The sequence below is a fragment of the Lacerta agilis genome, chromosome 8, assembly GCF_009819535.1.
Source record: "Lacerta agilis isolate rLacAgi1 chromosome 8, rLacAgi1.pri, whole genome shotgun sequence".
NCBI classification, from domain to species: Eukaryota; Metazoa; Chordata; class Lepidosauria; order Squamata; family Lacertidae; genus Lacerta; species Lacerta agilis.
In genome coordinates this window covers 63763241-64050889 of record NC_046319.1, presented here as the reverse complement: position 1 = coordinate 64050889, position 287649 = coordinate 63763241, and the positions used below count along the sequence as shown (strand labels likewise).

The following is a 287649-nucleotide window of genomic DNA, read 5'->3' as shown; positions in this document are numbered from 1 at the left end:
CTTTCTAATGAGGGTGAAAGAGGACAGCGCAAAATATGGTCTGAAGCTCACCTCCTGGCAAATAGAAGGGGAAGAAATGGAGGCAGTGAGAGATTTTACTTTCTTGGGTTCCATGATCACTGCAGATGGTGACAGCAGTCACGAAATTAAAAGACACCTGCTTCTTGGGAGAAAAAGCAATGACAAGCCTAGACAGCATCTTAAAAAGCAGAGACATCACCTTGCTGACAAAGGTCCGTAAAGTTAAAGCTATGGTTTTCCCGGTAGTGGTGTATGGAAGTGAGAGCTGGACCATAAAGAAGACCGATCACCAAAGAATTGGTGCTTTTGAATTATGGTGCTGGAGGAGAATCTTGAGATTCCCATGGACTGCAAGAAGATCAGACCTATCTATTCTTAAGGAAATCAGGCCTGAGTGCTCACTGGAAGGACAGATCCTGAAGATGAGGCTTCAATACTTTGGCCATCTCATGAGAGGAGAAGACTCCCTGGAAAAGACCCTGGTGTTGGGAAAGATTGAGGGCACAAGGAGAAGGGGATGACAGAGGACGACATGGTTGGACAGTGTTCTCGAAGCTACCAACATGAGTCTGACCAAACTGTGGGAGGCAGTGGAAGGCAGGAGTGCCTGGCGTGCTCTCGTCCATGGGGTCACAAAGAGTCGGACACGACTAAACGACTAAACAACAACTTTTTTCATAGAAAGTGACTCAAAGCAACTTAGAAAGTACATGTGTGGGGGACATTTGAACCCCCCCAGATGTTGCCAAACCACAACTCCCATCATCCCTGACAGCTAGTCGTACTGTTTGGTGCTGGTGGGAGTTGTAATTCAGCAACACCTGAAAGACCAAATGTCCCCCGCGCTCACTGTAGTTACCTGAGCGGAGCAGGGAGGTCCATGCTTTGCACAAAGAACTCTTCTTCAAGCATGTCATTGCTGGGGGCAGAGAGAGTCGCTGTGCTTGGTGATGGACCTCTCCGCTTTAGTCACCAAGGTAGTTCTTGTGTTGATATGAGGACGGAGAACTGGAATGCCAAACACTTGAGCTCTCCGGGAATGACGCCACAGACTTCTGCAAAGAATCTCAAGGGGCTTCTCCGAACAGCGCTGCAAGCAGACGCAAGGAGATAAAAATGAAGTGGCTGAGGTTGCTCATAGCCATAGAAGGGGAATCTGTGGCTCCCCAGGTGCTGCTGGACTTCTATCAGCCCCAGATTGCATAGTCAAAGGGCAGGAATGATGGGACTTTTGAGACCAACAAATGGGGAGAACCACTCCATACATTTAAAACACATCTAGGCCACATTTGAAGGACAAGACTCCATCCCCAAGAAACCCATGAACTGTGGTTTCCTTCGCACAAAGCTGCAATTCCCAGCAACCATAACAAATGGTGGTTCCCGTGATTATTTGGGAGAAGTCATGTGCATTGAATGTATGGGCTCCCCATCTTTGTTACAGCAAAGATTCCTAAATAACGTATCAAATGAAAATTTTAAATTAAAAACTTAAAAGTTTAATGAATAGATTAACAACAACAACAACAACAACAACAACAACAACAACAACAGGATTTCCAACAATTATCAGGGCGGTAAAAGTTTTGAGGGATAGATGTTGAGGCAATTTCTCAGGGCTGGGGTAGCCAACCTTTGCAACCCCATGTCACATCTACTAAAAACTGCCCTGTGGGCAGTGCGTAAATCGTCTAAATAAAATATGCAAAGATATACATTGGCAAACTGGAGAAACTGTGGTGGGCAGCCACGACTCTCCCCAGCCCATCTGTAACCCCCACTGTACCACAGTTGGCCCCCTCCCATGCTACAATTAGACACTACGCACATTCAAAGCACACACACCCCTCCAAAAAAAGAAAGAATGAATTCTGGGCACTGTTGTTTGCTAAGGTGTGCAAGGAATTGTAACTGTGGGAGGGGTAAACTGCACTGCCTAGAATTCTTTGAGCGAACAAAGGCTTCTACTGGCTAAGGAAAGCTTCTTCCAAGCTCAATTTGAGCAGGGGGCAGGCAAGCAACAGGATCCTGCACGCACCTGGAAAGACCTCTGTGGGCACATCTGCACCTGCAGGCACCAAGTTGGTGACCCATGTACTAGGATCTGTTTTGTTTCTACGGATGCGAAACATGGACCAAGGTGGTTTTCTTCATTTTCCATTCATTGTTGCCATGAATATTAAAGATCAGCTTCCTTTCAATTTAATAGTTTCAATTATTAATAATAGTTCATTACTCTTCTCATGTCTACCTACATCAAACTCAACCTGGCAGATTCCTGCAAGCTCAGTTAGCCTGGCTATTTGATGTGCACTAGCAAAGCATCCCGGTCCCGTCCGTAGATCACTGCACCGATCGTAATTCTGACGGAAGCTGCTGACTGTGATGTAAGGTTGTGGGTGGGTGCAGGGCTGCGCATGCTTCTATTGCTGCTGTTTATAGGACGCCACTGTACATCTTGCCAAAGTTTTGGATCAAAGGCTCACCATAGCTGGAAGCAACACGGAAAGAAACCACTTGGGCACATTTAAGCCACTTAATCCGGCCTCCCCAATTCACCCTCGCCGGAAGAACAGCTTCCATCTGTAAATCGCAGGATCTGTTTACATCGCCCGGTGGAAAAATAGGTAGGGCATTATCCAATGAATGCCTCTCATCTGCGCAAGGGTTTATGCTTCTACCCAAATCTGCTATGGAAGGTTGGGAGAAACCCTTACAGCAGATACAGTGGTACCTCAGGTTACAAACTTAATTCATTCCGGAAGTCCGTTCTTAACCTGAAGCGTTCTTAACCCGAGGCATGCATTCCCTACATAGGCTTCCAACGGCCCCGGAAGCGGATTGCGTTCGTATCCCAGGGCAAAGTTCGCAACCCGGAACACCTACTTCTGGGTTTGTGGAGTTCGTAACCCGTAGTGTTCATAAGCAGGACTGTTTGTAACCCGAGGTACCACTGTATAGATGATGTGCAGGCAGGCAGAAGAGAGGAGGAACCAGGGTAAATCCTTGCACTTATGGGATGCATTAGTTGGGCACCACCCCTAGATAGGCTGTGAAATTGCTAACACCGGAAGAGACAATTGGAGCCGGTCCTACCGTTAAGACAGCGGAGGGTGAGTGCTGCCTCAGGCAGAAGGTGCTGTTGGCAAGGGAGTGGCAACAAGGTGTTGGAGATTTGTGCACCATGTGTCTTGCCCTGCACCCTCTAAGCTTGCTTGCTGCCCCCAGGCACAGTGCAGGATGCTGTTCTGTTGCTAATACAAAATTCAGTTTGGTTTCAGCATCTTGAAGGAGGAAGCATCTTCTCCCTGTTTCCCTGTTTCACCCCATGCTCTCCAACACAGGGAGAGCCTGTGTGGCATCATGGTTAGTTACGGAGGTTGGTTCAAAAATCAGGCAGTTCTGCCGGCATACTGGAGCGCAGGGAGAGGTTTGGCTTGTTGCAATATCTCAATATTGCAGTATCTCAATCTGCTATTTTGCAGAGAATCAGAGTTTCTGAGCATTGAAAAGACAGCTTCCGGGGTGGTGGCACTGCAGGGGCGGGGGGAGCCAGCTTCCCTATCAGAGATGTATACTGCCAGAAGCGGTTTAGTCATGCTGGCCATATGACCCGGAAAGCTGTCTGTGGACAAACGCCGGCTCCCTTGGCCTGAAGTGAGATGAGTGCCGCAACCCCAGAGTCACTTTTGACTGAACTAAACCATCCAGAAGTCTTTATTTTTTGTACTGCCTATAATGGAATAGAGATGTTCTGCAGTAGTAAAGGGTAAAGGGACCCCTGACCATTAGGTCCAGTCGCAGATGACTCTGGGGTTGTGGCGCTCATCTCGCTTTATTGGCCGAGGGAGCTGGCGTACAGCTTCCGGGTCATGTGGCCAGCATGACTAAGTCGCTTCTGGTGAACCAGAGCAGCACACGAAAACGCCGTTTACCTTCTTGCCGGAGTGGTACCTATTTATCTACTTGCACTTTGACATGCTTTCGAACTGCTAGGTTGGCAGGAGCAGGGACTGAGCAACGGGAGCTCACCCCGTCGCGGGGATTAGAACTGCCGACCTTCTGATCGACTTCCGGCGGCTGACGCCATTGCGAGTGGTCGTGGGCTGCTTCGGCTGCGAAGCACCCAGTCCATCCCGGGGGTTAGGAGCCCTGCTACCGCAAAGCGGGGCTCCGGTTGGGGTGCGGGAAGAGCGTCCCGCACCCTGGGCTCCCCGGCTGTGCCCGTTGTGGCTCCGAACCCTTCCCCCGCTCCCCCTGTAAAGGGGGAGTGGGGGTGAAGGGACGACGGAGCCGGGCTATAGGGGACATGCCCCAACCGGGATGTAAATGCGGCGACAAAGCCTGTGATGAGCGTCTAAGTTCTACCTGTCCTTAATGAGCTGTTAAGAACCCAGAGGCGGTGAGTAATTGATTGACTCTTTGTATTCCTGGAACGATCTGGGGGAAAGAAGAAAGGCAGCCCGCCTCCCTCCCTTCGGGAGATGAAAGGAATTAACTCTTTAAGTGACTGCTGCTACAACAATCGATAGAAAGTATCTGGAATTTGAAAACTGAGACTGTTGAGATTTCCCTTCGGGGGTTAACTGGGGAAAAAATATCTCCATTTGAAGTTTTGGTCTTTATACTCCGGCATCGGAGAAATGGCGACGACTTGGACTTTCGTGGGAAAAAACTGAAACAAAGAAAGGAAGAGACAGGAACTGAAACTTGATACTCACCCTCCCTCCCAAAATGCTGGACTTTGCGCTTGCACTGGTATCGAGCTCTGGTTTGGAGGATGAGGAAATGCTTACTGTCTTGCAACTGGAACTGCTTAATCGAAAACTACAAATTTTGAGTGGAATTATAAATGAAAAGAACTTACTTTCCACAGAAGAGGCTTTTCAAAAGTTCTACACAATGGAAACAAACTTTGGCAAAGAGCTGGGAGGGGCGCTTGAAGGATGGTTTGAGATGGCTGGGCAACTCCGAAAGGAAGGGGGGCCGGTTTCTGGGGGTGGCAGCCCTGGAAGGGAAAATTTACAATATCCAGACTCCGAGGTGGCAGCTCGGGGGCAAGGGACATGGAATTAAGATTTCTACAAGAAGAAGAAGAAGAAGAAAAAGAAACGGAGAAACCCAGAATGGAGGGGAGGAACACCCTGAGGCTCGATGCGGTGTTTGTTGTGGATGTAGCCTGGACCTGTGGACACTTAGAGGAAGACAATTGGAGATTTGGTTCTGGTGAAAGACAGAAAAAGACAATGGACAGAGGGGGAGTGGGTTGAAATATTAAATGTATAATCCAAATGGTCTGCCATGGTATCCGAAATCGGAGTGTGAAGTCTGTTAATTACAAGTTTATTTTAAATAAGTAAGGAGATATTGAATCTTAAGTCAAAAGCAGCATGATAAAGGATAGAAGAAATAAGTTTTAGCTATAAGAATACTTGGTTAAGATCTAGGTTATAATGCAAAGATTAAGACAATTGTGTTTTTTCTTTTTAAGTAAAGTTAAATTTTTTACAGAGAAAAGTTGTTAAGGAAATAGTATATTGATTTAAAACCGAAGGTGTATAGGCGGGGGAAGTCAAAAGTCAAGATTCAGAACTAGATTTTTTTTTTTTGCAAGGTATATAGATAAGAAGAAGAATCCTGACATTATGTGTATTTGTATTTGTTTTGTATTTGTAGGTGTGGGGTTGGGTTTGTGTTATATTATGAAAATGCTAATAAATTCTGTTTTTTAAAAAAAAAAATAGAACTGCCGACCTTCTGATCAGCAAACCCTAGGCTCTGTGGTTTAAGCCACAGTGCCACCTGCGTCCCTTGTAGTAGTAGCTGGTGCCTATTGAGATTGGTAGGGTGGGAAGCAGGGAGATGAACAATAGATGGCACCAGAGCCAATGACAAGCAGAGCCTTATAGTTCTGTCTGCATCCTCCTTTCTGAGAAATTTTATAAGGTCAACTTTAAAATTAAAGAGGAGCACCCTCTGTACTGGTAAAAAGAGAGAAAGCCATATGGCGGGGAGTTGGCTGAGGGCAGACAAAGTTTGGTGAGGCAGTACCCCATCTGCCCTTAATGGCAGATGTTTCCTCTGTTTCTGATATTCAGGTGGGAGTGCCAATACTTACCTAGCAATTATTATTATTATTATTATTATTATTATTATTATTATTAGAATTTCAGGGCAGTTCACACACACGAAAGAGAGGTGAGGGACAAGCAGGGTCCTGCGAGCCAAAAATTCATGGAAGCTGAAAAAAATTATTTAGGGAATAGCCCACTGAGGTTGCACATATGGTACTCAATAGTTAGGGAATGCTGACCTGCTGTTGGGAGAGGAAGGGGAACTGGGTGAGAAGGGGACTGTAAAGGAAAGCTATGGAGGAGAGCATGGCTAGCTGGCTGGCTTTGTTGCAGCGCTCATCGGGACCCACTCACAGCCTGATGCATCCTATTTTTTAAGACATAAGAGCATTGTCTGCCAGCAAATCCCATATGTGAGTTATGTATTGCATGAAATAAAACCTCCTTGTGTTTATCCTGAGCGGGCTGCCAATTAGTCTTATTGGATGGCTCCAAGTAAGCCACTTTGAAAGATGAGTTTGATACAAGCGTGAAGAGCAAACAGACAATGATTCACGCCCCTTCACTTTCTGCTCTAGAAGGTGTGTGGCTGCGAACATGGGTGCAAATAACTTTCTGGCAGTAGGAGCTGTTTGATGGTGAAATGGACTACCTTGGAAAGTGGAGGGTTTTAAACAGAGGTTGGATGGCCACCTGCCAGGGACCCTGTAGCTGTGATTCGTGCATTGCAGGGGGTTGGACTAGATGACCCCCTAGGTCCCGGGCAACTTCACACTTATATTCTATGAGTCTATTCTTTTCTCTCTGTGTTTGATTGCAACAGGTGAGGGCTGTTCTCTAACAAAGATTCAAAGGTCAAATGCTGCTCAGTGTAGATGTGAATTTTAGATCAGGTAGTACAACAACATATAAATCCCATCAGTTTTAATTATGTATGGATAAATGTATTTTTTCTGACGGTCGAATAAAGAATGATGATGATGATGATGATGATGAATCCCACTGACACAAGTTTGCTGCTGGTAGGTCTCTGTTGTTGTTGTTGTTGTTAAAAAGTTTGAAAACCACTGGAATATTCCATGTTCCTTGGAGCTTTGAGGTTGCTCTTATTACTTGAAGCATATGTTGTGTGCATGTGATGAAGAAGCATCTGCGTGAGCGACTGGGGCTGCTGTTACAGCACTGAATGTTCACAAACATTCCAAGGTCCCATAGAACAAAGTGGAAAGTCTGCCATCGGGTTTCTGTGAGGGAAGGGGTGCTGGCCAGTTTGGCTGGGATTGAAAACCTTATTCAGCTTGGAGGGGTGGCAGCTTTGTAGGCAGACTGGCACCTAGAGAAGAAAGGAACCTTAGAGACCGGAAGCCTAAAGGCAAGGTACCAAAGAAAGGGGAGAGAATAGGAAAGGAACTAAGAAACAGAAACCAAAGTGCATAAGAAAGAGACAGGTAAACAAGCACCTAGGAAAGGGCTGGGGAATCTGGGGCCCAACAGATGATGTTGGACTCCAACTCTCATCAGATCCAGCCATGATGGCCAATGGTCAGGGACAAAAGGAACTCTTGTCCAAAAACACGTAGAGCACCAAAGGTTCATCAGCAATAGGATGTGAGATGTCTGTGTTTCAGGCCCAGCACCAGAATGCATTTATTGGGGTACCAGCAACCTGATAGGGCCTTTTCTTGACATCTGCATTGGGTCCCCTTTAAAGCTTTAAAATGACCAGTGCATTTTAATCTCCCACAAATGTCCACACTACATGATGGGAAATAAAAATGTCAGCCACCTAGCACTGATCAGAGATCCTCACTGCTGCTGTTGCCAGTTAAGCCTGTTGATGGCTTCTTTTAATCTGGAGCCAAGCTCTGATGCCTGGCGTATATGAGTTTCATGTGTTTGGGTTGGATCCAGATTTAGGGCTATCTGTGACTCTAAGAGCTACCCAAAGCAGACCCACTGAAATCAATGGACCTAAGTCATGTTTATGGGTCTAATCTGAGTATTTCTAATGTTGAATACAACCCATTGTGATGCATAGAGTAGACCCAATGAAATTCATGGGACTTGAGTCAGCTATGACTAAGTTTCACTGTTACTCTGAACAGGACTAGGTCTGCAGCAAACCACTGGTTTGAATTAGCTAGCCAATTATTTGGCTACAGGCTTTTGAGTATCCAGCTTTAGTCATTACTCAGAGCATCCCCACTGAAATTAATGGACAATACTAAATGAGGACTATTAATTGCAATGGGTTTACTCTGACTGAACTTAGTTGGCTACAACCCCATTTAATTTTTCACCACAATCTGTAAATTTGGTGGCATGCACAACACCATGCATTTAAAGTGCATGGCTTCCCACAAGGAATCTTGGGAGTTTTAGTTACCCTCACAGAGCTACAATTCCCAGCACCCTTAACAAACGAGGAGGGTTTTTGTGTGTGGAGGATATGTGTCTTAAATCAATGGCTACTAGACATCATGACGGTGTCCAGTGTCCAAAGTCAGAGTCTTCTGAATACCAGTTGCTGGACCCTGCAGGTGGGGAGAATGCTCTTGTTTTCCAGTCCTGCTTCCCATAGGCATCTGGTTGGCCACTGTGAGAACAGGATGCCGGCCTTGATGGGCTATTGGTCTGATGCAGAAGGGTTGTTCTTTATGCATGCTGTGCATCAGCCTTAAAGAAGCAGATTACACACCTCACATCATAGCTGCCATAGGAGCCAACGGTTCTAGGGGTGGGGAGGGGTCTTTGCCCCCCAATACAATATTTGAGGGGGCTGCCTGCCCCTCTAAAGTTGATGGGCATTGTCATTCAATTGGTGTGCGTACACAGCATCATATGATCGTGTGGGGCGGGGAGTATTTTATTCAAGTTGGCACCCCTGACAGCTACACTTTCCCCAGTTCCTTGCCCATTTCGTAAGGGCAATTGAGGGCACCCACCTACCCACAGAGAATATTTCAGAATCATTTCCCTAGGCAAGGAGTTGACGCACCTCCTATTCAATCCCACCCTGAATTCAGCTGCTCCGACACGTGTGTGTGCGCGGGGGGGGGGGGGGCGCAACTCGGTTGTTTCTCCGCCCCCGCCCCCTGTTTCTTCTTCGCCTTCCCCCTAACCCCTCCCCTCTTGGGCCATGAACTCTTTCCCTCTACCAAGTTTGAAGCGAGAACTGGGCGGGCAGGGAGCGAGCGAGGGAGAGACCTACCTTTTCCAGTTTCAGCCTTGGGGAAGGAGAACGTCTCGCTCCGCGAATGAACGCAAGGCAAGAAAAGAGCGGGAGCAAATCTCTTCCAAGCGCGATCGCGAGCACGACAATTGGTCCTGAGTTCCGAGCAGAGTAACCCGATACGAGAGAGAGTGAGAGAGAGACTCCGGAGACAGAGCGTGTGCGTAAAAGCGCACGAGAGAAAGACTGCAGAAGGAGCCAAAGAACAAATAACGGACTTGGGCGCAACAGAAGCGGGATCTAGCAGAACGACGCAGAGGGATCCTCTTCTGGAGAGGGCAAAACGGAGGCAGGTGGGCTGGGATCCAGCGGATCTAGCTGGGTCTCTGCGCCGCCGCCGCCGCCTCTCTCTCCCCCCTCCCCACGTGGCTGCTCCATTTTGCCCTAACTGCGCGAAGCCAGGAGGAGGGGGACCAAGAAGGAGGAGGAGGAGGAGGCGGCATCCACTGCGCTTGGGCCGCCGCGAAGGCGCCTTTGCGGGGGTGGGAAGAAGCCGGGAGCAGCTGCCGAGACTGTGGGGAGCCCAGCGGCGTGGCGCAAGGTAACGGGGGGGAGCAAGGGAGAGTCCCCGCCGGGCGCTTCGTGCGTCCGCCCTCGGCTCTGAGTCCTGGGCTCGAACTTCCTTTGGCACCTCGTGGAGAGAGAGGGAGAGGAGCGGGCTAGGGCTTTGATGTGGGACGCGGTTTGGCGGAGCGAAGACGCGGCAAGGCTTGGCGACAGAGGAAGGGGGGCTGTTTTCGTGGGGGGTGGGGTGGGAGGGGGTTTCTTTGCCTCTTCCCGGGAACAGATCCTCCAGGCTGGGGAAACTCCTCCTGCTGGGGAGCGACCCGCTTTGTACTTTGCCCGCTATGCCATTATAAAAGGAGTAATAATGTTCATAATATGACCATATAAGCCCCAGAGAGAGAGAGAGAGAGAGAGCGATAGAGAACTTCGTAGGAAGCTGGCTTTTGCGGAGTCAAACCATTGCTCTACCCAGCTCAATATCCTCCACTAAGGGCTCTCCGGGGTTTCAAGCGGAAGCCTCCCCACCTCCTCAGACCCTACATTGCAGATGCCGGGGATCGAACCCAGAAGCTTCTGCATGCGCAGCAGATGTCCGGCCACTGACTTGGGGCCCTTTCCCCTTAATTTGCACGTGGGCGCCGTGGAACTGACGTGTGCCGAGCCCCGTAGAACACACGTGTATATGTGTGTGTGTGTGTGTGTGTGTGAGAGAGAGAGAGAGAGACCACTTGGATACAAAACCACTGCTCCCAGTAAATCTCCATGGATCAAGCCCTCTTCCATTCCACCCCCACCCCACCAGCAAAAAAGATGAATCAGGAATGCCCAACCAGGGATGGGTGAACTCCCCCCCCCAAAAAAAACAGTCAACAACCACCACCCCCAGCTCCCTCAGCCAATAAGGGGTTGGGTGTTGTTACACAGGCAGGGATATGAGAGGAAACTTGCTCATGTAAGGTAAGCCAGAGGTCCCCATACATTTAAAACCCACTCAGCGTACATTTAATGCACATGACTTCACCCAAAGAAACCTAGGAACTGTAGTTCTCCCCCTCACAGAGCTGAGATTCCTAGCACCCTTTATGTAACTACAGTTCCCAGGTTTCCTTTTGGGGAGAGGTGCTTTAAATGTGCTTTAGATATATGGTGTGGATGGACTTAATTTTCATATGCATCCTTTTGGTTTTTCTTGACGTTTTGTGCCCAGCCCAACAAACACAGAAACTAGTCTGAGAGAAACTCACAGAGGTTTTCTTCTTTCTCTCTCCCCCCCCCCTTCAAGCTCACCTTCGCAAAGAGTCTGTGGCTGCAGCCTGCTCCCTCCCCCTTCCTGACATGTTTCCCTTCGGATGGCTCGGGAGGAACCGGCAAGCTGGGATGCTCCACTTCTGAGCTCCTATCTCTTCCTCCACCACAGGAGCGCAGACCCAGGTGCCGCTGGGGGAATAAGCCGAAGGCAAGGCAATCAGCCCACACACTTGAAGCAATGCGGTGGTGGATGAACGGTAGGTGGCTCTTTTAAGTTGATTCCCCTGGGGGGTTGGGGTAGGTGGGTTGCGTTGCTGTTCAGGGGTGCAGCATCTCCGAAAGGGGCGTCGGGGGCATGCAAGATGTTTGGGTGCGTTTGCTAGGAAGGGAACGTCTTGTACTTGGAGGGAGTGTTAAACTCTGCACATAATGTTCTTACGGGGGGGGCTCTTTCTTTAGATGGTAAGGTGTATTGATTACTTTGCTTACTTCAAAAGGTAGTAAGGCAACCCTACTGTGTTTGGGGGGGGTTGGGGAGGGGCACTGCTTGTGGGGGGCAGCTTTTTATGCTGCCTGCAGTGCCTAGCCTGATGGCACCGCTGCCTGAATTCTCTCTCATAAAGCTTCAAATCTCTCCTTGGACAGCCTCAAAATGACATTCCTAGAAGTGTTATAAGTGCGGGGGGGGGGGGGGCGTGACCCAAAGATACCTGAAAATGGTTGAAGTTCCTGTCTGAACGCAAGGCTAAGCTCATTGCTTTCTCTTGCTTTCTCAACTGCTGTGCCTCAGGTTGGCTGGAGGGCTAAAGTCAGACAGTGAGGATCTCCCCCCCCCCCCCCGCTGTTTCTTTTGTTGATATAGGGATCCTTGGGGCAGTTCAGGAAGAGAAGGAACATCCATTGTTTGAAGCCCAAAGCTTAAAGCTCTTGAAGGAAGACTGGGGGGTGGAAGCATGTCCATAAATCTAGATTCTTGGCGCAGTGACAAAATCATAATAATAAAAAACAACCCTCCCGGGTTTTATAGGACTGGTGGGGCTGCAGAAAGTGCCTGTAGCATTTCATTGTTTTTTAACCGAGGAGGCGGCTGTGTCCTGAGCATGGCTATGTGCAGGGAGGGAGAGAAGCCCCTTGGCAGGTATCCATCCACTGTTGATAAAAAGAGATTTAAACGCAAGGAGACAGGCTTTACAGCCCGAGAGAGAGAGAGAGAGAGAGAGAGAGAGAGAGAGAGAGAGGAGATGCAGTGGGCTGAGAGTTCAAGACAGTGTCAGGCAATATCCTAGTAAAACTAGCTGGACTCATAATTCCTCCTCTGCGGAAGGGCCATAGCTGAGTGGTTAGAGCATCTGCTTTGCATGCAGGTTCAATTCCTGGGGCTGGGACTGTCTCTTGTCTGGAACCCTGGAGAGCTGCTGCCAGTCACTGTAGAATAGATCATGCTGAGCTAGATAGACTAACGTCCAACTCCAGTTAGAAATTAGCCAGGCGCGTTTTTCAACTGGCACGGGTCCACTTGTAACCACCTGGACATCTCTGGATGCCAGGATGGTGACCAATGTAGTCAGTGATCAGGAACAATGGGAGCTGTAGTCCAAAACGTATGGAGGGCGCCAGGTTGGGGAAGGATTATCTGAGCCATTTGTCAATTCTGACTGGCAGGAGTTCTCCCGATCCATTGGCAGAGAAGTTTTTCCCAGGCTTGTTATCTAACATTTTTTTAACTGGAGATGCTGTGGATTGAGCCTAGGGCTTTGCAAAGCATGTCCTGTGCCAATGAGCTGACTCTCAAGTGAGCATAGAATTGCAGCCTTAATTAAACAGGGTGGGATTCAGTTAGGTGTTACTCAAAGTAGACCCACTGCAATTAATGGACCTGACAGAGCTATGCCCATTAATTTCAATGGTTCTGCTATGAATCGCACTTCATTGAATTCCACACATACCTTAAAAGATCCATAGATGTCAAATATCCCAATTCACTTGGCACATTCTCACCTCCAATAACGTGAGCTACTCTCTCCTGTTCTTTTACCATTGTTGGAAAAAAGTTATTAAGCACAAAAAAACCCTCTCTCCTCCCTTTGTGCGATCTTTCCTGCATGGAGTAGAGGATAATTTTCAATAGCTAATGGGGGATCAACATTTACAGTGCAATTCTGTATAATTAAGTTCAGTGGGGCTTACTCCCTGGTAAGCTGTCTCTTCCCACAGTTTTGTTTAAGGAAACTTCCCCCCCCCCCATGCGGATTTTAGACTCTGATGCAAAAAAAAAACAAACCCTCATTTCGGAAGAGTTTTTCTTTAGCAATTGCTTAAGCAGAGCTCCCAAACTGTGCTTTAGACACCTCTGTTATTAATGTGTGTGATGCAAAACATGGATGAGCAGCGTGGAGGGAAATGGTTATAAAACCTCTTGAGAGATTATCTAGAACTCAGATTATGACTCAAGCCTTTCCCCACTGTTTATCACACAGCAGAAATTATTATCGTTATGCTTCCATCAACGTTACATTCATTTGCAAACGTGAAAAGCGAAAAGCCACCTTAGCTCCATGCAGAGCACACACTTTGTATTGAAAGGTCCCAGGTTCAGTCCCCGGCATCTCCAGCTAAGGCTGAGAAAGGTCCCTGTCTCAGATTCCCTGGAGAGCTGCTGGCAGTCAGTGTAGAACGTGCTGGGTGAGATGGACCACTTATCTGACTTGATAGTTTTCTGCGTCCGTATGATGCTTTTCAAATACGTTCGTAATTTTCAGCTCTCACTTTAAGCAGTGCCGGTCCAAACTAAAAGTGGAGTTTCAAGAACATGTTGATGCCCCATCAAAGGACACTCTCTTTTTTTTCAGGGGGAGGCAAAGGAGTCCCAAAATGGACTGGTGGGACGGAATGTGTCCATGGAGCAAGGCAGTGGATGTTTCCCTCGTGGCATCCATTCTATCAGACTGCAGAGCAGGGGGGAGAAGGAAGGCAGGGCTAATATTCCATTGGCTCTGCTGAGAGACCATCTACTGCCTTGGGTTCTCCCTCAGCCTAGTGGTAGCATCCATTCCATCAGGCTGCAGAGCAGAGAGAAGCAGGGCTATTCTGTTGGCTCTGCAAAGAGACCATCTGCTGCCTTTGACTCTGCACCCAAAAAATGTCCCCTAGCAGCAGCCATTCCACCAGACTACCTAAATTGTTTCCTAGTTGTAACTTTCAGAACTTGTGCCTGCCTTTTTCCTTCTCCTTCTACATCCCTGTTTCCTTTTGTGTTATGTCCTTTAGATTCTAAGCTTGAGGACAGGGGCTGTGTGACTTGGCAAGTCACCCTGGGAGTCTTCTTGCCTGAAGAGTGGGATAAAAATGCTTTTAATAAATGTGTCTGTTGTCAAGGGAGCTTGCCTGCCATCCTAAAGGGGACCTCCCTTCCCACTTAAAACACACATTCAAAGTAAGGGCAAAGGATTGGCATTGTTTGTTCTCATTGACATTGTCCTATAGCCGGACCTGACTGGCTCTGCGACACTGAGGTGCCATCGCGTTCACTGTATGATCTCTAACTGGTTGGGATCACAACAAAAAAGGAGAAAGCCTTTACAAATGGCACAGAAACGGCAGCATGGCATGAATCCCTAGTTGGAAGACTGCTGCAATATTTCAGTAAAAATGAGATATGCCCCCTTGCCCCCATACTCTACTGCAGGGGTCGGCAAAGTTTTTGTGGCTTGCGCCACCGGTTCACGGTCCCGCAAACGCTGTGGTGGGCCGGAGTGCACGTGCACGCATGTGCAAACACTATTTCCGGTGCTCCTTCCAGCGCGGAGGAGGCATGTGCAGCTTCCCATTGGCTGCAGGAGCTTCCTGCAGCCAATGGGAAGCTGGCCATCATTGCAGAATGCGGCCCCCACTTTGTTCTGCGCCGGTTTAGCGCAGCGCACGTTAGCCAACTGAGCAGGCAGCGGGGGTCCATGGGCCGGTTAAACCACCCCCATTTTGTGCTTGTGGCCCCCGGGCCTTAGGTTGCCAACCCCTGCTCGATTGTAACAAAGGCAAAGGGCATGTCATGGCAGTAATCCTATACACTCTCCCTGTTCATTCCATTTCCCTTTCCATGCTTTGCATAGGAACATAGGAAGCTGCCTTATATGGAGCTGTCAGGCCACTGAGTCATCCAACTCATTACCTTTGACATTGACTGGCAGCGACTTTCTCAAATGTCAAGTGGGCTTTCCCCCCAATCCTACTTGGAAGTGCTGGAGACTGAACCTAGGGCTCTACCGCCGAACTATGACTGCTTGGTCTCCCTCGTGGCATTTTCCAGATTGTAAGCTTCTTGGGGCAGGGATCTGACCTTCTTGGAATAAGTCTCGAATTAGTTCTCTTCCTAAGACAGTCTGCATTAGCAGATGGCATTTCATCAGTCTGTGGTAATACCAAGTGCTTTTGGTGGTTTGGCATGGCAGTTAAAGGGAAGTGCTGAGGAACAAATTGGCAACCGTTTCACTTTGAGGAACTCGGGCGACACATATGTAAGCCATTTGTTGAACTAGGGAGGCTGGGGAGTTCCATGGAAGAGCATTTAACATCATGCAAATTTTTTTTAAAAAATGGATATGCCCAAGTGCAAAACATGTTGCTCTAGATTTCTGGCTTAATTGTTAAGGATGGGAACCAGCTTTGCTTAAAGAATGCTAAAGTGCTGAGTAGAAATGCTTTGCTGGAGTTGGCCGCAGTGTGCTAAATGGTCCCACGGGTATGAGTCAGGGTATATTTTTACTTTTTTGCTTTTGGTTATCCAGAGATTCCAATTACAGTGGTACCTTGGTTGTCAGACGCCCTGGAACTCGGACGTTTTGGCTCCCGAATGCCGCAAACTTGGAAGTGGTTGTTCCATTTTGTGAACATTCTTTGGAACCTGAACGTCCGATGGGGTTGGAGCTTCCTGCAGCGAATCGGAAGCTGCGCCTTGGTTTCTGAATGTTTTGGAAGTTGAATGGACTTCCGGAACGGATTCTGCTCGACTTCCAAGGTACGACTTTATATATACCGGTATTTTTTGTATCCAGATTTCTCGGGGGTCCCTTCCAATTCTAGAGTTCTATTATTTTCATGTCTCTCTCCTCCCCTCCTCTCACTGCATGTCGACCCCTCCCTCACCGACAGTCTTAGTGAAGTGTGATGTGGGTTTTCAGAACAGAGCTGTAGCTCCGTGGTTGAGCATCTACTTGGCACACAGAAAGTCCCAGGTTCAGCCACCAGTATCTCTAAGTGGGGCTGGGAAAGTATCTTGCCTGAAACCCTGGAGAGCTGCTGACAGTCAGTGTAGGCCAAGCATAGGCAAGCTCGTCCCTCCAGATGTTTTGGGACTACAACTCCCATCATCCCTAGCTAACAGGACCAGTGGTCAGGGATGATGGGAATTGTAGTCTCAAAGCATCTGGAGGGACGAGTTTGCCTATGCCTGGTGTAGGCAGTACTGAGCTAGATGGACCAATGAGTCTGACCCTGTATCCGGTGTGCCTAACATTTCTGATTTGGTATGTTTGAATGATGTGCTTCTTCTGGCTTTAAATGATCACCTTATCTACCACCCCACCTATTTACAGATACATAGAATACATAGAACGTGTGTTTGCGCGGTGTATTTAAAATATTGCAGCCAGCTAAATTTTACTCAAGAGTAGATCCATTGAAATTAATGGACCTAAGTTAACCACACGCACTGATTTCAGTGGGTCTAGCACTGAAGGCAACCCTGTGCTTCCCGAAAAAGATAATTGCAACTCTGAAATGGGCTTTGCTTGTATCCATATAGGGTGTTGCAGGAATTAACGTTCTGAAATCATATATTTCTCTGACCTGCATTGCTGTAGAGTAGGGCGGCAAGGGAGGAAAGGGCTCCTGCACCTTTAATAGTTGTGTAGGAAGAGGGGGTTTCTTCAGGCTGTCATGTGCCCTCCTCTCTTTTATGTCTAGCTGCCCTGCCATTCAGTGCAGGGGAACAGGCCATGGCTCAGTGGCAGAGCATCAGTTTTGCAGGCAGAAGGTCCCAGGTTCAATCCCCGGCATCTTCAGGTAGGGATGGAAATGTCCCCCATCTGAAGCCCCAGAGAGCCGCTGCCAGCTGCTGCTGCTGGTATGGATGGACCAATGGTCAGACTTCAGTGTGATGCTGGATGAGGGTGAACAAACTGAAGATTGATCCAGACAACACAGAGGTGTTCCTGGTGAGTCAAAAAGTCAGACAGGCTCCCCCTGAAAACTCCGGTTCGCTGCTTGGGTGTATTCCTGGATTCAACCTTGAGGCTAGATGCCCAGGTGTTTGGGGTGTGTGTCAGCTGCGCCCCTTTCTGAAGATGTCTGATCTGGCCATAGCGATGCACAGCTTAGTTACACCCTGTTTAGATAACTGGCATGTATTCTGCACGGGACTGCCTTTAGGAAGTGCTGGGAAACTTCAGCGGGTCCAAGATGTTGCTGCCAGATTGCTGACCAGCTGAAAAAATAAGCCTATGCTGCCAATACTCTTGGTTTGTTTGACTTTTTGACTTTTTGCATTGCTTTCCTGTTGATTGGAATACCAATATAGAATTCTATACGTGGAATGGTTTAGTAGATTTGTGTGCGCCGTTTCTGTGCTGCTAGATTGCTGACCAGAGCTGGTTATAGGGAGAACAGAATCTCCTTTTCACAACAGTTCCACTGTCCATTTCAATGGGCACAATTCAATGTGCTGGCTGTGACCTACAAAGCCCTATACGACTTGGGCCTAAGCTACCCAAAGAACCTTATCTCCCTATATGAGCCTGTCTGAGCTCTGAGAACTTCTGGGGAGGCCTTTGTCTCAGTCTTGCCACCTTCACAGGCAGTTTGGTGAGGACACAAGACGGGGCCTTCTCAGTGGCTGCTCCCAGATTGGGAATTTGCTTCCATGGAAAGCTAGACAGGCCCCCTCTCTGCTTTGCTTTCACCAGCAGGCAAAGACCTTTTTTTTTTTGTACAGACACTAACTGGCTGTCTTCTGAGGGTGGGTGCTGTACATGTTGTCTTTTGTGTGTGCTTTCAATGTCAAGTGTTTCTAGAGCTGTTTTTAAATAGGGCTACTTATTTGTTTTTTTCTTTTAAAAATATTTATATTGATTGTATGTTTTTAGCTGCATTTGTTTCAATTCATGCTGGGAGCCTCCTAAGATCCTGTAAGAGGAAAAAAGGTGGGATGTAAATAACATAAAACATAAGATAGGCAGCTTCCTATGTATGTGGAGCCAGATTGCTGTACATGTAAGTTTTCCCTTACAAGGCAAAATAGCATCTTTGGTGAAATTACTTTAGTTGGGGGAACGATGTGGGAAACAGCAGCAGACCTCCCCTGTCTTAGCACCACTGCCCTGATCAAGATGGTGCTCCCTTCCTTGAGGCAGTTGTTTGCCATTTTTAAAGAGACGGGAGATCAGATCTTCATCATCTCCTCTCTTCCCGCCCCCTTTGGACCTTTTACATCATTGTCACCAAAACCCAATGGAATATGGGTTGCGGTGAGTAGCTGGACGTTTGTAAGGTTCGTGCTGTTTCTCCCTTGCAGAGCCTTTTGCAGAAACAGCTCTTAAAACGTGGGTGAGGAACCTGCAGCCCTACAAATATTGCTGAACTCCCATCACTGTGAGCCATGTGCCATGCTGGTTGGGGCTGATGGGAGTTGCAGTTCAACAACATCTGGACAGCTGCAGGTTAGCCATCCCTGCCTTAAAATGCCCTCCCTTGTCAAGTATGGTTAACAGCATAAGAATTTGCAAGCTCAGAAGGACAAAGGACAAACATGGGGCTTTCCAACGGTCCGATTCTCTTATGCCATCCCTCCAACTACAGGCCTGTTCAGAACTGGCTGTGCTATGAGTTACCCTAGCTTGTTGCAAGGATCTGCCCCATCGGCTCTGCGCATGCTTATCAGAAGAGTTGAGCAATGCAGGTGCCCTGATTTCTGAAGATACTAAATGGCTGGGAAGTGTTCAGTGTGTTTCTGTAGTCTTTGGTAGGAACTGGATCATGCCCAACGTAAAGGCTTCAGGCGGCCAACTCATTTGGTGACCCTTCTGCTTTATGAGAGACTGCAGTTCCCTTTCCTAGCTAGGGAGCTGAGTTAATTAGCAGTGTGGAAATGGGGGCGGGAGACAGTAGACTCCGTAATTAGCATTTGGCCATTGCACTGAATAGTTCAGCATGCCACTTCTGTCATACAGAAGAAGGCACCAGACAGGCTCAAGAGCCCTCCTTTACGAAAAGGAAAGGTTACTGCAATCCTTTATTGTTATTTATTAAATTCCGAAGATCACAGGGCAGTTCGCAACAGAAAAATGAGAACACAATAATGCACAACAAAGCAAAAACAAGAACAAAAACTGACCACCAACCCACCACACTTAAAAGGACATGAAATGTTAATCAGCGAAACGCCTGGTTGGAGAGAAGCATTTTCATCTGGTGCCTAAAGATATGTAATGAAGGGCCAGTAGAGCCTCCCTGGGGAGAGCATTCCACAAATGGGAAGCCACAGCAGAAAGGCTCATTCTAGTGTTGCCACCCTCCAGACCTCTCGAGGAGGAGGCACACAAAGGAGGGCCTCAGAAGATGATCGCAAGGTCCAAGGCAGTTCACACTGGAAGAGACAGTACTTGAGGTATTGAGGTGCTGAGCCATTTAAGGCTTTATAGGTCAAAACCAGCACTTGGAAACTTAAATGGAAGCCAGTGCGGTCAGGCCAGGATTGATGTAATATGTTCAAACCGTCTTGTCCCAGTGAGCAACCTGGCTGCTGAATCCTACACCAGCTAAAGTTTCGAAACCATCTTCAGAGGCCGTGCTATGTATAATGGTTTGCAGTAATCTAACCTAGAGGTTACCAGATACTCGTGGAACTGTGGGTTTGATTCTGCAATGGCTGCGCACACCTATTCCTTTGCCGGGAACTGGTGCATGCAGCCAAAATCAGGATTTAGCCTCCACTCATCAGCTGATGAGCAGGTATTAAATCCTGTTCAGTTTGTCTGTCTGTGCCTATTCCTGTGCTGGGAACAGGCGTGCCCAGCCAAAGCTCCTAAGGGGCTGTTTGAAAGCCCTTTTGCAAACAGCCTTGCACTGCTCTTTAAACCTCTGGGGTTGTTTTTTCTTTTTGGTGATTCAAAAAAGCAGTTTGGGATTGTTTGCAAAAGCTGTTTCAGGGAGCTCTGCACTGCTCTTATGAGGCCCAACAGCCAGGGCTTCACAGTGCTGTCAAATCTGATGTCACTATGATGTCAGGCAATTGACAGGAGAGAAGCCCCAACCACCTGTCAGATTTGGGCCTTCAGGGGTAGAGAGGTTCCTCATCCTGGCCAGAAAAGGTTCCCCACCCTTGATATATAGTTTTGAACTAAGCATCTAGTTCTTCTTCTGCTGGCTCCTGGGATTAATGCACAGCAACGGCGCCAGGGCCATAAACTCTGACACTGTAACCCTAGTGGGCATTCTACCAGTTATTTGAGTTCATTTCTGTATGCACAATCTCTTAGCAGGCTTTCAGAATCAGTCTACGTGAAAGAGAGATAGATAGAAAATGGAACTGAGCCCAGGAATTCTTGCTGCTTTTACGGAAATGACACTCTTCGCTTCCATCTCTCCTGTGACTCTGAGCTGATTGCGGCTGTGTGCCAACTTGTGGCTTGGGTCCAGCTCCGTAAAAAGAGCAGTTCTGTTGACAGCTCTCTGGTGGAGAGACCAAAAGTGCCCGTTAACGAAGGGCACATTCACAGATCATGAGCCCGCTGCCAGCTCTTCCAAACTGGAGCGTCCTTACCATTTTCAAACTTCTCTTGGCATTCTTTTTGCTTTAATCTCACGCCACATCAGGCCTTGTTGCTGCATTTCCTGAAAGAGAGCGTTCAGTATGAAGGATGTGGCCAACATGACAGTCAGGTCTGGGCAATGGGATGGGCTTCCTTTAGTTCGTAGCTCAGCGGTAGAGCAGATGGTTTGCATGCAGTTCCCAGGATCGATCCTTGGCATCTCCGGTTAGAAAGAGCAGGTGGCAAGCAATGGGGAAGTGACCCTGAGACCCCAGTCAGGCTGCCAGTCAGAGTAGAGAACACTGGGTTAGATGAACAAAGAAGACAGCTTCCTGATTCCATGAGGCTTCTGATTCCCACAATATCCTTGTGCAGGGTGCTCTGGACACTGAAATGTGGAATGACAGGGTGGACAGAGGAACAACCTTTTAAGTTTGCATTTTTTGTATATAATGCCTTCCCCCACATGGTGGAGGTCAAGGCAGTGTTCACTGGACTCCTGAAAAGTCTCCCATCCAAAGATTGACCAAAGTAAGACTTGCTTAGCTTCAGCAAGGTGGCTGCATCATACACCTTCAGACCATGGTGTCAAGTGCACATAGCTATATTGACCCATAACTCAGTTACGGGCACACTATCAGAATGTTTAGGCACCTTTTGAAAAAACAGTATTACAAAGCTGAAAATGAATTGTGAATACTGTCAGCTTCAGCTAAAACCTGACTCGTGCCATAGCACACCACAGCACACACACAAAAATGCTGCTGTGTGCCAGCCAGTCAGATGGTGGAGGTGGCAGGTGCTATCTTGGCACCCGGGCATCTTCACTTGGTTGCAAGTGACCAATAACCAGGTGCAAAATGCACCTGGCGCCTGGCTAATTTCAAACACTGTTTGGCAGGGAGGGTTTTCATTGGAGTGTCAGCGGCTGGCACAAAGTCAGTAGTGGGCAGCGGGGCTTACCTGACCTCCCATTGCTGCAGCCTACCAGGGGCAGAAGGGGCAAGGTTGGCACGGTGCAAATGCATTGGCAGAACCAATCCATACTCCTGCTGGTTCAATAGCACTGCTCTATCCTTGCTACCGCCCTCTCCCTGGCCATGGAAGCTGCAGCAATGCTAGTGATGGGTAGTCAGGTAAGTGCCACCACCTGGCATCTGCTGTGCTAAGCCTACAATCCTGTGCCAGTTTACTTGGGGAAATGCCTTATTGACTACAGCAAGACTAACTTCGGAGTAAACATGCATAGGATTGCCTTATAAATCAGGGTTCAGGGGGTGTAATAACATGCTCTTAGGGGCTTTTTTTCAAACAAGCATTACTGGTGTAATGGTGCACACAAAGGACATTTTCACGTGTGGGATTAAGGGGAAGAAATCTGATGAAGGTCACTTGTGAAAGCAAACCTACCTAATTCGCACATTTCGGGAAAACAGGAGAATTGAAACACAGCCCTGCCATTTTAATGAGTCATAATGTCCTGATGTAGCATCACTCCAGGCACTTTGGGAAAGTTAAACGATAGCTCTGAGCTTCCCATTGACCATTGCAACACTGCTGTTGTAGTGGCCTACTCCCAAAATGGCAGGGGTTCACAAGAGTGCACTTTGCTCAGGGTCCTCTTAGTCTTGGAGCCCATCTTGTTGAGAGCGCAATGGGCTTCCCTTCACATTCAACACAGCACATGCTTCTTTTATAACTTGTGAGTGTGCTTTCCAAAATCTATGACTTGTTTGCCTATTATTGGCTAAATTTTTCTGTGTTTTATCGGTGGAGGGTGATCACCCTCCCTTGTGTTCTCTGCAGGTCAACACAGTGATTTTACCATCCAAACAGGAATTATTCGCATGACACAGTTAATGCGATAGTATCGTTTTTATAAAACAGAACCGATGGTACTTTTTTTGTGTGTGTTCATTTTTGAACATTTGTGTGGGGCTTAATCTTGTAAGTCTGGTGAGGTGTTAAGGTTTGTTTTCATGCTTTCTTCTTTAAACAAAAAAAATCACCCACCAGTGAGTGTGTGACAGTTCCTTTTTAGACCACATTCTGTTGAGAAACCCATTTGGCTGCTCTGACCTATTTGTCTGTCTAACCTTGAACGCAAGCCTGGACAGGAAAGATCAATGGGAACAGAATTATAGGGATGACTAATAAGCAGCAGCAGAAACCTTGCTCCATGGGTTCTTCAGGTTTGGCTGCCCCCATCCCAAGAATAATTTCCTGGAGCTGAAAAAGGTGTGGGGAAGAGGGTAACCAAGCTCACATTCACACCATCCAGTTAAAGCACATGGCTTTGTGCCAGAGAATCTCGGGAACTGTAGTTTGTTAAGGGTGCTTGGAATTGTAGCTCTGTTGGGGGCGTGCGGGTTAAGCTAACATTCCTAGAACACTTTGAGGAAGTGGTATAAATGTGCTTTAAATGTATGGTGCAGGTGTGACTCTCAGATGCTCCAAGGTGCATTAAAAAACAACAACCTCAACCTCTTCTACAAGGAAAGGTCAAATACTTTGGAGGGGTTTTTGTTTAAGGAGAAAACCACCAGCAGAAACCTGTGTGTGTCTACTCAGAAGCAAGCCCTTTTGAGTTCAATGGGTTTTACTGCCTGCTGAGTGTGTGTTCAGGGCTGCAGATTTTCAGTGGGACCTGCAACAAAACGTTGCGGTATGGAATGCTCCTGTTCACTCTTCCATTCCACAAGCATGCCTTCCCCCACAACCCTCCATTCTGCTCTAGTTTTCCTCCCCCTCCAATGTCAGTCAGCATGCTCAGCCCTTTGAGCATGTGCAGCCCTTACTGTGTCATTTTGGGGGTAGCCCTCCTGAAGTGTTTTGATTCCAGCAATTTTTGTGTTTCTGAAAAACGTTGGGGTTTCTCCAAGCCTGCTGGTATTTTCCTTCTGTGCATGGACAGTGCTGTTTTGGAGACAGTGCTCCAGTAGAAAGAATGGGAGGGGATGATGATGTGCATAAATATGGACAAAGCAGATAGAAATACTTTTTTCTCTTTTACATAATATTAGAGCATGGAAGTTACCCAGTGAAACTGATTCAGGATGAGCAAGAGAAAAGCTTCTCCAAATCACACATACCTAATGGTGGGATTCATTGTGGCATTGACCACTAGCTGAGAAGGCTTTGGAGGGGAGTAAAGGAAATTCGGGGGGGGGGGAACTAGATGACCCTTGTGGTCTTTTCCAACTCTATGGTTCTGTGGTTCTTATTAGCAAAGAGGGCAATATCGCGCCTCCATGTTCCTAGGCAGTATATCACTGTAGACCAGTTTCCGGAGATCAGTAGTGGGAGAGGGCTATTGCACTCATGTGCTTCTGGTTGGCTTCCTGAAAGCATCTGGTCGGGAACTGTGGGAAACTGGATTGGACCGACCACTGCTCTGACCCAGCAAGTTTCCTCTTTTAGCACGCCTCTCATAACAAAATGGGTGGTTGAGTGCCAATCATCCAGGACCACAGAGGCTCTTTACTTACAGTAAAGCCACATAACTGAGCTTGTAAGAGGTGAAATTACGCCAAAAGCGAATGTTCATTTGAAGGACCAGGGGAAAGCTGCTTACGGCGAACGAGCTTTATCAGGGTTTGAGCCAGCCTTATTCTCAAAGCCAAAGAACCAGAATGTGCAGACAGCAGGGGATGATCAGGCACAGCCAGGCAGGTGACTCAGGTGACCCTTTAGGGCATCTTTATCCAAGAGACCCCGAACAACCACAGAGGAAGAGAAAACACATCACACATTGTAGCTGATCTAAGGAAGAGTTCCAAGTTCTTGTTTCACTGGAGGTGGGGATAGGGGTGGTTCAAAGAGAGCCCCCGACTCCCTGGCCGAAAAGCTCCACTGTTCCATCTTTTGTCTGTAGACTCACTATATTCAGTCTGTGGATTCTCTCTATTCAGATGCTGGGATTTCCCAAACAGGGCTTTGCTTCATAAGGTGCCAAGCGTTTGGGTGACCTTTGTGGCTTTGGCAGAATAGAGCCGGCAGTGCAGCAGGAAGGCAAGGCTCGAAGCGGGTCGGTTACAAAGGAGGCTCTGAAGAAGCTGGGCTTGCAAACAAAAGTTTGGCTCTAGGTGCCGGAGGCATGAGAAATACACAACACTTTGATGTCTTACCACTCTCACTGTTTCTCCTTTTGTGCCTTTTCCCAGCCTGCCCTTAGTGCTGCCTCTCCCCACCCCACCCCGCTCCAGCCACCCTTTCTCTTTCCTCCCTGCTCAGCACCAGACTGAATTTTCTTTTGGCAGCCTGGCAGAAAAATAGTGAAGTTGGCCTTCTTAACTGTTGCCGGTTTGTGAGCATCCTGCTGGCATTTGCTATCATTAGCTAGCTGACTGACTCAGACCATTGGTCCATCCAGCTCTAACTCGATTATTAGCAGCAAATCTTTGGCGGGGTTTCAGGCAGGGGTCTCCTTTCCTAGCCTCACCTGGAGAAGCTGGGAATTGACCCTGGGACCTTCTGCATGCAAGGCAGTTGCTTTCCCACTGAACTGTGGCCCTTTCCTTTACTCTCACGGCAACATTACTCCAGTTGAACTTGGCTAGATGCTTGCATTCCGTTTCCATCTGCAGGGTCTGTAGGTGTTTGAATCTTGAACTGCCTTCACATTACAGAAGCTATAAATAAAGCAGTTACGGTTTTCCCTTTGGCTTAATGTGAGCCTGTAGAACACACAATTCAGGGCGCATTTAGTCTCTCTGGGTTTGCTTTGGAAACAGCCCCAGGGTGGCCCAATCAGGGCTGTGCTGTGCTGGGCCAAGGGGATTAATTCTCTCCACGGTCGGAAGCAGCAATGCTTCTGAATGCCACAGGAGGAGAGAGGGCTCTTGTGCTCAGGTCCTGCTTGCAGGTTTCCTCACAGCTGGCCGCTCTGAGGACAGGATGCTGGCCTGATCCAGCAGGCTCATCTTACGTTTTCTCCCCCCGTCTCCAACGCACGCAATCCTGACGAAAATCTCCCACACCTGAAGCTGCAGTTTGATCCAGGAGGGGATCTAGGCGGAGGACTATAGATCAGTGGTGGAGCCTTGCATGCAGAAGGTTCTAGGTTCCATCCCTGGCATCTCCAGGTAGGGCTGGGGGCAAATCTCCTTCCTGAAACCCCAGACAGCTCCTGCCAGCAAGTGTAGACAAGATGGAGCTGGAGGAAGCAGTAGGCAGTTTCCTGGAGGGGCCCTAAAACTTAGCGTTAATGTCCAGCAGGAAGCCAGAGGCTGCAATGAATAAGCACCTCTCATTGAAACCCATCTTCTAAAGGGGGGTGGGGGGGATTGCAGCAATGGGTAATACTGTGCACTGCATAATGTGGGCATGTTGTAGAAGACCCTGCAAAAAAAAAAAAAAAGCACCATCCTTTGCATGCTCTATTTCCCCTTTTGGGAACACAAGACATTTTTGAAGCCAATTAGCAGAGTGAGAGCGCAGGAAATTAGACAACGTAGCCACCTATTTATGGAAAATCGGAGCATATTTGTAATGTGCTGATGTGATGAGCTACAAAGCGATATTCCATCTATGTGAATGTTGGAAGATTCAGGACGGATGAAGCCAAGTGCTTCCTCGCGCAATGCATAGTTAGATTCGCTGCCCCAAAAAGGTGGCGATGGCCGCCGGCTTGGACAACTTTAAGCAAGGATTAGACAAATCCGTGGAGGCTGTCAATGGCTACAGGCTATGTTCTTCCTCCACTGTTGCAGGAAATATGCCTCTGAATCACAGTTGCTGGGAGATCACAAGTGGGAAGACTGACGTTTCGTTCAGCTCCTGCTTGTGGGTTTCCCATAGATATCGAGAACAGGATGCTTGGCTAGTTGGACCACAGGCCTGATCCAACAGCTCCTTTCGATTTTCATAGATATTACTGGGGACAATGTTCTTTGCATAAGCAACTGGTTTTGTATCTGTTGGTTATGAATTGCTTATGGATATTCTGCTACTTATTTTTACTTGCCTAAACTTTTGCTAATCTGATCCCCCGCCTCCATCTTTTTCATCCTCATCTCCTTTCAATTATCTTCTTCTAAGTTGTTGCAGAACACAGAAATTAATGTGTCGTTTACCATCACATTTTTTAAAAAGATGGCTTCTCGCCGCTACGGCGGTACAAAATGGTGATCTTTTTCAGAACGTTCTCGCAGAATCAGGAGAGTTGGCGGGACCCCCCTACTGAGGATACTGCAAAGTTAATCCGGTTTCTTGCCCAACACTGTTTACACAACAGTAACAGGGAACAGAAGGCAGCAGGAAGGATTTCAAAGCAAAGCCTAGTAGGGTGGATGGTAGCATTTTTACTAAAGAGTCTTCTGGGCGCCCCAGAGTGTTGCAGCAGGTGCTGCATTTTTGGATGCTGTCCAAAATGAAAATCAGCGTGTATGTTGCCATTTACATCCTTTGGAGGTGATTTGCACCTTTGGGCGGTTATCCTCTGAGCAGCCAGCGTGGAGCTGAGGAGCTCTCTGTTCCTCACTTGCTGATTTTGCAATCTGCTTGACATTCTGATCAAAATAAACCTCCCTTCAAGTCGGAACACTGGGCTGTGTGCACGTAGCAGTTGAACCCTGATCCAGTGCATGCCCACTGCTGGTGTTTGAAGCCAAGTGCACTTGGCATTGGCCACAATCCACCTGTATCCTGTAGTTTCTCGAGAAACGCTGCTATTCGGTGCGTTCTCCCTCAAGCCAGCTTCCATCCGATCTGAGAACCTAAGCTGAGGTGTATACACTTGAAACAGTTACAGCTACCATGAAAAGACATTCAGGCAGGGAAAGTCACAGGAACAGGAAAGAGATCAGGTAATGTGCATCAAGTGATGACGCCCCTGCCTTCTCTTTGGTGTGCATAGCAAGCAATGTAAAAATATGACTTGAAACACAACAATCTCACTGTATTTGAAGCTGCACACAGCCTTGATCTTAAAAGGCTGGCTTTGAGCACATCCCACTGATTTCTCCTGTATTGAAGTGAATGGGCAGTCCTCTACCTCAGGTCTTCTGGTGAACATGGCACCTAGTAGCACCCAGATCCTGTCCCCCGAGCTCTCAGTGAATTTGACATGGTAAGAAGCAGCGGAAGCCCCTCAGTTTGCTTGGAAGAGACTCCAGCTCTTTCTTACATTCTCCAGATCCCAGCACAAATGTGAGGGGAAAGCGCTTTATCTCTTAATGGCTTCTGACTCAACTAGCGAACTGGAGAGGGCTTGACTTCTTGGCTTAGTGAAGGGATGGGGAACCAGTGACTCCAACACCCATCAGCCATAGTTGGTGTGGCCAATGGCCACAGTCAACACAAAATGGCTGAAAGTCCTATTCTTTCACAGTGGGTGCATAGTTCCTCCATGCACGGGGGTGTCCTTGATTGGGCCATGGTCCTCTCTCTCACATGTACATTGCATGGGCTTTGGGAGGCATAGCCTCCAGGTGTGACCGGGTCATGCAGCAACATGGGATCTGCAACAAATACTGTGGTTTGCTATTCAATATTCTAGCCTGCCAGTCATCCCTTCTTCCAGAATCTTCCAGTGGGTTCCCATCTACTTCCTGTCACCATCCCCTCCAAAATAAACACCCCTGAACATTCTGTGGCTACTGAGCATGTTCAGCCTTCAGCGGGCTGTTTTTGAATGCCCCCTCCTTAGTTTCTCCCCCTGCCCCCAGTGTCTTTTGTTTGTGTGCGTCCCCAAAGCTTCCTGAAATCTCATTTTGGCGTATGGGCGGTGCTGTTTTGGCTACAGAAGCACTGAAACGCACACCAGGACACCAGAAATTGATGGATTTGTGTCTGAGTGCTTAAGTAAATTATTGTTCCCAGAAGGTCTGGGAGGGCCTTCCATTTTTAGGATTTCTGAAGCATGGAGATGTAAAAGATTGGCAGGAATATGGGAAGAGGTAGTGGGGCAAGGAGTCCTTGAGGGCTGTTCCCTCCTTACCCCTACAGTGTAGGTGACACAAGAAGGCTGTGTCGAAAGGGGGCTATTTTTAAACCCCCCTCCCTATCTCAGTGCAGCCTATGATTAGGATTCTTCTCCTTCTCCACAGAAGGAGGTGACTGGAGAAATGAGTGCAGTCGCAGTCAAGAGTTCAGAGCTGCTGCTTCCTTTTCCGTAGCTGCCAGTTTCAGGGGTGATGATGCCTCGCTAGAAAGTATGTTATCAGAATTAGCTGAGCCTGCAGCAACAACAACAAGGGAGGAGTGTAAGGCCACCTTTTGACTCCTTGTACTTTTTAATATTTGGTCACATAAAGACATTTGGACAGGAGGTTTGCTGTTTTTAATCTGGTGGAGTTGCACTGTGACCTTTTTTTGCCATGTAGTTGAAAAAAAGAATGTTTTCTATGTCCTAGTGTGTCTGGTGTAGTGGTTAAGAGCGGTAGACTCGTAATCTGGTGAACCGGGTTCACATCCCCGCTCCTCCACATGCAGCTGCTGGGTGACCTTGGGCTAGTCACACTTCTCTGAAGTCTCTCAGTCTCACTCACCTTACAGAGTGTTTGTTGTGGGGGAGGAAGAGAAAGGAGAATGTTAGCCGCTTTGAGACTCCTTCGGGTAGTGATAAAGCGGGATATCAAATCCAAACTCTTCTTCTTCTTCTTCTTCTCCTCCTCCTTCTCCTCCTCCTCCTCCTCCTCCTCCTCGTCTGGCATGCCTTTGTTTCTGAGTTAATGTTTCAGCAGTGTAGGGGATGAGATTTGACGATCCCATCCCCATCCCTGATGGTAGAACCACCCATTTTCGGCAGCACGTTCCCCTCACCTTTGAGGATGCGGATGTTGCTGAGGGGTGTTGTGGAGGCAAAGACAGTGGAAGCAGAGTTTGCTACCAGATTTGGATCAGGCGACACCCATCTCTGCCGCTTTCATGCTGGATGACGTGCTACCACTGCAGTAGAGCAGAGGATGCGGGTGGCACTGTGTGTGGTCTAAACCGCTGAGCCTCTTGGGCTTGCCAATCAGAAGGTCAGCGGTTCGAATCCCTGCAACAGGGTGAGCTCCCGTTGCTCTGTCTCAGCTCCTGCCAACCTAGCAGTTCAAAAGCACGCCAGTGCAAATGGATAAATAGGTACTGCTGCGGCGGGAAGGTAAACGGCATTTCTGTGCACTCTGGTTTCTGTCACGGTGTTCTGTTGTGCCAGAAGCGGTTTAGTCATGTTATGTATTCAGGCCACATGGCCTGGAAAGCTGTCTGTGGACAAACGCCAGCTCCCTCGGCCTGAAAGCGAGATGAGCACCACAACCCCATAGCTGCCCTTGACTGGACTTAACCATCCAGGGGTCCTGTACCTTTTTTTTTTTTTTTACTTTTAGAGCAGAGGTGAGGAACCTGCCATCATCCCTGACGGATGAGCATGTTAGCGGGAGTTGATGGGAAGCTGCCTTATATTGAGTTAGATGCACTTGCCCCTCTTGTTCAGTATTGTCTACCCTGACTGGCAACAGCTTTTCAGAGGTTCATTCTGAGCTACCAAGGACTGAACTTGCGTGGTGTAGTGGTGAAGAGCGGTGGACTTGTAATCTGGTGAACCGGGTTCGATTCCCCGCTCCTCCACATGTAGCTGCTGGGTGACCTTGGGCTAGTCACACTTCTCTGAAGTCTCTCAGCCCCACTCACCTCACAGAGTGTTAGCCGCTTTGAGACTCCTTAAGGGGAGTGAAAGGCGGGATATCAAGTCTGAACTGTCTTCTTGCGGCATACAAGGCAGATGCTCTGCCTCTGAGCTACGGCCATTTCCCCAAATTACACAAGTAAGGACTGGCTTTTTAAAGGGCTCTGTGGGGGGTCTGGCTGCATTGCTCCATGTTGCCTGTTTCACATTCTGCTGGTGCCTAGCAGGCAAATTCCAAAACCCCAAGATTTATTTATGTTTTCTTCTCAACAGGAAAGATCACTGGAAATGTACCCTTTTCTTCCGACAGGTATAATTTATTCCGACTGCTGACTTGGTATCTCGGCAGTCGGAATCACAAATGCGCACTTGCTCAACTTTTCTAGGGTCTCCACTGTATAAGTGGTACCTTGGAGCAGTTTCGAGAATGGTTCGGTTCCGAGAAATCTTAAGTGTTTCCTCGTAGCTGTCATGTTGCAAAGAGGTCTCAGTTTTCCAAAAATAGCTAGCCTTCCCTCTCGAGAAAAATTTGCTGAGTATGCTAATGCACATGATCAGATGCAAGGCTAGTAGGGAGAGAAGGCTCTGTCGAGAACCCCAATGGTGTTGTATATATTTCATGCTCCTAGATACCTGATTAATGCCCATCAGCTTGGAGGAAACATCTCCATTCCAAATGTAAAAAGTTAATGCTTTTTAAAAAGCAGAATACCGCACTAATTGCCCAGTAATGCAGTCAGGCTTTGGAGCAGAAGGTGCAAGTAGTTGCTATAAAGCTGCAAACGTCAGAGAAATTGCACTTAAAAACTCCAACTAAAAACCCCATTGAATCTCAACGGAGCGTCGGCCGGCACAGTTACCATTTTGCCCGGGATGTCCTGTGTTCATTACCTACATCATTAGGCATACATTATGCTGCTTTCCGTAGCTACATTTATATATTTGCCTTTCTGCCAATGCACTCAAAGCCATTTGTAGCTCAAAATAAGACCTTCCCATTTAATAGATGTTCGACACATCACAAAAGGGGGGGGGGAGGATATGGAGGGAAGATGGGATGGAGGAGAGGAAGCAGACGCAGGTATCGACCCTTCCATACTGTTACAAAAGTACAAGGTGGTGTTTATTAAATGTATCTCTTGCCCTTCCTCGCAAAGGAGCCCAGAGTACTTAAAATACAACTAAAACTAAAACAGAAACCTATTTAAAGCAAACCATCTGAAGAACAGTAAAATTCAATAAAACATACGTAAATTTAAGGACAGAGAGAACCAAATCACACGTCTGGATAGGCTTGCCAAAACAGAAAAAGTTTCAGCAGGTGTCTATAAGGAGAGGACAGTGATGACCAGTGGTGAGCGGTCAGTAGATTAACCATCAATAAAATCTCCTTAAAATGTGTTAGAAACAAAACATAAAGGAAATGCTGCAAACAGCAGCATTTACATATAGAAAAGTGCTATTGCTTGATATGCTAATAATATTTTCCAGTTTTTTTATTGGTATCGTTAGCTAGTACCACATTGCCGATGGCATCCCATGCGCTCCACATAATTACATTTGACTGCAATGTTTGATTGTTATTATTTTTAATTTCTGGCCACTGTGCTTTTCACTTGAGTAGGATCATTGTGGTCCAGACTGGAGACTCCATATCTGGCTCAACACAACCATCCTTCTGGAATGTGTTGCATTGACTCTGATCCGCTTTTTGCATTTCTGCAAAGTGTGCCGCCATAATTCACACACGTTAGTGAACTCTTAGGTCCTGTGTGATGGTAACCACATCATAGAGCACAAGGAAAAGTCAAATTACAACTGATTAGGTTGAGAAACTTCTCAGGGGGGGGGGAGTGTCCTGATGTTGATTTTGGACATTCCCTTGGCCAGAGGTGGTAAACCTGTGGCCTGCCAGATGTTGTCAGGCTCCCATCACCCCCACTCTCCATGGCCAATGATCAGAGATGATGGGAGTTGGAGCCCAGAAACATCTGGAAGGAGAACCAGGCTCCCCATCCCTGCCCTAAAGCATATGGATAGATGGAGCTATCCTGTATCCTTGAAATTTACACCAGCAGGCTTTGAAGACTTTTGGAGCTCTGCTATAGAATCCTAGAATTGTAGAGTTGGAAGGGACCCTGAGGGTCATCCAACCCAACCGCCTGCAATGCAGGGATGTCAGCTAAAGCATCCATGACAGATTGCCATCCAACCTCTGCTTAAAAACCTCCAGTGAAGAAGAATCCACAACCTCCCAAGGGAGACCGTTCTACTGTTGAACAGCTCTTACTGTCAGAAAGTTCTTCCTGGTGTTTAGTTGGAATCTCCTTTCTTGTAACTTGAATCCATTGATTCGAGTCCTACCCTCCAGAGCAAGAGAAAATAAGCTTGTTCCCTTTTTTCCCTGTGACAGCTCTTGATATATTTGAAGATGGCTGCTGTATCTCCTCTCAGTCTCCTCTTTTCCAGACTAAACTACATATCAAGTCTGTCTCCTCCTCTGACCCACCAGAGTGTAAATATGGGACGTGCTTATTCCCATTATGTCTTCCTTTTGTTCCATATCAAATCTAACCCCTTCTGCTATTGATCTAGGATGGATGTAGGCTCGTTTCCACAGGCCAATGTCATTTAGGGGAGGAGGGATTCCCACGGGAGCATTTGGCTCATTGGAGCTTCCTAGGAGAGAAGCACTGTTTGAGCAGGCCTATCCCCTTAGCAATTCCTGCGTTCAATTCCAACCATTTGGCTGAGCAGCCATAGGATAGCAGCCTCATTGTACAGGTAATCAGTCCCAAGAGATAAGAGAAGCAACAAAGCGGAGGGAAAGCTTCTTGTCTACCTCTCCAGACTTGTTAAAAGCAGCATGGAGAACTAGGGCAGTGTTTTTCAACCACTGTTCCGCGGCACACTAGTGTGCCGCGAGATGTTGCCTGGTGTGCCGTGGGAAAAAATTGTTTATTTGATTCCTATTCAAGAGAATTACTTTATATATAGTCAATATAGGCACAGAGTTAATTTTTTTAACATTTTCTAATGGTGGTGTGCCTCGTGATTTTTTTCATGAAACAAGTGTGCCTTTGCCCAAAAAAGGTTGAAAAACACTGAACTAGGGGACACACACACACACACACACACACTGGCGAGCAAGTGGGAGAGATTCTTGCAAACCATCTTGCGAGCGCTTCAGATCTTTGCATTTTTCTTGAAGCCCACTCAGAAACTGTGTACCCCAGGGCTCAGAACTTTGCTCACTTATTTCCAGGATTGCAAAACATTAGGTAGAGTGGTTTTGAAGGTTTGAGGTTGGTGCGTTTATATGTGTTGAGAAGTGCACTGGAGTTAGATGAATTCCTTTGTCTTGACCTCTGCAACAAAGAGCCACACACGGATTTACACAAGCACCAAAATTCAGCCGATCTGTCAAATGTGGAGAGCGGGGTGGGGGGCAGGGATCAGGTCCTCCAGCCCCATCCAGTTCCCTTCACCTTGCTATGTAGAGCAAGACTGGGAAACCTGTGGCCCTCCAGATGTTTTGGACTTCAACTCCCATCAGCCCCAGCTAGCATGGCCAGCAATATCTGGAGTGCCTGAACTTCCCCGCCCTGCTGTTGAGGAATCTGAATAGCTATTAAACTCCTGCATAGGTGAAATTGTTGCAAGTTCCAAACGCTCCTTGATCCTCTCCAGTTTTGTATATAAATCAGGAGGTTCTCCCCCCCCCCATGGTAGGCCAGTGTAGCTCAGCTATCAAAACTGATACATTGAATTAGGGAAATAATTCCATTTTATTTTTAAAAAATTGAAAAACGCTATCTCGCAAAACCTGAAAGCTTAAACTCTTAGAGTCCCAGCCAAGGCACTGAGCTGTCATAATGTTCTATGATGCTAATAACACATAAATTTCTGGAGCTGTCACAAGCCTTAACGCCACCCCCACCCCCCAAACTCCCCAAAATTGAAATGAGGTGGCTGGGGCAGGGGAGAGTGGAAAAGTAGGCCTACTTTTTAATAAGAGGTGGGTAGATTCTGGAGCTGGATCACAAATGGCCATTGAAAGCAACCTCCCTTGCTGACTTTATATTTAGCTAAGTCAAATGTGCCTTGCTGTAAAGTATAGAATTAATCAGTTAACTTGAGCGACAATGTCAAAGAGTCCTAGACATATATATCTTACGCAACCTTTCTTGGGAATTCTAATAATAAAGCCATGCTCTTGAACTCCATACAAAGAACAGCCTTTCCTAGTTCTGCTTTGTGCCTTTGTGTTCCCTTTTTCCTCGGCTTTTTAAATTCAACTTTGGCTGATGCCAGACGAATCGAGGTTGCTTTCAGATGACATATGAACGCTGCCTTTTAGCATGGGGCCAAATTGAAAGTCTGTGCATTTTTTATATTTTGCACCAGAGTTAGCTAACTGTATCCTTCCTTGATCTCGACCTCTCAGCCTTTGGTTTGTGTGCCTAGGGACCTGGTCTCAGCCCTTTTCCATGTATTTAAACGTCATAACATTAAAGGAGGACCTTGGATGCTTGGATTTGCCCTCCTGTTTCCCACAGTTCAGCACTATGGCTGTCCAAAGTGGTTGCTCCTCTCCGTAGTGGGATAGTGTAAATACAACTTCAATGGTCTACGTGGGGAATAGGGTTGGGCAATATCTGGTTTTCAGCATCGTGATATGTCACCAGCTAAATATCGCGATATATTCCCTTCCCCGCTCTTTTAGATGCGGCGGTTATTTTGGGCTTCGCCACTCACCCACGGCAGCCATTTTGCATTCCGCTGCACCCTGCCACTGCAGCCATTTTGCGTTAGGCCACAAACACCGCGGCAGCCATTTTGTGACCGGCGCCCACGGTTGGTGGCCGCTGCCTGAAAGGCCCCCAGCAGATTCTGCAATCACATCCTCCTGTGTGCGCATTTGGAACAGGAGAGAACTAAGAGAGGAGTCTGAGAAGAGGCCGGGCAGTATAGAAGCAGGCACTGAGAGCTGCCTACGCCATTGGGGTGGCTGAGTCTGAGCCCCCTCTCAAGGCGATGCTTGGACCCTGACCCCAAGGACCCCTTGACAGTGAACTCTTTCAAGGAAGAGGCTGTCCCTGCTTGACCCAACAACATGTGATGGTAATTTGCAACGGAGCCTCTCGTGGGCTTTGCAAAAAGAAAAAGTTTGGAAGGGCTGGTACCACCTACCTTGTCAGCAGGAGATTAAGCAGCTTACTGTAACAGTTTAAGGTAGGTCACATCTCAGATGGTAATTAAAGTGAGTTATTCTCAGCAGCAGGCTGACGGGACAAGCACATTTCAAGCCACTGCAGGCTGAAGTGGGGCAGGCAGCAGGGAATAATCTCTGGGAAATTTGAAGGCAAGCTTAGAAACGCCTGTTATGGTGGATTTTTTCCCTGCTGGCTGGCACCTGGAAGAGACAAAGGTTAGCCGCAGGGGGTTGCTCCGTCAAGAGGAAGGGCTTAAATTCATGTTGCCAAAGGATTAGCCGAGTTTGAAATGTTATCTTGCCTCTCCCCGACATCTTTTCTATATATACGGTATATTAAAAAATCTCCTTCCTAGAAATTGTCGTAGGTTGGCAGTTTGGGGCAAGAACACATTTTCCATTCTAAAGTTCAAACACTTAATTCCTTCCCGGGAGACGAATAATACCTTCAAATGAAGAACATGGAAAGGGGGAGTTTTCTCTTGGATTCGCTGGTACTCCTCCTGCCTCTTCAATAGAACGAATAGCCCCGATGGCTTCTGATCTGAGATCCACTTTCAACCTCAAATGAGTAAAATAGGACCCACTCCTGAAATTTATTAATAAGAATGTGTTGGTTCAGATGTAATACATAACCATAATGTATATATTATATCCCATGTTTCTTTAATCACGGAAATGAAGGTGGTTTGTGCTTTGTGTCCCACTGTGGTCTCCGCTCCAGGCAGTACTTTAGGGGTAGGGCACCTTGAAGACACCGCGTTTGGGGAAATTAGGCTAAACTTTGCCAAAGGAAGGGGAAGGGCCATAGGATCATAGAGTTGGAAGGGACCATGAGGATCATCTAGTCCAACCCCCTGCAATGCAGGAAACCTTTACCCAATGTGGGGCTTGAACCCATGACCCTGACATTAAGAGTCTCATGCTCTATAGCTCGGTGGTGGAGCACCACCAGGGAATCCAGAAGGTAGCAAGTTCAATCCCTGACATATCCAGCTAGGACTGGAAAAGACCCTAGGGGTTATTGGGTTGTTGTTTTTATTTTGATTATATATTTTGTGGTTTTATATTTTGATTTTGTTCTGTGAACCACCCTGAGACCTCCAGGTATAGAGCGATATATAAATTCAATAAATAATAATAATTATAACTGCTGCCAGTCAGTGTAGACCAATGACAGGTCCCTCCAGATGTTTTTGACTACAGCTTCCATCACTGCGTACCATTGATCACTCTGGCTGGGGCTGATGGGAGTTGTAGTCCAACAACATCCGGAGGGCCACACTTTCCCCATCCTTATGTTGAGCTAGGCAGATCAATCATCTGAACTGGCAGAAGGCAGATTCCTATGTGCCAGGATGTGGGGTAGGGTGTGAGTCTATTATTGCTACTATTTCCCGGTGGAGGGAGAGTTTGAACAAGTCACCTCTGCTTTTTCCCCCATGCCTCCCTCTCCATAACACCTTCTCTCTTTGTTGTCAAGATGGCCGGCGGACGACATGGGGATGGTGACAGCCGGAGGTCCTGCTGAAGCCGTGAGAGCCATGAAGAACCACCCCCCTTCAGGGAACGCACCCGCAACACCCACCAGCGCCCCTTCCCGATGGCACCGGCGCAGGTTCCGGCGCAAGGCTCCCTCCGAGGTGACCGTGAAGGGCCAGCTGCGCATGCGCTCTACCTCGGGAGCCTTTGTGATGGTGGGCGTCTCAGTGGTGCTGGTGGGCATGACCATTGCTGTCATCGGATATTGGCCTCACCGTGCCAGGTCCGGAGGCGGCAACCGGCCGGGCAATGCCAGTGCCACCGATGAGATCAAGAAGGAAGTGAAGGCCTTGGCCCACCCCCGTCCCTTACCTCACAGCGAGAAGCTGAAGCTCATTGGGCCTGTCATCATGGGCATTGGCCTCTTCATCTTCATCTGCGCCAACACCATGCTATACGAGAACAGAGACATGGAGACCCGCTTGCTGATGCAGAGAGAGCTCTACTCCATGAGTCTGAGGCTCCCACAGGACACCAGCCAGGCAAGCAGCTACTTTCAGAGGAGGCCTACCTTGTCCTCCCACCAGGCGAACGCAGAATGCGTGGAAGGTTGCTACGAGGTGGACCTCTCCTCCAGCGGCTTCCAGTCTTGCTCCAGCCCAGTCACCAAGTGGCCCAACGCTTACAACTCAAACAGGCTACAGGCCACCACCCAGTTCCACAAGAGCGTCTCGCCGTCCCTTTCCCTCCTGAGCGTCCGCTCGGATTCTGGCAACGCCGTGCCGGATAACCGCGGCCTCCCTTTTGCCCGCGGCACGGAGTCAGTCGCCTCAGCCATCAATGCCCTGTCTCTGCCTCTCATTAAACTCAACAACTGTCTCCTCGAAAGCCAGTGCGTTTCTCGAGCAGCCATCCAGGACTTGGAAGGCAATTGCCTGCGCTTGCCGGATGAGAAGGACGAGGTGCTGAGGCTCTCATGGACTGTCCTGCCGGGGTGCAATGCCGTGGATCCCCGGAGAGGCGAGCTCAGAGGCAGCCACGTGGTTATCGATATGGATAACGATGAGCCTTCCTCAGCCACCTCAGTGGAAAGACTCCTGAACCCCGAATGCACAAAGAGGGGGTTCAGCTCGGACACTCAGATCCCTAATGCGGGTCACTCCAAGTCCCTGGATCTCGGCCAGCCGGGGGTAGTGTTAGTGGCACCAGTCAAAGACAGGAAGCACAGGAGCTGGCCTAGACTTGACCACATTGGCCTGGTCAACTATGCAAAACTGGAAAGCCGGGGCGAGTCTTCTGATAGGCTTTTGGAGCCAGTGAGGGAGCCTATCAGTGGCTTGAGCAGGGAGCTTTCCCGGGAGGTTGTTGCAGAAACGGGTTGCGGAAACTGACTCTGCATTGGAAGACGGCGTGTGCTGTTGGGATTTGCCATGTCATGCCGGGTGTTGCCAGGAGCAAACAGTGTATATAGATATTTTGAAATGAACGTTTTGCAGCAGCGGCTGCTTAGTCAGTCTGCCAGTGGCCAAGCCCAAGTCTCCTGCCAGAGGAGAGATGCCTTTGAGATGCTGCTGAACAGATGGATTTCCTTCTCAAGGGCCTGTTCAATTCTTGCCTTATAAAGATCCCCTCTTCTACTTCCGCCACTCTGTTTGAGCGTGAAAAGAACTATTTGCCTAGAAATGGAAAGAAGAATTAGAATTGCAATGGGGTGGGGGGGTGGGGGGGCTGGTACCCCTCACTACACCCAAACCCACCCAGCCTCCCTTGGAAACATAGATGGTAAGACTGCGGGGAAGAACGGGGTGATTGCTAAGGGTTCAGAAACAATAAACTGGTGCCTCCTAAAATAGCACAGGTCTAGTTTTAAAAGTCACAAGATTATAATTTTTATACACAGATGCTAGTTTCAGAGCTCTTTGGGGCTGAACATCATACCTTGCCTGCGGTATTTCTCCCACCCCACCCCTGGTAGTAGAACAATTTTTTTTTAAAAAAAGAGATTCTTATTGTTTTATTGCCAATCTCAAGTTCTGGGCTCTGAGAAAACCAAAACATTTTAAAGTCAAAATCTTGCAAGTTAATTGGTGACTTTTCTCCTCCCTGCCTCATCCTCCATCCTGAATCACTGGGTATGTACATGCCAAACAGGGTTATAAAAAAAAAAAAAGGTTTGCCTCACTGCTTTGAAGACCTCGAGTCGTTTGTTATGCCTTAAACATTGTTTGGGATTGCTCTCTTTCCGAGGGAAATCAATCAGCTGATTTCAGCTAGCCCTTGACCAAAAGATGATAAATAAACTCCCCCCCCCCATGGATGGTGAGAATGTTTAGGGTAGGAGACCATGCATTTCCTTAGCAACATCTGCAAACTGATCTGAAGGCTCAGAGACATGTTTCTTCCCAACCACTCCAGCTGGGAACCCCAGTGCCTCAGCACACACACAAACAAGTGCCGCTTCCCAAAAGCTGGAGAGAGAAAACTCTTGCAGTTCAAATATAGCCTGAGAACGGGATTCGGGCTGCAGGCATTTCCCATAACTATGAGTGGGTGTTGTGATGCAGATGCTGTGGTACAGATGCCAGGCACTGAGCCAGATGTGAAGAGGAGGCCTTACAGGGCTGGGTGGTGGAAGGTAGAGAATCACTGCCAAACAGCTGGGACCATAAAAACAGGTAGCCAGAACCGTTTCAAGCAATCTCATTGTGCGGCTTTTTAATAAGACTTTGTAGCGGCATCCTGCCTGTATGGGTTTTCCTTGCATCTCCGCAAGTGAGAGGGCTAGAAACTTACTTTTAAAAACAAGGAGAGTTAACAATTCATAAGAACATCAAGCAAGTCCGACCATGGGGTCCATTTAGCTCAGTATTGGCTACACTGACTGGCAGCAGTTCTCCAGGGTTTTGGACAGGGTGTCTCTCCTAGCCCTTCCTGGAGATGTTGAGGATTGAACCTGGAACTTCCTGCATGCAAGGCAGATGCTCTGCTGCTGAGCTATGGGCCCTTTCATACATCACCCTGGAAATCTTATGTAAGGAATAAGACTTATGCATGTCCACAAAGAGAGAGAGAGAGAGAGAAGCATCTGATTTTCATTTTGCTCCCTTTGATTCTGAATGTCTCTTGCCACATTCCTTTCACATTTTTTCCAATTCCTCTGCCACGACCTCAGCTTCCCTCCAATGCTGGGAGTGTGTTAAGCTGAACTTTCTGTCTCCTGGTTCGTTTCAAGAGGAAGTGACCCGAAAAGAAATACTCCTGCCGTTCTGACCCCACAGACGGGCTTTTAAATAGAAAAATAAAGCAGTGGTGCAGGCTGCGACTCAACACATCCCTAACCTGGGAATAAGGCCCAGGGGGCTTACCTCTGAGTAAATATGCATCAGATTGCCTTGGTGATCGATGAGAAGTGAGAAACAGGGACATTCCATTGACATCAATGAGATTTCAGGATCTTCTGTGTACTTGCAGCAAGGTTTGGGAGCCACCCACCTGCGCTTGCACCCACACCCTGCAGAGAATCCTTAATATGGGCTGGAAACTTAAGGCCCAAGTATTGTCATGCTAGGTCATCCCGGTGTGTGAAATCCAACTCCCGACTCCTCCAACACTGCAGACAACAGGTAGTCCAGAAAACAAAACAAAAAAATCACCACCTATAGATCTGTGGTTCCCAAATGGGGCACACGCCCCACAGGGGGGCAATTTGGTTTTTAAGGGGGGCAATTTGAGAATGAGCTATTAACAGTGAATGGCCTTTTAGGCTTCCTCCATGTGAATAGGAGTTCACTTTTTGAATAATAAGAATTATATGTCACGGGGGGGGGGGTCAGGATTTTAGAGATGCTTAGGTGGGCAATGGCCAAGAAAAGGTTGGAAACCACTGCCTATAGATAAACAACCAATCCAATAGCTCTTATTCCCTTGCTGATGGGTGGGGTCAAACTGACTTCTCACATCCTGGGCAAGCAAAGTGACTTCCCCGGGGTGTGAGCCTGGCCAGTGTGTATAGAGGTCCTCGTATGCCCAGACAAGGCCACCTGGGCGACAAGACAGGCAGACCCTCGCGCCAGACAGGGAAAGGATGCGGAGAGTGCTCACCCTCCTCCCACCCAGCGGCGGCGAGGGCAGGGTTAGTGTGCTCTCTCCCCGCTTGGTGGGGGGCAGGTACACTCCTCCCCTGGGCACCAGCAGACAGTGCTATGCCACTGCTGTCCTCCATGAATTTGATCTTTTAAAGCCATCTATATTGGCCGTCATTACTGCCTCCTGTGGGAACGAGTTCCATAGTTTATGACTGCACAGCACAGTCTTCTAAAGGTCAGCTTCATTGGAAGGCCATCCTCTGAAATTTGCACTTCTGAACTTATAAATGCAGACAGTTGACCAAGAAATGTGTGCAAAAATGCATATGATGCAGTAAAGGGCATATAAATCAGTGAAGGGCACACACACACACACACACACACACACGTGTGTGTGTGTGAAAATTAACAGACAGAAATGTATTGCATTATAAGAAGCCGCTTTGCAAAAATGTGTATATTTGGTAAGATTGCATACAAAAATGTGCACACGAGCAGAAATTCACACTAAAATGCTGGTAAATTTTTCTGTGGACTTTTAAAATGCAAAATTTGCTGCCTGATTTATAAACCTAGCAGTTCGAAAGCATGTCAAAGTGCAAGTAGATAAATAGGTACTGCTCCGGCGGGAAGGTAAACGGTGTTTCCATGCGCTGCTCTGGTTCGCCAGAAGTGGCTTAGTCATGCTGGCCACATGACCCGGAAGCTGTACACCAGCTCCCTCTGCCAATAAAGCAAGATAAGCACTGCAACCCCAGTGTCGTCCATGACTGGACCTAATGGTCAGGGGTCCCTTTACCTTTTATAAAGGTGGAGAACGGAGCTTAATACAGTGGTACCTCTGGTTACGAACTTAATTTGTTCTGGAGGTCCGTTCTTAACCTGAGGTACCACTTTAGCTAATGGGGCTTCCTGCTGCGCCACCGCCATGCGATTTCTGTTCTCATCCTGAGGTAAAGTTCTTAACCACTACTTCCAGGTTAGTGGGGTCTGTAACCTGAGGTGTTTGTAACCTGAGGTGTTTGTAACCCGAGGTACTGCTGTTTAAGAAAAATGAGAAACTGAAATAGATTTGTCTATCCTTATCAGTTGCTCATACAGCCCTTCATTTTCATTCCCCCTCTTTTAAATGGCAACATCGCTTTCCCATCCTTGGGGCAACCTGGCCAGTTTCTGTGAACTTTGTCCCTTTGGGAGGAGGGCTTCCTCCCTACTTCCCACCTGGTCCCAGAGATCGCTCCTTCTAATATTGATTTCAGTAGGTGAGTGCCGATAGGACCAAAAGCAGAAAAAAAGAGAGGGAGATATTAGAATGCTAGGCAAATCACAGCACTGTAGAGGTATCAACAAAAATGGCGGGGGTGGGGAGTAAGGGAAAAACAAGCAAAAATGGAACTGGAGATTCCTGGAAGCTGGCAGACTGTGCAAGAGAACACCACACTGCAACATTTTGCTGCAGCCCCAGCTTCTGGTTCTTTGAATGCTGTGCCTTCCAGTTCTCCAGCACTGCGACAAACATGGTATGTGTTTGGGGGTGACACACATAAAACACAAAACTATGGTGGTTTTATGAATATCCCACCGGCTCACCACAACACACTCCTTGTTTACAGCAAGATCTACCACATAGTGCTGCAGCCGTAATGTGGAGATGGGATATCGTACAGCTGAATAGGATCATGGCTAGCTCAAGAGTCATGCTAAGGGGAGAACATCCATTTTATTTTTTAATCAGCAAAGCCCATTTCATTTCATTTTAATTTCCAATCAGCAGCGAAAACCCTTCCCCTCCTGGAAGCTCAAGAGTTGGCTTAGGTAGTTGGGCAGGTTGCCAGCAGACTCGGGGGTTTCGCTTTACTCAATCTCGAAATCAAATAAAAACAGCGCAGTCAAAACACAGGAGTCCAGCTGCATGATTACCTGAGAGTATAAACTACTGTAGAAAGAGGTTTGCCCTCTTTTCTGTGAAGAATCAACAGCTACCTCATTACAGCTTTCCTACCAAGGGCCCCCAAACAAGTATACCTCTAAATATCAAAACGCCAGATGTGAGTACCAACAGGACCCAAACCAGGGCCAATGAGAAGCGGAGGGATGTATCAGGTTAAAAAAGTGGGGAAGGAGAACTAGGGGAGCAGCCCCCCCCCCCAAAAAAAACACCTCAACCTAATGAGAACTGAGCATGCTCAGTGACTACAAAATGCTTCATATCTTAGGGGAAAGAAACAGAAAAGCAGAGGGAAGGAAATAATAGAATTGAAGAGTTGGAAGAAACCACGAGGGCCATCTAGTTATGTGAAAACCAAGCCTTATGAGCAGGGGTCAGCAAACTTTTTCAGCAGGGGGCCGGTCCACTGTCCCTCAGACCTTGTGGGGGGCCGGACTATATTTTGGAAAAAATATATGAATGAATTCCTATGCCCCACAAATAAGCCAGAGATGCATTTTAGATAAAAGGACACATTCTACTCATGTAAAAACTGTCCGCGGGCTGGATTTAGAAGGCGCTTGGGCCAGATCCGGCCCCTGGGCCTTAGTTTGCCTACCCATGCTTATGAGGAATGGTTGAGGGTCTTGGGTATGTTTAGCCTGGAAAAGAGGAGACTGAGATATGATAGCCATCTTCAAATATCTATAGGGCTGTCACATGGATGATGTGTTTTTCTCCTGCTCCAGAGCGTAGGATCCAAATCAATGGACTCACATTACAAGGAAGGAGGTTCTGACTAAACATTAGGAAGAATTTGCAGTGGAACAGACTCCTTTGAAAGGTGGTGGACTCTCCCTCCTTGGAGGTTTTTCAGTAGAGGTTGGGTGGCCACCTGTCATGGATGCTTTAGTTGAGATTCCTGCATTGCAGGCGGTTGAGCTAGATGACAATTCGGATCCCTTCCAACTCTACTATTCTATGATACGTAAGAAACAACAATGGCCTCCCTGCCTCACCTAGTGCGGAAAAACCAACTCCGCTTGATCACAAAACAGAGAAACAATAACAACAGTACGACTAAGTAATAAAACCGGCATAGAAGAACAGAAAATGTTGTAATACATACAGATCACAAAACAGCATGTAAAGAAGAAAGCCAAGGCGGGCTTAAAAACTGCCGAAACAAAAATAGGCTAATTCAGGAAGGCTTGGGAGAAAAGTTTCCAAGGCTCTTGGAAAACATAACAATGTGGGAGGGCCTGCTTCCCTTCTAAGGGAAGAGCATTCCAGGGAACTGGAGCCACTGCGCTAAAAGCATGTGGAATTGCAGCATGTTTTACCGCAGGGACACGTGGCATGGCGCCACCCTCCACAGATCTAAGTGACCAGTGGGCGGGAGAGGCGGCTTCCCAGATGCCCTGCATTAAAATCATTTAGGCAGCGGAGGCTGGTCCATAAGGGTGACTCAGGCGCTGCTGCACCAACCTCAGCCTGCCCTTTTGTAAAAGCCAGTCCTGAGGGTGGCACTGGCTGCCAGCACCCTCCCCCTGCTGCCTGGTCTCCGGCCCCACCTGCAGCCCACATTTAAAGCTGCCTCGTGCCACTTCAAACAGTCGTGGCTTCCTCCCCACAAAGAATCCTGGGAACTGCAGTTTGTTAGGCAAGTTGTTGGCAGAACCCTATTCCTCTCAGGGAGCACGACCCTGACCCTTCCTGACAGTGAGAGCTGTTCGGCAGTGGAATTTGCTACCAAGGAGTGTGGTGGAGTCTCCTTCTTTGGAGGTCTTTAAGCAGAGGCTTGACAGCCATCTGTCAGGAATGCTTTGATGGTGTTTCCTGCTTGGCAGGGGGTTGGACTGGATGGCCCTTGTGGTCTCTTCCAACTCTATGATTCTATGACCCTGGGCTGAGTTGATGGGTTCCTTTACTCCTGCTGTAAGAGGATATAGGAAATGAGCAAGAAGTCCTCACCTTTCCACTCAGCTTTGAGGAGAGGCTTCCAGGTTTCTAGCTTTAAAAGAAATTAACAGGAAATGAGAAACATTTGGCTCCCATCTGCACTATACATTTAAAGCAGTATCATACCACTTTAAACAGCCCTGGCCCCAAAACATCCTGGGAACTGAAGGGTGCTGAACCGGAAGGGGTTATCAATCAACCCCTCTTCCCGAGGAACTCTTTAGAGTTGTGGCTCTGTGAGGGGATAGGGGCCTCCTGACAACCCTCAGCACCCTGATCAACTACAGTTGGGACATGGGAGAGGAGGACCTTCTTGGTGGCGGCTCCCAGACTTTGGAACTCCCACCCCAGAGAAGCTAGACTGGCTCCCTCCTTGTTGTCCTTCTGTCAGCAGGTGAAGACTTTCTTGTCCCAATGGGCTTTGAGGAACTGACTGCTTTTAATGAGAGGCCATGCTGTTTTTTTATTGTAGTTATTTGTATGGTTTTAATAGATTTTATGTATGTATGTAGTTTGACTTCTACCTCTGTTCAGTTAAAACAAAATCGAAAATTCTTTCTAGTAGCACCTTAGAGACCAACTGAGTTTGTTCCTGGTATGAGCTTTCGTGTGCATGCACACTTCTTCAGATACCTATCGAAAATTCTTTCTAGTAGCACCTTAGAGACCAACTGAGTTTGTTCCTGGTATGAGCTTTCACGAAAGCTCATACCAGGAACAAACTCAGTTGGTCTCTAAGGTGCTACTAGAAAGAATTTTCGATTTTGTTTTGACTATGGCAGACCAACACGGCTACCCACCTGTAACTGGAACTATGGAAGGCACCACATTGAGCCGCATGAAATGGAAGTCCATAAATCTCTGTTCAGTTGTTGTTTTTCTATGTTTTTAGCATTTTTATATGTAAGCCACCTTGGTCCCATCTGGGGAAAGGCAGGGTATAAATAAATATATGCCTATTATTCATTCATTCATTCATTCATTAATTCCCAGGATGCTCTGGGGAAACTCACAGCTGTTTAAAGTGGCATGGTAGTGATTTTGGCGTCTAGGGCAGTTGGTGGTCACAGTGCTGCCTCTGTAGAACCCGGCAGGAAGGAGGACGAAGAAAAACTGAAGTCTGTTGACTCTGTCGTTTGATCTGGCTCTGCCTACAGTTGGCCTCCTTGCCCTTTGTCCTGATGGGCACCAGCTGCCACTGCATACAGCAGTAGGAAAACTTTGGAATTAAGTTAGGTGGCAGATAGGCAGGAGCCCAGCCAAGCCATTCCCTTGACGCCAGCCCTGCCCTATCTCACAACAAAGGAAAACGTTCTTCTTCAAAGGTTCCCCCAAAAAGAGAGTTTACTCATTCTGATTTCTCCTCCCTACTGCTGTGTCCTAATTAGACCCAGAGCGAGGACCATGCAAGAAGAAACAAATTATTTCATAATGACAGTTGTTTTCATGATTAAAGGTTGCACTAATTTTGTTACTTATTTGGCGGAAATTATGTTTTGTTTATTATTAACTTGCTAAGAATCCATTTGCTTCCTTCCATTTGTTCTTTTGATGTTGGGAAAGATGGAGGGCACAAGGAGAAGGGGACGACAGAGGATGAGATGGTTGGACAGTGTTCTCGAAGCTACTAACATGAGTTTGGCCAAACTGCGAGAGGCAGTGAAGGATAGGCGTGCCTGGCGGGCTCTGGTCCATGGGGTCACGAAGAGTCGGACACGACTGAACGACTGAACAACAACAACAACATTTGTTCTTTGGTTTCCCCCACTCCCCTCTCCCCAACCCCTTTTCCTTTATTTCTGCTTTTGCTGCCATCTGTATAGGAATAGCAGAGGGAATTGAATTCAGCGGCCACACCTAGAAACCACCCATTTCCGTTTCCCACAGCCCCCGAGACATTTGGGCTGTGTACACACCATACATTTAGAGAACATTTAAGGCACATGATTTCCACCAAAGAAATCCTGAGGGCTGCAGCTTATCCCCTCGCAGAGCTATAATTCCCAGCACCCTCAACAAACTACAGTTCCCAGAATTCTTTTGGAATTTCTTCCAGTCACGTGCTCTAAATGTATGGCGTGTGTTGCTCCAGTGCCTAAGGCCTTTTATTTCAGCATCCTGTGCTCACAGTGGCCACCAAGATGCCTATGGGAAGCCCACAAGCAGCACCTGCGCACAACACTCTCCTGCCTTGTGATACCCAAAAACTGGGATTCGGAGGCATATTGCCTCTGACAGTGGAGGCAGAACATAGACATCGTGGACAATAGCCTCCCTGAATTTGTCTAAACCTCTTTTAAAGCCATCCAAGTCTGTGCCAATGGCTACATCTTCTTAGAGCAAATAATAGTAGTAGTAGTAGTAGTAGTAGTTTAGTCGTTTAGTCGTGTCTGACTCTTCGTGAGTTGGGCTTCCAGAGTGTGTTCTTGTTTTAATATGGGAGTGAGCTGTTGAATAAACGAAGTTACATTGGGCTTCTGACTTTTCCTGAATATTTAATACAACAACCATCTCATCCTCTGTCGTCCCCTTCTCCTTGTGCCCTCCATCTTTCCCAACATCAGGGTCTTTTCCAGGGAGTCTTCTCTTCTCATGAGGTGGCCAAAGTACTGGAGCCTCAGCTTCAGGATCTGTCCTTCCAGTGAGCACTCAGGGCTGATTTCCTTAAGAATGGATATGTTTGATCTTTTTGCAGTCCATGGGACTCTCAAGAGTCTCCTCCAGCATCGTAATTCAAAAGCATCAATTCTTCAGCGATCAGCCTTCTTTACGGTCCAGCTCTCACTTCCATACATCACATTTATTATTATTATTATTATTATTATTATTATTATTATTATTATTATTGTACCCCACCCATCTGGCTGGGCTTCCAACAAAGATTGGTTCCCTGTAGCTTTGCTTCTCACAGTGAGGGAACCGCCAGAAGGCCCTCAGAGCTGGACTTCAGTGTCCAGGCAGAACGATGGGGGTGGAGATGCTCCTTCAGGTTGTTTATCTCTGAGCTGTGTGAAGAAATGCTTTATTTTTTTGTCCTGAATCTTCCAATATTCAGCTTCATTGGGTGTTCCTGAGTTTTATGAGGTAGGGAGGGGAATGTTCCTATCCACTTTATTCATGCCATGCTTAATCTCGTACACACCGCTGTCATGCTCCCCGCCCCCAATTACTTGCCTTTTTTCTAAATTAAACAAAACCAAAAAAATCCCTTACTGCTGCCTTTCTTCATGGAGGAGGTGGGAGCAAGATTGCAGCATTTATCACATAACAATGTTCTTGGCATGCTTCCAACCTGTCGCTGGTTTCAGGTGGGATTCAGTCGCATGCCTGCAAATTCAGGCTGGGCAATCGTAGTTGATTGGGAGGCCTTGAGCAACAAACTTGTTTCTCCAGAAGTTTGGACGTTTGTGGTAACAAAAGTGACAGGGGGATGCACAGGAAAGTGTGCGATCACACTGCCTTTGATGCAACGACATCTAATCTGCCCACAAACAAATCGGAAGGAATGCTCAATTAACTGGTCACTGGGAAGTGCTCTTAAGTTAAGCACTGTTTCTGCCATTTCCACAATATACAGCCTCTCTCTCTCAGGCTTGGATTCACTCCCTGCAAAAATGGGAGTCATGATTTACCTAATAAAGCTGTTATGAGAGAATGGGCAAGGGCTGGAAGGCAGCTGGAGTTATGAAAGTGTAATGTAAACTGTTCGTGGGACTTCATGTTTTTGGCAGAGTTTTGTCTGTCAGGTTTAGGAGATCGGAACATCTCAAGTCCTTTCCCGTGCCAAGCTTTCCAAATAAACTTCCAAGAGGCATTTACCAAGCAGAAATGTGCTCAGCAACCCCACCTCCGCTCCTCAAAACAGGCAACCCAGTCAAGTAGCCTAATGGAACAGGGACAATGCGCTGACACTGCTCTGCAAGAAATTAATCCACTCGTGTTTACCAACCCAATACATTTTGCTGCCTGAGTGTCATGGACTGGCTGGATGCAGAGGAGCTGGGGGAGGCACCAGCTGGGGGACTCGCAAGGGAACCCCCAAGGGAAGAAGGCACAAAGCCAGGGGAGTTGTGATGGGATGACAATGAGTGCTCAGAGGGAGAAGAAGGAGCAGACTAGGAGAAGGAGGTGTTGGAAGCAGAAGTGGTAACAGGGTTTAGTGAGCAGGAAGAGGTTGTGGCAGAGAGCAGTCCAGATTCAGAAGCAGAAGCAGAGAGGGACCAAGAGGCAGAGTGGAGGCAGACTGCTGAAGAAGCCAGGGAATCGCCCCATCCTGCTGTGACCCCACCTCTGGTCTCCCAGAACACAGAGAGGAATGAAGAGGGTGGAGTAAGGAGAGAAAAGACAAAGGAGCCTTAGGCTGCTAGGGAAGGAACCAGGGGAGGAGGAGCCTTAGGGAACAGTGGGAAGGCAGGGACCTTCAGTCCTCGCAGCTGCCTCATTGGGGGCAAGGCCTACTGGGAAGAGTTGATGTGCTCACTAGGCCTGTTTTGTTTCATTGAGTAAAGCATTAACGTCACTGACACCTTGTGACTTATTGCTGACCTGCTCCTGGTTCCTACCTAGAAACTGAGGTGAAGAATAGGGCACCTCCCTGCACTGCATGTAAAGAAGCCGACCAACCTGGCAACAGGACAGGGCACCCAAGGACAAAAGACGCACTAAAGGGGTGCAGAGCACTATTCTCCAACACCTTTTCTACCTCCCAACACCTGCTGTCCAGGTGGCTAACTCACTCCACCCTGGGTGCTAACATCAGCAGAGGGTGCCCTCTTGGCTGTTCGGCCACCTTCTAATTTGGCGGTGGCCGAGGAGAGGGCCTTCTCTGTGGCAGCCCCAGAAGTGTGGAGCTCCCTCTGCACAGAGGTGCGCCTGGCACCTTCATTATACAGCTTTCGGCAAATGATAAAGACACCTCTACCCTGACTTTTGACACTTGGGGGTATATGTTTTTAGGACACATTTTATGCCTTTAATTTTAAATTGTTTTTAATTTTATGTCTAATATTGTGTTTAAGTATAACTAGTGTGTTGTAATTGCTGTAACCCATCCTGGGACCTTAGGGTGAAGGGCAGGTAATAAATTTTAATAAAACTATAATAATAATAATAATGTAGCTATGCATGAAAATGCAAACTGGGGCACATTTTTCCTTCATCCCTGGCCCTAACAGCTTCTGGGAAAGTGCAGTCCTTGGCTCCTATTTATATATTATTTATTCTTCTGTTGATCCCTTTCCCAAAACTCCCTGCGGGACAGAGACCACCTTTTGACATGTGCCCGGTTAAATAAACTTGAACTGCCACAAATCAAGCCAGATCCTCCTGCTTCTGCGGGAGTGGGAGAGACATCAACTAAAAATACACAGCTTTGGGATCTTACCTCTTTCAGAGTTCAAGATCTCCCCCTTCTTCATCCGAGTGATGCATGCTGCTTGGCAGGGACCAGCAGTTTGTCTCTCTGGAAAAGCTGATTAATTTGCTTGGCTTTGGGAGCGGAGGCCGAATCATGGCTGCTTTATTAGCTGGAGAAGGAAGAATGCAAGACCAGGCTCTGCTTTGGTGCAAGGCGGGGGTCAGGAACCTCAGGCTTAGGGGCCAAGGTCCTTTCCGGCCTTCAGGACTTTCCTTAGGCCCCACCTGCTTCCCAGGACACATTCAGCAATGCCCTCTTCAAGCGCTTTGGCCTGGCTACAATGTGGTTATTGAGCTGCAATAATACTTCTTGCTTGGCTGAGTAGACAGTGGCACGCATAGAATCTGCTAGTTTTTCCCTACTATGCAGAGATTAAGAGTTACATTCCTTTGGGGCAGGTTGGGGGAATCGGGGAGAAAGGAGCAATGTTGAGATATCAAATACGAACCATCTCAGACCCTATGATTGGCGGGTGATGCCTTGTTGGTGATGCCAGCACAGGGAGCTGCCTGATTGCTGCTGACCCATGACAGGGCCTTTTCGAGGTGGCTCCCCAGTTGGGTAATGCGCTCCCAAGTAAGGTACACCTGTCTCCATCATTATTCATTTTCAGGAGGAATTTGAAAAAACATTTCAAAGGCATTTGGTGGCTGAAGAATACTATTCCCGGGAACTTCAAGATCATTGGATGGAATAATGTTTTAACTTCAATTGCTTTTTAGGGTGTTTTTAATTGTAATTACTTTTAGAGTGTTTCTGTTTGTTTTTTGTTTTTGTTTTTAAATTGTGTGTCTGTTGGCCTAGGCTCCTTGGGGAGGAAGAAGGGTGGGATATAAATTCAACAAAGAAATAAATATGGTCTCCACACCAACCCTGTTGTGGACCTTATCTGCCATTGCTTAAGGCAGCCTTCCCCAACCTGATGCACACCAGAAGTTTCGGACAACGGCTCCTGTGATTCTGGCTGGGACTGATGGAAGTGGAGACCACAGGTTCTCCACCTCCCTGGTTCAAGGGGACCAGAGGTAAAGGAGGCTGGGGCCCTATTATTTTAATGGTTTCCTAGAAAGGAGAATTGGAGCTATTGCAGATCATCATGCAAAGGTGAGATAAGCAGCGATTGCTAAAATCCCGCCCCCATGTGGAGCTATCATGGCACCTTTAAACCTGGCCAAGGGTATGGCTATCAGGAGCAATAAATGCAGCCCCTTTGCTCAGATGAGCACAGCTTCTCCTTGTGCTGTTTGCCACTGTTTTTTGAGCAGAGAGGAGGAGGAGGAACCAACCTTCTTAACCCTGACAAACCTCTGCTGCCCATGCCCTTCCCTACCACAACCTCCCCTCTCCTCCTCCTCCTCCTCCTCCTCCAGCACAGCCCCCCATGGAGATCTTCCCTGGAGTCAGACAGCTTGATCCTTGCAGCTGGCTCCAGGCCTACTCCAGACTGTACGCATTAAGCTGCAAATGACCCAGTTGCAAAGGCACTTGCAAACTGCAAGCAAAGGAAAAACAGTGGCTGAGACTGTTGAGTGAGAAGGAGGAGAGGGCTCCAGCCCGGAAGGCGAAAGGAGCAGCCCAAAGAGCTTGTGCTTGTTTGACTTTCTTCCCATATTTTTTTCCAGGGGTGTTGGTGAAGGCACAGAGCCTCTTGGTCATGAAAGAGGTGGCCCACCCTACTCCACAGAGCAGGTGTAGGGAATCTTTGGCCCTCCAGATGTTGCTGAACTACAATTCCCATCCCTGCTCTGGGATGTAGGGGGGGTCACCTCTGTCAATGGACACGAGGCTCTGTGTCTTCAGCCATGATCCACTAGCCCAAACCAACAGGTGCAATTTCCCCACATCGTATTACATCACTGCGACCTAATTAAAGAATTTTAAAATCTAATAAATGTAGGTAAAACAGAAACACTGCTGGACTGTGAACACTGAATTCATAACAAAGCCACTAGTTATTTGGCGATGGTGTTTTAAGATAAAAAAAAAGATTTATACAAGCTGAATTAGAATGGAATCTAGGATTAAAAAGAAGAGAAGATTGGAAAAAGCTGAAACTTCCTTTTTTAGATAAAACAACCATTCTCAAATTGAAAATACTTCCAAGAATTGTTTTATTTTTTTACTACAGCACATGCTGAATGTGGGAAGGCACGGGGATTGGGGGGGGGGGGTGAAAGCCCAATTGAACAAAAGGCAACAAAACATTAGTGGCTTTATATTGGATAGTAAAAAATAAAATAGAACAAGAGTTAAATTAAAAATAATGTGTACCCTTAGAGAAAAGGGTGGATTTTCTTTCCTGGATTTAAGAGTTTATTTTTATGCCAATGGCCTGGTGTGATTATCTGGCTTGATCAAGCTACAAGACATTGTATACACAAATTAGAACAAAGTTTTCTTAAAGAGTGACCAATGGAATATGTAAACAATCTTGATGTGAATTACATGCTCTATACTGCGTCATTTTATTTTGTACTGTTATTTGATGTTATAAAAATGGGGGGGGGGAGAACGGGGGACTTTTTTTTTAAGGTTCTGTTAAAGAGACTCTAATCAACTTATTATTATGGCTGAAGCCCCTTAAAAGGAAATTTTCAAGAGATATAATTTTTCAACAGTTACTGCTTAGGGAGAGGCAAAAAAGGAAGACGTTGATCTGGATGGCATTATAACGATCTTTTCTTTTTAAACGACAATGAAAGGTAAATAACAAATACACTGACTAGATAAGAGAGATGGTCATTATTGACAACAAATGACAGAGACGAAATGGAGAATGCTGTACCCCTAATTTTTGGCACACCTGTGTCACAGGTGATAAAAACCTTTTCATCCCAATAGCATCCAACAGCTGTACCTGCTATTTGGTAACTGACATCAGAAGAGGCATTCTCTCCTATGTGAGAGAAAAGGGGAATGCCTCTTTTAGCACAGTATTATCATGTGCGGTTTTTAGTAGGCATTTACAGCGCTTCGCAGCCTGTTTACTCTCATATTTCTCACAAACGTAGGACAGAAGGTTTACATTTTAATTAACAGAGTTAATCCTCAATCCATCTCCATCAATCACGAGGAAACGGAAGTGGACAGTAGCGTACCCGAATACACCATCTGTTCTCCAATCAATTCTGAAAAGTTGGAGGACTTTCTGTTCCCGAACCTCCGAAAGAATTTTCCATTGGTTCAGACAAGGAAGGCAAAGTGATGCCAGGTTCTCTGCAACCTTTGGTGTCTAATGATGATCCATACATCTACCAGTTACAGGTAGGTAGCCGTGTTGGTCTGCCATAGTCGAAACAAAATAGGAAATTCTTTCCAGTAGCACCTTAGAGACCAACTGAGTTTGTTCTTGGTATGAGCTTTCGTGTGCATGCACACTTCTTCCATGCACACGAAAGCTCATACCAAGAACAAACTCAGTTGGTCTCTAAGGTGCTACTGGAAAGAATTTCCTATTTTGTTTCATACATCTACCACACATTCTTACACAAGATCTACTGAGCAATCTTGTTCGCAATCTGGAGCTGTCCAAGGCCAAAGCGGAGTTACTGGGATCAAGACTTCAGCAATGAAATCCGTCAAGGAAAATGTCTGAGTGGCTTCGTTTCACGCTCATTCTGAGCAGTTTTCACCTTACTTCAGAGAGTAAGATGGCCTTGTGTTCTGCTATGATGTAGGTGGCCTGATGAATGTCCTCAGAATTGCACATGACCCACTATTCAGAGACTCCTCAAAATTGAGTCTCAAGGCGGTGTAGCTGCATAATGGAAACAGACCTCCCTCCATTCCAGTCAGACACACTGTCTACATGGAAGAAACCCACAGCAACCTAAAAACAGCTGTTACGACTGTATTCAATACAGCAAGTAAGGCTGGCATCTCTGTGGTGACTTTGTGTTGATGGGTCTGCAGCTTGAATATACAAAGTACTCTGTTTTTATGTGAATGGGGCAGCCAAGCAAAGACTTTGCACTACGTGATGAGACTGGCCTCTGAAGGTTGGAGAGAAGAATATGCAATAGCCAGCACTGGGAGAAATGCACAAAATTCTACTGTCCCTACACATCAAATTCAGTCTGCTGAAAAACTTTAAAAATCAATGGACCAACTGGATCAGCTTTCAAGTACCTGGCTGACAAATTCCCTTGACTCAGCAAAGTGAAAATTAAAAAGGGAGTTTTTGTGGGTCCTCAGATCAACAAGCTCCTCAAAGATGAGCTGTTCAACAACCTGCTTCAGATTGACGAGAAAAAAAAGCTTGGTCTGGTATCAACTAAATTCCTTGGAAATGACAGGGAAGAAAACTGCAAGGAACTGGATGAGGACATGTTGTCTCTGTATCACAAACATGACTGCAAACTTGGCTTGGCTATTAAGGTACATGATGTATGTATGTAATCCTCGATTATACAATAAACTATTGCAGATCTTTAAGAATGAGTAGCCAATTTTGTGTTTTCAGTGTCATATTCATTTTCGGCACCTAAAAACTGTAGAGGCATGATTTTTGTCAACATTTGTTGTGCAATGTTACCTAGTCCCTCCCGAGGCGAGCTAAATCTGGCAGGACAGTTTACTCTACGGTTTTAACCCCTCCATGCATTAATTAGGTGCACACATGTTGGTTATGTGAGGCTGGCTATGCCACAGTAGTAATTGTGTCCTGCCAGTTTCACCAATACTTGCCCATTCCAAGACTGAGATGCACATAGATTGATACTCAAAAGGATCCCCCTTAACCTCACAGTCTCAAGAATATGGTGGTCAACTAAACCATCTCCAATAAACAGGACAAAAGAGGATAAATTGCTAATTCATTTGGAAAGATGCAAATGTACATATAATTGCTATAATTTTATTAGAACACATCTCACTGTAGTGGGGGAAACTTGTGACCAGGTGACCGGTGTACTTCCTCAGTCTGTTGTCCATCGGCAACTTTGAGGCCCCTCCAGATCTCCCTGAAGATTATTTACATTTAAAAACTAGAATTGGACCATACAGACCTTCAAGTAGAGGTCCTAACTTCCATAACATAAGTCACATGGCTGCCCTACACTAGACTCATTGGATGACAAAACTTCAGTCTGATTGGACTCATTGCTTAGTACAGATGTAAGAAGGCACCATTTTCCTTTCCGTCCTGCATTCATTGCATTCAGCAATATTTCCATTCAGCAGCAGTTCACCTTCTGCCCAAAGCTATTATCTGTCTGTTATGCCAAAGCTGCATACATTAAATATTTTACATAATTATTAAGTTGTGTTGCCATTACAGTGGTACCTCTGGTTACGAACTTAAGTTGTTCTGGAGGTCCGTTCTTAACTTGAAACTGTTCTTAACCTGAGGTACCACTTTAGCTAAAGGGGCCTCCCGCTGCCGCCAGAGCACAATTTCTGTTCTCATCCTGAAGCAAAGTTCTTAACCCAAGGTACTATTTCTGCGTTAGCAGTCTGTAACCTGAAGCGTCTGTAACCCGACGTACTACTGTACTTTATTTCACCACAATCCTTTCAATGCAAAGGAAACCCTTTGCATGAATAGATTTTCATTCCAGACATGGGACAAATAAGCATACATTGGCAGTCCCTGTTTCTTTCAGAATTCTTTGACATCTGTCCTGCTGAGATGAAGGGGAAACATTAACACTGCTGAGTTAAGGGGGAGAAAAGATAGCTTCAGAGTCAGGTGCTTGGTGGCTTCAGTGAAGCATGTAGATTTCTCCCAGATGCTGAGGATAATTTGCAGGCTGCATTCAAAACTGTCCCCTTGAATCCAGGAGGAAAAACCTGGCAAAACACCACCAAAAACTTAAGAGTGAGAGAAAATGTGGAAACAAACACTTCAAAACGGAAGTTTCTCTAGATTGTGGTATGCTTTAGCTCTCCAACAGGAGCCCTTTACACTATGGAGAGGAGAAATGTGCACTTTTCCAGGTTTGGCAAAAAAACAGAGCATCTTGTTTGATAGATCCCAAACTTTGCAGTGTGCTCCCCCAGGTGGCCCTGCAGTGTACAACATTGAATTAATTTGCAGCATTCAGGGTTGTGCATGAAATCTGATGTCCGCACAGGAAACATCATTCAACAGAGTGACTGCTAAAGGGAGCGAGATTCTTAAAACAATCATTTTCAACTGCAGCAACTGGGAGAGCACTGTTGTGCTCAGGTTCCACTTGCAAGCTTCCCCTGGTCATCTGGTTGGCCACTGTGAGAACAGGATGCTGGACTAGATGGGCCTTTGGACCAATCCAGCAGCAGGTTTCTCATGTTATTATGCAGCTGCATAAATGATGACGGATGCTACTGCATAACCTTTGGCATCATGCACTGGTACCACTCATTTATTTTTTATTATTTATAAAATTATTAGTTGCTTGTTACCTAAAATTTCTCCAAGCAACATTTATTTTAAAACATAAATATACTATACCATAAAGGATCTTAAATCTACCGTGTTGACCAAGGAATTGGGGGTATCCAACTTCCAAGAATTCTCAGTCTTTATTACAGTGCTATCAACAAACACCCTTGCTCGAGCTGTATGTGCAGATAAATTAAAATAATTAAGATGCAACAATATTTAAGAGTTCAGAATGTGCTGGTAAAGTAGAGCTTCAAAGGAGAACCAGAAATGCCATCTTTTATTTGAAAATTTATTGAAAAAATGCAATACAAGTAGCAAGATTGAACACGTCTAAATGCTACATCTACTTTCCCTTTGACTACAAAAGTTCAAAATAACAGCTACTTAAGCTATAAAGATTTACTTTTTTCCCCTCTGTTCCCATCCCCCGCCCCCAAAGAAAGTAATAATCGGCTATTCTATACAATTCACCATTGTCTTAAATTTTTTACAAAGCTCCTTCATATCTGCAGTGAAATAATTTGTGACTGAATGTGTAAAAAAGCAACAAAAACCCCGTCAGAACACAAATATTTAATTGTCCATTATAGGAAAATGGCAAAGCACAGTTTATGAACACTCCCCCAAATAAAACCCAGAAAACTTTTAATTGCTGGCTGCCCACTTCTGTCTGGCAAGTGAAGCTGCATTTTTTTTATTCCCAATTTGGTCAGTATAGATTACCATCCTGCTGCCCTTCCTTCTGTACACACATTCATACATAAATAGCTTTCATTTACTATACAGTTAAGACAGTTTCTGGATAATCTCATAGATGAGGGAGGAAGTTACTGGGAACATATTGCCATCTCAGCATTATAAATAAATAGACCATATTTCATTTACTGCCCTAATGGCAGCACTGGCCCCCAGGAATTCCAAAGGCCTCTAGAAACCAAATTTATTCTACAGGCAATTAATGTGATGGTGGTGGGTTTGAGGGTGCCGGCAGCCCACTCACAAGAAACAGCAATTCCCCATGTTGGTGGCAGATAAATCAAGAGGGATGCATCACTGGTATCTTACTCCTAAATGAGGAATAGAGAACCTGTGGCCCTCCAGATGTTGCTGGACTACCATTCCCATGAGCACTGGCTATGCTGGCTGGGGCTGATGGGAGTTGGAGTCCAACAGCATCTGGAGGGCCACCGGTTCCTCATCCTGGTTCTAAGTGGCCTTCACAGCACCCAGCTTGAAAAGGCAAGCCAGCTCAGCAAATACAGTTCAAAAGAAATTTGTTCTGTTTCCACTGTCTGCCCATGTGTACGTGGGTTACTTATGGCACATAAGCAGCCTGAAATGGAAAAAGAACCAACTTTGTCTATTGATAAAGGTTACTCTCTGCCTGGTAGCCAGGTGTTCCTTCCTTACCACAGGTAACCATGTCAGTGGCTATTTTTAAGCCCAGATGCTAAGGAAAAGGGAGCATATTGAGGGCTGGTATGTTGTGATTTAGCTTTCTAAGAAGCCCAATAATAATGTATTAATATTTTTTAAAGCAAGCTTCTGGACTTAGTGTGGGAGCAAATAGCAAAATACATGGCACAAAGGTAATATGAATCTGCTTGATTTGCATAATTTATACATGTAGCAGACTCCAGCATTTCTTGCCACAGAATTGGGTTACTTTGGTGCAGACTTTTTTCTTCTTTTTTGTGCAGAGTACATACAGTCTTGAATGAACCTAAAGGAAGGTAGGGGATCTTCTGTTGGAGACAGAAAGCTTACTACTCATCAGACAAAGCAAGACTAGTTTCCACCACCTAAGGCTGTTAGTCCTAAATGCCTTAGACTTTTGCCAAGAGGGTATGTGATGGATTAAAAAAAACTATTTCAAAAAGAAACTTGGGTGACCCTCAATGAGTTATTTACTTAATAATTTACCTTCAGAGTTATGTCTGCCCAGTTTGCATTTATGTTGTCGTCTCCCAGGATTGTTTCTCACACTTGCTTTCTTCCCTTGTGATTCTGAATGATTGAGATTTGAGTGGATTTTTTAAGCAATGCTAAATATTTACACCCTGGAGGGGAAGACGGGGATGTGCAAAAGAAGTTAACGTCAGATGTCCATATAGGACAGGAGAGCATTGGGGGTGTATGGAAAGTCTGAATGGAAAGTCTATTAAACACACCCTATGCGCATAACCGGTGGGGAGGGGCAACTTGTCTGCTGGATGAGGTTCTTGCACACAAGGGGTGGAGAGCTCTTAAACTGGAAAAGCAATAGGTGGGTCAGTGGTCAGGAGAAGGGACAATCTGAGAAGCATATCCCTGATTAGATAAGAGCAAATTCCTGTTTAATGGGAAATCCAAACTTCATGCAAAAGAAGTGTCTGAAAATAGAGTTTTAAAACAGAACAGGACTTCACCATCTAGTTAGCCACAGGATACAAAAAGTTAAAAATCATGCTGAGTGACAGCTCAAGGAAGGACAAGACATACCTTCAAATAACATATTGAAAAAGCAATAATTCCATTAATAAATGTGTAACAGTGCTGCACTTGTAGTAAGGTTTGGGATTTGATAAAGATGTCTTCTTTAGAATTATGGAACTATTTTATAGCTGGTGCTTAAAGCTTTTAATAGCAGAGGCAAAGGAAGCTGCAGAAGAATTACGCACTAGAGAAAGTGACACAACCAAAATTGTCTTCCACAATAAATATTTTTTTTAAGTGCTATGGGTTGAGTTTTTATTTTTATTTTTAAAAGTTCAGTCTAAGATTTTTAGGAAGGTAGCCCATTAGTTCTATTTGTAAAGAGAAGGGCACATAGAAACCCACAAATAGTGTTACAGCCCGAGTTTGATCACTTGGAAGGAAGTCTATTGTTTCCAGTTGGGCTTTACTCCCAGCTAAGTGCATCAGATGGCAACCCCTGAAGGCTTGTTGTGGCTGACGGGACACCAGAGCGCATTGGAGCAAAGTTGACTGAGCAGTGCTAATCTCTTACATGCCCACAATGCCTTCAAACTCTAAATAAGACTGTATTAACTCCCTAACTGAAACCTACTCAAATCCGAGGGGGAAAGTAAACATGCGGTATGGTAATATAGCTTCCACACAACTGCTCGTTTTCACTGAAATCAGATTCTTTTCAATGTGTGTCCTTGTTTTTCTGTAAATTTTCTTTAAACAGCAGAAAGCATTCCTCTTCACTTAAATGCTAGAATCGTCATCCCACCCCTCAGCTATTAGGTGGTGGACTGAAAAGAATTTCAACTTCATACCTCTCAGGAAAAAAAATTCACTCATAATTATGAGAATTATAATTCTGCAGAACTTTCACATGCTGCTGGAAGGAAAGAACAAGCCTGCAGTTTTTAGTATGGCCAAGGAAATCTTTCAACTAAGCATGGAGATGAAGTTCATCCTATTTGTGAAGAACATGTTGCATCCCAATTTGGAACCCTCTCATTCTTCCTACATGGGGAAAACATTTAAAGGAAATGAAACTGCTTCCCAATTAAGAGTACTGATACCAACTACCTTTCGCAAGATTTGTTTTAAAAGTGTACTTTTAAAGTGATAAGGAGAAAAGGTTATTTTGGGTAAAAACAAACCCACACAGAGAAAATCTCACTTAAATCTGCTCTTGTTCTGATTTGGATCCTTTTTTATGGCATTCAACATTCTCTAGTGATAGCCAATCAGAACACACCTAGGTTAAGATCCTGAGAACTGCAGCCAATCCTGGGGTTTGTTATTTCATTTAGCATGGTAGCAACGGAGCAGCCATCATTCATTTCAGCAGCCTTACGCAATAAGTTTTGTATGACCTCAATGTCTCAAAGGAAGGAGGTGCAACAGTAGTATGCTCTATGGACTGTGCCCAAGAAGAACTACAAACTACTATATTGTCTTATAAGGAGGATTAAGTGACTCGCAACACGTACAGGCTTAGTTTTTAACAGCAATCATTGGAAACAATCTACAATACTGATGATGCCTTTGTAATTGCCTGCTTAAAGAATACAGATTTAGGAATGCTGGATTGTCTCTAAGGGATGACTTGTGCTTCATTTATCCCTTCCTGTGGTATGTTGCCAGTGTGCCAAGTTTAAATAGTGCTTTAAAAACCAGTATGATTTTAAAACTATGCTACCAAAACCACAAAAACTCAAAACACAAACAATTGGGAAGGAGAAAAAAGAAAAGAAATGAACATCCCATCCTATTGTTGCAAATTACAGCCTATTTCGTAGCGTGTAGAGCCCACACCTCTTAAACACACAATTCTAATGGGCTTAATTTAATGGAGAACAAAAAAGAGGGTGGGGGGAATAGGAGACAGAATTTACAAGAGATTTAGTATTCCAAGGAGTGCAAAAAAGAAAAAAGGAGAGAGCTGGAAAAACATGATGCCTTGTCACAATTGATTAAAACCTCTAGAATTCACAGTATAAAAGGTGAAGCAATTTCCATCATTCCTGAACCTAGACTACTACTGAAATACCTGTGCAAATACCACAACCCCCTGCTATATTCAAGCATCTAAGGGGCTGACAAACCAACAAAAAGCAAGGGAAATCCAGAGGAAAAGAGAGCAGGCACCTGGCATAAATATAAAATAGCTGTGATTAGGAAACTCTGAATATATCTCAGATCCACAAGAGCCAAGAAAAAGCTTTGCACAAGTGTTTTGCTGACTTCTCAGGCAGGAGGGGTCACTTCTAGGTCATTGAGACCCCCACACTATAACATGTTCGAAGTTATGTGAGAATGCAGACTGCTTGAGGAGGAAAAGGAGGAGGAAGGGCAATGCAGTTCAATCAAAGGCAATCACTTTCGATAAGCTCTACATGTTCTTCTTGTGAGGGGCCTCTGACTTCATAATACAGATCCAGAAAAGGTGGTGGGAAAGGAAATGCAAAAATGCAAAAAGTGGGGGGGATTGCAAAACTGTAAAAAAAAAAAAAAATCAGTACTGTGAAAAGTATGGCATACTGTCGGTCACAATATAAAAATGATAATCAAAAAGGATCCACTGTGTTAAGGAGAATCCCAAGTAAACATCAAAAAGCACAACTTCCTAGTAATAAATGATAGAATGTTTGACTGAGAGTAAATCTGGCAAGTTTGAGGTCATGGTGCTCCAAGGTAGCTTCCTTGTAGTTTTGCTGGTATATGTCGGGTGGCCTTCGCAGACTGAAACAGACCATCACCTAGGGAAATACAAATTTATGCTAAATTACCCATCAGTAGAAAACAAGTCTGAAATTCTGAAACATCTGCTGGTAAATTGTCTGTATCTTCCTGCCCATCGCCATATGCACACATGCACACACCTTTCACACATGGCAAGAGGTCTGTGTATTTAGGTATCAGCACCAAAGTACACAAAGGGAGATGAGAATTAGTCCCATTCCACTCCATCTGAAGTAGTAATGAAACCAAGCTACCATGTATCCCTTGTTATATTCTGTGCACATACTACTAAAGTGCTTGAGAACGACTTGTAAGTTTAAATCTGCTGTTCAGACGCTAGTTTTATAAGTTTTTGATCATTGCCTCATTATTGCATTTTTTAAAATTTTGAACTTGTTAGGGTCCCTGCCCTAGATGCTTCCTCAGTAAATGTAATTACAGTTCCTGTCTTGCCATGAATATGCACAGAGCAGGAAAGTTTGCCAAATGCCACTTTTCCACAAACCAGGTTCCCTAAGCTGACCATGGTATACCTTTTTGGGTGCATTAACGCATACCTCAAACCTGAGCATCCCGCTCTGTGAATATGTAGCATTAGGAGGCCTCTTTCTACAAGTGCCTAGTTCCTGTTCACTCACAGATTTAATAAGCTCTGCTGCAGCCAATCAAAAGTGACTAGACAGAGTAAGCTGAATTCCACTGGTGGAATAAAGTTGGCAAAGCTGTGCAGTTCTCAAGCTAACATTCTTTGAGTGTTGGCAATGTGCCCAACACGTAAGGGGAACACCCAGTGGGAAACCTGAGCAAGCAGTGTCAAGACTTGTGGAGAGGGCTCTCGCCACACTGAATAGCCCAAGGCAGGAAAGGCTGCTAAAAGGATGGGGCTCTCCCTCCTAAATTCAGGATCCAACTACTAAGCATGGAGGTTCAAAATTATATGTGGGTGGTATACGATTGTGTGTGGACTAAGGGAGCAGAGTTCAGTTCCACAAAAAGCAGTTAGCTAGCAATGGGCACCCAAAATCGAAGTTAAGTCTACAGCAAAACTGCAAACTCAAACAACTGTGAGGCCTATTAACTGCCCATGCACTCATACCACATTAATTATACATGGTAATAAAATGCAGACACTTGTGATGTATTTAAAAGATACATGACAGCATATGGAGAAGGAAGTGAAACTTTCAGACTGCATTAGCATCCATTGCAATGTCACGGCAACTGTGGGACAGACCTCTGAACCTGTGAACTTCTTCTAGCAACAACTGTAACAGCACATGAACTCTTTAAGCAAATCCTTCACTTAGTGGCTTATGGGCCACATGTAATGGTTTGAGAGCAAGCCCTTGAAGGCTACAAAAGCTGAAGTTACACACTGTGCCTGTGGGCTTTATGTTGTGCAGGCCCAGCCTATTTAAGTCTATGCATTTAGTGTCATTGCTCTAGTCTTAGTGGCAGCTAACTTTCAAGCAGATTTGAAAAGTTACAACCAGAGCCAGGCTGACCTCTTGCACATGGAAGCACTTTGTCTTATATTGGGGCTGGAGTGTTGACTTACAAAACAGGAATTAAAAGTCCAGACCTGGCTCCTTTTCTACCAGCTGCTGAGCCTTCCCCATTAAAAGTCTAGGACAGAATCAAAACATACCAAGCACAAGTTTCGAAAAGGCTTTCCTTGAAAACTCCTAGAAATAAACAACCTTCAGTTGTGACTTAGGTGAAAACCTTGACACGCTTCAAGATGCAGCAGTGCTAACAAAAAAAAAAAAGAAAATAGAAAAGAAAACTACCTGATAATATATGTAGCTGGTCTTGCTATTTATTCTGCAATCTCAGTCTCCTGGTGGACAACCACCTTAGTCACAGACATGTCTGGGTGTTGCTCCTTTGCTTCTCTGATGGCCTGTACCAGAACCTGAAGAAAGATGGCATAAAGAACAAACTATCTTGAATCGAGTTTAGGGCAACAACATCTTGCTTCCTATCATGATCTAACTTTACCATCTATTTTCCATATAGTAATGAAGGCTTGCAACCTATCACTAAGGAAAACATTTTTGGATCAATTTAGGGCAACAAGGTTGTGGCTTATTTATTGGATTCTTTTTGACCCACTGCAAGGTCACAGGGCACCTTTTAATATAAAGATTTGTTATTTAAACCAGTTAAAACAGTTTACAATACAAAAGAATAGGGAAGGTCTTAAAAATGTATTTCAGATGTCAAAGGCCAGGGTAATGCAGTGTCTCTTCAGTACAGGATGAAAGCTATGCAATGAAGGTTGGCAGAGTTCAGAATCTGGCTAGAATCTTATCATGGATGAACTTTCAAATCCCCCTGCGGACCCCAAAGGTCATGCAATGTATCTTGCATATTTGATCCACCAACTGCTCCATTGATAAAAGTGAAAGAAACAATGTGCACATACTCAGAATAGTCACTAAACTAAAAGTCTTACTTGATCATGATCAATGTCTGCATCTCCTGTGATGACAATTCTTTTTTCAATTCGTGTTTCTGAGATTCCACCTTTCACAGTCTATGAGAGAACAAACCACTTACAATGCAACAATGTCAAAATGTTAAAAAATAGTTTTAAAGAGAAAAACAAGCCTAGTTAATCAATCAGAGCAACCAAAAGGTCAAGTCAGCAGGAATGGTTCATAATTAAATCTAGATTAGATGCATATCACTCTTTGACACCCAAATTCCTATGATTGTAAGCTTAATAGATATGCAAATGATTTTCCTACTGCTGTCACAGGATTAGTTTGCACATCATGGTGAACATGAGAGAACAGGGGCTCCTGGAGAAGAGATTGCAGTTGTTTCACTCCTTCCTGGTCATTCTGTTGTTGCACTGTGCTGAGCTAAGCCATGGTTTGGTTTAGTGTCATCTGAACCCTGGCTCATAGCTTAACTCTGCCAGGCAAACCATGAGCTATAAGCAATAGGACAAGCTTTGGTTACAGCTCCTGTTTAGTTTGAAGAGACATAAACCACAATCCCAATTTCCAATGATACTCTATACCAAGCTATGGCTCAGCTCAGCTCAGCACAGCAGCAGAATGACTGAGAAGGAGAAAAAAGCTGCAATTTCCTTCCCAGAAGTCCACATGCTTATGCTAAGCCATGGTTTAGCTTAGCAAAACATGTGAATCAGGCCATAGTGAGAAATATTAATGGAGTGTGTGATAACTGGTATCACAGGGTTGTACTTATATGGCTCCCAATGGTGGCTGTGTTTTACACAATTCTTATCTTGTTCAAACCCACAATAGTGACCAAGCTCTCAGGGACACTATCTCCTTTTTTAAAACAGGGATCTGAAATGGAGACATGTTAGATTCCACTCTAGCCTGGGCTAGACTCCTTTGACCCAAAGCTAACATTCAGGACTATACTGGCTCCTAAGAAAAGCAGACTACACCAGCACATGTAAGAATACATAAAAGACATCAAAATAAAATTGTTTCAGAAAATACTTTTCTCTGCTGACATCCTAACAATGCAAAGAAAGAAAGAAAAAGAAATTGATGAATTTCCATATAGACACGTATCTTCAATGTATGAATAGTTAGAACCGCACTTAGATCTTGCAGACCTATATCAGACACAAACTTTGTGTGTCCACTTAATAACTGACCTTTTTAGTCATTGTAAAGATATACATCTTTGTCTCCTCCTTTTCCTATACAGTTTTTGCATAAAAAGCTAGTTCCACATTAAGAGAAACAGAGAGGGAGAGGGAAGACAAAGAGCAAGTACAAAAAAAGAAACTAGGAAAAAAATTGTCCTAAGGTCTGATAGGATGAATGCTCACATCTACATGGGGGGGGGGAGTAACATCCTGCTAACATCTGCCTTTCTACTTGGACTACCACCCAATTAGAGAAATCATAGTGGATTCATTGTGTGTGTTTTAGTTGTTTGACTACACATACATATGAATAAAAACAAGTTTTAAAGAAAAAAACATGCTTTAGATTCTGCAATCTTTCTTTTAGATAACGTTACAGCAAGCATCAATTCCTGTTTGAGAAAGAAGAGGGGAATTAAAAATGATACTTTAAGAAATCCACTGGACAACTGAGATGCATCTTTAGTCCCTTTTTAAAAATAAACTTTATCTACTGGACTGAAAGTCACAGTTCCACTTTCAACCAAATTCACGCTAGCAGAAAACTCTTAGATTCAAACACACACTGCTTATACACCAGGAGAACTGGTACAAAAACAAAGAGAGGTAAAGGTGTGTAAGCAATAGGCCTAGTCATTGAAGGAATGCTGTGGAAGATGAATAGAAATGCTTAACTGCACAATTGCTTCATAATCTAATCATCCTAACCTACTGGCAAGCTTATTCGTCTTCTCACTCTGTTAGTCCAAATGAAATGGAGTCCAGAAAACCTTAGATTGTGTATCAATTTGATCCTTTTAAAGAGGTTTTGTATGTTTTGTGGTATTGTGATTTGCTATTTTATTGATTATAGATTAGTATTTCTTTATTGTAATTGAGAAGTGTAAACTGTATATTATTTGCTGATGTTTAATTTTACTGTTTACTATTAGATTTCAATGGTTGACTGAATATTGCTTTTTTATATAAGTTGTTTATTTTAAAGTTGTTGTGTCTTTTTAATATTGGATCAGATTGTTGCTATTAATGGTTGATGTTTTATTATGTTTTTAAATGTGTTGGAAGCTGCCCAGATAGGTGGGGTATTAATAATAAAAATAATAAAAAAACATACTGAAATGCCTTTATCTGGGTTAACACGAGAATATTTCTCCATTATTAAGTGAAACCACACAACACCTGAACATTAAACATAAATTCCCCTCAGGAGGAAGACCTGGACCTAGAAATATCCAGTACTTTGGAGGATAAACTGTGGAGAAAGCCATCCTTTATGGAATGCTCTTTTAAGCTCAGTTACACAAACAACTGCTTATCTTCCCATTGTTGGAGAGGTTGTCCAGTGAGGGGCTCCCTAAGAGACCAAAATAAAAATGTTTCAGAAACTAATTTTCTCTGCTGACATCCTAAGAATGCAAAAAAGAAATGGAGGAATTTCCATATAGACACATGTCTTCAAGTATGAATGGTCAGAACAGCACTTAGATCTTGCATTGAGAGCTGGAAAGCTTAGATGAGCCAAAAAAAGAAAAAAACATTTATAAAGAAAAATGATGGCAACATCAATGACAAGGAAAAGAGAAGTTAAGACTATTCATTAACTCAAAGGAACTTGAAACAAAAGACCTTTTTCACTTTACTGGTTTACATGTTTTCAAGCCCTAGGAAAGAATGGTGCTCATTATGTTATTCCTGCCCCTTCCCTTAATTAAGGGCAAAATATGTGAACTTGCCCTACCAAAGAACAACGGTATAAAGGTAGAGGCAATTACTCAGTTAAACCTAATGAGAGGTAAAGCCCCAAAGAAAGAGCAGGCTGAATCCACAGGGTTCTGTGCAAATAATGCCAGGTGGTGGTGATACTTCTCTTAAGTGAAACCAGCATTCATACTCATAAAGATTATCGACATCACTTAAGTTGCAAGAGTGGCAACTATTCTAGAATGAGTGGTGTATAGGATGGTGACAATGAACATTAAAACATTCTTTCTGGAACATGGACCAGGATTTCCCTTCCAGGCTCAAGTTAATGGGATTGAGGATAACTGAGATTAGGGAACCATTGAACTGTCAGTCACATCATCCCTCAAAACAGATAGGTCTTTTAGCTTCCTTGACTAATACATTTCCTTTAAACAAAGCTGCCTTTGAATTCTTTCTGGTGGCTGCCTTAAAGAAATACCTTACTGCAGCTTTGATGCCCTCAGCTTTGATGCTTTTCTAACTATCAGTAACATTGGTGCTGGAGGAGAGCGCATCTGCAAACAACAGGTAAAAATAATGACTACCTTGTAGTCTGCTGCTCTACTACATGTTCGTTTGGGTCATATATATTTTTCTGCCACACATTTTCACATGTGATGCATCTGGAGAGAACTCCACCAAGTAGTAAAGCTTCCTCCATATTGTGAAGACTATCTGGAATTATTTCCATGTGGTATCACTGCACCTAGTAGCTACAATGTTTGAAAGCCACCTTCCACATTAGTCATCTGAAATCCATATAGACTCCTCAACACAATCGGGTTGGTTGAACCATGTGAACATTCCAGTATTATAGCCATCTTGAGGGAACGTGGAGTATGGAAGCAAAGTGAAACAGCTTCTATGTGGGGACCACATAATGACTGAAGCCTTATCTAAATATATTCGTTGCACTTTAGAATGACTTGGTATTGGAGATGCTTTCTGCTTTAGTACTATCATCTAGTGTACAAAGGTCAGTAGCAATTTGTGCTTCTTGGCAATCTCTGGTGGCAATTTGTGCTTCTCAGCAATCTCTGACCTTGATTTCTAAAACATAATGGGTCCTTTAATGTAGGCTAGCCCCAGCACAGAGAAGATGCTAGACACATACGGCTAAACACCATTTCTTTTGCCATCAACAGTGTGCTGAACCTGCTCTATTGGTTATTTCAAATGAATCCTGTGTCCCAGATAATGTTAGCTAATGGTCTCTTCTCAGGGTAGGTGCCCACTTATTACTTTAACAACATGGAACCTCCTGTGAATAACTCCCAAGTTGGAAACATCTGTGTCCCTAGCTTGGGGAAAGAATTCCGTTTTGAAAGATGTTCAAAGTGGGGTTAGTATGCATTTCTCCAAGTTAGATAGATCTGGGTGGGTCTGGTCAGTGTCTGGATAGGAGACCATCTGAGGACAGTATGTATGCTGCCTTGAGTTCCACGTTAGGGGAAAAGGTAGGTTATGTATGTTTAATGAGATCCGTTCCCATCAGCTTCTTTCCATACCATTGAAAAGAAGCTGAAAATGGTAGGGAAAATCCTGTTCAACATATTCTGAATACCATTTGTCCTAGATTGAAACCTTCAAGTGAAGCATCACTGGTGACTGTGTCAGAGTACTGACAGGACAAGTAAAATGAAGCAGACACGAGCCCTATAGTCAGTAAAACTCTGATGTGCCACAAGCTGCCAATTCCATTAGAGAGGGGTCACCCAAAGACAGAAAGAGACTAGAGTTTGTACAACTCATTCCCTGTCGACGCAAATAGCTTATCAGTGAGGTCACACACTTCAGACTATTGTATTTTACCTTTGTAATCTGGGTAGTGGTAGTGCTGCTGGTGGTCTCTGAAGTGATGGTCTGAGCACTTAGCAGAACTCCAGGGTCTAAATCCCCACTGCCATCATCAGTCTATGGCAGAGATACATAACAAGTATAAATTATCTCCTTGCTCACCTAGAGAGAGTTGTTTGTTCAGCAGAGAAGGCTACAACGGCAAAGTGTAATGAGCCAGAAGGCTGCTGGTAAATTTGCAATAATTTAATGTTACTAATCAAATCTGCATCAATGCGGCACAGGGTTGCAACTAATGGCTGTCTTCACACAAAACATTAAACCATAATTTAGCACTACATGAATTGGATATGGCAAGCCTTAGTGAAGAAGCATTGGGTTTCCACGCTCTCCTCTGCACCTTCTGTGGGGTCAGGAGGAGGACTTATTCACCAGCAAGACACAAGAATTTAAAATTTGGTATTAAAAACAGTTAGAACCAAATGCAGCCACAGGAATCAGGTGGGTCTTGAAAACACATGTCTCAGCTGTCAAAGGTGAGGGCAACGAGGTGCATCTTCACCTTTCACCAAGTGAAAAACCTCTTTGAGAAGGGAATTCCACAGCTTAGGGGCCGCCACAGAGAATGCTCTCTTTCAGGTCACCCCCCACAAACTTCCATGGATGATGGAACTACCAGTAGGACACTCTCTGAAGATCTTAACCCCCATGAGGGTCTGTAGGGAAGGAGGTTGTCTCTCAGATATTTGGGGGTTAAGGTGTTTAGGGCTCTAAACACTGGTGTGGGCATCCTGAATTGAATCCAGAAACAAACTAGAAACCAGTGCAGCTGTTTTACAGCAGGGGTTATATGAGTTCCAAAGGCAACCCCAGCGAATAAACTGGCTGCTGCATTTTAGAACAGCTGAAGTTTCCAAGTCATCTTCATGGGCAGCCCTATGTAGAACTCATTGCAATAATCCAGAAGCAACCAGAGCACAGAATACTGTAGCCAAGTAATCTCTATCCAAAAAGGGGCCCTAGCTGGTGAAGCAAACATAGCTGGAACTCCTAGCCACAAAGGCCACCCGGGCCTTCAGTAACAATGTTGGATCCAGCATGACCTGCAAGCTATGAACCTGCTCCTTTCAGGGTAGTGCAATCCCATCTAGAAGTGGAAGTTTCCCCACCTCCTAGATTTAAGAACTTGGAACTCATAACACTTCTCCTATCTTTTCAGGATTCACTTCCAATTTTTGCCCCCCCCCCCACTCAGCCTATCACACCCCACAAACACTTGTCTAGCACCTTAGCTGCCTCCTTTGATTCAGGTGTGTGTGTGAGAGAGAGAGTGAGAGTGAGAGAGAGAGAGAGAGAGCTGTGTGTCATCTACATATTGATGGCACTTCACTCCACAACTCCTGATGACAACTCCCAGCAGCTTCACTGAGATTTTAAATAGCATGGGGCATAAGACAGAATCCTGAAGGACACTACAGGAAAGTTCCCATGGCACTGAACAGTGCCCCCAGGACTACCTTCTGGAAACAACCCTGTAGGTAGGAGCAGAACCACAAAAGTATAGTGCCCCCACCTGCCTTGAGCCATTACAGAAAGATAGCATGATCAATAGTATGGAAAGCCACTGAGAAATGAAGGAGAACAAGAATACTCCCCCGCTGCCCATCTATCTTCTGACAAGTGTCATCAACCAGGGCAAGCAAGGCAGTTTCATTGCCGTGACCAGGCCAGAAGCTGGACAGAAATGTAACCAGATATTCAGTCTCTTCCAAAGTTGCCTGAAGCTGGACCACCAGCACCATCCTCTTGAGCAGCTTGGTATTTGCCACTGTGTGGTAGCTGCTGAATATTTCCGGGTCCAGAGAAATCCAAATAGGGCCACCTTTACTCAGAAGGTGGCAAGCTGTCCAAGATTTAACAACAAAGTGCATTACTTTTCATATTGGGCCTGTTGCACAGACAACAGCTAAATCCATGGCAGCTGGCCATGAAGAGCTCCAGCAAGCAATAAGCCTGAATGTCCCCCATCACCATACTTTTGAGTTCAGCTCAGCTAAACTGGGTCAGGGAGCAAAATGTCTGGTACAACAATATAATCCATCGTCAGCTGTGGCCTCTAATTTAGATACTATGCTTTCCATGTTGCATGGGTTAGGAACTGGACAAAACTGCTAAGGTAAGAATTTCTCCAGGTTTCTGCCACTTTCTTTTGCCCTTTCTCTTAGTCCTCAGGTAATGCAATACAAAAAGTCCCCAGGGAAAGCACACTTTCCAGTCACATTTCCAAAGTGCACTAGTCTTTCAACAAAAAGGTCTTGATAACTACATAAAATATGTTTTGGTAGCACAGTGCAACATTTCAACCATTTTTAAGTACAAAGAAAGCTTATGCAGAGCAAGGTGCATCAAAACTCATATGTCATCATGTGCCTGCCTAATGTGTCAGAGCATCTAAGCACCATCCAAATAGTGATGCTGCTGTGCAGAAACAAACTAAAAAAACCTAAATCTTAATTCAACACCAAGGTTTAATACCTGCTGAACAATAATGCTTTGTTTCCTCAGAATCTGGTTAGTGAGCTGTTTGACAAAACTTGTAGCATCCTCAAAGTTACTTCCTTGTTGCCACAATAGTAGCTTGAGCCTCAATCCTGCTTCTGGAGCTGGATAGCTACACAAACATAATGAAGTAAAAGGGGAGACTTGGCTCAGAGAGGATAGCCATAGTATGTGTTGGGGCAGGTGGTTACCTCTTTTTGAAGGGGGGAAGAAAGCTTTAAAAACCCAGATGTTTGTTCCTATGCTAAAAAAGAGAGCTCTCTTTTTTTCTTTAGTGAAAACTAATTACAAACAATGACCTTGATAGTGTAAAAAAACTTCCAAGGGTCACCATGACAGATTAGACTGAAAAAAATAGCTATGCACGGGTTCCTTTAGCAAATGGATGCTTCCCCTGGTTTGCCATCTCAGGCTGGAAGAACAACACCAATATTTCTTAGTCTGCCTTTACACATATTTGTGCCACAGTGAGATATCTGTTCATGTACTTGTTCGTTAGAATTACATATTAATTAATATTTTACAAGGGTTTGTGAAACTTACTGAAATATTAAATGCAATACCTTCAGAGTGTCCACTAGGTGGAAGCAGCATCCAACAGTTATCACAGAATTTCCAAGGTTTCAATGTATTCAAATCTGATGAGGACATTTTAAGCATCTCTCAGGTGGAGTCAGCTCTGGAATGTGTATGGTTGGCTCAACATAGCACAGAAATTGTGTTAACTCAGCCAGCAAACCTCCATGCCAGAGCTGACCAAAACCTACTTATACATGAAGTTGAGAGGGATTTTAATAATGTGAAGCTATATTCAAAACATATCAACCTCTACAAATGCAGATCATTTTAAAACATGTAGTGGATAGCTAAGCTCTATACCAGCTATTTAGGAACAGAATTTGGACATGTGCTAGGTGATAAATGTCATTCTCTGTCAAAAGGCACTCCAAAGGGGTATACCATACTACCAAAATGTTTCACTCAAAAGTTCAAAAGCATTAAAACTAAAAAGGGCCAATTAAAAAAATTTAAATTCATATCCCAACCTTCCTCCTAAAGAAACACCAAGAGGCAAAAAATGTTGCGTAGTACACTCACCAGCCAAATGGGAAATGCATTTAAAAATGAAAAAAGTTTTTTTTTAACATGCAGACAGAAAAATAAAAAGGATAGATCCAAGCAGTTCTTCTGAAGAAGTGTATTCCATACATAAAATGTTGCCACTGTGAAAGCCTTAGCCTGTGTCGTTGCTAACCTTATTTTAGCATGTGGAATGCAGAGATTAGGGAAATACATTAGAGAAATTGGTTCGTAAAGCATGAAGGCTCTAAAAGTCAGAACCAATGTGCTGAACTGGCCTGAAACAAATAGGCAATCCATGCTGTGAAGCCAGGGACTAGAGTTCTACACTGTCTGGGGCCTGCCTCGTTTAATATGGAAGCTACCACATTCAGTGCCAGACTTCAAAAGGTAGCGCTAAGTAAGCACATCGCAATATATCTAAATGGGAACAAAGCATGGGTGACTGAAGTAAAATCATTATAAGAGAGGAAAGGGTGTAGTCAGCTCACCAAGCTAAAATGATTAAAAAGACTGTTCCTCATCATGGCTGCCACCTGAGATCAAGGAGCAAGGCAAGGTCAAGTAGCATTCCTATGCTGGATATTTGTTACTCTAAGGGGAGTGAAGCTTCATGAAGAATTCTCTAACCCAGTAGAGGCTGGTTCATTAAGATGAATAGGGAAGACTTGGCTACTCCTGGATTTGATGGGGGGGGGGATAAAGCAGGGTGTCATACTTAAGGTACTCCAAAACTGTTGAATGATTGGCTGAAGTGTCTGTGTGTATAGATACTAAAAAACAGAAGAGATCACAGATGGAACTTTGTGCTATGCCACAATATAAAACCCCAAAGGGTTGAGCAATAGTCACCCACTACTATCTTCCAATTCTGACCAATCATGTAGGAGAAGAACCACTCCAGAGCAGTGCCTCCAACTCCTAACTGATTCAGCTGCCCCCCCCCCCAAAGGATATGATGGTCTATTGTATGCAACATCAAAAAGAATGTGCCGGACCACACTTTCCCTTTCAGATAATCCACGAGGGCAACAAAAGAGGCTGGAATTCCCAAATCTGCTCTGAACCAACTAGACTTACTCTTTCAAATTGGTATCTTCTAAGAGTTGCTGCAACTCTGCCACCACCAACCACTCAATCAACTTGTCAGTACTGCTGCTCAGTCCAAGTAGGTAGATTCCCCCCCTCCACTCAGGGACTTTTCAAACTGGAACACTTTCCCCCCAATGATACAATAATCTGAGTCTTAGCCTGCCCGGGGGGGGGGGGCAGGGTTAAAGTGAGCTGGTCATAGGACTCGGGTCTTCTCTATAGCCTTGGGTAGCAATAAATCAAAACTTCCATCAAAAACTGACAAGGAGGTGCATTACACACTTCATTGTGGCCTGCAGAAAACATGAAGCCTTGTCAGAGTGAATTCATCTGTAAAGTGTCTGCCAAACTAGTCACAGTGGGCTAGTAATCGTCCTCTAGTACAAGGATGCTAACAATCCCTTCATAATTCAAAAGAGCCCCAATGAATGAAACAGAACAGAGGCAACAGCTGCAGGGTAGCTTTATGATGAGTTCTAGCTGCACTCAACTAGATCTGGCCTACATTTTCCTCCAGGTGTATTCCAGCCATTTCCCATACAGTGTATATCTTAGATGTCCTGGCTAGGCTATGGAGACAACTGGTACTGCTGCTCAGTAAGAAGTTATCTGAGAGCAAGTCTGTCCAGTAATCCACAAAGCTGGTCACAGTTATAACAAACACTGATACTAGTTCACTTTGGGGAACATGGTATTGTATACAGTGGTACCTCTAGTTGTGGACACGATCCGTTCCAGGGTGCCGTTCTCACCCCAAAAAGTCCACAACTAGAGCGGCGCTTCTGCACAAGCACGGGGCGTGATAGAGCGCTTCTGCGCATGTGCGAAGTGTGCAGAACGCTTTTGCGCATGTGGGAAGAACACTTCTGTGCATGTGGCGAAACCCAGAAGTACACACTTCCGGGTTTGCTGCATTCGCAAGCCGAAAAGACGCAACATGAACATAACGCAACATGAGGTATGACTGTATAGGGAAAGCAAAACAGACACAAAACTTGGCATATATATATGCTCACACGAGTTATAATGAATGCATGAGAATGAAAACTACATGCTCAGAAGCCACAAGCTACTTTCAGTTTTGATACTTATCCCCAGAGAGTCAGTATCCACTGGGTGGGAGGTATCTCCCTCATTAAATTTCTCCTAAAGGGTTAATAACCAAGAAGACAGTTGGAATGTGATGTTCCATCTTCTCATCTTCTAGAAACAAGGCCTTTTATTGGGGCTGCAATTTTGCTTTGGAATTAATGTAGTATGTTTTAAAATTGATGTTCTGTAAAGATTGTAAAGGTCTAAAGGTTGAAGTTCAATCTAAAGGTTCAGGTTCAAATAGCTGCCTTTGACCACTGCAGTCTCCCCTGTTAATGCACATTTTCTTCCCTTTCTTTGTGCCTTCCATGAGTGTTGTGGCTATTGTGCAAGCATATTGGGCACAATTCTCATACAGTTTGGGAAGCTCTACTCATTGTGATCAATGCAGGGGAGAAACAGCATTACACCACTCTTGCCTGCAGCAAAGAGGGAAAGCCTAGACGCCATACATATATGTACACAAGTCTGAAAACTCAAGCCCAATCAGACTTCCCAGGTATGTATTTATGTTTGTGTTTGGTGCGGAAAGCACTGGTATCAACAGTGGTATTTCTCACAATAATTTAAACCTGTGGAACTCCTCTCAGGTAACCTTGTCCCACTGAAATCAAATTTTCTAATTCTCACTGAGAATTTCACTACAACAAAACTGTACCACCAGATTATGAAACAGCCTACCTGTGCAGCTTCATAAGTTATAGTCTTGGTCTCTGTATGGACAATAGGAACTTCTTTCGTTGGAATTTCACTTTTCACAGCGTTCGACACATCAGAGATAGTAACTGTCTGAGTTTTCACAAGGGGTGGCTACAAAACAGGATTGTAGAGAGAGAGAAATCACATTTAGTACCATTAAACTCTAACAATATTACTGACAACCATTCCAATACTGATCTGATAAAAGCACAATGGACTCCATACAGAAATTTCAATTGCTATGTTGTTTGCACTAAAGGCACATTTTGGAAAGTCATCTGTCAATGTTTGGAGATAAAATACAAATACCATTTTTTCCCTAGCTTCCTGGCCAAGTGTGACCATCTGCAAACTAAAATATGGAAACTGATTCATAGTTAAAAGGGTAAGCCAAATTTAGCATGCAGATAAGGATCTTTATGGTTAGAAGGAGCTCAAGTCTGATTAATATGATAGTATATTAAGAGATTATACAAATGTAAGATTTCCAGCCAGTGTGAGATGTGTAGAGTCCGGTAGCTTCTATTAAATCAGCATCAGATCATTATTTATGGATATTCAAATCTCAAGAATAACAGGAAAAGAAAAATCAGCTGTGCCACCACCTGATAATTAATCAAAAGAGAATGTAATATTAGTAAGACCACCACCAGGCTTTCCACACTCTGTTATGTTCCCTTCACCTTTTCAAAGTCTGACAGTTATCACCTTGATTATTACCAGATTAAATGTTGAGGTATTTTAGCAGATGGGATTGTTAAGAACACTGGAGCAGGCAATTTTTATTTATTTTTTACTTTGATGGGAAAATGCAGGTGTTTCCTCAGAGATTTCCAAATCTGATGACTACAGACTCAAAGAGCTATGTTTTGTTCTTGTAAATGGAAAGACCTGATGCACTGGCTGCTTTTAGCTCAATATGTTCTGCAATGTATTTACAACACACAGAAGGCATTTAGCACTATCTCATAAAATCTGGTGTCATTTAGAATCAGTTTCCTTTTAAATAGATTCTGCTTGAGTCAGGAGACAATACTTTTTTAAAAATTGTTTTAATAAAATATACATCTACTTTGTAGAGGAGGGGCATCATTCCTATAGACTGGAGATTAAGTGGTTGATTAGTTTGGGGGATATTTCAGGCCATCGAAACGTAATCCTTCTTTATGGATTTATGACATATGCTTGCTGCAGTGTTTGTAGAATGACTCTGAAAATGTAGCAGAGAAGACTGCAAAGAGAGATGTTTCAAGTTCACATTTACTACCTGGAAGCAGCGAATGAGGGCAGGAAACTCATTATCAATACTTGAGCTGTGACATTCTCCATTTAGCTTGCTAAGTGGCTCACTTGCCCCTTTCCCCCCTTCAACATCACAGGCTTCCTCCTCTTGTTCATGGAGGTGCAATGGAGGTGAAGAAGGGATTCTATAGACTTCCATCTCATCCTGTTTTGAGTCCTGAGCCTCTTTCTCCACATCTGAGTAAAATCCCTCTCCACACCTTAGGTCTTCCTTGCTGTCACTGAGAGCGGCAGCAGCAGCAGCAGCAGCAGCACCCTGTTTCTCCTGCTCCTTGCTGCTTGCGGAAGAAGTGTCAGATTCACAAGTATGTGCAGACTCCTGTGGGCTTGACATTGGGCTCTCACTAAGGGCCACTGAGTGCTTTGAGACCTCCCATTCAAAGTGAGAGGTAATATTTCCCCCCTCTGCCATTGCATCCAGATCCTCTTTGAAGGGAGAGTCACTCGCACTCTAAAATGAAATGAATACACAAAAGGCCATAAATTAGGAACAGGGCATACTAGAAACATAGACCATTTTAGCACATGTCAATCTGAAAGGCCCTATATGCAACCTATTGCAATCCACACAACAGAAGATCAGTACAGTGGTACCTTGGTTTAAGAACAGCCCCGTTTACAAACTATTTGGTTTACAAACTCCGCAGAACCGGAAGTAGTGTCCCGGTTTGAGAACTTTACCTTGGTCTAAGTACAGAATCTGAATGGTGGAAGGGCATCGGCAGTGGGAGGCCTCATTGGGAAAAGCGTGCCTCGGTTTAAGAACAGTTTCGGTTTAAGAATGGACTTCTGGAACACATTAAGTTCATAAACTAAGGTACCACTGCACTTTAAGTGTTTTGAAAAATGGCAAAGTTGCAGGTAGACCTGACACACTGGAATCGACAGCACTGCATATCCTGACAGCAGAACTTCCAGGGCCAGGGTGACACCCTGCTCTGCTTTTTGACATGGTGGGGACAAGATGTCACTGTCCTCTCAACTACTCTTCCTTCCCTTGTCTCTGCTGGCTAGGCAATAATACGTTGGAGATGGGACATTCAAACATCACTGCCAGTGCTGTCTAATACACATCAATATGATGGGATCACCATGTGTATCAGGCCAAACCAGATGAGATCTAATGGATTTCAGACTGCCCCCAAACTGGACTGGGGCAGCAACAATAAGGGGGCCGAGGGAAACCATCTTCCCCTGTGCCGTTTCTCTGGTTTTTAATTATTCTCTCCACAAAGCTGCTATTAGCAATGGCAAGGAAACGAGACAGGAAGCCATCCTGAACCTATCTTTTCCCCTCCTCAGCAAATGGCAGTTTCGGTGTGAGCATTAACTAAGAAAAATGGCACAGGATAAATGGGTTATCTTTCCAACACTGCACCCCCTATCCTCACCCTATGGCTGCACATAAGACTTAAATAGTCCCACATACGGATTGGCCCTTGTTGGCACAGGGAGAATGGCTGACATTTGTGACATGCCAAGGCCTCTCTGCATCTGCACTATATCCATTTCTAAGCAGGCAGTGATTCTTTTAAAAACTAAGTATTAAAGGGTTGCCTTCACCTTACTGAGAATGATAGATTCCTTTAAAAAGACTTCCATAAAGACAAGGGGAAACCACATTTATTGCTGTATATTGAAAAAAAAATATTATCTGTATATATGACTTTAGAAAGCTTATATTGCTTCCAAATAAAGAGTTTGAGGATACAAAGCCTTTTCCATGTGGCCAAAGTACTGATGAGTTGGGATATCTACTTTTATGTGCACCTCTAGGAGCCATCTCAGTTGCTGATGCTTCCAGCATTGCAGAACATCAAGTATAACTTTAAAGGAGACAATATTACTTGTTTTGTAAGAGTCATGACTCAGCACATCTCATGCCAAGAGAGCCCCAAACATACATATACCACATTCAGAAACCACACTGCAGCCTCAAGACGATATCACACCAGATGTGAGCACATTATTTAACCGTTTGCAATGGTGCTGTTTGTCTGAATATCATATCTGATCGCTGAAATGCTGCAGTTCTCAAGCAATGAGTTCTTTTGATCTTTTACTGCAAAATGAGTAACAAAAAAAGATGACGTGAAACAAAGAAATCCAACCTCCCTAAAAAAAAGCAAGTGTGTCCATAGCACCTGAGATACTTTGGAAGACTGTGCCAAGCCAGAGGATTTAACCAAGGCTGGTGCTATTCTGTCTTCCATCGTGCGCCTGTTAGAAAGTTCTCAACTAGGTCTTCGTACATCTCTGCGAGCCCTCTAGCTAGAACTTGAAGGAAAGGAAAGGAATAGTAACAGAAGAAAAGACAAGAGTTAAAACATGCACAATACCAGAAAACGTGCATAGTAAGTAGGAAAATCTTAACAGGAAAGGGGGGAAAGAGAAAGCTATAAGCCGCATATGTAAATCACAGACCACAGTTTTAAATAGGATGATATTTTTCTAAAGTAAATTTTCCACATTTAGTGGAAAAGGGTGGTTGGTACAGGCAATCAAATAAGCAAGTGGATGTTTATATAGCAGCAGAATACAAAACATCAATTATTCTTAAACTCTGCTTTATTTAATAATGGGATAAAGCAGCTGAATAATGATAAACAGTCTAAGGAACACTTATTTCCTTTTTAAAAAAAAGTTTTTAGATTTTTGCCCTGGTATCTGCAAATGCACATGCACACTCCAAGTACATGCACAAAAAAGGGTGAGCTTAAAAAAAAACACCTTACTTGTTTCAAAATTAACCAGACAACTATATATCATTTAGCACCTCTTTCTTTCTGTATTTTTATATGCAAGCAAAAGAACCGTACTTAAGATTGCAATCCTACATATACGTGAGAAAAAGTGATACTGAACTCCATAGATTTACTCAGGTCCAAATCAAATGGGGGAATAATACTGAGGAGGGGAGCAGCAGGCAGCAGATTAGGGGGGTGGCAAACAGCATCATACCCTCCACCTTCCTCCCTGCTAGGCCCTCAGTAGGCAGCAGGAACTGTGCTTTTTATGCGAACTACTCACTATCAAGCAATAAGAAATGCCTGGTCAGGGCATTGCATGTTAGGAAATTTGATAACGGGCATGAACAGCCACAGCACAGGGAAGCTGAGCTTGCTTTCCACTCTCATTCAAAACTGTTAGCTTCTTGTTTCCTGGAAATCCTATTGAACGATGACCACCTTTAGGTACAAGAGCAAAAAACTGTGGATGGATCTTCCCTCCTAACAAGACTAGGGCCTCACTACTGTGGATTAATTATTTTAATTAATAATTTATTTTAAAGTGGATCTAATTATTTTAGGGTGGTGCAGAGGGTGAAAAGCAGTCAGAAGAAAGGATGATGAAGTGCCCTCTCTTCATCCTGTAGTCATACATTGTATCCCGAACACCTTGGCTCCCGAACAAATCGGCTCCAGAACGATCAAAACCCAGAAGTGAGTGTTCCGGTTTTCGAACGATTTTCAAAAGTCAAACGGAAGCTTCCTGCAGCCAATCAGAAGCTGCGCTTTGGTTTCCAAACGTTTTGGAAGTCGAACGGACTTCCGGAATGGATTCCGTTTGACTTCCAAGGTACAACTGAATATGGTAATGTAATGTATCACGATTTCATCCTTCACCTCCTTCCTGTCATCTATTCATCCTCTGGTTGCCTTCCTGCCCCCTTCTTTGTCTTCCCTTCTTTCCTATCTTTCTTTCTTTCTCTCAACTTGTTTCTTTCCTTCCACTACCTTCTTCTCCTTCACTGGGATGCAGGTGGCGCTGTGGTCTAAACCACTGAGTCTCTTGGGCTTGCCTATCATAAAGTCGGCAGTTCAAATCCCCACGACAGGGTGAGCTCCTGTTGCTCTGCCCCAGCTCCTGCCAACCTAGCACTTCGGAAGCATGCCAGTGCAAGTAGATAAATAGGTAGCACTGCAGTGGGAAGGTAAATGGTGTTTCCGTGCACTTGGTTTGAATAAGATGTTTTTCTGCAGCATATGTATGTGTGTGTTACAAACAGGAGAAAGGGCACCAAGCCATATTCAGGCATCCGCTCAGCTCCCATCAAGACCTTAAATTTGTTAACTTTTCTTGGTTGTGTGTTTTAGGGAGTGCTACCTGCATTTTTTGGAGTGTTTTGTTTGGCCAGGGTGGGGGGAAGGTGTAAGTACTTTGTGGCTTCCAAATGTGCCCGTGGGCCCAAGGAGCTCCATATATTGCCTCCCTACAACCCATAAATGATATGAAGAAATGGTGATTGGGCATCGTTGCAAACATTATCATATTTCCTCATTGCTTGTATTTCAAATTTCATATCCACCTGCACCTTAAGAATTCTCCCTTTTTATGTCCTGCTCCCTTTTATAAATAAAATCTAGAAGACTGAGGCTAACTTTTCCCTAGGCTGCCCTCACTTAAACACCACTGAATGATAAATAATTATAATAGCTCAAAAGGGGTTATTCACAATCAGGGAGAAGCGGGTGGCAGTGGACACCCCCCCCCAATCGCAAAATTTCTACATTGGAACTGGATTTACTTATCTATATTTATAAACAGCTTTATACCCCTCGAGGCATCTTACAACAGTACGCCATTTATAAATAAGTAACATATCTAGCACTTAATTTTAGTATCTTACAATGGTGGGTTACAACCAAGAGTTATATGTCAGTCACTGAGCTGAAAAACCATCCACCGTGAACTTGTTTAACACAAGTATTTTTGGGAGCTGACCATTTTATGCTAAAAATCTTATCAATCGAATACTCAACATGATCCTACACAGGGCTGTAAATTTTGAGTCACAGCCCTTTGCTTACACTGCAATTGCTAAAGCAGGATCCTATGTAAGGCAAGGCAGGAAGAGATCCATTCATTTGGCTCCAAAACCCCCTTCCATCTTCCTTGCTACAAAGTTTAGCAAATATGTGCCAGTGCTCAAAGGATAGCCTTTTCTCATAGCACTCGGGGTGCTGTGCTAAGTGTACAGATGGGTCTAACCCTAATTTTACCCTTCCAGCTCCACAGCAGCTTTTTCACAGGGTTGATTCCACAGGGCCAAACCAACTGCTGAGAGCACTATGCCTGAATCCAGGTCCTGATATTTTTAAGAGCAAGAAATCAGACTTAGTGAATTTGAACAAACTTTGCTCAATGGGAGAGACAATTGTCTGCATTAGGAGTAACTTGCTAAATGTCTGGGAGATTAGGAAATAGTCTGCAAAAAATTGCATAATGTTCAAAAAATAAATACTCAAAAGGCATCTATAAAGCAAACATGTTTTCAACACGCAATAGCTGCAAATGGCTAGCCACATGCAAATCTTGAGGGGGTGGGAGAAGCATTGATAAGATCAGTTGGTGGGAACAACTTTTTCTTGCCACCCGATTGCACCCACCACCAGCCAAAATTAGCTTCTTTGAGAAGGTGAATGCTTTTATCCATACACACACACACACACACACACACACACACACACACTTTACACTTGGGATTCCCAAGATCTTAAGCCTAAGAAGCCCCTTGCATTAGCATGCTGCTGCTCAAGGGTGGATACATTTGTATACATAAGAGAGCACTATTTATTTTATTTATTTATTAAATTTGTATACCGCCCTATGCCCGTAGATCTCAGGCTGGTTCACAACATAAAATTACAATATAAAAAAAGAAAAAACAGCCTGGCTCAGGAGAGTTAGAGATTAGTCATGGGGAAAGTTTCCTTCTTATGCCCAGAGCCTCAATCCAGAACTCCCAAGGTTCCAAGGGATCACACCAATATCAGCTACACATGAGCAGCTAGCCATATCCGTGACAGCAACACGTTTATACCGGTGCATGAACCGAAATACTGTATCTGATCTTACCAAGCTTCTCCCTACCATACCCACTTTAAAAAGGTTTTTAAAAAACTAAATCAAAACCCAAATGGACTGATTTTTAGGTGCCAAAGACACAACTTCCACCAAGTAGATGGATAGCCTCCAAAGAAATCAGACCATTTGTTTCTGACACGTTGGCATAGGATACTGCAGCAGTTTTGCTAAAGCCACATATGCATATATAATTAACACGGGGGGGGGGGAGACACAAGATGCAGTGTTCCCTGAATTTCTTTGTAAGCCAAAGCCTGTGGGGAGTTGAATAATGCCAATTGGTTACTATATTACAATTACATGTGGTGATCCAGAAGCTCACTGTGCCTAACACAGCTCTGATGCGCTTCTTCGTTGACTGATATTCCCATGTGCGTGTCACCACAGTGTGTGATACAATTGTTGATATTGCAGCAAATGGGGAAGGCCATTATTGGTGGGCTTTTGGATCAGGTAGAGAGTATACATAAAGGTAGCACCAGAATAAAATATAATAAAAATCAAGTAGGGGATAAACTAATATTGCTTAGTGCAAAAGCAGCAAGGATTTGGTCCTGCTTTGCTATTTATTTACACCTGTAATTTCTGCCTTGCCCAACTACATGCATTTAAATTATGCCAAAATCTTAGATCTCCCCAGTAACAATGTCTAAAATAGTGCAGCTGCTCAAGTATGCATTACTGTCATAAAATCCTCACAGGCATAAGATGATGCATCCTGAATATAGATATATAATTGCTATAAAAATTATGTAGAAATTCTAACCAGCTGATCCAATAAGAATTTCATGCTGTGTAGCAATAGTATTAGGTTATCCCCTATATTGAAAGTTTGTGCAGAAGACGACACATCAAAAAGTGCTTAAAAGTGTGCATTTAGCAATTAAGTAGGGGTTAACTTTAGAATGTACCACACTCACCAGTTAGAATTCCATAGACCAACATCCAATCTCAACAGGGCTGTCAAAAGTACTTGAGCAAGAAGTATTATGAAGCAGAAAATATAAATCCCTAATTCAATTGTCCATTCTTACAGAAGAAGAAGGTTAGCACTTTCAAGCAAAACTACCATTAATTTTTAACTGCAATTTGTGTACTTTGATATATTGGGCAGATTTTAAAATTGTTAACAAACTGACTACCACCAGAGATGGATTTGTTTCTGAAAAGTGACCAGACAGTCAATAAAACAAAGGAATAGCTAATTACATTTTGAAGTAAAAATAAGCAATATCGCAATTGGATTTTGAATAGGAGTTTGCTGCCATGGATTAAAGTTACTCTTTTCAAAGACAGCAGCAACACTAAAGCTATCACAATTTTACTTTTCAAGGTGCTGAACCATTTAGAAGAAAAGTTATTAGCAAAAGTTATTTAAATAACCAATCCTCTCCAAAATAGAACAAAATTGTGTAACACACACACACACACACACACACACACACACAGGATGAAAGACTATATGTTCTACAGATCTACACTTTATGACATCACAAAATGCTCATTTCATGCATTGCTTTCTTCCTTTGCAGAGGAATAGGTATTTACAATAATAACTTCATAATTTGCATTTGTAAATATATTACAGGAACTCGAGAGTAAAGTTCAAAGACGTAAATAAATATGTTCCAATGTTGCTTCAGAAGATTATTTAAGGTCTCAGTTAAAAAGTGCTCCATTTAAATGGCAGTTCAGTGCTGTCTCCAGAAATCCAATAGGCACCACATGAGTAATGTTACCTCCCACATTGCTCACATTAAGAACCACTGTCAGTTTTCCGCAATATATGAAGCAAGAAAATGACTTGGAAATGGGGTAAAGACTCATAGAAAAAATAAATATCCTCTAGCAGGTTATTTGCTTCTAAAATTTCATATCGTTTCATAATTAGTGTCAAAGCCTTCTACAATGGTAGTTTCTTAAAGCCAAAAAGGAGGCTAATGAAATCGGCATGGCAATCTCTTGCCTGACAAAATCATGCAAAAGCTAAACAGCAATGAATCTGCATAACACTAAACTGAGAATGAGAAAAATATATATGCTCATCACAACACAGACAACTCTGTGACATATTAAAATCATGATAAAATAAGAATTCACCTGGATGTTACAGGAATCTCATGGCTGTCACTGAAAATGGCATCCCCAGTGTATTCTCTTCTCCCCAATAGTAACATAAAATGTGCAATGCAAATATCAATGAGGTTTCCATGTTCCCACAAGTGGCAGCCCAATGAAGAGAAGCAAGGAAAGTGAGCTCAATAATATCATCATCACACATTTTATTATACAATATGCTACTGGGGGGGGGGCAGCTGCTGCCTAGTCTCCAGTATCACCTAGCGTAGTGTCACCCTAAGAAAAGGCATTGCCTTTTACTAGTCAAATCGCTGTGATCTATTTAGTGCAGTATTGCCTACTTAGATTAGAGTCAACAGCTCTCTGAAGTCTCAGGCAGAAAAAGGTCCCACAAAATTATGAGAAGAATGGCTTCCATAAACTGATAAACCTCCCAATGTCACTTGTGTAAAATTACAAATGTAGTCAAAATCTGAAATACATTTTACCAAATCTGAGCACGTTTGAAGTGAGCACACCCTTTTTACATGGGAAAAGTCTTGTTTGTATGTATTCACCATAAGCAGATATGTCTGCTACTCACTGGTCAATTATGTAAATACTGATCAAACTATGTAAATTAGCTTTTCCCTCTCTGTGACTTTCTGCAGAATTTATTTTTGCCTTCCTTAGGTGTTTGATTTTTTAATGCAGTGTAGTATAAAGTTATAGTATGTTGTTTAATGCAATATAGTACAAACATTCAAAGGGAGTCAAACTGGCTTAGTGGTCTAACTTACACAGTGGAAACCAATGAAATGATACAGCTTTTAATAATCCCTTAGCACTCCCCAAGATTTAGTGAGTGAAAGATTCAGCTGCAGTTTTGTAAGCGAAAGAATATATGCACATAAACCAGTTTCCAAGGTTCTACTCTAGTGTCACATAAAAAAGCGAACTAAGGGTTGGCTATACAGATGAAGGAGCTGGGTCATGCAGGCCTACTTAGTGATTCTATAAGGCAAAGTACGTAGACTACACTCTGAGATCTAGTTAAGGAGGACAAAATCTGAATCCCGGTCCCTCAAGTCCAGGATCATCAGTCAAATTTAGCCTATGAGGCTGATCCTGATAAAGATCTGGCTCACGGAGCCAAAAGGGTTTTCCATCCCTGACTTAGGGAGAAGAGCAACCAAATCCAGAACAGCTTTCCCAAAACAGTTGAAACTATCCTACATAATTATCTCCATCATGTCTGGATTAACCTTTAGTTTATTTACCTTCATCTAATCCATTATAGAGCACAAACATGGTTTCAGCACTTCCACTGCATACTAATGGCCTCTCACTTCAAATCCCCAGATGCTCTCACCCCAGTGTTTCAGGTCTAGATAGCTCAGTTGCTTAGAGCTTGGCATTGGTAACACAAAGGTTGCAGATTCGATCGCCATATGGAACAGCTGCATATTCCTGCATTGCAGGGGGTTGGACTAGATGATCCTCACTACTGTGATCAGAATAAACAGAGAGTCTATCTAAAAAGATGCCATGGTCAATGAAAGCTATGAATCCTGTCAAGAATTAGCAGCTGCAATCCCTCATTCTTCTCCATTTTTTAGGGTGACCAAGACAGTTTCCTTTCCATGTCTAATTCAATAAAGATACCAGATTGCAACAGATGTGGAGAATGTGTAATCCAAGAATGACTTTAGTTGCATGGTCACCACCTATTTGATTACATAGGAGAAGAGCAGTCATTGGCTGATAGTCTTTAAGACCTCTCCTCCCTGGAAAATGTTGTAAGCCAGAAGGGTTAAGAGTCATGCAAACCAGTGGTAGAATGCACTCCTCTGATAGCCCTATCCACATGCTCAGGCCTCAACAACTGAAATTCATCTGATAAAACTGGTCCAGAGCTTCTAACATTTCAGCATGAGCAGCAGAAGTAAAGGCATCCACACAGGTTATAATAATAGGGAGAAATTGTGTATATGTGAGTGATTGTGTCAAACACGAATGCACACCCCACATAGTGTCATCTCTGCATCCCAAGGACACTCAGGAATCCATCCAGATTCGTCAGCAACTGGCTAATATCAATTGATAATTCCTCTATTAGAAAAAAAAATCATTGATGGGGGAGAAATCAGGGAACAAAAATCTCCCACCAGTTTATTTCATGGTCTCTTTTCAACATTTACTCCTGCTTCCAAGTCTTACTGCTCACAAATTCTGCAGCTAAGGTCTCGTGGCATCTAGGTTTCATGGCAAGATTATCAATCCCAGTTTCATTCCTGCATCAACCCTGCTTACCCCTCCTCAATATTTTGCATTCTTCTGTACAGAATTTGATACGAGATCACAAAGGCAGATATTCTGAAGCTGTTTTACAGTACCAGCTCCTATGGGAGAGAGCCTTCCATTTATGTTCTCTACCTTACAAGCCGCATTTTCCAAGATAAATAGGAGGGGAGGAAAACATTTTTCAACTATAAAAATAATGCAGTATGTATTATAGTCAGGGCTCAGCAGGAGATGATTGCAGTGAATGAAAGTGTTGAAGTATTTGCATTGGTAAATTGCACGGCTGAAAAGTGACCAAAGTGCTCTCTATCTTTCTACAGAGCATTCCAAGATGACCTACATTAACTAGCAGAATGGCTCAAGCAAAATTCCTGAACATTATTATGGGTAAGCCATCTGTCAGTGGCTAAACATCTTTCCCCCCAGCAATGTTTCAGGAAACAGATGTTTATCTACATCACTAAGAATACACAATACATTACAGGAGAATTTGTAATTCAATATTGTCACAAACACACACAAACACACACACAGTTTTCTTTCCTTACATTTGTCTGTGCATATGCACATACACAAACATGATTTTCCAAAGTCATATTCCATTCATCTAAAATAATATTCACAATGTGTAATCAGTGGAATGCAAATTGAATCTGATCTGTTAATAAGTAGCTTGCCCAATATATGAAACCAACTGCCCCATAAGCCTTCCTTCTATTTGCTCAGCCTAGCTGACTATCATATCTCAGCTCTCAAATGATTTATGAAATTCTCAGCGTATTCTCTGGGTAAAAGATCCCTTCACCTGTCAGTGCAAGTGATTAGCCCAAACCTTTTGTCTTTTTATGCTTTAAAAATTAGATAAAGAAGGTAGATATCAAATAGCTAGCCAGACATTTACATCTGGGTGCTGCTAAGAGTCAAGCAACATGCAAAGGTTTAAACAAACAGAGTTTTACCATCTGAACATATGCCTATTACACTGTTAGATCAACTTAATTTAAATCAACACTATGAACATCAACATGCACAAAACATGGCACACACTTATAAACATGTTACTTCCAAACAGATAACTGTTACAGTGAAAGTGAAACACAGTTCAGTAAGTATGATACAGAAAAGAGATAAAGCAACAGAAAAACATAGGAACAACTGGACTTGGAACACAGCAAAGATTACAGTTTTTAAGCATCATTTCTATTAAATGATTGGTTTTCTACCACCTTAAACGCACCACAGACAGAAACCAGAAGTTACAATCTTTTCATCTACAGAAGAGTCATACAGGCAAGATAAATAACCATAGGTGCATATTGGTGTATTGTTTTATACACAAGGCAGATTGAGAAAGAATATGCCACCCTCACTTCCAATTTCAGGCAGAGAATGATGCAAGTTCCCTTCATTTTCTACCCGAGCAGCATCTGGCATCCTAACTCACTTCATGCAATCATACTGATACTCAAGACACAATTCCAAAACAAACGTCTTTAAGATTGAAGTGTCACCAGTCTTTAGTAGTGAGGTGTGAAATTCGTTTCAATTTATATTAAATGAATTAATCCAATTCTCTGCACAGACAACACATTCTTTCTGCATTCTTCCTGAAGAGCTTTGTTTAATTACAGGTGGCAGTTATAGGCTTATCTTGCTCTCTTAGAATAGTACTTTTAATAAAATCATTTAACAATGAACATAAAACAGTTCTTGAAATTAATTGCTGCTTGGTTTTTTTTAAAAAAAAAATTCTCAAATGTTTTGCAGGATATGGAGGAGATCTTTGAGGAAAATCATATTTTTTTCCTTTCAACAACCTGCTGAACTCAAAGACCAAAACCAAAAACACATAACTGACTACATTCAGGGTTAAAAGCCAGACATAGTTTGAGCTTAAAAGGACTGCCAAAACCTTGGTATTTGTCATATTGCAGCTTGCAGGATTATCCATTGTGTCTCTTCCAAGTATGCCAAACTGTATTCTGAACAGTGTTGGTGCAAATGTGTGTGTGTGCATGTGCACTTTTTTTAAAAAAAGAAGAGTTTCAAAAGACTCCCTGGAAGATTGAACTAGAGACAGAAGGGTTAACATGGAAAGAGGCATGGCAGCTTCAGCCAAGAGTTGAAGAGCTTTAGTCTTGATGATATTTCACAGAAGCCCTCCATTTCCAAAATCACAGAAAAACCAGCCACCACACAGTCAGTGCAAGGACCACCAAAAAAGACATCATAAAGGGAATGCGTGGAGAAGGAAAAGCTCTAGAGTATAGGCGGCATGTTTTGAGCGATTTCTGCTCTTCAGGAATTTGAATAGAAATCTTTGCCTGGATTTCTTCATTTGTTTGTTCGGGCAAAGTTCCCTCAGAAGCTGTCTCTTGCTTTTTATTATTATCTTCATCCTGCACTAACAGAGGACGTTCCAGTGTCTGCTTTCATGGTAGAAGATCAAGAAAGACAGAGAGATGAACAAAATGACAGATGGAAAGTGCTCAAAAATGATACTCGGGGATGTGCAAGGACAGAAGTCAGAGAAATTGACATGAAGTTAACTAAAGTGTGCACTGCTGCTGCATTCAATACATTCCTCCACTAATCCTGTACATCGGAACCAGACTATAGGGACAAATAGGAAGTGCTTTCTAAGTGGGTAAATTATTTCTAAGTTGATAATAGTTTTCGGTGGAGAAACCCATTTAATGTTAACTCCACCCATGTGCTAAAATACATCTTTCAGCATTAAACTGTAGAAATATTTGCAAAACAATAAATTGTTGAATTACAAAGAGAAACACTGTTGTACAAAATGTTGGTCATGACTTCCTATGCTACACTGATCTTCAGAATGGCATTAATTATTTGATACTTAAATTGTAGTGCAAATATAATTGAATTTTGTCAAAGATATTGCCATGGAATATCAAAAGTTCAAAAGTTCCACTTCAAAATTATATTGTGGTTAAAGTGCAAAGTGTTCAGTCACTTGAAAAACCAATAAGCTGGAATATTTTTTTTAATGTTACAATTACAAAGAATGGAGTTACTCCACATTGATTTCATCTGTGTCACCAGTGTGTAAAGAATTTAACACAATATAAAGATATATTGTAGTTGTATATGAAAACTAAGTGCAGGCTAGAAAACTTAGGGGATTTCTTTGTTTTGGTCTGTTCAAAACATATTCTATACATTTATTTTTGCTGTGTATGGCAAATGAAAGCAGCCATCTAAGAAAGGAAAAAATTAGCTCTCAGCTCTCTCAGCTGAGTCAATCTTCTTTGATCAGCCTGATATTTGGGGACATTGTCTTTGCACACCCCTAAGTGATGGGTATCAGGGAGAAAGTAGCTGGGGGGCTGGGCAGCAAAAAAATGATAATGATACAGAATGCAAGAGAGTTTAAATAAAAACAGGAAAAGAGAGGAAGACAACATAAAAAGAACAGGGTACAGTTAAACTTTCATAATTGCTCTCTCTCTCTCTCTCTAAATATATGGCAACATATTCATGCAACTTTTGAATCAGCCATGCGCTGAAAAAAAGCAACTGAAAGCTGCAAAAGCTTGCAGCAGTGCAAATCCTTTAAAAAAGTGTTAGAACAGGAGGCTGTGAGAGATGGAACTATTTAAAAAGGCAGCCAAAAGAAAATGCCACTCAGCAGCTGCTGTTGAGGGTTTTGGTTTTGCTCAGTGCCATTACAACAGCAAAAGTCTGCTTCAGAAGCATATATCAAAACAGCAGCTTTACCTCTGGCCCACCAACCTGTCTCTCATAGGACTGAAATGTGGCTTGCTTGACCTGGACATGCACAAAGTATGGAAAGTTCAGTTGTTTTGTGATGTATAATAAATAATAATAATAATAATAATAATAATAATAATAATAATAATAATATCATCACAGCCCCACTGTACAGATCACCAAGATTACTGCAACAATAAAAAGGTAGCCTTCCTTCCACATAAGACATTAACAGACAAGATGTAGGTGTCTGCAGGTGCCTCTTGTTACAATTATTAATTACTATTTTTGAAAAGTCCACCTGTCTAATGTTCGATCCCTATATGGGCCATCTGCATATTTTTGAATTGCAGGAGGTTTGACTAGATGGCCCTTGGAGTCCCTTCCAACTTTACCATTCTATGATCATTTGCACAGTTCATGGAAGACGAACCCTGAGAAATGAATAAGCATTCTCAAACATTGCCCTCAAGTCACAATAACCACTGTTGTAGGAGGGAATGTATCAACTATTCAATTTGCACATATCCAGCTCTTACAAAAGCAATACTTGCAACGTCTACTTCAACAACATCTTGCATAAACTTTGCTTTAATCAAAACTCCCAGCCAAACATTTAAAGTTTTGTGTGCTGCTTCACTATCATCAACAAGGATCAATCCATTCATATTTTTATCTTTTAATGAAAACCTAACTGTAATCAGCTGAAAATACCCTCTCATCTCCTCATTAATCAAATACCAAACTGTAATTTCTGGACATTCTAAGTTTACTCAATATTTAAAATGCCAGATGCCTTGACTATTTAAATTAGGAGAAGTATTTGTTCAAACTGAACTAAACATTTAATCTAAGCCAGTGCTATTTAATATTGCATTCAGGTTACTGGGTTGGATCCAAAGAACCAGGAGCTGAAGGAGCATAGCTGCTGTTCCACAATGCTTGCATGGGGGTCCACGGTGAGCAGGTTCTATAGCAGTTCTCATTGTGCTTCTGTTTGTGCAAGAAAATGCATACATTCTTGAACAAGAACACTGCTGAATTTAGAAAGACTTTTTCTTATGTACCATAATAGTGTGAGTCCTTTTGCAAGTGAAAGTCACTTTCTGCCCATGGAAGAACATCTTTGGATCCAAGCCACTGAAACTACAGTTTTACTGCAAAGGTTAACTCTTAAGGTTGGTAGTAACGTCAAAACAAATTCAACTTCTTCTTTTTTTCTAAGTAACACAGAACCACTAGCTGATTATTATTCAGAGAGCCCAACAGTTACCCTTTTATGAAAGTAAATGACTGAGACATACATATATACATGGATCTTACTCACTAAATGTGTTATAACTAAAGAAAACCTTATGTTGTCACAGTATGACTTTTCAACCCCTTGACTTCAGCAGTTGTCTTACAAGATTTGAAAAAGAATTACTTCAGGCAAAGTGGTTTGAAAGCTATGACAAAAAACTGTCAGCTAAGATGTGAAAACAATTCTCATTCAATATACAGAACAGGAATCAGTAACAAAAAATATAATTATTGCATTGCCTTTGGTTTATTCCACCCACCTCCCCACCCTGCATTGTATTTCCCCGGAGAACAAAAAGCTGGTTTTGTTAAGAAGAGCAAAGCCAAGCACATCACCAGTTCCATGCTATGTAAAGTACTCACTCCTTCTACTCCTGTGGGGATCTGTCCATTGATGTTAAGGGTCCTGAAGGGAGAATGAGTTGAGAGGCGCTTGTCCCATTCACTTGGCCGTGGCTCAGGGACAGATTCCATAAAGTTCTTCTTCAGCTCGCTAATGCTAGCATGATGTTTCTTTATCCCCTCTTGAGGTTTATCTAGATCCTATCATTTAAGAAAAAGAAGCCAAAAAACAACCATCGGAAAATTTATTAACATGCATTTACCACCTCCACACTATCAAATTCACTGCACTAAGCGGCTCAGTCTCCATTAGCTCTACTCACAATCTGAACTAAACACACATTGGGGAATATCACTTTTTCTTCTTTCCTCAGAAATAAAAGGATATAATTTTCTAATGAGTTATAGGTGTCCCCCAGTGAATCATTTAAGTAGTTTTCAGTTTGAAATCTTCTACCTATATAACAAATAAACTCAGAACTATTAATTTAACACTGTCTCTCCACACACACACATACACCCATGTTCAATTACTTTTAAATAAAAGTAACTATAAATCCCCAATGCATGATAAATAATGTTAGCATCTTTAAGGCTGCAATCCTGTTAACAACTTACCTGGGAGTAAGTCCCATTGAAAATCAATGGGATTTACTTCTGAGTAGACATATATAGGATTGTGCTGTAAGAAGCTGACTCTAGTATCTGTTTCTTTGTATTATCTACGATATACAACTGAGCATCACAAAAGCAGTTTATACATATCCTTTTTGCAAAGCATTAGCATACATTGATTTAAGCAATGCAAGAAAAATAATTCGGGAAGGATGCCAGAGGTTATACAAAATCAATTAAGTCACTGGCAAACCTAAATTCAGAAAATTATGTTACTTCAACCTTGCACTTTCCACAGTAGTGTGATTTATTTATTTGATTTATCATATTTAGAAGGGGGGGGAGACATGGCAGCATATGTGGCAATTTTCCATGTGCAGGAAGCATTTTGCTCTGAAAGATGAACTGAGCCCTTGTAACCTGGTGTAGGACATATGACTGGCCTAGCTCCTTCTTGAAAGTTAAGGGCTGAAAGAATTCAAGAACATGAGAGTGTTCTGGCTCGCACACTGAACACTTTCTATTATGGCTTCTAGATTGGCCCTCTGTTGTAATCACATATGAGAACTTTCCAGATAGCGTAACAGCCATCCAAGCCACTTATTGATGTAGAAGAGAATTCAGACTGCCCCAAGAAAAGTCTGAATTATTAGGGCTGTATCCAACTAAGTTCTACTCGGAGTAAACTAATTCAAATGACAGTGGTACCTTGGTTTAAGAACAGCTTAGTTTATGATCAACTTGGATTAAGAACGCTGCAAACCCAGAAATAGGTGTTTTGGTTTGTGAACTTTGTCTTGGAATAAAAACATGTTTCGCTTCCTGTAGAGTGTGTTCCATTTGTAAACTGAGTCCCCCGCTGCTATGGGAAAGCACGCCTTGGTTTAAGAACGCTTTGGTTTAAGAATGGACTTCCAGAACAGATTAAGTTCGTAAACCAAGGTACCACTGTAATGGATCCAAGTTAGACTTGGAACAGGAGTGCAGTAAACACTCCCGGGTAGGTATTTTGTGTTGTGTCCTTTAGACTGTATTTTTGCTTTGGGAACTGTTGGGACTCCTCAAGCTCCTCTGATTCAGGAAAAATTAAGACCCCTGAAGTGATCCAACCAGAAGGATGGCTATACCATGTAAAATGGCTCATAAAAATAGTCATATTTCTACTTAATAGCAATATCCATTTAATTCAATTTCTGCCAGTGATCTAGTATCCATATTTAAAGTTCCCAGATTTTTTCAAAGACCTGGAATAGATCAATTGGTAAAGCATGAGACTCTTAATCTCAGGGTCATGGGTTTGAGCCCCATGTTGGGGAAAGATTCCATCATTGCAGGGGAGTTGGACTAGATGACCCTTGTGGTCCCTTCCAACTCTATAAAACTATGATACTATGAATTCTTAAACATAAAATACTGAGAAATTTAATGGACACCAACCAGGGTGGGCCCTTGAACAATCTGGGCCATAATTAGGCTAAACCACTGAGTAAGAAGAAGATGTCAACAATATTCGGGCTGCAATCTTACACATGCTTTCCTGGGAGCAAGTCCCATTGAATACAGCATGACATTTCAGTTAACATAAACAGGGCCTCATCGTTAAGCAGGTTTACCCAATACTAATGGTATCTAACACAGTGATAGTGAATCTGTGACTCTCCAGCTGGATATAACTCCCATCTTCCCAGATCATTGACCAAGCAGGCAACATCTGAAGGGGAACAGATTCCCCATCCCTGCTCTTACAAGTTAATAGCTCCAGTCATAAAGCTGTTTTTTACTCCAGAAATATTATAGGGAGCAGGCCATTTAGTTTGTTGTTTTTGCTGCAAAGGGTAATTGAATTTAATGTATTAAATACTCATCTTTAAACTGTCACAAAACTTGGTTGTTTTTATTCCAAAATATTTTAAATGGCCAGATTTTATATTTTCTGAGGCAGTTTTGTATAATCCAAGATCTACCCCACCCCAAAGCCTATACAATTAATTAGTTAAGTCATGCCCTATGATTTCAATGGTTCTGCTCTGAGAAGGACCATGGTTGCCAGGGCTTCATTGCAAGATCATGCCACCTGAAAGAGCAAAAAGGGAGTTTTTCATTATCAAGTGTGCCACTGCTTCAAAGGGTCATATGGTGATTTAAATCTAAGATAAACTGCACAAATTGAAAACTGGAGAATGGCAGATCATAAGGTGTTTAACTGGGTCTTGTGTGCTTCTTTTAAATGTTGTTGTGATCATCCCTGTGGTCTGATAAGCTAAAACAAACACTCAGCTGCTTCAGTGGATCACTCTTCTTTCCTAAACACAATCAGATGGAACTGAATTTGCTTGTCTGATACACCAAGTCAAAAAGAAAAAAATAACCACAATCAAGGTTATAATTAGAAGGTTTTTTGTTTTTTATTTGATGACCAGTGAACACCTGCAACAAAACAGTTAAGAGTCAGACCAGGCATGTGAAAGGGAGTTGGTAGTAGGCACTGGATCATACACAGCCCTATATGGCTACGGGAAGGTAACAGTACTGGAAAGAGACATGTGCATGAAGTTATAAAACCTCAACTGGAAGGAGGTAATAGATTAAACTATCAGATAAAGGACAGACTAAAAGATCATGGGTGAAATTGCCAGAAGAACTCTTCTTGACTGGATTACAGACCATTTTACTGATGTCCAAAGGTTCTGCACTGTAGCAATCAAACCCAAAAGCTGTAAATCACTAAATTAAACTTCAAAAAGTAGTTAGTGCATTTTAAAAGAAGAGACACTGTTTACGAAACTCCTATTAGCTGCTATTTCTGTACTCGTGGATAAAAACACATAGCACATAAGAATGGAGTCAGTATAAGAAGCCACACATCTCCAAACATCAGTAATATGTGATTGGAATGTTCAACACTTACAAATACAAATGTAATCAGTATTGTGTGTCTGAAGGCAAGGTAGCCATGATCTATATTGTGTAGCCAAAGCAACAGAAAATTTAGTGGTTCTAGAATAACAAGAAATACAAAAAAGTTAAATCAGTTGAAATATAGCAAATGCCTATGCGAGGAAAATAGCCCCACTGCTGTGAGGAAGCAACTGTCTGCACTTTTTAAAACATGCATTCAGAGAAAAAGCTTATGTGATGATATTCTATTCCAGGTTTTAAAATTATTTGCAGAATTAAGACATAAACTACTATAATATCAGTGCTTTTAAATGCTACTGAATGATTTGTTAATTTTGGGGAGATGGGATATATCTCCCAATAATCATATTAGTATTAATTTGGTGGTAGAGTACATGTCTTCAGCAAAAGGTTCCAGGTTCAGTCCCTGTTATCTCCAGATACAGCAGGGAAAAACTTATCTCTGAAACCTAGAGAGGCATTACCCGTTAGCATAAGACAACTAAATAGGTAGACCAATTGGTTTGACATGGTACAAGGTGCTTTCCAATGATCATCCAGCAATTATGCATTCAGAATGCTCCTTAGGGTTGATCTCCTGCCACTGTCACTCTAAGTTTTCAAAGCAAGTACTTTCCTTTGTACATAAAAAAACACGTAAGAGCATGCAAATGCCCCAGCAGAAACTAAAGTACACAGCTAAATGCAGGTACACCTAGCCTCGTGTAGTTCAGTGAACTGAAAAGAATGAAAGTGTGAAGCAGACCTGTTGGTGGATGTGACCATGGTTCCCTTGTAATTCTACTAGATATATTGCAAATCACAAAGATGGCAGAGCTTAGTTTGCTGGGGAAACAGTCCTTGGTACTAAAAAAACATAAATTTCAGGTTGCTTTTGAAGTCAGCTGTCCAGGACAGAAATCCTCAAACTAGAGAAGAGGACCATCTGCAACTTTGGGTGGAGTGGAAGACAAGCATACGCTCAATCACTAGGATTACTACTCAAATTTGCTTCTACTGACAAACCCTATGACTTTCACCTTATGCATGATATGAAAATTAAATATCCATTCTGCTAATACTTTTCTTGTGCTCTTCCTTACAAGGTACCCTGAGTTCCAGTTAGTGCTAGATCCAAATCTGTGTACAGTGGCACCTCGGGTTACAGACGCTTCAGGTTACAGACTCCGCTAACCCAGAAATAGTACCTCATGTTATGAACTTTGCTTCAGGATAAGAGAATCATGCGGTGACAAGCCGGATGGCCCCATTAGCTAAAGTGGTACCTCAGGTTAAGAACAATTTCAGGTTAAGAACGGACCTCAGAACAATTAAGTTCTTAACCTGAGGTACCACTGTAACTGCTTTCAAAAAGAAAAATTGATGGTCTCTTTGGTACAACCTTGGGACCCACTTTTTGCCTCTATGGTCTTCCTAATTTAAGGCTGCAATCCTATAGTTTCTTGAGAGTAAGGCTACTGTACTCAATCAGATTCACACTGTAAATCTAGGTAACACCTCTTCCTACTTACAGAGTGGGCTTTTCCACCAGGAAGATTCCTCCACTACTACCCTTCTTTTATTTTGTTTAGTGCCTAAAGAGTTATGAGGATCTTAAATATTTATCTACTGCTTTATGATGGCTCATTAATCCCAATGAAAATATTACCCTATGGTATTTTCCTATTATGTAGCAGTTCTTCTACTATACACAACAACTGTCCCTCTATACACCAAAGAGGGGGAGTATTGCCCTTCTGATGTTACTGAACCCCAACTCCCATCAACCCAGGCATCGTGGACCAATAGTCAGGGATGATGGGAGTTGTAGTTCCAAACTCTATCTGGTGGGACAAAAGTTAGCTACCCATGGCCAATCATATCTTAAAGGAAAAGGCACTGAAGAAAGATTCGAGGGCACAAATTTAGTGTTCTGTCAGAACCCTATTGATATCTATTCTCAAGTTGGTAATGGGCTTACAGGAAATAGAATGGCATCACAAAATGCAACTCTGAAACTGGCTACTTCCTTGGTTCCTTGTAGCCCTTGACTTTTTGTAGACAAGCCATGTAATCAAGTCGTTGAGCTTATAGAAAACACTCAAGTGAAAAACTATTCAAATCACATATTTTCAGGTAAATTCAACAGAAGAAAAATCTAAACAGGTAGGAAAAATGGCTGTATAGTGTCATGTTTATGCCTGCCAAAAGCCTATTTTCAACGTCTTCATGCAACAGGCATGCAAAACAAAAACAAACAAATGTAGCAGCAGAGGAGGAAAAAAGAGTTCAGCAAAGAATGCATAGGGTCCAGGCAAACGCAACCAAAAGAAGCTTCAAATTCATACAAACCTCCAACATTAAATTGCTATGTCTTTATATAATGTTTTCACCATCTAGTCTCTTTGATCTTTTCTGTGAAAGTGAAAGAAAGGGGGAACAACAAAAAAAAGCACAAAAAAATTAAAAGGTTGTTGTTGCAGGAATTTGCAAATTGGAAACGAAAAAGGTTAAATAATGTTCGGAGAGCTGTGATATGCCAATGGGGCGTAGGGTATGGAGCCACAAGATCATGTGAAGAATCTGAGGGAAATGAAAAGTTTGGCTCGTGATTCATGGGGAAATGTAATGAGTCCCCTTAAAAAAACAGTCCCTAGGGCTTCGCTGGCCTATTTGTGTTGTGAGCATTCTCATCAGTAAAGAAATGATCACGTTACTTTCTGTGGAAGGCAATACATTTTGAGGAATACAGCTTGCCTGGGACATCAGAATGTCCTGCTGGGGTTTAAAATCAGTATTTATTATATTAATAAATGATATACATAAATATATGTATGCAATCTGAAATATTTTAATATTTCTTCTTATATTACTTCTGCAGTCAAGCATTTTTCACTTCCTAAAATGCTGACTTTTCACAGTTCTCATGTATGGATGACTAGATTTTTATAAGGAGCCAAGAATTAAGTTGTTATCTGCAACATATAAAATCTAGTCCAAATCATCTGGACAGAGCAGACTGCCTTATAAATTAAAAACTACTGATTTTTTAAAAGACACATGAAGCAACCAGGACACTGTCTTTTTAAATATGCATGAATGAGATGATAATTTTGCTTTGATGGAAGTGAAGAAATAGCTAACCTTCCTCATTCTTATTGGTTCTTCCTCTTTTCCTGCACGCTGCTGTTTCATGATAGATTATATAAAAAACGGAGGGGGGGAGGAAAAAATTGTTCATTTATTTATTTTGGAACTTTCATCTTTCAGCCTTAAAAATAAAAAATAAAATAAAGAATACAAGCAACCTAACCAGACAAACCTGATTTTGGTCACCATTTGTGGTGGGTACTGACACTTCGATATGCACTTTCCCCACCTACATTAAAAAAAATAAAGTGGCAAAACATTTGTTGCTTTGTTAGTAGGGTGTTGGAAACCGGTTTGTTTCAAAAACAGCTATTCGTTTTTGAAACATTTGTAAGCATGCATAAGTACATGCAGATTTTAAAGAGTTACAGAAATAAATGACACCATACCTTTACAGTGACAATTTGTTAGTTCACCATAACTTACTTTGAATTTAACATTTTATAATGTTTTTATAGATATTTTTCAGAAATAAAATATAGAGAGAGAAATAAAACACAGTAAGAAAACAATTTATGAATAAGTTCTAGATTCAATTTTCCTATCCACTCACTGATCAAAATTAAGGGTTAATACATTTTTAAAATGCTAATAATAATAATAATAATAATAATAATAAATTATTTATCCCCAGCCACTCTGCATGGCTCCCAACAGAATATATGCAAAAGTAACAAAACATCAAACATTAAAAACTTCCCTAAACAGGGCTGCCTTCAGATGTCTTCTAAAAGTCAGATATTTATTTCTTCGACATCTGGTGGGAGGGCGTTCCACGGGTTGGGCGCCACTACCAAGAATCAATACCAAAGATCCCAAAATTTACTTCAAACATGCCTAAATGCTTGCACACATCCACTGTGTTTTTCACTTATTCTCCCTTGAAGACTGGAAAGAATATCACAACATACTGCCTAACTCTCCCCCCACCCTGACATTTCAAGAACAGCTTGCCACATGGCTGGTTCAAGTTCCATGAGCATGTGGAACTACCGGTATTTATTTTATTTGTATGCAGCTTCGTAAGAGCTGCAAATAAATACCACAAAGCAACCAAACTCAAAACGTCATGCACATGATCATATAATAAACATCAATATAATCACAAATAACTAAATAGTTGTCTAGTTCTTTTGATCCCTAGTTTAAGAGTAATATACCCTAAGGCAGTAACTCTTCTCACTTATTAAGGAAACAATCTAACTTAAAAGTTATATACTAATAGTCATTTCGAGGGAGCTTTTGGAGAGGCTCCCATGCAAGCCCCACTGGATATTTTTAGTATTAAAGTTTTTGTGTGCACAATCTGAAAGTGGACTCATGAGCTGCATCATAAACCAACTGTGAAACTCTCCCAAATTTTAAGTCTGGTTTGCAGTGAAGCGTGATATAGGTTACACGGATCTGCTCTTTTGGGTGGAGGAAAAAAGACTAAAACCCTACTATGTGAATTCTAGCTATATGATCCTTTGGGATACAATGATTGAAATAATGTACGCTGTGTGGTGGTGCTAGCAACTCCACTCGTTCCTGTCAACTTAGATTTGACTTATCTGAATTACCCCTTTTTCTGGATATACACACAAATAAAGAACTGTCATGCTATCAGTTCTGGCTCCACCGAAAATGCCTTGTAAGCTGGTATGCAATAGCTGGAAAATGTGTATCAATGGAGATTCTGGTTCTTGTATGACCATCTCCATACAAATCACTTGGAAAGTGCTGTAATGGAGATGAAAATGACCCTGAGAACTGGCTCTCAAATTTCCTGTTGGGTCATAAAAATGCCTTGCTGGAATTGACTCATCGGTGGGAAGCCAAATGATCCACAGAACTCACAAGCAGAGTATGATCAATGGAAAGATCCATTCCCTGATATCATTGTATCTGGTGACAATGAATTATCTGCAAATTATGCAATGCAAATCGTAGGGCGTCCTATTGTAGTGTCCTGAACTTGTTGGCAATCATAATCATTCAATGACCCACAAGTTCCAAAGCTGAGAGAATAATTTCACACCTTTTCCAAAAAACCTCTCTTGCCTGTTCCCCTATCCTGATTATTCATTAAGCTTAAAATACCCAACCTCTTCCAAAAGGCTAAAGAATTAATGCTACAAAGCCCTGCTCATTTCATTTGTCTTTTCCACTTTATCCCAACTATAGGGACACAAGAACTATACCATATGGCCATTAGCTGAAGTCACGCCAACAAACGAAGTGTATGTTCTACTGTACATGACACAAATATATGTAAGAGATGAGCAGAAAAATGCTAAAGTAGTCCTCTCCTAAGAAGCTTCTATCATGTAAAGAATGACAATTGACCTGTGTCTAGCTGTCAGCATAAAATGAACTTGTTAATTCAGGGAAAGCAAATAAACTGACATTCTGTAGGTGCTGAAAGATTTTTTTTAAATGTGTTTTTTATTAAAGATTTTCTTGATTTACAAAAGTATGTGCAATGTCTCTCTCTCTCGTATTTTTTCCATATAACATTTTTACAAATCAGTTTCATTTGTTGAGACATTAGGAAGAAAGGGGGGAAGAGGTGGATGGGGGGGAGATAGGTGGGGTGGGGTTTGGTGGCGATGTTTCTATTTTCCTTAATATATGTAGGGTTTGGTGTCAGCATTGCTTGTGCAGGTTATCTGTTGTTCGCTTGTCTTCCTTTGGTGGTGAGAGGCTGGGGTTGGCCTAGGGTGTGGTTGTTCATTTGTGGTTGGCTGTGGTGGTCTTTGTTTTCATGTGCGAGTGGGTGGGTGGGTGTTTCGGATCAGGTTAGCCATATTGATTTGTATGCTGTTGGTGGGTTCTTGTTATTGTCTTGTTGGGCTGTGTGTGTGATAAATGGGAGTCATACCGGGGTGAAGGTGTCTTCTTCTATTTGTTCCAGTGTCAGTTTCAGCTTGTTGGTTAATTTTTCTAGTAAGGATGTTTCCCATACTATTCGGTACCATTGGTCCATGCTTACTCCTGACAGGTCTCTCCAGTGTCTAGTTATTATGTTTCTGGCTGCTGAAAGTAGGTGGGTTATGAGTTCTTTGTGGTGAACGTGGGCGTTATTGTCTTGGAAGATGTCTAGTAGGGCCAATTCTGGGGTGATTTCTAATACTTGCATGGTTATTTTACATATTTCTCAAATGGTTGTTGTCCAGAATAGTTGGATTTTGGGGAATTCCCACCACATGTGGAGGTACGTGCCTGTGGAGGTGCACTCTCTCCAGCATTTTGGTGAGGTTCCCGGGCATATTAGCACTAATTTTCTTGGCGTTAAGTACCACCTGTGAGTTTCAGAGTGAGTTCTTTTCTTTTCGTTGATATGGATTTAAAGGGGGGTTAAGTCCACTTACTGGTCCATTGAGTGGAGTTAATTTCATAGTCTATATCTTCCTCCCATTGTTTTTTGATTGCATCTAGGGAGTTCATGGGATTTTGGAGTATTTTGTATATTGCGGATACCATCCCTCTGCCGTGTCCCTTTGTTGTTAGGATGAGATTTTCGAAGGTTGTTGGGGCCTAGTTGCTGCTGATTTTACAAATGGATTGTTTAAGAAGGCATGTAGTTGGTGATGTGTTAACCAGGGCATTTGGGCGTCTTCTAGTTTGTCTTGTATTTCTTGTGCTGACAAAAGTTTGTTATTTTTATATAAGTCTGTTAGGCAGTATAAGCCTCTGTTTTGCCAGGTTTTAATCTGGAGGTTTTGTGCTGCGTGGTGGAATAATGGGTGGTACGCCAAGGGGATTAGTGGGGATGGGGTTGGGGATAGTTTGCCTATTAACTGTTTTCCATGCTTTGAGTGTGGTCTGTGTGTACTGTTAAGCGTTTGTGGGAATTTTCCTTAGTTTGTTTGGGAGGAGAGGGTATGCTGTGGTGCAGGTATTTTTTATTGTGTCCCTCTCTAGGTGTGTCCATTGTTTTGTCTCATCTTCTAGTATATATGGGATTATATGGCGTATTTGGTTGGCAATGTAGTATGTTCCTATGTTGGGGATTGTGCTGAAAGATTCCGAGTTCAAACCTCAAAGCAGTAAATGCACAAGCTCAGCTCAAGAATAGGCCTGATCACTGACCAGAATTAGTGGAATTGCAAAGGCAACCAAGCCATGTCATTACAAGTCATATGATCAAGCCATACATTTTGGTTTTGCTTACTAGAAGGGCATAATTTGTGATTGCAAATAAGTCCCTTCTTAAAATTATTTATTTATGCCAAATAATTTGATGAGGTGGAGGCAAGGTTTTATACCACACAGGGCTTTGATGCAGAGACTTCAAACTTTGAAGCTTATTAGCACGTTGTGATAACCAGCAACAAACAATATACTGTATATTCTGGCATATAAGACTACTTTTTAATCCAGGAAAATCTTCTCAAAAGTCGGGGGTCGTTTTATATGCCGGTGGAAAATCTGTGGTTGAGTATATCTCAAACTCTATATTTTAACTGGAAAAGTTGGGGGTCGTCTTATATGCCCAGTCGTCTTATACGCCGGGAAAATACGGTACACTCATATAAAGTGTTGCATATCTTTCCAACAAGAGTGTTCCAATCAGAACTTTTCATGGAGAAAATAGATTGTGGCTCTCATCACAACAGTGTTGTCACCAAGCCCAAAACACCCCTGAGTACAGCCACAATTAATGGGATTTAAGAACAGAATTTTGTCCTTAACTCCTACAGATTTCAATGGGAGTGAAATATGTTTCACTGTTTTCAAATGCAGCACTGAGATCAAAACAAGTATGACAGAACAAGCAACTCACAAAGTTGCTTTGGACACCAATAAAGCCATGTGCAAACTGATTGCAAATGTCACAGTGAATACCAGAGTAGACCCCTCTGGCAGAGAATGGGCATTTTGGAAGGAACCCAAAGACTCTGTGTTCTCAGAAGAGCCAGAGGGTGAGCAACTTTCTCCAGCTGCAGGTATGCAGAGTTGGAAAGTACAGTCATCCCCCTACCTAGGCAGAATAGTCAGGCAGGAAAAGAGAAAGGACTACTGGAAAGTATTGGTTACAAGGTTCATATGGCATATTTAGAATATAAAAGGAAACAAGAGAAATGTCCTGATTAGTCACAGTGGCAATTGTTTGGCCACTGAGGACAACTGTGATGAATGTTCAACTTGAGCTTTCTCCTGTGTCAGGAGGCAGTGACAGGAGGGCTGGGCAAGTAGTGTAATCTGCCATTCCAACTCTAACCTACGTCCAGAATACAGAACAAAGAGGAAATAAGGGCACACTTTCCCTGGTGAGCCAAGGAAACACATTTACTGGCTGCTTTTGGCAACAAGGTGTATTGGGCAGGCCTGGCTGAGATGAAGTCCTATATAAAGGACCCTTAAACTTTATATTTTTCTCTGACACAAGCAAACAATATATAATTTAACAGTGGTAGTCTAACATACCTGGGATCCTTCAGCAGGCTCTGTTTTGGTTTTCTCTGGCAGAGTTTTTTCGTGTTGTACCTCTTTTCTCTCCTTCTCAGCTTTAGTAACCACTGGCTCCTTGCTTTCAGATACAACTGGAGGAGTTGGTTCGGTTACATGGCTCTGAGCAATAGCTGGCGCAGATGTAGGCCGTGGGCTTCTGTCTGGTGTAACCACTGCTACTGCTGAGTAGAAATATATTTTGTTTTAGTGAGAGTGAGTGAGAGTGAGGAAAACCCCCAAAATCCTACCCCAAAGAATGAAAAAACCAGGAGGAAAGGAGTCACAGCAATGCAAAAGAAAGAAGTGCAAAGCAGCTGGCACTGGTTTAATGTGGAAGGCTAAGTTTGTTTTTAGCATGTGTTGAATAAAAGTTAAGAAACCAAAATTAGATATCACTCAGGAGCGAGCCACACAATTAAAATGCTAGTCAAATCCACACTGTAAAAGCACTTGGACATTTCAAATGTCGTTTTTATAAAAACAGCTAATTGTGGTGTGAATAATCACCAATATTACAACAAAAGCCAGATTACTGTTGTTTACCTAATACCAATACACTCAAAACACAAGACCCAAGAAAATATGAACTTGTTGACTATAAACATGTTTGTTTAAAATGGTGGATTAATGGCCCTTGTGATGTAAGGCCTCAACACTAATGGCCCTTGTGATGTAACTTGCAATACTGCAGTTCTTTCCTGTGCTGTGAGGATAGCGTCAAAAGCCTTAGGTTGTATGGGAGAATCTACACCACCTTTCTGCAAAACCTTTACATCTCTTGGAAACTGGGTCAATGCTTGCATCAGGAGGTGACACAATGTGGACTCTTCCTGCATGATATTGGGCTGCTGACATGTTTGCAGCGCAGATGGGGACCACACAATAACAATGTCAGAGAGCGCTAAGAAAAACCTCTAAGGAAGCAAGAGAATGTGCAAGTACAGCACCACCTCCTGCCCCCAACACAAAACACATAAAATGTAATAGTATTAATTAATAGCACCGAGAAATTCTTATTAGCCCACAATTGTATCTGTCCCCCCAGAAGAGCCATTGCCTTCACAAAAGACATTTTCTAAGGTTAAATTCAAATATCAAGTACATGTTTAATCAATTAAATATACTTAATAATAAAAAACTAAGAAGTTAAAGTATGATCTTGGACACCAATCTATGTCTTGCACTCTTTAGCATTAACTAGAAGCACTTTAAGTATGGTTTAAGAAATTGTGAGCAGGCTGTAGGATCATGCACTTCCTCCTTTGCCTGTTAAGTTCGTTACGGACCCCAAAAGGCAGGAACCTTTTGTGTTTTCCCTCTGCACCGTGGGCCTACTCTGCTACTACTGGAAGTTCATGCTTACCTACACTGATCATGCAATTTCTCTAGAGTACATAAAGCCAAGGGCCCCCGCAAAACACAAGCACCCAGAGCATGCATTCTGCAAAGGTTAGAATGGCATTCAATCTACATAACAGCCCTTTTCAAAACTGCTATCTATGGACGTGCCTAAAGAATGATGGTAATTTAAATTCTTCCTTAACAGTTCTCAACAGCGCTGTTGCTTCTTTGAAATCTCATACCATTCTGTGAGAGTGCCATGCCACTAGTGTTTGTCACTGCAGTGAGCACTAGTGAATTCTTAGGTGGTAGAAGCAAGAGAGAGTGTATTAACTACAAAGGAGAAAGTATTAGTCACACAAGTGTGAAAAGCTATCACTGCTATACCTGACTCCTCCTGAACTGTTTCAAGTAATAGCGGTTTTTGTTCTAGATTCTGCACCACAACTGCTTTTTCTTCCTTCTCCTCTTCTTTTATTGGGCTTATGTCAAACTTTTCAAGAACATGTATGGCTAAAAAAAGTTATGCATTCATTTTAAAACTGTTAAGAATAAAAGGGAAAGACTACTAGGACTTCATTTGCTGGCAAATCTTGCCTTGCCTGAATGCTAACCTTACAGAGTATTTATTATTCCTTATCTTAAGCTTTTAAAAATAAGATTCCAGTAATATGTTTCAATAAATCATGCACTACACAAATACAGATACAACATAAAATTGCTATTGATTTATTTAGAAGGGTTGCATACTTTTGTGTATGGTATGGTTAGTTCAGCGACTATCATGTGGGGGCTTATATTATTGATATTGGCCTTTAGGATCTTAATATTCTCAACAGGGGAGAAAGCAGAAAGGAATGTTAAACCACACTCATATGAGAAGCTGTCACACTTGTACCTGACTGTTTTTCTAATGATTCCACTAATTTTGTTTCTGGAACAGGAACTTTAAATACTTCAAACTTCAGCTCTTCCTCAGTCACTATTTTTTCAAAATTCTCAAGCGTACCTTTCGCTAGAAGAATTGCACAGTTAATAAACCGCCAGTAAAATCTCAATTTTTAAACCCTCTAGGTGGAATCAAAGTTTTACTCAAAGCAGACCCATTAAATTAAAGGACCTACATAAGTTGTTGTCGTCATCAGTGTGTTACTGTTCATTGGATTTCTTATGTGCCCTTCACCCTAAGGTTCCAGGAAATGTTACAATAATATAAAAATACATTATTAAAACACAGTTTTAAAAATTAATTTCAGACTAACAGGGTGGGTCCTAAAATCTCTCTCTCTCAGGTGTCAAAGGCCAGGGTAAAGAGATGGAGCTTTAACATATGACAAAAGCTATACTGTGAAAGTGCCAGGTGCACCTCTGTATGGAGAGAATTCCATAGCCTAGAGGCTGCCACAGAAAATGTCCTCACCTGGATCACCAACCTTCAAACCTCTGAGGGTGACAGAACTACCAAGGCTGCTGTCTTTTGACAATCCTAACACTTGATATATTAGTCATGTCCATTAATTTCAATGGGTTTACTCTGAGTATGACTAACACTGGATACAACCCTCCCTCTAAAATGAGCAAGTCCAATAGTCAGCCAACAGGCAGAGGTTTTTTTTTTTTAAGTTTTACCTATATAAAGAATTTAGTGTATTAGTGGTACAATCATTTTGGCTATATTGTTCTTATCTACAACAGAGGCACACATCTGAAGAGAATACAGTTTGTTTAAAGTCACTTAAGAAGTTAGATCCCCATCAAAACTTCACCACCTGCACACTAAAATAAGTACAAAGAGCATGCTTTTGTATGAGCTAAGATGTTGTTCTGTAGGCCACATCTCTCAAGTACTTTTGTTCAGCCTTATAGTATGCAATATTAATACTGTGCACAAGAAATGATTCTCCAGTGCTCAAATAATAAAAAGCCCACTAGAAATTTAAAATGAATTCATGCAGAAAGAAATGTACAGAGATAAACCCTACTTCATTTGTATAAAGCTAAAGAGGAGCTCCTAATACCAGTAAGCAGAATGCTCTGACTAGATCCTGTTGATAAGAATATAACAGAATAACATGAAAGGTTAGCATGAAGAAGCCAAACTGAAAGCTAGTTCAAGGACCAATTGTAAGAGTCCTTTCATTATGACAAAAATGTGCTCAGCTAATATAGCAATGCAAATGTTTATTAGATGAGAAGCTATGCAGTTTCTAAGTATCAGTTTTTGGGAAAAGAAGTATTATGAAAAATTATGTATCTTTAGAGACACACCTAAGTTTTGGTAAGAAACTTAAGGCCTCATTAACATTAATACTGAAACAACCAAAAGAAGCAAGTGTGTCCATACACCTGGGAGAGTTTGAATACAATTTTAGGGGTTGCAAATCTATTATTTTACAGCACAGCAATTACAAAGCTCTCAATCTGAGAATTCAGATGTGGGGTGGTGAGAGGCAGGAGTGGGGGGAGATAGCTCCATCTCAAGTTCTTTTCTTTCCATTCCATTATGTTGCAATTTGATACAGCATGAGCAAATATTTGTATTTCAGTCACCTGACAATTAATTCAAAGTGCAAAGCATTTTTGCCAGTCCTCTGAAATCTATGCTACTGCTGATACAACGGCTTTTACGGAGTGAAGTACAGAAGTGGCTAACTGTGTTCTGACCAATTAAGACATTGCTTTATTTCTTTGAAGGGGAAAAAACGGGTGCCAGAACATACGAAGCATTTCAGATTCAGATAAGATGTCTCAGCTCATGAAAGGATAGAAAAGGCACCGCAGAGGCAAGGAGAGAGAGAGAATCAGAGCTACCCACAGCGATACCTGGCTTCTCTCGAATTTGTTCCACAGGTTCTGATTCCGGAACCCCAACAAACACCACATCCTCCTGCTTCTCCTCCTCTACGGGTCTGAACTCTATTTTTTGAGAGCCACGTTTAGCTGAAGAAATTGTGTACATGTTACAGAATATTCAGAATATAGTATATATAAAGAGAACGTTGTAGATTTTAGTCTGGATATAATTATTGTTTGCGCTTATTCTTTGTTGTTGGTTCTTCAATTTGAGTTTCAGCAGGGCAATGATGGAAAGTGGAATTTTGCCTCATTTCCAAAACAATTTACACTTTTATCTCAAATTGTACAGTTGTTGGTTATAATTAACAGGATGCATTCAAGGGCACACCATTTAATTTTGGGCGGATAATATAAAAACTACCTTTATGAACATTCAGAATTTTAGAGTCCAGTTCTTACATTATCTCATCAGCTTGGGATTCATTACAAAGCAAGTCCTTCTCATGCCTTGTCCCATGTAACCTTGGAGCAAATGTGAAGAGCCTATGTTGTGACTTCTCCTCACACCAGCATCAATGCTCTTAGAAACTGGCTCCTCACATTTCCCAACAGAGAAGGAATGGAGTTGCAGTGGCACCCATGTGTTCAGGATGTGGTAAGAATTGTGTATAAGTTACTGAGTTCTACATTCTTTCTTCCCCTACGGCATATGCCATGAACAACCTTGTAAAACAAATTAATTTAATAATTTAAAAAAGAAAACACCACTTGATAAAGAAAAAACCTTTAAACAAATATAAGCATCTGAAAACCAAATTAAACTGAAACTCTGAGCAGAATCTATAAACAAAAAATCTACAGATTAAGGGGGTTCCTATAACAAAGCAGGGAAGTTTAGATACTCACCGCCATCAAGACTTCTAGAGGCCCGTTTACTTGCTGTCCGTTCAAACTGTGGTGCAGGTCTATCAATCAGGGCACTAGCTTGTCTTGTCTGTGCCTGTGTCCTACCACTGTATCGGAATTTAGAGCCCAGTACCAGGAACCTGCTCTTGGGAATTGCTTCAGTGGATGTTAACCTAAAATGCATGTGAATATTTCCACATTACTCATCTCCAACCAATAATGACAAGTCAAATAAGATCCAGCGTTCTCCTGTGGTGGCAATTATTTGCATAACACAAACCCATAGGAACTTATGCGGTAGAGCAGATGTTTTGCATGCAGAAGGGCTGGGAGGAACTGCTACCTGAAACACAGGGGAACCACTTCCAGTCCATGTCAACAATACTGAGGGAGGTAAATCAATAGCCTGCTTCAGTATAACGAAGCTTCCTATAGTCTTAGCATTACATTGAATGAAGACAATGACTCATCCAAGATGGTTCTGAGAAAGCCATGTGGAGATCTGAACCCAGGTCCCCCTGGTTCATCCACCCTACTGTACCATACTGGTCCTCAGTTAATGAAATCCCTTTATGAGCATTCATTCCTATTACCACATTCTCATTTCTTCATTCTTCTTATGGTAAAAGTTGACTGTCTACATTTTATTATGCATTTGCAGATTAACGGCCTTAACTCAGTGGCAGAACATCGCTTTGCGTACAGAAGGTCCCCAACATGTCCAGGTAGGGCTGAGAAAGTCTCTTGCCAGGAACCCTGGAAAGCTGCTGCCAGTCAGTGTAGACAATACTGAGCTAGATGGACCAAGGGTTTGACTAGGTGTAAGGCAGCTTCCTATGTTCCTGTTTTCCTGTCTGAACAATTATGTGCAAATTAGAGGCTTCCTTCCCAACTCCTGGCAATGTATACCAACAACTGGAATAAAAACTTAACACGGCTTACACACACACACACACACACACACACACACACACAAATACCATTTGTCATATTGGATGGGGGAAAGAAACATACCTGAAAAATGTATGATGTTCAACACAAACTTTCCACAGTTTCTTAGCTGCCCGATAACTAGGAAGCTTAAATCCAATTGTACTTTCATATTGTTCATGCTGCAGAGAGCAACAGTACAGAATAAGTTTCAAACTATGTTCAAGGACAGCCTCACATAAAGTGCATTGTAAGAATCAAGCAGAAAATTATCACGTTAGACTTCTGTCCACTGCAATACAATTTGGACAATCTGCAGAACAGTTCATCTGCTCTGTCAATATTTTTCTTAGACAGAAGTCAGATTTTTTTAAAAGGAATGAAAATAGTATATGACTCCATAGCCTACCTCACCAGGTCGGATTTTGATAAAAAAGCTGCTGCGCTTGTAGGAAATCTTCAACACTTTGGGCCAAGGGAAACGGTTGATTCTCAATTTATCTTTGTAGACAAGAAGGCCACTGGAGCAGACCCCCAAAGTAATATCCACACCTTCCAAGTCCTACAAAAGCAGAGTTTGGAACACACTTCACACGTGTTGGCAAATCCACATTTCAGAATGCAAAGCACTCGCCCTCTATGCCCCAAACTCATTTCTTGGGTCCCAGAATTCAGGGGGACCTCTGTAGGTCCTGTCACTGAGAATCACTGTCCCAGACAGAAGAACAATGACAAAAAGGCAATGAGCAAGTTTATTTATAAGTCCTAGGGTAGAAAGAAAACTGTACTTAGGCTATATTCACATTACCAGGAACTAACTTTTCTACACACAAAAATAGAAAAATTCAAGTGGAAATAGAATAGATGAGTGAAAAACTTCTACCCCCTGGACAAGCTATTTTTTAGAAGAAACTAGGATACTAGGACACCCAGTAGTCACAGTTGTGCTCTGATTATTTAATGATTGGATCAGTACAAAAGCATCAATACTAAAAATCTTTCCAGTGGAGTTTTTATTGACCATCTCATTAAGATTATTTTGTCACACAGTGACTTGGAAACAACATATGTCTCTGGCTTCCTGAACCTGGACCTAGTCTCCTCTGCCTGCTGTGTTGTATCCTTGCCTGGATTTGACCTGGGACTGTTACCTGCCTTTGTCTATGGATTACAGTATGGTCCTGTGCATGACCTTTGCTTGTTTTGGACACTGCTGGGAGAAGACTTATACTTCTCTGGATGGGATCCTAGACCCTGAGGGCACCTACTGGAGCACGACAAAAAAAAAAAAAAACCAAGAACCCTCCCTACTCACAATATCGTGTAGGAGGGAGAAGATGAAAACCAAGGGCTTTGCACATTAACAGTAAAAATATTATGATATGAAACAAGGATTTTCTTCTACCTTGGCGTGATGAAGATCAACTCCATACATAGACAGCTTTTTGGCATTCTCAAGAAATTCCAGATCAGCTTGAGCAGGAGTCATACATCTACAGAAATACAATGGAAAATGATACAGCAAGCCCACTATTTGCTTACTTCGCAGGGTGGTTTTTTTTAAAAAAAAATTAATCATTTGCAGATACTAAAGTACATGCATTTATCAAAAGAAATAAAAAATGGATCCTGCAAACCTATTGTTTTTTACCCCTTCAGTGAGTTCTTTAGCACTAGAATGGTAATTTTCCAAAAATTATTGTTGTTGTTGTTGTTATACCACATCCTAGGAATTATCTATTTGCTACAGATTCTCCAAAAGAGGTTAGCTTGCAAGAATGTGATTAACAAACTAAACTAGACAAACTAAAGAAGACAGAAACATATGGCCAAAAGGTATCAGAAAAATGTATCTCAGGTATGTGTACAAGAAAAACATTGGAACAGTTGGGGAGTAAAAAAGAAAAAGTAATAAATCAACAAATCAATAATTCAGTTAAGGTTACAAACTTATGCATGTCTTCCTGGGAGTGAACTTCACTTAACACAGTGCCAGTTTCTTGAGTAAGCATGCTTAGAACTAAGCTGCATCTCTTGAAAATTAAAAAGCAAGGGCATATGAAATCACTTAAGGGAAAAGACATTCTAGGGGCAAGTTAAGTAAATATGGAGTTATGTGAACTTATGCTCAATAAGAGACTGTTTTCTGTCTTGAACTTTACTAACAAACTTCATCTCAGTGGTACAGCAAGACAGTGCTTCACAGATGCTTTGTTTAAATGTTTAAACCTCCCACCTCCTTTCTAGTCTTGCTGTGTATTCATGGAACAGAAGGACTGGTGTATTTATAGCAATTATTCCTAACAGTATGAGACGTCTCTTCCAGCCATATGGTGCATTCTGAATTGAGCCACAATCTATTACTGAAAAGAGTTTCAAAATACACTTCAGGGCAATTGTAACAAGTATTGTTATAACATATTTTTTATCAAGCTCAAGCATCAAAGATGCTTAGAAGTGAGTCTTAAATCACACCCAGTGCGAAGTTCCACATCATTTTTTTTTATGTTAATTAAACATAAGTCCAACTGAAGATCCATACACAGGGGCTTGAATAATGCACAACAGTAAACTCTTAGCATAATTAAGGGATGCTTCACACATGAAATATTTTGGACAAAAGATAATCTCCAACTGGGGGGGAACCGTGTTTGAAGGCCTTGAAAGTATTTTGCAAATGTCTGGAAGCTACTTCCCAGAACAGGTTTCAAATACTTGTCTTCACACTTGCACGTTTTTCAAACTTTATCTTATTTTTATTTTATTTTTTGGTGCATGCAACTTAGAATGGGAGTAGCCAATATGGTCCCCTCCAGATGTTGCTGCCAGCATGGCCAATGGTCAGGAATGGTGGGAGTTGCTGTCCAACAATATCTGGAGGTCACTATACTGACGATCCCTGACTTACAAGAAACAAATTAAGAAAAATCTGCTTCCTGACCCCTGTAGCAGTCTCAATGCTAGCTAGTCATCAGGCTCAGTTTCTGGGGAACCAATTGTTCCTGGGCACCTGGATTTTTGCACCCCTATTCAGAGTTTTCTTTTGCATAGCTCCTATTTCCCTTTCCTTTAAGGTTATATGAAATTTCTTTTTAGCATATTGATTTTATTATTTCTATTCGGCCCCTCATTGGTCCAAAATCCCAGGGAGGTTTACAATATGTATCATAAGCATCAATAAAATGAAGCCAATAACAATGCAAATATTAAAAAGTCATATTAAAATGCTAAAAATAAAAGTACCTATAGGTCTTATGTAGTTCCATGACCTTGTCTTCCAGTTCCTTTGTCTGATTTGGGGCCAGCTTGAATTCACTGACATAATCTGGGCTATGAAGATCTGGGTCAAAGTCTCCCAGTTCTGACTGGATTGTGTAAGAGCCCAGCAAAGCTAATGTAGCAAAGGAGCAAGGAAGCCGTCCAGTGAGAATGTCTTTTCTTAGCTGGAGACACAAATAGTACCTACAAAGGAGGAACAGAAAGCCTCAGAATGGGGAATTCAAATTACAGCTGACTGATAGCAGAAAAATAAGTTTCTCGACAAGAAAATAACACTGGACTTGTATCATGAGCAAGATCCTATATCCAATAAAATGGAAGGGGGGATACAGAAGCCTCTGGGTGTACAAATGGAGCAGACACTAGGTGTGCAGGGCAGCCAGCACCATATTCTTTTCCTGACTGTTGCTCTGCAATTGTGCCTCCTAGCAATGAAGCTAGGCTCTTGGGTATGGAATCATGGTTACATCTGAATCATGGTTACATCTGGTAGAGGAGATCACACCTGGAGAGGGAACCCTCTTGAGTTCTGCAGCCAAGCAACCAATCTACTCAGCCTCCTCCTCCTACCTTTTAGCCACCACGCCATCGCCCGGAAAGTGCAAGATCCTGGAATATTTTCCCTAGCATGGGACATGCACCTGCAGATCCAACAGTGCAGTCAGAGGTATGCCACTGAGCACCTGTTCTTTCCAGCACTAGTGTGAAAGATTGGATACTATCCATTGTTCATGGCATGTTTAGAGCTTAAAGAGGTTTACAGTCTTAAATTTCTCATGCTCACAACTTCCTTTTTCCCCAACAGGCCAGTTTCCCTAAATTTTGAAAGTTGCAAGTATGAATGGGTTTGTAAGCTAGTATAAAGAACTAACTGAGTTTGTTTTTTAAAGAAGGAATTACTTTTGCAGGGACACAATCTATTTCCAAGTTCTCTAAAATGCTCCACTGAGTTCCCTTATTACTAGACATTAAGTCTGTCATGTTACTAAGTTAACAAGCATTGTAATAACTGTTTGAATTTAGGATTCCCTATCGTTATTCTACATACATATACGCAGGGTTGTAATTTTTTACTGTTTTTACTGTTTTCTTTTTCATAAGCAATTTTGAGGGGGTTTTTTACAATCAAGTAGTGTATAAATTTTATGAACTAAATAAATAATAAATATTCAAAAACATTGTATCACAAACAGCTTTTCAAACACCTCTCTTTTCCAAAGCTGTTTGTCATGCGTCATAAGGTAGCTTGTCAAACAGAAATGAAAGTTTAAGAGTCCTTAGGCTTGTAGAACTAAGCACACAGTTCTTTGAATCCTGATGAGTACAGTCGTACCTCCGTAAACTTCGGGATGCGCGCATGGAAAACCCTGAAGTATTTTATCAGGTTTCGCCATGCACTGATGTGCAGAAGCAGTCCTCAGGTTGTGGAAACCTCGGGATACGACCGGACCTCTGGAACGGATCCCATCCGCAACCGGAGGTACCACTGTATTTTTCAATTGTTTTTTATCTTATAATTTCATTCATTATTTGTCACAATTATATCCTGCCTCCCATTACTCTTTCTTAAATTACAATACTACTTGATTGTTAGCTTTCCTAAGAGCACTACAGACCTTGTTATGTCCTCTGTCAGCTGTGCTGGATCTGGAGGATAAAACTTGACATTGAAAGTGAAATTCCACGGGCCTCCTGCAATTAAAACCAGATTGGTTGTGAGTTTTCCTTTATAATATTTCTTTCAAGTAATATTAAATATTGCAATATAGATATCATGAGATAAAAATAAACACAATGAATATGACATTGTCCCACTGGTATGTCTCACCTTCAACAAAGCAGTGGTTATCTGACATCCTTGGGATCTCCAGGTAGGACTGGGAAAGACTCCTGTCTGAAAACTTGATGAGCCACTGCCAGTTGGCATAGACAAAAGCTACATGAGCTAGATGGACTAATGGTCTGACTCTGTGTAAGACCGCTATATATGTGTTCCTCTAGTGCAGGGGTCACCAACATGGTACCTACAGACACACCTGCAGAACTCCCTTGGCACCCATAGGTTTTCCTCCCCCTGCTGAAATAAGGCTTGAAAGAAACATTCTATTGTAGCCAATAGAATAGTTGCTTAGTCGCAGTGTGTATGTGTGTGTGTTGCTCATAACAGTTTCTTCAGTTTGCAAATGTACACATGGACCCAAAGAGGTTGATAACCCCTGCTCTAGTAGATCCTGGCCCATAACCATGAGGGCTTTTCAGTAGTGGCTCCTCCACATAAATGGAACTCGCTCAACACTGACGCAAGTAAATATGAATCTCTTCTGTGAAATTTTTAACAGTGGTTTAGATTAATTTGACGAATTTTCCCCTGATGTACTACATTATGATTTTTTTATGTTCCAGCTTTAATTTGGTATAGTTTTTATTAAATTTGTATTTGCTTCATTTCTGTACACTACCCTATGATTGTAAACAAAAACAAACACAGCAAGTTTATCCTCCCAAAATAAAGAAAAGTTAAATCAGTGGTAGGGAACATCCAGCCTACAGATCTAATCAGGCCTACCAAACCTCTCAGTTTAGCCCATCAGGCCATATTGGGTGGACCACACCCAGCTGTCACTCATCAGACATCAAATGTAGGGAGTGCACATCTGATTTTTCCTTTGCAGCAGTGGCTTTCATTTGGCACTGTTTAAATTTGGTGCTGGATACAAGCTGTGTTGACAATGGGTGTTTCAACCAGAAGTGACTTGCAAGTCCACCCTTAATTTACAATGATGCTGCTATATTCTAAATTTAAACAATTCCTACTTTACAAAACATAACCTATACAAACTGTCCTCCTGTAGAAAAGCAACAGTTTTATTAAAAGAAAAACTACATAATATGGAAAACAGAGGACTTGCAGTCTGTTTAAATTTGTCCTGATCCATTCTATCACCCTTACATGAACTCCAGCAATGCTGAGTGCTTCTTTTGATTGCATGCCAAGGCTATAAATATCTACCATTTCTTTTATAAAAAACGGACTTGAGCCACTTACCATGAACTTGTTTTTTTATCTCTTTGGCAGCATCCAACCATGTCTGCAAGAAAACAGTAGCAATTAGTCATATAGAGTCTGACAACGGTTGCAAAGAATATGGCCTGAAAATGTACTGTCACTGAGTTAAGTAGCAACCATCACTGGATGCCAATTGGGTTTTCTTAGATTGCAAAAACACTGCATATAGGATTAATTAAAATTTGATCTTTGGGGGCACTGACATAATCAATAGATTAGGCATTTAACTATGGACAAGCAGCCATGGTTTTACTTAGGCACAGTTAAATTTTCTCTGACAGCCAGACTACAACAAACATTAAATGTGGGTTTGCAATTAACATGCATGGTTTTTTAAAATGGTTCTTCGAAGCCACTTGGGGACTGATGATTATTGGGATTGTAGCAGGTGGGGAGGATAATATAATCCTTTCCTCCCATGCTGTTAGCCATGAACAAAAAACAAAACAAAAAACCCCACTCCTCTGAAGTTGCTGTGTGCATTGGGAGGAAATCTCTCATTGTCACCAAAGGAAAAATTCCTCCAGATGCAAATACAAGATCAGAGGAGTGGTTCTATCAGGAACACAAGCAGGAGAAGAAAGGGTTAAACTCCCCAACCACCACCATCTGTAACAATCCGGACCATTACCAGTGAAATGGATGGTGCCATTTTTGCTTCACATTGGGTTATTATTTAGTATTTGAAAAACTCATTACATAAAAGACACAGAGCTCTAGTCCATGAAAACAGGCATACCTATGCTTTTGATGAATAAAAACTAGGCCAAATCACCCCCTGGCAATAATAAAAAGTGGCAAATTAAAACAAATTAAGAACCAGCGGAACCCAAACCTTACAAAATAAAACCTATTTACTTGGCAAGGAAAACGTAGTTAAGATGTTGCCCTGCGGGTCTCCCTAGGAAGAAAAACAAAACTATCTTTCCATTGTCAGCATTTGAAAGTTCCCAGTTCAGTCACTAAGCTTACTATTCTATGGCTGGCAACTGGAACTGGGTGCACATCTGGTCTTGCTGGCTCACAACCATAATATTTCACTAATATGAACTCATACAATAATCTTGAAGATTGACATATATGAATAATCTCTTACAAGATGCTTGATGGGGCTCCAAGTGGTTCAAAGTTCTCTGAATTTGCCTCACTTAAACAGCTTGCTGACAGAATGAGTCCAAAGTTATTTCTGCCATACTACAGCATTAGGTAAGTTAGTAATTAGGAAAATGAATATCCATGCAGCTGTAATTACTTCTGGAAAGTGTAAACCCCACTTAACTCGAAATTACTTTTAGGAATCAGTTATTTCCACACAGTGTCTGCATAGAAAGCCATGGTTAATGGTTTATCATGAACACACAGACCACTCCCATGTTGCTCCTTGCCAGCGCACAGGAGCAACAACTATGACTCTTGGCTTAGTGTTGCATCCAAACCAGGAATCAAGGTTTGTATCGTTAAAACAAACTATCATTAGCAAGTCAAGACAAAACCTTGGCTTCGGACCATGGTTGGTTTGGAGTGAAACAAATCACAATCCCTGGTTTAGATGTAGCACTTGTGATATTTTTGCTCCTGCTAGTTAAGGGGGGGAGGGGGAGAAAGAGAGATCAAAGCAGGAACGATCTGCATATTCATGGTAAACCATTAACTGTGGTTTACTACTATGTGTCAAAATAGCTAATTTGTCAGCTGCAACATTTATACTACTTCAAATGCTTTTCTGGTCACCATTAAAAAAAAAGCCTTGATTTTGTGATTACAACATAATATGGCAGTTCGGTGGACTGTTGTTGCTTTTATTTAACTGGGCCATACTTTTACATGTCCCTGTAAAAGTATGAAAAAACCTTGGTTATAGCTTATGACTGAGAGATCTTACACCACTAATCTGTGCTCAGACTACACAATAAGTCCAAACATGGTTTAACTGCTACACCAAGGAGAGGTGGAACAGTGAGAAGCAAAATGGGTGTGATCCCTGGGAACCAGTGCATTCATGCTAAGCCATAGTTTGGCTTAGCATTATGTACGAATGCAGCCTTGCTGTGTTTAGAAAACACTTTTGTTTCTTCTGCCTACACTGTAGTTTGTTCAAATAGTGTAAATATAGTAAATACATTAATAGTGCAATCCTATAAATGCCTGATCAGAATTTAGTCTTATTGAGTTCAGTTGGAATGACTTCCCTGTTGTTGTTGTTGTTGTTGTTGTTGTTGTTGTTGTTATAAAGAATTTAGCCTCTGCAAATCAGTCATTTAAAACTGCTAAGCATTTACATTTTGATAATAGCACTTTGGCTCTCGATACCAGGCTGTGGTATTACGGTACTGTGTACAGAAACTAGAATGAGGTTACCTGTTTCATTTTCACGTGACTTAAGCAGGATTTAGAAATCAGGTCTAGTGAGGTGAAAGAATAGCCTACTTATCCCTTAAGCTCATCTTTCTTAGCCCACAACATTTTACTCTACATGTAATTGGTACAGTTATGGTTAGGTTTAATATGAAGTACTTTGCCATCATTCTAATTGATTGAAGTGTTACAGAATCCACGCAAATGAGCACAAAGGCCATTCATATTAACTGTTGCGGATCTGCAATTTTGCAAGCCAAGCAATTTTTTTTAGAACATGCAAATGCTTATGCTGCACAACAATAAAAAAATCAAAAATCCAAACACAGCCGTACAGTCTCTGAATGCAATCATGCATTCATAAAACTCATTCTGTCTGACTTAATCAAAAAGACAATGAGGAGACTGGGTAATTAATGATACATTTATCCTTTTATTATGTCAGGAATCAGTGGGAAATAATTCTCTCTTACAGGAAAGCATTAAGTTCTACACAAACTCCTCCAGTGCTTCAAAGATAAACTATTAACTTTTACACTCTGGTTCAGTGTGGGAGGAAAACCCCTTTCTTGGAAATAAATTATTTCTCACATGCAAGAACAAAAGATGTTATTGCTGCACACAGTACTATATACATATATACTATAAGCTCATTAGAGTTGCACATGGAGCTGTTGCATACCTGCCTACAATTCCCGTATTTGTTCAAATGACCAACAAGAACTACCCATGAATATATATGCCTTCTGTCATTGACAAAGGGGCATGGAGAGAATGGAGGTAAAAGGTGCTGTCCTCAGTGTTCATTTCAAGTGCAGGAATCAATCTAAATCCTGTGGACTTCTACATTTTGCCAACAACACCAAGTTCACAGGTAAAGTAAATGGGTCCTATAATTCCTTTATTTGTACTCATTTGTGGCAATGTACATAAATTGATACAAGATTGCCATGAAAAAGACATTTTGGTTAGTCATAATACAGCTATCTTCAACTATAGGTGCTCTCTTCCAGGAGTCTATCTATGGGCTGTGTGTCTCTTGGACATACCAGAATATTCCGTTTAAAGAGTCATCTATGTCTTAACCATAATATTTCCTACTCCATTTGCAACACAATGGGGCATCCAGTTTTAATGCCATCTTTCTGCATTGATTGGATCAAAATCTCCAAGTGACATTAAATTCTACAGCACAGGGTTAACTGGATAAGAATGAACTGTGTAGAATGCCTCCACAAAAGATGTCTCTCCTCCCACTTCAAATGCAGCTTTGCCCTGCAGAGGCATTTCCAAAACAGTTGGAGAGAGATGCTGTCCACGGTACTGATTGTCAAGAAAATCCTTTATGTGTGGAGCATTATGTGGTTTCTGTATATGTTAGCACCTTTCAGTGTTAAAGCTAGCTTGTGCAAACTTCCATCAGTATGAAGTCAGACAAGAAAAGTGGGTATTACCTGTATTTTCAATATGCATTTCAAAGTTTTATTTCTGTTTTCCCAATACAATTCCTTCTTTAATTAAATGCTTTAACATACAATCCTAAGCAGGTCAACTCTCTGTTTTTGCATTCTACTTACCTTGGAGCTCGGGGTATCCCAGATGGCCAGTCCAAAGTAGTCTTCTTCCAAAAGATTGAGGTGATCACATACTTTCTTAAGAAGATCCTGCCCTTTGGCATGTTTCTGCACATGAACACAAATCTGTCATATGTGGGCACTTCTGCTTTGTGCATTCTAATGTTCACACCCACAGGGTCATTGTATACAGTATGTCTACCTTCCATAGGCATTGACTTGAACATCATTAACCCTTAAAATGAACACTGATCACTTTTAGATTGTTTCATTAAGATGGCTCACTTGGATGCAAAGAGAAAAATGATATTTTTGGCAGAAAAGAGACCTCATGCCACTCAGGAAAATATCTAGGAAATTTATTCCATTTTAGGAACATTACTTTAGCAAATGCAGGTTCCCCAAACCGTGGTTACTGTGGTGATGCAAATGCAGGAGTAAAGGAAGCCTTTCCTCCCTAATTAGTCTTGCTTCTGGTTTTGAATGGTTGGTGGGAAGGGAATGAAGCACTAATGAGTATCTCCTGCAAGTGTACACATACTTACTTGCCTTATAAAAGCAAAACAGAATTGAGAACCTAATGGTCCCCTCGTAACATCTGTTCTGTTTGACTAGTCAGCTCTTCTCTTAGAAAGTAGAAGGTCCCCAAACTCCTGTTCATATTTATTTGATATGGTGAAGAAGAAGAAGAAGAGTTTGGATTTGATATCCCGCTTTTCACTACCCGAAGGAGTCTCAAAGCGGCTAACATTCTCCTTTCCCTTCCTCCCCCCACAACAAACACTCTGTGAGGTGAGTGGGGCTGAGAGACTTCAGAGAAGTGTGACTAGCCCAAGGTCACCCAGCAGCTGCATGTGGAGGAGTGGAGACGCGAACCCGGTTCCCCAGATAACGAGTCTACCGCTCTTAACCACTACACCACACTGGCTCTCCAGTGGAAAGTAAGATGCAGATTTGTGGTGAGGGAGTAGTTCAACTTAACCAGATAACAGGCAGGTGAATAAACAGCCTGTTTAATCTAACCAGCAGTTCTCTAGAAGTTTGTACATGTGTGTTTGGCTAAGAGCCAAACCAATAATGTCCCCTGGAGCCCCAAACACATAAATTAGCAAAGCAACATTCTTTGTTTGCCAAAGCTTGAATTTCTATGCTCCGCAGCAAACAGACCCCATTAAAAAATACTCTAAATAGCTGCTTTATACTATCAGAACATTGTCTATTTTGGTTAGGAACAGTTCTCTGGGATTTGAAACTGGGTTCATTTTCTCAAAGACACTGGAGAGTGAACATGGGGCCTTATGCAAGGTTAGCATGTGTTCTACTGCTGAACTATGGCTCCTTACCACATGCAGCAGCATATCCAGTAGCTTCTACATCATTGCAAGAAGCTAAACTCCCTTCTACGCTCTGCACACAGGATGTAGATCTAAAGTTTATAAACACCACACACACGTAAAGCCACTGCTGTATTAGCAGGCAGAAGCTAATCTTATGCAATAGTAATAGTATCATTAGTGTTGTACATGGATGAACTGACCTAATTATACAGGATTATTTAAGGTAACTGTCTTGCTCAAGCGGTCATGAAAACCCAGCCAAGATACGTATCTGCCCTGAGATTTAACTAGGGAACCTGAGATCATCTTATGGAAAAGGAGAGACTGTGATGCATCTTGACACTTGAACCCTTTCAATTTCACTCTGTAAAATTCTATTACTGTTAATAGTAGTAGTAGTAGCAGTAGTCCTGATAATGTCCTCAAATCAAGTGGGCCAAAAGTCCAAACAAAATACTGCTACTATTATTGTCTTCTAGACATTACTAAAGCAATTTATCTTAAAACCGCAAATTGTATTCTTTAAACTATATTAATAAATTCTGATAGTGTTAAAAATAATTTTTATTTTTAATAATAAAAAATAGATAAAGATATGCTTACATCCAGGGAACACTCAAAAATTGTGTCATCCAGCAAAATAATCTTGCAGTGCATGTTGTTTCTGGGCCTTCTGGCTGTTTTCTGAGAAGCTTTTAAGTCTTTGTCTGCTTTCACCTTGGTATTCTCCTTTTTTTCGTCCACCTGCTCCCCCTGTTCTCCTTCTTCCTTAATTTCAAGATCTCTATTTTCTGGATCTTGATCTTGATCTTCTCTCCTATCTTCCTGAGCAGGCTGAAATTAATGGATAAAAGTTAGCACTTTTGAACCAAAACAAAAAAGTGGGTCTATTCTGAGTAGAACATAAATGTCTACAACCCAGAGAGAAAAAATAGGGCATAGCCACAAGGAGAAGCTCAGAAGGTTCTGCTTCCATTTTAGATTAATAGTACTTTAGTCTTTCTGTTTTAGTGGGAGGCAAGCTAGGTACATAAGCCAGTTTTCTCTAACAATATAGGTTATATAGGTAATGTTGTATAAATTTTCTTTTATTAAGCCACTTTGAGATTTTTGATTAAGTGGTATATAAATCTTACAAAATAAATAATTATATAAACTAGAGCCTGCTGAAGTGCTTACCTTAATCTTTTGGAAAGTATTACAATTTGCAATAGATTAAACCTCTTACCAATTACATACTAAAGGTTGTATCTAACCTTAGCCATGTTTAGAGTAGACCCACTGAAATTAACAAACATAACTAACTTGGGTTCATTAATTTCAATGGGTTTACTTCAAGTAGAACTTACCTGGATACAACTCTGAGGCTGCAGTTCTAGTCATATTTACTTACAGTATTAAAGTCACGAGTGTATGAGCAGGCTGCACACGTCAGCATGTTCTTGAATGTCTATTAATCAAGTTAGGCAGACAGAAAACTAGTTTGTGTCATATTTACCTGTGTTTCTGCACTGCTCAATGAGTGAAGATCTAAAGATGGGTCAGTCCTGAGCTCAGGTTCAGGAGCTGCTATTGGGGCTTTCAGCAGAATCTCCTCATTGAGATCGAGGTCTGTATCTTCCTGGCCTCCTTCACCAAGTTCCTTTGTTTCTGCCTCGTTACCTTCTTCCTCAGAGACCTGAGATTTGGGCCTCTTGAGGAATGATGAAAACAGGCGTGACAGGCCCCGACTTTCAGAAGTGCGCTCTTTGTTCTTGCTCTGGTCCTCTCGTGTAGGCGTGTCACCATTGGATGCTTTTAGCTTCTTCTTTGACTGATTATCCCCCTCAGGTGCTTTCTCCAAGAAAGCTTCCTGTGTTCCTGTTTCAGCAGCTACCTCCTCCTCTTTTGGCGGCTGCTGCTTGGGAGTCTCAGCCTCTGCCACTAAACTCTTTTCAGTTGTCATGTTTCTGTTGACAGAAATGTATAAGAAACTTAAGTGAACAAATGCTAATGTGATCACAAAACCACCACAAACTGATCACAAAGCTCCAAAGGTAACAAGGACAATTTATAGGGTGCTCCTGGTGTCTGCTTATGGGAGCTGCAATTATTAATGGGAGCAGCGATTCTTGTTGTTAGAAACTATTTTCACATACAAGTATAGCCTTGCATGCAAGTGCATATTGTTATGCTATACTGTATAAACATCTAGCTAGTTTTGTTACTTCAAGAATGTCTAGAATTATCATTCGCAATTATGATCACAGAAGGAGCACAAAGGCAGATGACCAAATATGCCAAACTGGATGCTAAATTACAATCAACAGCACATAAGCTGTGTGAAATAAATAAATAAATAAAATGTTGTCATCTTAGAAATCAATATTAGAATGCCGGTAATCAGAATTAGCCTACTGCACAGCAGGTATTTGTTGTTGTGGAACTGTTCCTGCCAAATGCTCAGGGACTCAGAGCTCTCAGAGAGCACAAACGAGTATTCACACTACCTCAAACACACTTTCAACTATGCTGCATACCCTCTATGTACCCTCTCCTAAGACAGAACAAATGCAGTTCCACACAGAAGTGAATAACCTTTCTGGTCCAGTAGGCCAGACCCTTAACTGTCCCCATCCTGAAGGACAAATCTGACAGGTGAGTAGGCCTGTCAATCACCTGTTCATCACTATTTCACTGCAAACATTCCCCACAAGTAATTGATGGCACATTACAACCCTATTTAAATTCAAATATTGGTAGACAAGAGTTTTTGAACCTCTTTATACTTTTATCCAAAATGCAGGGGGCATCAGCATGATGCAGGTGCACATGTGCCTGCGGAAGACTTTCCTGGCAACAACAGAGTCATCACACACACACACACACACAACCCAAAATAGGCTTAAAACCAGAATTCTATTGCAGCAAATAGAACAGGACACAGTATGTGCCTAGTTACAGGTTGTGTAAATGGTCCTTTGTAAACTGCTTTGTGGTGTTTTGAAACAAGTGGTACATAAATTTTATGAAACAAACAAATAGAAATAATAAATAAATTAGTTTCTGGGCCTGAAAATGTTGCCAATCTGTACAAATGCATTGTGACTGATCAGAGTAATTTGTTCCCTGGATGTAAACAATATATAGACCCTGGCCTGTCAATCAATAAATTGCTACATTCAAATCTCCCCAGCTACACCCTGGACCCAATTACAAGAGACCATCTATCCTAACCCGCCCAACAACAGAGGGGTGTCTTTCTGGCCCCCACCGCAACACGTGCTCTCCAGGAAAGAGAACACGCTTTGTGCAAATTTTGGTGACCTGTTTGAAAAGTGGCCACCCCTAATTTTTAACTGTAGGCTGACTCAGACATAACCTGGTTCACACATAACACTGATCCAGTAAACTATGCTTTAGCAGATCAAGAGCAAAATGTTTGCTTGCACATTATTTCCTCAGGCCTCTTTCTGCATGCACTCTGATTTAGAAGTTTTCCTAGTTTCTGAAACCATAACACATAATAGAAAAGTCTTGTCAGCTCCTGTTATTTTGTTTACATAGATTTCAACCCTATCCTAAGGAAATCCAGTGAATTTCATAGATTTGAACCCAGACCTCCAAATTCAACAGTATATTAATTCAAAAGCTAGTGTCATGCTCTATAGAATTTCATGCAATAACATTTCTAGAGGTTACAGTAAGTGAAAAGCACACTTTCGTTGCAAAATCATCTATGCCTTTGAGCAATTTGACTTTATCCAGACACACTAAACAGCTGAAATCTGCAATTCTGATTGTGCAAGGCTATCCTTGCATTTCAAGAGAGCAGGGGAAGAGTGCATCTCTGAAGTGAATGTTTTCTGTTAAAGGGCAGTTAGTTCATGTAATCAGTGACACAAAGTTTACCATGGCTGCTGAGAAAGATAAGAGTCACATGTGGATTATAAACACTTATCATTTATATAGTGCATGTTAGATTCCCAGGACTTCCCCCACATTATCTTAGTAATCTTCACAACACGGGCCCCATTGGACTGAGCAGGACTTGCTTCTGAGTAGACAACTAGAGCAGTGTTTTTCAACCACTGTTCCGTGGCACACTAGTGTGCCGCGAGATGTTGCCTGGTGTGCCGTGGGAAAAATTGAAAAATTACTTTATATATAGTCAATATAGGCACAGAGTTAAATTTTTTAACATTTTCTAATGGTGGTGTGCCTCGAGATTTTTTTCATGAAACAAGTGTGCCTTTGCCCAAAAAAGGTTGAAAAACACTGAACTAGAGCACTGTACTGTAAGTTACTGATAACGAAACAAGGGCAAGGCAGCATAAAGCCAGCATGCATTATAGTTTAAATTTAAATGTTTTCATTCAATTTCTATGTAAGAAACACATCTAAGATGGGACATTTCCTCCTAAATTAAATAGAGAAATGTAATTTCAGTACACCAGGCATGTTGAAAATGTTGATTGCGGTTGCCCGGTTGATCGTGGGGGTATCTTAGATCTCTCCCAAAAAATGCTCAACAACTCAGCCCCCCCCCCCAAAAAGCTCAACAGCTCTTGGCAGTGATAATGGGTAGATCACAGCTGGTCTATATCGGGCAGGAGATACAGAAGCATGATAAGCCGCACCAACAGGTTAAAGAACAGTTTTTACCCGTGGGCCGTGAGGCTGCTGAATGGAAGACAGCAACATTGCAGCTGACGTTCGGGGTTGGTGGTCGTACGGACTAAGAGACTGTGGGTGGGGGGGAGGCTCGTTTAATCTCACTGTAAACAAGTGGTACAGTGACAATAAAGTATTTCTATTTCTATTATACTGTGAGTAGATCACAGTCTTTTGGGAGTTGGACCCACCTGCAGTACATGATACCCTTTACCCTGTACAATCCAAACTCATCACTTGATATCATTGAGGGGAGCACTATTAGTGACTCCCCTTTGGGCCAAAATCACAACTTATGTCAATGAAGAGTCGTGTCTTCAGTGTTCTAGAGACAACTTCATGGAACTCCATACCACAGGGAGTTATAAACAGGCACCATTCCTACTGAGTTTCAGACACCTGGTACCCTGGCTTTCTCTGTTAGATGGAGAACGTGAACCCACAGCTCTAGTTCTGCTTCTCAGATGTTTTTCTGTTCTTCTTTTTGAGATTCAATATTCTTGAGGTTTTACATTTTGTAGGTTGAATTTATATTTTACATTTTATTGCTGTAAACTACTTTGAGACCTTTATGGTGAAAAGCAGGGTATAAAATTTTAAAGAAATATAATGCCAGTTTTCTGAAACTGGAAAATCACCATTTGCAGTATTTCACCATATAATAAAAGAGCTTTTCAACTCAAGTGCAAGTTCAGTGTCAATTCTTTACACCAGTAAAAATTATCCAGCCATCCCTGACTACTCTGGTAGCCAATATTCCTTTTCAAATGGTATAAATTTAAAGTCTCCTGACCATACACCTCTGAAGAAAAAGTGCTTGGAAAAATAAATAAGGCTGTTTCTTATTTATAATCACACCAGATAGTGCAATGAGAACTAACACAGGCTGATGAAAGTATATGGACAAACATTTTCCCGCAATCTGCTGCCCTTCTGATATTTTGAGCTACAATTCCCATCAGCCAATGGCCAGGGATGATATCAGTTGTAGTTCAGCCTGGAGAATCCTGCAAATAAACATACCATCATCATACTGGGCTCCCTGCTATTTAGCTTTTGTGATGGAACTCCATCATAACTGTGATCAGGGAAACTCCTTCTCTTGCTAGTTTTAAACAGGCCTTTAAACCTCACTTTTTTATTGAAGCTGTTAAGACTTATTTTACTTGTCATATGTTGGATAAGCTAGATGGCCAATTTGTTGTCTTGCTGGTTTGTATATTTTTAGGATGCTAAATTGATACTTTAAATGTTGTGATAGGTTTTCATGCTTATTTTATGGATTTAATAAAATCATGAAATTGTAGAGTTGGAAAGGTCCCCCAAGGGTAATCTAGTCCAACCCCCTGCAATGCAGGACACTTTTACCCAACGTGAGACTTAAATCCATGACCCCTAGATTAAAAGTCTCATGCTCTGATGACCAAGCAATGTAAGAGGCAGAGCCTGCTTGCTTGAGTGTCTATTTTATTTGTACAGTCGTACCTCGGGTTACGTATGCTCCGGGTTGAGTACTTTTTCAGGTTATGAACTCCGCTAACTCAGAAGCACAGCCGGACGTGTGCGCGATTTGCGCATGCGCAAAGCATTTTTCACGGGTTTTTCCAGGTTTTTCGGGGTTTTTCAGTCTGTACATGCACAGAACGAATTGTTTGGGTTATGTCCTTTTTGGGTTACGTACGTTAACCCAGAACGGATTAAGTACGTAACCCGGGGTACCACTGTATACCACGTTAGGAGGCGACAAGCAGCGTAGAAATATTTTAAATGAAGTGAAATAGCCCTATCATTAGAAAGAATGAGGGGAAACAGGTAGCAGATGCTGGGGGTGAGGGGCAGCATTGGCAGACACAAGGCTGTTCCTCCTGAGCCTCCTGGTTTCCTTCGGCTGGAGGATGTTTGTAGGCTGTGTGGCCTGTCACATATCACTATGCTAGTCTGCTGCCCAAAGGTGTCATACACAATACTACACTGCTGCCAATATTGAAATAAGATTCAGCTGCTATTCTATTCTATCTGAACTTAGAGTGGTAGGGGGACTATCTTGTCCTTTGCCTCTGAAAGCAAAATGTCTTGGACTGGTCCTACCATTCAGCAATGTGAGGACAGAGAGAAACAGAACTATACTTTGGGCTGATTGCCAAAACAACCTGCTTTGTTACCAAATTCTATCCAATCAACTGGGGAAAATACAAACGAAAACATCATGCTTTAGAAATCTTTCCAATCTCCCACTCAGGGCTTTGAAGTGGGGAATGAGGTATTAGTTTATGTGCAACTGCATCCCTAATTGCTATTTCTACAAAGTAAGCAAGACACGCCCTTAAAAAAAACATTTCCAGTTTTAAAAAGTAAACTTGAGACAACAAAGATTGTTGCAGGACTGACTGTTTATACTGGCCTGTTGTATTCACAGGATATACAATTCATAGCTAGGGTTTGCTTAGATAAATGAATGTCTCTAAGTCTTCCTGGGAATAACAATACTTTTTACAGGGAAGCCCTAGTAGCATCAGCCAAATAAGCTTAGCAGGAAAAACAAGAGGATGCAGAGATGGGCACATACAAGCAGTTCCTTTTCCTCTTATCTCCTTTGCTCCTTCATTGTGTTCTCATTCTGTTTTTAGACTCCCTAAGCATGATCAGGATGTAAAACAAAGCATCTTTTAATTTTAAAAACATAATTATTTTTAAAATAATTAACAGGGCACATTTTCTAAATAAACAACGAGATGGAGCCAAACATGCCCTTCTACTCATAGAAAGCTCTTCTGCTTATGGAAAAGTTTTATAGCTAACACTAGTGCCTTGTGTGAGAAAAGGTAAACTAAATCAATTCTGTTTGTGCAATTTTCTGCACAAGCAGAAACATGAGATCTGTTACAGAACCTATTATAGTACACAAATTCTTAAGCATTTGCAAAACAGGCCAGCGGCTATATTCCTTCCGTTCATGGCTTTTTGTATCCAACCCTATAATCTGGCTCCAAAACATTATCACCACTATAAATGTCACACACATACAAAAATCCAACCTCAAAGTCAACCGAGTTCTGTCTAGTTCTGCAATTCAACAGCAACCAATGGGGTACAGTGGGGGCAGAAAAATGAATGATAGGGTATCTTAGGGAAAGTAGCACTAAGCACGCAGAAAATGTGAATAACTTGACACAAAGATCATAGTAGACGGGGGAGGAGTTACCGGTAATCTGCTTTCTAAGTGAAAGGCAGAATGCTGGACAGTTGCTTCTGTAGTGAGAGAATGAATGCAGTTCAGAACCAAATCTCTAAGACGGGTTCTTGGTCATTTTGCTTTACATTGTTTGGTTTGATTTACCATACTCCTTTCTTATATTATTATTCTGTTCACCACTTTTAGAGCCTTTGAGTCATAAATCAGTATACAAATATATCATAATGTAGCATAACATAACATCCTGAATGGGATGTAGTAGTAAAATGGAAAAAGCAAAAAGACTCATTGCATTTTCACATGGAACCATTTGTTATTCAGCAGAGGCTATCAGGTAAGGGACTGTTTATGAGCACCATTGTTTAAAAACTGTGGAAAAATTAAATGCTTTCAGCTTGTTTGTGGCTGAAAATAATTTTAAAAAACATATGTGATATAAATTGTTTATCTGTTGATAACTGTGAGGCACAATCAAGCCAACTTCAGCACTTTTAGGTCTCACTGATTTCAAACAGTGAAGTCACATATTTCACATACTTAACTAAGCCTTCTCTCTAGAACATCATGAAGCAGCAGCTTTAAACAAGATTTAGATTCATACCAACGTTCAATTGTCTGTCCAGCCATGAACTTACTGGAAAGCTACTTTCCGTTTCAGTTCCTCATTTGTAATCTAGCACCTCATAATGTCACTGGAGGATGAGTGGTAGGGCTTGATAATCTCACCTGCTCCTCTTGCCAGCCTCAAGAGGCCAAGAGTCTGAAGCCAGAGCTATAGAAGCAAGCTGTACTCTGAGCTTGGATAACCTATCAGGCACAGAAGCAAAGTAGCTCAGAGCTAAAGGAGGGAGGTGAAAGCTTGCATCAACAACTGAGGGGCACTCCAAGCTCAGGGCACCAGTTGGGTTCAGAGGCAACTCAAGCTTCTCTGCCTGCCTGTACCAGCTCTGAGCTATTGGGGAAGGATTTATTTTCTACCCTCCTCCCAGTTCCAGGGTTAGACCTAGGAAGAGGATGAGTTACTTATTGCTTTGACTTCATTTTGCATATGAGACAAAGGAGAGAATATCAGGAAGAATCTCCTAATTTCTTTTAAATGTTCATACTCTGAGTATATCCAGGTCTTTTCCAAAGTGGTACATTCTTGAGCTACATCCTTGCATTAATACATTATTATTATTATTATTATTATTATTATTATTATTATTAATCAGAGACTGGGGTTATTTGTTAAATCTGTGGATTTAGCTTGGATCTAGGAATCATAGAATTGTAGAATGCTTTTCATTAGTAAAAAAAAATAGTTTCCATATCAATCTGTGAGGAATAATTTTTTACATTTGAAGTACGGTATAACAGTACATTTAAAAGGCATATCCAACTCAGACTGTCACATGTAGCAATAATAAAATTTAAGCCATTTTGTCAACTAATTAGCCAATATGAAACATCAACTGAGGTCAACAATGTCACTACTCCAAGTGCCTTCTGATGAAATTTCACATTCATATACACACTCATTTACACATACAGTCTTGGTTTTTGAACAGCTTAGTTTTCGAACATTTTGGCTTATGAACGCCGCAAACCTAGAAGTGACTGTTCCGGTTTGCGAACTCTTTTTGGAAGCTGAACACCTAACGGTGCTTCCGCGGCTTCCAATTGGCTGCAGGAGCTTCCTGCAGCCAATCAGAAGCCGCACTTTGGTTTCTGAACATTTTAGAAGTCGAACCGACTTCCAGAATGGATTCCGTTCAACTTCCAAGGTACAACTGTATACACTTTAAATAAAAGTCTGCCATATGGTATATTGTTTGAAAGGGGAGAAAAGTCCTAAAATATCTAAAGCACAACTTGTATGTGTTTTATAAAAAGACAAACTCCACCTACTAATGCTTATGGAAGGAGTTTTGTTTGGCTGGTGTTTCGAATTTTATTCTACAATTAAACTGATTTAAAGCTGCTCCCAGGCTTTTGGAGACAGACAAGGTGTATTATTTATTTCCTGCTTCTGGTTTTATTTGTAACTGAAGTCAGTATTTTGTTGTAAGCTCTTCTAATTTTATTGTTTAATCTTGTTTTAGATTGTTTCTTTTTCCAACCTTAGACTTTCAGGACTTTACATTTAGTAAAATAAATAATATAATGTTATTTTCTTTTTATTGTGTGCATCTGGAAAAAATATCATTTTGAAGAGAATATAAATCTGTTAAAAATAAATGAATATTTGCTAGTATTTTTGCTAGCATTGACAGTATGATAGAAAGGGGGGGCACACACACATTCTCAGATACAGTGAAACCATTGACAAAATTGATGGACAGTCTTTTTGGTACAGGATAATTCATAAGTGTGTTGCTGTTGGGTTTTTTTAAGCCACCTCTCTGAAAATGTCTTCAAAAAGTGCACATTTGGCTGTTCAGAGCACATTTCAATTTACAATCAACCAATCTGCAGTATGTAAAATTTAATTTTAGTTAAAATTTAGTTAAAATTATCAGCGAACATAACTTACCTATACAATACAAACTGATATGGATGGTTGCTGCAGCAAAAACCAAAAAAGCAAAAATATTTGTGTCTGATATTTACTGACGGATCATTGTTATGCGTTATATTATTAAAATATAAAAGAAAATGGACTCAAGACATAGGAAAAGAAAGATATACAGATTACACTGTAAATAAAGATTCTTCTCAGGAAACACATAATACACATCCATTTCATGTTGGTGGGAAACATATTGTGTCTCCATTCCAATCTTTCAGCTACCAAGAATAACCCATGATGCTTATGGTAGTACATATACTGAACACTTCTTTTGTTCCCCAATTATGGTAGACTCTGCACAGTATTAGAAACTGAGATACAAAAGCTAGGAGCTAAATGACACCTTAAAACTAGGTTATGGGCACAAGAACGGAATGTCTGTGCACGCTTTTTTATAACAATGCTGTACAAAGGTGAAAATGAATGAACTGCACCTAAATAATATTATGTTCATTTTTCACATGGTCTAGTACTTCCCCTGCCCACCCCCTTAATATCTTCTCTAGTCTTCAGAGAGTGGCTTGAAGTGGGGAAGCAGAAAAAGGTCCTCCTTTCCTTCCACTCTGCAGTTTTAATCTGAAATCTTAGGCCCAGTACTGTGCCCAGAGCTCAGAAACTGCTCATGCTAATGAAATTCCCTGTCGCAAATGAGCCTAGAACTATGGGAGTTTCGAACGCTAACTCTGCAACCAGCCCATGGAGATGCAATACTATTGGGAGGAGTCTCTGGTTTTCCTGTATACCTTAAAGAAGTATATCAAATTTGTGACCTAGTGTGTCACAAATAGATCACTGTCAGCACAGCTGCACACCAGCATGAAAGCTATTTCCTTTGGAATAGGGATAGGCAGAAGACTATGCAACAGTTACGCACATAATGTATACATATGTGTAAAATAAGTGAGGGGCACTGTCTTTTTTACATGTATATCCTTCTTTTCCTACAAGAAGCTTAAGAAAATGTACATTATTCTGGCCCTATGTTTTATCCCCACAACACCATGGGGTAGGTTAGGCTGAGAGAGAGTGATGGCTAAAGGTGAGCTTCATGGCTGAGTAGGGCTATGAACTTGGGCTTCCCCAATCTGCTCAACACTCCACCTATTAAAGGAACAGGAACCTGTGGCCATCCAAATGTCGCTGAACTACAACTCCCATCATCTGTGACCACTGGCCACAGATGGCTGGCTGAGACTGATGGGAGTTGCAAGTTCAGCAACTTTTACAGACTCACAGGTTCCCCACCTCCGCACAAGAGAATAGGTTGCTATTATCTACCTATGATATTTAAATTCTTTCCTCCAGCCAGTTAGCTCAACATGCAACAAGGAACAAATATTTCATTGTGTGATTTTTAAAAACAGCCGGCAATAAGTGTTTATGTATGTTTATGTTCTGTGTTATATTATATTGGATAAAACACTTAAAGCAGTCAAAATCATATTCTCTTGTTTCTGATGTATATGGTGACTTTAATCACCCTAAGAAGCTATTAGCTGTTAAACACTGCCATTATTATCTAACAACCCTTTCAACTGAGTAGTTAAGCATATCTATAATGGAAAAAGTACTTATGATAGCACTCTGTGATCCTGCCAAACCCTGGTCTTGCTGTGGAATGACAAGATGCTGAGTACAACCAATACAATTGCTCTGAAGCACCCTCTCCAATTCAGAAAAAAAATGTTTTTAGCCCTATGGTATACTGGGGATCTGCATTCTATGAAACCAGCAGGAAAACAGGTGACAAAAGTCCTGCTGTGAAGCTGGCTGACCGTGAATTGTTCCTATTTGATGGTGAAAGCAGCAAAAAGGATATATTTTGCTACCTCCATCACATCCTCAATGAATCATCCAGCAGAGCTCTTCAGGTCCATGAATTGTTGACATGTGTATCAGTGGGCAGTGTCCAGGGCACCTCAGAGACCTGCTGCGATTTGCTTGCTAGCCACTCTGAAGACAAATTTGTCTACCTCCATAGCAGACTTGACACCACAATTGACACAGCTCCAATTAAGTAATTCTGCTACCAAGCAGAGTTCAAAATGCATGTACATGCAAGGCCCTATACAGCTTATCAGGTTACTTGAGGGACCACGTTACCCCCTTACATACTCAGTACATTCTGCCAGAGAGTCTCTCCTTGAAGTCCCTAAAATATCAGACACATGCTGTAAAGCAACTTGGAGCAGGGTTTTCAGTGGGGCTGCCTGTGTTTCGAGATATGTTTCGAGATCTGTGTTCAGATGCTCACAATTTGTAGGTCCACTTTTTGGAAACAGTTGAAGAATTTAGGGGGAAATTAGTCCACATTTCAATTAAAAATAATTTCCAAAGTTCATATCAAGAATAAAAACAAGAATATCCAACAAGCAAAATAGGATAGATGGCATTAATGCAGGGAAAATTAGAAGGACCAACAATAATACCTGAAACCAAGACCATTTTTGTTGTCTTGTGGTGTGCAAATTGATGTATTCAGCGATTTAAGTCATTCAGTCCTCAACTCACATTTACATTATCAATGTAATGCCTCAATTCAGAATAGGTTATAATTTACTCAGACTAATCTGTAAATTTCCATGTTCAATTTGAACTTCTGAAGTCTGGTCCCCTTTCTTTCATCAGTCAAACCACACAATCCTCCCCACCTCACCATATAAATGGGCTTATTTTCTCTTTGTTCTTGCCATTAATATTGGATTTCCCTCTTCCTTTTGTCCAGAAATTCTTTTCCAATAGATATCCAGCTGATAAAGATTTCCCCAATGTATCCCTGGTCCCAACCAGCTGCCCAATTAAGCTTCTGTTTCATTTTGTATTAAAAACACTCAACTGGGAAATACTTAATATCCCTGATTCCATTTAGGAGAACCTACAAGGCAGATGTTGCTAGGAAGACAGCAGGGGGGCATATGCTATGAAAACCTGGGCCAGTTTTAAAGCAATCTTTTGATTTCCCTCTTCTCTCTGTTGTGCTAAATACAGGCTTCTTTTAGAACTCTCAGACACAGGACAATCAGTCTGCAATTTTCAGTTTTCATTTTCAAAGGCAGCCTGTATGTGTGTTTACTTAGAAGCAAATCCCACTGTGTCCAGTAAGGTTTACTCCCAAATAACTGTGCAGCCTTATTGCAGCTTAAATGATTCCCAAGATGCTAATTCAAACAGGAAACTTTACATTAAGTAAGAGACAAAACCATCACAACATAGCTAATGTCAAAAACAAAGCAGAAAGGGGGGGAAGGGTTATACAATGGAAACACTGACTGGGCAAGATCCAAAATAGCGTAAGCATGCATCTGTTCACGCTACAGAGCTTCTCCTCTCCCCTGTACCCCCAAAATCTACTTCAGGAGTCAGGGAATTCTCCAGAGCAGAATGGAGGGGTGCAGGGACTAGAGTGGGAAAAAGAGAAACAAAAGGTTTCACTTGTGCAAGCAAATTTCCATTGCAGAAATGAGCAAACATCACTGAATGTCATCCAATATGGCCAAGTTCAGATATCATTTTCCATATTTTGATGGAACTATTAGGAATAATCAGTGTTCCCAGATTTAAGCTACTGTTTCATGTTAAATGTCTTAGGTTTCTTCAACCCACTTCTCAATTAAATTCAGAACAAAACTGACTGATTTTAGCTGATCTTGTTTACCTTCCGTAGGGCAAAACCAGTGTAAAATTCACTTTATTTTACTTCACTCTGTTTTATGATTAGCAACCAAAGAAGGTTGTGATTTGGTCAGAGAAGTGCTGAAGGGGATTCTTTTTTTCTGATCAGAGTCAATCCCCCAACCTGCTTTTCCACCTGCAGAGAAAAAGATTCCATCTTTCTCCCATTGCAATGGAAAAGCAGTTGACAGGCAATTTTGTCTGGAAAAAGCAACCCCCAACCATTTCACTGTTTGTGTGATCTAATTTGTAGCCTCCCAAAAATGTTTTTTTTTTCTGTTAAAGAGTCAGGAAACTTTTATATGATTTAACTTCACAAAATTCACAATAATAAGTCATTTGCTTCATGCCCTCAATGCACTTTTTAAAAAATGCTGTACATCTTGTATGTTGCTAGAGAGGCATAACAAAGTCCATGGTTTGGAAATATCTTTCTCAGAGTTCTACAGAATTCTTCACCAGGCTGTTAGAAATCCAAGATATATAAGCTAGGCACCAAATGGCGCCTTAAATAAATGTTACGTTGCCACAACGGAATGTCTATTTGCCATGGGGTTGAACTAGATAACCCTCAGGGTATCTTCCAATGCTATGATTCTATGATCTCAACTGCATTGCTTGACTGTAACTTGCTCTTACAATAATTCACTTGTCCCACTATGCTGGAAGCAGAAACAAACAGAAATGGAAATAGTATTAAAAATGGACTAAGGCAGAGGTTGTTAAACTATGTGGCGCCCAGAAAACTCCATGTAGTTGCAAATGGACCATCTCCAGTAGCAAAACATACCTGGCACCTGGGGAATTTCAAGCAATGGTCTTGATGTTATGATGAAGAATTATGAAGAATTTGAAAGCTTACTATTTTCTGACATTCTGGTTGGACCTAATAGGTCAGTGTTTTTCAACCACTGTTCCGCGGCACACTAGTGTGCCGCGAGATGTTGCCTGGTGTGCCGTGGGAAAATTACTTTATATATAGTCAATATAGGCACATAGTTAATTTTTTTAACATTTTCTAATGGTGGTGTGCCTCGTGATTTTTTTCATGAAACAAGTGTGCCTTTGCCCAAAAAAGGTTGAAAAACACTGTAATAGGTAATGCCTCACAATGGATTCTGCAATACTTCCTAATCAACACGGCTTCCTTTGGACTCTAAGCAAACAACGCATTAGCCTCCAAACAAGTATTCATCTTCAATTTGCACCCAATAACTTACATCCAGATCCAAAATAATTCTGATTGTTAAAGGCATAATTCCAGACATATTACCTATTAGCTTCAGCATGTAGATGTAGCTTACAGCAGAACCAACAAGACAATTTTGTAAAAAATCCACATTCAGAGTATAAAGGAATAAAAAGCCACACAAATCCGCTTTTCTGCAAACACTGTTGATATCATTGTTAGAGTTAAAACCAGTGATGAAGCCCCTTTAAACAAATCCAGCATAAAAATGCAGCGCGGGACCAAAAAGCTAGCTATGATCATACTCTGTGCTAGCCAGAAAATGCCTGGTTTCTGCTGATGTAATCAAAACCTTCTTAAAGCCACCCCTTCTGTATTTCCTCAAAAGCAAATTAAATCAAATTTATTTGGTACACCATCATAAGAACTAAGGGATCAGAAGCACTTTCATGAAAAACCCACTTTTTAAAAGTAAACAATTACCTGTATACCTGATTAGAATATTAGTGAAGTAGGTATATTTCTTATGTGCTAGGACTAGGTGATTATAGCATAAATGACCATCACAAACCTATCAGTTGTTCATAAGATAAGCAGTAATCAAAGTCTACTGTCCTTGCTCTTTCACATTGTGAACTTAAATAGCAGTAAGGAGCTATCCGGCAAGCTGCATTAAGTAAGGCTGCAATCCTGAAGTGTAAATCCCACCAAACTTAGTAGGTCAAGCTGCAAGACTCACAACCTGATCCTATGTTTACTCAGCAGTAAGTTCAATGGAGTTTGTTCCCAAGTAAACATACATATGATGGCAGCCTTGTTTTTATCAGCTTTTTACTAGATAAGAAATAGAGAAAAGCAGACTTGATGCTACAAGTCCTATGCAATATTTGAACAAAGCTGATTTCAGAAACACATGCCTAGCTTTGGCTCACAATACATCGTGGCTGGGATCCAAACAGCTACCTGAGGTGAACCCTATAAGTTGTCTGCCCAGTAGTTCCCCAGTACTTTTTCTTCTTTCAACACCAGACCTACAATTTTTTCTCCTAAATTTGTATTATCAGATTGTAACAGAGTGTAACAGAGTAACAGAGTATAGCCAAACACTGATTTTAGTTTTATAATTCTGTCATTTTACCAGAGAAAATCACAAGATAGAAAAAAAAGTTAGTATTATCAATACTTTTAACATTTACAGTGCATTTCTATACATGCCTATGTAGAAAGAAGTCCCATTTCATTCAATGGCTCCTACTCCCAGGAAACCTTGTATAGACTTGCAGCCTTACTACAGCAGACTGCAGTCTTCATGTAGCAGAATGATGCAAGAAAACAGGATGTAAAAAAATACACTTGACCTTCGTAACACTGTACATGCAACACACCCATTTCTGGTGAAGCAGCACAGTTACTCGCAGAAGGAGCATGTTACCAATACTGTATAGAGATTTGCTACTGCATAATAAGCAACAGGAGAAATCACTCCCAGAAAGGGACATGGGGCAATATTAGCAGGGAACGGGAATTTCAGTGAACAATTGCATTCACCTTGCTGTCACTTGACTACTAAGGACTATTACTACTACTTTAATTTCTATATACAGAGCAAGATTACACAAATATGGAAAATCTTCACACACTAGGACCTATAGGGATATGACTTTAATGTAGACAGATGGATGAATTGGAATAAAGGTGCCAGAACATACAAAGTTATCCATTGCATTCCTCAGAGGGTTGAAATAAATGTTTTTCCACAATCCCAAATGTATCATGACAGGGGTGTGAAGTCTCAGGCGGGGTGGGGGTGTGAATGCAACCCTCCAGGCTTCTCCATCCAGCCTTCAGGAGCCAGGCTGGAATGTTCCTTAACATATGATAATACTTCTTGTTTGCCTTGATGGAGGTGGGATATATTTGTGTGTGTACAGAAACTTCTAACTTTTGTGTGACTGGATGTAACTTACTACAAAAGGCAAAGAGTTACATCCTACTTTTCCCTCTGGCGAATGTCAGTGCTCCCTGTCAAAGGTTTCCCATGCAAGACTGCAGGCCTTGAGCTGGGAGAGGTTCCTCACTTCTGCATAAGGTTTTTAATATTAGAAATACTTGGAGTCTACATGCTAAAAATCAAAGGATCTAAGTTAATACCAATCATTTCAATGGGTCTACCATGAGTAAAACTTAGAATACTGTATCATGCATCTCTTAAGATGGAATAATAAAAAAGTCATCATAGAATCATAGTACTGTAGAGTTGGAAGGGACTCTGACAGCCATCTAGTCCAACCCCTGCAATGCAGGAATTGCAGCTAAAGAATCCCTGACAGGTGCCCATTCAACCTCTGCTTAAAATCAAAACTTAAAAGCTATACTTATTCTCATTCATTGCTGTAACATATATAAATCAAAATTATTCACTCAAAAATATTGATTCATTCTATTAAAACAAATAAGATAGAAAGCCATGTAGTGAGGTCAATGCAGAATTCTAATCCTCACTGACAGACAGGTACAACAACAAAATCCACAACAGAAGTTGAGATGAGACACCATTCACGGTCATTAATTATTAGAGCAAATCCACATCCTTTATTAAAATACCATTAACCCTAAGATTTTCTGTTTGGGTGAATATTTTGTAAGTCTGCACAGGGTTGCTGCTATGGCAGTACTTGTGCCCGTGTAAATACCTGGCATCCTGTGGCTTGTACTTTGGACTACCACCCTTCTGTAAGGGTTTCACTTGTCCCACTTCTGTTATGACATAGGAAACTTTCACATTCCAACATATTGTCAGGAAAACACACAAGTGAAATAAACTCCCTATTTTCCGCTGCAAGTGATGACAAGCTTAATTGATGCTTTAAGTTAAAACTGTTTCCACAATGGAAACAACTAGATATTGGCAACATGCGTTTTCTGTGAGTTTAACTGTTTGTGCTGCCTCACCAGAAATGAATTCAAACCGGTTTTATATTATTTATCAACCAGCCCTAGATATCATGGTCAATGATACTGAAAGTCAATGAGAAATTGAAGAGAATCAGCAGGGTCACACTCACACTATTTCTCTCCCAACACAGGTCATCAAGCAGGGTGATCACAGTACAGTCCTGAGGTGGTGGGCCAACATAAAATTTACAACTTGCAACACTGCATTCAGTGAGCCTGAGCATATCCAATTTTTGCTTTGCACAGCAGACCTTAGGAAGAGGTTATAAAACACTAAACTAAATAAAAAAGCATAGATTATTTAGAAACAAATTCCATTCCACTCAATGGCACACTGCACAGTAATGTGTTCAGAATGGAAATGCCAGATTCAAGATTACTGCTCTCCTAGTCTGTCATGGTCACTGCGAATGAGGATGCAGAGGAGAAAATTACACACCAGTGAATATACCACAAACCTTTCAGATGATTTGTGTTTTGTGTAACAACATTTTCCTAACCTGCTATATTTTAAGTTTATTTCCTCTGTTTTTATTTCCTCTGCTTTAAGCAGTGAATCATTTCTACTTTGCAAGAAGAGTTAACTCGCAAACCATAAAGAACACTACAGACCTAAATACAGAAAATTAATACTTTGAACACTAATTTCCAAAAGGTAGAATAAGATCTATTTTGCCGAAGCAAAAACACGTGCGACCATATTAGCAGAAATAATATAAGCAAAGAGACAGGAGACCCTATCAGTAAAGCACACAGGGAAAATGTGTGACTGATATAAATGAAACTGATAATATTGAACCATGTAAGACCTGTATCATTAAAAAGAGGCTAAGGAGCAGTGTTAGAAACTGAGATATGAAAGCTAGGAGCTAAATGGCACCTTAAACCTAGGTTATGGGTGCAACAACGAAATGTCAAGGCACGCTTTTTATAACAAGAATACAAAGCTGAAAATGAGTGAACTGCACCTAAAATCTTATGATCATTTTTCACATGGTCTAGTCCTTCCCCTGCCCACCCCACTAATATTCTTAAGAAGTCTCTTCTCCAGTATTCAGAGAGTAGCTGGAAGTGTGGAGGCAGAAAAAAGTCTTTCCTTCCACTCTGCAGTTTTAATCTAAAATCTTAGGTGCAGTACTGCGCCCAGAGCTCAGAAACTGCTCGTGCTAAGGAAATTACCTGTTGCAAAATGCGCCTAGAACAATGGGAGTTTCGAACACTGCTAAGGAGTAAACCCTACATAAATCCGGAGTGGAGTCCCTAAAACGGTTGGATGGCGCCAGTGTTCAAAATTAGCCAGACACATTTTGCACCTGGATTTACTGTGCCATAGGCAGAGTCACTTAAGTGGAAAAACTTTGCTCTTTTACCTCCCCACATTAGCAAAATTTGGCTAAGCAGTGGTGCCACTGCACCATAAATGCCAGTAGTACATCCATGGTAGACTTCCGACTTTCTCTTAAAAACAACTTGCACAGCTGTGATTCCATGCACTAGTAACTGAGCACAGATTATACAACAAAGCAAGAAGGAATTAAACGTATGCTAATGAGCAGCCAATAATTTCTAGGGTAACTCTTTTCCTACTATATCAATAACACAAATATTATCACATGCTCATCATTGGAAAGTTTGGCTGCTGCTTGAGTTAGAAAAACTAAGATGGATCCTACAGCCAAATCATGTATACTTTAAAACCAGTATTTTCTGCTTCTTGTGACACAGGCAACCTAATAAAATATTTTTCTTGCATTTATAAGAATCAATTCACATGCTGAACCTATAAGAAGCCCTTTCAATTAATGTCAGCAATATCACATTGCTCTGATTTCCCAACAACAGATGGGAAAAACTATCCATCATGACATGTGGGAGGGCAAGTACAAAACTTCACAAGATGAAAGAGATGCACATTTACCAGCACAGATGCTTTCCCTATGAACACACAAATGAAGATAGATACACTAATGATACGGTCTTCTATCTCAGCCCAATTTTTTGTAAAGTTGCCTATCAAAACAAATACAACAGCACTTCCTAGACAGTGTATTTGTGGTCAGGTGCGCACTTGTCAAATGACAGATAAAATGATTATAATAGTTACAGATTTCACAAAGCCCTGCTTATGAGAATCCCAAAATTTTACTAATGCTTTTTCCTACCCCCAGAACCAGCAAAACCTACCCAAAAAACTAAACAGCTCCTTTAAATGAGAACTAGAACAGCATGAGTTAATATCTGGAAGTTTAATGTAGAACTACTGCTCACAAGATTAAACAGGACAAGCATTAACAACTAATATTATTATCTGGATTAACTACAAGCCATGAACATTCCAATCTAATCCATTTGATAAACAAAGCCAAATCTGTCAGCACTTCAGTGTACTATTCTCTGAAAAGTTTTATAATCTCACCCCCTACTACAACAGTGGTTTCCCAAACTGTCATCTTTCAGGGATTCTTTTCCACACTGGCTTATCTGCCAAGGAACCCCTAAATGGTTATTCTGTGATACAACTATGTTGCAAAAGATTTGGGATATGATCAGATTCTAGGAGACACATTCACTTTATGCAGGACACTGGCCAGACAAGTTGAGACTCACCACTACTCCTCATGAACCAAGTGTGTGACCTAAAACATACCAAATGCAGTACTTATATCACTGAAGAACTCCAATAGACTTACATAACAGTTTGAAAATCTTAAACCAACAATATCTACACAGTGGGTTGTAGCCATTACTAATCCTATTCAGAGTACACCCATTAAAATTACTGGGCATGACTACGTTAGGTCCATTAATTTCAACAGATGTACTCTATGTAGAACTTTGCTCAATAGAAATGCGAACAAATGCATGGTTATTTTATTGTACTGTTTATGTTTGCACGTTGTTGGAAAAATTAAACAAAAACATTTCTTTTTTTAAAAAACTTAATTGGGCTAGATAGGGTGATGGTTATTTCATTTTATTTTGAAAAACCAATGAAATATATTTTAAAGACACTCCATTGGGTACCTTAGTTAAACTAACTTACAAGCTACTTAAAGGCAGATTCTCCTATGTGAATCTGCCCATTCCCTAATGTCAATTTATATAACTGATAGCAATGCATGAAGGGGTCTCTTATGTGACAGCAGCCTCAATAACTTAAAGATTAAATAATCTATTTTTTCCACTAAAGACTTTTCACTTTCAGCAAGCTTTAACTCTGTCATTAAGTTAAGTATTATTTATTGGACAGTTTAAGCTTTGTCTTATGCTTTTTGTAGTTGTGTTACTTGTTTTATTGTTTTAGTGATGTAATTTAATGTTTTAATTTTTTGGGATTTTGTAAGTAATATTGAGCACCTCTCTAAGGAAAAGAGAAGTGGGATAAAATGTTTAATGGATGTGATGTCAATCAAAGTGCATACAACAAATTGCTATAAGGAAATCTGCTTATTCTGTGCTTTACAAACAAGTACATAATTTGGAAGAAATGTTTGTGACAATACTGAAAGTACTACACCCATTCACAAACAGGAAGATTATCCGTGTATCGTTGCATATACTCTCCACTGTATTATAGCCATTTTAGACTACTGCTTGTTGAAATGTTGGTGCAGTGTCGTAAAACTAATGAAATTCCAGCAGGACAGATCAAAATGGAGAAATTCAATGTCACATTTATTTATTGCAAGTAAGACTGAAGATCACTTCACCCTGTTACACAGAGCAGCAAACAGAAAACAACAAGTGGCACAGCAACAAAAACATAGTATCAAACAATACTGTACTTGAATACAAAGGGTTTAAAACTGTGAACAAGTAAGTTATCTTGCTGATGGTTCGAAAACTATAGTAGTCATTTTCCATTACACAATAAGCCACAAAGACAGTTCATGAGAGAATTTATCTGACAACTACCTTCCATAACTAAGCCTTTGAAAATGCACTTGCAGTTTGTGGGGGAGGGGGACTTTTCAAATGAGATAAATTCACACAGGACTACAACCAATGATCATCCGCATAATAACTATATATTTTGGCTTATATCTACAAGAGTCCTACAGCCATGCTGGTATGTTTTTATCACATAAAAGAGTTTAAACTTCATAGCTGAGCACTTTTTAAATAAGACATTTCCACAAACAAGAATGTTGTTTTGAATAATTGGATTATCCATGACAAATAGGCACACATGATTTAAAGTTTGACATCATAAGGGATAAAGTTGTCCACAGCAATGCCAGGTGGCCTACTGGGCACTGCTGCTCAGATTAGATAGTGAACTTCTATCCTCCAATATCACTAAACACTCCTCAAGCTGTTCATACAGAAAACCTAACTATTTACAACCCACCACAATAGTCATTTCTGAGTGCATAACTCCATCAGCTCAGCAGAGATTTGGTAGAAAGCATGCTGTGCGAAGTTTGGCTACATACAATCCTCCGGACTGGGAAAATGATTAAGCTGAGATTGAAGCGTAAAGCAGTAGCCACGTCACCAAGAACTGACGTGACAGCTCACCCCTTGTGCACATTGCCCCAGTGTCTATTTTCAGCCATTCAAAATTTAGTGTACATTATCATAAATTATTTGAAGTTTTCAAGTATCTTCATCCATCAGTCTCAACCCCAAAAATCTACTATCAGTCACCTCAGCCTGCTTAATAGTTGGATCGGCCAAAGAATGAATGTAAAAAATCTAGTGCCTTAGCAAGAAAACCCCAACACTTCGTGACTCCGTTGGTTTACTCAATGAAGCACTAAAACACAGCATCATATAACCAATAGGTTGAGTTAAAGATTCATTTACAGGAAGCCACATATAAATTGCTTGACTTTTGTATAGCCCAGGCATCTTTGAGATTGATAAAATTAATAAGTCTGCAACAAATAAATCTGAAATTCAAGGCCCAATATATTTCGACTGTTTACAAAAGGCAATGAATGCACTGTTTCAATGCATTCAGCAGCTGGAATTCTCTTATTAACATAGGATTACATCATTAAACAAAACTCTGACAGCTGGTACAACTGATAAAGCTGCCAGTGGACTCAAGATAAAGTGGATATTGCTAAAACCCTGAATACTAGATTCCTAGGAGAGAAATTATATCTGAAAAACCTTTTCTCCACGCACCTTTATTTTACAACTTGATACTGCAATATTTCATCACAGTAGGTATACATTTGTAATATACAGCCTTTACTACCAGCTTATACTGAAAACATGAAGTGCAAAATATATCAGAAAGACTACAGATACATTAAGTTATAGTCTGAGATCTCACACATGCAATTCTTATTACAGCATTCTTTAATATTAATTTTAATGCCATCCGTGTTTACTATTTCCAGAACAGCAATTGTGTTAAGTCTATTGCAGCAAAAACAACAAAGATTCCTGTGGTGTCTTATAGACACATACTGCAACACTGTATAAGCTTTTGTGGGCCAATACCCACTTCACCATATGCTATGTATACATCCATGTGCTGCTTGCTATATGGATGTAGTTAAAACTACTGCATCAAATTGTGACTGAACATTTACAGTACTTGAAGCTTTTTAAAAATGTGCTTTGAGTATGTGCAGCCACAACTGGCCACATTGGTAGGTAGGGGCAGGAAGCTGTCATGTAGTTAAGTCTGGTGAGCTCTCTTAGCCACCTTTAAATGCGAAGGGTGCAGCCCTGTGACTTACCTTTCAGGTCTATGGGATGCACTGGCAGGGTAAGGAGCACCTCCAAGGCCAACCTGCAACATTCAGCCCTAGTTGTGAGGGCCAGGAGGAGGTGAAGCAGTAAGGCCTCCTTACTTATCTCAAAGGGTGCAGCTTAAGCAAAGTGGGTAGACAAAATGCTACCTCTTGCCCTAGGCAGGGTTGGTTCAACCAGTTTATGTGCTGTTAGTATCCCACAATCTTTGTTTCCTTCTGCAGACCTTTGGTAATGTGACACAGTTCAATGAACATTTGTGTCTTGTTTTCTTATTTCCCTGTATGGTCACAATTTGTAGCTCCAAGTTGCTACAATTTCAAAGTTGAGGTAAATATCACAATCTCATCTAAGAAAGACCCACCCATCCTATTTCCCAGGGTTGGGGGGGCAGGAAATAAACACATTACCCATCAAATATTGCATCCAATTCAAGTAAAAAATATCCCAAAGATTTCCCATAACCTTTATTTAAAATGTGAGAGGTAAACATCATTGGGCGTCCATGAATAGTTTAGCTTTATATCACTTTGAAATTTCAAACTACTTCTGCTACCTACACAATATTCTTTCATGTTCACAGGAGCAAAAGCAAAAAAAAAAAAATTCTGAACTGTAATTGGGAAGATGTGTATGAATGCGATCAAAACAAAACAAAACTGAGGAAGACTGAGTGTTCACAACTTACAGTATGTATTGTTTTTAAGGCAGCGACAACGTTCTCTGTAAGCAGGGCACACATGTGAACAGCATCTGCTAGAAACAACTGACTGCTCGGACTCCATCTCAATGTTGCAAGCCATCCCCCTCTACCTGAGCTGCTTTGTTTCTCTCCCCTCCCCCTCCCTCCAACGCTTATACAACTGCGGAAGAAGGTCCTCTCTATCCCCCCCCCACCCCGTTCAGACTCCAACCTGTCACTGCCACATCCTTCTGCCCACCATCATCCTTCCCCTTTCCTGTCATTACAACGAAAAAAATACAGAAGATTAAAAAACGGGAAGAGGAAAGAAAGAGGGAAGAGAAATTTTAATTCAGCGCATCTATATTTCTCTCTCCGCCCACCCTGCAAGCAAATCTCGAGGAGGAGGGAGAACAGGACACTAAATGGATGCCATCCCCCCCTCCCCATGCTAACCCGCCATCTCTCCTTTTAATTCCTTCCTCTCCCCGCCCCTCACACAACCCTTCCCCATCAACAATCCAAGGCGATCTCCTTATGGAGTCACACAGCCTACCCATCCCATAATTCTCCCCATCCCCTGGCAGGGATGATGCGAGGCACACACACACACACAAGCGCGCGCCCGAGCACACAAGCGCGCGCGCGCACACACACACACACAAAAACGCACACGCATACGGTTTTCAAGAGGCGCCGCTAGCACTAAACGTGGTTTTTCTTCAGCGCCAGGCAGGGATCCAGCCAAGAGAGAGAGAGACCACCACCACCCTCCTTCCCTGCTCCACATCCCGATGCCCCACGCTTGGCGCAGCGCAGGAGGTTCCCGCTGCGCTTCAGAGCCGCGCGCCGACGCTGCTATTACCCTTTCCCCCACCATGAGGCTCGCCTGAGGCAAAGGACGGCACCTTAAAATGGGACCCAATTCCCGGGGGCCATAGAGCTCTCTCCCCCCTGAGCCTTCTTCTCCCCCCCCCCCGCTGCGCTGCTGCCGCCGCCGCCACTCGCCACCCCACGCATTCCCCTCAGCGCTCGCCAACCGTCTCCCTCCACACAAACAAGATACACGCGTCCCTCTCTGAGGTAAAAGCGAAAAAAACAACGGCCGGGAGGCGGGAGCGCGCTGTGGAATCTCTCTCTCCCCCCCCCCCCCCAGGCTCCCACTCCGCTGTTCTCCCCTTACCCCGCCACTTATGGTCGCCTCACTTGCCTGCCTTCTTCCCCAGCGGCTGATGCTGGGCGCTGATAGTGGTTGCCGAAGGTGCCCAACGAAGGAGGAGAAAAGGAGGCGGAGGAGGCGGGGGAAAGAGGGGCCCTAGGTCTCTCTCTCTCCTACAACCACCTCCCGCTCCCCCGCCCCATAACATAGTAGTAAGTTTCTATTGGCCGGGGGGAAGGAGGCGGAGCCGCTTTGCTACTCAGCCATTGGGGGAAGGGAGGGGAGAAGAGAGAGAGAATGTGTGTGCGTGTGGTCATTAAAAGGAGAGGGGGGGGAGAGAAATGGGGGCAGCGAGATCGCCTGTCTGCCTCCCCGCGCGGCACGCGAAGGGGAGGAGGGTTTATTTGAGGAGGGGGGGCTGGGGGGAGTAGTGGAAACGGAGGGTATAAAAGCCCGCGCACCAGATGGAACGAGATGTGGTGGGGAGAGAGAAAGGTTGCGCGCGCACAAAACTGAGGGGCGCTTCTGTTGAGGCGGCTCGCCACCAAAAAGTGGGGGGGGGGAAGAAAGAACCCGAACGAGACCAACGGCCATCTGGGTCAGTGTGAAGGGATGGTGTGTGCGCGCGCGCGCGCCGCCTCCTCTCTGTCCACCTCCCCACAAAAAGAGGAGGGGGGATGCGCGCTCGCTAAGAAATACTTCTTTCTTAAAAGGATTTGGGGGGGCACACACGCACACAACATCCCTCCTCTTACCAAGGGGTGCGCAGGCTTCATAAACAAAACGGCATCACACTGAAAATGTAATACGTTTTAGGAACCACTATACACAAAGGTGTGTGTATGTGCACACAGTACCAGCTAGGCCCCCATCCCCATTTGGATCAAAGCTGGCTGGAGAGAGGAGATAGAGCATATGATGAGGAGGAGCATATGGTCACCTGTACTTCTCTTCCCAAACCAGCAGGAGCAAGCACTGGTCAATGGGAGCGTGTCCGCACAACCTTAGAGCACTGCTGCTGGAACAGGCCAAGGAGCCCATCTGGTCCAGCATCCAGTTGCCAAGAGCCGGCAACCGGATGCCTCCAAGGGAGCAGCACACCTTCCCCCATTGTTTGTGCCTGGCACCTGGCATTTGCAGGAATAGCAGCTGTAGAAGGAGGAGAGGACAGAGGGCAAAGGAAGAGCTGTGTGTGGAGTGGGGGCCTTTACCCCATCCTCTGGACCACCCCCCACCCTGGGGGGGGGGGGACTCAACAAACCTGCTGCACTTGGAAATGGGTGCAGAGAGTGTTGCTGAATTGGACACAGCTGTGGGCAGGAAGTACCATCCGCCTTGGGCCTGCCCATATAAAGCAAGTCTAGCATGAGAGACTAGGGTAATGTCCGCTGTTTCCAGGAACACTTTTCTCAGTATGAGTCTTTTGTAGGTGAGCTGAGTTTGCTGGGACCCTGGGTGAGGCTGAGAGGGAGAGTGTGTCCGAAGGAAAATGAATTTATATTGATTTATATATATTAGTATTTTCTTTATTAATGTAACGTTTGTAACTGTATTTTTAATTTTTTTATTTAAGGTGTCTGTTGTTGCTTCAGCTTTTTTGTACACAGCTCGGAGATATTTTTAATCTATTAAGCAGTATAGAAATTAAATAATCAACTGGTTTGCCTGAAGGCCCCAACTGATAAAAACTAGCATTATTCCTACACACAAACACACTTCAAACAAACAAAAACTCCCATGCTACTTATTTTGGTTCGCTAGAGTATAGCTCTATAATAACTTCATACGGACAGCAAAAGCACCAGTAGTATCCCTTATTCTTTTTAAATCATGTGCATAATCGATAACATGTTTTTCAACATGCATCCTGCTTCTCAGTCTTTATTTTGCTGGAACACAGGTGGCTTGTACCTATAGGTCTGGTAGAGCAGCCTACCCAAGAGAGCCAATGACAGCGACAGGCTAAAGGAGAGGGCTACTTTGACACTTCCCTGACCATCACTGGAGCTGTTTTTACACCCCTCCTGAATCCTGCACCAACTTCTCTCCCTTACCTTCAAAACCCTACATGGCTTTGCTCTTATGATCTGACCAATTCTTCCCTGTTCTCCTTGCTCATCCACCTCCAGCACCCCCATCCTAAAGGTTTCCTTGCCACTGAAACAACCCCGCCTTTTCTTCCATTATTATTATTATTATTATTATCAACAACAACAACAACAATATATTAATTTGCCTTCTACACAATCATCTCAAGGCAATGTACAATGAAATCAGAAAAAAGCTGATACATTTAAAACAAAACTAAAACAATACAAAACGAACACTCATGGCAAAGACCCATTTATCCAGCTGGGAAAGCCAGTCGGAACAAAAGTGTCTTAAATTGTTTCTGGAAAGTGCAGATAGAGGGGCCTGTCATTTCTCGATAGAAACAGGGGCAAGCCATAGAGTTACTGCAGAGCTGGTGTTTGAGATCTTTGGAACTTGCAGGATAATCTTCCCCACAGACCCCATGGATCTACTGGACATAAAAAGAGCAATGCAGTCTCTCATGTAACTTGGTCCTGAATTATCCAGGGCATTAATATGTTAAGTTACCAACACACAGAACTTCGCCTGGTAGCAGATTGGCAATCAGTGCAAATCCTGATAGCAAGATGTTATACAGTATGTGGGTGATACCCGGTAATTTGCCTCCACAAGCAACCTAACCACCATGTTCAGGACCAGCCACAGCCTCCAGTCCAGACAAACCCCAAAGGTAGCCCCACAAACAGCATACTGCAGTTATCCAATCATACCATTATCAATGCATGGGCAACAGTGGTGAAGCTTCCCCAAGCCAGGAAATTGATGTCCTTATACATGGAACTGTTCCCTATTGTGTGATCACCACTCTTACTTCCCCCAAATTCCTCTGCCAAATTCACCTTTTTCCAGGAAGCCTTTTGATCAATGCATTAACCTCTTGTGACTAAGCTAAAGTACTTATAATCACAATCTGAAGAAGTGTATCTGAAGAAGTGTGCATGCACACGAAAGCTCATACCAATAACAAACTTGGTTGGTCTCTAAGGTGCTACTGGAAGGAATTTTTTATTTTATAATCACAATAATCACACATCTGCCCCGTTTACCCTTACCTCCATTTCTATCCCTTAATTTTTTTCTGGTGTCTATTTTTAGTTGTGTTTACTTATTTTTAGTATTTTTACCCTGCTCCTTGGCTGAAGGAGGACCCCAGAGCGGCTTAGAAAAATCATTAAAATAAGATAGTCTCTGCCCTCAGGCACACAATCTAAAAGGCACTGCACAAAAGAAAGAGGCTGGGACTTGGATGGGGGAAGCAAACCCAGGAATGAGATTGCAAACCCTTTGGGTAGAAACCTGTCAAACACGTACATTGTAAAAGCACCAGATGCATAGATTGCATTATATAAATTATAACACTAATTTGTGAGAACTAAAGGCAGGGTCAAACTTTCTTTTTCCAGATCCACTCCTACCCCCAAGCACGTTGGAGAGGGCCACAGCTGCCAGAGATTGAGATAAAGGATGATTCTTCCCTGAAGTGTTTGTGACTGGCAGGGATTATGACTACTTACACATCAATAAAGAATACACAGATCTGCATAAACTTTACATGTGCTAATTTGTATGCATGAGCAAATTTAGAAGTACACCTCACCATTGTAGGAAAGACTGTGATCAGGTGACCAGGGTGTCTACAGGCAATCCATGATTTGTGCAGGGGTTGCATTCCAGATAATCCCATATGACTGCGTGCGAAGTGCACATAAGACCGCTCCACCCCATTACCCCCTATTCTGCCCCCTTTTCCTGCCACTTCCGGGTTGCCACAATCTGTGCATGGGCAGTTGGACATGTGTAAATCGGCCATTGCCAGTACTTCATCTGTTGTTCACATACTGTCATTGGTGGGCAACTTCAAGACCGATGCTCTCCCTTCTTAGGATACTTTTAACCAACTTGGGCAGACAGCCTTTCAGATAGAGCACTGTCCTCTGTGAAGTCAGGCCTTTGCCACCTTTGTGGCAATGGGGGAATAGGTTCTGCTTCCGAGTATTGGTGCTACCTTGTACTGCCTCCCTTTGTTCATCCCAGAGACTTCCCAGAGGCATCCCACTATGGAAATGGAAGCGGTCTAAATGGAGATGGGCCTTTGCTCTAATCCAACAGGACTCCTATGACGTTACCCGAAACTTGACAGGTGAGTGCCCCTGCATTTATTTATTTTTTGTAAGAGGAGGAGATACCTCCTGGATGTTTATTTGTAAGCTCCTTGAGGCAAGGACCTGTATTTTTCTACAAAGCCATGCATATTGATACCACCACAATAATAGCAAGTAACAAAATCAGGAAGAGTTGTCCCCTAACCATATCTTTTAATAAATAAGTTAAAAATTAAAAATTGACCAGTAGCACCTTAGAGACCAAGATGCTACTGGACAAGTTTTTAATTTTTTAAATTATTTTGATGGCGTCAGACCAACATGGCTACCTACCTGAATCATATATTTTAAGTTGGTCTTGTGCATATTTTAAAAACCTAACCCCTGAAGGAACACCAAATGGCTCAACTCAGATCTGAAAAAGGAACTTGTAAGAAGAAGGAGCCTTTGAATGAGGAACAGTTCCTACCAAATCTTTGTTTTGAATGAAAGCATATATCCAGGGCAGAATCCTGGCAAGTAAAGACCAGGGCAAGTGCTTAAAAAATTGGGATTGTCCCTTATGTACACCTTATTTCCGCCTAATTTCAAACTACTACAGTACCAGAAAGTGAAGCAATTCAGTGGAGAAAAGTGAGATACAACATCTCAAAACCCTTATTTCTGAAGAGTTGTGATGGCACATTAAAGAAGTGCATTCCCTTAAAACAAAAGGGTAGATCTAATGACAAAGTTTATTCCCGAACTTGCCTGCCACTTGCACTGTGGCCTTATGCCTAACATTTTAGGACAGCATAGAAAAGCAGCGTCCAGTCCTTCCTCTCCTCTTCACTGACATTTACATCAGCTTTACTTACTTAAGCAGCATGCCCACAAGCACAGGTATGTAAAATGCACTCATGTAAGTTAACTGTAACTCTTAATTTAACGGGGATATTTTCCGCATGTGTAAGAAAAGACCAAGCAACAAATGTCCTTTAAGGTAGAAGAGAAATTCCTATTATCCATCAGATAATAGTTTGTGGGTTAATGTTCTCCATAAACATGTTTTTGTGTGTTCTTCAGTGACTCTTCCCCAAAAAATAATCAGTGTGCTGATGTTGCCATTATACAGTACAGTATAGCCTACTGTAATAACAAAATCGAAAATTCTTTCTAGTAGCACCTTAGAGACCAACTGAGTTTGTTCCTGGTATGAGCTTTCGTGTGCATGCACACTTCTTCAGATACACTGAAACAGAAGTCACCAGATCCTTAAATATAGTGGGGGAGTGGGGAGGGGTATTACTCAGAAGGGTGGTGGGAATGGGTGATAGGCTGATAAGTGTGGAAAACCTGTTGACGACTCTAAACGGCTGCAATTAGTCTTGCAGGGAAAGGCAAGGGGTGAGATGGTTAAAGATGGCTTTGTTATGTATAATGAGATAAGAATCCAATGTCTTTGTTCAAACCAGGTTTCTCCATGGTTTTAAGTTTGGTGATTAGTTGCAATTCAGCCACTTCTCTTTCCAGTCTATTTCTGAAATTTCTTTGTATTAAGACAGCTACTTTGAGATCTTTTATAGAATGTCCTGGGAGATTGAAGTGTTCTCCTACTGGTTTCTCTGTCTTGTGATTCCTGATATCAGATTTATGTCCATTTATCCTTTGGCGTAGGGTTTGGCCTGTTTGTCCAATATAGAGAGCTGAAGGGCACTGTTGGCATTTGATTGCATACACAATGTTGGAAGATGAGCAATTAAATAGTCCTGAGATGGTGTGTTTGATGTTGTTGGGACCAGTAATGGTGTTATCCGGGTTTATGTGGCAGCAAAGTTGGCATCTGGGTTTATTGCAGGCTCTGGTACCAGTGTCCATGTTGAGTCCTGTTTTTGTATTATTGTGGGTGAGGAGCTGTTTGAGATTGGGTGGCTGTTTGTATGCGATGAAGGGTCTTCCTCCCAGAGCTTGAGAAAGAGAATTGTCATTGTCTAGGAGAGGTTGTAGATCTCTGATGATGCGTTGTACTGTTTTAACTTGGGAGCTGTATGTGATGACTAGTGGTGTTCTGTTATTTTCTTTTTTGGGTCTGTCTTGCAGCAAGTTCTCTCTGGGTATCAGTCTGGCTCTGTCGATCTGTTGTTTAACTTCATCAGGTGGATATTTTAGTTCTAAAAAGGTTTGCTGTAGATCTCTTAGGTGAGAGTCTCTGTCTGTAGAGTTGGAACAGATGCGGCTGTAACGTAGGGCCTGGCTATATACAATGGATTGTTTGGTATGTTTGGGATGGTAGCTAGAAGCATGTAGATATGTTTGTCGGTCAGTTGGTTTACGGTATAAGGTGGTGTCTATGTGTCCATCCTGTATTTTTATAGTAGTGTCCAAAAAGTGTATTTCTTGCATAGATTGGTTCATAGTTAGGTTGATGGTGGGGTGAAAGTCATTGAATGTCTTGTGGAAGGTGTCCAGGGTCTGTTGACCATGTGTCCAGATAATAAAAATATCATCAATGTAACGCAGGTACAAGAGAGGTTTGAGTGGGTAGGAGTTTAGGAAACGTTGTTCTAAATCTGCCATGAAGATGTTGGCATACTGTGGGGCCATGCGGGTGCCCATTGCTGTGCCGTTGATCTGAAGGAACAGGTCCTCACCAAATTTGAAGTTGTTGTGGGTAAGGACAAAATGACAGAGTTTCGTAGCAAAGTCTGCTGTGGTTTTATCTGAAATGGTGTTCCTTATAGCTTATAGCTTGTAAACCATCGTTGTGTGGGATGTTGGTATACAGAGATTCCACATCCATAGTGACTAGAATAGTATTGTTAGGAAGGTTATTCAAAGATTGTATTTTTCTCAATACATTTGTCTGGCCCAATATCTCTACCGGCCACATTTGCATGTAACACTAAACCCGACTATGACTTAGCACAAAAATGCTGTCTTTCCAGGGAGGACATCACAACCACTTTGCTCCTCTCTGGTCCTTTTAGCTCAGCAGGTTTGTTCTTGGCTATAAGCCTACTTGATTAAGTAGGGAGGAGGAGGAGTTTGGATTTGATATCCCGCTTTATCACTACCCGAAGGAGTCTCAAAGCGGCTAACATTCTCCTTTCCCTTCCTCCCCCACAACAAACACTCTGTGAGGTGAGTGGGGCAGAGAGACTTCAGAGAAGTGTGACTAGCCCAAGGTCACCCAGCAGCTGCATGTGGAGGAGCGGGGAATCAAACCCAGTTCACCAGATTACGAGTCTACCGCTCTTAACCACTACACCACACTAGGAAATAGGTTAGCCATGATCCAGGATTCAGACGACACACTAAGTAAGCCAAACCTTATGTCTATCTCATTTCTAAACGAAGACTTCCTAATAATTCATAGTTTGGGCTTTTAATCCAAGTGCGTGCAGAAATAAAAGCTCTGTAAGAGACCGCTTCATTTACCAGTACTTTTAAGCAGTCTGTAATATATATAGTACCTGCTATCAACAGAAATTGAGAAGCAGCTCTAAAGATAGATACTGGATTTAGCTGTGAAGGGAATTGTTTGTTTATTTTCTTACATTTTATATATCACCTTCCTCCAATGAGCTCAAGGGTTGAGTGAGTGGGCCGCAATCAAAGCATTTCAGACAATCCAATTGCCAATAGCTAATGAAGCTTTTGGTTCCTCTTGTTAAAATTATTGTTCCAAGCACCAAGACATATACAATGTTCTCAAAACACTGTATAAGTGCCCTGATATTTTATGAGATGGCAGTATATAAAAACATATATAAATGAAGCAAGCAGAAATGCAACTAATCCACTCAGACTGAAAATCATAGTTTGCTGAAGAACTATGAGATTTACAACATTTTGTGTTAACTGCTGTGTTTGTTTCCAGGGTGCCAACTTGTGTTTTCCTTTATGATACTGAAGATAAACGTTTCTAAAAATTAAATAGAAGAGCAATGTCTGTAATCTTACTGTAAAGTTTAGGAAATATTGTTTGACCAAAGTGAAACATCCATCCCTGGACTTGAATGACAAATAGTAGGGGACAGAATTGTACTCTTCCAGTAGATTATCTTTGTAATAGATAATATATTCAAATCTAATTTATCTTGGTAGTGAAAAGATACTGCCAGTCTGAGCAGGATTAGGCATGTAAGGATTTTGGAGAGAAGTGGAAAATCTTTCTTTATAGTATTCATTTATTTAAAAGTATTTCTGGGCCACCTTTCAGGGGAAAGCCTCATGAAGGTAGATTCTTAAGTATAATTGGCTTAATAAACAAACCAAGATGATATATTCAAGTACATAGTATATTCTGATCATTTCCTCCAGCTATACGACCTTGCCAGAGCACTGAGATCAACCTATGAGGTTTTGTTGTAAGTCCCCACTACCACCAGAAGCATGGGAAGTGACCATGAGGGACACGGCTTTTTTGGTTATGGCACCAAGATTGTGGAATGCCCCGCTAAGTACAAGAGTAACCAACATGGGGCCTCCAGGTGATGTAGGACTACAATTCCCATCATCCCTCTCCATTGGCCATGCTGGCTGGGGCTGATATAAGTTGGAGCCAAAAACATATGGAGAGCCTCACATTGGCTACCCCTACTCTAAGGTATGTCCATCTGAGCCTATCTTTGCTCTGCTTTTTTTTCCTTAGGCGTCTAAGGTGCATCTCTTCCAAAAGGCATTTTTAGTTCTGTATTTGGCTACTGCTGTTTTAAGCGACTGATAAGTTGCTAAATTTATAATAATTTTAAAGTTAGCTATTTCCCCCTTTTTCATTATTTGTTACTATAATTGCTTCAGTAGAAATATTGAAATAAAGTTGAGTTTTAGTAGGAGTCACAGAGTGTGGATACAACTTTCGCCTATGGTCTATTTTGGATTCCTAACCATTTAGCGAAGCCTTGCCACCAATAAATACAAATAACTGTATTGCCTTCTAATTATTGTTTTTTTTGGGGGGGGGGGCGTTTTCCAAGAAGGAAAGGAAATCAAAATAGCCTCTTCCATCCAAACTCAGAAAAGTCACCCTTTTCACCTTCATTTGTGTGTCAAAGCCAGCTGGCTGCAAATCTGCATTCAGGGAATTTCAAAACATTTTCTCTCCCCTCTCTTGGGGGTCATGGTACAGACAGCACTGCAGGAGATGCAAGCTGGCGACAATAGGCTGCTCCTGTGGCTAAAAGACACACAGATGCAACCCCCCACGTGCTAAAGGCCTTTTACGGGGGGAGAGAGAGAGAGAAAATGTTTCTGGTCATGCATATTAATAACGGCGGCCTACTATAAAGATTTCCTAAAATAAAGACATTTGGCTATATTAAACAGATTCAGTGCTTGACAGTTTCTTGAATGGATACCATTTGAGGAGGCGTAGCTACTTGAATCCCAGTTTCTTTCAACTTGTCATCTAGCACAAAAACAAACATTGGTCATTAAGAGAGGGGTTGAAATGACATGATTAGAGCCGTGATTCCCTCCTAGGCTAACAGTTAAGAGGATAGAGAGGTGAAAGGATTATAGTGAAAGAAAGAGCAGTCAAGCAAAGAGATCGATTAAGTTTATTAGTTCAGAAAGAAACAATGCGCGAGAAAAGGGGCGTGCTACTACCACCGAGGGGGTTTTAAAGACAGAAAACACAGACAAGATCTAAGGCAGTGCTGCGGTGGGATAAATATTTCAGAGAATAAAGATGTATACCTCCAAAGTTCAGAATTATTGTTTTAATCAGAATTTTGTTCTTATATTTGTAAAGCGGCTTCTCTTTCATACCAGAGTTAACAAGTTTGGGGGTAAAAATAGTGACAGCTGTTCAGTGCTCAGGCCACATTTTGCTTCGCCAACATGTATAAGCTCAAAGAGACCTGAATATGCCTCAGAGATACAGTATTGAGCACACACACACACACACACACACACACCAATGTTTGCAACATACATCCACCCTTCCCTCTAACAGGCGTTTTGGTAACAATGAAAAAGCCCAAAGCAGAATGCACTTTGGAGCAACTGCATATCTATACAACCATTACATAAAAGGCACAGTCCAGCATCTGCAGCTAAAGTATGAACTATTTTCTTAATAGCTGGCAGATGCCGAAAGTCTCATTGCACGCTGCCCCAATATCTCAGCGGTGCAGGATTCCTGGTGTTCCAGGCCCTTTCTCGGGGTTCTGGTTTCCTCAGAATGAGGGACAGCAGAGACTGTTGTGTGTTTATGATGTATGGTTTATTTACACAGATATGCAACCTGAGCTTACGATGGAAGGGCTCACAGCATTAACATCTCAAGAGGGTCTTGCTTCTCCCACGGCCACACCCTGGATCCCAGCAGAAATCAGGCATGGCTCTGCCTCTCAGCTGCTTGTAGCTTTTAGCTCCCACACATTACTTTTGCCTTTCTAACTACCGGTACTAAAGTCGAGGGAGGGAGGCCCACCCATTTCCCCTCTGGCACAGAGCCACTTCCTTTGTTACCTTACCAACCCATACTTAGCAGGCCCGATACCATGAAGCTGATCTGACTATTCCAACAATTGGATCCTTGTTGGATCCAGGAATTAGATCAGGGGTGCAGCCCGCCCACCCCCCTCCCAACTCACTATGATGTTACATTCGTCAAAATCCCATTTGGTTTGTGTTTATTAACCTCTCATTCACTCAGGTGCTCACTTTTCATCTACAATTTTCTTAACTTTGGTATCTCTTTTTATAATGCTCTGCCACCTGCTGCGACAGCAGTAGAGACCATAAAAAGAGCTCTGCTGGGTCAGGTCAAAGGCTCATCTAATTCAGCACCCATTGGGAAACACACAAGGAGGACCTGAGTGCAACAACGCTCTCTACACACATGTTCTCCAGCAATTGGTATTCAGAGCCATGCCATTCAGACAATGGAGTTAGGACATGACCACAGTGGCCTTGGATAAACCATGGATTTGTCTAATCCAGGCATAGGCAAACTCGGCCCTCCAGATGTTTTGGGACTACAACTCCCATCATCCCTAGCTAACAGGACCAGTGGTCAGGGATGATGGGGATTGTAGTCCCAAAACATCTGGAGGGCTGAGTTTGCCTATGCCTGGTCTAATCCTTTTTTATAGACCTCCAAGTTGGTGGCCATCATCACACCTTGCAGCAGCCCCTCTTCTTAATCACCTTTTTGTTTTTGCCCACTTTGGGGGAAACTATCGCCACCTATGGGGGCCATTTTGTTTTCCCACAATTCCCCATAACAACACAATACCCAGGGCACTATGGGAAACAGTGCCCCATCATAAGCCCTCCCCCAGTATATGCCACAGAAAGATGTGGTGTTCTGGGGAAAGACATAATGACAGCTGCCATGAGCTGGCACCCAAGATGGTACAGGAGATAAACCCTCCACCTCCGGTGCCCGAATGGAGCACATAGTTTCCCTCAGTTTTATTTTAAGAACAAATGGAAATGGAACCCAAGGGAACCCATGCAGTTGAATTTTCTTTGTTCCAAAAAGAATGTGTGGTCCTAATCCGAAATACACCACTTCTTCACGTGAGGAACATTCCATTGCATGGTACCACCACCTAACCATGTCTTAGGGTACGCAAAACAATTGCTTTGTGTAGCTATTACTAGACTTTAACGACACATTACAAAGTTACAGGTGGGTAGCCATGTTGGTCTGCCATAGTCAAAACAAAATAAAAAATTCTTTCCAGTAGCACCTTAGTGACCAACTAAGTTTGTTCTTACAAAGAAAAGACTAATGGGGGGGTCGGCATTTTTAAGGGGGCTTCCATTATGGGTTCTAAGGAACTGGATGAACTGAAACAGTTCTTCATGAGACATATCCGGCGCTATTTCCTTTCCTACAGATACAGTGGTACCTCTGGTTACGTACTTAATTCGTTCTGGAGGTCCGTTCTTAACCTGAAACTGTTCTTAACCTGAAGCACCACTTTAGCTAATGGGACCTCCCGCTGCCGCTGTGCCACCAGAGCACAATTTCTGTTCTTAACCTGAAGCGTTGTTTCTGGGTTAGCGGAGTATATAACCTGAAGCGTATGTAAACTGAAGTGTATGTAACCCGAGGTACCAGCGTAATGCATTTCAGCACTAAGTTGTGGACAAATATCTGGAGGGCTTTCACGACAGATTTCCAAGAGAAAAAAGAGCACTGACCAAGACCAAGAGCAAATCAGCACTGACCAAAATTTTGTTTGTTTCTTGCCTGCATCTTCTTGCTACTTTTTCTATTTTAGCAAAGTTTCCCAGCAAAGTTCTCACTATGCTATTTTGAGGGCGCTCCCCACCCAAGGAGTTTTGGTTCTTCTGCTTAGCTTGGGGGGGGGGGTTCCCGCAAGCCCACTCATGCCTCCCTCTTGTCAATGGGTGGTGCCTTCATGGCTCTATATAAGCAATGACCTGCCCCACCCAAGGACTGGAATCAGCACACAGTATATGGGAACAAGGAATGCTGTATCCTCCCGAAAGCTCAAAGAACCATGCTTAGTCCTTCACTTTATCACAACAACTCAAGTGATGTGGGTCAGGGTGAGAGACAAGGCCTAGTCTCAACTCACTCAAGGTGCAATCCTATACATGCCTGCTCAGAGGTTAATCCCACTGAGTTCAATGGGGGGTTCTAAGTTTGTGAGGTACAGGACTGCAACCCCAGTAGACTTTATGGTGTGGTGAGCCAGTGTGGTGTAGTGGTTAAGAGTGGTGGACTCGTAATCTGGGGAACCGGGTTCGCGTCCCCGCTCCTCCACATGCAGCTGCTGGGTGACCTTGGGCTAGTCACACTTCTCTGAAGTCTCTCAGCCCCACTCACCTCACAGAGTGTTTGTTGTGGGGGAGGAAGGGAAAGGAGAATGTTAGCGCTTTGAGACTCCTTCGGGTAGTGATAAAGCGGGATATCAAATCCAAACTCTTCTTCTTCTTCTTCTTCTTCTTCTTCTTCTTCTTCTTCTTCTTCTTCTTCTTCTGGTGTAGCAGAGATTCAAATTTGGGTCTAGCACTCTAACCACTGCACCACACTGGCTCAGAATACATTATTTTGTATTTAGAGGGGGGGAAATAGACACAGAAATTTGAAAAATTTTGAATTTAAAGCATGTTGTAATCATGTAAGAAGAGAGCTCTTTACATTTTTACTTTTATTCACAAGCTCCCCTCTAAACTCTCCTTCCAGCCTTAAGGGTGAGGGTAGACAATAATTTTAGAACGGTGAAAAGGCTCTTTGACGACACACCAAACAGACAGACGCACAACTTGCTAAATCCCTGAGAATTAAACTGTAGCTAGCTTATACCAGTGCTTGCTTCCATGCAAGAATAATAACAATATACACAAAGAAACAAATCCACCTTAATCATAATATTTGCCTCATTTATTTGTTTGTGTTTACTTTGTGGAAAATGAAAGTGTTTTCAGATTTGCATTTAAGGTCTTTTGTTTCCACAGCATCAACAAAATAAGCTCTGTAACCTAGAATGTTTCTTTGGAAGCTGGGATATTTTTTTTTTTTTCGTGTGGAAGGTGGGGGGGGGGGGAGTACTGCAGAGCTCATGACAAAATAATGAGAATTGAATCTGGCTGCCTCTTGTGGTCTGGAACATGAAAAGCAAAAGGATTTTTTATTCCGAGGCTATAAATAACCGCTGCCATTTACATTCAAAGACCAACCACGGAAAATTGCAGACCCCAGAGGAGAGCCTTAAAGACTGACATCGGTAGCTGATGGTAGAAGAGATACAAGAAAATGCTTTGCAGTTTCCAACCAGGCAAAAATACTCCTCTGTGCTCCACTTATTTCCTCTGGCAAGCACATAATTAAGATGGTTAGCAGCAGGCACTGTGGATCAGGGTTTGCATAACTATAACATCTTTATATCAAGATGTACAGAATGAACCTATGGAGCCTTTCCCAGTATGTTAAGCCAATTCAAAGCTGTCACAGCTCTCCCTGATGTCTAACCCACAGCAGAGACCCACTATTATCTTTCTTGCGTGTTTTTTTTTTCCTTTCTTTCTTCTTGTTTAACTGACTGCTCCCCCCCCCCTCCCCTTCTCTTCAAATCTATCAGGTTCATCAAACTGGTGGAAAGCAAAAAGGAAAGGCATGTTTTCCCTGGAGGCAATGCTGTTTCACACTTTGAGAAAGATGATTTCAGCTGTCTCTTTACAGGAAGTAAACAGCTCCCAAGGAAAAGCCTGGGCAAATGTCAACACTCTTGTTCACAAATGGTTCCGCTGCTCCTTAGAAGACCAGGCGCTTACAGGTCACCAAAACCAAATAGTGGGAAGGGATCTCAAGGGTCTGGCATCTCATGCATGAACCTGCACCTAGTATGACCAGACAAGAATGCCTGGGATCTTGCACACTGTGCGAAGGAAACATGAAGTCTGCAACTAGCAATGCTGTCTGAGGCCACCTGGTTTGCAGCTTTAAAATCAGTGGCACTCTGTGGTCCTCCAAATTTTGCCCCCCCCCAACCAGCCCCAACTAGCAATTGATGTCTTTTTATTATGGTGTGTGGGTGTGGGTGTGTAAAAGTCACCTTATGTGGGCATAGACCTTTTTTTTTAAGTGGCATGTTGATAACTTAAAGAAAACTAAGTTATCTCACATTAAAATCAATGGGATTTGCAAGAGCTTAGTTTTGGCCCAAGCTCCCTAACAGGGGGTGTAAGACAATGATCACTTACACTTTCATATTGACCTGACAAATCCTTCATTTGCTGTTTGCACAAGGCTGCAACTTTCAGAAACAGTGCAATACCAAATGTTTCTTCTTGAGTTCAAGCAGATTATGCCCTCTGAACCATAACAGAGCTGCAGGGACGCAGCTAGCTGCTCCGGCACTTGGAGCAGCGGGGGTGGGGCGATCTACCCACAGGGGCGGGGTGATCCATGTGGGGGTGGCAGTCTGCCCAGGGGGGCGGCACGGCGAGCTGCCCACAGAGTCTGAAGCCCTACACTGCCATTTCGGGCAGCGCGGGGCCCTGAGCCACACCCCACAGTGTGCCATTTTGTCACCCCCCTCAAGGATGACACCGGGGCGGGCTGCACCCCACCTTCCTACACCCCTGCAGAGCTGTTGCAAGACTGTTCATACACACACTACCCTCCAAATTGTAAGCTGAAAGGAACTTTTCCAACAGAGCCTGGCCCATCAGAGACTGACAACAATGATTTGAACTGCAAGATATGTAAATGAAGGTGAAAAGGCAACATAAGTTAGCTAACAAATCCTCCATCAGCAAAGCTCAGTTCCAGTGAAACAAGCATCTCACATTTCCCCCACTTCCATCATTAACAGGCTAGCATTCTAATTATCTTGCGTACTGGCAAACGGTGAAGACTTCTTACAACATTCATCAATGAGTAATGGCTGTCCACTGCTCCAGCTAAAACTCTCGATTCCCAAACAAGCATAGAAAAGTTGGTAGCAAGTCTTTTAAGTGCTGGAATTTGCCCCTTTTCCAAAACATGCAGTTTAGAATGTATGTATACAGAGAAAGTTGACCCAAGACCCAGGGAAACTTGGGTCGGGGTGGAGAGTGGCATCTTCCAGTGGGCTAGATTATCAGCTTTCCCTGTGATCCCACTATGGGCCACCTTAACAGGTGGGTGGGGCCTCCCACCTGTCAATCACATGATGCCACCATGGCAGCAGGTGATCCAGCTTCAAAGGGAAAGGGGTTTTATACCCTCCAAATGGGGCTTCCAGTCCGGCAAGGGAACCCTCAAGTTCTAATGAATGAGCGGGAGTGTGCTTCAAGAATCCCTATTGTTCCTTCGCTTATTCATCCCACACCGGGAATACATATCGATCCAGTGAACACAATAGGCATTTGACTGTTTTTGCTTTCAGTCTGCAAACAATATGCAATTGATTACGTTGTTCTCCCCGCCCCGCCGTCGCTCCATTTGCATTGTGTTCCCTTTGCTTTGAAATGAATGAGGTGGAACAACATAATGACAACATAATTTAAGCAACTGCGTAAGTTATGTGATTTTGCCAATGCGGACAGCAAGACCAATAACGTAGTTCTGGGCAGAATACGAACTGCGGTGGAATGGAAACAGTACTGTGTTTAAGAAACACAGGGCAAAAACATCCCTACTAGTGAATAGTAGTCACTGACAGACTTATCCTTCATTGATTGCTCTACTCTCTTTTAAAGAGCCATTAAACGAACAAGAACGAACAAGAACGTCTGAGAAGTTACTCCCTCTCTTCCTCTAAGTTCTTAAAGGGGAATCTCCTTTATAAAAATAAATAAATACAGCAACTGATTCACCCTTTTTTCTTGAGGGTTTGTTTGTTTTTGTAAACACCCAGGATGCAAATAAGAGACTGAAAATTAATCTGGCTTTTTAAATGAAGGCTAAATATAGTTCTTCCATTCAAAAAGGAAAACCGGGGTGGGGTGGGGTGGGTGAAATCCCAAAGAAAAAGCCATCCATTGTAGCAGAACAACTCACTGGCATCTAAAACCCTCTCTCAAGCATTTGACTTCCATCCCTCTCCATTTTGCAAAAAACGAGTCCAATTTAAAAAAAAACAAAACACCAGTAATTCAACTGCATTAGAAGGGAAATGCTGTAGGATAAAACAAGAAGAACGGAATTAGAAAATAAAAGGGGAAACCCATCCTCATGTGGAAGGACCATTTCCGCTTATTAGCAATGTAACGAAGCACATACTCACCAAAAGAGGAGCCAATCAGAGGGAGCCCGTAGGTGAGCCAGCAGAATCCATCAGAGAGCAACACATGGAAAAGAGTGAGAGAGGCAACATATTGATTAGTCAGGCAACGGAGCTTTCAAAAACAGCTGTATGTACAAGTGACCTTAATCCACAAAGGCGAGAGAGCTCATACCTACAGATATACTTTATTTCCACCTAAAGTCTAGCAGCAGTTGTTCCTTAAGACTTCCTGCAGAGCAAAAAGCAACTAAACCAGCCAGAGATTCATTCTGGACTCTTTTTAGAGGTGTATTTATAATTAAAAAGCGCTAGGATGGGTGGGGAGGAAGGTTTAAAAAACCAGCCATGTGTTATTTAAAACACAGACACTCTAAACATGCCGCATATGGCCAGCGTGAGTGTTCCTTGTTTTTTCTTTTAATCTCAGCGATGTGGGTTTATGGGAAGCTTTGGGTGGTAATCTCGCATATGGATCCGATTTTCACAACACAAAAATCAAGGAGAGCGAGGAAATGATGGAGAATCCAGTAGAGTTTGGGAGAGGGGAAAATAAGACGCTGGAATTTGGAGGCTAGGGGGGAGCTGATCGGCTGCATGCTTCGCTTCTTGCTGGGTCTAAGCCTGGATCAGTTACGTAAGGGAAGCCTTGTTGGGATGGGGAAATTGGTGGTCTGAATCTGTCCAGCTCAAACTCTTAATGGGTTCTGACTGAGCCCTCTAGCGGATTTTTTTTTAATTATTTTTTTTTTAAAAAAAAACTTTTTAATTAAATTAACACTGCAAGTCAGCTGATCATCCGAAATCCTACACACAAAAGGCGGCGAAAAGTAAACACACCAGGTTGTTTCTGTTTAACTATAGTTCCAGAGTTTAACTACGTGGCGTACAAAGGAGAACCTTCTTTTTATCTGTTCTGAATCTTCAATGTCACTGGGTGCACACAAGATCTAGCATTATGAGAGGAGGAGGAGAACTTTCCTCTACCTACTTTCCCCATATCATGAATAATTTTGGCAGTCTTGTCTTTTCTCCAAACTAAGGCACCTTAGAGTTACAAAACATTGTCTGTCTTCCGGTTCATTATGGAAGTTTCATAGGATGCTTTTGCCTGAAGAAGGGGGCAGGGGGGGGGAGCAGCTGTCTGCTTCCACTCCCTTGCAGGAGTCTGCCGGGGGGGGGGGTCTGTGTGAGTGAGCATCATCATCAAAGTAACCACAAAGTCCTGTATCCAGACATGGCAATGCAATCTAATCTAGCTCTATGACTACCAGAATCAAGGTTATGGTCTCTTTGGCCTTCCTTTGTCTGCCATCGCAGGAGATGGATGGGGAGTCTTAAGTGAGCTTGGAGACGTGATTAGGCTCATTTGTCTCGCACCTGCTACCTCCATAGTTGGGAAAGGGTGGGATCTGGTCAGTAGCCTGAGCTGCCATGTGGGACGAAGCCAGCAAACAGTCGTGTGCAAAATGCAAATCACAGCCAAGGCATTAGCCAGGAGCACAGCGCTAAGGACTAAGCCAAGTAAAAGTGATACAGCAGTACCTTGGTTCTCAAATGGCTTAGTTGGCGAACAAATTGGCGCCCAAACACCGCAAACCCAGAAGTAAGTGTTCCGGTTTGCGAAGGTTTTTCAGTAGCCCAACATCCGGCGCAACTTCCGCTTGAGTGCAGGGAGTTCCTGCAGCCAATCGGAAGCCGCGCCTTGGTTTTTGAATGGTTTTGCGAGTCGAACGGACTCCCAGAACGGATTAAGTTAGAGAACCAAGGTTGCTAGAAATATATGCAACAAATAATACAAGCTGAAACCACTAAGAAATTACAAGAGACACTGAAGATGATAATGAGGATTTTTTTGTTGTTGTGGGCCAGCCACTCTGGGGAAACTTCCAACATAATATGCAGAAACACAGCAACAGCCACAACAACACAGCAGAACACCACACAGGGCTGTTACAGGGCTGCCTTCAGGTGTCACTGGAAAGTCATGTAATTGTTTTATCTCTTTGACATCCGCCAGGAGTGCATTCCACAGGGCGGGCGCCACTACCGAGAAGGCCCTCTGCCTGGTAACTTCACTTCTTGCAATGAGGGCCTCGGAGCTGTACCTTAGCGTCCAGGCTGAACAATGGGAGTGGAGACATTACTTCAGGTATACAGGGCTGTTTAGGGCTTTAAAGGCCAGCACTAAGACTTGGAATTGTGCTCAGAAATGTACTGGGAGCCAAGGAGCGGTTTCTATTTGGTCCCTGCGGCTACTCCCAGTCACCCGCCTGGCAGCCACACCAGCAGCCCAATTCTGCCAGCAATACTACAAGGCAAGATGTCCAGGACTGCATCTTCTTCCATACTTCTTCAGGTCTGCAGAGTGCCCCAAGGGCTAAAGGGCTAAAGAGACCTAGTGGCTCATATTGAGCCCCAGGGCCTGAGGTTCTCCACTCCTCCTTTAAAAGGAGCAAGGACTAATACACCCCAAGATAAGAAGAGCTCTGCTGGTTTACATCACTATCATAGAATTTTAGCTTTCTCCTGTTTTTCTGCCCGGCAACTGGCATTAGATGGCAAACCTTCCCTGGATACAGAGGCTCTGCTTAGCGCCTTTAGATAGAAAGAAGTCAGCCCAGCTTTGGGTAGTGAATACACAGAAGACAAAGGACATTAGCGCACAGCAGTGGGGAAGGACCATGGAAAACATCCTCTCTCTCTTGGTTTAAGCCTCATCTCTCTCTCTCTCTCTCTCTCTCTCTCTCTCTCTCTCTCTCTCTCTCTCTTTCCTGATGCTTTGCTGAGCACCAGGCTCCCTGCCTGGATGAGAGCCGGCTCAGCGGCTCTTTCAAAAAGCAAACAAAACTGTCCTCCTCTGACCTGGGGATGTTATCTGGGCAGCCAGTGAATAAACAGCCCTCTCGAAGTCCACCTTCTGGAATAAATCCCAAGAGCTTTTTGGCCTCCCCAGCCTAGGCAGGGACACAGATGGTCCTGGAGATTATAACATATAGGGGAATTAAACAAGGCCACACAAATGAGCTTCCTCATTCAACCCCCCTCCCTCCTCAGGGTTGGCAGGTGCTCCTGGGGGCCGGCGGTCAGGATGTGTTCATTACAAATTGTTTACCTCTGGTGTCCTGCTATGCAATGGTCAGACGAAACGTGGCACACAAAAGGGGTTTGAGAGATGAGAAAGATAAAAATGGGGGGGGGGAGGGAGAAGACAGGCAGGGCTGGAAACCGGAAGGGCCAGCTGCCTACTGAGAACAGAGACCCTTGCCGTCATGTATTCTGCTCCTTTTAGGGTTGGTTTTTTTTTTTAATAGTCTCCCAAGAACGATTAGCGCCCGGGTGGCAGAATTGTGCACAGGGAAGGCTCTGCAGCTGGGATTGATCATGCTGGGGAAGGAAATAAATAAATAAATAACAAGATGTGATATTTATCTTGCTGAAAGGACCCTTCTGCAAAAGGCCATCATCCATGCTTCAGCGACCACAAACACTCGTCCAAAAAGATGAAATGGGATAAGGAATTATGTTGGCTTTGTGCTCGTGGTCCCATCCCATTCATGTGACTTCTGTTGTGTAATGAGACATGGCACCGTTGGGGGTATTAAATTACTTAAAATCTCGATGGGCAGAGACCGATCCCTCCCCTCCCCACCACACACTGAACACACACGAGGCAAACGTGCAGAAGGTTGCAATGCCAACCCCACTTGCTAGCCAAACTGGCGCCCTCCATATGTTTTGCACTACAACTCCCATCATCCCTAGTCTTTGGCCATGCTGGCTGGGCCTGATTCACAGAATCTCATAGCACTTGCTACAAAGAGAGTGTGGCAATTCTATAATTCTTCTCTGGCTTGGATTTGCATCTCAGACAAAGAAAAATCAAGCTCCTTTCCTCTTCCCGTGCAACCATATCAGGGGTCCAAACGGGGTCTAATTTGCTTGGATTCAGCCATATTACTTCCCTTCTTATCAGACGGGAGGAGAGAAAGAGCTTCATTCCAAGTCAAGCCAGGATTCAAGCTTACTGATCACTAAAGGGCCTATCACATAAAAAGTTCATACAGGGAAGGCTCAAAGCTCAGTGGTAGATTATATCTACACTGATGGCACTGTACAAAATAGTATTATTACTATGTTCTGCATAATCACAGGGCTCCAAGTGCCTCCAAATCCATAGATCTGCAGAAAACGGCAACCAAAATCATTGGGGGTCTGGAGCACCTTCCTTACAGAGGGAAAGACAACTAAGAGGAGTGGGACGTGATACGAAGTTTACAAAATGATGCAGAGAAAGTGCTGCTCTTCTCCCTCTCATAATGACAGCAGCTGAGTCTCAAAATTGCTCAGCTTCAAAAGGGCTGCAGCCTCAGATGCTCCCCAAACACACACTTGGCCCACAACAGTCAAGTTTTTTTTAAGAAGCCATTTGCTCCACAGGCTATGAACGTCAACTCCTCCCTGACCACCCCCTTTTTAAAAAGTAGCTATCAACCCTCACACTACAGAAGCGAATGAGAACGCAGACAAGAGAAGAAAACACAGCTATCCATGTACACGCGTATTGGCAAAGACATGTGCACTAATGGGCAGAAGAGTATTTAAACTTGTTTGCGCATGGCACCATCTCTCTCTCTCTCTCTCTCTCTCTCTTGCTCATGCACCCTCTTCCATTTTCTGTTCCACATAAGAGGAAAGCACCAAACAGCGCTGCTGACCCCATCTGCCTGCTTGAAGAAACGAGCGACTCGGAAGGCGGCAGATTGGACAGGGACAATCTGTCCCCTCCGCGAGAGGTTTACCTTCACGTCACAGACACGTGCGCTCACCATAACATCAACAACACTGCGGGAAAGTCACATTACAGCACAACGTGGAGCGGGGGGGGGGAGAGAGAGAGTAAGTGGGTCATGTATCGCCCTCACTTACGTCGATCCCTAATGCTGTAATTAATGGAGCTTGTGCGGGAGATGTTTACTATTTAGAATGCTAACTGTCATCAGAGCCAGCAGATCTCTAGGTGTATGCAGATAATTTTAGGTGTGTGTGTGCATGTTTGTATCTCAATACAGACATAAATATTTCCAGGTAGTCACTTAGCTTCTATTTTTGCTACTCATGTTTGCTCCACTTATTATCAATTATAATTATTATTATTTATTGAGCTTATTAGTTGCCCCTTTTTTAACCAACGTGACTCAAAGCAACTTACAACAACAAATAAATAATATGCATCAATACCAGTGTAAAACAAACCATAGAAATGGAATGAGGCGTTTATCAAGAGGTTTGCAAGCTGTCCTTACGCACAAGGACTTTTTTTTTTGCAAAAATGGGCCTTCTTTCCCTCACACCTTCCCTCTCCTTTTTGTGTCCTCCTCTCATGACGGTGGGCTGGCTGAAACCGCAAGGCATTGCAATCAATGCAGTCAGTAGTGGGAATGTTGAAATCCACCCAGGAATTCTTTCAGCATAAAATCGTTCTGACCAGCGCCAAATCCCTGACCTACTTTCGGTGCTGTTCTCGCAGGGGGCCAAAGTCCTTCTGATCAAGGCACAGCCCATAGTCAGTGTGAGGTCAGTAGAGGCCTCCAGCACACCAGGCCCAGGTCTTCTCAGAGCCAGGCTGCTTGGGAATGCAGCCCAAATTGAGTGGCAAACTCCATCTAAGGCTATATACCAGTCCAAGACCCACAGCCAACAAATACCTTCAACAAGAAAAAGTTAAGAGGGCCATTGTGGTGTCACGGTTGGGACTAGGACCTAAGAGAGGGTTCAAGCCGCCACTCAGCCATGAACCTCACTGGATGACCTCAAGCCTCAGCCTAACCTACCTCACAGGGTTGTTGAGAGGGCAACATGGCGAGAAGGAGAACTATGTATGCCACCTTGAGCTTCTCAGAGGAACAGTGGGCTGTAAGTGCAAAAATAAAACTTGTATTTGCCACAAAATGTGTTTGCCACAAGACTCTATGGACTTCCGATTGCAATTGGATGAAATTCATCAGGGCAGTGGCAACCGGCCTCTTAGGCTGGAAGGCAGGGCAGTCCACAGCAGGTGAGAATAAGCCTAGAAACTCTCCTCCCTCTTCATTTTCTACTGGTCCCGCTGCAATGCTGTACCTTCAACAGCAGCCTGGCATGCAGGAATTAAACAGGTCAGGGTCTTCATACAGATCCGCTGCGGCTTTAGAATAGAATTAGTCTCAAACAAACCGGTGCATTGGGTTCTTCTATAGCACAGGGAAAAATTGTGAAGTGTTTCAATTAGGCACCCTGGATAGGAAGCTGCCTTCTACAGAGTCAGGCCTTTGGTCTATTGATCTCAGTATTGTCAGCACTGGCTGGCAGCAGCTCTCCAAGATTTCAGACGGGATTCTGTCCCAGACCTACTTGGAGACCCTGGGACCTTCTGCATGCAAAGCAGATGCTCTACCCCCTCCTGAACATGTTAACTGCCAGCTCATTCTCAGAGTGTGGATCCTTTTGCAGTCCAAATGGCAACATCTAGGGTTTTTTTTCAGCCAGAACCCAGTTCTGGCACCTTTCAGGTGGGCACCATTGCTATTTTAAGAGAATACTTCCAAGTACCGGTAACTCTTCTTCTAGAAAAATAGCACTGGCAAAATCCATTGGAAAATAGGTAGTTATTGGCTGGTTTTGGGTAATCTTTGCAGAAGTTTCTAAATGGGGAGGGGGGAAATACTCTTGTGGGCTGGAAAACAGCGAACGAAGACCGAGCATGCTCAGTGAGTGCACAACACTGTCTTGGACCATTGGCTCAGGGACGTGGGACGTGAGGAGCAGAATAACCAGCAGGTGAGAAAGGAGAATGGATTATCCTGGATGAGGGTGTGACAAACTAGCAGGACCACTGAACAGGAATATTCCACAAGGCCACAATTCAATTATCCACATATCTCCAACAATTTAAACAAAAATCCTTGCGGAAATGTATCAGCATTTTAGTGCAGATTTCTCCAAATAAACATATGTATGTATGCAGTTTTGACTAATATGAATGTGTTTGCAAAGCTGTTTCCCCTAGTCTAATTTCCACTAATATATGCATTTTATGAACATTTCACCCTGGGCTAAGTATTTTTGTAGACATTGCTCGGGCTGGAGAACTGCATTGCAATATTTGGAGAAGGATGGCTGTGTTTCAGTTTGCTTAGTGCAGAAGTCAGCAACCTAAGGCCCATGGGCCGGAAGTGGCCCGTGGAGGTCGTTTGACTGGCCCACAAGCTGTCCCCGAACCGAGCCACCCGCTCGCGCGCTGCGCTAAACCGGTGTAGCGCAGCCCGGGGAGTAGCTTCCGTGGCGCCGGAAATCGCATCTGTGCAGACGCCGAAAATTTCATGGGTGGGGGGGCGCTGACGGTAAAAATCATGGGCGGGCGTGATCCGGCCCAAGGAGGGATCTCTGTGGGACTGATCCAGCCCAGGCAAGATAAACCTTGCCGACCCCTGGCTTGGTGCTTCAGAAAATGTGTTATTTGGTAAGTTCACCTTTAAATGTGAACTGAACTGAGGTTTCCCCCTCCCACCCAGCAGGCAGCATCTGGACCAAAGTCAGCCGCCCCAGTGCACAGGATTGCCCCATGGCTCCCACTAATTTCCAAGGGTTTCATAAATTTGCTCCTTGGCAGAACTGTGCTGTCAGTTACATGGACTCAGGCTGAGTTATAGCACTACACTGAAACTCCCTCCCATTATAACGCTGCGTGGTTAAAATGTCAAAAACAAAATAACTGGTTAAAATGTGTGCTTGTAGGTGTAGCCCTCAAGCTTTTTTTTTTTCCTTGCAGTCCCATTTGCATGGCACAACGGTTTCTTCAAACAACGGTATCTTTATGAAACAAACAAACCAGGGTTGGATGGGGGAGAAGGGAGGGGAATTTGGGAAAGGGTTATATTCAGACAGGTATCAGTACAACACTGAAACATCTAACCCTATCCCTGGACATTCTTGCAGAAGCAGGCTAGTCCTGAACATGATATCTGCACTTAACCTTTGCAGGCTGCCAGGTCATTTCGAAGGGGCGGTGGGGGACGTTATGGTGAAGATGACCTTCTGAAAGCATTCCTTGGCATGCAGAACTAATGCGTTTTCCCTGTTTCAAAGAAGACTTGATGGCTCGATAAGGGGAGATAATGGATATACATACATTGATCAGGAATGGGGTGGAGGTGGGGAGCTACATTAGAGGAGGAAAAATGATGAGCAGGGTGAAGGAAGAGGGCAGCAACGCTGCATGCAGACGCCAGGACTCTCCTCAAGCGTTGCCATGTGCACTTAGCTACGTGCTTTATCCCCTAGAGAGGTGCTTCCGAGGAGCAAATTAACAAAACCCTTGGAAATTAGTGGGAACCACGCTTTGGGTTTAGTGTTGGCTTTGGGGAGAATTAGGATTCTTGTGCCTTATAACAGCTGTGTGACAGGCAGAAATTCAACCAGTTAAGTCTTTTTCTAGTATGGAAACACAATTATCAGGGGAAGCTTCACCTGTTCACATTCTGCCTGTCAATACTTTTTATGGCCACCCCACGTGCAAAAAAGGGACAAATATTTGCATATGACACAAAGAATATGCAGGTTTGTGTCCTGTTTTGTCTGTGGGTTAGAGGATCCAGAAAATGGCCAATCCCTAATACTAAGGGTGGGCTGCTTTAAGGCTGGCAGAATCTATTTCTTTTTTTTCTTAGATCCATCAGGTTCACCAACCACAACCAGGTATAAGATAGTGGCTCAGGCAGGCAGGCAGGCATATGCTAAAAATGAAGGGAGAGTGTGTCTCTGAGCACATACTTAATCTGGACATTTATTACCAGAACCAGAACTGACCTCACAAGCCCTTCCACACAAAAATCCACTCCTGGTTTTCCCCTGAGTGTTCTTTTCATCAGTCTAACTTGAGAGGGGGTGTAATTTTAGTTGCTGCTGTTAGACCATTGGGAGTCAGAAATCCTTGCTGCTCTACTACAAAGCATCCAGCACTCTACCAGGAGAGCTCAGTCCACCTTCTGCCAGCCCTTCATTGACACGTACTGTCTTCTAGCCCCAGCCTCAGAGCACCACTTGCAGCACAGACGCAGCACAGTTGGCGGGAGCAGGCAACTCGGAGAATTGGTAAAGACACGTAAACTAGATCTATTGCTCAAATCCGGGCCGAGGTCAGCCGTGGCCAAAAGTAATTACTATCTGTGGGCCTAGCCAAAATGAATTGCAAATCACTTCTAAGAAGAGGATTTGCTTACATCTCTCGCACAGTGATCCTTTGCAATGTAGCAAGAAGAGAAGCTTGTGCTCAGGATGGATGAGGAAGGTTATTAATGGACGTTCATTTGGGGGGGGGAGATATTATGGCAAGGCAGGGTGGGGCATTTGAAAAGCAATGAAATACACCCCTTGATTAGTCGCCGATTAGGGTTTGCTTACAGGTTGGGTTTCAAGGAAGCAAATGAGTCATTAAAGTGGTAACAGCTTCTTCACAATATTCCTCAGGGGTTTTGGAGAGATGTTGCAAGAAATTTTGCCTTTTGCAAGCTTGGGGTGGCAGCCTGGGCCACTTGCAGCAGGCAAGACCTTTATTAGGAGCAGCCAAAATGTCACAAATTAGCGAATACGCTTTCAAGTTCTTCAGAAATCTTCATCAGGCGAGACGTTAAAAAACAGGAGTGGAATATGAGGCAGAGAGAGAAAGCTGGCATTAGAACCATAAAGCCTGCAGTTGTAATAACTGTGCAGTGCAAACACCAGTGCTGAAAGACCTTACACTGGCTCCCAGTATGTTTCCAAGCACAATTCAAAGTGTTGGTGCTGACCTTTAAAGCCTTAAACGGCCTCAGGCCAGTATACCTGAAGGAGCGTCTCCAACCCCATCGTTCAGCCCAGACACTGAGGTCCAGCTCCGAGGGCCTTCTGGTGGTTCCCTCACTGCAAGAAGTGAGGATGCAGGGAAACAGGCAGAGGGCCTTTTCAGTAGTGGCGCCCGCCCTGTGGAATGCCCTCCCATCAGATGTCAAGGAAATACCAGTACCTGACTTTTAGAAGACATCTGAAGGCAGCCCTGTTTAGGGAAGTTTTTAATGTTTAATGCTGTATCATGTTTTTAATATTTGGTTGGGAGCCGCCCAGAGTGCCTGAGGAAACCCAGCCAGATGAGCAGGGTATAAATAATAAATTTGTTGTTGTTGTTGTTGTTGTTGTTGTTGTTGTTGTTGTTGTTACCTACTCAAAAGTAAGCGCCACCAAGTGGAGTCTCAAAGCAGCTAACATTCTCCTTTCCCTTCTTCCCCCACAACAAACACTCTGTGACGGGGGTCAGCAACCTGCGGCTCCGGAGCCGCATGCGGCTCTCTGACAGGTCTCCCGCGGCTCCGGCATGCCCCCTTTCAATGCCCTTTCAATAATAATTAAATGGTTATCGGCAAAAAAAGGGGGGGGCCAAAAAAAACCCATGAATAATCCGCATCAACGTTGAGCAGCTGGGCGGTCTTTCTCAGCCCTCTCGGGGTTCCCGAGGACAGACCCAAGATTGATGTCCACCTTGACCACTCCCAGAGAGAGGAAGCGACTTCTTCACACCAATAAGCGTGTGGGGAGGGCTGAGCTTTTACCACCTCGGCGTGCCGATTGGCAGGACAGATCGCCCGCCTTGGCGCATAGGCTCGGAGCCGGGGCCTTACCGCCGAGGTAGCCACTGAGGATGAAGGCAGGAGGCGGGCACGGGAGAGCAACGCTTCGTCCGGCCAATGAGCCGCCGGGATGCCTGTTCCTGTTTGAGGGGAACGTGCCAATGAGGGTGGCGTTAGGGCGGGGAGAAGAAGGAGCTGGGCTTTCCGAGTTACCGAGAGAGAGAGAGAGAAAAGAGTCGGGATAATAAAGGTGGCGGGAGGTGGTGGCGGCGATTGGAGCGGCCCCTGTTCTGAGTGGCCCCTGTCGGGCGGAATCCTTTTCAAAGTGGCCGCGCGGAGGGCGGAGCAGGCGGGCCAGGCGTCGCCATGACGGGAGGGTGGTGATGGTCGCCGACAGGATGAAGTAGATCTGTTTTGGGGCGGCGGCGGCGAAAACATCCGGGCTGCTTCTGAAACCTCCGCCAACCAGTGCTTCGCCAGCGCTCGCTGCAGGCGGTGTACATGCTCAACGACGGCCCCAAGGGCGGCTCGGGGCCCCGGAGCCCCGAGGCCGGCGCGCTGCAGTGCCTGGCGCGATTCCCCCCCCCTCAAACCTGTTTTTTGCTTTTTGGCTTTTTGCCTTGCTCTCCCACCCCCCCTCTTTTTCTTCCTCCCCTCCTTTTTTAATCCAAGGAGAGAAATCCCATTTTTAAAACAAACAAACAAACGAAAAACAAACAACCCCCCCCACAGCTGCTGCAGCCACTCTATTTGAATTTTTATTATTACCCTTTTCTCCCTCTATCCCCCCTTTTTCTTTTCTCTTCCCCTTTTGTTTTTGTGTTCAAAAAAAGGAAAAAGAAGAAAAAGATTTCCCCCCCTTTATTTTTATTTTTTAAACTACTACATATTTTTAATAGATATCCTCCCCACCCCACCCCACCCCACCCCCAATTTATATTTTTCCACCCCACTTTTCCATTCCCACCCCCCTTTTTCTTTCTTTATTAGTTCGCTTGCCAACCTATCTTAGAGGGGGAAGCCCTCTCTCCCACCCACCACACACCCCCAAAACAACTTTGAGCTGAACCCCCAAAAACGGGGGTAGATCACTGCTGAAAGTAGATCACAGTTTCTTGGGAGTTGGCCACCCCTGGTATAAGACATGTAACTAGAATAAAAAATTTTAAAAACCAAGCAAATAATTGTAATAACTACTGTAATAAAGCACTGCTATAATTATATAGAATTTCCCTAAAATTTTGGTTTCATTCGCCTTTCTGTGCTGAAATGTCACAACCTGAATGACCATGGCTTGCGCCCCCCCCCCCCCCCGTTTTGATCCTGGGTACGCCCCTGAGTCAATGCAAAAAAGTAAGAACTTATTCTTGTTGTTTTTACTAATTATACTTTGCATTGGCTCCTATACGTTATTTATTATTATTGCATTAAGGTAAGAAACAATATATGCAGCGTTATATTTGTTTTAAATGTCGCAATGGTTTTGCGGCTCCCAGTTGTTGTTTTTTCCTTTGGAAATGGGTCCAAGTGGCTCTTTGTGTCTTAAAGGTTGCAGACCCCTGCTCTGTGAGGTGAATGAGGCTGAGAGACTAGTTTGCGAACCGGAAGCCGATTGTTCGGGAGCCGATTTGTTCGGGAGCCAAGGCATCTGAGATTCAAGATATGACTGTACTGGCTAACAAACAGTAAGGTTAATCTTTTAAGATTTCTTTAAATTTGGGGCACAGCCTTCAAATAAGGCCAAGGTAGTGACGTCACCCAATTAAGTACCAAGTTCAGAGTACAGTGGTACCTTGGTTCCTGAACAAACTGGCTCCCAAATGCTGCAAACCCAAAAGTAGGTGTTCCAGTTTGCGAACATTTTTTGGAAGCCGAATATCCATTCTGGCTGTCGGCATTGTTTCCAATCAGCCAATCATAAGCCACGCCTTGGTTTTCAAACATTTTAAAAGTCGAACCGACTTCAAGAACAGATTGAGTTCGAGAACCAAGGTACCGCTGTAGACACAAACGATTAATTTTAATGCTCCCACAACAAACTTCCACCCAGTGACGCTGTCACCTTTTACACATGCCTTGTTCTTTTCAACCTTACCTTGTTTGTTTCAGCCCTTCTGCATATACACCTGTCACATTCATAATTCTTCACAACGCAACAGGTAAATTAGGCTTCGCCAAGAGGCTCGTGTCACAAGAAACCAGTTTGCCTGAGGCAGAAAGGAAAGAGAGAAAATGCCATTACCATCTTAGAAGTCTGAAGCAATGAAGGTATTTCCATCATGCTGGATTCACAAATCAAGCACGATCTGAGGCACTAATGCTTCTGAAAATCAGTTGCTGGAAACTGCAGGAAGGTGAGAGTGCTCTTGTCCTCAGGTCCTGCTTCTGAGTTTCCCACAGGCATCTGTCTACTATACAGCAATTATGCCTTTCTGAATCTGCCTTAGCTCAGGAACTAACCAGCACCAAAAAAAAGGAGTACTTTAATGGTATCTATAAGGATGTGACGGAGCGTTACCTGCCTGAAAATTAAAGTGAAAAAGGAAATTCAAGCTCAAAAGAACAGGTTTTTAATATAGCTTGGGCAGTTTGTTTTAAATATGGAAACTAAGTGCATCCTGTCCTTATGTAATTTCTGTACACGCCATCCTAGACATTGTGTGTGTTTATTACACTTTTAAACGACAGGCAAACAATGTGTTCCATCCCCCCCACCAAAAAAAATTCCAACTGAACATTACCAGTTTACCAACTGCATATTCCACCCCTTCAGCTCCACATTTTGTGTGCAACTGTCATATCCCATTTGCTGCGGCTGTTTTCAGTACCGGACAGCATGGTGGGGGCTGCATCACTCACCTGACCTCCCTGCAGCTACGTTGCTGCTGCATCCTGGGATGGGGAAAGGGGAGAGAGGCGAGATCAGCATGGTGGAAACACGCCAGCAGGACAACCAGACTGGCTCCGCCGGTGTGTTTGCGCAGTGACAACTTGGCCACCACCTCACCTATCCCCGTCCTGGTATAAAGCAGCGACACAGTCAGAGGGAGGTCAGATGAGCAACTTCATCATTCCTTCTATTCCGAATCTGAAGGTGCATTAAGCCAGTTTGAGAGCCCGGATACATCCTGGAGACAGAGGCAAGCAGGCACCCCCCCCACACACACACACAAGAACACAGCCTGTCCATTACCTGACCATTAAGGGTTCCCTCATCGAGAGGCGAGAGACAAAAGAAAAACCATTAAGATAGGAGAGACCTCGCAGCCCTGGACAAGAGCGTTGCTGAGCTCCGAGAAGCTGCTTGAACCTCTGGCAAACACAGTAACAGTTCCTTTGGAAAATAATTAGGCCAACTGCCACCCACACACCCATACCCGCTGGCTGGGAAGCTTGCATCGTCCCCCTTTTCAAGTATGCAATGCTGGAAGTCAATCCTGGAAGTTGGGTAAACTCTGAACAGTGGACAATGGCAAACAAGGCCTGAGAGCCAGTCTGACAAGTTCCAGATTATGTAAAACACCCGAAAAAATCCATTGTGAACAAGGAAACGGCAGTCTGTTTCTGCCTTCAGCCAGCTGGCAAAAGCTGGGCCAAGGCTGCTTGCCAACTGCGAGAGAAAGTAATTTAAGCCCAGAGAGTTGCATCACCACATCAGCTCGTGATGCAAGGTGGCAGCGAGCAAACCAGCAGCAGCACTTTTGATACGGCAATCCGAAAACATACTTCCTTTATATGGTATTTCTTCCTTTCCCAAATCAGATGTTGCAACAGGCTTTCCTACAACACAGCTGCAGTTTAAGGAGTGTGGATGCCGCAAGGCAAAGCAACGCAACAAGCATTTCTGGAAAGCAACATTGCACACAAGGAAGGATAGTGGCCCAAAGGTTCTCAGAATGGCAGCAGGACCTGTTACCAGCAATGTTAGCCATGCAGATACATGTATAGGAACCAGAACCTGGCTAAAATTGTTTGAGCCTAGTTTGTTTTCACTAACCACCGTTCCTTGAGCTTGGACAGCACAGAGCACTGTGGGAAGTCCTAAAAGGAGAACAGGATGTTTTGACTTCCCGATGCATGTGAAGGAAGCAGAAGGACTCGTTCTCCTAATGCTAAACTGTGGTTTAGCATTGTTTCTGAGCAGGGTCCAAGTGTTTTTGCTCATCCATGATGTTCATCCATGCAAAAACAAAAAAAAAAAAAAAACACTCAAATACTTTGGTTTAGCCCAACAGGAACAGTCACTCAGTGAGGAGCTAGAAAGAGGAAAATGAGCTCAAAAGAAATTGTTCCCTTTTAACTATGCCTAAATTTTATTCAACTTAAACCCCACAGGAGCCACAAAGGCGGCCTTCTATCATTAGTAAAGTCTCACCAATTTTACTAGAACTTACACTAACACACAGTAATTTAGCCATACTGTGCCGAGTTAACTTGCTCCACCTCTGTTTTGCAAAATCATCAGAGTGAATCACTTTCAGGTTTCCCCACACGAGGAAGAACTGAACCAGTTCCAGAGATGTGCCAAACCGATTACCAAACTGCTTGTGGTTTGAACTGAAACGGCTTCAGCACCACCCCAACCTAGAATGTTAATTATGTGAATGTAACCAACTGGATTTTGCACATTTGTGTACATGTGATAGATCTTCTGTATCATAGCTGGCTGCTTCATTCTGTAGTGTTCTTACAATATTCATTTTTTAAAGGGATCAATCGTGCCAAAGGTGTAACAATATACTTGAGCGGGTGGTAATTATTCTTCTGGTCCTACATGCAGTCCAGATACACAAGCAGGGAAGGGTGTTCACATGATTTCATTCAGAGGCTCTCCAATATGCCTGTGAATAAGCTACTAAGAACAAATAGAATCATAGACTTGTATAATTGGAAGATACCCTGAGAGTCATCTGGTTCAACCCCCTGCAATACAGGAATCTTAACACATGGTCTCCCATCCAATTTAAACCGGACCAGACCCTGCTTAGCTTTGCAAATGTGCTAGCAATTTTTATTGCTGCACTGGAGGTCTAGATTTAAAGGGGCACACATCACCTCCTTCTCTCCTTTGCCACAGGTATGGGAAACCATTGGGCCTCCAGATGTTGCTGGCCTACTATTTCCATCATCCTCAGCTATTGGTCATGCTTGCAAGGGCTGATGGGAGTTGTAGTTCAACATCTCGAAGGCAAAAGATTCCCCCCCCCCCTTCCTGGCCTAAGCTTCAGATCCAGAGTTTGATTTGACTAAGGGAAAGAAACAGGTTCATGTCCATTAACCCCCAGCAGGGCTAACAGCAATACCAGAGGGGGTGGGGTTCAGTTGGGAAACTGACATGGAGCAGGGTGTAGCCAGTGTGGTTAAGAGCGGTGGACTCGTAATCTGGGGAACCGGGTTCGTGTCTCCACTCCTCCACATGCAGCTGCTGGGTGACCTTGGGCTAGTCACACTTCTTTGAAGTCTCTCAGCCCCACTCACCTCACAGAGTGTTTGTTGTGGGGGAGGAACGGAAAGGAGATTGTTAACCGCTTTGAGACTCCTTAAGGGGAGTGATAAAGCGGGATATCAAATCCAAACTCTTCTTCTTTTCTTCAGGATGGACATTGTGTCCTGTTTTGCAAGAGGACAGCCATATCTTTGAAAGGCTGCCTGGTCTAAGTCTGGTTGAGAGACAAATCCAGTGTTCAACTTAACAGAAACTCCCATTGTTCTAGGCGTATTTGCGGCAGGGAATTTCATTAGCGCATGCCGTTTCTGGGCTCTGGGCGCGGTACTGCGCGTAAGATTTCAGATTAAAACTGCAGAGTGAAAGGAAAGGAGGACCTTTTTCTGCCTCCCCGTTTCCAACTACTCTCTGAAGACTGGAGAAGAGACCTTCTTAAGAATATTAGGGGAGTGGGCAGACCATGTGAAACATGAACGTAATATTTGATCTGCAATTCATTCATTTCCAGCTTTGTATTATTGTTATTTATATATAAAAAAGTGTGCCTAGACATTCCGGTGTTGTGCCCATAACCTAGGCTTAAGGTGCCATTTAGCTCCTAGCTTTCATATCTGGATGGTTCATGGATAGCTTTCACATCTGGATATATCATCCTAAGAAGGGAAAGCATGAGAGGACCGTGACGTTGCCCTTCCACAGAAGCACCTGGATAGCAGACTGAGCTGGCACACAGGTCATAATCTATCCTATTTCCATTTAATTATAGCAATAATTACTAAATTTGCATCTATTCATAAAAATCAGGTCATGCAAATCCCTATCTTTTGGAGTGATGCAGCTTGAGTTCACCAGCGGCAAAGGGTTTCACCCCTTCGCCTCAGCCACCCTCCCAGAAAATTCAAACGCCGGTCATCACGCACCGCCCGCCCCTCCCGCAACTTCAGTCCTGAGGGGAAATATTGCTAAAGGCTTTGAAGAGATCTGGGTCTCATTCCTAATTACATTAGGATGAATGATTCAAACAACAGTAGCACACCCTACCCAAAAATGTCTGCTGGGGCAAAGAAGCAAACCTGCCAGATCTCCATACTGAGCAGGTAATTGCCTTAAATCCTTTTCTTTCTTTCTTTCTCTTTGGCTGACTCACCACAGGTGCCGAGCAAGGGGTAGGAACACACCTGCTGTCACCTCAGCTTGGAGCAAGCCATTTCTCAGAGCCAAGCAAGAAACCTCCTCGTGGTCGGTGGCAAGCTGCTCCTTCGACACGGTTAATTCCTACCCTGAGGCAAGCGAACCATTTTGGGGCAAGGAGTTGCGAGCTGGCTTTGAGCCAAGTTCCACATTAAGCTTCGTGCACAGCATATATCCGTGTCACTGGTTTGTCTTTAATTACATGTATTTTAATCCAGGTCACTTTGGTGTGGGGAGGGGAGGTTTAGTCCCCCCCCCCCGCAGCTTGCATCAATAAGACTGTCACACCCATTCATGTGGTTGGAAGGCTTGAAGGGGGAGAATGTCCCCCACATTAGGGAGAAATTTTCATCCTAATGGCAGGTAGGTGTGGTGGCAGTGCCAGATTTACATATAAGCTAAACAAGCTATAGCTTAGAGCCCAACTCTCTTGTATTTCTTAATTGTATTTCAGTTCAACAATTACTTTGATAGAATACATATTTTGTTATGTGCAAATGGCTTTAGATACCTATGAGGTCCATAAATTACCATATATTCAAAACAAAAACAGCGACAATTTGTTGTTGACAAAGGACAGCTGGACATATAAAGGGCCCCATTACCTTCAGTAGCTTAGGGCCTCATCAAACCTAAATCCAGCCCAGTGTGGCGGGATAACTGGAACGTGCCATTGAACTACAACACCGTCTTTTGCTTGTCCATATGGAGCGGACAATATCAATAGTAGGTCCAATGGTCAAGAAGGTGACTTCTGCACAAGATATAGAAGGAAATGAGGATCAGATGGGGCTCGTCAGCTTGAGAAGGAAGTTGATCTAGGCTCCACTGCCTTGCAGGGCATCTCTGGGAGAAGAAAAGGCTAAGGAGGAAACCCTACACAAATCCAGAGTGGAGTCCCTAAGACGGTTGGATGGGGCCTTGCACACCTCCTTCCGGCAACTCCTGCAGCCCAGCTGGTGCCAGATGCATTGCTCTGCTTTCCTTTGGACCACATCAACAAGGCCAAGAAGGGGGTCTTGTTGTCTTGGCAGCCCAGGACTTCCAAACACACTGCCCACTCTTGCACCCTGGGGAAGTCACTTCAGTGCTGACAATGCAGCGGTTTTGACTTCACCCGCAGAGGTGTACTCCATTGTCTCTCAAGACAGTTGGATGCCAGCGGTGGTGGTCCTCATCACCAAGGTCTTTGGGGGAGTTGCTGCTAGGGAGTCGAGGAGAAGAAGGGAGTATCCTGATCAACGACATGGCAGAAGGACAGAAGGATTCCACCCCAGAACATTTTGTTGCTGGTCCCGCCGATTAAAAATGCTCAACGCACTTATCTATTTACCTATTAGGCTTACACTCTGCCTCTCCTCCCATAGGAGCCACAAACACAAATGCGATCAAGCAATACAGTCAAAACTGAAATAAAATATTTAAAACATTTTCATTAGTCCGCTGGCAGAGATCAGAAACTAGATGACAAGCCTGTTTCTTTTTTTGGGCCATTTCCCTTCCATCGATTAGGACTGCATTCAAGAAAATAGCTTCCACTGCCCTCCACCACCAACCCTTGTGCTTTGGCAGCTGGCCACGCTACATTTCCCGACACAATTGCTGCGTCTGGCTGGGCTCTTGCCAAAGTGGCTTGGTGCAGCATGTCACACCAGTGGCACTACCAGAGCCGCAGATGAGGAATCGCTTTCTGGGCCAAGGCAGAGGAGGCTTCAGGAATGTTCTAGAAAATCGAAGCTACATTCCCCCCCCCCCCGCTTCTGTTTGCTCATCATCTGGTTAGAACAGACTCAGAGAGCTTCTTTCGTTTCCGCCTTGGAAACTTTATTTGTTTCAAGCCCCAGATGTCAATTTAACATTACAGATGTTATTATTCAGACCTTCTAAATCATCCTACCTGAAAATGTAAAGTGGGCAGCCATGTGCGCTTATTTCATCAATCTAGGGAAGAGCAGAGGCCAAGAGGGCCTATATGCCACAAATCAGAGAGTCCCTGGTTCAAACCCTCACCTCTGACTGAACTCTCCAGGGACCTGGAGGTGAAGCCATTCCCTCAAATAATAATAATAATAAATGATTAATTGGCTAGCATGCCATTCATCAACCGAAAGCCATTGCTTTCAATGCTTAGACATGCTCTGTTCAGGGCAAGTATAATTTCCAGAGGAGCAGCCTCTGTTAGTATTTTTCAGCAAGAACAACAAGGAGTCTTGCGGCACCCTAAAGTCTAACAAATTCATTCATCTCTGTGTAATTATAAGCTGCCTTGCAGGGCAAAGCCCTCTTGAGGCAGCTTACGGGTTATTAGTTTCACAAGAATGTAAGAAGTGCGTTTCTGGAAGAGGCCAGTGGATCAATTAGCACAGCATCTCGCTCTCACAGGGGCCAATTGGACCCCTCAGTCACAGCAGGGTCTGAACACACAGGCAACCGCCCCACTTGCAAGTGTTAGCAGCTGGTATTCAGAGACATGGGGGAGCGGTTGGCACTGTGGTCTAAACCACTGAGCCTCTTGGGCTTGCTGATCGGAAGGTCAGCGGTTTGAATCCGCACGGCGGTGGTGACCCTCCCGTTGTTCTGTCCCAGTTCCTGCCAACCTAGCAGTTTGAACGCTGCGGCGGGAAGGTAAACAGCATTTCCGTGCGCTCTGGCACTCGTCACAGTGTCCCGTTGTGCCAGAAACGGTTTAGTCCTGCTGGCCACATGAGCCGGAAAGGTTCCCTCGGCCTGAAAGTGAGATGAGTGCCACAACCCCCTAGTCGCCTTTGACTGAACTTAATCGTCCAGGGGTCCTTTACCTTTTTTACCTATTCAGAGACATACTTCCTCTAACAGTGGAGTGATCCAGCAAGACTGCCATCAGCCCCAACCAACATAGCCAATGGTCAGGGATGATGGGAGTTGTACTCCAGAAACATCTAGGGGGCCACAGAAACATCTAGGGGGCCACAGGTTCCCCATCCCTGCCTTTGGTAACCTATCTGAATAAGTGTGCATGCACACGAAAGCTCATACCAAGAACAAACTCAGTTTCTTCATGTAAACTTTGGAGCACTTTGCACAGAAACTAGGCAGCAGCTTCCTGCTGACAAGCGAGCCATGCCTCACCCACCATCACAAGGAAGGTTTGCCTTTTAGTTTGCACAGGCAACGGTGGTGGTGATTAACGTGTTGAAAGCCCAAGCCTACATGAGATGGGAGGTTCAAAATAGGCACATCACCACAGGAAGCAAGTTGCCATTTTGAGGCCAGACATCTCAAAAGCTGTATTTTTCAATACGACTCAGTTCCTGAAATTCCTTCTGATGGTAAAATATAACTGATAGAATTCTACAAGATTTAGCATAACTGTGTGAAAACAGTTACAGGTAGGTAGCCGTGTTGGTCTGCCATAGTCAAAACAAAATAAAATAAAAAATTCCTTCCAGTAGCACCTTAGAGACCAACTAAGTTTCTTCTTGGTATGAGCTTTCGTGTGCATGCACACTTCTTCAGATGAAGAAGAAAACAGTAAATATCCAAGGATCCCCAGGCATGCACCTCCAGATGGTAGAGACGTCAGGCACCATCCTGGCAACCGGGCATCTTCACTTGGCCACAAGTGGCCGATAGCCAGGTGCAAAATGCACTGGGCGAATTTTGAACCCTGCCTCAGAGAGGTATATTCCCACTGACAGACCCCAATGAGGAATCTCATGGCATTAGCTGAATTTTCTGAAGTCTTCAAGGACAGCACCACATACAACGCACTGCAGTAGTCTATCCTTGCAAAATCCCATCTTCTTCTTGCCTTAATACACTTCTTCAAGAAAACACTAGCCTTGTGCACTCTAGCACTTACCATCATACACAAATTAAATAAATAATAATAAATATCTTTATCAGAAGCATTTAAGCAGATGCTAGGTATCGATCCAACAAGGGTGGCACGACTACGCTGGCCAGGGCTGCAGGTTGGCAAAGGCTGCTGTATGGATACATCACCAATATCTGCCAACGGGGCATACACTTAATGTATCCGGTGCTGTGGGATCGAGTCCATGGAAGCTTTCACCACCGTAAATCTATTAATACCTTTAAGATTCCATATATACGTGTCTGTAAAATTTTGTTCCCAACTGCCCTGGGCCATTGCTTTTCTCAGTACACTCACTCTCTGTTTGTGGCTTGAGTATTCAGTGCTGCCTTAGGCAATTTTGGACTCTGGAATAAATTGGTGTCACACACCACCCCTCTGGAATTAAGTGGCCCTTCACAGAGGCTCTTTTTGGAAAGAAATGGCTGCTACTTCACTTCTTCTGAAACATGGCAAGCCAGCCCTAACAAACCTGGGGGGTTGCAACCTGCAGCGAGACCACACAGGCCCTCCCCCCAATCCAGTAGCAGAAGCAACACCCAGAAGGAGCCCCAGTATTAGGACAGCAGTCGGCCCTTCTAAGCACCAGAACCATTGGCAGGCGTCCAGTCATGCTGACCCCCCCAGCCCCAGCCTTTGCCGCTACATGGCGAGTAGTTTTCCAGAATGCAATAGCATCCCTATTCCGTTGCAAGGAAATAAAAGTGTGTGGGCCATCCCTGGAATATTGAATTACACACAACTTTTACAGTTAAAATCAAGAGCTCGCAATCGCAGGCAACCTGATCCTGGGTGTCTGGAAAAGGAACGGCTGACTCCAGAGCGCCAGAATAATCTAGTTTATCTCCCTATTCCTTCCTGGCACCTTTTGCGTCTGTTTGGGTCTACGCTGGCATTCAGCTCCCTATGCACGGGGGCCTCGCCATTTGATACCAGGGCTGGAAATTTGCCACCTAGGAAACCCTAGCTAGAAATAAGCAAAACGGGATCTGCTTGCTGCAGATTCTATACAGTATACTGCTACAGCACGGTTCGCTGGCCAAATGGAGTGGGGGGTATAAATTAATGGGCGGGCTAAAGCCTTTTGTAACTGTGGTTTTTCAAGCCATATTTGCCAGTCTTCTTGGAGCACTGAAAGGAATGGACCAATGGTCCGTCGATTCCAGCACCATTTTCCCACAGTCGTCACCCAGTTGCCTGTGGGAAACCTGCCCGCAGGACCCTGAGTGGACCAGCACTCTTCCCAGTTGTGATTCTCAGCAACTAGCACATCCAGCCATTGAGTTGGTTCAGACACCAGGCACTACATGGCGAGGGGGACCAATGGTGTAAGGCACTCTGTTCCTGAAGAGCAAGTCAGAATTGGAGGACAAGTCAGGAGGCAGGACCTGGAAGAATCACCAACAAGACCTGAGTGCAACAGCACTCAGCCCCCACTTGGGATCTGCAGCAACTGGGTATTCAGAGGCATGTTGTTGTTGTTGTTGTTGTTGTTGTTGTTGTTGTTCAGTCGTGTCCGACTCTTCGTGACCCCATGGACCAGAGCACGCCAGGCACCCCTATCCTCCACTGCCTCCCGCAACACAGTGGTATAAAAGCATTTTTAAAAAAAACACCAAATAAAAACAAGATCTAAGGATAGGCAGGGCAAAAAGGTACAGCTTTGTATCATATGTATTTTCTTGAGACATTCAACTCTTTTGTCTTAGAGGAAGCAGGGGATGGAGGTTGGGAGGGATGTGGAGGATAATTACACAAACAGTAATGCTTGTTACCCCAAGCTGGGAATTCCAAATGAACGTTCTTTGGGCTTGATTGTTTTAAATTAAAATTCCCAGGGCACATGCCAAATAAATCCACCTCACAGGTCTGGGAAAGTTAGGCAGGCTCGTTCCTATAGCCTACAGAACACCAAGTGTAGCAACACAGAGATAACAACTATTTTTTCTTCCTATAACAACTAGAGTATGTGAAGGAACCGCAATTTGTGGTGGTGTTCCTAGCACCTCCTCCACATCAGGAACAGTTCCAGGCCAAGACATTCTGCTGCCTGAAACGGAGCCTAAAAGCTTTCTCGCCCGCGCTAGGACTGGCAACATTCAAAAAAAGTTTCACTGCCTCGTTAAAAGGCAAACCTACCAAATTTGCATTCTGAAACAAAATGCAAACCAAAACACAAGCCGCCCTTCAAAATTCATACCTCTCCGAATTTGCAGTGCAGTTCCTCAGCCAAGTTATATGTACAAAAAATGTGTATGCCAAGGTAAAGTGTGCATTGTAAAGCATGCACAACCTCATGGTTGGATTACTGCAATGTGCTCTGTGTGGGGCTACCCTTGAGGCTGGTTCACAGGCTGCAGCTAATACAGAACATGGTGGTTAGGTTGCTCATCAGGGGCAAATTATTGCCAGCATGCAACACCTTGCATGTGGAATTTGCACTGGCTTTAAATCTACCACCGGGCCAAGTTCATGGTTGCATTGGTACCAACATACAAGGCTCTATAAAGCTCAGGACCAGGTTACTAGAGAGACTGCCTTATCCCTTATAGTACAACCAGTAGATCTCGGCAGTCTACAGGAATGTTTCTCCTGGCCAGCTCCATAGTAAGTCTATGGTTGCCCCTGTTCTGTGGAATAGCATTCCTGTCAACATACGACAGGCTCTGACTATCTGCACTTTCCAGAAACAATAAAGTTACAGGTGGGTAGCCGTGTTGGTCTGGCATAGTCAAAACAAAATCGAAAATTCTTTCTAGTAGCACCTTAGAGACCAACTGAGTTTGTTCCTGGTATGAGCTTTCGTGTGCATGGTATCTGAAGAAGTGTGCATGCACACAAAAGCTCATACCAGGAACAAACTCAGTTGGTCTCTAAGGTGCTACTAGAAAGAATTTTCGATTTTGCAGAAACAATTAAATACACTTTTGTTCCTACATGCTTTCCCAGCTGGATAAATGGGTCTTTGCCCAGAGGGTATATTTTGCATTGTTTTAGTTTTGTTTTCAAAATGTAGCAGCTCCCCGCTCCCCCCCCCCGCCCGTTTTCATTGCACATAGCCTTGAGACGGCTGTGTAGAAATGCGTTGTTGATAATAATAATAAAAATGTGAGGTTGCTTCAAGGAGAAGGAAACCTTTGGCAGGCTAGGGGTTCTAGAACAGGATGAGCAAGGACAGCAGGGAAGAATTTGTCAGGCTGTGGGTTAAACCACAGAGCCTAGGGCTTGCTGATCAGAAGGTCGGTGGTTCGAATCCCCGCGACAGGGTGAGCTCCCGTTGCTCGGTCCCAGCTCCTGCCCACCTAGCAGTTCAAAAGCACGTCAATGTGCAAGTAGATAAATAGGTACTGCCCCAGCAGGAAGGTAAACGGCGTTTCCGCGCGCTGCTCTGGTTCACCAGAAGCGGCTTAGTCATGCTGGCCACGTGACCCGGAAGCTGTATACTGGCTCCCTCAGCCAGTAACACGAGATGAGCGCCACAACCCCAGAGTCAGGGGTCCCTTTACCTTTAAGAAGGGTAAAGCCTTGCACAGATTCAGGAGGGGACAGGAAACCAGCAAAGGTTAATAGTTAGGTATTGTAAGAGTAAATAAGGTTTTTACAAGATGTTTAGAAATTACTAAAGATGATAGACAAAGAACGCAGGAAGAGGAGATAGGAGGAAGTCAACGTACAATGTTAAGGATAGATGTTAGTGATAATAATAAGATTTTTTGTTTTTATTGTAGGTATGTTATTTTTGTTTGTTTCTTATATGGTTGTATTGTTGTGTTTATGTTTGATTGTTTATTGGGTTTTTTGTTTTTATTACAAAATTTAATAAAGATATTTTTTAAAAAAGGAAACCAGCGAAGGGATTTTCAGGAGGGGTGTGTCAACAATGGCTTTGGTGAAACAAGCTCTCTCCTCCAGCCCATCATTGAGGCTGTTGGGACAGGTCTTGCCTTCCCAGACTGGCGGAGGCAGGTCCATGAGGGTGAATGGGCTCCTGCCCCAGTTTACCTTCTGCCACCCCCCACCTGCCTGCCTGTCTTCTTGCTTACAGCCAGTCTAGGGGGTGGCCCTGGCTCAGCACTGCCCTTGTAGAAAAAATTCAGGGGCCAAAACCAGAATAAGTTAGCTCCACCTGTCTTTTGCTCTACCTACTGTTTCACTGCATTTGCGCTAAAAAGCTAACGAATTTTCATGAGGATGGTTTTTAAAATATTTTTTTTAAAAATCACAAAGTGATGTGGAAATGTAAAGAACTAAACTCTCTCTTTCTATGAGAAACTGAAAGAAACCAAAATTGACAGATTCACCCACCCTTACTCCCACGCTTAGGACTGCAGCCTAATGCAGCCTCTTAGTTCACCTTCCTGCTGCCCAGCCAATTCTTGAAGGAAAGGGGGAGGAGGAAGGAGGCCAGACTCCCTCCCGCCACAGTCTCTGGATGGAGAAAGTCGGTAGAGGTAAGTTTTGTCCCTCTTCCAAACCACTAGAACTCAAGGAGATCCAATGAAACTGAATGCTGTAAGATTCACGACAGATAAAAAAGAAGCACTTCTCCACACAAGCATAGCTAAACTATGGAACTCGCTGCCACAGGAGACAGGAATGACCACCAACCTGGATGGCTTTAAAAGAAGAAGATGGGACGAATTCATGGAGGAAAGAGGGCTTTCGATGGCTACTAGCCATGGGGGCTACGTTCTGCCTCCACAGTTGGGAGGCAGCGATATTTTCCAATGCCAGTTGATGGAAACCACAGAAGAGGAGAGTGCTCTTGTGGTCAGATCCTTCCTGCTTGTGGGTTTCCCCCGTTGCCCACTGTGACAGAAGGGTGCTGGACTAGATGGGTCACTGGCCTGACCCCAGCGGGGTTCTTCCTAGGCTCTTACTTACCCACAAATCTTCTGCCCTCTCCAACTTCTTCCCCCACTGTTCCAAATGACATTAACCTTGGGTCTGCAGCGGCAGGGCTGCACGTGATCAGGAGAGCTAGTCAAAACTAACCAGTGTGCTGCTCAAGGCAAGCAAAACTTTCACCCTGTTTTGTCTGCTGGCGCTTTGCCCTCCGCCCTGGTTGTGTGTGGGGCTCGGTTGGCTCCGGCATGTGCGCAAGCCACACAAGGGATGTTCTCCAGCAAGTGGAGGGAGACAGAGAGAGAGAGAGAGAGAGAGAGAGAGAGAGAGAGAGAGAGAGAGACGAGATTCCGCAGTGCTTCCCTGGCACAGCCTTCTTTCTATGCCCGGAATCTGCTGATCTTTCACTCCCAAGCCAGGAAAATCCTCCAGCAAAGCGCCTGCCTCTCAGCTGCCGGCATTGCAGTGTTACAGGGCTTCTCCCCATCCCCAAAACACGCACACACAAAAAGGCAAAAGCACAACAGCTCCACCTTAAAAAAATTAATTAAGGGCACGGGGAGGGGCAAGGCTTCCTAGATCGGCGACGCACATTGCAGAGATCGCTTTCTGGATACAAACAGGTGTGTGTGTGTGTGTGTGTGTGTGTGTCCCTCCTCCCTGTCCGCAAAAGTTTGGGAAAGCAGGAAGTCTCCCCTTTAGATGACTTGGCATGTGCAGAGAATTGGAGGTGGCGGGGCAAGGCGGAGAAGGAAGGAGCCGGCGGGAGAGCCGCTATTAGCCGAGAAGTTTTCTCCAGCGGCGTGGTCGCCTCGGCGTCTCCGTTTGCTGAGTAATGGCAACACGGAAACGTCACCGCAACGCCGCCGAGATGTGCAAAGTCATTCCAGGCGTCGGGAGAATCTCGACAGCTTTGGAAAAAGGAGAGCGCCCAGATCTGATCTGATGGGATTCTACTTCTGTGCCGCTTTTCATCCGAAGGAATCCCAAAGCGGAATAATAAAATAATAATAATAATAATAGGCAGCAGCAACCTGGGGGAGGGGGCCGCGTTTTCACCCATTCCCCCTCTCCTCACCCCACCCCACCACCCATCACACACATCACCCCCTAAATCTGCAGTCTTCTTCAAGCAAAAGAGAAAAGTAGCGGAAGCAATAATGGGAGAGCGCTGGCCCAGTTAGATCACAGAATCCACCAACTCTCCAAAGTGGTCGTTTCATCTGGAGAGAGAGAGAGAGTCCCTTTCCTCTTTCTTCTGGTTTGCAAGTTATAATCCACTGGCTTCTTCGAGCCTTCTTCCTCTTCCTCCGCTCCACCCCAAAGACCTGGATACCCCAAAGACGAAGCTCCTTCGTTTTAGCAATGGCTTTCTACCCCAACCCCATCAGCTCTCTCTCTCTCTCGCTCTGTCTCTCCCACCCGCCCTTACACGGACCTGGCCTTACCTGAGCCGGTCACTTTTGCAAAACAGGCCCGGAGCAGCCCGGCGAGTCAGGGGCGAGTTAAAGGACTCCTCGCCCTTTAAGAAGCAGCCGCTCTCCCTCCGCCAGCCGCTCTCGGGAGCCCTTTCCACCTGCACCGCTGGGGACCTGCCTCTTCTGACGTCACTCCAGCGATGGGCCACGCCCTCCGTCCACCGTTCGCGGTGGTCACTGGCTGGCTGTCCCGCCGATCATTTCCCTCCGGGGCGCAGCGTTCCCGGACCTTGGCAGCTCCAATGGATGGAGGCGGGGGCTGGCAGGTGAAGCCGCGTGACGCCTGAAGCAAAGAGGACCGAGAAACAGCGTCTCACCCCCTCCCCCTCCCCCCACAAAAATAGGATTAGTGCATGCAAAAAGTGCCAAGCCGAGAACAGGCAGTTCGTTTCCAGCTGCTACCGCTGAATTTGAGGAAAACCTTTGCAGCATTCTGATTGGCTGGAATGGCCGTGATGTCACAGAAAGTTTTGGCTCCGGCACTGACATGACCTCAAGAAGCCAGCCCAGAAGCATTTGCAGTTTCTAATAGAATTCTGCCACTAAAATAAGTTCCATCACTGAAATTCAAACTCTCATCTCTGGATTACATCTGCTTTTTTAAAAAAGAAATAAAAAAGAGAAAGTCTCAAGCCATTCACTGAAATATATAAAGTTTCTACGTTAAACTCCCCCCCTCCCATTCCCTCACAAATGGGATTTCTGTATCACAAGACTCATTTGCCAGAGATACGCATATTTTTCGGGGCTTATGATGTTGATTTTAACAATGCAATCCTATGCATCTGCATTCTGAAATAAGTCCCACTGACAAAACAAAACAAAATAAAAAATTCCTTCCAGTAGCACCTTAGAGACCAACTTAAGTTTTTTCCTGGTATGAGCTTTCGTACAAGTCCCACTGAGTTCAATAGGATTTACTCCTGCGAAGGTATGGGTAGGATTGTAGCCTTAATAGCTCCTACCTTCAGAATGGCCAGAGTTTTCTGTATAATACAATAGTTGGTTGGGAGAAAGCTTCCTGGGAACAAATCAAGAGGGGAGAGTCTTTGTAGTAGACTGACCTTTACTTTGTGATTTGATAGCTTTCTTTTATAAAGAAATTGAAAAGCAAATGAGGAAATGCCTTTGTTGAAGCAATTCAGGCCATTAAAATCCTGATATTAACTCTTCTCTTTAGGGAAGCTTTTAATACTGGTGAATCATTGTATTTTAATATTCTGCTGTAAGCCACCCAGAGTTTCTGGGCAGGGTATTATTATTATTATTATTATTATTATTATTATTATTATTATTATTCTGTTTAATGTGTTCTCAGCAAATAATTATTTTCAATATTTAAGTTGATGCTATTTATCTGTTTAGTTTACTTGAACTTATTGAAGCCCACTTTGTAGCCCCGAGAGGCTAAGTGGCTTGCAAAAGACTCTCACATTCAAAATAATGTTCAGGTCGGGCATCGTGAACAGAAATAACATTGTGACCCTATGATGATGCCAGGATTATCCATTTCCTGTCCCTTGGGCGTAGCCAGGATTTATGTTGGGGGGGCGGCAGGCTTCATGTTAGGGCGGGCAGAACTTCAGTTAATTAGTTTTATTGATTTACTTGATTTAAGGGGGCAGCTACCCCCCTGCTCCCCTTGACTACACCCATGTCCCCTCCACATCCATGGTGTTATTTGATATTGCCTCTGAACCAGCCAGCTTTTGCTCAGTCCACAAGGGAGGCAAGCCTTTCCTATGCCATGTGGCTCAATACCATTCCCAGGTAGGGTTGCCCTCCCTGGTGGATGAAATCTGGCAGTTTCCTTCTCTTTTCCTGCCTCCTGATGAGTAGTAGTATGAGCTTCTATGTAAACTGCTTAGACTTTTTTGATGCAGAATTCATCGTGCAAAAGGCTGGACTGGATGAATCCCAAGCCGGAATTAAGATAGCCGGAAGAAATATCAACAACCTCAGATATGCTGATGACACAACCTTGATGGCAGAAAGTGAGGAGGAATTAAAGAACCTTTTAATGAGGGTGAAAGAGGAGAGCGCAAAATATGGTCTGAAGCTCAACATCAAAAAAACTAAGATCATGGCCACTGGTCCCATCACCTCCTGGCAAATAGAAGGGGAAGAAATGGAGGCAGTGAGAGGTTTTACTTTCTTGGGTTCCATGATCACTGCAGATGGTGACAGCAGTCACAAAATTAAAAGACGCCTGCTTCTTGGGAGGAAAGCAATGACAAACCTAGACAGCATCTTAAAAAGCAAAGACATCACCTTGCCGACAAAGGTCCGTATAGTTAAAGCTATGGTTTTCCCAGTAGTAATGTATGGAAGTGAGAGCTGGACCATAAAGAAGACTGATTGCCGAAGAATTGATGCCTTTGAATTATGGTGCTGGAGGAGACTCTTGGACTGCAAGAAGATCAAACATATCCATTCTTAAGGAAATCAGCCCTGAGTGCTCACTGGAAGGGCAGATCCTGAAGTTGAGGCTCCAGTACTTTGGCCACCTCATGAGAAGAGAAGACTCCCTAGAAAAGACCCTGATGTTGGGAAAGATGGAGGGCACAAGGAGAAGGGGACGACAGAGGATGAGATGGTTTGACAGTGTTCTCGAAGCAACTAACATGAGTTTGGCCAAACTGCGAGAGGCAGTGAAAGATAGGCATGCCTGGCGTGCTCTGGTCCATGGGGTCACGAAGAGTCGGACACGACTGAACGACTGAATAAAAATGTCTTGTCAAATAAATCATAGGTATAGGGAGTTTGTGCCACCACTACTTTTTATTTGACATTACTTATTTTTGTTATTGTGCTTTTTATTATTGAATGTTGAATTGTGTGTACGTGTGTGTGCGCGTGCACACAGGTAAGTGCATAAGACCAGCCTTATAACTGGTATTGCTCGGGAATGCTAAGAAACCCAAAAAAAATCAGTCGGGTTTTGAAGCCAGTGCTTAAAATCAGTGCCGTTTTTAAAGGTTCAGCCCACCATCTTGATTCAAAATGGCATCCAGGTGTATCCAAGCAGAGACAAGCAAAACCCTGCCCTTTCATTTCAGAAACCATCATGTAGAATTTGGTTATGAGATCTTCAGAGGTGTCCAATGCATATCAGACAAACAACTTTCCAAAATATGCAGGTTGAGATCCATTGTTTGTCCTACTCTAAGCAGGTCCACTGAAATTAATGGATAATGAAATTAATGAACTACAGCAACAGATTCCTTAATCTAATGAGTCTAATCTGAGTAGGTTGACTATGATCCATAGACAGATGGATAGATAGATAGGTGACAGATGATGATGATAGATAGATAGATAGATAGATAGATAGATAGATAGACAGACAGACATGAAAGTGCTATATAAAAAGCTAATACATATATTGTTTTAATGCACTTTAAAGCTTCTGAAGACTTTTGCATAGAACACCAGTGGCCAGAGAAATCTTTTGCAATTCCAAGACTCACATCCAGCTGCTTGGGGATTAATTGGACCAAAGGAAGGCATTGCTTCACACAGTGTTGTACTTGTTCTGCAGGATCAACACGGCTTCTTGGAGATCCCAACCAAGCATGGTAAAGTATATGATGAAATCCATTATTCATTCAGGTGGCTTCCTGGAGGCAGGGAGTTTCCCAGCTCCATTACAGCAAAAACCAATGTAGTAAGAACTTAGGAAACTCTTATCCATCCAGCACAGTTTTGTCTGCTCTGACTGGCAGCGCCTCCTCTGATCTCTAACAGGCCTCTTTCTCCCTCCCTTCACCTGCTGTTTGATTCCTTTCGATGGTAATACTGGGGAATGAGCCAAGGACCTTCTGGGTACAAAGCAAGTACTTTGCCACTGAGCTATTCCCACCAGCATTTGTATGCCACCTCTCCATAGTCAAACCATGCTTCAGGTTTCCTGCCAATGGCTACCTGGTCATTTCAACTGGCAGTGCCAGAGATTGAGCCTTCTGCATTCAAAGCATGTGTTCTGCCTCTCAGCTGCATGGGCCTTCTCTACCTACAGTATAAAGTTGCAGCCCTCGTGACTCCGAAATAAAAGTCGATTTAAACAGGAACGTAGGAAGCTGTCGCAGACCATGGGCCCACCTAGTTTGCTCTTGTCTGCATCAGCTGGCAGAAGCTCCCCAAAACCTTTCTCAGCCCTGCCGGGAGATACCAGAGATCAAACCTGGCACCTTCTACACGCAGAGCAGATGTTCTGTGGATCCCCTCCGTTTATGCAGGACACTTGAGTGCCAGTATCGCCTCCACTTTCCGGGGTTTAAGCAGCTCCAGGAACATTGGACTCATACACAGCGCTGAGCTTGCGAAAGCAAAGCCAGGCACTGTTGTGCTTGCTGGGGCAGCCCCCAGACTTATCAGCTCAGCCCATGCATTTTCCAACTGGCTGAGTCATTGCGCTCCAGCGAGGGGCTCTGCTGACGGGGCAAAGAAGGAGGCTTACTCCAAAAAAAACAAACTCAGCTCAAACAAACAGAAGAGCAGCAGCAGAGAGAGAGACTGCACGCAAACTGCCACGTGGCCCCCCAAGCTGCTGATCAACAGGTCAGCACAACAGGACACTAACAAGTCTGAGCTGAAGCAGCAGAAACTTCCTGGTGGCCAATGAACTGCAGGGCTATATTGTACCAGGCAAGTTCAGAGGGTTTCCCTCCCCTCCCCAGTCCTCTGAAAGCTCTGCTGAAAGCACCAAAGCTCAGTGGCAGAGCGAAAGGTGCAGGGGAGGGGAGAGAGAAATTCGAATCAGTCCTCATTCAAAGGAGAACCTGCCCAAGGCCCCATCTGCACTGCATATTTAAAGCAGTATCATACCACTTTAGACAGCCGTGGCTTCCCCTCCCCTTACAGGCTCCTGGGAAGTGTGCTAAGCATTAAGGGTGCTAAGTGCTGTGAAGAGACCCCCAATTCCCCTTACAGAGCTGCAGTTCCCAGAATTCCCTGCAAAGAGGGACTGACCGTTAAAGCACTCTGAGAATCGTAGCTCCTTTTTGCCTGCTTTCTCTGCCAGGTAAACTCACCAAGTCTAGGGCGCTTTTTGCTACGGCTCTCCACCCACATGGTACATTTAAAGCACACAGCTTCCACGCCACACACACACACACACACAGAGAGAGAGAGAGAGAGAGAGAGAGACCGCCACCGAGCCCTGGAAACTAGTTTTAAAGTTTCAGTCCCCCGCAACCTTAACAAACTACAGTTCCCAGGAGCCATGTGCTTTTAAATGTATGCTGTGGCTGACCCTTGTCAACTCTGGAGCACCGGCCCTGATGCTACATAGAGTATGCAGTGTTTCATTTGCCTCTGAATACCAGTGGCTGGGAATCGTAGATGGGGAGAGGGCTGTTGTGCTTAGGCTCTACTTGTGGGAGTCCCATGGGCATCTGGTTGACCCCTGTGGGAACAGGATGCTGGCCCAGATAGGCCTTTGGGTGCTTCCTAGATTCTTTTCAGTTGGCAAAGACTGGAATGCAGTGTGGAATCTCCCATATCAATGGCCTCCTAACTGGGATTTCAGATCTTTCAAAGAAACGCTGCTTTTGTTAATGTGTGAGTGTGCATCATACATACACACGGGGAGTTCCTTGGGAGTGGTTAGCGTTAGGGATAGTCTGAGCTACGGAAGTCTTTATGGGGAGCTGGAAGCACGGAATCGTCCATGCTAGGAATTAGTGGCATTTGGCTAAGACACAAACCGAGTTCAACACACGTACCCACACCTCTTGGAAGCCCTCTTACTTATTAGCTGACAAAGATTAGGATTCTAAATAAGGCTACCCTGTTTAAATAAAGCAGTGGGTTGCCCTCACCTGGAATGCTGTCCTTAGCTGTTAGCGTGTAGATCTTAAAATAGACAGAGCAGTAAAGAGAAAGTAGCCGCAGAACGGGACATCAGAATGCTTGGCAGATTGAAAAGAGCATGTGCAGGTTTGCTATAGGAACTCTGCACACTGTAACCATCCCTATTTACTGCAGACGTTTTCTGATTTCTCAATAGCTGGCCTGGCCGTGGTACATTCTGGTTTCTATTTATGCCTTTTGAAGATAACCTTGTTAAGATTTTGTCAGCGCGAGTTGCTAGGATGACAATTCTTTTGAGGTTCCCCTCCCCGGTAACTCTAGAAAAAATATTATATGGAATTTTGTCGGTCGGGACTGTTGCAGTGCGCGTTTTATGTGGGGCTGCTCTCGAGGATGGTTCAGAAGCTGCAGCTGGTGCAGAATGCAACTACGAGAGACCATGTGGCTGGGGACCAAAGAACATTGGACTGGCTGCCAGCTAGCTGCCAAGTATAGATATGGAGCCAGCGCATAACTCGGGTGCTCAAAAGCTTGCGCTGGCTGCCCATAAGCTACTGGGCCAGGTTCAAGTATTAATTTGCAATGCCCTTAACAACTTGGGTCCAGGATAGTCCAGCAACTGCCTGATCCTTTATATCCCTGCTCACTCACTAAGGTTTTATGGGCTGTCACCATTAGTGGTTGCTCATGGCTCCGATAGATGATGCACAGCTGTTGATTTTGGTGTGGTGGGTATATGCAGTGCTTTTTTTTTTCTTTAAAAAAATATTTTTAGGGGTACTCTCATTTCCCTACTCAAATTGAAATACTGCCCCTTAATGAGGCCAAACTTAGATTCACAAAATGTTTGGGGGTATGCGTACCCCTGCGTACCCCCAGGGGAAAAAAGCACTGGGTCTATATAATACAAACAGCAATCCTATGCCCGCTTACCTGGGAGTAAGCTCCAATGAGCCCAATGGGTGTTGTTTCTGAGAAGACATATATAGGATTGCTCTGACATAATTTAAAGAGGAGGCATGCTCTGCATTTGCAAAAGGACTCCCTGGAAAAGACCTTGATGTTGGAAAAGATGGAGGGCACAAGGAAAGGGGGACGAAAGAGGACAAGATGGTTGGACAGTGTTCTCGAAGCTACCAACATGAGTCTCACCAAACTGCAGGAGGAAGTGGAAGACAGGAGTGCCTGGCGTGCTCTGGTCCATGGGGTCACGAAGAGTCAGACACGACTAAACAACATCTATCATGCTGCTCAAAATACAGATCAGTTGAAGACACATTTTGTTTAATATTGGGCATGCAGAGGATATATTTTGTTTAAATTCGCTTGTTAAATTATCGTGTAGGGTATCCCAGGCGGGTTCACTCAGCCCTTCTGTATTTAGTGAGGCCTATTTCCTACCTAATGGTGTTTAGGATAGCAGCCTTGAACTGAATTTCTGTTCTTTGGCAATTGCAATCTTTCTATCTTCTACAGCAGCAGTGCCTGATTTTGAATCACTGGCATGCGTTGGTTCAGGTCTGCCTAAAGGGTAATTTGGAACATGGTTTCCCAAACCTCTGGGTTCGATGACCCTTTGATAAGCTTAGGAAGTTGTCATTGATCGCCCTCCCCGACTGAAATTATTAGGAATGTAGATGCGATGAAGTCAAGAAATATCAATCTATAATCAATATTTATTAATCATCAATCAACATTACCAGGAATCATAAAATGTAAAAAAGAAGAAACAACGTGATACCTGCAGACTTTTTTTTCTTTTATCTTTTTAGCAATAAAGCAGCATGGTCCGAAAATACCGTTGTATTGTGGAATCATCTATTAAATGCAGAGGGCAGATCCACACCAGTCTTTTAATAAACATTCAATGCACATTTAAAGCACGTTACTTTCCTAAAAATAATAATAATAATAATCCTGGGAACCATAGTTCCCCCCCACAAAGCTGCAATTCCCAGCACCCTTACCAAACTATGGTTCCCAGGATTCTTTGAAGGAAGCCATGCACTTCACATGCATGGTGTGCATTTGCCCAGATATTCCTCCTTGGCAAGGAAGGTGCACTCTGTACATGCCTCTGCCCTTTAATTCCTAATCTATTTTTTGTGTGTGCTATACTTCATAAATGTATGCTCCAACCCCAGGGTGTTTTGTGCCCACCCATTTTTATTTAACCCCCAACCCCCACCCCGCATAGTCCCATCAACCCTAGGGTCAATATTGACTTAGAGGTCATTTCAATTTCTTTCCTTTCGTACAGAAATATGTGCAAACTCTACCTTTAAAACACATTCTCCCCCTCCAAGTATTCTGGGCCCTGTAGATTACCCATTGCAGACTTACGATGCCCACCAGCAACCCTTCACAAATTACAGAGCCCATAATTATTCAAGAGAAAGAATGTTCTTATAATGTGCTTTATGGGTATTATGTGTACACTGGCTTAGTCGTTTTAGTTCTATGCTGTAGTCCCATTGTATCCTTCCTATGCAATGGTGAAAAGGCCCTTTCCTATTACCTGGGGACGCTCCCTTTGTTTTCCAGCCCAGCAAAGCCCAGAAGATGCCGAAGCGTGGCCAAGAGCTCCATCCTTTGAACATCTCCTAGAAAAGCAGAGGAACCAGCGCCTCGTCTCTTTTCAGCTGCAAAAAGTGGCAGTCCGGTTGCCCCAGCACTGCAGGGTCCTCTTCCTCCATTAGCGGCAGCTGGGCCTGGATGATAAGGAGCTTTACTTGCTAGGCAAGGGAACATTCTGAGGATGAATTCGCCTGATGGCAAGTACCAAGAATCTCCCCCTGGCTCCCTTATCCCTCTAGAAGCAGCTGGGGCCAAGCTGGCACGCCCAGGACGGGCCCCATCAGCCAGACACATACACGGGACAGCGGCGGCCTGGGATCAGGAGATACGGCTGTTTATGTTCTGGCCACAGCTTGCAGGGACCGTAAGCACGTCCTGGGTGATGAGCTGGGCTCTCTATCCAAGCTGGGCTCTCTATCCAAGCTGGGCCACCACCGTTGAGCAGTCAAATCCTTCCTGGGATAATTAGCTACTCCCCAAGCAAGGCAAATGGATGCACATGCCAGAGATGATGGAGGACAGGGAACAGCTGCTTCGCGATAGGGCAGAGGGGAAGGTCAGAAAGGTGTCTCCAACAATGCTACTTAATAGATGGCGCTCTTGCAGTCCCGTAGTTGTAAGTAGCAGGCTATGTATTGCAAAGGCTTCTTAAAGGGCAAAGGTGAGGTGATGCTTAGAGAGGAATTCTACGACGCATCTGCTAAAGAACATCTCATACAGCAGTGATCCCATTGTACGCTTCCCTGGGAATGAGTAAAACTATTGTTTAAAGCCACAGATCCCCACGATATAAATGCCCCCCCTTTTTTTTACACATTCAGCAAACAAATCTATGTACAAAAAGGAAAAGGAGAATTACCTATGAATGCATTCAGCGGGGCTTATTGCCAAGCAAGCAGCTGTAGGCTCACCCCGAGCAACAAAGACGTTAGGTTGGCCTCAACTAGGGCCAGGGCCTTCTCAATATTGGCCCCGACTTGGTGGAACAGCCTATCACGGGAGACCAGGGCCCTGCGGGATTTGCCATCTTTCCGCAGGGCCTGCAAGACGGAGCTGTTCCACCTGGCCTTTGGGTTGGTTTCTGTTTAATATTTATGCTTCATCTTTTATTGGTGGGTTATTTTGAAATTGAGACCTGCAGTTTTAATTGGATTTTAAATTTGTATTTTAATCTGTTATTTTAAATTGATCGTTTTTATGTTTTTTGTTGTGATTTTAATTGATGTTAGCCGCCCTGAGCCCGGTTCTCTGGCTGGGAAGGGTGGGGTATAAATAAAATTATTATTATTATTATTATTATTATTATTATTATTATATAAGAAAGAACAAGCAGTACATATTTTAAGGCGGATTGCAATCAATGTTTCGGAAGCTTAGCAGCTGAAATATAGATCAGTGTACAGTAGTGAGATTTATTTTTGTCTACTATTTTTCTCTGGCTGTGCATTAAATTGATTTTCAAATGATTTTTTAAAAAGTCTTTGGCTTTTACTGGTTTTACGTTGCTCTAGGACAGTAATATATGTTTGTTTGTTTGTTTTAAAAAACCAACCCACTGTCTATTGCACTAACAATATTTAATTTTAACTGGTTGTATATTAGGTTTGCTCTTTTAGGAACTCAAGACTCGTTTGTAAATGTGTATGTTGCTAAACAGCAACTGTCAAAACAGCCTGTGGTTGGAACCCTGAATTTCTTCTAGCACTGGCATCACAGACCCAGACCCCTATTCCAGGCTCACCTTAGTTTTCTTCCTCCCCAGACTTGGGGTGCTCCCAGACTCTATTTCAGGGCCCTGCAGATACTGTAATGCTGAACTCCTCTTCTTGACCGGCCTTTTAGTTAGTGAGGTGCACACTGCCATCTAGTGACCAATGCCTCTAATGAAGGTGGAAATAAAGAGGGAAATGAAGACAAAATTCATCTCTCCCTTCCCTTCATTAATAGCTGCACAGCTGGTGCAGCTTAGGGTTCTGCCCAATGACCCAGTCATCCCTCATTCATCCTCATTTGCTTGCACAAAGCTTATGCTGTAGTTGGACTATTGTTTATTTACAGGGTGGTTATACAACAATCGGCATTCACCATTCATCCTGATTTGCTTGCAGGGTGTTTACATATTTTCCTGCTAGTCGTTCATTAACCGCAGACTTTTCATTTCTCCCCATCACTTTCCAAACTGCAAGTAGCCCATTTTGGGGTTGTTGTTGCTAAAGTAGGAGCTACAGCTAATCAACCACTACTCAGAGTAGAAACATTGAAATTAACGAACCTAAGCTAGTCCTGGCCATTGCCTTCAAGGGGTCTCCTCTGAGTAGGACTAGCATTGGCGAACACCTTAGATTTGCTAGGCTAGGGCAACAGAGTGCTTTAGGCACAAGCCTAAAGTTGAATCTCACACCACCCCTTGCAAAACACCGACTGTCTGGAATCTGAAGGCACCTTTATCCTGTAAAGATCAACTGAGACCTCTTAAACTGCACGCTCCCGTGTTTCCTGTTGCCAGAAATTATTATTCCTTGATAAGCTACTGTACATGGTCTGGATCCATCCATTCTTTTACCCTGCAAGCCAGTCCCGGATGCTTGGTGGCCCCTTGTCATCAGAGATTCACCCAGAAGAAGAAGAAGAAGAAGAAGAGTTTGGATTTGGTATCCCGCTTTTCACTACCCGAAGGAGTCTCAAAGCGGCTAACATTCTCCTTTCCCTTCCTCCCCCACAACAAACACTCTGTGAGGTGAGTGGGGCTGAGAGACTTCAAAGAAGTGTGACTAGCCCAAGGTCACCCAGCAGCTGCATGTGGAGGAGTGGAGACACGAACCCGGTTCCCCAGATTACGAGACTACCGCTCTTAACCACTACACCACACTGGTTCTCAGAAGACTGAATGGGAGCCCTGAATATACTACCCTGTGAAGGGCAAGGAGGGAGATGAGCCCCCTGTGGAATGATGTGGTGAAGAGCAGCTTCCATAAGCTGTTAAGCCTCCGCAAAGCCCCTCTTACATTCAAGCCACACTAACTGGCTGCTGCTTTGCACATCTGTTCTGCAACTATTTGTAGCTCAGCATCAAGGACTTTGGCTTTTGGAAGGGAGCTGGCCGCCCAATGTCTGCTGCCTTTGTTATCACTAGGATGGAACAGAAGTGACAGCCAGGCCACATATTCCAACCGTCTCCTATTTTAAACATAAGGTCCTTGGTTTCCAGTACCCGTCCCTGGGAGATCATGGTCTCCATTTTAGCTCTGGGACATGTTTGGGAGGGAGAATTTCCTTTAAAAACAGAAAAGTTTGCAAAAATGTGCATTAGGAGCCAAGCCTGGTGCCAGCATGCAGCACCTTCAGGCAATTGCTGGGCCTCCTCAACACCCCAGAAAGGGCTGCCATTGACAGCCCCCATCCCTATACACACACACACACACACACACACACATATTTTTCTGTCTATAAGACACCCCCTATTTTGGGGGACTCCAAATTAAGAAAACACCCTTCAGCATTACCCATGAATAAGACGAACCCCAATTTTAAACCTAATTCTTTGGTTAAAAAAACCTAGTCTTATACACGGGAAAATATGGTAAATAGGCAGCTCTCCAATCACTGCCAAGCAACAGGGCTGTTAATTTCCCACAATATCCCTGATGTAGCAGGGCATTCTGGGAAATTTAAGCAGGGTCTCTTCTAGCCAGCTGCCTATTACTGCCACAACAAAGGAAGTTTGGGAGGGGGTCCTGTTGGTCATCTAAAGCCCCGCTTGATGCAAGAAAGCCAGAGACCAAGCATTCCTGGTGGGTGGCTAGACACCCTCTGATTGAAGACCTCCAGTCTACTGCTCCTCCAAGGCAACTAATTCCACTATGTTCCAAAGCAGCATCTCTCAACATCAAGAAGCTTCTCCAAAAGTCCAGCAGAAATCCACCCTCCCCTGAACTGATGCCATACACTCCAGTCCTGCTTGCCATAGAAGAGGGCCCAGACTTGTGTGACAGCCTTTCAGGTGTTTGAGGAATGCTACCAAGTGTGTTTCCAAGCACAATTCAAAGTGTTGCTGCAGACCTATAAAGCCCTAAACAGCCTTGGCCCAGTATACCTGAAGGAGCATCTTCACCCCCACCATTCAGCCCAGACACCAGTCCAGCACCGAGGGCCTTCTGGTGGTTCCCTCGCTGCGAGAAGCGAAGTTACAGGGAACCAGGCAGAAGACCTTCTCAGTAGTGGCGCCCAACCTGTGGAACGCCCCCCATCAGATGTCAAGGAAATAAAACTATCTGACTTTTAGAAGACATCTGAAAGCAGCCCTGTTTAGGGAGGTTTTTAATATTTAATGTTTTATCACTTTATTTTTAATAAATAATAATAATAATAATAATAATAATAATAATAATAATATTCTGTTTGGAGCCACCCAGAGTGGCTGGGGAAACACAGCCAGATGAGCAGGGTATAAATAATAAATTATTATTATTATTCAATATTATTACCACATGTTCCACCCCAGCCCCCACCCAGTCTACTCTTCTTCAGACTAAATATACCCAGTTTCTTTCTGGAAGCAGGAACGGGTGTGCTCAGTTCTCTGACGCTGTTTGCATGGGACTCCGAAATATGCATGCATTGCTAGCTATTCAACTGGTGACTTTAAAAAAAAGAAAAAATATTTATTGTTATCTTTAGCTGCAGCACTGTAGGAACACAGGAAGCCACCTTACAGAGTTGGACCATTGGGTCCGTGTAGTTCGGTACAGTCCACACTGACTGGCAGCAGCTCTCCAGGGTTTCAGGCAAGGGTCTCTCCCAGCCCTTCCTGGGAAGTGAACTGCACTCATTCCCATTTGCCTTAATATGACTCCTCCAAGTTAGATAAGCAAGAAGTTTTAAAAAAAGAGAAGAACACACTAAGGAAAGAGGTGAACAGCAGAAGTGGAAAAAATAAGACCCACAACAAAAAGTGCTAATTGTAACAACAGGCTTTAAAAATAATTCTCGTGGTATTTACAGTTGAAATTGGGAGGGAAGGAGCAATCTCTACAGGGGGAATCTGGATGCTGAGGGCAGGGGGCAGGTTTATGGGGAGAAAAGGAGGAGGCTCTGTCTTGCAAATCATCCAAAATGATTAACACCAGTCTTTCAAATAGTAGGTGATGGCGGGCGAATCTTAGGTCAAAAGACAGAATGCTCAACTCAGTGATCTCGCACCAGCCAGATTACACAGCAGATGCCTATCAAATGACTTTTTTTCGTTAAAAGACTTCCATAGCTTCCCTTCGACCAGTTTCTGCTTGTGATTCGTAGTGCTGGCTTCGTACCTTTGGTGAGAGCAACCTGTGTTGTGTCGAGCTAATATTTCCCAGATGGTTTTGCGTTCAGATCAGCTAATCTAAAAAAAGGTTTGTTAACTCTGAAGCCCGGGGGTGGTGGTGGAAGCAGCTGGGTCTGTGCTTATGTCACACAGCGACAGGCACCTATCCGACTTGAGTTCCAGTTCTTGGAAAGTTTGCATCTGGAGAACAAGGGGGGGGGATGTTTTGCTGTGCTGGCCAAACAGCAGCGAGAAGGAGAAAGGGATCGTGGGAACCGAGGGGCTGTGTACAGTATGATGAAAACTGCCTAAAGCCAGCACGTTGTTGGCAGTTGTTTGTTTGTGGAGCTGGATCAGAACTCCTTAGATAAGGAAGCTACCTTTGGAACCGAGGATCTGGTTAGTGCAAAACCAAGTGTGCGAGCATCACCCCACAAAGTGCCGGGTTCATGCTGTTGCACCACGGAGCATTGTTTTCCAGCTGGTGGGTCCCACTACCATGTCGCGGCCTGATCTAAGGCGGGTTTCACAATAGCTGTACGGTCACCATTCAAATACATGGTAAAAAAAAAAGGGAACAAGAACTGGACCCCCAAATGCACATTTGGTTGTAAGGAGAGTCCTGGGTCTGAGAAAGCTGGGCACTCCTGCCATAGAGGACTATGTAGTGCCTGGACTCACATGCCTTCCAGTCTCCTGAGGTCACCCTCCTCCATCCCCTGATTCTCCCAGCAGCAGAAGCAGCATCCCAGGAAACAGCCAGTGCCATCTCTACCAGCCTGCATCACGGAGGTGGCATGGGGAGGGGCTCTACTGCCTCTCGAGCTTGACGTGGTCCCCAATCATGCGCCGGTGGTAGGTGGCCAGGAAGATGTCGTTGTCCGCGGGGCAGTCGTGGTGGCAGGAGCAGGAGCGGATGACCATCATCTTGCGTGCAAAGGAGTCTCCCTCCGGGCACTGGAACTCCACCTCCGCGGTGCTGGTGACGTGCGGAGTGCAGCAATGCCCGTCCGTGCAGCTGCCGCAGAACTTGGGCCGGTAGGAGCGGGCGCTGGTGCAGCCCGTGAACTCAAAGCGGATCGCCCGGCGGGGCTTGGGGTTCCGCACACACTTCTTTCCCTTCTGGAGAGAGGAGGGGAGGGGGAACAGACCACGGTGATAGGTGATCCTGGCTCACTTCCGGACGTAGGAATATAAAAACCGGACTGGCAGTGGCACTCCAGAGTTTTGGGCAGGGATCTTTCCCAACCCTACCTGGAGATGGCTTGGATTGTGTTTAGGGTCTTGCACATGCGGAGGAAGGGCTCCGAGACTGAGATACGGCCTTGCTAAAGCTTTGTCTAGGTTTCGCCACTCCATAGTCCAGGTGAGATGGGCTCACGATGCTCATCCAAACAATCAACAAATAAATCCCTGTGCAGGGAAGCAAATACAGTCGTACTTTGGATCCCAAACACCCTGGAACTTGGACATTTTGGCTCCTGAATGCTGCAAACCAGGAAGTGATTATTCCGGTTTGCGAACGTTCTTTTGGAATCCAAGCGTCCAACAGGGCTTCCGCAGCTTCTGATTGGCTGCAGGAGCTTCCTACAACCAATCAGGAGCCTCAATTTGGTTTTCGAACGTTTTGAAAGTCAAACAGACTTCCGGAACGGATTCCGTTCGACTTCCAAGTTACGACTGTACTCCAGGGCAGGAGACAGTGTAGTGTAGTGGTTAGAACAGGACAGAAACCGATTGTCCTGCCCAAGGAAAATCATTTTTGGCCGTCCTCTGGAGGTACAGGGTATGTGTGTGTGCATGTGCACGAAGAAAGTTGGGCCAGGGGAAACTATTTTCAAATCCTCTCTTAGCTATGAAGATCACTGACCTCGGGACGGTCATTACATCTTAGCCTAGCCTACCTGTTGTGGGGTTAACATGAGCAGAGTGTGGGGGGGGGGACTATGTACACTACCTTGCTTTCTTTGGCAAAAAGGATGGGTGCAAATGTAATAAATGAAAAAGGTGCTTTCTCCATCCCAGCTACTCGAGAACAGCTTCCTGAATGGCTCACTGAAACCAACAATTTTAAAGAAAGGTTTTGTCTCTGTCTAGCTCTCTTCCTCCCTCCCTCCCTCCCCGTATTTACACGGGTCGTATCCTTTGTATTTCACTGACACTCACTCTCTCTCTCTCTCTCTCTCTCTCTCTCTCTCTCACACACACACACACACACACACACACACACACACGTTTCTTTCTCAGCTTGGTTTCCTTGCTGAGAAAGAGGACCCCTTTCCTATGAACAGAGAGAGGAAACCCATTGAGAGTTGTTCATGCAGGGAGATATTTTCCTGCATCGCCAGCTCAGTGTAACCCGACAAGTGAGCGGGCAGGGAGCCTAGAGGGAAGAGGATGAGGTTCAGGGAGAGTCAAGTAGGGTGAGTCAAGAGGTGCAGTGGACCAGATTGGGAATGCAGGCTGGAAGCAGCTCGCCGTGCCTGGCACGGTCCGATCTCGTGCATTTACACCTGCTCTAGTTAGCTGCCAGTTAGTTACCTTGATGCTCTTCTCCAAGGGGACGTTGCAGTACCGGATAAGGCAAAGCCTGCTCTCCTTCTCCAGCCGGCACTGGGGGTTGTTGTTGGTGACCCGGGTGGAGATGCCCATCCCACAGGTTTTGGAGCAGGCGCTCCACTCTGTGGTCTGCACCAAGCAGTTCTCCTGGAGGTGATTCGTCTTGGGCTTGCGAACTGGGTTTTTCCCGTAAACTGAGATTGGAGAAAAGGACTTTGGTGAGCAAAGATCAAAGCTGCATCCTTTGGTTGTGAAATATACTCAGAGTCCAGTGTGACTTTCATGCTCTTTATTCAGCTCATAGTAGTGAGGAATGCAGTTCCCTCAAAACGTTTGCTTTATATACACTATTTGCAATATATACACTGTATGCCAATCAGAATGCGGATTCACTTCCACCTGGAACTGGATTGGGTGGCTCCTGCGGACCAATCAGACTGCTGCAATCTCAATCCTATTGTTCTGGGACCAATCAGACTGCTGCAATCTCAATCCTATTGTTCTAGGACCAATCAGACTGGTGCATTTTGGATCCTATTCAACTCAGTACATAACAGGTTGTCAGGCTGGACCTCTGGACAGGAGAGGGCAAAGGGAGCCAGGAGCAACCGCCTTAGTAGCCTTTTGTTAGGGAGACTGCTTGAGTGCTCTCAACAGCTGGCCTCCTAGATGGCCAGGAAATACCTGGAAGAGATAGCTTGTGCTATACACAACAGGCCCTTTGGCATATATACTGCTTCCTCTCTATCCATCCCACCTGCACTGTATAGAACAAAGCCATTCAGAATTCTCTCAATTTTCCATTTATCTTGGGCTATGTCCAATTGAGGACACATTCACACCCCACATTCAAAGCACTATGGTACCACTTTAAATACTCATGGCTTCCCCCCCAAGAATTGTGGGAGCTGTAGTTCGTTAAGGGGGCTGAGATTTGTTAGGAGACCCCTATTCCTCTGCCAGAGCTACAGTTCCCAGAGTTCCCTGTGAAAAGGGATTGTTGTCACGCCACTCTGACACTGGACCCAAGCGCAAGAGCACTCTCCTTTTGAGCAACTGATACTCAGAAGAGTATGGCCTCTGACAGTGGAGGTAGAAGATAGCCATCAGGGTTAGATGCCATTGATAGCCCCGTCCTTTATGAATTTGTCTAATACTCTTTTAAGGCCATCCAACCTAGTGGCTCTCACTACCTCCATTCCACTGAATCTTCCAACGTTCAGTTTCCATTGAATGCCCACAAGTTCTAGTGCTTTGAGAGGGAGAAAAACTTCTCTCGATCCACTCAAGGGCTGCCACATGGAAGAGGTAGCAAGCTTGGACTCTAGTTACAAGGAAGGAGATTCCAACTAAACATCTTCTGACAGTAAGAGCTGTTCAGCGGCGGAACGGTCTCCCTCAGAAGGTTGTAGACTCTCCTTCACTGGAGGTTTTTAAGCAGAGGTTGGATGGCCACCTGTCATGGATGCTTTAGCTGAGATTCCTGCATTGCAGGGGGTTGGACTAGATGACCCTTGGGATCCCCTTCCAACTCTACGATTCTATGGCTCTTACCTCTTACTTGAGTTTTCCCTGAACTAAAAAGTCCCAAACTCTGCTCATGGGAGAGTTGCTCCATCCCCTTGATCATCGTGGTTGCCCTTTTCTGAACCTTTCCCTCCTTTTTGAGGTGAGGTGACCACAGCCAGCATCTTTTAGTCTTTCTGCTCCAACAGTCCTACCTGTCTCCTTGGTCACACACACACACACCCCACTTTCCCAACAAGTCCCCTCACCTGCCATGCCCTTTCCGTAGTGGCTCTTTGGGCTGCCCCCTTCACAGACCCACTCTTCACAGCACTTGTTCTGCACCTTCACCCGCCGGGGGAAGGGGCAGTCGGGGGAAGGGAGACGCATGCCGTCTGTGCAGAGGGGGATGCAGCCAATGGCGCCGTCCATGCAGATGCACCGCAGTTTGCAACTGGGCTGGAAGCTCTCTCCGTTAAGGTAGATCTTGCCCAGCAGGTCACAGGTCGCCCCTTCATGAGCTGGTGGGAAAACAGAAGAGAAATGTGTGGACCAAGGGATCCTGTCAACACAGGCATCTATGTTGTGGTACAAAGGTAGGTGAGCAGCTGTCATCAAGAACTGCTGGGGAGTCTGTGGGCAGGTGCCCCTCGTGGCCAGCCAGTGAACTGTGGGTGGCAACTTCTCCACAAAGCACTTTGCCCTGGGGACTGACTCTGCCCACTCATTGGATCCTTCAAGGCAGGCAGGGCTAAGAGAGGGCTTTCTGCCCTGACTAAATCTTCCCTGAGCAAAAAGGTCTACCTGAGCTCTGGGGTTTCCCCATATAATTGTCCTTTTGGTTTTGACTTCAGGCATGCTCCCCAACCCAATTTGGCAAGGGGAGCAAAAACTAACTGAGGGGAGAGGACGACAACACACAGTGTGAATGTATCCCCCATCCAAAACTGCTCCTATGAGGATGGGAAACAGGGCTGTCGGACCTTCAGGGCTGACCTGAATGCTGAAGTTTTGTCTGGCCCCCTCCAGGCAGCACAGCAAGGGCTGCAACCTCCAGGTGGGCAAGAGTGTCTTTTGAAAAGGTTTAAAAAAAAAAACAGTTAAGTAGACTGTGCTTGCAAGCTTCAATCCAGCAAGAGCCAGCTGCAAAAGATGTTAGGGGGTGGCAGTGTCTCCCCTCTTCCCCTTTCCCAATTAACCTCCGTCTCCAGGGTTCAGTGGCAGGAGGGAGCACAGAGGAAAAATCACCCTGTGACATCACCAGGGTCTGCCCACCATGACATCACCAGGGGGCCAAGTTTGAGCCCTGAAATTTCAGGGTGTGGGATGCTCCTGACCTAGAAACCCTAACAGGAAACACTGTGCTATCGCACAATTGGAAGAGCACGCAGAAAAATTGGATCTGTGCCACCCACTTTATCTGTTAGCACTCTGGTGTGTGCACAGCCATCCTTACAGCCCCATGACCTAGTCCTGCCATTCGGGGGGTGGTAGCAAACAAGCCTCTTTCACGGGAGAGAATCTGTGGAAGCAGCTCACCTAAGCAGATGCCACTGTCTCTGTGGATCTTGGAGAAGTCGCAATAGAGCCCTTTGTGGTGATCGCAAGGCTTCTGGAGTGAGCACAGCTCGCCGAGCTGCCTGGCACACACTTTGCAGCATCCGCAGCCATCCAGCAAAAGGCTGGTGCCAGCAGGGCACCTGAGTGCCTGCACAGGGCACTGGCAAGGGTACGTGCATGCCTCAGATGCTGCCTAGGAGGAGGGAAAAGTCCATGAGCATGGGCGAGAGCTTGGAGCCTTGGCTGAAAGTTGCTCTGAGTTGCCTTTGGTGAGAGAAAGCAACCAATAAACTGGAATCATCATCATCATCATCATCATCATCACAGGGCAGCCCCACATGGAGTGTGGTGTAGTGGTTAAGAGTGGTAGACTTGTAATCTGGGGAACCGGGTTCGCGTCTCCCCCACATGCAGCTGCTGGGTGACCTTGGGCTAGTCACACTTCTCTGAAGTCTCTCAGTCCCACTCACCTCACAGAGTGTTTGTTGTGGGGGAGGAAGGGAAAGGAGAATGTTAGCCACTTTGAGACTCCTTCGGGTAGTGAAAAGTGGGATATCAAATCCAAACTCTTCAATAATCCAGCCCCAAGGTTACCACAGCAGCAAACAGTCTAGCCATACAAAAGCCCAAAGTTTCTCAACACCCACATAATCTCCATTCTCTAATCAGACAAGCAAGAAGCAAGGATGGATTCCAGCCAGACAAAATAATAATAATAATAATAATAATAATAATAATAATAATAATAATAATAATTACTACTATATATTTATTTACACCCCCATCTTTTGCCCTGACAGGACTCAAAGCAGTTCACAGATAAAAATAAGAACAGCTGAAAACATAGGAAAAACAATAATCAAGAACAATTAAACAGTGCTACAATTAAAAGCTGTGTATGTATATGGAATATATTCTACAAAAGCACTTACGGAGGGTGCAGAGCACAGTCAGTGAGGGATGCAGCCTGTAGAGAGTCCTGAATGCTATGGAGAGAGGCCTGGGGGGCCCTATGAGAGCCAGTGTGGTGTAGGGGTTAGAGTGTCTGACTAGGACTTTGGGAGACCAGGGTTCAAATCCCCTCTAGGCCATGAAGCTCACTGGGTGACCTTGGGCCAGTCACTGCCTCTCAGCCTAACCTACCTCACAAGTTTGTTGTGGGATTAAATGAGGAGAAAAATCTTGGAGAAAAAGATGGGATATAAGTACAAATAATGGTAAAGATAAAAAGTCCCATGCCTTAGATTCCCCACCCCTCTTAAAGGTAAGCATCCACACTTCGGCTCACGGCTGGAAATAAGCAGAAAGAATACAAATCTCTTAAAGCCCTGGCACAATATATCCCCGATATCTGTTTCCAGTCTGCTGGCCAAGCAGCTGTGTTTCGATGAGCTGCACTTTTCAGTCCATCTTCAGCAGAATCCGAAAGGTTGGCAGGTCCCTGTGGCCAGGCCATCTCTGCCTAGAAGTAGCTGCAGCTGGCACAGCAGCTTCAGACAAAGGAAGGCGCACTGCCCCTCGGAGGCCATGCTTTTTGCAAAGTTGCCTCTGCCAATACTCTTAGAAGGCGTGGCCAAAGAAAGAAGGAACAGTCGTTCTCGATGAGAAGAGCAGCAGCCGTTTGGGACTCTACGGATCAGTTCAGGGATGCCCTGGTCCCATCTGCTCAGCCTGCAAGTCGAAACACGACTGATGTTCCTTCAATGCCGGCATGTCAGGCTTGAGCCTGGGTACCTGGCCAATTACTCATGCTAATGTTCTTTCTGCTTCAGATCACCTTCCCCAGCATCAAAACCTTGCAGATTCACTTCTCACATCTGCAGCTGTTCTGGCTGCAAGGAAGCCTTGAACTGGATCAGTGAACCACACAGATCTCACCTCGGGGAAGGAGCTAACATGGGCGGCAGCAACGCCTTTGAATTGCTTTATGGTTCATGCTATCACATTCTGGGGTGGAGGGATTAGCCGAGTAGCTCTTACGAGGCCCAGTGCACTTGGGGGACTCTGGGATGAAGTCCCCATTCCCAGCTGGAAGCAAAGTACACAGAACTGAAATAAACTCATTTTCCCCCCGCCTTTCTGATTACATAAATATTAAGGAGCATTATGATATTCTGCCCCCACTTCTATCAAGGTGTGGAGGGAGAGCCTTTGGCCTTCCAGAAATTGCTGAATTACAAATCCCATCATGCTTGGCCATGCAGGCTGGATCCGATTGGAGCTGTCTTTCAGCAGCACCTGGAAGGGGGCAAAATCTTGTCCTGGTGCAGGGAGCCCTTGGCCCTCCAGGTGTTGTTGGACTACAATTCCCATCAGTCCCAGTCAGCATGATAAATGGTCGGGAATGATGGGACTTGTAGCCCAACATCTGGGGGAGGGGTGTCACCCAACTAGCTACCCCTGTTATGAGGCTTACTTTACTCAACTGATAAAGAAATCTGTTTAAAATCCTGAAATACACTCGGGATCCAAGCTTAGTACATAACAAATCACAAACAAGGAGAAGTCACTGGTTATAAGACCATTTTGTCAGGAACTGCTCATCCAACTAACTCGGGATGAGAAGTCTGCGCTGCTCCAGTTGTTGCTGGACTACAACTCCCATCGTCCCTGCCTATTTGGTTGGCTGCCTGGGGCCAGTGGGACCTGGGTCCAACCACATCTGGAGGGTCACAGACTTCTCATCCCTAGCCTAATAAATTGGATGAATTTGAAAGATCATAAACATTGAGCTTCTTCTTACAGCCACTAGTCACCTCGGAGTTGGGGTGCCCAAAGAGCTGTCAGATGGTACTAGGCAGAACAGCAGTCTGAAGGGGCTCCTTCCCTTCTGGATCACCTTCAGGCAGCCCTTGGGTGGAGAAGCCTCTGCAGATAAGGATCCATACATGCTCCCCCACCCCTCCTCTGTTCTCTGCCATACAGGAAATGGCTTTCTCAGTAATGAGAAAATAGTGGAAATGGGAGCACATATAGTGGCAGCAAGAGAGACTTGAAACAGCAGCTGTGATAAGGAAGCAAAATGGGACTTGGTGGGTTGTGTAATTGCGTTTGAGAGCCAGCATGTGGAATAATTAGAGTGCTCGATCTAGGAACAGGGAGACCCGGGTTCAAATTTGCATTCAGCCATATAGCTGGGTGACTTCCGGCCAGCAGCCTGACCCACATCACAGGGTTGTTGCGTAGCTAAAATATTGACGGCAGGAGGAGGACACATGCTGCCTTGAGTTCATTTGAGGTGGGGAAGGATTAACAATGTTTTTTTTAAAAAAAAATAGTAACAACCTGGAGGACAGGGGACATCAGGTGTGGGGAACCTGTGGCTGCTGAACTACAACTCCCATCACCCCTCACCTTCAGCCATGTTGGCTGGGGCTGATGGGAGTTGGGAGCCCAACAGGAGGGGCCAGAGCTACTCCACCCCTGCACACCAGCTTATTTCCAAATGGAGCCTGTGGCTTCCTTCTGCAACTCTTGGAAAACCGTTAAAAAAAAAATAGTTACAGCACCAGCCAAAGTAAACATTGTACCCAAACAGGAAGTTTCCCAAGCTGCCCCGCTTAAGTCGTACTCCATAATGTCAGATTTATACTGGCTTCTCTGCAATGGAGTTTCACCCTCAACCAATGGAGATACTTGCTGCAAGCAGTCCATCCTCTTGTAAGTCTACCAGGATCTATTAAAATCCATCACTGCCCTCTATTTTCATCCGGTTCAGGGAGCTATGGAAAAAAGCCAGGAGGTTGCACCATTTACCAGTTCCACACACCCACGGCCATGCTTACAAACATAGGAAGCTGTCTTATATATCGAGCCAGATCCTTGGTCCATCTAGTTCAGTACTGTCTACACAGACTGGCAGCAGCTCTCTGGGAATTTAGGCTGGGATAGTGTCTCTCTGAGTTCTACCTGGCGATATCGGGGATTGAACCTGGGACCTTCTGCATGCAAAGCGGGTGCTCTTGTTACTCAGCTGTGGGATGTACTCCCCCCTCATTAGGGTGGTCATTTGCCCACTTTGAGAAATCTTGAATGCTGCAACAAGCACATGGCAAGGAGACAAGAATCCCAGCTCAAATAACCAGCTCGGCCTTCTAATTCTCGCTGGTGCTTTCTCAACAGCATTTCCCCATTGGAACTGATTAACTTTGTTAGTGCGAACAATGGCGCCAGACACACTCCAGGGCTAAGGATGGAGGGGGAATCTACTGTAATTTTAAAGGATTCATATGCAGCATTTAATGGTTCCAGGCCAGAGCTTCGATTGCCTTCAGCCCCCTCTTGTATCGAGTGCCCACTTACGTCAGAGCCACTCATCCATTGGATGGTGTCCAATGCTAACCCTACTGAGTGCAGTCCCATCAAAACTCATGCTCATTACTAACTTAATTACGTTAGTCTCAATGGCTCTGCTCTGAGTAGGACAATTATTTTTATTTGTTTTATTTATTAAATTTGCACGCCGCCCTTCATCCGTAGATCTCACAGCGGTTCACAGCATAAAAACACAAGATAAAAAGACGAAATACATAATATAAACAAGGACAGAAACAAAACAAACCAATATCCCCTGATATAACCTTTAGGGTGGAATTTAACAATGCACTAAGTGGGGCGTTTGCCGTGCAGGGAACACATCCCACTCATACAATGGGACTTCCCCTCCCTTCTGCACATCCCTAAACCTGTTCTAGGTTTCCCCCCCAACCTTCCAAAGAAAATTTAGAGGGTGCGGGGGGGGGGGATCTTTTTTGTGAGCAGACCTTGTTCCCTGCATTCAACACTTCAATTTTGCCCATAGCCTCTTGTTTTTTAAAAGCCCATATTCACATGCAAAAAATATGTATAAAAGAGTCAAGCCTCATGCTGTATGGAATATTACACCTACTAATAGTAAACCCATCGAAATCCAGGAACATAACTAATTACTTTCAGTAGGTCTGCCCTGGGCAGAACTCCGCTGACAACAACTCTCTATTTCTGCAGCATAATTTTCTAAATATATACAAAGTGCCCTTCATTTCCACTAAAGAAACTCAAACCATTCTAACATATCCAATGCATCATTATAGCTCAATTGGTCAAGCACAAGACTCTTAATCCTAGGGTCATGGGTTCAAGCCCCATGCTGGGCAAAAGGACTCGTGCATTGCAGGGGGTTGGACTAAATGAAATTTGTGGTCCCTTCCAACTTGACAATTCAATGGGCCTATGTGTTATTATGCATTTAACACTAGACCTCTATTATATGCATGTACCCTCCAGGTTTCCTAAAGTCACCAGTGTGTAAACATATGCATACAAGAGGTGGCCCCCAAAAAACCTGCAGAGTGCTGCTAGTCAGTTTGTATAAAACTGAACTGGACCTCTGAGCACTTGGTCCCACCTTGTACCATCATATTAAGCTCTGCTAACTCATTCAGCACGCATCAAAGGCAGGCACAAGTCTCATTCATTCATTCATTAATTCATTGCACACACCTCCTGTAAAATTGTGCATACATACCCAGCCAGGCCCCAGGACAAAGAGAATGAGGGTGAAGGTTGTTCTTGCCCTGTCGTGGTCAGACATCCTGAGCCCCTCACTTTGTGCATCCCTGCCTCTCTGCCTTTGAGAGGGTGCTGTGCTCAAGCTCATCCTTAAATAGTCTCTTCAAAAAGGGGTGTGTCTGGATAGCAGCGACTGGCCTGGAAAGCAGCCCAAAGTGGGTGCAACAGAAAATGCACTAAATTCCAGAAAACTTCCCCTTCTTCTTCAAAATTCCTGTGGCCCTGGTGGTGATGTTTGGGATAGGCACATAACATTCCACATGGGGTGGGGAGAGAGACCCAGCATCTCTGTCCAAGCCCTTTAAAAGGCCTTATTTAATCTCCAAAGCATGTAGGCTGCAACGATTTTCTCCCCTCCTCTGCTGTTAGTCTCTATTGGCCACAGGAGCTGAACTTGTTAAATAAACTCAAAGCACGCTGGTTTAATTTCACTTCCCCCTTCAAGGAGGGAGGAGGGAGAATGATGATGGAAAGTTCAGCTGTTGTCTTGAAAGCAATTCGGTACCACAACTGTGCTTCAAGGCACAAGCCAGGGGTTTGAAAACTACCTAGAGATCAATCCCAACACGTCTGCAGGGTGTGATCACCTGTTTTGAGTCAATGCCGCAGAGCCAAATTAATCACAGATGAAAAGCTTCCCGAGGTGTAAAATAGTTGCGTGGGGTTAGAAAGATCCTTTGAAAAGTGGGGATACTCGTTTTCTGAAGCCTAATCCAGGCAGATCTTCCCAATCGCAGGATTAGCCTTGAGAAATGGATGCTTAGAGCAACTGGCCTTGCCCTCACTTCTTTTAACTCAGTGGCAGAACATCTGCTTTGCATGCAGAAGGTCCCAGGTTCAATCCCCGGCATCTCCAGGTGGGGTTGGGAATTCCTCCTCCCTGCCTAAAACCCTGGAGAGCCGCTGCCAGTTAGTGCAGACCAGGGTTTCCCAAACTTGGGTCTCCAGCTGATTTTGGACTACAATTACAAACATCCCTGGCCACTGGTCCTGCTAGCTAGGGATGATGGGAGTTGTAGTCCAAAAACAGCTAGAGACCCAAGTTTGGGAAACCCTGGGCACTATAGAGCTAGATGGACCCAAGGGACTGGCATGCCAGCTCCATATGTCTCCATGTTCCTGATTGTTTGCTCTCTTCTGGACATGCTCCAATCTTTCTGTGCCCTACTTGAAAGGGTCTGTCTTAGAATAAGCTAGATTGTTATATCCTCAGGCTGGAGCTCTTCAGATAATCTCACTTTTCTTTGAGAATGCCTATGTGCTGTAGAGGCAAAAAATTATTTATGCATCGCAGGGGGTTAGACTAGATGACCCTTGGTGTCCCTTCCAACCCTACAATTCTATGATTTCACTTACATCCCGCAAATGAGCGTTTGCAGTTCCATCAGAGCCTCAGATATCCCTCAGGGCAATAAAGGGGTGGGGAAGCCCCACTTCAAAGGGGCAGAGCCAGTAGTAGCCTTTCAACTGCGGCCAGACTCTATTTCCCATCAGCTTCAGCCAGCATGGGATGATGGGAGTTGGAGTCCAAGATTTGGAAGGCCACAGATTCCTCACTGCTGCTCAACTTGGTGTGGTCACGAACGCTAAACCCTCCTCCCATCCCTGCAACAAGCCAAGAGATGCAGAAATTATGCTCGAATGACTCAGAATGATCAAAGAGAGGCAACACCCAAGTTTGGAGCTATTTATGCTTCTGTACTACTCCTCCCCCCCCATACACTTTTTTTTCTTTTTCTTTTTGCCTGAGCTGCTTTTGCAGAAGAAGAGATAAAGATGTCAAACCTGCTTAGAGTCTCCCTGGAGCAAGGAATGCTCCATGTTTAATTCACTTTAAAAATTATATGTGCTCTCCCCCCCCCCCACTGCATCCCTTGCGTCTTGCCACCCATTTCCCCTCAATTTGCTTTCTTCTTCATTTTTGGGAATAGCTCAAAAGTTATGTAATGCTGCCACGAGATGGGATAGGCACTAACAGAGATGGCTTTAAAACACAGGAGTATAGAAAGCATGGGCAACACAGAGGAGGCAGATGGGCCAATGGTCTAACTTCATATATAAGGCAGCTAATGGGCAGCATCTCTCCAATGAGTCTTTCCTCCAAACGAGGCTGAGAGTTGGCGACCGACGGGCCACCCAGCAAGCATCATGGTCAAATGGGGATTTTACACACAGATCTACCCAGTTCTAACAACTACACCTTACTGGTTCTCACTGAGTCTTGCAGTGTATCGCACACGGAATACTTGCCGTCAGGCTCTGAATGCTTCACAATAACCCTACAGTGTTGTCTTATGGACATGAGACCCTCCTTGCTCATGGACCTGAAGCTGAAAATGTTGGCTTTCTGTTACCTGCTGAGAATAGCAAGCAGGTTTGTGTCAGGAGTCTTATGCAGCTTCCAGGGTAGTGGTGCTTCGTTTATGGTGCATCATGTATTTATTATTATTATTATTATTATTATTATTATTATTATTATTATTATTATTTACATTTACAGACCTCCCTTCCTCTTAGGATTACAGAGCATTTTACACTATAAAAGCACAAAAAACCCATAACAACAGACAAAACAATAACCCTGTCCCATTGCATAAGATGCTGCAGCTCCAATCTCTTGCACACAGGCGGGCGGGTGTGGGGGACTCCCTGGTCCTGAAAGGGACAACTGTGCCTCTGAAGGACCAGGTGCACAGCCTGGGAGTAATTTTGGACTCACAGCTGTCCATGGAGGTGCAGGTCAATTCTGTGTCCAGGGCACCTGTCTACCAGCTCCATCTGGTACGCAGGCGGAGACCCTACCTGCCTGTGGACTGTCTTGCCAGCAGCCAGAGTGGTGCATGCTCTGGTTATCTCCCACTTGGACTACTGCAATGCGCTCTGTGTGGGACTACCTTTGAAGGTGACCCAGAAACTGCAATTAATCCAGAACGCGGCAGCTAGACTGGTGACTGGGCGTGGCTACCGAGACCACATAACACCTGTCTTGAAAGACCTACATTGGCTCCCAGTACATTTCCGGGCACAATTCAATGTGTTGGTGCTGACATTTAAAGCCATAAACAGCCTTGGCCCAGTATACCTGAAGGAGAGTCTCCACCCCCATTGTTCTGCCCTGAGGCCCAACGCCGAAGGCCTTCTGGCGGTTCCCTCCTTGTGAGAAGCGAAGTTACAGGGAATCAGGCAGAGGGCCTTCTCAGTAGCAGTGCCCGCCCTGTGGAACGCCCTCCCATCAGATGTCAAACAAATAAACAACTATCGGACTTTTGGAAGACTTCTGAAAGCAGCCCTGTTTAGGGAAGCTTTTAATATTTGATGAATCATTTTATTTTAATATTCTGCTGGAAGCCACCCAGAGTAGCTGGGGAAACCCAGCCAGATGGGCGGGGGTATAAATAATAAATTTATTATTATTATTATTATTATTATTAGTCTACAAACAAACGGGTTCACTCTGGACTTAATCATGCTTTGAACAGCCCTGCTGAAATCAGTGGGACAAGTTGGTCACGACTACTTAAGTCCCATTAATATCAGCGCACCTACATGAAGCATGACGACTAAGTCTGGATCCAACCTGCAATGCCACTTCAGGTCCCTGCTTTTCCTCCATGCTGCCACTAGGTGGTAAAATACCAGGCCTGCCTCGTTTGCTGCTGCCAAAGGTTGAGGTAGCATTGCTGTCCATTTCAGCTACAGAGAGAAGCTTCTCCTCTAGATTTTTCACTACTTCTGCCTTTGGTTAGCTCCTGTTCCACTGTTATTTCTTTATTTATTGTTTTTATATCCCAGCTTTTTCTCCAAGCTCAGGATGGCATGCATGGTTCTTCCCCCTCCTCATTTAATCCTCACAACAATCCAATGAGACTGAGAGGCAGTGTTGGTCCCAAGGTCACCCAGTGAGCTTCATGACCAAGGGGGGGACTTGAACCCTGGTCTCTCAGGTCCTCCTAGTCAGGCAACCTAACCACTGCACCACACTGGCTCTCTTGAATGTCTTCAAATCATCAATCTGTTTTCTATATTCCAGGGGTGTCCAACCAGTAGATTGCGATCTACCGGTAGATCCCTGGCTGATCCAGGTAGATCGCGGGATCCTTATCGTGTACAAAAAGTTACGGGGAGAAGCGTGCAATCCTTCTCCAAAAAAGCTCAACAACTCTGGGCAATCCACCCACCCCACGCACGCTCCTCCTCCCTCCAATGACAATGGGTAGATCATTGCCAGGTTTTTTAATATATATATTGGGAGTAGATCACAGTCTCTTGGGAGTTGGACATGCCTGCTATATTCTATAACTGCTGGTTCCATAACCCCTTTATTTTCAGGTTTGCTAAAGCTTAGGAGGCATTTTGCTTGGCTTCAGTGGTTCCCTTGGTTCTAACAAGAGAAGAACTTTGCCTCTGGGTTCTGGATCCTTAAATATTTCACCTCAGCTCACAGGGTGCCTGCTGTGTTGGATGCAGGGCTGGCTGGGGCAGGAGAGGCAGCTGGAACAGGAGCAGCTGCAGACTCGGCCAGGGTGGAGCCAGCTTGGAGAGGAGACAGAGGCAGTCAGGGATGAGGAGAATTTAGCCCAACATTTGTAGGGCTACAAGTTCCCCATTCCAGCGCTAGGCTTAGGAAAATGACACCTGCTAATTTTTTTTTGCTGCGTGCAGGTGTTGAAAAGTGCAGAATCCCTGTCAGAAACTGGGTGGTAACCCAACCACACCCAGATAGCTGAAATAACTGAAGGCCATCACCTGAACAGAATGTTCTGTAGATGTGTTTAAAAAATTTTTTTTAACATTTGTAGGTATTCTGCTTCTAGCCATTTGTGCACTTAAAATAAAAAAAAATTGTCCAAACTTGAAAAAAAGTGATGAAATATATTTAAAATTTTCCCCACCATCCCCAAAATGTTTCTTCTCACCCAGTACAGAACATTTCACGACTATAATTGCTAAACCTGGGGCAGGAATAAGTGGGTAGGATTCAGACTAAGTTTATTGCAATTAGTCTCATTGGAATTGACAGGATAAGTTAGGCGTGGCATATGTCTCACTGTTTGATTAGTTAAATAGGAACTAAGTACAACCAACTTCACCATGACAAGGCAGTGATCCATGAAGGAGAAGGAAGGTCTGTATAGTTAAAGCTATGGTTTTCCCAGTAGTGATGTATGGAAGTGAGAGCTGGACCATAAAGAAGGCTGATCGCCAAAGAATTGATGCTTTTGAATTATGGTGCTGGAGGAGACTCTTGAGAGTCCCATGGACTGCAAGAAGATCAAACCTATCCATTCTGAAGGAAATCAGCCCTGAGTGCTCACTGGAAGGACATATCCTGAAGCTGAGGCTCCAATACTTTGGCCACCTCATGAGAAGAGAAGACTCCCTGGAAAAGACCCTGATATTGGGAAAGATTGAGGGCACAAGGAGAAGGGGACGACAGAGGACAAGATGGTTGGACAGTGTTCTCGAAGCTACCAACATGAGTCTAACCAAACTGGGGGAGGCAGTGGGAGAGAGGGATGCCTGGCGTGCTCTGGTCCATGGGGTCACGAAGAGTCGGACACGACAGAACTAAACAACAGCAACAACAACAACCAACTTAGTCTGGATTCAACTCAAGGGGTTTTATTTCTCATTTATTGCATTTCTAACCCACCTTCGCCCCGAATAACTCAAGGTAGTGTAAAGAGTCTCTCCCATTGTATCTTCTCAACTGCCCTACAAAGTAGGGTTTTGTTTTCTTTAGTTTTGTCTTATGCTGGTTTAAATGTATGTGTTTATTTATTGTGCCAAGTCGCTCTGAGTTGCTTTTGTAAGAAAATCGACAAATGGGTTCAATAAATAGATAATAAATATGCAGAAGTCAGCCAAGGAAGCTTTGCACAGCAGAGAGCTAAACACAGTCTCCTCTTACAATTGATACAGAATGGATAAAAGAGGCAGTTCTCAGGGATCTGCTCAAAACTCAGCCATCCTAGCAACATATCGGACTCAGCCCTTGGTCGTGTATCTGTTAAAATCTGGAGCCACGCCACAAATTCCAGCAGTGATTCTAGAGTCACAGGAGAACTGCTGAGATTAAAATCATGATCAAAGCTATGAAAAGAAGAAGCGAAGGGACTTGTTTCCCAGAAACAAAAATGATTAACGATGGGAAATGACAGGAGGACAAATAAGCCCCCTTCACCCCTCACTCAGAAGCACATTATCTCTGGAATACAACGGGTTCTCCTAATGCAAAGGGAACATTTTCTTTGAATCCAACACAAGAAAAACATGACCCTTTCCGCTCATTAAGTGTTCCAGCTTCTCTCACTTTGTTCACCAGGAACATGCTTGAACAAGTCCTGTTTACCATTTTGCCTCCGTAGAAAATGGCCATTTGGGATCAGGCAGCATGACTCAAGCACCACAGTGCTAGAAGGAGCACATCACGGTTGCAGTTTGCTCACTAACTGTATGTTCCTCCAGGGTCTGAGCTACGTGGTTGGCAAAATCACGTTATGGTCCCAAGAAACCTGTCCTATGCAGTTTCGCTGTGCGTGTAAATGGGCCCCAAGTCACACAGACAATAGAGCTATCCCTGCTTGTAGCACTGCTGGTGTCTCGAATCTGGAAGCATAATTCAGAAGTAGCAATATGCTAATACAGGAGTGGGGAATCTGACCCACCAGGCCTCTTAGTCTGGCTCCAGGAGCTCTCCCTGGTACAGAAATGGTATAAACCGGTACAAAAGTTTGAACAGGAGCCAGAACAGAAGGGTGAACCCTAGTTGCTTTGCCCTCACTGATGGGAGCAGACCAACCCGTCACAACAGAGATCATGCTTACAGTTTTGGCATTCCAGCAAGGTGAGAGAGTCTCACAAGTGAGCGTGCCACACCTCATCTTCAAAAGCTTGGCAAGAGGGGCAGGGAAACCTGTTGGGACATATTTGTTATTTCCATCCAGTTCTGAACTTCTCGCCCTGTTCCTGAACGCCTGAATTGTGACTCCTGAGCAGTATGTCTGCTGCCAAGCCTGCACAATTACTTGCCCAAATACTGATCTCTTGTATTTTGGGCATGAGCCAGAACAAAAGCAACTGACAAATGCAATAAGTAACAGCGGTAATGACAACAACGTTTTGTTGTACATGTAACAGTATACTCCCCACTGAGTCCCAAGCAGACAGAGGAGTCTTCCAGCAGCATTCCTCTTCAAGTTCCTGAACCCCAAGCGAAGATCTCTGAGTGCCTCATGTGTGGGTTGACAGTCCCTTCCTTCGTGATGTGGCTGTTGCCTTTAGAAAGGCTGCAGGGATATTTCAGTCTAGTAGCATGCTTAGTCCAAATAAACAGAAGCTAAAAATACCCCACTCACCAGTCCCCAAAGCAGATGTTGGGCCTCACTGGGAATCCCAGGAAAAATTGCCAGCACAAGCGAGGAGGAGGGGGTAGTGATATCTCTTTCCAACCCACCTGACCCAGACTCTGAAAGTGAACTTAGTTCGTGAAATCCACCAAAGAACCTCAGGAGGGACACTGTCAAGGTTGAATCAGAGAGCCAGGAAGATTGCATATAACTGAATTGTTGTCCATATTAGTAATGCTACTGCCTGATCAATATTAAGGACACTCAGTCTACAGGGCTGCTGACTTTGAAACAGGCCTCCTTTGTGGCTGTTTCTTTAGGAGGAGTTTGCTCGGCTGCAGCTAACAGATAATGACTGCATTTAGATTATCATATCTCAGCTATTTCTTTATTTTAGATTTCTTGCCTGCCCCTCACCATAAGGTCCCTGGGTGGGTTATAACAACAGAATTTACAATTATAAAAGCAAATAAAACAACTACAATTATAAACAATTCCAAACAGAAAAGAGCAATAGAAATTCAGCAAAAGAGGACCCAGAAACAGACAAGCAACCAGTGCATCTGTTCTAAAACAGGGGTTATACACATTCTGAATGGAACCCCAGATAGTAATCCAGCTGCTGCATTTTGGACCAGCTGACATTTTTATTAAGCCAAGATTTTTTGCCCATGCATACAGCCCCTTTGCTAAAGGCTACAATTAAACCACGGTTTGAAGCTTGTTCCTGGGAACAAGAGTTTTCTGGTTCAGACAAAATGGAAATATATGGTTACTTAGAGACCTCCTGGTTTAAGTACAACACATGCAAGGGAGTTGTGAAAGGGATCTGTACACAAGCAAACAGCTTGTGAATCTCTCAGCATTATAAGCTGAGATGTGATTGCTTTAACCAGCCTCAGGGTAAACAAAAAGCTTCATTTGCTGTTTTATACATATCAAAACTCCTCTGAAACAGCACATGAACAGGAGAAGTGAGTTTATTTATTTGACCACTTGGCAACTCTAAGGGCTGGCTCTGTTTGTTGAGATGCATTGCCTCCTAACTTCTGATGTGCTTACCTGAATACTGACATTCACCTTGAAGGATGCAAACCAGGCAGCAACCCTTAGTAATAAAAATATTCTAATATACAGAGTTACCGATCTTTATCCTGGCAGTGTTCCTGCGGCCTTTACAAGCAGGGATTTCACTGCGGAAGCTTTTTCTATCAGGGCATCTGCATGCCAAGAAACTTACACCTAGCGTATTCTGCTTTGATGGCAGTTGTGAAAGAAACAAGAGCCCTGTCCCAGGTCAGGGCGGAAAAACTATCTTGTCAATATTTGCCATGTCCTTAAAAGAATAAACTGTGTCCCTGACTGTTGTGTTTCTGCCCATTTGGGAAATCCTGCACTGATTTCAGATACTGCTGTGAGTTTGGAAGACTTTGTCACCAACAACGGCTGCAAATTCAAAGACTCATCATGTTTATCTCATGCATTTGACCTCTGCATAGAAATGCCACATATGGTATACCTCTTGCATTTCAGGATTTCAATTTTTTTCTTCAGCTGTGCGTGCTTAAGGATAGGAATAGAGGAAGCTGCCTTGTACTGGTCCATCTAGCTCAGCATTGTCTACACTGACTCTGATTGGCAACAGCTCTCCCGGGTTTCAGATAGGGAGTCTCTCTCAGCCCTATCTGGAGATTGAATATTAGGCCTTCTGCATGCAACGCTTTACCACTGAGCTGTATGGCCCTTGCTCAAAACAAAGCACATTTGTAAGAATATAAAGCTACAGGAAGCTGCTTTATACTGAGTCAGACCAAAGGAGCTATCTAGCTCATTATTGTCTGCACTGACTGACAGCAGCTCTCTAGGAATTCAGACAGGTCTTTCCCAGCCCAACAGAAACACTGGGGATCAAACCAGGGAACTTCTGAATGCAACAAATTAAAAACCAACTCCATAATAATTTTGGGTTTCATAATTAATGGGACCTACATCTTCTTTTGCAGCTGCAGGCCTGTTAAGATTTCCTAAGCAACCCAACTTTTAGAAGATGTTACTCAGGGCTAAGAGAATGTGGGAGGAAAGGAATCTTAAAAGCTGGAAAGTAGCTACTAAAAAGACTGGAATATGTTTATCCTTGAAGCATAAAATGCTTCAGACTGCCACAGCAAGACGGAGCCAGCATTTCCCAGCGACAAATTTTCCCTTGTGATTTCTGGGGTCCCTCCGCCACACTTCCCCTCTTTGGCTTCTTCTGCCCTCCCCACCTATTTCCACCCCAGTGACACATCGTAAGTTCAGGGAAATCTCCAAGGCATGTCAAGAATGACATGATTAAGTTAAAGAAGTATCAAAGGGCTGAGATGTCAGCACAAAGGAAGTCCAGTCCTGGGTCACGTTTGGTCAGCGGGGAGGTAGTTGCTACACAGATCTCTCAGCCCACAGATAAAATATTGTTAGTATGGCTTTTTGTGTGTCAGAAAATGAAAACAGTTATAAAGAAGAAGAAAAGCAGTTTTCTTGCTGATCAGCTGGAAAGAATGTCTCCAATTTCCCATTATTTTCTTCCCATGCGCTTTACTATTGTTTTCATCTGCAAGGGATTAGTTTTAGGCACTGTTGAGATTCTGTCCAAATTTTCAACAAAGCAATCCATAAGCACTCAGCTAACATCTCAGAAACAGGAGAACCATCCAACTTAGCTACTGGCTCTTTACCTGCTGACAAAGTGAGTATGCCATGTTTATAGCTTGAGCTAAGACCTAGGTTGCATCCACATTTAAAACACTCTTAATCCACTTTTAAGGTCTTTCATTCCTGCCAAGAATCTTGGGAACGGTAGTTGGTTAAGGGAGCTGAGAGTTGTTAGGAGACTCTTCTAAGAGGAATAGTTAGCAGCATCCTTAGCAAACTAACGTTCCCAAGATTCTTCGGGAGAAGCCATTACTGTAAAAGTGGTGTAAGGATGCTTTAAATGTATGGTGTAGAGGTGGACTCATTTTGGGATCCTCTTGACCTAAGACAGGCTTCACTGGACCTCAGATTAGCTGTCCTACTCATTCCTAATGGAGGCTGCTCTTTCCAAGTTTGAGAAAGTTCATAGGAAGCCCCAGCACACATATAGCTCTGAGAACCTTCAACTACAAGGCAAAATTCCTATTGGTTCTGCAGCTTGTTTGGAAAAGAAAGTGTTCTGTATCCAGAAACATAAGGTTGCTTTTAGAACCCTTTCTTTATAGGTCTGAACAGTGCAGTTAAATCCAAGGGGGGGGGGGGAGAAATGATCATTCATTTCACTCCTTCCTTTAATAATTATTAAATTGCCCAGATGGAAACCTTTGCAGTGACTGCAGGCAGCCCAGCAGAGATCTAGTTTCTTGTGGTTCACAGGAATTTCCTGTCCTGTCAACACACATTTCCTCCATCCCAGGGAGGGATGTTGTTCAAAGCAAACAACATTCCTTGGTTAGCGGAGTAATGGCATTGGCTGGAGAAAACAAAAAATGAATGAGATTTGGTTGTGTTGTTGTTGTTGTCATCACTGACAGATCACTGTTTGGAACTGGAGCTGCTTAAAGAGCCAGAGCCATGTTGGATGCTTCAATGGGGCTTATCCCCAGGTAAATATGACTAGGATTGTAGCCTAATTTGGTTGCACTTGAAGCCCACTGAAATCAACGTGAAAGGCTTGTGATGGAGCTAAGCCACATTCATTTCTAACATAGTCTGGATCTAGCCCAGTATTATTATTTTTTCAGTTGGAGATGGAACTCAAGAGCAAGAAAATAATCAAAAACCACATTTAAAGTCAGCCATGAAGTGAATCAAGGCTGTCTTCCAGATATATAACCCCTGCAGAATTAGCAAAGAGATCAACTTAGAATATAGCCTGGCAGATAATTACCACAAGAGCCACAATGTATACAGCACAAAAATACCCAACACCTTGGCAAAAGCCCAACCACCTGTTTTCAATCAAAGCTTTAAAAAGGCTGTGATTGATTCTCTTCCACGGGATGCTTGTAAAAAACATAAACAGACAAGATGTCATGCCAGCTGGAAAATTCTTCTTGTCGTGACCCCTGAAATTTCTCTTGTATTATTTAATTGTATTTTCTCTCTCTTCGGCACAATATAGTTTCTTTCTCCATGCCATGCACAATTTTACAAATTTCTATCATGTCTCCTCTTATCCATCTGTTCTCTAAACTAAAAAGCCCCAAATGCCTTTCCTCATAGAGGAGTTTCCCCTCGAGCATCCTGGCTGCTCCTTCCCAAATGTTTTTCCAAGTCCACAATATCATATGCTGCCTTGAGAGCACATTACGGGGAAAGATGGGATACACATGTAATAATAAAACACATTTTGCAAATGATTCCCACTCCTATCAGTAACGTGTGTTTGGCTGGTCCAGATGATGGACCCCTCAGTTCTAGATTAAAACAAAACAAACAAGTAGATACCACAAGATTGAAGTCAGCTCTCCTCCCTGCAGCTTCCACTGGAGAGGACCATCAGAAGACACTGCTGTTTCAAATGGAGGATGAGTAATAAAACAGGCAGATGATGAAGTTTCACCACTGCTCTTCCAAGTGACCCTAAAAGTGGAGCTGCTTGTGTAACGAGTGAAGGAACAAAAAACGTGCCAGGTCTCTGATCATTTATAAGCACTGTTAGGGAGGAGGGAATTCTTAAGATTATGTGGCCCATCAAATTATATGATCCTTGTCTTAAAGTGGGAGGTGCGGGGGAGAGAGTTGATAAATGTTTAAGGCATTTCATCACACACTATAATGGGAAACAGATTCTCACTGCATCCTTTTTTTCTTTCTTGGGTGTCTGTAGCTGTTCCAAGCTTCTGACTCTACCCTTGTAAAGCCTTGCAATTAAATAGATAGATATGTTGTTGTTGTTGTTGTTGTTGTTCAGTCATTCAGTCGTGTCCGACTCTTCGTGACCCCATGGATCAGAGCACACCAGGCACCCCTATCCTCCACTGCCTCCATGTTAGTAGCTTCGAGAACACTGTCCAACCATCTCATCCTCTGTCGTCCCCTTCTCCTTGTGCCCTCCATACAGATATAGATGTAGCCAAATAATTCCTGATGTAATGAGACTGATACAGCATAGCATCCATACGTCATTGACATCAAAAATGCCAGCCAATATTTCCTCTCATTTAATCTGGATATAACACTTTCTGGAGGAAATGCAACAAATTAAAACAAATTAAAACAGAAACTAAAAAACAGAAAAACTGGTGCCAACATCTCATTTCCAATATATCATCATGTCCAATATACAATTGTACCTTGGTTATTGAACACCTTGGTACTCGTATGTTTTGGCTCCTGAACACTGCAAACCCAGAAAAAGTGCACCTTGGTTTTCAAACAGTTTTGGGAGTTGAATGGACTCCTGGAACTGATTAAGTTTGAAAACCAAGGTACCACTGTACCATCAACCCATTTACAATATTATGCCCAGAGCTGAAACATGGTGGTGGGGTGACAAATCAATAAATGATTATCATTTTGTTATCGTCTTTTTTTGCAATAGTCTTTGGCTGCATACATGCCATAGATTTAAAGCACATGACTTCCTGCCCCCACCTAAAAATAAATAAATCATGGAAACTGTAGTTTAAGGATGCTGGGAATCATAGTTATGCGAGCGGCAAACTACAGTTCCCAGGATTCCATGTGCTTTTAAATGTATGGTGTGCAACAAAGCCTAAATCACCATCTTCTTTTAATCACATGTATATTGGTGATCAGGCCATTGCTTTTCACCCTTTAAACGTTCTGGTCTCCAGCTCCCATAATTCCTCACTGCTGCCCATGCCTGCTGGGAGCTGAAGTCCAACAAAACCTGTAGGACCTTAGGCTTCATACCTGCACCGTAACATGTCACTAAGTCCAACACTTACAATGAAGCTTGAACATCAACTTCGTTGGACTGGTCATGTTGTTCAGATGCCTGACTATCGCCTTCCAAAGCAACTACTCTATTCCAAACTTAAAAATGGAAAGCGTAATGCTGGTGGTCAGCAAAAGATGTTTAAAGACTCTCTCAAGGCAAATCTTTAAAAATGTAGTATGTTGTTGTTCAGTCGTGTCCGACTCTTCGTGACCCCATGGACCAGAGCACGCCAGGGACCCCTATCCTTCACTGCCTCCCGCAGTTTGGCCAAACTCATGCCAGTCGCTTCGAGAACACTGTCCAACCATCTCATCCTCTGTCATCCCCTTCTCCTTGTGCCCTCCATCTTTCCCAACAGCAGGGTCTTTTCCAGGGAGTCTTCTCTTCTCATGAGGTGGCCAAAGTACTGGAGCCTCAACTTCAGGATCTGTCCTTCCAGTGAGCACTCAGGGCTGATTTCTTTAAGGATGGATGTTTGATCTTTTTTGCAGTCCATGGGACTCTCAAGAGTCTCCTCCAGCACCATAATTCAAAAGCATCAATTCTTCGGCGATCAGCCTTCTTTATGGTCCAGCTCTCACTTCCATACATATTAAGACAATTGTCATAAACACTGACAATTAGGAAACACTGGCCTGTGAGCGCACCAGTTGGAGAAGAGCCTTTACCAAAGGTGTAATGGGCTTTGAAGCCACTCAAACTCAGGACAAAAGGAAGAAGTGTGCTATCACAAAAGGCACCTGTAAAAAAGAAAAAGCCCCTTCTCCGTCCCCTCAGCACAAAACAAAAACCCTCACCATGATCAACTCCCACCCAGAAACCTGCATCCCCACTGTGAAAGGACGTGTGACTCCAGAATTAGCCTCCACAGTCACTTACGGACTGTTAAGACCGTGTTCATGGAAGACAATCTTACTCGGCTACAAGTGATCACCAAAGAAGAAGACTATCATCCCATTGCCACAAACGCAGGGATTCAGAGTCCTCAAACGACCTGGCTCTGACTAGGGTTGCCATATTTCAAAAAGTGGGTGTCGGGAATTTTACTTTTTGAAATATGGCTTTTTTCTTTCTTTCTTTTTAGGAAGACCCCAAAATTGCTGAGCTAAACCCACCAGAATTGTTAAGGTTTTTTGGGGGGACGAACCCAAATTGTTGAGGAAACCTAAACCCCAAAACAGTGATTTTAAGCTTTTCGGGGCGGTTTCCGCTCCTTTTCCCATCCCGTTGCCACACATCCGGGTTTCCCAATTCGGCAAAATCCCCCCCCCACGCCATTTTGCACCAGAAAACCAGGACAGGGTAGATGACCCCGGCGCGAACCAACACACGAACCAATGACCCTCCTCCCTGACACGCAACCCTGACATGGCCTTGCCATAGCTCCTCCCCACGGGCAGAGGCCGCTGTGGGCGACGCCGAGGCCTACCCGCGCCCCTTCTTCCGCCTCGCTCGGGCCGCTCTAGCAGGAGGCGGCGGGGAAGCCCGTGGCGCTGGAGGAAGCGAGCGGGGGAGGGGGAGCCAGGCCGCGGCGCGAGGGGACCACCGCGAGGAAGAGGAAGAGGAGGAGGAAGAAGCGTCGGCGGCTGGGCGGCTGAGCGGGGGTGGGGCGGGCCTCCCCGTCGCCCCGGCCCAGGCGCCCAGGGACGGCGGGGGCAGCATGGCCGCCAGTCTGTGGATGGGAGACGTGAGTGAGCCAAGGGCCGCGGCGGCGGGGCGAAGCTTGGGGGACGGGTGGGCGGGCGACGCCCACCGCTGTCTGTGCTGCAGGGCGCGCTTCCCTCCCTTCCCCTCCCCGCACCCTCCGCTGCAGTTTCCTCAGCCTTGCCTTCCATTGGATGCTCTTCGCGGGCAGAGCCTTCTTTGCGCCGTGGCCGTTCCCCCCCCCCCCCGGCGGCCTTTTCCCCCAGCGGACGTTTCCCCTGAATCTGCAGGCGCCTACAGGGGAGGCTGCGTAGTAGCCCAGCCGAAGATTAGGTCGTAATAAATTGTTTCGAGGCTCCTTGGTGGTATCTCAGCTCTGCTCAAGAGTAGACCCGTGAAAGCCTGAGTTAACTCATCCTGCCCGCGAATTTCAGCGGGTCCACTTGGGAGGGTGCAACCCATTCTGCTGCGGGGTGGGGTGGGGGAATCGTTGTTTTCTCACCATCGTAGTCACCTCAAGCTTTATAAGGTGCCACAAGGACACTGGTGCTGCCAGTGACGGATTTACATACAGTATAAACTTACTAAACAAGCTATAGCTTAGGGCCCCACGCTCTTGGGGCCCCCCAAAAAATTAAAGGGGAAAAAACTGGATGTACATTTCCAAAATATAAGATAAAAAACAAATAAAATAAAACCTACATACAGCAACAGTGTTTTGTGTTGTGTAGGCTCCTATGATGTAAGTAATGGGCCCTGCCTGCTAGCCTGCTCCCTAAAATATCGCTGGTTTGCTAATTCCTATATACTGTATAGGGTGCCCACATTCTGCATGGACTGGTTGCATGGCAGCACATGCAAATAGCTTTAGATGCCTATCAGGTCCGTAAATTGCCATATAGCATATATTCAACACAAAAAACAGTGGCAATTGGTTGTTGACAAAGGACAGCTGGACATATAAAGGGCCCCATTACCTTCAGTAGCTTAGGACCTCATCAAACCTAAATATGACCCTGGTGGTGCCTTAAGGTGATCTGCGGTCTTGCTCTGGGTTTGCAGTTAAGAAAGGAATGATGCTCTCTGGCCTCTGTTGTTGGCTAGGAGAACAAGGGCAGCTAGTGGGGTTTGCGCTCCCTGTTGAACAGAAAGGACATACGGTAATTGTCAGCAAAAAGTCCGGCCAGGTCACATCCATACACCAGAGGCTTACCTTTCAAGGCACATGCCAATTTTTGAAGGGCTGCCAATTCCTCTGCTCATTTTACTCCTGCTTCTGTGGATCAACGCAATTTTTTATCTGCCCAACCCAGCGGCGGCTCCCCCCCCCCTCCCAGAAAAGAGTGTGTGCACAAATGTCACTTTTCAAAATGATGTGGGTTAAAGTCAGGATTTGGTGGAATTAATCTTGAAAAGCACATCGAATTGAATGGGAGAAAGAGCATCACTTTTTTCGACTTCCTCCTTCAGCTCTGTAAGCTTTTCAAGGGAGGAAAAAGTAACCATCCTAATCACCTCGTGACTGAAGGGGCTGTGCATGCCCCTGTGTGTAGGGTTTTGTGAGTTCCAAGGGCAACACTATGCCCACGGGTGCCATGTTTGCCACCCCTGTGGTACAGTGAATTGTACAAGATTGTGTAAACTACTAGACTAACATCTACAGGCTACAAAGAATTGCATGCAGTGTGTGTGTGTGTGTGTGTGTGTGTGTGTGTGTGGCAAAAATCAATTGCCAGGCCTTGCACTTGCAGAAGTTCAGCCAAATGCCTCTATGCCAGTTGCTTGGATTCATAAGTCAGGAAAGTGCTGTTTCACTCAGGTACTGTTTTGGCGATATCTATGGCATTTGGTTGGCCACTGCACTGTGAGAACAAGATGCTGGATCAGATGGGTTATTTGTCTGATCCAGCAGAACATCCCTCTCCCCCCCCCCAGTTAAAATGGATACAAATGGCTGGGTTAGAGTGGCAAACTAGGCTAGAAGACCCAGATTCAAGTCAACCACAAAGCTTTTAAGGAATCTTGAGCCAGTAACTGCCTCGTAGGATTGTTGTGAGAATGACAAAGGGCCTTGAGTTTTGTGGAAGATATGGGGTAATAATTATGATGGTGTTGATTAGATTTTGAGACTACCTAAAGGGAGGATTTTACATGGAACTGGTGTTGAGCTGATAATAATTTAGATCTACATGCACATGGATTAGCTGGAGTTTACATGGTGGGCATCATTGTGGTTTGAAACCTCTACACACCTTTGGAGTGATTCCCACTGAACTTAGTGGGACTTACTTAAGTAAACATGCATAGGATGGCACTGTAACTCACTGCCAGAAGATGTGATGGCCTAGATGGGGATTGTTGCCTTCTTGGACTGGTTGGACTCTTGGTCTGATCCAGCAGGGCCCTTCATTTGTCCTTATGAGTAAGTGGTTATTGGAATGGGGAGTGTAGGGTCCTTGTGGGTTTAGTGACATTCCTTCCTCTCCCAAATACCTTGCAACTCTTGTAACATTATGAATTGACAAGTATGCCAATAAAAACCCTAATATGTTCATACTGTTTTTTGTCTGCAGTGACACTGCAGCACTCCTGATGTTGCCGGACAAAAACTCGCATCATCCCTGACCACCAGCCATGCTGGCTGGGGCTGATGGGAGTTGGAGTCCAACATTGTATGGAAGGACATGCATTCCACATCTCTGTTGTAATATATGGACCAATTTGACCAGGAACTGTAGAGATCTCTTGTGCCTTCCAACGCTGTACCATTTTACTTTGTTTGCTTAACTTTTAATTAAGTTTGCTGTGCTCTGGGAGTGCAAAGCTACTGCAGGTTAACTGCCCTCCCTGTTCCTAGCCATCTTGTGGCTCCCTGCAGAGAGTTACTTGCTTCACACTTCATTCTAATAATGGGTGTACACATGCATGCCTCTTTGGGCTTTGTTGCCTACAGGCCAGAAGGTGCCATTCGCCTTCTAAAAATGCTTCTTGATTTTGTACAGATCTTTCTGTATGGCTGCATTACCTTACTTTCCCTTTATTTCTTTTCTCTCTGTAGCTGGAGCCGTACATGGACGAGAATTTCATTTCGAGAGCCTTTGCTACTATGGGAGAGCTAGTTCTGAGTGTAAAAATAATTCGGAATAGGTTGACAGGGTATTTATCTGTATTTTGTGTACTACTTACCTGGTATGCATGTTGGGGGTGGGGTGGGGTGTTTCACAATGCGTATACAGACAAACCCGGTGTTCCTGGAGTTAAGGTCGGGATACAGATTGTTTGAACAGATGTTTTGAGCTGCCCACCTCCTATTTGTCTATGGCTAAATGCTGCCACATAATTCATGCAGCCAAGAATGCCTTATTTTGGGGATGACCTACTGTTCAGGGCTGGAGTGGGGAACCTTTAGCCCTCCAGATGTTATTGGATTCTAGCTCAGATGAGCCCCAGGCAGCATGGATCACAACAGTTGTAGTCCAGCAGTCTATGTATGCCAACACACACCTGTGTGTGTGTTGTGTGTTCATGCATGAGAAAGAGATGGGTCACAAGTAATCAATAACATTGATTTTTAAAAAACCTTAAATCGGAACAATAACCACAAAAACCTATTGAAACAGATAGAAAATTTGACTGGTCGTTAAAAGGCAAAGTTAGGGTCATACAGATTCATAGTATTAAAAAAATGAAATGGCAGAAGATACTAAAATAGCACATCCCACGTTATGACTAAGAATTTTGGTAAATAAAATAGTTTTAATCTGGTGCTAAAATGGGTCTAGCGTAAGTGCCTTCCTAACTTGTTCTGGAGAGGTTACAACGCAAATAGCATGGCAGTTGAAAGGTTCGTAGAAATGAAGCATAGCATTTTTCACTTGTCAGTTCGAAACACATGTCTTATTAAATGTTTCCTTTCTTGTTTCTTTTCTTCCAGGATTCCAGCAGGCTATTGCTTTGTAGAATTTGCTGACTTGGCCACTGCAGAAAAATGTTTACATAAAATCAACGGGAAACCTCTTCCTGGTGCCACACCAGTAAGTAAATCACTGTAATTCTCTGCTGGGCACATTAATGGATGGTCAATATAACTGGACACCCTTGGAAGAAAGAGTGTGCCCTTGTAATGAGAGCAGCCAGAAATCTCTCTCTGCCACTTTATGTCTTACTGCAGCTATTATAATGGAGTAAGGAACGATTTGATCCTCCCACTTTGAAAGCATTTACATGGTAGACCAATGGATGTTAAAATGCTGCATGAAAGGAGATGATGAATATATTCCTAGAAGCTTAGCCCTTAAATTTGGTAGTCAAGATTAAGAGCTCATATAATCTCAGAGTGAGGTTTGGATGAATATGTCTTATTTGCATTGTGCTTCTTGCTGTTTGTAACATTTCATGTTGTTTGGGGATTCTCAGTCTGCTGTAGGAAAGGCTGCCAAAATTTCCATATGATGCTGCTCAATTGCCTAATAACTTGTATGTTGAAGCTGTGTTGCATATTTCCACAGTAGTGTGTGTGTGCCTTTTCCTAATGAGCTATAAACTGAAATGTGGAGGGCATACCTGTGTTCAATTTCTTTCTCTCTCTTTTTTAACTGTTTCAGACAAAGCGATTTAAATTAAACTATGCCACATATGGAAAGCAGCCTGACAACAGGTAAGTCAAATGCTATGAAAGCTTCTCAAATGTTTGCCAAAGCATCTGCACTGTCATTGTTGAAGGATGATAGTTTCCTGTTGTAAAGTGTTTCTGGAAATGTGTTTCTAACTCTGCAGTCCGTCTGTAGTAAAGGCCTGACAGACACCCAAGTGGGTGACTACATCTGCATTTTCATCATTCGGTGATTGCATCACACAATGACTTATATGTATGAAACAACCGGTCTGGATTAAGTGCTGCAAATAGACCGGGATTCAGCCTCCAATGTTGGAGGCAATGTGCCTCTGAGAGCCAGTTGCTTGGAAGACCAAGTGAGGAGGGTGGTGATGTGCTGAAGTCCTACTTGCAGGCTTCCCATAGGCTTCTGGTTGGCCACTGTGAGAACAGGATACTGGGCTAGATGGGCCACTGGCTTGACCCACCAGCGCCCAGGCTCTTATGCTCTTAATTGTGAGCATGGCTCACATGGGAGAGTGAAGGTGGTTAATGCATCCCTGCTGCTGTTCGGACTGTTGCTACTTAGGAGCATTCAAGCTTTACTGAGGTTGGGAGTAACTGGTGAAAGTGCTTGAAACAACACTTGTAAAAGACAGGAGCCTGTGGGAAACAATCACATACTCATGTATTTCTGCTTATTATGGGATATTGTGTGGCACAAGGCCTCATTATATACATTGGGCTTAATTCTTTTTCTTTGGTTTTTTAATCATTTTTTAAATTAATATATTACAATAGGTAATGCAAAACAAACACTTGCATATCAATGGAATCAAAGCAGCATAGTCAAAATAAGAATTGTAATTAATAGTAAAAATCAGACAGGTGAAAACATAATATTAGGCTAAATTCTGCCTTGCAAAGAATTCCTTAACAAATAAGATTCGCTTGGAAAGTATCCCTGCTAAAATGCATTAAATAAACATTAAATGTTTCATACAACCTTAAAATAAGTAAAAACTGTTTTCCTTATATGTATCTCTAAGAATTATAATCCTTCTTGCCACTGGACTTGTTTTATTATTATTATTATTATTATTATTATTATTATTATTATTATTATTTCTACTGCGCCCATCTGGCTGGGTTTCCGCAGCCACTCTGGGCAGCTTCCAGCAGAAGGTTAAAAATACATTAAATGACTTGTTACTTTAAAACAAGAAAATTTTAAAGCGAAGGCAAGCATTTAAGTCAGTCATATCAAATGAATTTGCCATCTTGCGCCCATCATTAGTTTTACAGAAAAATAAAAAGAGTGTCCCATGACTTCATTCTCTTAATGACCAATTCATCATTAATGTTGTTGTATTATTACTATTCTCAAACTGTTTTTATTTTCCTCTTTAGCCCAGAATATTCACTATTTGTAGGAGATCTGTCCCCTGATGTAGACGATGGGATGATATATGAGTTCTTTGTAAAAGTGTACCCATCATGTAGGGGCGGCAAAGTTGTCGTGGACCAGACGGGAGTTTCCAAGTAAGCTCTTCCCTTCTGCATTTGGTACTGAATGGAGGTGGGATGGGGAAAGTATCTAATGCAAAGAGGTTTTTACTGCCCATAAATTAGTAAGGAGGAATGGGATTCTGATTATTTTGCATTAAGTGCTCACATATTAACACAGGGGAAGGGAAGGGAAATAAACTTGTGTAAATATAAAAAATACTCAAGTTTTGTTTTACCTGGTTCATAAAAGATGGTGTTAAGGCTTCTGTTTTGTGTATGTTTTTAGTATATCACTACAAACTGTTCTGATTATGCCATGTTTATTGGAGTGGCCTGAGTGAGAGTCAAAATAATGTGTTTGTATTAGTTCTTATGCACGAGCTATTTCAGTCAAAAGCATTTAAGGTTAGATGAAGTCACACTGATATTTTTCCTGGATCAGCAGCTTAAGCATAGGGCAGTCCCAGCTTATGCAAATGCAAGAGCATTTAATAGCAATAACGTGTAGATTTGGTGTGGTGAACCTTTGGCCCTCCAGATGTTGCTGAACTACAACTCCCCATGGCTCCAGCAAACATGACAAATGGCCCGGGATGATGGCAGCTGTAGTTCAGCAACATCTGGAGAGCCAAAGGTTCTCCACACCTGGTGTGGATGCAGCACTAGCACCTGCAGGCTGACCTGAAAGTTGCACCCACTCAGTGAATTTCTTGCTGTCTGAACTCAGCAGGTTTCACTCACGGAACTGCCATGTCCATGAATCTTTAAAGATAGCTGTTTTAAAGAAGCTTTCTCTCTTCCTTTCCACACCCTGGGACCCCACTTCATGTTGAGGGAATTCCCAGGCTACTGAGCTGCTTGTGATATCTGCCCATTTCTCTCTCCCCCCCCCCACCTCCAGTTCTTTAGGACTGAGCCAGGCAGGTGAATTCTCTGCAAATCCTTCCTTTTAAAGGGTATTTTAAAGGGTGGTCCAGCTCCTTGATTCTGACCGAACCTTTGTCTTTTGACAGAGGCTATGGTTTTGTGAAATTCTCAGATGAATTGGAACAGAAAAGAGCACTGATAGAGTGCCAGGGGGCTGTCGGCCTTGGTTCTAAACCGATACGCTTGAGTGTTGCCATACCAAAAGCGTAAGTATGCTGCCTTAACTATATGGATAGACAAGTGGAGAGGCTGATGTAATGGAACAGATTAGGGGTGGGCTGAGAAAAAGATAAGTTTCAAGTAAAGGAGATACAGGCCTAGTTAAAGAATGCAGAGTAAAGAGGGAGCCGAGGATAGGAGAGAACTGGCAGGGTGAGGGTGAGAATGAGGGACAAACAGGGTCTAAGGAGAGGATGGGTGCTGTTGGCAAGAGGAAGCTGGCTAAGAATGAGAAAGCCTGTAAGAGTTAGCAGTACAGAAGAGACAATGGGCTGAACGGTCAATGGCAGTTATTATAGCCCTAGAGAATATTGGGTTGTTATTTATTTATTTATTTATTAGTGTTCTGGTGTTGGAATCAAATTTATTTCAATAGATGTTCTTGTAGATTAAACTTATTTTTACATATCCTAACATTCTTGTGATTCCCTCCCCCTTCTTCCCAAAGTAACCGGCTGAAGACAGTCGAGTACAACCAGATGTACAACTATAACTATAACCAGTACTACCAACAGTATCAGAACTACTATGCACATTGGGGATATGATCAGAACACAGGCAGTTACAGCTACAGCTATCCACAATATGGCTACACACAAAGCACCATGCAGGTAAGGGCTGAGCAAATTTGCAAGCTTGCTCATTTTTACGTCAACGAGATTCTTGAGGCTGCAGTTGCATAACCACTAGGGAGTGAGCCCTATTGCAACACAGTGGGGCGTATTTCCAAGTGACATGCATAGAATTATGGAATTATTATTACGGAAGGTATGTCCAAAATAAATAATATGATTCCTTGTTTGAAGCAACTATGGTTTATTAATGTCCAAAGCAGGCCAAACTAAATCACAGTTCGGCCTGTGTTTGGACATAACAAGCCACAGTTTAAATGAAGAAGCAAATGGCTATGATTTCTTCCTGGCACATGACAGGAGGCAGTGCTCAAGCCAGACCAAAAAACATCAGAGCAAATTGAAAACAGAATTCAAAAGCAGTAAAACAAACTGTTTCAGCAGGTGAAAACCTATATAAACCAAGTGAGCTAAGCAAGTCTCCCAGGGAAATATGGTCTGTGATGTTAGGCATGCTTAAAAAAATACTCTGGTTCCCTAATCATTTGTCATTCTCCCTGTTGCAGAACTATGAAGAGGTTGGTGAAGATGCATTAGAAGGTAGGTTTGCCTATTGCAATTCTCTGTTAGAAATCAGCACCTGATTCTAAAGCACTCCAGTCAAGAGTTGTTCTGGAGCAGCAGAACAGCTGCAGTAATGCAAACAGGAGAGGCAACCTGCTGCCCTTGGCTTAATTTCATGTGGGTGGCAGGAAGTGGGGGGAAAGGTATGGCAGAAAGAGAAAAGGAGGTGGCCCTGTCCATCACCTGTATGTACCACCTTGACAAATTACACCTGATAAATAGAAGCTCTTGACAGAATAAAGGTTCCCCACCCCTGACATTTTGTTTTGCCTCACTTCCCTCTCCCAACCCACCACAGTAGGGTTTTGTACTCTCAGTACAGTACAGTGCAGCATAGCTCCCTGTGCAAAATTTTCTGCTGGCTGTATTAGGAGAAAGATCTTTTGTTTCTATTTTGGTGTGATTATGTACCACTTTACCTGCATTTCACCTAAAAGTTCTGCTGTGCAAAATAGATTGTTAAAAGTGACTTGCTAGTTTAGAGAAGTTTGGGAAAGACAGTTTTTCGAATTCTGACAGGCCAATGGAACAAGGCCTTCAGAAAGTGGTGGTGGGGATGAGTGTTCAGACCCCTGGGCTCTCACTTGTGGGGTGCCTCAGGGTTCTGTCCTCTCCCCCATGCTTTTTAATATCTATATGAAGCCGCTGGGAGAGATCATCAGGGGGTTTGGGTTGGGTGTTCATCAATATGCAGATGACACCCAGCTCTACCTCTCTTTTAAATCAGAACCAGTGAAGGCGGTGAAGGTCCTGTGTGAGTGCCTGGAGGCTGTTGGAGGATGGATGGCGGCTAACAGATTGAGGTTGAATCCTGACAAGACAGAAGTACTGTTTTTGGGGGACAGGAGGCGGGCGGGTATGGGGGACTCCCTGGTCCTGAATGGGGTAACTGTGCCCCTGAAGGACCAGGTGCGCAGCCTGGGAGTCATTTTGGACTCACAGCTGTCCATGGAAGCGCAGGTTAATTCTGTGTCCAGGGCGGCTGTCTACCAGCTCCATCTGGTACGCAGGCTGAGACCCTACCTGCCCGCAGACTGTCTTGTCAGAGTGGTGCATGCTCTGGTTATCTCCCGCTTGGACTACTGCAATGCGCTCTACGTGGGGCTACCTTTGAAGGTGACCCGGAAACTGCAATTAATCCAGAATGTGGCAGCTAGACTGGTGACTGGGAGTGGCCGCCGGGACCACATAACACCGGTCCTGAGAGATCTGCATTGGCTCCCAGTACGTTTCCGAGCACAATTCAAAGTGTTGGTGTTGACCTTTAAAGCCCTAAACGGCCTCGGTCCTGTATACCTGAAGGAGCGTCTCCACCCCCATCATTCAGCCCGGACACTGAGATCCAGCGCCGAGGGCCTTCTGGCGGTTCCCTCACTGCGAGAAGCAAAACTACAGGGAACCAGGCAGAGGTCCTTCTCGGTAGTGGCGCCCGCCCTGTGGAACGCCCTCCCGTCAGAAGTCAAGGGAATAAACAACTACCTGACATTCAGAAAACACCTAAAGGCAGCCCTGTTTAGGGAAGTTTTTAATTTGTGACTCTGTACTGTATTTTGATATTTGTTGGAGGCTGCCCAGAGTGGCTGGGGAGACCCGGCCAGATGGGCGGGGTATAAATAATAAATTATTATTATTATTATTATTATTATTATTATTATTATTATTATTATTATTCCGTGTCATCCGATCAAGGCAATTATTGTTACTGGCTGCAAAGCAAAACAGGATTATAAAACCACAGTTTGAAGTTAGTTTACTATCTTGATTTGTTCCAGAGCTGGTAATCACAAATTTCTGTTCAGACAAAATTGGAAACTGGTTAGAGACTTCCTGGCTTAATCATAGCTCATGTGGAGGGATGAGCAAAGGGGCTGTGTATACAGCAAAAATGCCCATTCATTCATATTTTGGGTTATGATCTTCTGAACCAACTTGGTTTCCAGATCTTAATTTAATCAATTCACCTTGCTTTCACCTGAGACTCACTCATGTGACATTTAGAAGACATCTGAAGGCAGTCCTGTTTAAGGAAGTTTTAAATGTTTGACGTTTTATCGTGTGTTTTAATGTTCTGTTGGGAGCCGCCCAGACAGTATTATTTATAAATATATTTATAAATAAATGAATAAATAAAATTATTATTATTGTTATTGTTATTATTATTATTATTTAGGTTTCCTTCCTTTTTCAGATCCAATGCCCCAGATGGATGTGGGAGAAGCGAACAAACAGTTCATGGAACAGAGCGAAGAACTCTACGATGCCTTGATAGAATGTCATTGGCAGCCTTTGGACAGTGTCTCTTCAGAGATTCAAGCCATGTAGTTGCCTTGCTAAACACGGCGTCTCCGAGCAACATGCCAGTGTGCCCTGGACTCTAGCCAAGCACACGAAGCCTGCAGCTGGGTTGCCCCCTCTTTTCCTCCAGATTGCTGACTCAGAAGAGTACAGAGGAGGGCTTGCAGCAGTTTCTGTATGTGCTGAGCCGGCAGAGGAGCATTTGTGGTCAAATCTATTCATGATGAAAATAGAACTCAGACACTTAGGTTTTTTTCTTTTCCTTTCCTTTTTTTTGGGGGGGGGGTGGGCGTCTTGAGACAGACTTGTTAATCCTTGTCAAGGAGTTGTAATTTATAAACTTTTAAAAACAAGATGGTATGGTGGGAAAAATTTTACTTCCATGTACAATAAAAAGTATCTTTTACACAAGAGGCAGGTTCTGGTGTTCTCCTCTGTGGTGCAAACAGGACCAGGAGTCACCAGAGGTTATTGTAGGTATGTCCTGAGATGGTCATTCTTCTCCTGTCCTGAGAGATTCCTCCTAGAAGTGACTGCAGTGAAACTTTGCTATCTGAGGACAAATTATTCTTTTTTAAATTCAGGGGTGTTGGCAGATTTTAGCAAACCTGCTTATTTTCAGAGTTAGTTTCAACCTGTTTTAATCTGCAACACCATCTTTTGTCAGAAGTTCCAGCTTTAGGCTGCATTGGGAAGTGCCTGAGCTGATGAGTGAGACTAGAATGTACAGTCATTGTTGGCCAGTCTTGCACATTATTACAGTACAGATTAGAGCAGCCTTTGCTAACCTGGTGCTCTCCAGACGTTGTTGGACTAGGAACTCCAGTCCCGCAACATCTGGAGGGCCACAGGTTCCCCATCCCCAGTGTAGACAGTATTGAGCTAGGTGGGCCAGTTGCCTGCAGTTTCCTCTGTTTCCTGTGATAAGATATTAGAAATGCCAAGGGCAAATACAAATATATGTATTGATTGGTAGTAGGTAACAAAAAAAGCTCCATGCTTCAGTGATATGGGACCCTGTCGCCCTCCAGATGTTGTTGGACTATTTGCTGGTGTTGATGGAAGTTGAAGTCCAACAACTTCCAGAAGGCCATAAGTTCCACATCTCTGCTTTAATTTATGGACAAAACAAAATAAAATAAAAAAATTCCTTCCAGTAGCACCTTAGAGACCAACTAAGTTTGTTCTTGGTATGAGCTTTCGTGTGCATGCACACTTCTTCAGATACCAAGAACAAACTTAGTTGGTCTCTAAGGTGCTACTGGAAGGAATTTTTTATTTTGTTTTGACTATGGCAGACCAACATGGCTACCTACCTGTAACTTAATTTTTGGAATTCAGTGACCCAAGTTGTGGTGAGGGCCATAGCCTTAGGCCCCATCTGCACATACATTAAACCACTTTAAATAAGCTTCGTCCCCACCCCCCCAAAAAAATCATCGGAACTGTAGTTTGTTAAGGGTGCAGAGAATTGTTAGGAGACCCCTTTTTGCTCCACAGAACTACAATTGCCAAGAGTTCACTGGGAAGAGGGGTTAACTGTTAAACTACTTTGGAAATTGTAGCTCTGTGGCAGGGTCCCCTAACAACTCTTTGCGGATAGAGTCTGCTGACTAGGAGCAGCTCTCCAGCAGTTAGGTTTTAGGTTAGGCTGAAAATTAGTAACTGGGTCAACGGTCATGTGAGTTTGAGAGAATGCCTCTTCTGAAAAGAACCCTTCTGGGACAGACATATACACACAATTCCCCCACCCCTGCATTGTTTGCTCTATTGACCAAATTTGTGCTGATCCATTAATCAACAAAAGTTCCTGTAATTAATTGGCATAAGATGGCAACCCTAAACTTGCATGGTCCTTACTGGAAATAAGGCCTATTAGGCACAATTGTAAGTCCTACTCTGAGTAGACTCACTGAAATGCATGGGCATGACTAACTTAGGTCCATTAACTTCAAGAGGGTCTGCTCTGAACTTAGGTGGGGACAACCAAGTGGTACTTGTTTCTTCTGCATAAACATGCTTAGGGTTGTGCCCTAAGATGACTTCCATTGAGTGACATTTTGTGCTTTAAAGGTGGAGTAAATCTCACTGCCGCTAACAGGTACCACTCAAGGGTTGGAGAAGGGCTGTGGCCCATTGTTGGAGCACCTGCTTTGCTTGGAGCAAGTTTCCAAGTTCACACTTTGGCAACTCCACTTAAAATAGATCAGGTACCACCTGAAAGTGGGAAAGGTTGAATCCCTGGAGATCCGCTGCAGGTTCTGTAAGAGCAGATGTGGAGAACCTTTGGCCTGCTGGATGTTGCTAAACTACAACTCCCATGTTGCTAAACTACAACAACACCAGCAAGCATGGCCAGTGGATAGGGATGGTGGAAGCTGCAGTTCAGCAAGGTCTGGAGGGCCAAAGGTTTCCCACACCTGTGTTAAGATTACTGGGTTTGAAGAACAGCCTTAATGTTCTAGCAGGCCATGTTTGAATTAGGCCATAAGGTGTTACCAGAGGGATTGCAGCTGAGTGTTAAACAGAGGAAGCTGCATTATACGGAGACAGACAAATGGTCCATCTAGCTCAGCATTGTTTACACTGACAGGCAGCAGCTCTTTGTATCAGGTGGAGTCACTGCCAGCCCTGTGTGGAGATGCCGGTGATTAAACCTGGGATCTTCTGCATGCAGAACAGATATCCCAGTATCATCTTCTAAAAACAGCCACCAAGAATGCTGGTAAGCCAAACCTGATGCAATCGTTCTGTGCAGGGCCTTGGGTTTCTGCCTCAATACACTGCTCTACCACTTTGCAATGGCCCTTAAAGCACCAGTTTTGGCTGCAGAAGGTCCCAGCTTAAGTCTCTAATATTTCCAGGTAGTTTTGAGAGAAACTCAGTGCCTGAAACCTTGGAGAGCTGCTGGCACAGACCAGGGACGGGGATCCTGGTGCCTTCCAGATATTGTTGGACTCCCATCTGCCCCTGTCAGCCATAGCTAATAGAGATGATGGGAGTTGTAGTCCCAACAAAAGTGGGCTTAGTGACTCCTAGTCTAGAGAAACCACTGACCTAGATGAGCGAATGGTTTGACTGGCTATATAAGGCAGCTCTCTCTGTTCCTCTTCGTCCAGCATATTTCGTGGGGGAAATGGAAAAAATATGCAAGAAAAAATGAATGCACCCAAGTGCTCAAACAAAATAAAAAAAATTCCTTCCAGTAGCACCTTATAAACCAACTAAGTTTGTTCTTGGTATGAGCTTTCGTGTGCATGCTTTTGTTCGTGCTAATGTCTGTTACCACCCGGCAAGATAACATGGGCCTGGTGTGTTTGCTGTGCCTGACTATTGAGATTTTTGTGTCCACAGAGGCGGCAGATGAAAGAAGAACGCCTTTTAAAAAGGCATCTGCTCAATAAAACTACATCTCCCAAGACACTTTGCGACTCCGCTTTTCAAAGGAGCCAATCGGAGACAGGCTTGGTGGGCCGGAGCTATAAAAGGCCGTGCCGGAGGGGTGTTCTTTCTTTCTCCCGCCCCTCTTTCATTACCATGATGCTCGATGGACGGAGGTTAGTAGTTTTCTGTTACCTAAAGGGGGGGTGCTATGCAATCGGTCGCCATCCTCCTCCGTTTGGGGGGTGATTCCTATTTGCACTCTTGATAGCGCTACTGGAGGTTTTGTACTGCCTATTTCGGAGTGGATTTTGATAGCCAGCCCAGGGACACGAGAGCAGCTGCGATATTGGCGGCTCCCTACGGCCGCCATCCGCGTAAGAATTCCTGCGCCCAGTGCCTGGCGTGGGTTGGAGATCATGCGGGAAAGGGAGTCGCGTGTATCTCTTAGGATCGGAAGCCCGAAAGGGCGCCGTTGTTTGGGGCGCACCCCATCCAGGCTTAAAACGGCCCAGAGGTGCATTATAAGCTTATCAACTATTTAAAGCAGTATCATACTGGGAGAAATATGCACGTCACCTTTGAGAAGAAGGTAGGAAACAAATGCAGTGAATGAATAGAAATAATATACTACTTTAAGCGCCCCCTCCCCCTCCCGGATTGGTTTAACAAGCAATCCAGAATTCCCTGGGAGGTGGGGAGTTTTATCTCTGCAAGGGGAATAGGGTCTTTTAACAACTCTCAAGCGCCCTCAACAAACTACAGTTCCCAGGATTCTTTGGGGGAAGCCGTGGCAGTTTAACGTGGACTGGTGCTTCTTTAAGTGTATAGTGCAGGTGGAGTCTTAAATTCTGGCATTTAAGGCATGTGATTTCTGTATTGCCCCAGATGGCCCTTGTGGTCCCTTCCAAATCCTGGTGTAGTCTACTCTTTATGATCAGAGGCATTTCCCAATACAGTACTTGCTCCTTTTGGCAGGAGATGCTGAAGATTGAACTAGGCAAATAGCATAGGGCTGCATAGGGCAGCATGCATTCTGCATGCAAAAGATCACAGGTTCAATCCTTGGCACTCTTGGAAATGGCCTCTCTTAACCACTCTGCACTTTTAATGAGCTACAATTCTCAGGATTCTTAGAGGGAAGACATGGGTCAGCAAACTTTTCCAGCAGGTGGCTGGTCCACTTGTCCCCCAGACCTTGTAGGGGGCCGGACTATATATATATATATATTTTTTTAAAAGAACAAATTCCTATGCCCCAGAAATAACCCAGAGATGCATTTTAAATAAAAGCACACATTCTACACATGTAAAAACACTGATTTCTGGATCGTCCACAGTCCGGATTTAGAAGGCGATTGGCCGGATCCGGCCCCCAGGCCTTAGTTTGCCTTCCGCTGGTTTAAGGTCATGATCCTGCTTTGAATGCATAGAGCAGATGAGGCCTTTGTTCCTTAAGGCTGCAGATCCTTGGTCTAAAGATTTGTATAGCACTGCACTGTCTGGAAATTCCGATAGAGCAGCCTAAGATGTGCTGTGCTTCCATCCAAGCCCAGCGATTGCATTTTGCCCTCTCTCCCTTGCCCCCCCAACCACCTAATTTTGCTTTTACTGTTATTTTTATTTTGGCTCCTGTCCTTTTCATTTGGGAAGCTGATCCATAAATGCAGTAGTCTTGTCTAAATGAATAAGTATTGTGTGCCCAAGGTGGTATTCCTGCAGTTTTTTCCTTGTGACCTCATGCTACTTGTTTTCTGTTTCAGACATGAATGCAGGGCACTGCAGAAAAGACCAGAAATGGTTTGCAGATTGGACTGGCCTTACTGTCCTGCTGCGCTGGGAATAAAGCAGGTATCATAACACTGAACCATGCCACTGGCTACAGTTTGGGGGAACTGGAGAAGTGCATGCTTGGCTGGCTTTGCTTTACCCCAGCTTTTCCACCCTGCTGCCTTCCAGATGTTAAATTACAGCTGCTATCATCCCTGATTGTGATCCATGCTGCAGGGGGCTGTTGGGAGTTCTAGTCCCAAACAACTGGATGGCACCAGGTTGGGAGCACTGCTTCATCCAGGGATGTCCCCTGGAAAACTTGCATCAATTAAAAGTGCAGTGTACAAAACAACACTGTTGACAAGATAACGGTAACAAGTTCCTCTTTCGTCTTTGCAGATGACCTGACCAGCAGGCTGACTGTTCTGATGGTGAGTCTAAACAGGAGCGTGCCTTCATTTCCATTTGCAGTAGGCTAAGTTGGCAGCCACTTTTTGCTTTTCTGTCAATACAGGAAGCCCACAACTTATTGGAGAATTACACTCGGGGGATTGCACCTAAAGCCAAGATCATATATAGTCCAAGCACATTGGGTTCCATGGTGCATAGGATTGCCAAAATCTTTTCTCTCCCCCCCCCCATTTTTGGGTGCCTCCCTCTTTTTTGCCAAGCACTTAAGCCAGTGGTGGCCAAATTTTGGCCCTCCAGCTGTTTTGGGACTACAACTCCCATCATCCCTAGCTAACAGGACCAGTGGTCAGAGATGATGGGAATTGTAGTCCCAAAACAGCTGGAGGGCCAAGTCTGGCCACCACTGGCTTAAGCTAAGTGGCATGTAAGTTGCAGGCTTACTGTATTATATCTTGCTTGTGGGGCTTCTTGAGCTGGCTTGGTTGATGGCTGGAGCAGGGGAGGAGTTTGGTGCAATTTCATCAAACTATTCCTCTGGAACCAGATGGATGAGGAGCCAACACTTTCCCTTCAACACCCCCTCCCTCTCACGGCCCTATCGAAGCTGTGTCTGCCTCATGTGGCTGATGTAGTCAAAAAGGTGCCAAAAGTAACATTTTTTTCCTTGACGGTCGCTGTTCAGTTTCTTCCCTTATGACTGCCCAGCAACACTTTCAGGAAAATACATATTTGACGTGCTCGTGGGTGGCTGCATTGTGAAATTTGTCGGCTATGAATCCAAGAAGAGGGATTGTTTTTTTAGATAACGTGACAACATTCTGCAGCGAAAAGCCAAGGTGATGATGTAATTAGAGCAGCCGTCCCCAAGCTGGTGCCCTCCAGATGGACTAGGAACATAAGCTGTTTTATATGGAGTCAGACCCCTGGTCCATCTGGCTCAGTATTGTCTGTTAAGTGGCTGTGCCACTGAGCTCTGCAAAGGAAACAGAATTGAGATGACAGTTACATACCTAGAAAGAACATAATGGGTGTTCTAACTAAAAAGATTGGTACATGAACAAAGCTAAAGCACACGGGTGTACATCTAACTCAGTGGTGTGCAAACTTTTTTCAAAGAGGGCCACATTTGATGAAGTGAGGGCCAACCAAAGTTGTTGACCTTTTTTAGGATTTTACCCCAGGAAATCAACTGCCACAGGAGCCAGATTAAACCAACCAGCGGGCCACATTAGGTCAAGGAAGAAACATGCAAATATTTTTCTGCTGCAATGGGGCACTAATTTCTTTTGGCCTTTTAAAAATGAAAATTACAAATGACATTGGCCCTTCCAGAATTACTACTGTAATACTGTTGATTTCCATAGCTCAGCAAAGTACAAGATTACAGTAAGGCAGCCTTTGTGGCTTTTAGATGTTCTGGTTTACAACATTCATCAGCCCCAGGCAGCATAGCCATAACTGGAGGGCACTGGTTTGGGAAGGTGGCTATATAAAGAAGAGTATGTTTATATAAACAAAAGCATTGGGAATGCTTCTCATCTCTGCTCTCCCTATCCCTTTTAAAGGAATGAGAAGATGGAACAGCATTGGACGTGTCTTCTCATGCATGCACCCAGGTAAAAAAAAAAAAAAACACTTGCTGGTCCAGTCTTTCTTGCCAGGAGTTTGAAGGTTGTGTTGTGATTCTGTAGTATCCTTACTCATTCAACTTTGTTCTTCTGCTGAGTAAGTGGGCTGCATGTTAAACCAAGAGCTATGGCTTAGCAAATAGCCACAGGATCTCCAACAACATGCAAGAACAAAATGGAAGGGACTTTGACTTCTCAGGCTTTGTTAGCTGCAGATGTCACTCGACTCTCCTACACAGCTGCTTTCTGGGTGGCATAAACATGTGTCTAAAAATAAAATAATAACTACTTTCACCTTTTATATGTTCTTCATTCAAATATTGGGTGTCTCATTATTCATCAGAGATCATCTGGAATCATTCAGTTCCTAAAAGGGATGCCCTTGTTGTGGTGTGACTCAGCCAGTTTAGCAGCCAATCCTGCAAGGTATTGTATACTTTTTTGTTCCTGATTGTTTGTTGATTTTTATATATTTATAAAATGTAAAGAAGACCTGAGGTGAATTATTGCAGCTCCCTGTAGCCTCCCTATCCCTTTCCCATCAGATCTGAATACCGATCTTATGGTCAAAAAGGAGGGAAATTAAAATTTAAGTTGGCCCTAGTATCTTTGCTGGGACAAATCCTGCACTGAACTGGGCTGGCTTAAAACAATTTGTTTTGGAGTGCTAAGAATCTCTCAACTGGGCTGGTCCCACAGAAGGAAACCCAGCAGCTGCCAGTTGTCTTTCATTTATTTCCTATTACCCACACTTTGCTATTTTCCTTCTTCAGTGAGTGATGCATATGCTCATCACTTCATCCTCAGAGCACCCCTGTGGAGTAGGCTAGTCTGAGGGCTAGTGACCGGCCCAGACACCTGCTTCACGTTTTGAACCTGAGAGCTTTGTTTAGACAAGTGAGCACAGGAAGAAATGTCCTATTCTGATTTGCTTCTTTTGGTGCAGCCATGCCTGTACCACAAAGTCGATAAAAGGATTGCAAGGCAGGGTGCATGCCTTTGATAAATCATTTAATACAAATGTATGTCGCCCTAGGACTCCAGGTTGGACTACAATTCCCATCATCATTGGCTGGGGCTGATGGGAGGTGTAGTTCCACTTAAGAATAAGCCCCCTTGAACCTCAAGGGACTTGGTTCTGAGTACACATCATGATTGTGGATTGCACTGCAAGTTTTCCAGATATATGGCAGGAGTGATTGGAGTGTTGTTACTACTACTGCCATTTTTATTATAGGACTGGAGATTCAGTGTGCTGAGCTTCCATTTTCCTCCTGAAGAGCATTCCCATGTGGAACAGGCAGTTACAAAGACACCTCCAGCAATGTAAGTTCCTATTAACCCAACAGTAGAAAAGGAGCTTGGTCTTGTGTTAACAACAGTTCATTGATGGATCTGTGTTAGGCAACATGTGGTCGACAGCCGCCTTGTAACAGCTTGGGAAGCGCAGGGTTGGTCACAAGTGTGGAGTGTAGCAGCAGCACCTCTGCCTGGTCTGTGATGACTCATTTTTCTAATGGTGACGGCTGGATGAATCCTGCGGATATGGGGCTGAGACCAAGCAGATAACATTGGCGGGGTTCTTTTCCAAAGGGCAAAGTCCTTTGGTCTGTTTACTTCCTAGCTGTTGCAAGTGGCGTATTGGGAGTGGTGCTCCCAACTCCTTCGTACCTGTTAAGTTTAGTTATTGGTTGGCTTTTTATTATGGAGTGGAAGAATTGGCAGTTGTTGTTTTTTTAGTTTTTAATTATTATCCGCCTGGTTTGTACCGTAGAACTGATGATATGCTTGTTTCCACTTAGAACTTCCTAAGCGTTCTGTGGTGTGGATTCTCATCTTTACAGAGATGAGATGAGAAACTTTTTTAAAAAAATACTCCACAAATTAATAAACTTTCCCTTCTTTTAGGTCTTCAAAGACTCCTTCAAGAGCGCTGGAGAAGTAGTGTCGTAAGCAGAGAGGTTTCTTGAGATTCTCCATAATTGAAGTGGTTGTTTTTCTGTAATTGTGGGATTATTTTTTTAATTTCAAATAAGTTTTATTTTAATTATCAGTCATTACATTCCACATTCAAGACTCCATGAATCTATCTCTGGTATTGCACATCAATAAAAATATACAAAAATTACATATACATGCAGCTTCACCCACTGTCATCCCTTCACCCTTCACCCTTTCCCTCCACCCTTTTCTCGATTTCCTTTAATCTATACTGTGCTTTCAACTTGCGTTCCTTATATCCTTTCATCTCTTACTTATAATCTGAAATTTATCATCTTTCATCCATTACTTTAAACACCTCACACTCTAATCTAGGCACATTAGCATAAAATTTTCTCTGATCGTATAGGAGGCTTTGAATTTTATATCGACCATCCACAATTTTCCCCACTGCTCTAAATTAATGGTTTGCCCTAGATCCTTTGACCACTTTATCATCGTCTCCTTCACTTCCTCCTCCTCCAACTTCCAATTTAATAGTAGATTATGTGTTTTTGATAATAGTTTCTTACTAGACTGTATAATTTCCGTAGTAAACTGACTCCTCCTTTGTGAACCCTTTTTTCTTGTCTGCTTTAAACACACTCGCCAATTGTATATAATGCCATCTATCCAAACCCATTGTTTTTAAGCCCTCGTATGCTTTTAATTTATAATTACCTTGTTCCTCTTCTATTAGCTGCTTATAAATTGGCCAATTTGCCCTTGTATTCACTTTCTTCATGCTGAAGGCCTCAATTGGAGAGATCCACCAGGGTGTTTTTGGTTCTAAAATCTTTTATACTTATTCCAAACTTTGAACAATGCCCCTCTCAGTATATGATTTGAGAATCCTTTATTCACTTTATCCTTTTCATAATTCAGATAGGCATGCCAGCTATACCTATTATTGATGCTTTCGAGATCCGAGCATTTTTGTTTTCTCCAATTTAATCCAATCCCTTACCCAGATTAGGCATTCTGCTTCATAATATGATTTAAGATTTGGTAGCGCTAATCCGCCTCTCTCCTTTCTTTCTGTTAATAATTTATATCTTATTCTTGGTTTTTTATCCTGCAAAATGAAATATATCTTTCCAGACCTTTTCATAATTATTTTGGAATAAATTTATATTTTCCATAGTCTATTCTACTCCCAAATATTTTGCCTTCTTCACTATCTGGATTCCCACCTTTTCTTCTAAATCTCTTTGTTCTTGAGCTTGCATATTTTTAACCATAATTTTTGTCTTTCTCTTACTTAGCTTTAACCCTGAGATTTTCCCAAAATCTTCCATTACCTTTATGGCTTTCATTATACTTGTTTCTGGGTTTTCAATTGTTAAGATGATGTCATCTGCAAATGCTTTGATCTTAAATTCCTCCCTTCCTAATGTTATCCCTGTTATTTCTTTTTCTTTCCTGATTTCTGTCAATAAAATTTCCAATGCCAATATAAAAAGGAGCGGCGACAAAGGACAACCCTGCCTTGTTCCTTTCTCTATTGGGAAACTCTGTTTTATCTCCATTTATTATCAAATTTGCGTACTGTTTTTCATATATTGCCTTTATGCTTCTACAGTAATTTTTATGTAATTGTGGAATTAAAGGAATTCTGTTTCATACAATAAGAAAAGTGTTTGTTGTTTTTTGCCACCTCCTTTGCAAATTTTAAGCTGGCTTATTCGCAATAACCATAGTTAAGATTTACCATACTTTTGGCTGGGTTTGTGTGACATGGGAAGCTGTGGTTAATCAAAAACACAAGCAAAAGTGTCTTGACTGTTTGCAGCAGCGCAAGAACTAGGAAAGCTCAAGGGGGAGGCTAGATGTAACTTTCTCATGATGTGTTAGATTTGTGTGCCTTGGTTTTAACAAGGTCCTCATCTACAGTATACACTTTGATACGGTCACCGCCTCCCCTAAGAATCCCAGGAGCTGTACTTTGTTAAACTCTCCCCTTGCAGAGCTTGCAATCCTTTGAGATCCCTGGGTTCACTTTGAAACCACTCTGGGAACTGCAGCTCTGTGTGGGGAATAGAGGTCCCCTGGCAACACTAAGCACCCTTAAGAGTATATCTACCTGTGGGACGAACAATGTCCTTACAGTGGAGAGGTGCCTTATATTGTCCAAAGGTAGCTCAATCCTACCCAGCAATTGCACACAAAACTGCTTTGGAACAGATGATACCCTACTTCTCAAATAAGACTTTAAAAAAATACTGTAACATAAAAACACCAGTTAACATGGGTAGAGTAAAACGAGAGCGTTTTTCTCCACGCCTTCTGGCCCTGAAGCGCCTTACCATGCGGGGTTGGGGAAAGAGGGAGATTCTTAATCTCAGTTGCTGAGTCTGTACATGCCTTGGAGTTAGCAAATATGTTCATAGCTACAAGTTTCTTTGCATGCATAACTGACTTTTCTGGAAATCTGCCCTTTAAAAAACACACACACAAAATGCAAGGACTGTGAGGCACAAGAATGGTAAATTTGTCTGCTTCGATGGGTAGGGTTGATGTACCCCATTAACAAATAGTCAAAAGTTCAGGGTCAACGTAGGGGGGGGGGATAGGTGACCCAACAGTCAAGAAATTTGTCACAGAATCAGTGGCATGAAGGTCCTGGAGAAAAGTGTTGCAAGACTGATCAGGGATGTAGATACGCTAGAGGGATCTGTTTGGGTTTGGTTTTGCCTTTTCAATGGAGAAATACAGAAGCTAGGGAAATAATAATAATAATAATTTATTATTTGTACCCTGCCCATCTGGCTGAGCTTCCCCAGCCACTCTGGGCGGCTCCCAAATGAATGTTAAAACAATACAGCATTAAATATTAAAAACGTCCCTAAAAGAACGAAAGGCAGCTACGGTGGGGGTGGAGGAATCAACATTTCATTCACCTTTGGCCCTCCAGATGTTGCTGAACTACAGCTCCCATCATCCTTTGCCATGCTTCTTGGGCCTGATTGGAGTTAGGAGTTCCCAAACCTTTGGAGGCCTAATGGTTTTCCACATCTGTCGGAGGAAGGCTAGGATAAAAACAAGCAAACGAATATAAGGAAGCTTGCTGTATCAGGCCAACAGCCCACCTAGACCAGGGGTCAGCAAACTTTCAGCCATGGGCCAGTCCATCGTCCCTCAGACCATGTGGGCCAGACTATATTTGGGGGGGGGGATGAACAAATTTCTATGCCCCACAAATAACCCAAAGATGCATTTTAAATAAAATGACACATTCTACTCATGTAAAAACATGCTGATTCCAAGACCATCCGTGGGCCGGATTTTGGGCTGCATCTGGCTCACGGGCTTTAGGTTGCCTACCCCTGACCTAGACCAACATCCTGTTCTTGCAGAGGCCATGATTGAAATAGATTTGAGAGGCAGGGCTTCCTCTCGCTGGAAGATTCTGCTGGTAAGATTCTTCCATTGGCAACCTCCTTGGGCATTTCTAGGTTGCCTGTGGGGAACCTGCAGCTCTCCAGATGTTGGACTCCCAACTCTTCTCAACACCAGCCTGAGTGGTTGATGGTCGGGGATGATAGGCGTTGTAGTGCCAACAACATGTGGAAGACTACAGCTTGCCCACCCATGATCTAATGGGGTGTGCATGGTCCCTGCTGCTATAGAGGGCTTATTGGAGAGGCAACAACTTACTGTTGTCAATGTCCGTTACCTTTTTCTGAACACAACTGCATACCCAACAATCACAATAGTTTTATTATGCATTAATGTTTGGTTAAGCTTACTGACAAATCTTTCTGGATAGAAAGGGAGGGGGAATATTTGTAAATAAAAGTTGCTCTCATCAAATGAAATCAACCAGAGGCCCCTGCAATCATACCCTTCTGTAGTGGAAATTCAGAAGGCTGGTTGGTTTTATAAATTGCAGCTCTCTGTATCGGAATTACTGTTGCTGTTGATCTGAAATGTACAGTCTGACTCTCAAAATGATAACACGAGCTTGGAAACAGTCAGTTAGTATCTGGCTCCTGCTTAAAGAACTTGCCCCTTAGGAACCAAACAGGCCTTAGAATTAATTGATAAGCATTGCATAATAGTGAGAGGAAAATCCAAATCCCAGTGCAGAGAAGGTGATTCGATAAGGACGGTGGCCGTGGGGAGGGGGATAACCAAGAAGATCTTCTCAACCAGAATTCATTCCCAGACCTTTATAATATGGGTATCAATGGCTCTTGTCTCTTCCATGGTTAGAATTCCCGATCTTGATAATAATACTTTGGGCAAGTGGGCAAGACACACTGTACTCAGTGCAAAATCTATGCTGTATTTGCCCTACAGGAAATATATATATCTTTGTCCTGCCTTGTTAATGCCAGTGTGCCACCACTCAGGGTGGCTAACAACAATTTAAAATTGTAATGCAACAAACCATACACACAACAATAAAAGTTTTACACGCACACACACAGGCACACACACACACACACACACACACACACGTGTGTGTGTGTGTGTGTGTGTGTGTGTGTGTGTGTGTATATATAAAACAATGCAGAGCTAAAAACGGCCTTCACAGATAAATGCAGTTTTGTTCCGCCATTCTTAAAACGGGGGTCTGATTCAGCAGTTTATATTGCAGAGGGCTGATATTCTTATGACTGGAGTTCCTTTTTCTCTTGAGAAGCAGGGAAATTGCTTTGGTAGGCTATTCCGTCACCTGCCCCCAACATACATACATACATTTCGCTCCTTGCATTTGACAGAGATTTGATACAGAAGCTTGCTTGTTTTGGTGGGAGAGAGGCAATGGTATCTAAGGGAATGTTGTGGGTGGGGAAGAAAGAGGTGTGGAAACAGGGTCTTGTTCTCAAATCAGACAGGTGTTGGCTTCTCTTTGTTCTGAAGGCGGTGGGTGGGAGATGGCTAATCCTATCAGGTTGGAGACCTCCTGATCAATCTGGAGTTCTGCTGCAGTCAGGATTGTTGGGACAACTTCCTCAGAGGTCCCAGTCTCTCTCTCTCTCTCTCTCTCTCTCTCTCTCTCCTGAGCACTGCCCTGGGTGAAGGCTTCTGTTCCGCTGCTCCTCTGATCCTCCTTCCACCATGGAAGCAGCTCCTGAGATGGAATTGGTGCAAACGCCTCCGGCCCGTAACCTGAACGGCAACTGGCACTACCAATTCCGCATCCTTCTGCTGGGCGACTCCATGGTGGGCAAAACGTCTCTGCTCAGATGCTACACGGAGGGGTGCTTCGTTCCATCCCCATGCCCCACGGTGGGCGTGGAGTTCTACAGCAAGATGATGGAGCTGCCCCCAGGCATCAAGGTGAAGCTACAACTTTGGGACACGGCTGGCCAAGAGAGGTTCAGGTGAGGCGGGGAAGACCAAAGGATGAGTGGGGGAAGATGCACATGCGTCTTACTGGTCCAAAACCTTTCCCTTTTCTAAATCCCTTTCCCTGCTGCCCTGGAAATGAGGTCTGGAAGCCAATCACATTAGCCTGTGCCGCGTTACTGCTCAGTTAGCAAAAATCCATTCTGGTGCATAGACCCTTCATGTCCATATCATCCCTTGCTCCCTGCATTTAATTTCATCCAGGCTGGCGATTCTGCTGGAATGCCAGCCAGTGGTGCCATGAAGGAGGGACTTGGAGGCTGGTATTCAGGGTCCCATGAGCGTTTAAACTCATTTAGTATGGTATTCAGGGTTCCATGAGCGTTTTAAACTATGTCCAGAGTTTAAAATGTCCTAGCTGCACCACAGATACCACCCGTCTTCATTCCCCACATATTTCATCCCCACTTATTATTTCCCCTATTGGGTTTTTTTAAGTGTTCTCCTTGGCAATTAAGTTGAGATTTTAAGAAATTAAATAGAAATGGAGAGGTGGAGGGGGAATAAGCATTTATCACATTCCTGTCCCACCTTTCCTCCTATAGGGTTGCCATATGTCCTCCTTTTTTCCCAGGACACTCTCTCTTTTTCATAGGTATGTAAAATGAGAGTCGTCATAGCGATCCATAGTTAAAAGTAGAAGTCGGCAAATGTGTCCTCTTCCCCCCCCCCCCTTCAAAATATGGCAACCCTATCTTCACACTAACCCTGTAAGGCGCATTAGGCCGGGAGAAAAAGAATGACAACCCCAGAACCAGCTAGGGAATACATTAGTTCCAATCTGTCTGTAGATCTTAGGAACTGGTTGGCATCAGGAAACACCCTACAGGAACAAGGAAGGGATTAACTGGGGACCTGCATCCCAGTGGGAGAAGGTAGGGGGCTTGGGCAGTGAGTTCAGCTCAGGCTTCATTTATTCATCAGTACCAGGGGATGGAAACCTGTGAACTGCCAGATGTTGGGGTCCAACTCCCATCAGCCCCAGGCAGTAGCAAGGGTTGATGGGAGTTGCAGGCCAGCAACATCTGGAGGACCAAACCTTCCCCCACCCCTGAGTAAGCCTGGTGTTCCTAAGCAAGAAAGTAGTGGGAAATTGAGCTCATGTGGTACTGAAATAAAGCTCCCAGATTTCCAGCAGCAAAGGCACAGCTCCTCAAAGTTGCACAAAGGAATCTTGATATAATTACTTAGAATGTGTACAGTGCTTTGCTGATGGTTAGTGAGTTGTCATCCCGTGGTCATCGATTCTGGTGACACAGGGTTTTGCAGAGCGACCGGAGACAGTTTCTCCAAGGAGCTCACAGCGGTGTACGTGGTTCACCCCCTCCTCATTTAATGCCTACAGCAATCCCTACAGGTAGGTTAGGATGAGAGGCAATGACCGGCCCAGGGTCATGCAGTGAGTTTCCTGCTCAACTGGGGATTTGAACCCTGGTCTCCTGGGTCCTAGACGACACACTAACCCAAAGCCCTCCAAACGTTCCATGTTGGTGACACACTTTTTAGACACGCATCATTTTGCGACACAGTTTTACTAGCAAACCTAAGGTTAAACTAACCCCTTTCCAGCCCTGGGAGGAGCGAGGGGAGCATTTGCACGACACACCTACACACTGCAGCCGACACACTAACATGTCACGGCACACAGTTTGGAAAGCTCTGCACTGACCACTATGCCACACTGATCTCACAAGCTCGCTTTAAGCTGTCTCTGGATTTGGTTGGAAACTAGATGTTTGTGCATATCTTTGCAAATCATGAGTATTTGCGAATCATTCTGGGCTCAATAATGAACTTTGCTTTCTCTACTCCCTCTAGCAATCTTGGTTAGATTCTTGTTGGCACTTTGCACAAAAGTTGTCTGTGTTTTTCACAGAATCGGTGAAAAAAACAGCTGGAGGGAGGGTAGTGCATAGTTGTGTGTTCTGCTGTGGGGTGGGGGATACTTCAAGGTTGTCTGTTGTTATTGTTCTTTTGCAGAGTTGAGAAATTGATCCCATTCAGTGACTAGAAGCCTGAAGGCATTGATCTCAAGTAATCCCAGAGGCCATCATATCTCCTTGGAATGTACATATCTGACCTTGCTTGCTGATCCACTCAGTTATTGACACAACCTAACCAACTCCTTTTTTCTTGCTAATTTTACTGCAAACAATGGTGCTCTCATATCAGCTCCTCTTCAGAGATAAGATTTGTATGTAGAATCTCTGCTTGTTTATGTGGTTGTAAATCCTGGAGTCTCCTCGCTTGCTTACCCTACCCCTTGCCATGTTGGACTGGGAGATAGAGGCATGGCGGGGAGGCAAGGAAGGAAAGGAGATGTTTAAGGGAATTAGAAACTGAAATAAAATGTCAATATACATCAATAAACACATTGGGAAAAAGAAAGGAAGGAATAAGAGAGGAAACTGTTAAGAATATGAAGAAGTGAATGTAAAAGGAACAGAGATGGGATGGAAGAAAGTGGCAGGGTTTTTTTTTCTTTTTGAGCTGAGTGTGGAAGGAGAAAGGGAAATGAAATTATAAGAGATGGGTAAAAATATTTTCAGAAACATGTGGCAGTGGAAAGGAAAAAATATAAAAGAAAAAGCCTTCTCCACTTCAAGCCTCTCTAATCAAATTCTGCCTAAAATGGAGAGGTTGAGTTGTTCCATATCACATGTCTGTGCTTAGCTTGAGGAAAGCTGAACCATGGAACTCCTTGCCGCAAGGAAAATGCTGTGGCTAAGAATTTAGCAATGTCCCAAAGCTGGTTTAGATATCATAGGAAAATTATGTGAGTATATGTTATTTATTTTACTCAGTACATTTATATCAGGCCTTTTCTCCAAGTTGCTCAAGGCAGAATTCTTCCTCCAGCGCTAAGACTACATTGTACTATAAAGTTGACATTGCTCAGCATCAATAAATTTCTGAAAGCTTTGTGGATATGTTTTGCTAATGTAGTTTAGCAATATCTGTAAAGGCAAATGGGAGTTCTGTGCTTACACCTCAGAAGATGCTTTGTCACTATCATCGCTCCAGAACAAAGTCCTGGACATGGTTACGAAGAGTTGGCATTTGGTAGCTAGTCAAGTGACTTAAAGAAAGTCTCTGTGATATACTGGAAGAAAGTTAAATTAATTAATCTGCTGCTTCTGTTCTTAGGTGCATCACCAGATCCTTCTACCGGAACGCAGTCGGTGTTCTCTTGGTCTTCGATATGACCAACCGGAGGTCCTTTGAGAGCATCTTTGATTGGTACCATGAAGTGACCAGTGTTATGGAGAAGGTTGTCTTCCTCTTGGTCGGCCACAAAAGTGACCTTCAGTCAATGAACAGAGTCACAGTTGAAGAAGCAGAGGGACTGGCCATTTCTTTGGGCACACAATTTATTGAAACGTCTGCCAAGGACAACCTCAATATAGATTTGGCTTTTGCAACCATCACCAATGCTATCTACGACGCTCTGAGAAACAAGGAGATTGACCTGCAGGAAGGGTGGGATGGTGTGAAGGTGATTCATAAGAAGAGAACTAGCGGTCTTCAGAGAAGGAAGAAGGCCCCGCAAGAAAAATGCAATTGCTAACCAAAGTCAAGGAGTGAGACGTGGTTGGAAGGGGGCAGTGGGTGGGCTCTAAAGAGGAGATATGAGCAGAACTCTTTCATAGCCAAGGTTCTGAGATGCAAGCTACAGAGGACCTAAATGACTGGTTGACCCTCAGAGTGACATTCACTCATCAGCATTCAAGACTGTTGTGGGATGCATACTTATGAAGGGCAGGGCTGGAGTCAAGAGTGGGCAAGGCCCGGACAGCTCAGGTGGTTAGAGCATGGTGCTGATAATGCTAAGGTCACAAGTTTGATCCCTGTATGGGACAGTTGCATATTTCTGCATTGCAGGGGGTTGGACTAGATGATCCTCAGGGTCCCTTTCCAACTCTACAATTCTGTGATTCTAAGGCCAGAGCCCAAGTGATGAACCCTTCCACACCTTCATTTTCCCCCCTTGCCACCTACTGGAAATAAGGCTGCACAGGGCCTGAGGCTACATTTGGCCCTGTGGCCACTGGCGGCTCACCACTGCTGTACGGAAACCAGAGATACCCAAACAGACATGGGAGTCAAAGATGGTTTGGATAGCACCAGAGCAGATAGGAGAGAATCTGGAAAACAGTTGTTTGCAGCTGAAAAGCTTGCTACACTGACCTTTCAATGCAAGTTTGTCTGCTAAAATGCATCTGAACCGCTTTGAAATGTTCAGGTTATGAGAGCGTATTCTTCAGTTGTTCTGCAGAAAAGTTAAGCATGAGCTGGGAAATGTTTAAAGGGAATATTTGTTTACAGGTGGGGAAAGGATAATGGGTGCAAGGATATTCACAGTTCAGTCATTTAGACAGTGTTAACATTCCACTATATTTGAGAATACAAAACAGAAGAAGAAAGAATTTTTTAATTTTATTTTTTATTTTAACAGAAGACATCTCTTTATTTGAGGACATTTTTGCAACTTAAAATGTAAATTTAAGTATCTGATTGTGAATGATTTTCCACCCCAGGTGGCGCATCTCATTGCTTTTTCCAAAACTTTCTGTAATCGTCCAAGTTAAAATCGTCTTCGAAACGTGTCTCCTCTTTGGGTTTAAGCTTGGTGGTATCCCGTTTCCTCAAGCGGGCTCTCCTTCCGGCGTCAGGGAGGGTGTTGATGTCCACAGGTATCTGGAAACAGAATTATGCATGCATAGAAACTTGTAAACACCCGTAGAATCACCATGCTTTCCCCACAGGCAGGGTCTTGTTCCTTTTACCAGCTCTAGAAATTCAGCAGGGATACCTTTACTGAGGCAAGCGCCTTGGGGTGCTACTGAAAGAGAAGTATTTAATGCCTGCTGTTTCAAATGTTAAGTCTGCAGCTTGTGGAAAAGACATTGAGAAATCTCTTTAGAAACCAAAAGACTATTCTATTATTAAGTTACTAGTCCCAATGCACAATCAATTCAGCCCCCTCATGGATGGTCAGGATCAATGCCCATATTTTTCAAGCTGTGTGCAGCTTCTTGGACACATGGTAGATGATAGAAAGGATCTGCCTTGCCTCCTTGTAACGGATATAGACTGTAGAACCGTCAGGCCTGACCAGCAGCGCTGGATAGAGCAGGAGCCTACTTCTGCCGGGCCATGCAAGCGATGGATGTCCAGCTGGAGTTGCACTTGTAGACGTGTGGAGGCCAGAAGTCCTGAGAAGGAGTCCGGAGAAGGCCTCTAACTGCAAAGCCCTTAAAGTCCTGATTACGGTCGTCATTCTGAGCTCATGTACATTCCCTGAAGCCTAGCAAACAAACGCCAATCTCCAGCGATTCCAAGGCACAGGATTCAGCTTTTATGATGAGCAAAGACTGCAACGATCTTTACGGAACATCATCCAAGGGGCCATAGCTGCTCTTCAGCTCCGAAGAGTCCCGCTCACGTAGAAATAAATATTTTCATCTTGAGTAGATGACTTGGGGATGCTGGGGGTGCTAGAGGCCCATTTTAATGTGAAATAAGGGTGCTGATTTCAAAACAATAAAATAAAGCTGGTTTATGTTTAGTTTCTCTATATGCCACTTTTCTATAGTTAGTTTAATGTAAACTAAAGCTATCATTTAATTCTTAAAATACAGTGCTGTAAATTTAACTCATAGTGTTGTATCCGATACTGGCCCTGCTCAGAGTAGAAATTTATTGAAATTAATTACAGGTAGATAGCCATGTTGGTCTGCCGTAGTAATAAATAAATAAATAAATAAATCCTTCCAGTAGCACCTTAAGAGACCAACTAAGTTTGTTACTGATATGAGCTTTCGTGTGCATGCAGAAGTGTGCATGCACACGAAAGCTCATACCAATAACAAACTTAAAAGTAAAGGGACCCCTGACCATTAGGTCCAGTCGCAGACGACTCTGGGGTTGCAGCGCTCATCTTGCTTTACTGGCCGAGGGATCCGGCATACAGCTTCCGGGTCATGTGGCCAGCATGACTAAGCCGCTTCTGGCAAACGAGAGCAGTGCACGGAAATGCATTTACCTTCCCGCCAGAGTGGTACCTATTTATCTACTTGCACATTGACGTGCTTTCAAACTGCTAGGTTGGCAGGAGCAGGGACCGAGCAAAGAGAGCTCACCCCGTCGCGGGGATTCGAACCGCCAACCTTCTGATCGGCAAGCCCTAGGCTCTGTGGTTTAAACCACAGCGCCACCCACATTAGAAACAAACTTAGTTGGTCTCTAAGGTGCCACTGGAAGGATTTTTTAAAATTTTGTTTCAATTAAAATTAATGTACCTTTGGGATTCGAACCGCCGACCTCATGAGACTTATACTGTATAGGATAAACCCACATTTTAGTTTTATTTATTTATTTATTTTATGAATCACATCACCAGGAACCAAGGCAGCTATAGTGCCATCTGCTGGGGGAATCTTTCCACACCTCATAGATTCATGAGGCAATTCTCCCCCCACCATAAAAATATTATTAGTTTTTCATATATCCAAAACAATACAAACAAGCATATTCATCCCCTAACTTGTGTCCTCACCCCACTCAGGACAAAGAGTGTTTAGATTTTTGTGAACGGTAGGTGGCAGAGGATGATGACGATGACGATGACAAAAACAAAAACAAAAACAAAAACATGCTTATATCCACCCATCTGACTGGATTGCCCCAGCCACTCCTTAGACATTGCATACAAAGCAAAGTCTGTTCAAAAGAGTCATTGCGGAGTTGTTCCTTCTTGGTCTTAAGTCAATTTCCCCGTTAGCAGGATTGCCAAATTTGAAGCACCCGTTCCCTCAGCATCTACCCAGAGAGGGTTCTGTCTGCCCATCTTGCAGCAATGATCGGTTGTGCAGTTAGTTCTTTAGAAGCTGCAGGAGGATGTTCCAGTTCAAAGATAAGAAGAGAAGCAAGGCCATGGAATCGGGTCAAATTTGTCATGAGGCAATTCTTATTTATTTAAATGGTAAGCTTCTTATAGGCTCCTTGCTGTTGCCTTTGAAAACACCTCTGAATATACTGGTAAATATAACAAAGTCATCCTTGATGGGAAAACCCTTTTTGAATCCTCGTGAATTCATGAGGCAATTCTTATTTATTTATCAAACAGGTTCTTCTGCTGCAGCCATTTCAAAAACTCTGCTCTGACCCCCTTGGGGCTTTGGAGACAGGAGACTTGAGACAAAGAGGTGACTCCTGAACCAAAAACATTCTGCTCCTTCTCTTCTAGTGGCTTCAAAAGAGAGAGAGATTTGGAAAATATTCAACTGTGGTCCCTGCCCCAACAGTTCACTGCCCTTGCTTGTTTCTGAGGGAAAAGGTGTCTAAAGAGAGAGGTGGTCTGGAGTAGGCTAGGGGTTAGACTGCTGACCTAGGAGCTGGGAGACTAGAGTTCAAATCCCTGCTGAGCCATGAAGCCCACTGAGTGGGTTTGGGCCTGTCACTGTCTCTCAGCCTAACCTACCTCACAGGGTTGTTGTGAGGAAAAAATGGAGAGCACACCATCTTGAGCTCTTTGGAGAAAAGGTAAATGTAATAATAGACACAGTAACTGAAGTTCTCCACAGAATAACTTGTTGAACTCCTTTAATTCCTATTCAGGCAGCTCTCAGCCCTTTTTGTTTTTGAGGGGGACGGTGTCTGATACTGTATAGTTAACCTCCTGGTTGACAAGGTTTTGTGGGGAATCTCCTTACAATACCCATGACTTCATTCTAACACTTTTGGACATATGAGTCAGACTCTCCATGGTTTCTGCCTAGTCTGCAGCGTTTACATACTGGCCAGCGCAAAATGTTTGATAGCCTCGCTCCTTTATCTTAATGCTTGAGACTTCAGGGCGGGATAACAAGGAGGAAGGAGATTCATTGTCACCTGTGCTTTAAATTAATTCCTGGGCAGTTACTTCTGTTTCCAAATCCCTGGTCTGCACTGACTTAATCCATCAATGAGGGCAGGGGGAAAGCCTCCACACAACTGGGGCAGTTTGGATAAAATATACCCCCCACTTCACTCGCTATTTTGTACCTCGGCGACAGAATTGGTGCTGCACCAAAATGATCACCATACTAGGCTGAACCTTTCCTGTAGAACTTCTACAGGAGAGTCAGCCTGATGACAGCCCAAAAGAAGAAACACCCATGCCAGGAATGTCTCCCTTGACACATCTTCCCTGGAAACCAGAGCTGCCTTTTTCTATTACGCTGGAGAACTGGCCTCACAGAAAGGAACCTTAGAATATACAATAACTCTAAGGGCCAGAGCTGATGGGAAAGAGGGAGGGTAAGAAATCTCCTGTAGATGGTGGCTAGTTAAAGCCCCACCTCTATGTGCAGAGATGGTCTTCCTGCCTTTACCTGGGATATGCTTCCGGCAAACCAGATGGCTGCTGCTGGTCCTACACAAGGATATTGGCCATGACCTGATGTAGGCTACCTAGCAGAGGTCCTGATGCTGCGGACCACCCATCACCAGTGGTCCACGAGCGTCATTAAGGTGGTCCGCAATACGTCTGCGGATTTCTGATTGAAGGCAGGAGGCGGCTTTAAATATTCGTATTGATTTTAGCTGCATTTTTACTGCTTCTGTTTTTTCTTCTTATATTGCATTTTCCCCTGCACAGTATTACAATTTGAATTCTAGGGAAAGGAGCTGGAAACAAAGCTGCCAATATCTTAACACCATTATACAGTGGCGTAGCGTGGTGGGGAGGGGTAAAATGGTTAGGGGAGCAAAATTTCAACATCTGGTGCTGCCTCAGTACAGCTGCACTCTTCTGCCGCTGGGCTTTGTTGAAAATGGCTTCCCCACGTGAACCAGGAAGTGACCTCTCCAGAAAACGAACAACTCATCTTTCATTATTGGTGTGGCTGTGATCTCCTGGTAATGCAGACAGCATTAGGGAGTTGAACGTGCATGTGTACTCCACCCATTTCCCTCCCACCCACTCACCCCTTCCCGTTGGCCCCGGGCACTGGCAACCCACGCTACGCCACTGCCGTTATACAGATCTATGGTGCAACTGCACTTCGGAGCACTGTGTACAGTTCTAGCTGCCTCTTCTCAAAAAGGATATTGTGGTTGGAAAAAGGTCAGAAAAGGGCAACCAACATGATCCAGCGATCGTGTGAGGAAAGGTTGCAACATTTGGGGCTTTTAAAATGTAGATAAAAGGTAGGCTGAGATAGGATAGAGGTGTATAAAATTACACATAGCATGGAGAAAGGGACTAGAAAAAGGTTTTTCTCCCTCTCTCTTAACACTTGTGGACAACCAGTGAAACTGATTGTTGGAAGATTAAGCACAGACAAAAGAAAGCAGTAGTGACTGAAGGGCAGTGAGGCTGCAATCCCATGCAAGGGTACTTACTTCCAAGTAAATATGCACCCATGTAGGTCCGCATTTTGTTTTTTGTTTTCTAAATTCTAAGGTTTGGCACTTTTCCTAGAGAAGGGCGTGTACATTCACACTCTGACATACATAGATAACATCTGATACGTTCTAATGAGAGTGAGATGTCTCCTCATTAGAGCTCTGAAAGGGTTTAATTTATTCTCCCGATGCTCTGACTGCTAGCCCAGGAATATTATCTTTTTGCCACCAGAAAAAAAGAAAGGGTGCTGTTGCCCGTGGAATGTATGTGAAATGTGCTTCCTCTCTGCCTGGCTTCCCCTCCCATAAACGTTGCACATTCTCAGGGTGGGGCAGAAAAAAGGGCAAGTTATGAACATCCAGGCTGGCTTAGCAGCTGCCTGCCTGAACATGATATGAAACAGCCGTCAGCCCCAGGCTGTAGATGCGACCAATCTGCTTTCACCTACAACAAGCCTCAACCAGCTTTCTACTTCTGTCGGAGCTCAAGAACAGCATTTTCCACTTGGCCGTGTGGCTGGATGAATCTTGACGCAGGGAGTGGAGTGCCTAGTTTGTGCCACTGTACGAGCATTCCCACTTGTCTCTCCAGCTTCCTTCTCCCCTCACCCCCAGCCTCCGGATGGCAGTGGATTCGCTCTGGCACTACCAGTTCCGGATTATCATGTTGGGGGACTCCACCGTGGGAAAATCCTCTCTCCTGAAGCGTTACGCTGAGGGGGTCTTCCTCGAGTCCATGAATCAAACTGTGGGTGTGGATTTTTATGTTCACTTCCTGGAGATTGAGCCTGACCTGCGCATCAAACTACAGTTTTGGGATACAGCTGGGCAAGAGCGGTTCAGGTGAGTTTAGAATGGAAGTTTTATCTGTAGTAAGGAGAGAGAAATGAAGAGGTGATATGACAGCCACCTTCAAGTTGTGGAAGGCCTTTCACATAAGATGATGAGGAAAAGAACTTGGCGATAAGGAAAAGAATAGCTATGTAAAAAAGAGAATTCCTGGATGCCAAAATCAAAGTTTGAGACATGTATTCTTTGGTGAGAGAGCTCAAATCACAAAATATGCAGCAAAGTAAAGTGTGGAAATATAGGCTTTTAAAATATGCAATTGCAAATTTATTCCAAAGTTCTTCTCTTCCCCGGTGTAGAAAAATACCACTCATTTGGTGAATTACCGGTAAAAATGGTTTACTAACAAACTCTCCAAAGGTCAGATTCATGTGCTTTTCCATACAGCATTCAGAAAAGTTGCACAGGCAGTGGAACTTGGCTTAGTCACAGTGGTGAAAGTTCCTAAATTATTGGTCTATGAACTCAAGAAAGGCTTGTCAGAGCCATGAGCTCTGAGCAACCAGGTCAGACCTCTTTACATGCTGAGCTTCTCAGGTAGACTGAGGTACAACACGAGACTTGACTACCTCCTAAGGTGAGGGGGAGTGACCCTAGATAAGCCTGGCAGGACCCCTTCATGCATTAATTAAACTTAAGCATGTTGGTTATATGAGGCTGGTTTTCACACAGTTGGGGCCCTCCACATGTTGCTGAACTACAATACCCATCACTTGGAGTCCAACAACATCTGGTGGGTTACAGGTTCCCCATTATTTTGTCACTTTCCTTATGGCAAAAAGTCTGATTTGGGGGATTAAGCAAGTTTTGTTGTGCAATACCTCCCAACCAGCTATAACTGTGCAATCTGATTTTGCTTTTTTGTGACTGAATCACCCCCCCCCCCCAAAAAAAAAGTGTGCTGCAGACATACGCCAGCTGTTTATATGAGTAACTCCTCATTCTGTAGACTCAAAAGTGATTAAATAGGAGGGGTTCCTCCCTTTCCTGAAAGGTGTTCCTATTTGCATTTCCTTCTTCTGTCTCATAAAACGGCTGTTTGTGAAAGATTTTGTTGGACTCACAAAGACTCATTTCCATCTGGCATATCTTTTAATGCTGCTTTCAATAACATTTTAATGCAATTTTGTTAACTAAATTTGTCACTAATGCTGTAATTATTTACGCAATTTACACATCAGACATAAAATGACTCAGGACGGTATCCAATGCATTTATTCCATTAGCACTAGCCTAAATTGTTGTGCTATAGAATTGTAGAGTTGATAGGGACCCTGAGAGAAATCTAGTCAAAGCCCCTCAAATGCAGCAACGTGTTGCTTCTGAAAAAAGCCTCGGACATCAGTAACCAAACTATGTAACTCCATCAATAACTTATGCGGTAATATTGTTTGCTATATACCGGTATTCCAATATTCAGCAAATGAATTCCAACTTAATTTCTGGAATTGGCCAAGCTGCCTTGCCCTTCTTAGGTGCGTTTAACAATACACAATGTGTTCAAACCTTATTCAATCCACTTTTCATCTTAGGCCTTGTGTTCTCTTCCATTCATAACCCTCTTCAGTCCAAAGCAACATAATATGGCAATAAAGATTAAAAACACTAAGCCAGTATAAGGTAAAAAGGTAAAGGACCCCTGGATGGTTAAGTCCAGTCAAAGGAGACTACAGGGGTGCAGCGCTCATCTCACTTTCAGGCCAAAGGAGCCAGCATTTGTCCACAGACAGCTTTCCAGGTCATGTGGCCAGCATGACTAAACCGCTTCTGGTGCAATGGAACACCGTGACAAGCCAGAGCGCACGGAAATACCATTTACCTTCCCGCCACAGCGGTACCTATTTATCTACAGTGGTACCTTGGGTTACGGACCCGATCCATTCTGGGGTGCCGTTCGAACCCCGAAAAGTCTGTAACCCGAGCGGCGCTTTTGCGCATGCATGATAGAGCACTTCTGCGCATGCGTGAACTGCGCAAAATGCTTTTGCACATGTGCAGACCACGCACGGCAAAACCCGGAAATAAACACGTCCGGATTTGCTGCGTTCGCAACCCGAAGCGAACGTAACCCAAGGTATGACTGTACTTGCACTTTGACATGCTGTTGAATTGCTAGGTTGGCAGGAGCTGGGACAGAGCAACGGGAACTCACCCTGCCATGGGGAATTGAACTGCCAACCTTCCTATTGGCAAGCCCAAGAGGCTCAGTAGTTTAGACCAGAGCCACCCACACCCCCAGTATATAAGCCAGTATATAATGCTCTAAGGTGGTTGATTGTACGAAGGTGACCCAAGTGAGAATGAGTTTCACTCTTTGTGTTTCCTGACTTAGGTCTGTGACGCGTTCCTATTACCGCAACTCCGCTGGAGGCGTGCTGGTGTTTGACTTGTCCAACAGAGCATCCTTCGAAAGCATCCGGAAGTGGCACCAGGAAGTGATGGACACGGTGAAGCCTCACCACATTGTCTTTGTGCTGGTTGGGCACAAGAGCGACTTGGAGTCTGAGAGGAAGGTTGGACAAAAGGAGGCAGAGAAACTGGCCACTTTGCTGGAGGCCAAGTACATTGAGACGTCTGCGAAGAGCAACAGGAACGTGGGGGAGGCTTTCCAGACCTTGACGCTGGGAATATACAACGCTCTGAAGAGCGGGAAAATGAGACCCAGCGAACAGTGGGACGGGGTGAAAAGCAAGCTGCCACCCTTGGCACAGCCTGAGGCCCAGGCACAGGAAGGGGGCAAGAAATGTTCCTGCTAGCAAATGGCAACTGCCTCTGGGAAAGTGCATGGACCCTCTTGTACAATAACCCATGCATGATGCCCACGAGCCATTCATCTAGAAAGCTATAAAAGGCTTTTATAGGCTGGTGTATAAGCAAAGGTGTATTGCCTTTCTTTATTGCTAACCTAACATATGGGGAAGTAAAATCCTTGCAAAATGAAGGCAGAGAACATTGATCTGAGGCTCCTTTGGCATACTGACAATTAATGCAACATACTCCTTTCATTTCTGCACGTACCACACATCTCTGGAATTATTATTTGCAGCTGGTCTACCTGGTTTCAACCTTGCTCCGCCCATCTATTGCTTCCCCCCACCCCAACTCTTGCCATCTCCTGTTTTTACCTCTGCTGCGGAAGAGACTGGCTTGAAATGTGTGGAGGTATTATAGATCTCCTCTCCCTGAAAACCTTGCCTAAACCGTAATCATCATGTTAGCTGATTTGTGAACACCTGCATTAACCCATCCTCTTTGGCTGATCAGTTTGATAACTCTTGATACACTTTCATCACCTGTTTTTAGAAGGAAATAACATTGGTGCCTAATATTCTACAGAATACCTGTGGATACAAGTAAACACTATTTCAAATTCACTTTCTCTACTCCTGTTGTCCCAAGGAGATGCCTGAAGGGGATAAGGAAAATGACAGGGCTTTTACAGGCGGACAGACTATATGACTTGGGTAATGAGCAAACTTTCAGATTAATCGGAACTCTTCTTCACAGTGGTACGAAAAATGAAGATGGCACAACCTGCCACATACAAGAGTTTTGGATGGAATGGGAAGAGGTGCTTTGGAGAATTTGGTTCAATCATGCTTACTGCAAAGAGACAGGTTGCAAGAAGGCATGTTGTGGAAGAGGCCAGTGAATGCTACCCCTTTGATAATACAAAAGCAACCAGTTATGCTGTCCCAAGCACTAATTGAACCACATGGGTTCCTTGTAAGGTAGAGAACAGAAATAAAGGAAAATACAGCCATATTTATACTTGCAGAACTAGATTATCAGTTTTAGGTGGTAGGCTGGGTAAAGTGTTGACAGAAGCGAAGTTTGGAAGTGTTAGCAGATGGTTGGAGGGTATTGTCTCCCATAGGTAAAATCCCACCCCTTGTGGGTAAAAGGTAATCTCCTACAAATCGCATGCTGCACAGCAAAATTCAGTCACCCCCCCCCCCAGCAGACAACAATGGCAAGCAAGCATCTGAATTATGATAAAAGCCATTCCCAAACAGACTTTAGAATTATTTGATAGCACATGCCTTCTTGTCTGTGCAAATGTTCCCTTGCCCATTTTGTGGATTTCTAGGCTCTAGGACAGGGGTCAGCAACCTTCGGCTCTCCAGATGTTTCGGACTACAATTCCCATCATCCCTGACCACTGGTCCTGTTAGCTAGGGATCATGGGAGTTGTAGGCCAAAACATCTGGAGAGCCGAAGGTTGCCTATGCCTGCTCTAGGACATCTCCCATTATCAAGCAAATATGTTGCATTTATAGATGACTTAACAGGGAACAACAACAAAAAGCACCATTTTGGAACCATGGTAGTAATGTCAGATCAACAGTGCATGGAAAAGGTGGTGGTGGAGACATGCTGGAGAACACTCAGTTGTAAAGAGCCGATTGTTCCAAAACTAAGGTTGATGCACACTTGGGAGCAGGCAACATTGGACCTACATCTAAGCAATTGTATAGGTTCAGTCTTTATTACATAAAGGCTGTATAAACTGCCAGGATGCTAAATTCTGCACTTTATGTTGCTGCTATAGAATATGCAGAGGCTCTGCTAAGATGTCACCTCTTAAGAAAACTGTACACTCAGTAATCCAATTTAATGGCTGGTGGTTCAAATTCTTAGGCTTGTATCCAATGTTAGTCTATGGCTAATGCAAGATGGAGCTAAAGGAATCTATTCTACACATGTGGCTACTCAAAAGAAAACCCACTGAAATTAAAGGACAAGACGAACTTAGGTCCATTACTTTCAGTGGGTTTACTCTGAATTGAACCTAGTTATTTACAATCCCCCGATTCAAATGTTTCCACTGTTTTTGATGGTTTCCCAAGAGATAAACCATATACAACATTTCAATTATAATAGAAAAGGTTATTAATAGGCTCTGAAGCATCCTTTTCATTTTGCCAATGCCATTTATTGTATTTGGTACACGCCGTCTAATCCAGAGAGCTGCATTTATCATCTCACCATCTTTACTTGAAAGAGCATCAGCAGAAGCCACAGCGAGGACTTGAGTTTGTAGGTGCATTTATTTCATGTGTGGGGGAGGGGGAATCCACCTTTCTGCATATCTGATGCTGGGAAACCCACCTATTCACGGATGGCATGTCCAAACTGCATTCTTCTGGGTGGTTTGCAGTAACACACTTTGCGGACATATGCTTGAAGCAGGAGGCCTCCCTTACTGTTGGGTTGTGAAAAAGCATGTTACAGGAGAAAAATCAGGACCACGCACTTGAATTACCTTTAGCTTATTTATGATATACTGCCCAATTTAAGGTATTATGTGAAGCAGCGCCTCAAATTTATTTTTTGGGACAGTGTGATACAGTTGGTTTGAGTTCTGTTGACCTTCTATAAGTGGATTTGGGCTAGTTCACAATATTTTGCCAACGCAAGCTTACAGCAACACGTTAATTTCTCTATACGCCATTGCACATGGCAGTTATAAGGGGTTGCATTTACTTGAAGAAGAAGAAGAGTTTGGATTTGATATCCCACTTTTCACTACCCGAAGGAGTCTCAAAGCGGCTAACATTCTCCTTTCCTTTCCTCCCCCACAACAAACTCTGTGAGGTGAGTGGGGCTGAGAGACTTCAGAGAAGTGTGACTAGCCCAAGGTCACCCAGCAGCTGCATGTGGAAGAGCAGAGACACGAACCTGGTCCCCCAGATTACGAGTCTACCGCTCTTAACCACTACACCACACTGGCTCTCCACTTCAGTACACCCACTGAAATTAAAGGGCATGACAAGGTCCATTAATTTCAACTAGGCTACTTTGAATACAACCCAGTATCTAAAACATGCATAGGCAATGGGAAACAATGATTTTGCAGTTTACGGTGAAAAGCCCATGTACTAGCTTCATAAAAAACTATAGAAAAAAGAGTTCATCCATGCAGAAAAATAGCAGCATGTGAAGCACTCGGGATAAGGAAAACAGCAGCAGGTATGGGACAAGTGCTTAGAAGTTTGGGTGGCTAATTGGGGAGTCCGGATGTACTGATTTCTTGAATGGGAAAGGTTTACTGAGGCAATACCGCAATGTCTTTGGACTTCCAAGTCCTGTCGTCCCTGATCACGGATGGGGATGACAATAAAAGAAACATGTCCTTGTCATTGGTTGTTTAATGGAGAAGATGCTTTCAAGTGACGCAATACATAAAATAACTGCAGCCAATTTTCCAGCAAAGGTTCTTCCCCTCCCCACCCTCGTCTGCCTCCATGGTGCAATTTCAGAATTCATTTTGGATTGTTTAGGCATATGCCTCAGTTGGATTCCATTTGGCTGCTAATCCCATGGCGAAACAAAAGGATGGATTGTTTTCACAAATGGAGATTTAGTCTTTTAGAACAGGAGTTTAAAAGAACAAACGACACGCTGGAATATTCCTAATGGCTCATGCTACAAAGGCAAGCATTGTGGTTTTATGAACTGATGCCATTTTTTCTTCTTTTAATGGAAAGCACTAAATTGTATGCTACCTGGGGCAAAGTGCATGAAAAATATCAAAAAACAGGGAACATTAACGTACTTGTTTATTACCGTAGTCTAAATGAGTGGAGAACTTGCATAAAAATGGAAAGCTTCTATAGCCATTGCTGGATGGCTTATTGAAAACCTGTTACGCACACAGACAGAGAACACAAAAAGTGTAGATTTGTGTGGTCAGCGGTGGCTTGTTCATTACTTCAGAACACAGGGAGTGCAACGCTTCTGCTGCTACAGCTCAACCTATCAAAGAGGAAGTGAGGAAGGAGGGCAGTTTTTCAGCAAGTGAGGAGCTTCAGAAGCAGCAAAAACAAACAAACAAACAAAAACAAAACAAAAAACCATTCACATTCCATGAAAGTCTGAGGCAACAGTTTTGCACCAATTTTGATTTTCAGCCTGAGTTGTGCTTTTGGTATTGGAACACTCACTGAAAGCAAAGTATTCTGGCAAGTATTCTCAATTATATTTTTCTCCCACTAAAAGAAGAGATAGGAGGCAAGCCAATTGTTGTACGAGCACAGATTGGTATCTGTGCTCTGGATACTGAGGACTGTTCTCTTCACAAGACAGATGCCGCCAGTTTAATAATAATAACAATCTCCTGTGTGTTGGAAACTGCACCAATGCTTTCCAACAGAACCACCATCTGCACAGAACTTCACAGATGCTATGCAGTGGATGTCCATTGCATCCTTAAGAGTTAAAGGGGACTTGCAATACGGACCATATTGAAATTTAAAAGAGGAAAAAGAGATGTTTGCTTTGAACAACCTATAATGAACAGCTCTCTCTCTGGCTCTTGCCCTGATGCCCTTTGTTTTTTCGCAACCCGTGCCAATACTGCAAACTAGTTTTAGAGTCATAATGTCTTTGCTCATAAAACAAATCCAAATATCTATAAACAGCAACATTACAAAGAGTAAGAGGGAAATTTAAAAAAAAACATCTATAGCTGTTTCTAATACTGTTCCCCAAAATACCAAAATATTCTGTCCGTTGGACAACCACTTACACCATGAATCACTCTGAAGGCAGAAAATAAAGTCTGTGTGTTTCAAGATACATTGTGTTCTCTTGGGGAAATATGTTGTGGGGTAGGGGTGGGGGGAAGAGGCAGGGCCTAACGACTTTTGGCAGGTCTCCCCTCAAAGTCAGATATTGCCGCACAGTTAAAAGGTACGCTTCTCTGCAAAGCCTTAAAAAAGAATCCCACGGATGACGTCATGGGGACTCCACAGCTTGAGGCAGATTTCTCGCCCAGAAGAGCCATTTTAATCTCCCTGCCATTCCCAAGCATTATTTCTTCGTTGTTTTGCGGATCAGCGCCATCCTCTGAAAAGAGAAAAGAAAAAGAACAGCGAAAATCAGAAAAATGGACCACCAGTAAGCTTCAGTGAAAGGTAGATTCTTTTGGGCCCAGAAAACTATTTCCACTCACCTGGCCACCATAGTATCCAAATGTCTCAATCACATAACTAATCCGCTTAAGAGTCAAAATGAGGTATGGCTGCATTTCCGTATCAGTTTTTTTTTATTAAAAAATTAGCAGCTGTTGGAGGGTCCTCAATCTGAATTGTGACCACAGTGCAGGGAGGTTTGATTCATCCCCCCTTTTTCTAATGAACATTGCTCTGCATACTTTTGTTTCCTTTGAGGACAAACAGCAGCTTTAGTAGGGAGGGGATCCATCTCAGTCAGGAACTGTGCAGGGAAAAGGTGAACCTGTACCTGACATGCTGCAGTCCAGACTCAGATCAGGCCCCCTGCTAGTTTGTGTGTTTTGTTTTTAAGTTAAGAGATGGAAATGCATTGGACCCAAAGGCATGGCACGGGAGGAGTGATGTTCTTAAGTATTTATACTCCGTGCACTCTCTCTCTCTCTCTCTCTCTCACACACGCACATGGAGAAAGGGAATGTGGACATTAGAAAGTACAGTATAAACACCTGGTGTTTTCTCTCCCTTTGCTGACATGTTTGGTTTATCTGATGCCATTTACCTCCAGATTCTGGCTGCAACACCCTCCTTACCTGTTTGTGAGCTTCTGTAGTGCAGGCTTTTTTATATGGTCTGATTTCTTCAGAACCAAAACCTGGGATCCACATATTCCACTGCCGCTCTACATCAAAGAACAGGGCATGGGTGGAGGGGATGAGAAAAAGAGGTAGAGGAAACAAGAGTTAAGGAGAAATATTTATCAATTCCATCATGTAAGCAGAAATCATTGTCTGGTTTCTAAGAACTAGAACAAAGTGAGAAATGAAAAAATAATCCTGTTTCTGGCAGGAGTTCTGTTTCTCTGCATTTTAGGGGTTTCTTTGCATTAGGGCAAATTCCAAGGGGACACTTCTGAATTGCATGTGACAGCAATTCCCTTGTGTGCAGGGGTTCACTACAGGCTATTTTTTGCACACCCTAACACATGAAGGAAGACTGCAGTGGCCTGACTGGCCTGGTGAACTGTTATACATGAAAGGCTCACCACACGGGGAGAGTAGGCACATAGAGCCACCTATAGCAGCCTTCATGAAACAAACAACTCATGCACTGGCACTCACCAAGATGCAACTGGACATCTTTCACTTCCAAAGTGTTGGACTTGCGATGCCGTGCAAGCTGGCAGGCAGCTGTCACAACGCTTTCAATGAAGTCGTCAGCAATCTGCAGCAGCATCTGTCAAAAACAGTGAAGCACCAAGCACGTTAGTGATGGGTTTCAGCATGAGATATAACAATGGGTGAAATGACAAACTTCAGAAGCTTCACATTCTTCCAACAAGTAATCACGATCCCCAGTGACTTTACATCAAGGAAAACCACTTTGTTTCCTAACTGATCAGATTGAACCAGTGGCACTGTTCAACTAAGGATGAGCTCGGGCAAGTACCAAGGGGTATGAGATTATTCAGGACTAGGGATTCATGCAGCATATTTCCCCCCAAAAGCCTACCTCCTCCACATCTTCATCCAGTTGTTCATTTGGATCCACCTCTCTGACAAGATCCTGTAGTTTCTTCTTAGTTAAGATCTGGGGCAGGTGAAAGAGACCACCAACATTAGTAAAGTTCAACCAGGTCAACGGGCACCAAAAAGACAAAGGAGATGATGCCCATCTAATATTCACAAGGAGGGAATTCCAAAAGGCAGGTGCTACAACACTCAAGGTCCAATTCCTACATTGTGTGCAATAGACCTGGTAAGATGGTATCAGTAGGAGGGCCTCACCTGCAGAGCACAGACATGGACTGGGCATATAAGGAGTGAGGTTATCTTCAGGTATCCTGGTCCCAAGCTGCATAGGCCTATATACACCGGAACCAGCACCTTGAACTTAGCCTGGCAGCTAACTGGCAGTCAGTGCAATTCTTTCAACAGCATGGTAACATATTGGCGATGTCCTGCCTTAGTGAGCAGCCGAGTTGCCAGATTTTGCACTAGCTGCAGCTTCTGGACCAACCTCAAGTTTAGCCCCACATAGAGCACATGGTTCTGAACCTAAGACTCAAGCTTTTATTCATCTCAAGTCGCAAGACGTAACAGGGAGATTTTGGCAACTCTTGGGCATGCTCAGAAGGAGCCAACCAATGTTATTTTTCAACCTCACCTTACCCCACTCACTTTCCCAGTATCGCAAGTGCCATTACCTGGTTGCTTTCAGGACTGAGGCGCCCGCCACTGCTAGGGGTCCCTGGCATCTTCGCCACAGTGGTATTGTTTGCCATGGAGCTATGTGGAGGGGTGCTGGCTGGTTCTGGCTTGATTGAGGAGAAGTTGGATAAATTGATCAAGGTAGATGGCCCAAACTGGTTCATAATCTGCTGAGCTTTAGCCTTCAGATCATAGAGCTTGTCCAGATCTTGCTTCTTCTTGGGATTGTGTGGGCCCAAACCAATCAGCTGAAGAAGATAAATTCCAGGGTTAAAATGAGAAGGAAGAGAAGACGGAGGCGATTTACCTATTTTAGAACAATTCCCAGGAGACTGGATCTCAGATATTCCAAGCCTTTGGAAGAACAAGTTTTCTGCAGCGGCTGGAAAAGCACCTTAACTATGTCACCATCAGTGCTTTTTTTATGGGGGTACGCATACCCCTAAACATTTTGTGAATCTAAGTTTGGCTTCATTGAAGGGAAGTATTTCAATATGAGTAGGAAAATTAGAGTACCCCTAAACATTTTTTTAAGAAAAAAAAACACTTGTCACCATTATGCTACCTCATGGGAAGCTTTCAAGGCCTGCATTCTGTGAGAGCTTTAATGCAAACCAAGTATCAGATCACAATGTGGAAATCTGAGCACAAACTGTGTTTGTGGGTGTCAGAAGCATTTCCCCCAGACTCTTGGATCTGACAGCCATGGTAATAAGAACTTCCTTCCCTCCTCCTAGATTGCCTAGAAAGCAACTGTGAGGCACTTGCTGACCACTGGTGTCTGGAGATATGTGTTTGTAGTTCTTGGACAACTTTTGATTATGCATAGGAATCCTCCACACCTGTCGTTTTGATAGTTCTAAGACAAAAGTGCTAAAGGGAAAACAGCTCCTCTTATAGCCAGCTATAGATGAAAGCCAGTAGTCTAACTAAAGGATGCTGTACACTTGTTTCAAACCTGATCTTTAGCTTCCTAGAGCTTGACATTTCCCCCAAATAATACAGATTGGGATGAGTTAATGTGTTATGTTTATATTTCCATTACGGACTACATTATGGAAATGGACCATGTTTATCAATCGACGGTTCCACCTATTAACCTCCAATATCCATTTTCTTAAACCCACCAGTGGCAAAGATACCTTAGGGCTACAGTTCAGTGGCAGCATTTCTCTGGGAATGTTTCTTCCCTTTGGTTCTCTCAAAAAAAAAAAAAAAAAAAGGACAAAGAGCTTCGTCCAGGATAAGTTAGAAGTACTGCATTTATTTAAGCCATTACTAATTTATCCCACTGATTCCACTTGGAACTAACTTTTGCTAACCTAGTCTGAATTCCAACCAAAATCTGTTTTCTGGTCGTTCCAAAACATTCAAGATGCAACGTTGAATTTCAAGGAGTCTCTTTTCAGAATCTTTTCAACATCCAGTCTATAATGCTACTGGCCTGTGTGTTCAGTTCAGAGCACTCAGCAGCAGCAGATTGTTACCAATCAACACAGCTGCAGAAAATATTTTAAAGAGGTAAACATTACCAACTTCTCAAGAGTCAGAAATGGCATTTTCTTGAACCTTAATACACAGGCTATTAGCATGCAATTTTACCATATGCAGTTATTTTAATTCTTATGCATTTTGCTTAAAATTGTAATCCAACAATGACGCCAACGTCACATCAAAACACAAACCATGCTGAACACGGACTACCCAAGATGCAAGGAAGTCAATACGAAGGAAACGGAAACCACGCTTCATTATTATTTTAAAGAGCAAGTTCTCTGTTAGTATTAGTCCACACACGAATTATTAAGAAGGCTGCAATTGAAATGCTTCATTCCACCTTATAACCATGTATTCAATACAACAAGGGTTGAAAGGCAATGTAAACATAAGTTGTTGGGGGTTTTTTTTTAGCTTCACCCAAAACAAATCCTTAACCTTGTGCTACAACAGGTTTGCTGGTAAAAATAGCCTGCCCAGAGGGAGGAAAAGGATATATGCCTGGGAAAGGAAAGGCTCAGTGCCAGATGAACTTCAGGGGCTCATAGCCTGTAAAGTTAACCACTAGCAGATTCACACCTTTATAGATTAGTACCTGCAACAGCCAGGGCTTTGTTTGTATGTTGACAGGCCCATGAAGCCATGACCGCTCATTCCACTTTTGTTTACACTAGATAATGTTACTCTGTCATAGAAAATGGCACTGCTGAACTACAACTCCCATCAGCCCCAGCAAGCATGGCTCCACACATTTCTGCACACATGGTAGATATACTTAGCAGTTGTTTCCTCTTCAAGCAGCTGGCAGATGCACAAAAAGGCCCTCCAAAGTATGGGAGAATTCAACTTTTAAACTGAAGGTAGTTCTCCTATCATCTCAGCAATGGATGCAACCTTTGTTTTCTATCCTTACTTTCAAGACTCCCAGCTCTTGCTCTCTCCTATTTTAGCCAGTCTTTCTACATTCCTTCCTGTTCTTTTCATTCTGCTGCCTCTTCTTGACAAATCCATTGTGCTCTTTTTCTGATACCGGGCACTGCATTGCTCTACTTCTTGAATCTCCTTCTGCAGCAGTGGGGAACCTTTTTCAGCCCAAGATCCATTCCAGCCTGGTTTTGGCACTGAAATGGACTTGGTCGCACTAATTGATTACCTCTATCAGAAGAGAGACAGGGGAAACGTGACCCTGTTGGTTCTCCTTGACTTCTCAGCAGCTTCTGGCACTGTTGAGAATGGTGTTTTTTTGGAATGATCCGGGGTGGGGGTGGGAGTTGGAGGTACTATGTCACACTAGTTTAGTTCCTACCTACGGGGAAGCTACCAAAAAAACAGTAGTAAGATATCGTTTTGGCACCTTTTGAACTATGGGGTCCCACAAGGGTCTAGCGTTTCTCCTATGCTCTTTAACATCTATTTGAAACCATGGGGAGCTGTCATCTAGGGATTTGGAGTATGGTGTCATCAGCTGATGGCATGCAGCTCTATCTCTGCACTCCACTGGAATCAAGATAGACTGTGAAGATGTTGGGCAGGTGTCTGGAAGCAGTGGTAGAGTGGATTTGGGCCAATAAATATCAATGCTGAATCCTGGTAAGAAGGAAGGGCTGTGGTTGGGTGGTTCCTGTGTCTGGAAATTAGGTATCTAACCTGTTCTGGGAGAGGTTGCATTCCCATTGAAAGATCAGGTTTAGTAGTCTGGGAGTCCTCCTGGATTCCAACTTTTAATTGGACTCTTAAGTGAAGAAGAGTTTGGATTTGATATCCCGCTTTTCACTACCCGAAGGAGTCTCAAAGCGGCTAACAATCTCCTTTCCCTTCCTCCCCCACAACAAACACTCTGTGAGGTGAGTGGGGCTGAGAGACTTCAGAGAAGTGTGACTAGCCCAAGGTCACCCAGCAGCTGCATGTGGAGGAGTGCAGACACGAACCCGGTTCCCCAGATTACAAGTCTGCCGCTCCTAACCACTACACCAAACTGGCTCTCAAGTGGCTTTTTTGGCCAAGAGTGCTTATGCCCAGCTCATGCTGGTTTGCCAGCTGCAGCTATTCCTGGACCAGGATAGCCTGGCCTCTGTTGTCCATGCTCTAGTGACCTCCTGCTTGTATTGCAATGTGCTCTATGTGAGGCTTTTCTTGAAGACAGTCTGTAGATTCCAACTAGTGATAATCACAAAACCAACTAAGAGATGCATAACATTCCTCTGGGTAGGGGCCAACTGTAAAATGTTCCACATTCCTATGCATCTCTATAGAGAAGAGTTAACACTGGCAGGAATAAAGTGCAAGTGAACAGGGAGATTGATTACTTCTTTATTAGGGATGATGTGATTAGCAATGATGCGAGAGAGATTCCAGCACTCAGTTCTACTAATTTTTTTCATCTTCTGGGAAACCATATTCACTAACCAAGCACACAAGACAGGATCATTGCCTACAAAGCGTTTTCAAATTTTAATGGAAAAGGACAATACACTCTTGCATATTTCAGTTCTGACACACAAGCAAAACTGAAAAGCCACAAGCCCACCTGCAGCTTCTCACCATGGTGCCAGCATGCCATGTCCTGGTGAGTTCAAGCCAACTTACTTACAGCTATCTGAGTGTCTAGATCTTTAATTACATCAGAAACTGCTGTGGGACCATTGAATGGAGAGGTCATTTTCCAAAAAAAGCTCCTGCAAGTAAACAGTAATGGTTAACCTATACAGCCATTCTTTCCCTCCTGCAAATGCTTATACAATTCCCCCAGAGCATTTGCATTTTACAAGCCATCACATCTCTCTCTCTCTCTGCTGGTTAAAATGGATCTGTGTAGGCAATCTAACATCAAGAGAACATCCTCTCCACGCAGGACTTACATGGTACTGGTGCATTAATCTGCAATGGCTGGATGCATTACAGCACCGGTGCAAAAGCTCAGTGACCAATCCACTTGTTTATAATTAAGCATAATGGTTAGGATTGTTGGCTGTGAAATGGAAAAATCACATCAGTTAAAGACTTTTTAGTTGGTAAGCCACTATTCTCTCAGCTTCACCTCCCCCACTTTCAAATCTGATGTACTGGCCTTCTTTACAAAACCTCAGAAAAAATTAGTGAAATCATGTAGATTAAGTGCTTGGACAATGGCATTTGTTTTCTTTAAGTGGTACAAAATGTAAGGAAACACGGGCTTATAAGATGTTGGGAAAAGATGAACTTTATGTCCCAAAGTGAGGATTAGGATACTGAGAGAGTGAAAGTATGGATGCAGTGCTTAAGAAATTAAAATTGCATTGTATAATGTTTTAAGAACCTCATAGCAAAAAAAGGAGGGGGAGAAGGTTATGCTGTTAAATGAAACAAATGAAATTTTCCAAAATGCTATAAGCATTACTACTGCTATTACAATACAGTAAAGGAAGAATAATGGAACAGGGATGGGCAACCTGTGGCCTTCTAGATGTTATTAGACTCCAAATACCATCAGAAAGGCCAGCAGCATTTCAAGTAGAAGAAGAAGATTTTGGATTTGATATCCCGCTTTTCACTACCCGAAGGAGTCTCAAAGCGGCTAACATTCTCCTTTCCTTTCCTCCCCCACAACAAACACTCTGTGAGGTGAGTGGGGCTGAGAGACTTCAAAAAAGTGTGACTAGCCCAAGGTCACCCAGCAGCTGCATGTGGAGGAGCGGAGACACAAACCCGGTTCCCCAGATTACGAGTCTACTGCTCTTAACCACTACACCACACTGGCTCAATAGGTTCCCCAATCCTGATAAAGAATAAGAGGTGTGTTCTCCAGAAAACTGCAAGACAAAAGCATAGCCACAGTGGTGGGGCGGGGAAGTAAGAAATATATTGCTTTTTAAGGAGACTGCAGATTCTATGGCAGTGGTGGGCAGAAAATAGATCACAATCTACGTGTAGTTCTCAGTCATTTGAAGTAGATCAGCAAGAATTTCTCTGACACACAGTTGCGTAACAATGACAACAACAAAAATTCCTCCTGTAAATCATACTTCTGAAATCAATAATGGAGGGGGAGAGGATCCAGAGAAGATTTTTGTGTGGAGCAACCATGAGCTCATGTCTGTTTTGGTACTAAAAAAGTAATAATATGAGGCTATATCTTTTGCACTTTGCTCTGGTTGCTGGATGTTAGGGTACCAGTGTAAAACAAATTAGATACCACAAGCCTAAAGCCTGCCCACTCCTTTCTACAGCATTGTTTTCCAATCTTACGTTTGTGCTTTAAAATTCAATTGTAATCAGCCACCTGGGAGCACACACTCCAACAGTCTCTATGTTGTGGAACTTGTATACTGGTAATTTAAGCTTTTGGCAGAATAAATCCCTAGTGATTTATTTTAGTCTATGTTGTTAGGAGTTTTCATTCTTCATGGTTAAACTCTCTTATCTTGGTTTTTGGGGAGTGGGAAGAAGCAGCATCTTGTTTCCAATGCCACATGAAGGTAAACAGGGACAGAAAGTAACTAGGCTGCACCACATTGACACCCCCAAAGCCTCTTCCCCGCCCCCAATCCGGAGGTTTCTTAAACTGTAGCCATGCCTCACTTTAAGCAGGGCTCCCGCCACTGCCAATTGTCTGGGTCAACTTCCCATCATTTGGGAAGACTTTTCTGTTCCGGAGAAATGAGGCTTATTAAAAAGAAAGAAATAAGCATGAAATCTGATGCCACTTGTTCTCTCTCTTCTTGGCTAGTGTCATTTGGTATCAGCCACCATTGCTTTGAAGACATCTTTTTGTTGCTGCATCTTATTGTATTACCGTGTGTAATCTCGCCCTCAGCGCGCATGTGTGTGAATGTGGCGAGCGCTCACATTTTGCCGGCCACCTTAAAATGTCCTGAATTAAAACAAACGGGCGAAATAAGCGCGTATACACACACACACACGACGAAGAAAGTGTTTTAAAACGCACGATGAATTAAAGTAGACCCTGTGAAGCGTCGAGAGGTCTGTTGTCAGGCGAAAGGAAAAGGGAGGAAGCGGGACACGGGTAACGTATTTTGGCCGCTTCGTGCGCCCCGGGGGCAGCCCCCTCCCCCGGAGTCAAGAGCTCTGCCTTACTTTCAGCGGGGAGCCGCCGCGGCCACCCGCCCGCCCGAACCGGGGCCCCCGCTCCGCTCACCGGCGCCTCGGCCGCCTACCCGGCCATCTTCCCCCCTGCGAGCCGCTCGACGCTTCCGACCGATTGCCGCCTTTCCTCCACTGGGACGCCGCAACACAGCACTTCCGGGGTCACGACCCCAGGAGCCCCACGAGCCGCTCCAGGAAAGACGCTTGGCCCACACAGCGGCAGCCAATCGGCAAGTGCCTCCGTCATCCCTTTTTAAGGTTGGGCCGCTTGGTCTCGTCCGCACATGCGCCGAAGCTCCTTACGTTCCGAGACCTCCCTCGCCCCCGCTCTTTCTTGTTTGTGGTGAATTAAGGTCTGTGCCCGCCCGCGCGCCCGCTGTCAAATCGTCTCTCTGTTTCAGCACCGCAGTGCGCAGGCGCACTTCGGCTGGGACTTTACGGAGGGGAAGGGTGGGAAAAAGAAACGCGTTTATATGTAGGTGTTTTAATAGGCGGCCGCGGCACCTTTTTGGTTCTCGATCCGAGAGCGCGTGGCGGGCTGGGTTTCCCCCCCCTTGTGATTGGAAGGAAGCAGAAGCGCGCGGACTTTCGCACCAGTACCAGGTTGGCCGTGGGTAAGGTGAAGTGTGAGCGCCGTTCGTGCAAAAGGATCGTCTTGAGCAAGCGTGATGGGGAAACCCGAGTTCGAATCCCACTGTTGCCTAGCCTACTTCACAGGGTTGTCGTGTAGTTGTTTTTTTTAAGCCCATAAGAAATAACTGCATAAGCAACCCTGAGTGCTTTGAAAAGAGGATGGTAAAGGTGCAATAGAGTCTGGAAAGTAATTGCAGTGGAGCTCAGGGGTTTGCTATGGTTCTTGCGAGGGTACGGATTTTAAACTTTCTTAGCAGTGGCATCCGTGGTAATAGCAGCCTCTCGCCCAGCCGACAGAGAACCATCTGTGGACCCGCTGTATGCATCCCAGCTAAGGCAAGCTGGGTTGCATATCTCTCTCTGCAGCTTTGCAAGAATTAACGTCGCGATCCTAGCAGGCGCACTTACTTGGGAGTAAGCCCCATTGCCACATAGTTTGCAACCTCCCCAGCAAACATGCGAGCACCCGCACTGCAAAAGTACTGCGATTTCCCTTTGCACCGGTAGGGATAAGATGTTTCACTCCCTCTCAGTAGTTCTTAATAGTGACTCTTTGCGGCCGCTGTAACGCAGGGTTCGGAAAGGTACCCAGAATGCACTGCTATTATTTGCATATGTATAGAAACGCGGGTATCGATAATTTTCTACAGAAATACCGCTGGATATCGAGCGGGAGAGGCGGGGGGGAAATCAAAGCGAACCTGAAGCCGCTGTGGCATTATGCCCTTCCCAAATATTATTGTGGTGCAATTTTGTTCGCTGTGACTTGTAGAGGCGTCTCGGGCAGTCGGGCAAGGTGTGCCCCTAGTCTCTTGTTAAAAAGGGCTTCTGCTGTGAGTGGCACATGGAGAGGGGCGGCTGCGGCTTTGCCTCTTTCTGTGCGGAATCGCTATCAAGAGATTTCGGAAGCATAATTTTTGTGCTTGGGGCAGCTGGTAATCGCTTGTTCTGGCTCCCCTGTTTAACGTGGTTAAAATGAGAGAGGAGTTAAAATGGAGGTTGGGCGATAACAATCTTAAAACAGTTAATGTTTACCCTCTACTGCCCTTCTGAGAAAACCCCAATCCCACCCTCACACTATACACAATAAGGGTCTGTTGACTTCTGTTTCAGTGTATCTGAAGAAGTGTGTTTGCACATGAACACTTATACCCAGAACAAACTTAGTTGGTCTCTTAAGGTGCTACTGGACAATTTATTTTATTTTATTTTATTATATATTAAAAGTTAAGGGTTCATTCAACAAATATACAGTGTGGTGCTTGCTAATGTCTCCTAATGAACTGATTGTTTTAGGCAGAGAAGCAAGCAGCAGCTGCCAGTAAATGTTGGCAACTTTATTAAAGACACAGGAGCCTGGTTAAGTGGAGGGTGGGTCCAGTATCTAACAGTTCCCCCCATAATAAATTATGTCACTTAATAGTCACAAGTTGCATGTGAATTCCTGCCCTTCTAAATGTATATTTTTTTACTAATGGGGATATTTTGTCCCCCTTTCTTTTTTATTTCACAGCATTTGTACCCTACTCCTAAATCAACAAGACTCCCAGAGTGGTTTGTGTATAATAATAATAATATTTATTATTTGTACCCCGCCCATCTGACCACCACAAGAAGACAGTCCCTGCCAGCAGTCTTACAATCTAAAAGTGATGACATGCAAGGAAAAAGGGATGGGGAGGGAAGAAGAAAAAGGCAATCTTGGTTGCCAATTTTTAAATTTAAGTAGGATTTGAACCCTGCTCTCCCAGGTCCTGGTCAAACACACTAGCCATTAAAAAAAAGTAAGTGACCCCTGAATGGATAAGTCCAGTCAAAGGTGACTATGGGGTGTGGCACTCATCTTGCTTTCAGGCCAAGGGAGCTGGGTTTTGTCCACACACAGCTTACCGGGTCATGTGGCCAGCATGACTAAACCACTTGTGGCACAACGGAACACCGTGACAGAAGCCAGAGTGCATGGAAATGCCGTTTACCTTCCCACTGCAGCGGTACCTATTTATCTGCTTGCACTGTTATGCTTTTGAACTGCTAGGTTGGCAGGAGCTGGGACAGAGCAACCGGAGCTCACCCTGTCACAGAGATTCAAACCGCCAACCTTCCCATCGGCAAGCCCAAGAAGCTCAGTGGTTTAGACCACAGCGCCACCTGCAACCCTTGTCAAACACTAGCTATTCCACCACACTGGCTCATGTCTTGGCCCTTGACCAACAGTGATAGTGGAGGTCACAGCTTCCCAGGCATGCTCTCCAGCCTGCATTTCAAACTAAGAGGTTTGTCTGCTGTTGCCTTGTATGGTGAGTCACTAGAGCTATAAGCCCAGTAGTGAGAGTATCTCTTTCATGGCTGCTCTCTATACTGTGGACTTGTTTTGTTGCCCCCTTGCCAAAAGCCTAGGCCCTTCGGTTCTTAACGAAGAGAATTCTTGTTTTGCCATCGTTTTTTGTCAGCAT

The 287649-nt window shown here is 43.8% G+C and overlaps 8 protein-coding genes, 2 long non-coding RNA genes and 5 other non-coding genes across 45 annotated transcripts; 10 read left to right on the top strand and 5 right to left on the bottom strand.

Annotated features, from left to right (window-relative positions):
• Positions 1 to 37198: 37198 nt before the first annotated feature.
• TMEM200B (transmembrane protein 200B) lies at positions 37199 to 38833 on the top strand. The gene has a single exon (XM_033157970.1). It carries the CDS (start codon positions 37210 to 37212, stop codon positions 38581 to 38583), a length of 1374 nt encoding a protein of 457 aa, XP_033013861.1. The 5' UTR covers positions 37199 to 37209; the 3' UTR covers positions 38584 to 38833.
• A 22969-nt stretch (positions 38834 to 61802) lies between these two features.
• EPB41 (erythrocyte membrane protein band 4.1) lies at positions 61803 to 148355 on the bottom strand. 26 transcript variants are annotated; one of them, XM_033157957.1, is made up of 24 exons: positions 148251 to 148355; positions 123932 to 124382; positions 123037 to 123267; positions 121100 to 121204; positions 117147 to 117189; positions 115717 to 115792; positions 114065 to 114283; positions 112227 to 112314; positions 111231 to 111383; positions 110906 to 111003; positions 109892 to 110064; positions 109013 to 109129; positions 107088 to 107204; positions 106577 to 106702; positions 104825 to 105030; positions 99585 to 99641; positions 99407 to 99448; positions 92771 to 92950; positions 91112 to 91162; positions 75818 to 75946; positions 69329 to 69430; positions 64592 to 64672; positions 63924 to 64048; positions 61803 to 62150 (listed from the first exon to the last, which is right to left on the bottom strand). In XM_033157957.1, exons 2-23 carry the CDS (start codon positions 124376 to 124378, stop codon positions 63953 to 63955), a joined length of 2937 nt encoding a protein of 978 aa, XP_033013848.1. In that variant the 5' UTR covers positions 124379 to 124382; positions 148251 to 148355; the 3' UTR covers positions 61803 to 62150; positions 63924 to 63952. The 26 variants fall into 26 exon arrangements, with proteins under 26 accessions (XP_033013848.1, XP_033013833.1, XP_033013835.1 ...); XM_033157942.1 differs by lacking the exon at positions 91112 to 91162 and adding an exon at positions 77103 to 77588; XM_033157944.1 differs by lacking the exon at positions 91112 to 91162 and adding an exon at positions 77103 to 77588 and having other exon boundaries at positions 104825 to 105027.
• An 8999-nt stretch (positions 148356 to 157354) lies between these two features.
• Positions 157355 to 192834, bottom strand: LOC117051509. The gene is made up of 3 exons (XR_004427190.1): positions 192499 to 192834; positions 177808 to 177919; positions 157355 to 157776 (listed from the first exon to the last, which is right to left on the bottom strand). It is a non-coding gene; the product is annotated as an uncharacterized LOC117051509 (long non-coding RNA).
• A 13946-nt stretch (positions 192835 to 206780) lies between these two features.
• LOC117051505 (CCN family member 2-like) lies at positions 206781 to 224592 on the bottom strand. The gene is made up of 6 exons (XM_033157941.1): positions 224224 to 224592; positions 217353 to 217534; positions 211826 to 212039; positions 210556 to 210807; positions 208763 to 208974; positions 206781 to 207343 (listed from the first exon to the last, which is right to left on the bottom strand). The coding sequence occupies exons 2-6, from the start codon at positions 217482 to 217484 to the stop codon at positions 207032 to 207034; spliced, it is 1122 nt and encodes a 373-aa protein (XP_033013832.1). The 5' UTR covers positions 217485 to 217534; positions 224224 to 224592; the 3' UTR covers positions 206781 to 207031.
• A 7645-nt stretch (positions 224593 to 232237) lies between these two features.
• On the top strand, positions 232238 to 243462 carry TRNAU1AP (tRNA selenocysteine 1 associated protein 1). Of its 3 annotated transcripts, none has more exons than XM_033157939.1 (9): positions 232238 to 232352; positions 235368 to 235465; positions 236244 to 236343; positions 236914 to 236966; positions 238314 to 238445; positions 239426 to 239545; positions 240007 to 240169; positions 240697 to 240730; positions 242943 to 243462. In XM_033157939.1, the coding sequence occupies exons 1-9, from the start codon at positions 232326 to 232328 to the stop codon at positions 243074 to 243076; spliced, it is 861 nt and encodes a 286-aa protein (XP_033013830.1). In that variant the 5' UTR covers positions 232238 to 232325; the 3' UTR covers positions 243077 to 243462. The 3 variants fall into 3 exon arrangements, with proteins under 3 accessions (XP_033013830.1, XP_033013829.1, XP_033013831.1); XM_033157938.1 differs by having other exon boundaries at positions 242925 to 243462; XM_033157940.1 differs by lacking the exon at positions 239426 to 239545 and having other exon boundaries at positions 242925 to 243462.
• A 3111-nt stretch (positions 243463 to 246573) lies between these two features.
• LOC117051503 lies at positions 246574 to 252392 on the top strand. Its single transcript, XR_004427189.1, has 7 exons — positions 246574 to 246606; positions 248194 to 248281; positions 248603 to 248634; positions 250180 to 250230; positions 250586 to 250668; positions 251480 to 251568; positions 252151 to 252392. It is a non-coding gene; the product is annotated as an uncharacterized LOC117051503 (long non-coding RNA).
• Positions 249202 to 249343, top strand: LOC117052538. The gene has a single exon (XR_004427278.1). It is a non-coding gene; the product is annotated as a small nucleolar RNA SNORA16B/SNORA16A family (small nucleolar RNA).
• LOC117052542 lies at positions 250349 to 250481 on the top strand. Its single transcript, XR_004427282.1, has one exon. It is a non-coding gene; the product is annotated as a small nucleolar RNA SNORA44 (small nucleolar RNA).
• Positions 250763 to 250897, top strand: LOC117052544. The gene has a single exon (XR_004427284.1). It is a non-coding gene; the product is annotated as a small nucleolar RNA SNORA61 (small nucleolar RNA).
• Positions 251732 to 251805, top strand: LOC117052552. The gene has a single exon (XR_004427291.1). It is a non-coding gene; the product is annotated as a small nucleolar RNA SNORD99 (small nucleolar RNA).
• A 4834-nt stretch (positions 252393 to 257226) lies between the features above and the next one.
• RAB42 (RAB42, member RAS oncogene family) lies at positions 257227 to 261361 on the top strand. Its single transcript, XM_033159091.1, has 2 exons — positions 257227 to 257555; positions 260728 to 261361. Exons 1-2 carry the CDS (start codon positions 257290 to 257292, stop codon positions 261146 to 261148), a joined length of 687 nt encoding a protein of 228 aa, XP_033014982.1. The 5' UTR covers positions 257227 to 257289; the 3' UTR covers positions 261149 to 261361.
• A 711-nt stretch (positions 261362 to 262072) lies between these two features.
• On the bottom strand, positions 262073 to 262996 carry LOC117052289 (39S ribosomal protein L55, mitochondrial-like). Its single transcript, XM_033159090.1, has 2 exons — positions 262625 to 262996; positions 262073 to 262278 (listed from the first exon to the last, which is right to left on the bottom strand). The coding sequence occupies exons 1-2, from the start codon at positions 262859 to 262861 to the stop codon at positions 262129 to 262131; spliced, it is 387 nt and encodes a 128-aa protein (XP_033014981.1). The 5' UTR covers positions 262862 to 262996; the 3' UTR covers positions 262073 to 262128.
• Positions 262997 to 267375: 4379 nt separating this feature from the next.
• LOC117051502 (ras-related protein Rab-39B-like) lies at positions 267376 to 271507 on the top strand. Its single transcript, XM_033157937.1, has 2 exons — positions 267376 to 267813; positions 270152 to 271507. The coding sequence occupies exons 1-2, from the start codon at positions 267593 to 267595 to the stop codon at positions 270573 to 270575; spliced, it is 645 nt and encodes a 214-aa protein (XP_033013828.1). The 5' UTR covers positions 267376 to 267592; the 3' UTR covers positions 270576 to 271507.
• Positions 271508 to 273956: 2449 nt separating this feature from the next.
• On the bottom strand, positions 273957 to 284723 carry TAF12 (TATA-box binding protein associated factor 12). Of its 4 annotated transcripts, none has more exons than XM_033157936.1 (7): positions 284616 to 284723; positions 282072 to 282156; positions 277981 to 278232; positions 277287 to 277364; positions 276896 to 277010; positions 276368 to 276456; positions 273957 to 275670 (listed from the first exon to the last, which is right to left on the bottom strand). In XM_033157936.1, exons 2-7 carry the CDS (start codon positions 282138 to 282140, stop codon positions 275635 to 275637), a joined length of 639 nt encoding a protein of 212 aa, XP_033013827.1. In that variant the 5' UTR covers positions 282141 to 282156; positions 284616 to 284723; the 3' UTR covers positions 273957 to 275634. The 4 variants fall into 4 exon arrangements, with proteins under 4 accessions (XP_033013827.1, XP_033013823.1, XP_033013825.1 ...); XM_033157932.1 differs by having other exon boundaries at positions 284555 to 284715; XM_033157934.1 differs by lacking the exon at positions 282072 to 282156 and having other exon boundaries at positions 284616 to 284714.
• A 1290-nt stretch (positions 284724 to 286013) lies between these two features.
• LOC117052548 lies at positions 286014 to 286155 on the top strand. Its single transcript, XR_004427287.1, has one exon. It is a non-coding gene; the product is annotated as a U11 spliceosomal RNA (small nuclear RNA).
• Positions 286156 to 287649: the final 1494 nt, after the last annotated feature.

What these genes read in the sequence shown, in the direction of transcription:
- TMEM200B (XM_033157970.1), top strand. Translation starts at nt 37,210, where the DNA reads ATGGGGATGGTGACAGCCGGAGGTCCTGCTGAAGCCGTGAGAGCCATG.
- EPB41 (XM_033157942.1), bottom strand. Translation starts at nt 124,378, where the DNA reads ATGACAACTGAAAAGAGTTTAGTGGCAGAGGCTGAGACTCCCAAGCAG. An exon ending in CCCTCATTCGCTGCTTCCAG is followed by an intron (nt 75,947 to 77,102) that starts GTAGTAAATGTG and finishes CCTGTTTTGTAG; the next exon opens with CCACCCCTTGTGAAAACTCA. An exon ending in CAGACATTGATCATGATCAA is followed by an intron (nt 64,049 to 64,591) that starts GTAAGACTTTTA and finishes ATCTTTCTTCAG; the next exon opens with GTTCTGGTACAGGCCATCAG.
- LOC117051505 (XM_033157941.1), bottom strand. Translation starts at nt 217,484, where the DNA reads ATGAGCTTGAGCACAGCACCCTCTCAAAGGCAGAGAGGCAGGGATGCA. An exon ending in AGACAGTGGCATCTGCTTAG is followed by an intron (nt 210,808 to 211,825) that starts GTGAGCTGCTTC and finishes TTTTCCCACCAG; the next exon opens with CTCATGAAGGGGCGACCTGT. An exon ending in CCTTGGAGAAGAGCATCAAG is followed by an intron (nt 207,344 to 208,762) that starts GTAACTAACTGG and finishes TCCTCTCTCCAG; the next exon opens with AAGGGAAAGAAGTGTGTGCG.
- TRNAU1AP (XM_033157938.1), top strand. Translation starts at nt 232,326, where the DNA reads ATGGCCGCCAGTCTGTGGATGGGAGAC. An exon ending in ATTCGGAATAGGTTGACAGG is followed by an intron (nt 235,466 to 236,243) that starts GTATTTATCTGT and finishes CTTTTCTTCCAG; the next exon opens with GATTCCAGCAGGCTATTGCT. An exon ending in GACCAGACGGGAGTTTCCAA is followed by an intron (nt 238,446 to 239,425) that starts GTAAGCTCTTCC and finishes GTCTTTTGACAG; the next exon opens with AGGCTATGGTTTTGTGAAAT.
- RAB42 (XM_033159091.1), top strand. Translation starts at nt 257,290, where the DNA reads ATGGAAGCAGCTCCTGAGATGGAATTGGTGCAAACGCCTCCGGCCCGT. An exon ending in GCTGGCCAAGAGAGGTTCAG is followed by an intron (nt 257,556 to 260,727) that starts GTGAGGCGGGGA and finishes TTCTGTTCTTAG; the next exon opens with GTGCATCACCAGATCCTTCT.
- LOC117052289 (XM_033159090.1), bottom strand. Translation starts at nt 262,861, where the DNA reads ATGACGACCGTAATCAGGACTTTAAGGGCTTTGCAGTTAGAGGCCTTC. An exon ending in TCCTTTCTATCATCTACCAT is followed by an intron (nt 262,279 to 262,624) that starts GTGTCCAAGAAG and finishes TTCTGTTTCCAG; the next exon opens with ATACCTGTGGACATCAACAC.
- LOC117051502 (XM_033157937.1), top strand. Translation starts at nt 267,593, where the DNA reads ATGGCAGTGGATTCGCTCTGGCACTACCAGTTCCGGATTATCATGTTG. An exon ending in GCTGGGCAAGAGCGGTTCAG is followed by an intron (nt 267,814 to 270,151) that starts GTGAGTTTAGAA and finishes TTCCTGACTTAG; the next exon opens with GTCTGTGACGCGTTCCTATT.
- TAF12 (XM_033157936.1), bottom strand. Translation starts at nt 282,140, where the DNA reads ATGACCTCTCCATTCAATGGTCCCACAGCAGTTTCTGATGTAATTAAA. An exon ending in TCAGTCCTGAAAGCAACCAG is followed by an intron (nt 277,365 to 277,980) that starts GTAATGGCACTT and finishes CACCTGCCCCAG; the next exon opens with ATCTTAACTAAGAAGAAACT. An exon ending in CTACAGAAGCTCACAAACAG is followed by an intron (nt 275,671 to 276,367) that starts GTAAGGAGGGTG and finishes TTCTCTTTTCAG; the next exon opens with AGGATGGCGCTGATCCGCAA.